General features: G+C 42.4%; 8 protein-coding genes across 11 annotated transcripts; all 8 read left to right on the top strand.

Moving 5' to 3' along the window:
• Positions 1-4,333: 4,333 nt before the first annotated feature.
• On the top strand, positions 4,334-9,168 carry mlc1 (modulator of VRAC current 1). The gene is made up of 11 exons (XM_028584485.1): positions 4,334-4,591; positions 5,046-5,135; positions 5,309-5,362; positions 5,499-5,600; positions 5,764-5,870; positions 6,087-6,141; positions 6,222-6,338; positions 6,472-6,528; positions 8,157-8,279; positions 8,607-8,768; positions 9,088-9,168. The coding sequence occupies exons 1-11, from the start codon at positions 4,334-4,336 to the stop codon at positions 9,166-9,168; spliced, it is 1,206 nt and encodes a 401-aa protein (XP_028440286.1).
• Positions 9,169-15,386: 6,218 nt separating this feature from the next.
• Positions 15,387-20,630, top strand: panx2 (pannexin 2). The gene is made up of 5 exons (XM_028586524.1): positions 15,387-15,615; positions 17,568-18,682; positions 18,970-19,125; positions 19,844-20,012; positions 20,299-20,630. Exons 1-5 carry the CDS (start codon positions 15,387-15,389, stop codon positions 20,628-20,630), a joined length of 2,001 nt encoding a protein of 666 aa, XP_028442325.1.
• Positions 20,631-23,281: 2,651 nt separating this feature from the next.
• trabd (TraB domain containing) lies at positions 23,282-31,747 on the top strand. Its single transcript, XM_028584609.1, has 10 exons — positions 23,282-23,363; positions 23,915-23,955; positions 24,284-24,350; positions 25,143-25,309; positions 25,660-25,800; positions 26,381-26,491; positions 26,611-26,750; positions 27,355-27,527; positions 28,628-28,724; positions 29,477-31,747. The coding sequence occupies exons 2-10, from the start codon at positions 23,932-23,934 to the stop codon at positions 29,670-29,672; spliced, it is 1,116 nt and encodes a 371-aa protein (XP_028440410.1). The 5' UTR covers positions 23,282-23,363; positions 23,915-23,931; the 3' UTR covers positions 29,673-31,747.
• Positions 31,748-31,928: 181 nt separating this feature from the next.
• selenoo1 (selenoprotein O1) lies at positions 31,929-40,371 on the top strand. Its single transcript, XM_028584608.1, has 9 exons — positions 31,929-32,688; positions 33,320-33,523; positions 33,646-33,823; positions 34,719-34,849; positions 35,461-35,738; positions 36,273-36,441; positions 37,839-38,024; positions 38,344-38,500; positions 38,879-40,371. Exons 1-9 carry the CDS (start codon positions 32,135-32,137, stop codon positions 39,089-39,091), a joined length of 2,070 nt encoding a protein of 689 aa, XP_028440409.1. The 5' UTR covers positions 31,929-32,134; the 3' UTR covers positions 39,092-40,371.
• A 358-nt stretch (positions 40,372-40,729) lies between these two features.
• On the top strand, positions 40,730-48,511 carry mapk12a (mitogen-activated protein kinase 12a). The gene is made up of 12 exons (XM_028584622.1): positions 40,730-41,209; positions 42,417-42,546; positions 42,694-42,752; positions 42,834-42,945; positions 43,327-43,356; positions 43,577-43,624; positions 44,865-44,979; positions 45,995-46,066; positions 46,226-46,305; positions 46,423-46,501; positions 46,591-46,764; positions 47,450-48,511. The coding sequence occupies exons 1-12, from the start codon at positions 41,091-41,093 to the stop codon at positions 47,515-47,517; spliced, it is 1,086 nt and encodes a 361-aa protein (XP_028440423.1). The 5' UTR covers positions 40,730-41,090; the 3' UTR covers positions 47,518-48,511.
• Positions 48,512-56,815: 8,304 nt separating this feature from the next.
• Positions 56,816-84,863, top strand: mtss1la (MTSS I-BAR domain containing 2a). Of its 4 annotated transcripts, XM_028585010.1 has the most exons (15): positions 56,816-57,004; positions 60,523-60,584; positions 60,687-60,760; positions 72,668-72,752; positions 72,970-73,061; positions 73,161-73,235; positions 76,199-76,356; positions 76,472-76,579; positions 77,244-77,341; positions 80,791-80,923; positions 81,797-81,871; positions 82,083-82,238; positions 82,620-82,790; positions 82,930-83,095; positions 83,391-84,863. In XM_028585010.1, exons 1-15 carry the CDS (start codon positions 56,936-56,938, stop codon positions 84,194-84,196), a joined length of 2,328 nt encoding a protein of 775 aa, XP_028440811.1. In that variant the 5' UTR covers positions 56,816-56,935; the 3' UTR covers positions 84,197-84,863. The 4 variants fall into 4 exon arrangements, with proteins under 4 accessions (XP_028440811.1, XP_028440813.1, XP_028440812.1 ...); XM_028585012.1 differs by lacking the exon at positions 82,083-82,238; XM_028585011.1 differs by lacking the exons at positions 56,816-57,004; positions 60,523-60,584; positions 60,687-60,760 and adding an exon at positions 65,177-65,486.
• Positions 84,864-85,301: 438 nt separating this feature from the next.
• On the top strand, positions 85,302-186,207 carry LOC114560668 (neural-cadherin). Its single transcript, XM_028586204.1, has 35 exons — positions 85,302-85,507; positions 87,436-87,573; positions 87,867-87,973; positions 122,519-122,716; positions 125,284-125,509; positions 126,503-126,707; positions 127,780-127,891; positions 129,889-130,138; positions 132,650-132,792; positions 135,242-135,414; positions 138,567-138,735; positions 139,922-140,092; positions 140,470-140,642; positions 143,586-143,753; positions 146,008-146,257; positions 147,041-147,168; positions 147,565-147,751; positions 149,550-149,693; positions 151,401-151,684; positions 152,065-153,673; positions 154,436-154,529; positions 155,336-155,520; positions 156,426-156,655; positions 157,152-157,432; positions 159,507-159,721; positions 161,479-161,606; positions 161,773-161,900; positions 163,887-164,010; positions 166,865-167,048; positions 167,333-167,499; positions 169,852-170,116; positions 170,760-170,943; positions 173,156-173,406; positions 184,782-184,936; positions 185,610-186,207. The coding sequence occupies exons 2-35, from the start codon at positions 87,488-87,490 to the stop codon at positions 186,174-186,176; spliced, it is 7,941 nt and encodes a 2,646-aa protein (XP_028442005.1). The 5' UTR covers positions 85,302-85,507; positions 87,436-87,487; the 3' UTR covers positions 186,177-186,207.
• Positions 186,208-223,855: 37,648 nt separating this feature from the next.
• tshz3a (teashirt zinc finger homeobox 3a) lies at positions 223,856-241,110 on the top strand. Its single transcript, XM_028584995.1, has 2 exons — positions 223,856-224,102; positions 237,276-241,110. Exons 1-2 carry the CDS (start codon positions 224,063-224,065, stop codon positions 240,590-240,592), a joined length of 3,357 nt encoding a protein of 1,118 aa, XP_028440796.1. The 5' UTR covers positions 223,856-224,062; the 3' UTR covers positions 240,593-241,110.
• The last annotated feature ends 17,668 nt before the right edge of the window (positions 241,111-258,778 follow it).

Raw genomic sequence — 258,778 nt, 5'->3', positions numbered from 1 at the left:
CAGTCAATGGCAACACTTCTGCTTTACCCTTCACAATAAAAAGCTCTACGACTTATGAATAGTTCACTGAGAGGTTACACAATAAAATATAGTACAAAATAATTATATTTTCCAAACATGGCATATCGATACATTACTGTCATTTAAAAAACTAACCATGTCTTGCCTTAAAGTAGCAATTGCGCCGCTTCTTTTTGGCATCGTAAGCATCAGTTAGCTCTTCTGCTTTGACTTTTTCTGTGAGGTCACTCTCCACATGTAGCAGGCTCAGTGTTGACGAATATAATTTACAACATTGTCATCAATATATTTTATGTAGCCTGATTATTTTTTTTGTCCACTCTTGAATCACCCATTCCCCCTTTCCCGACACTGCCTTTGAATACCCTGACAGCCAAACAGACAAACACAGAGAGTGGCCACAGTGCTTCAGAGGCCGCATTCAAAAGACGTAAATAAACGCTGGAGGAGGTGGTCATAGCGGCAAAAGCAGTAGGGTAATACAGGAAATACACAGGGGTTTGTATGCTTTAACTTTAGTGTGGTTGTGTGCACAATCAGGGACGCGCACAGACATTTTGAGCGGCAGGGGCTCAAGTAACAGAAAAGGCCTATAGTTAATGAATAATTATTTTTTTGAAATTCAAACAAAACATTTAATATATTAACACAACTCTGACTACCTTACCAATTTATCTTAATAGATTTAATAAATACTCAACAAAATAATCAGTTCATACAGAGAATGTTTAGTATTCACCAGTAAAGGAAATTCTGTCACAATGTGCATGTTTTCTATGCTACTAATTTCAAGTATATATTTAGAATAAGTGACTGCACCAAGCAGAGGGAAATAGTTATGTTTAATTTGCAAATAGCAATAAATCATTTAACATTTTTAGTGTTATTGGAATAAATAAAACTTCACACTAAACTGAAAAAGGCTGTTGCTGCAAATTGGTTCACTTTACAGGAAAAAACACTGCACCAATAATGAAAAAACACTGTTATTATTAGATGAGGAGCCTATCAAAATGACGAAGTTATTGAAATTTTTTCATGTTGTGGTCAATTTAGAGATTTTGGTCTATTTTGCTTCCATGTCTTCTTTTAGAAGATTTTAGCGATTGTGATGACGTTAGTTGACACTGATTTTACTGTAGCAGTTCACCTGGAGTGTCTCCATTAAGTACAGAACATTAGCCTGTAGGGCCATGATGCCTCAGCTAAACCTTAGCTAATGTATTACATGAGCTAGTAGCTCATGCATGTTGTAAACTCGAGGCACTGGCTGCTTAGTTCTAGTAGTGCCCTCCACACAAGCCAAGAAAACCTTTCTGGGGTAGGAGCTGAACGGACTGCTGCCTCTCTGCCTGCCTGTCTGCCTCTCTCTCTCTCTCTCTTTGTGTGTGTGTGTGTGTGTGTGTGTGTGTGTGTGTGTGTGTGTGTCTGTGTGTGTGTGTGTGTGTGTGTGTGTGTGTGTTTCTGTGTCTGTGTGTGCGGTGCAAGGTGATGCATCAAGGAGGAAGAGAGAGAGAGAGAGAGAGAGAGAGAGAGAGAGAGAGTTGTTTGACAGGGAAGCTGTGTGCAAACAGGAATATATACAGGCTTATATTATTAATAAAAAATAAATCCAGAAAAAAGAAGGGTACTTTCTCTTGAGGAAGAAAAAAGGGCAGGTGCTCAAACCCCTTTCGATGTCTATGTGTGCACGTGCCTGTGCACAATACTGTAACGTTTTTAATGATGTTCTGTTAATGTTTCAGGTGTGCATTTATGTTACCTAGGTTAAAGTGCTGTGGGTTAGATTTAGTGTTCAGGTTTATCTACATGTATTGGTGTAACCATGACCGAGACTTGGGTGGGGATTGCTTCTGGGCAGTGAGGGTGCCATCAATGTCTTCGAGAAATATGGGAAGTAACCCGCATATTGTCACAATACGGTGCTAAGGATAACTGCCTGTCCATATTTGCAGGATGGAGTATTTGAGTAGGCTTAAGCCTACCCAAGCCTACATTACCCGCCGCCCCCTGCCCTTGTTCACTGTACTTATATGATGAAATGTCTGTTATTTCAGTGTCTGGGAGAGCCAATATGTTGTACGTATCATGTGGATTGAAGCAGATGTGTCAGAAATTTCAGAGAGGTGGAGATGCAGAGGGGTTGTCAGGATCAGAGAGAGAGAGACAGACAGGTGCAAAGCAAATCAGAGGGGAAAAAGATGCCTACAAAGAAAAGACGAAAAAGAGAATTGAAGCTGTGAAGAGAGAACAGACATTGCCTTGTTTTCTACTGGTTTACTGTCTTGTAAAAGAAGCAGTGAAAACAATGTGCCACTCTGCATTGCTGTTGTCAGTGAGATACTGCACTTCTCATCCAGACTGTATTGGTTTAAAATAACAGATTCATAGTGTAGTTGGCCAATATTTATTTTCAGTCATTTTCAGTGATTTTTTTTGCCCTAGTCTTTGTGAAACCCGAGTGCCAGACATTATACTAATATTAATTTGTCTATGTCTGACGTAAATGTCAGATGCAGCAGGATACTCAGGGTTTGTCTGGCTCCACAATTTTTTTTAAATGTTTATGAAATGATAAACTTTTAATTACTTCAAATTACTCGGAGTAAACATTCCTGTCTAGACAGGCTTTTTGTAATTTTTAGATTCCCAGATATTGAATAGTGTCTCATCTAATCCCCTTTAAGGTCCTTTGAGAACTTTTGCAATATACTTTTCCCTCTTTAAGTGTGCATGGTATTTGCAGTGCATGTGCATGTGCATGTGCATGTGCATGTGCATGTGCATGTGGATGTGCGTGTGCGTGTGCGTGTGCGTGTGCGTGTGCGTGTGTGTGTGTGTGTGTGTGTGTGTGTGTGTGTGTGTGTGTGTGTGTGTGTGTGTGTGTGTGTGTGTGTGTTGGGCAGAGACATTAGAATGGCAAGGGACGGAGTGACAGCAGTTGTTAAGGAGACGCCATGGTTACCGCCGCCCAGGAACAATGTTGAGCTGAGAATGCTCCGCTGTGTTAAAGACTGAATGGAATCCTGAGATGCACATACGTGTACATGCTTATTCACACTGACACAATGAACACACACTCACACAGTATGTTGTCATCCAATAGGATTTAATCCTGAATGAGTAGTTAGGAGATTCTTATTTAAAGCAGAAATTATACATTATCAGATTAGCTGTGTCAGACAGAATGTGGTGAAGCTGTGGAAATGTCTCTGTTGCCTCTTTTCTAAAGCACTGCTGGGCATCTTAATTCACTGGGCTGTGAACTGCAAGTAGAGCGCTACGTAACAACAAGGGAAGTCGTGAGGGGAACTCCACAGGGGGACACATTCAACTTTATAGGCAAAAACTAACTGTGTACCACTGTACATAATGGTTCATGTGGATTTCTCTCTGCAGTTGCTTCATTTTTCATTATGCCTATGAACTGGAATTTGTTGACACGTGTCTTTGTGTGTTGCCATGCACTCATTTCTGACTGTCTATTGTTCAGTTTTGTGAGTGGGTTTGATGTGCATGTGTGTGTGCATGTGCAAATGGGAGTGTAAAAACGGTGTCCTCCCTACTAACTCTGCCCCCAGCGCGAGCCCCTTTATCCTACCCTTGTTGTCATGCACAAGCGCTCTCCCTTTGGCACAAAGTAGGCTGGCAGCACAAGAGCCATGTGTTTTAGCTACACGCTTTGAAGGGTTTAAAAAAACCTTTTCAGAACTGTTTCAAGACAGAGAGAGAGAGAGAAAGAGAGAGAGAAAGAAAAAAAAGAGGAGGAGAGTGCAGTGTGAGGGAAAGAGTTGGGGACCAGAAAGAGCTGCAGACAAAAACAAGCTGTCTTCCATGTGGTGATTTGATCTCAGTTGTTGAAGGAATATTTTTGTTGGACAATATTTCTGCAAGAGACTCGACAACAGGTGAGTTCGGAGGGAGCAGTGTGTGAAAAAGAAGCTGTAAAAACGAGGAAGGTTGGAATAAGTGGCGTCCTCTTTGCTCAGGCAGACAGAAAGGAGAGGGGAGGGTGGTGTTTTGGGGATAGTGTACAATTAGTGGCCTAATGGCCTAATTTTCTTTTAGCCTAATGTTCTTTTCATTGAATTCCCATGTTGGAGTACGCTGATTTCCATCTTCATTTAAAAAAAATTGGCTTTTTTTCTCCTGCTGATGGAAACAGCTGTGACAAAACATGTTAAAACAGGTCAAAAGACACAGGCCCTGAACTCATGCAGCTTTCACAATTCTTTTTCCTCTTTCCCAGAGGCTGTAATCTTCACTCGGTGTCCCATCCCATATTTGAAGTTAGCCACAAGCTGTTCTAATGATGCAGTGCGACGAGCTCTCAGCCAGAGAGGAGTTCACCTACAGCCACATGCCCATTCTGGAGAGGGGCGATGGGACGCTGGGACGACGGAGCGACAGGGGAACAGAGAGAAGGCCAGACAGGGGGGAGCGGTATAGGCCCGAGCGGGACAGCTACACAGTGGACGTGAGAGCCAGTGACCTGCAGCTGGCCCAGCCGGAGCCTCTAAAGCACCCCTGCTTCAGCTACAGGGCCTGGCTCTACAGTGTCCTCATAGGGGTGAGAGGAGAGGGAGAGGTACAAAAGAGGCACATCACAGGGTGTATCTATGTAGTCCATAACACACACATTTTATAGGTTGGGGTGATCTTTTTTCTGATGAGAGAGTATCCCAATCTAGAAATTTTGAGTGGGATTGCATCAGTAAGTCTTTTGTTCTTAAACATTTAGGTAATGTGCAAACAACAAATGTATCTAATGCATTACAAATGTGTGACCATTTACTCTGAGGAATAAATAAAAGTACATACAAAAGTGGATATGGATAGATGTGAGAAGGTTGCTCTCTGTCAGTATTAAATGTCAGCCATTTGTCTGTGGTCATGTGTATTGTGCTATATCTGGTTAACTGAGCACTTCAGATTTATGTATTGTGAAATATGTGTAATCACATTTATGAGTGTCTCTATTTGCATATGCATGCATGCCTGTGTGTGCATGTGTGTGTCCTCAGGGCAGTCTGCTCATCACATCTGGTTTTTCTCTGTACCTGGGCAATGTGTTTCCTTTTGCAATGGACTACTTACGCTGTGCTGCAGGCTCTGTAAGTGACCGTCATGCACGTGTAATCACAGTCACAGACATATACAGCTCTACCAAAGTTTATACATGTTGTTTAGATCCAACTGTCGTGTCAAACTGCCAGCCATAAATCATTTTCAGAAGGCCCCGCTAAATAGAAAAATTCGGCAGCTTATTTGTTGATGTTCTTCACAGGGCCTCCCTGCAGCAATCGCCAGTTTTGCCATTGCCAAGAACCGACATGTTGCAGTGAGTAAACAATGAACACACCAAAGGCAAAAGAGATAATTATGTTTTAATAGATTGTTTAATTGAATATCCTCTAGGCAATCAAGGCTTGGTGCTTATGAAGGTCTCATGTTTTCTTGTTTTGTTTTTTTTCAAGGTGTCAGACTTCCAGGTGGTCTACGTGTCAACCTTTGCCGTGACGACCACCTGCCTGGTTTGGTTTGGATGCAAACTGGTCCTTAACCCTTCTGCTGTCAATGTAAATGCATCATAGTAATATATTGGAAACTACCAATCCTTTAGTTGCACATAAGCATATACAATCATTCTTAAAGATAAAACAAAAAAATCTTAATTTTCTCAGTCTTCTTCTGCGTCTGCTATTGTGTCTCTGATCTCCCTCCCGCTGTGTCTGTTCTCAGATCAACTTTAACCTCATTCTGATGATTTTGCTGGAGGTGTTAATGGCCAGTACTGTCATCCTGTCAGCCCGCTCTGCAGAAGACTGCTGCTGCCACAGGAAGTGTGTGTGTGTGTGTGTGTGTGTGTGTGTGTGTGTGTGTGTGTGTGTGTGTGTGTGAGTGTGCGTGTGCGTGTGCGTGTGCGTGTGCGTGCGTGTGTGAGCGATTGGTTACTTGTATTTCCCAGCTGATGTGTCTCCCCTTTTACTCTCCCTATAGCTTTCACTCTTCCATCCTAACTCCTCTCAACCTTCATCCAACTTTTAGCCGGTGACATATGACAGATCTGTGGTTCTAAAGCCTGCAGTGTTCCCCACTCGGCTCCTTAAAGCGTATTCTGTGAGTAGTTTTCAGTTTTGTTGCGTACAATATTTCATTCTGGTCAAAACTTATGAATCACTGAAGAATGTCTCTAACAGGTAATTGAAGTCATTGTGGGAATTTCTGCTGTATTCGGAGGAATTATTGCACTCAACATGGATGCTTTACTACCTGGCCCCTACTTGTCTGTCACATTTTTCTGGATTCTTGTGGCTGTAAGTTTTTCCTACAAAACCTTATTTTTTCGTTTGTTTTTCGTGACAGATTCCAGCTCAGAATGATAACTAAGATGACGTCCGTCACTGGCCTTATCACGTAACTTTGTGTATCGTCTTTATTCCTTTGCAGTGTTTCCCGAGTGCTATTGCCAGTCATGTTGTGTCAGAATACCCCAACAAATGTCTGGTGAGTACTCTACTAAGTTATTGGAGCCCCAGTCTTGAGAATGTTGACAAAAAAAAGACTTAATAAACTTGAAGGGTGGATGTGATCAGTTAAAGTAATATATTTGGAGCTGTCAGTCTTTGTTAGAATTAAAATACTGATCCATTTGTTGACTGTGATCTCAGTAGGAGATAGTATGGTATATTGATATATTGATGCAGGAGAATGCTCTGTTTTGGTACTGTTGGATCTTAGTGTAACATTTGACACACACCATAGTATCCTAATCAACCGACTTGGGCAGTGGGTGGGTATCTCTGGGTCAGTCCTGGAGTGGTTGTCCCCTACCACTCTGATAGGCATTTTTCAGTAGCTGTTGGTAACTATTTGTTTTAATCTGAAACTCTGGATTGTGGTGTGCCTCAAGGTTCGGTCCTGGGTCCTCTCCTGTTTGCCTCGCATATACTTCCCATGCACTTACAAGGTATCTCCTATTACTGCTGTGATGATACATTCTACATCTCGTGGCGTGGGCTATGACAATCCTAGAGTTAAGCCTCAAAATGGAGCAAAATTGCCAGTTGTAATAACTGCATAAACTCTATAAGAAATTGGTTGGAAGATAACTTCCTGCTGCTTAGAGCTGACAAAATGGAAGTTCTTATTTCTGTTCCATTCTTGTCCCTAAGGGAATAGATACTATATGCTAGTTTTCCTCTTCTGTTAAATCATTCCTACAAAATGTAAGTGTCGCTATGCAACAGGTACGGACTCTTGACCAACATTTTATGTGTTTGATTCAGTCCAGTTTTTTCCAGCTGAGAAACTTTGCAGCACGTTGGACCCCCTTTGTTTCTGGACTGCCTACCAAATCAGAAACTGTGAAATTACACAAGCTAGTCAGTTGTTTGTGGGCTGCCAAGATCAGAAAACAAGGGATTCAACAATCCATTCACATTTGGCTTCTCAACCGTCACATGCAGGCTCATTAGAATATACCATCCCCCATCTGAGTATCTTCACCCACGGCTTGAGAACTATCTTTACAAAGGTGCACCATATTTTACTCGAAAGCCAATCAGAGCAGACTGGGCTTTTTCGGGAGGAGGGGTTAAAAATACAGCCGCTAAAACAGAGCATTTCAGACAGAGGGTGACTACAATTAAATTCAGACAGACAGTATGATAAAAAATTGTTTTTTGAACAATGAAGCATGTAAATATGTTCTAGTAGAAATCCAAAATACAAGTACGAATCTGAAACTTAATATGACGTCTCCTATAACATCTGCAGACACTTTGAAAAAGCAGCAGAAGACCAACATGTTTAGACTTGTTTCATTTTTAAAATGAATTTCTATTTATTTTTATTTTATGGGGATTTTATTTTTCTTAAGTCTGTATTTATGTCTTTTTTTGTAGCACTTTGTGACGTTCTCTTCTTGAAAGGTACTTAATAAATAAAGTAACTTACATTCTGTATCTTATGGAAGTTAATTAGGATGGGTGTCTGCTGAGGAAGGATTATCTTTAACATTAATTACTAAATGTCTTAAAAAAGTTATACAAACTTTGTCTATTTCTTTTTTTCTTCTGGGTCTACAAACATTTTTCTCTGTTCCTTTTTTCTCTCTTCCTGGTGTCTCTTAGGTGGAGGTGCTGATTGCCATCAGCAGCGTGACGTCTCCCCTGCTCTTTTCAGCCTCTGGCTTCCTTTCTTGCAGCGTGATCAGATTTATTGAAATTTTCCTACATGATGTGCCTACAGCCAAGGTCAGTTTAATGAAGTGAAAATTCACCAGTGTGCGGGCTTTCTAGGAAGCATTACCTAATATAGCCTTGAACTCCTTTTGCATGAGAAATATACAGGAACAGATTTTAGAGAATCTTTGAGATTTGAGAGTAATTGAGAAATCCAGAATCCAGAATCATATGTTTATGTGTGTGTGTGTGTGTGTGTGTGTGTGTGTGTGTGTGTGTGTGTGCGTGCGTGTGTGCATGCGTGTGTGTGCGTGTTTGTGTGCCTGCATGTGTGTGTGTGTGTGTGTGTGTGTGTGTGTGTGTGTGTGTGTGTGTGTGTGTGTGTGTGTGTGTGTGTAGCAATCCTACGACATCCTGCTGCTGATTCTGATGGTGCTGCTGCTGGTGCAGGCAATTCTAACTTCAGCCACTGTGGTGCACTGTGCCTCCTACAAGAGTCAGCTCCGCATGGGGGCTCCAGAGTGTGACCACAGCATGCACACCCCGACTCATTACTGTGAGGTAAGGTGGATAAAAGCAGGAGATGTAGACACAAATAGACAAATCTGTCAAAGTCTGTCTTTTTGTCTCCTTGTCTGTCTCGCCCAATTCAACAAGAGCCGTTTGTGAATGTGGAAAATTATACATGTCATTCTCTTCCAGGTGTTTTCACCAGCTATAACATTTAAATATGAAGACATAAAAATCTACGAGCAAGAAACATAAAAAAAAAAACACATTGTGCTGCTCATCCTTCACACATCATTTATCTCAATGTTTTTTTTCACCTTTCCCCTTTCACATTTCATCTCTCACTCTCCTTCCTGTTTTGCTCCCTCAGCAGCAAGCAGCCAATGGAACGCTGCAGGATTTTGACAAAGACAGAGCCTGGAAAGCAGTTGTGGTCCAAATGGCCCAATGAACTGTCCTAGAGTTCACAGAGAAGTTTGACGAGAAGAGGAAAAAGGAGGAACAAAGAAAGTGTTGGCTTCACAATGCTGAAAGAAAAAAAAGAAGTAAAGATGTATTCTGAGATGGAAAGAGAGATATAGGAGAAAAGGGGGAAGGAAATAAAGACTGAAAGATAGAGAAAGAAATCACAGAGAGAGAATGTTTTTTAAAGAATGCATGGCAGAGAATACAGTTTTTAAGATTTTTGGATAATGCTTTGAGCATTTTGCTTTGATGTCTGTTTTTATATATATATATATATATATATATATATATATATATATATATATATATATATGTATAACTGTTGCCTGCTTAGTGAGCATTATTTAACCTGGCCACCATTCGGTGTAGTTTGATAAGCAAACATATTTTATATTGACACCAGGTACAATGAGCAATCAACTAAGTTCATGTTGAGTAGTATAACAATGTTACGAGCACTTGGGCATAAACACAAAGTTTTATAATGTCTAGAAACAATTAACATTGTTCTATACAGTACGTGCATACAACTGAATTTGTTCTGGATTTAATGGATGATGCAGTTTTATAAGCACCATTGTCAAGGTTGTACTGTAGGATGAAAAGAATGCCAGTATGCATACAAATCAACGAATATAACATGTTAAATAAATCAATGGCAGACTTTATTCTCTGCAGATTTTTTTTCCAAATAGTGAAGACTGACTTATCTTAGCGCTCTCTTGACTGAAAGTTATATTTTGTTCAGTAGTTGGCCTCTTTGTGTCTTCTTGTGTACAGTGGTGTGGTAGTGGTTGCAACAGTGTATTACAAGACAATTGATCCACCTGGATATTGCAGATTAACCCATGTTAATTTTAACTGAAATTCTACTTTATATAAAATCTTTGTCATCAACTGCAAGTGTATAATGTTTTATGGTTGTTTAACGTTGCTCAGTTGATCAAGCTGCATATTTATAGTCTAAATGCCAATTAACTGAATCCCAATAAAATAACTTTCCAAGAAATATTGTTAGGTTATAATCCTATTTTTTTTAAATGTCAGACTGTGATGTGTAGGTAATTTATATTTGCATCTACATTTACTTTAATAAAAAAAACGTTTCCATCCCTGCCGTCTTGTTTGGAAATGGAAATTGAACTGTGACCTCAATAAACAAAAACTGAACATTGTAAACTTCGTAAAGCTACAATTTATAAATTTACAGCAGGGCTGTTTGTTGTATTGAATTGCAATTGATTGTACAGTTGTACCTATAATAAAGAGGAGACTGACTGTATTTCTAAACACAATAGGCCTTTAATTAAAGTTTTTTTGTCTTCTTCGAAATGAACATCCTCAAGATCTCTGCAACGATGCTGATATATATATATATATATAGTACAGGCCAAAAGTTTGGACACACCTCATTCAATGTGTTTCCTTTTTATTTTCATGACTATTTACATTGTAGATTCTCACTGAAGGCATCAAAACTATGAATGAACACATATGGAATTATGTACTTAACAAAAAAGTGTGAAATAACTGAAAACATGTCTTATATTTTAGATTCTTCAAAGTAGCCACCCTTTGCTTTTTTTATTAATAAGGGAAACAATCCACTAATTAACCCTGACAAGGCACACCTGTGAAGTGAAAACCATTTCAGGTGACTACCTCATGAAGCTCATTGAGAGAACACCAAGGGTTTGCAGAGTTATCAAAAAAAACAAAGGGTGGCTACTTTGAGAAATCTAAAATATAAGACATGTTTTCAGTTATTTCACACATTTTTTGTTAAGTACATAATTCCATATGTGTTCATTCATAGTTTTGATGCCTTCAGTGAGAATCTACAATGTAAATAATCATGAAAATAAAGAAACACATTGAATGAGAAGGTGTGTCCAAACTTTTGGCCTGTACTGTATAATATATATATATATATATATATATATATATATATATATATATATATATATAGAGAGAGAGAGAGAGAGAGAGAGAGAGAGAGAGAGAGAGAGAGAGAGAGAGAAAGCGAGAGAGAGAGAGAAAGACTATATTTGGAAGCAGACATAGTGAGGGGCGGCTTCTCAAACCGGCGGAAACCGGCTTGAGGAAAAACTGACTTGTGGCTCGGTCCGGCTGAAGAACATCGAGAGCGCGCCAGCATCGCGCGCTCACATCGCCTTGTTGCCACAAGGATCCCAACAGAGAGCACGAGGCTGCTGGAGGAACGAACTGCTGCAGGCTACAACTGCCCCTGCTCTGCAGTGATGTACTGTTAAATTATAAAAGGAAATCTGTGTCACTCGGCAAGAGCACTATAAATAGAGTGTTACAATAATAGGCTATATAAAGCCATTAATTTATTGCTCTTCCCTGAAAAATCTTTCCAGAAACTTTCTTGTATCAATCTTCACATGGGCATATCTTAAAATACAAGTAGCCCATGCAATTAAATGATGGCTCCCCCATGGAAGGCTTTAATCTACTCTCTACTAACTCGTCACACTCAGTGACTTTGAATGACGCAAATCTTAACCATTCCTGGTTTGCAAGTGTCTTTGCCAGCATAGACATAATATAGTATATATTATGTCTATGTTTGCCAGTCCCACACTCACAGATGATGGTCAGCCTGGATACACCTATTAATAAGAGGGCCGGTGCCTGGTTAGGTTGTAGAGTGAATAACCAGCGGATTTTAATAATGGTAGCCCGTTTGTAGTTATTCAACAACACTATATAGCCAAATCGAATTCCTTATAGTAGCCTACTCTCAAAAGTGATTTTAATATCCAAAGATTATAGTAATGTTAATATCCAATTATATCACTGTAACACTAATGGTCATATAGGAAAATGATTACAGAATGTGTGGGATATATCGATTTCTGCAGCGTGATTAAATGTGTCGTTCATCATCTCCGCTCACGCACACCACCTGTCCTTGTGAACGTGAATCTCGATCGCGTTTCTGGTGATGCGATGAACTAGCGAATCTTAATGTGTTATCTCATGCCTTGTTCCTGAGGAAGAGGCGGGGCAGGGAAGGGAGAGAGGAGCGGGTCGGTGGGAGGGGAGCTAGGGGGGAAAAGGCGGAACAAACCGGATACATGTATAACTGCTCGCCCGCACTGCAGATTAACTCTTACCGTGCTGGAAGATGCAGCAAGACATGGTGAGTGGATTATTATTATTATTATTATTATCATTTCCCCCCAATGCATGCACATGGCTCGTTTGTTAGCACCACAGAGCGAGTGTTGCTTTTCTGGTGCTAGTCTTTCCAGTGTGGGCAGGTGAAGCAGGCATTGAGCATCTTAGGAGACTCCGGCAGTAGGATCTCCTCTTCTCTCATGCACACTCAACACAGACAGACACAGAGCAGCGCACACACACACACACACACACACACACACACACACACACACACACACACACACACACACACACACTTTCCCTTGATGTTTAGCAGTTCGTCCCTGGCTATTCGGGAGCTATCCGCCGCTCCGGTGCTGAAACGGCTCGTCGTCTGCAGGCAGCTGCAATCCACTGCAATGCAATGCCTGGTGGGAGTGTGGTCCTCCTGGTTGTGATTCTCCCAGCGTGCTGGACTCACAGACTCCTAGCTCAACACGAGCTAACTAGGACATGATGATGCTCTGGTGAAATGTTCCTGCAGTGTTCCAATAGGGACTTACTGATCAGTCAAAAGTGAGAAAACAGCGAGGATAGGCTACTTTATGGTGTTTATTTTCTGTTTCACAATTAGTATAAAGTTGTACCTTTCTAAAAAAATGTATCATTGGTCTGCCATAGGTATCTGGTCAGATTTGTTTACTGGCTGCCTGAGATTAAGTTTCAGATCCGTGCGCACTGAAAGTTCTTCCCTCTTCAGCCATCATCTGATTCATAATGCATGAATGGGGAGCAGGATGCTTTAGCCAAAGAATGTGGGATAGGCCGTATTTACAGAAGCCATCCCTGTTACATTCAGGTGGGTTAGAGCCGTGGTATGGGGTAGCATGCTAGCTCACTGGAATTCACTAAATCGAATGGGATTATAATCTGGTAGCATCGCCCAACTGAAGGGCATTATCTGTTGGACTGCAGTTCCAATGGCTTACAGACATCAGTGCAACCTCTAACCAAGCACTTAGGACGGGATGCTGCAACTTTAAATTATGCAAAGGGTATTTCCTCTCTTCCTTTAGGGCAGTTTGAAGATGTGGATAAAGTTCTCTTCATTGTTACCAGGCAGTATGTAGACAGAGCAGTGTCAAATCAGTACTGTATGTTCTGGTTTCCCATAAGGGACATCTTGTTCTCTTTCTCTCAGGTATAACTCCCATCACTGCATGATGTCAGCATTAAATGATCAGTGTTTAGGATTTAGGGGGATCTATTGGCAAAAATCTCCATAATTATGTTTTCATTAGTGTATAATCACCTGAAATTAAGAATCATTGTGTTTTCATTAGCTCAGAATGAGCCCTTCATCAATTCTTCCATGGAGCCTGCCATGTTTGCCAATATACAGTAGCCCAGAACAGACAAACCACCGGCTCTAGAGAGGGCTTTTTGTGTTTTTGCGTAAAGCCACCGTAGGTTTTACTGCACGCTTGGAAATGGAGGGCTGAGGGAAAGGCTATATAGTTGGTTACAATCTGCAACCTCAACGCTAGTTCCAACAAAATCCTACACACTGATCCTTTAACACATGCAGCTTTTAATCATTCTTATTTCATAGAAATCCTCTCCTTATGATCTTTCTCACTATGTGGGTGAGAGCACGCTTAGTGTCCCCTGTACTAATGAAACCGCATCTCAAGGTTCCATTCTCCGAGATATTAAGTACACTTTCGGTCCTTGGCTTTTAAGGATTTCATAGATGAGCTGTGTTTTTGCATAATGAGAAGAAAGTGAGAGGAAGGGCAGAAGGACTACAGTAATGGCGAGAGAAAGTAAAAGGGGAAGGAGAGCGAGAGGTTAAGGATTGTTGATGGGAAGGGTTGATGTATTCACACTCCTCACCGAGGACAATCACGTAACCTTCAAGTGAAATGAGCATGCGGCAGGAGCAGATTCCACCATGCACAAATACTGCACAAGCATAATGCATGCTCATGCATGCATGCATACACACTCGCACATGCGCACACACACACACACACACACACACACACACACACACACTCACATCCTCCTGACACGTGTGTGGGTTCACCTGACATTCCAGTGGGAACACACTGTTCCATGGCGATAATGACCACCAGGAGTACAGAGAGGGTCAGTGGACAAATTGTGGAAAAAACAGAGTCAAGTGTTCAATTTCTTTTTTTGTCAATTTACTCAAATACATTTTTATCAATTTCCGGTTAGCATACCCCCCAGAGAATACATTTGCCTTTGAGTGTCCTTTGCTTGATCAAAGGCGAATACCCCCTCAGATGTGACCACATTCCCACACTCCACTGTTCACGGAGTGAAGATTAGTCGTCCTCAGCCACTTGACTGCACTATAGAGGACAATGGATTGGAATAGAGAGCTTTCCTGAGGAAGGTGTGAGACAATACAAATTTACACTATACGGCTCCTTTGAAAGACTAATTATCTGTTGTGCATAGAAATGGCATATTCTACCTCACTGTTTTTTTTTTTTGTTTTGTTTTTAAATGCAAATAGTGTACCACCCTAACTGGTTGTCTTTTCTTTCAGGACAGGATTGGTCAGAGCTTCTCCTTACTGAAGCTCACGTAACAACTCTTCAGCCAGCAATCGCTCTTCCTGGGGATTGCAAGGACGCCTCCTAAACTCAGCTCATTCCTCAACCTGCCACACAGACTGAGTGTGGACTGAGGCCAGGCACTGTAGAAAATGGAGCAAAACATAGGGATGCACACCCAAGAGGCCGAGCGAGGAGTGTGCTTCTGAACGTTATGCCTGTTCTTCTAAAAGAGAAGAGCTGTGGGAAACTGTAGAAAACCCAAAGCTCCGAAGAACACAGACTACCACAGTATGACCTGCTGCTTCCCCACGTATGGTGACAGGGGCTGAACTTGGCCACACATTGCTGTATGTGTGTGTGTGCCTGTGTGCGAGTGTATGTGTGTGTATCACACAGTGTTGAGGAGTTTTTAACTTCAGCAGGGAGTGTCTGGCCTCCCCTCCAGTCCAGAGGGAGGCGGTAGTGTGTGCCCTTTGTGTTCCGGATGCAGAACATCATCGATCAAAACCTAGACATGGCTACGGCTTTACTCGCCGGCGAGAAGCTGAAGGAGCTGATCCTGCCCGGCTCCTCTCAGGATGAGAGGGGCGGGTTACTGGCTGGCCTCATGGTGCAGCTCAAACTGGAGCTGCCCTTTGATCGTGTTGTCACCATAGGGACGGTCATCATCCCCATCCTGCTGGTCACCCTAGTCTTCACAAGGAACTTTGCAGGTAAGAGTTCTGCCACAAGAGGGCGTTAATCGCCATAGGAAACTGCGAAAGGGAGGGGGGGACTAAGTTACAACAGCAGCCGTTACCCCAGTAAAGTTTAACATAGCCATGCTGTGTTTTTTGTGTCTTTTGTGACAGACAGTTAAAAGAAGAGATGTAAGTAGGAGATCAGGCAAGGAAGGAAAAGGAGCATTGACAAACGCATCGAAAGGAGCAGACAGAGAAAGGGCTGGAAAGGGCTAGAAAAGCTAGATAGCAATGGAGATAGGAGGGGGAGGAGGGAGGTGAGAAGACTGGGTGTGACGGGAGAGATGTTAGTCCACTGCTGAGTCAGGCTCTCTGCATAGCAGCATCAACCATCTGGGACTGAGCGTTTAACTTTAGCAGCAGAAAGATGTGGGTGTTCAGACAAGTACTTCAGTATTCCCTCACTGGAGGTTTACAGTGATATTCAGGGCTTTGCCAAATCCTTTTTTGGATGACTCAGCATCCTGCCCTCTGTGACTGAAACAAAGTAATGTCATTGCACATATCCTTATATATTCTCTATTACCAGAAACATAACATAATATATGCTGACTTTTGAAAATGACCTTAAATACGCATGATGAAGTTTATTAAATGTGTGATATAAGATGTCACTGCACTTAGTTCAAAAGATTAAAAGTAGACTTGCTGCAGCCCTGAACCAGATAGAACTGATAGTGAACAACTTTGACAGGAAGGAGTGCTCTCACTTTCTCTATCTGAGCCGATATGATAGAGGCAGATCATCATTTCAAAAAGCAGTTTGAGTGTTATCAGCGGGCTGAACAGATGAATGATTCTTAAAAGATTCTCTAAGATACAGCGCTTATACAAATGAAGCAGATTGCATGCAAGATATTCCCTAGAAAAATGTGAACGTGTCATTGAATTTGCATTTACAACTAAGAGGGAATACCAAACCACCATATGTTATCTCCAGCACTATTTAGAAGTGAAATGAAGTTGAGAATTAAAGTTAAGTCTGTTTTAAACATCTGTGGCACTATGCAGAGCTACAGAATGGTTACATTTTGACCCACTGTACCCACTGTAGTTGTGTGCATATGCAGATATTTCAGGTATGTTTACCTTCTTTCACTTTTATAGAAGGGGTTTAGATACAATTGTTAAACTGGGGAATTTGTTCATACCCGTCTGTTTGTCTGACCTTGCATGTTTTCACATTGCCACATCTTGCCAATACAATTCAAGAGCAAAATATTTTAGCTGTTTGGAGTAATGAGTGGAACTCTAAAAAATAAGACCCTGAATGTAGCACTGTAGCATTGTTCCGTCAGCTAATATACTTCATTTATATTATGAGATATGCAGTACAGGCCAAAAGTTTGGACACACCTTCTCATTCAATGTGTTTCTTTATTTTCATTACTATTTACATTGTTGATTGTCACTGAAAGCATCAAAACTATGAATGAACACATATGGAATTATGTACTTTACAAAAAAGTGTGAAATAACTGAAAACATGTCTTATATTTTAGATTCTTCAAAGTAGCCACCCTTTGCTTTTTTTGATAACTCTGCAAACCCTTGGTGTTCTCTCAATGAGCTTCATGAGGTAGTCACCTGAAATGGTTTTCACTTCACAGGTGTGCTTTGTCAGGGTTAATTAGTGGAATTTTTTCCCTTATTAATAAAAAAGCAAAGGGTGGCTACTTTGAAGAATCTAAAATATAAGACATGTTTTCAGTTCTTTCACACTTTTTTGTTAAGTACATAATTCCATATGTGTTCATTCATAGTTTTGATGCCTTCAGTGAGAATCTACAATGTAAATAGTCATGAAAATAAAAAAGGAAACGCACTGAATGAGAAGGTGTGTCCAAACTTTTGGCCTGTACTGTAATCATCCAACTTGTTAAAGTCATGTTTGGGCTGATTCTTTCTATCTGTACTTTCCGCAGAGGAGTCCATATACTGTTACACACCACACAACTTCACCAGAGATCAGGCACTGTATGCAAGAGGCTACTGCTGGACAGAGCTGCGGGACGCTGCGCCTGGTCTGGAGTCTCACCTTTGGCCTTCACTATTTGAACACAAGTTCCTGCCCTATGCCCTGCTGGCCTTCGCTGGAATCATGTACATTCCTGCTTTGGGCTGGGAGTTCCTTGCCTCTACACGGCTCACTTCAGAGCTCAATTTCCTGCTTCAAGAGATTGATAACTGCTATCATCGAGCCGCTGAGGGCAGAGCCCCAAAGATCGAGAAGCAGATCCAATCCAAAGGACCTGGCATAACTGAGCGAGAGAGGAGGGAGATCATAGAGAACGCAGAGAAGGAGAAAAGCCCCGAGCAGAACCTGTTTGAGAAATATTTGGAGAGACGAGGCCAAAGTAACTTTCTGGCTAAGCTTTACCTGGGACGCCACCTGGCTATTGTCTGCCTCAGTTCCATCCCCATTTCCTACCTGAGCGCCTACTATGCCCGCCAGAGGCAGAATGAGTTCACCTGTGCGCTGGGTGAGCCACCAGACACTAGCAGCTATCAAGAGCTGAGGCTCAGGGTCAACTGTAAGCTGCCTGCTGTGCAGCTGCAGCGCATCATGGCAGCAGTAGATATCGCTCTGCTCTGCACCATGAACCTCATCATCCTGATTAATTTGCTGCACTTGTTTGTGGTGCGCAAGTCCAACTTTGTATTTGACAAACTACACAAAGTTGGCATTAAAACGCGGCGACGCTGGCAGAAGTCTCAGTTCTGCGACATCAACATCCTGGCCATGTTCTGCAACGAGAACAGGGACCACATCAAGTCGCTCAACCGGCTGGACTTCATCACCAATGAGAGTGACCTCATGTATGACAATGTGGTCAGGCAGCTGCTGGCTGCGCTTGCACAGTCCAATCATGACGCTACACCCACTGTAAGGGACTCTGGGATACAAACAATTGACGCCCACATGAACCCCTCTGATCTTGGCGTGGGAGAGATGGCTGGGGAGCCGCTGGTCATCAAACGGCCCCGCAAGAAGATGAAATGGATCCCAAGCTCAAATCCTCTTCCTCAGCCATTTAAGGTAAGGCAAGCTGCCTAGGAACTATTACCATGGCTCCATTTGTAATTCATCAACATTCATTCAGCATCAATGACAGCTGTCCTCTAGAAACAGAATAATACTTACTGCAATAAATTGTTCACTGGAGAACAGCAGTTCAAATAAACATGGACTGGCTGTGTGTCTGTTCAAAGTGTTTCCAACTCTGAGCATTATCAGCTCTCAATAAGGGCTCGGGAAGTGGTCCTCAGCTGAAGTTTAAGCTGTGATATAATGACCTGTTTTTGTGTTTTATGTCCTTTGTAAAGGAACCTCTTACCCAGACACGCGTGGAAAACAATGCCAAGACTGAAAAACCCAAACCAGTCAGACGAAAGGCACTGGCAGACAGCTTCACCGCACCACATCTGGATACCAAGAGCACACAATATCCTGCAATAAAAAGTATGCAGTACTATGAACATGTGAACATTTTCATTTAAAGGAGCTGCACTTGATATTCAGCACATTAATATAGCAGTAAACAACTATTTGCTATGTAAAGACATGGAGTAATGGCGTCCTGAGCAGAGAATGAAGTCACACTCCCTCTGTGTGTGTGTGTGTGTGTGTGTGTGTGTTTGTGTGTGTGTGTGTGTGCTGTAATCGGAGTTTCTCTGTTCTTTGTTTTGATAGCCGGTCCGGCCACGCGTGCATGTTAGTGCATGTGAACGCCTTGTTTGTCAGTATCAGAGGCGTCTGTATTTGACAAGTTGGGGATTGGTCTGTGAGAGCTGTATGGAGGCAATCCCAGGACGCTTTTTATTTTGAATATCAAGTACAGCCCCTTTAAAGCTGTGCTAATTAATATTACTATATTAACAATTCATCAAATGACGTGAAATGTGTTACAGTATGTGAAATGGATTGCTCGTAGAGACAAACCCACAGATAGCCATCAGCAGTATTGGCTGATAACTAATTGATATAGTATTGTCTTTTTTGCATCTTTCAGTTAATTGTTTTTGGTTTTACAGCCCACTTTAGCATCACTTTACTGTTTTGGTTCACCGTCACAGCATGGTTTCCAGCGGGCAGTTGTTTAAACATACTAACTTGGATGTACTGCTTTTTTTACGTTATGTTCCTCCTTCTTTTAAGTCAGACTTTTGATTTTCAATCGTAGATTTGAGTGGGATGGAGAAAAAGCACACTCGCAACTTCTCTCTGGACGTCCACCCATACATGCTGACCATTCGTAAGCCCAAGGTGGAGGCCACAACCGCAGAGCCTCTTCCCTCAAAGCACAACATGGATACAGTGTACCTCGAAGGCACGCACACTATCGTTCATGTGTCTGGTGCCATTACAGGTAAGCCTGATATTTCGTTCAGATTCTTGCTCTTTCTGGTTCAGGGATCAATTTCACCATCTCATCTAGATGCACCTTGCATATGCCTGCAACCACATCTGCATGAATATTGCTAATGCTACCTTCCATGACATGATGGCCAGTCAGTCTTAGCGTGTAAAAAGTGCTGACCTTTGAAAAATTATAGAAGATGGGATTGTTTTCATACTCTGACATTTCCATTTGAGACTTTGACTTTCTCCTCCCTCGCTTTACCCTGTCTGGTATTTTGTTCTTGTCTCTTCAGAAACTAAGATTTGCTCGCCACAATCCACCAACACTGCCTTTTCTACGGTGACCCTGCCCACCACTACTTACGTAAATGGTGTGAGCCCGAACCCTCCCTCCAGTGAGGACGCACTCAGTCCCAAGTCCTCGCCTCCTCCTCTTCCTTCTCCAAGGGAGCCTCCCACCCAGACGGAAAACCCTGAGTGTCCGCCACCACCCCTGACCAGAGCCCCTACACACCAGCTGCTGAGTATACATCACACTCTCTTTGAGGAAGAAGAGGATGAAGAACACCGCAGGGACAGACTGGCAGAGAGACCCGGGGAGCTCATCGCTGCTGGGGAATGTTAAAGGAAGAGAAGAAGAGGGACGCCGACCGAGATTCCTCTCCCTGACACTACACTCACACGACCACCATGTCGATCACCTTCTATCCACAGCCACCTCTGCTCTTTGAATTAACTCACACACACTTCTGTGATGGGTGGATTGGACAGTGAGGAAATGAACTGGAACTCTAGTAGTCGTAAAAAGCTAAATGACTCAACTTTTAGATGGGAAAATTAAGGATAAGACCAACGTTTGTGTATTTGGTAATGTTGACAAGAGTATTGCTGTCGGAAATGATGTCCCATTCATGTCTCAGGATGACTGTGTACAGCTCAACACCCTCCAATGAAACCAGCAGCGATTTAATTCAACAGGGTGCTACAGTGCAGGGTCATACAGCTATATGAAGAAGGCTCGAAAAGAAAAGATAGAGCGGCAATGAAAGATCAGTGAGCTTTCAAAAAAAAAAAAAAAAAATGAGCCACACCTTAGAGATGCATATCTGCAAAGAAGACTGCATTATAGCTTCAAGCAAAATGTATTTTAAACACGTATGATAACGCTTAGTCCCTTTATCCCAATAGCCAAGTAGAAAGGTAGCTCATGCAATACAGTTGAGACCTGCACAATTAATATGCAAAAGATCACAATATAATTGTGGCAATAATGTATGCGCTTACAGCATCATATTTCACAGAACACTATACATGTATAGACACTGTATATGACTCAGTGTTTGTGGGGTGTTTAAAATATGACACACGTTTCATGGCTTTATCATTGCCATTTCACCATTAATTAGGAACGTGTATCAGATCTTGACTCCACTATATTTGCACGTCATTATTTAAAAGGTAAATTGGCGTATTATATAAAGGCACGGAAAAGGCTACAATGAAAGGGTGGTGTTGGGAGGTGACATGCAACTACAATATTGCTTAAAGAAACTATAACTCTATGATAGAAATGCAGTGATGTGGGTCTTTTCTTCTTGAAGACTATAAAAGCAGCTCTAATGTGATGAATGGAGCTGGTCTCACTGGTAAAGTATGTGACTTTTGTGTTCTGCTGGCTTCTTGTGGGAGTGATGTGATGTGAAGTGAATGAAGTGATGAGTAGATGTTAAATCCTTACTCCCTAGAAGGTTTATTACGTGATGACTAAGCTTTTGATTGCCATCTGCTGTCTCCGACACAATCTAAATTTCTTTCAGTAGTTCTGCCCTGTCTCACATTGTGCCAACATCTGCTTTGAAGGATTTAATAGTTAGTTAGAATAGTAGGTCTTAGTTATTTGCAATTGAAACCAAGCATTTGAGGCATGTGAGCACTTTTCACAGGGAACGAGTGAGTGGACAAGGGGATGGGTGCCTACCACGACCTCTCCATACGCATTTCTTGCAGCTGCATGTGCCTAGGGCTGCACAATTAATCGAACATTAATCGTGATCACGATTTTGGCTAATATGAAATGAATCGACTGCTGATCGATATTGACTTTTGAAATGCATGCTCCGCTCATTAAAGATTCCGTTGCATATCAAATCAAGTGCTTCCTAAACTAACAGCTTGACTCTGGAAGGACTCAGGCAGCCAGTGCCCCGCCAGCAGTGGCATTACACACGGCCGATCACTGTTAAATCGCCTGTAAACGACACCAGGCTGCTACAGAATAACAACACAGACCTCTACACACATCAGACTGCTCGGCTATAACTCAACAGACATTTCTCTGTTCTTTGCTGGGATGGACGGCATGCTGCAGTGTGTCAGTGTAAATGACAGTAAATACTCACACTGAGCTGAAATGGAAACAATGCACTGCAACACGCATCTTCGCATTAAGAAATAACGGTATTATTTTTGAAGGATTCTGTTATTCATATATATAATATAACTACATTAGCAGGAATGTAGCGCACCATGGAAGTGAAAGCGGTGCTCTGTTTATTTAAATGTTAAAGTGCTATAAAAATATGTTGTCCCTAAAATCAGTGAATAATCGTGGTAATCGTGATCTCAATATTGATCAAAATAATCGTGATTATCATTTTGGCCATAATCGTGCAGCCCTACTGCATATAGCCTACATGATTATACAGGAACTTTAATAAAGGAACAATCCCTTCACTGATTTACACAGCAAAATGACATCTACATTAGTGCTGTTGGCAGGGGCTTTCCTACAATATTAGGTAGACCTACAGTTTGCATACTACTCATCTTTTTTTTCTGTGGCATTCAATAAGCATACTTGTGATGAGAGACAGCAATTTTCCCCACTTCAGCATCCAATTATATTGTTTGGTGGAAATAACAAATGATCCATTTTCATGACACAGGTTGGCTCAGAATCCCCTTGTTAAACTTCTCAAGCACACTAAATGCATCCAAACGCACTTTAAGACTTGTAGTACGAGTGTGTGCGTGTGAGAGCATGTTATATGTTGGAACACAGCACAGCTTACTGATTTTAACATTGAGACAGTTGAGAAGGTAAATCTGTGACAGTCTAAATGCTGGTGGAAAACGTAGAGAAAAGACTCCAGACTTTGATTGTACTGTGTCAAATGTTATAATGGAAAGTATTTAAAAACATTTTCACTATAAAAAATGTAAAAAAAAAAAATGTGCGCGTCCCAACAATCAATGACTACATGTACCAGAATGCACCACGGCTGTCAGATTCAGCCGAGCACTGTTACTGCTGTACGGGCGAGGAGCACACTGACGTAGCTACGGACTGACTTTCTCAGTAAGTTGTTTATATTTCTTTTTAAACAACTATTGCGTATATGACCAAATGTCTTGTGCTTGGTAATGGCAGCATTTGTTGTGAAATTGTTCTGTTTCAACGTGTATGATTTGACGAAATTCTTACCCGGACTTGCTAGCCTAACGTTACATTAGCCTGATTAGCATCATCCGGGTAGCTAGCCAAACCGATGAGTCCTCAGTAAATACCTGGAAGTAACGTTACGTTAGCTATAGCTAGTAAACCTGCCCCCCGGCAAGTCACTGCTTCTTCAGCTGTGCAGACCTCTCGTGTTACTAACATTAACCTGTAGTCGCAATGATGGCTTCGTCGGAGAAAACGTTAACTCTTTGATTAACTAATAAATCAGTGACCGTCACCTTTCTCTTTGACGTTAACGTTACAGCGTTACTATTTATCGCTGTGTTTCTCCGTAAAGCAACGTCAGCAGTCAGTAGGATGTAACTTGCTGTAGCCCAGCTAGCTGTGAGTCCGTGAACGTCTCACTGCTCAGCGGTAACGCATGTCTTCCTGCTCTCTGTCACACGCAGCGTTCAGTGCTTCAAACATGGATCAAGACAACAATTTAGAGGTTTGTAATACTTAAAATCCTTGTGTTTTTGTTGGAGAAAGAAATAGAGAGATGGATGTTTTTTTCTGATGTTTTGCCAGATGTCCTGCTCACACTGGGGTAAGAGAGGACACACTGGACAGCTGTTTTAGTATGATGTAGTCCGTCTAAAAACACATATGTTATAGTTTTTCAACCATTGCAATTTTAACTTGCCCTGAGCAGTTACCTAATTATGTGCAATCAGCCGTCTTTCTCAAACTGGCTAGACTGGACAGAAATAATCTCTTCAACTTGCCCTAATGTAAACATGCCCTAAGATATTGTTTGCTGTTTTGATGTCTGAAAGGATGAGTCAGTCGGCCCATCAGAGGACCCTTCCGAAGAGGAACTGCCTTGTCTACCTCCAGGGCTCTGTAAGTTTTTTTTTTTTTTTTTTTTTTTTTAAGTGTACAGTGTATGCTGTACTTCATCAGAAAGATGGTGTTATACATTTTTAATTTTAAGTGACTGTTTGCCATATCATGTCTATGTTATTCAAAATGTCATATATTAGATAAAATATTTTAAAACAAATTAGTCTGAGACTAGATAGCTTATCAACCTGACCGTTCACGGCAGCAGCCTGTTCATTGTCATTTCTACTTTAAATAGTAAATGCGCATGAAACAATAATGAAACAAATGCTATCCGTGTACAAGAACAGACTTGCTACCTTTTTTTTTTTACTGAAGCAATGGTAGATTATCTTCACATAAAATAACACGCCATACTTTCAAAATGCAGTTTTTCCAGAAACACATACATGTCCTAATGGTTTTGATACTGTCTTGACTAATAATCTACTAGACTTTTTTTTTTTTTGTGCTTTTATGTATGTACTGTATATAAAAAGCTATTGTATACTATAGTTTCCTAAACAGCTGTAACTTAACTCTCTTCCATCATTAGCAGAGATGCTACTTGTGTTAAAAGAACTGGGATGGAAATTGCTCTAATTATAGCTAATGCTTTAAAGAAAAAATATAAAACTATACAAAATTGCTGGAAAATGAAAATATATCCTTTATATATCATATTAGTTACAGTAGGACATTCGTTCATTCATTCAACCTTTTATTTATACTCGAGAAATCCTCAAAACACTATAGTATCCTCTTGTAATATTCTTTCCCTTTTTAATATCCGTCTCTGTTGTTCCTGTGCAGCGGATGGTGAAGCAATGGAGCTGCTGTGGCAGCTAAGATCCCAGCGCCGGCAGGCGTCTCCTGAGCTCCCAGAGACAGTGAGCACTCTTACTGCCCCTGACGGCAGCATCCTATACCTGGTTGGCACTGCCCACTTCAGTGACAGCAGCAAAAAGGATGTGGCCACGGTGAGCCAATGAGAATTAACGACAAGATTTGCACAGTGCGCTGTGCCGCTTTACACTCTTTTAAAATGTGATATGCTGTGAATTGTCAGTAAAATAATGGAGTAACTCTGTGAATGTGGAGTAGCACCTTGAAGATTAGTTGGCTATATATACTGTAATTAGTTTGGCATTCCTCTTTTGCTAAGCATAACGTCTTCTTCTTTTTTCATATAGATTTTTTTTTTTTTTTTACTTCCTCCCTCACTGCTCATTTGCTATTTGTCTTTTTCTTACCCTGTTATGCTCTCTTATTCTGTCTCTGTCTGTTATGTATCTAACCATACCCACTTCTCTTTCTCTGCCTCACACAGACGATCCGCGCTGTGCAGCCAGATGTGGTGGTGGTGGAGTTGTGCCAGTACAGGGTGTCTATGTTGAAGATGGACGAGAGTACACTGCTGAGGGAAGCCAAAGACATCAACCTGGATAAGGTTCAGCAGGCCATCAAACAGGTCAGGCTTTCAGAATGAACCGTGGCAGTAGTGTGAAAAACAGCAAGGGCAGATAAAATGGAGAAAGGACTATATGCTCTGAATAAGGCAGTAATTGTGTTGTTTTGGAATTTGAACCCACTGTTATCCTATAATGGGAAGAAACTGAAGGGACTTTTTTTGTCTTCTTGGGTTATGTAAGTGCATAAAACTTAAGAACAGTGTTGTGCCTGAACGAGTTCATTGAACGATAGTTCATGAACTCGTTCATATGTTGGGCGAAAAATCCGCACTTGAAACCTGAAACGCACATTGAACTGAAGCAACATATGGAAAAAAAGAACTATGAACTAGTTCATTTTTGGGACTGTGAACTTAGTTCAACATTTTTAAGTATTAACTATGAACTGAACTAGTTCATTTTAAAATTTGTGAACTGAACTTTGAACTATTTCATGTAGAAAGTGAACTTTCCCAACACTGCTTAAGAATGTGTACTACTACTGTCAGTGTATTTAAAACCACCCACTTACATGTGAAGACCACCGAAGGCATATCTGGGTTTGTGTAAAAGCTTATTTTTGTCCCCTGCGTTTGTCAGAATGGGCTGATGTCTGGCCTCATGCAGATTCTCCTGCTCAAAGTTTCAGCTCACATCACAGAGCAACTGGGCATGGCTCCTGGAGGAGAGTTTAGGGAGGCCTTCAAAGAGGTGAAACATACACAATATATTTAAATGCACGTGTGTGTGTGTATATATAATAAAATAAAATTAAAACATTAGGTTTCAGTTTTTTGTGTTCATTTGATTCTTTAATTTTTTTCACACAGGCTGGCCGAGTGCCGTTCTGTAAATTTCACCTTGGGGACAGGCCGATCCCCGTGACGTTCAAGAGGGCCATTGCAGCTCTCAGTATGTGGCAGAAGGCCCGTCTGGCGTGGGGTCTCTGCTTTCTGTCAGACCCAATCAGGTATAAGCTCACCTTCGTCCCTTTTTGTCATACCACACAGTGTCGTCATCCTGTCTTTCTCAGTATCTATTATCAGACACTGCTGTTTAAGAAAGAAAGAACTGTACTGTACTATGTTTATATGTCCCGAGGTGATCCACATGATTATGAAGTTAAAATGTAAATGCTAGATATTGAAGAATTGTGAAATTTGGGGGAATTTTGTTACCAGTAGCAGATATTTTGCTATGAGCAGTTTTTGCCTGGAAGAAAATGCCTCCTAATTATATGTGTGAGCATCATGGCTTGCTGTTTATCGGTGTGTTCTGTGTAGAACTAGGGAACGTGCGCCCACCCACACACATTTTACAGAGTACATGCGACTCTGCCAATTTTTTTTTAACTGCCGATTGTCTGTGAAATCTGACTGGAAGCTTTCTGCATAAAGGGATTTGGGGTGGGGGGGGGATCATGCATACTGTATACAGCCCATCAAATGTTTACTTTGTTCCTCATTCTTTACTTTATACTGTTATCACCAAAATACTGTGTGAACAGCAAACCAAAAAGGTCTTCCCCTTCCTATGTTACCACCTGTGTTGGACTGTGTGTGTCCTGTTTTTAGTAAAGAGGACGTAGAGAAGTGCAAACAGAAGGACCTGCTGGAGCAAACCATGTCAGAGATGATCGGCGAGTTTCCTGCTCTTCACCAGACCATCGTGGCCGAAAGAGACATCTACCTCACGCACACGCTCCGCCAGGCTACACGCTGTGTGGAGGCCCCCCGGAATGCCCAGAGTGCGTATTACACTGTTCAATAAGCTAGCGATCCCATCGTTCTTAGTTGTAGATTTGTACCTCAGTACTCCGTTTTAGTAGCCTGACAAGCCAGACCCACATCAAGATGTTGGGTCTGGGAACTCACCATTGGCAGGGCTCAGTCCGAGGGGCGGGATAAACGGTTGTCTTTCAAATTCCCTCTGCACGCAATAGGATAGCGCTACAACCAACCAGAGCAACGAAGAAGGAAGAGAAGCTAGTTGATAGATTAAACTTTTGCCATATCCGGTCGGCAAAACTCCGAACACATCTTCCTTTTTTAAGAATGACTTCAGTGCCGTTCTTTGTTCTTTTCAAGAAGAAAAGCTTAACTCCAAGTCTTCCAGAAGACCTACCATTTTAGTACATAGTATTCTATGTTCTTTATAAGTATAAATATAAAATTCTGCTTTGTCAGTTCATTTAGTTGTTTTACATAAACATTGCTCATTAGAATTAAACATAACAATTGTTAGAATTGTACTTTTAGAATTTTTTTTAATTGGTTACAAAATTGTTGCGTAATTAACCGACCAGTAATGACAATGTGGTTTGAATGCTACAGAGACTGTTGATGGAAATGCGGAGTCATATTGTGTGTAAAAAGGGTGACATTTTTAACTTAATTGTTGCGTAATTAACCGACCAATAATGACAATGTGGTTTCAGTGCAACAGAGACTGTTGATGGAAATGCTGAGTCCTATTGTGTTTAAAAAAAAAAAAAAAAAAAAAAAAATAACTTTTTTAACTATACAGAAAGATTTTTTTTTTTTCACCGTTTTACTGAGCTTAAAAGCAAATTTTGCATCCATGATGAGACCACTTCAGCAACGCATTTGGTCTGGATGATTTCTGCATTGTCCAGAAGAGGAGAATGCAGACATTCATGACATGTCTGTCATTTATACTGAAATCTATCCCTAGTGTTTTGGATGAATACTTTTTCAGTCAAGATGAAAAACCTGTGGTTTCTTAAACAGTGATATAAATATAATAAGTGTTGATTGTTGATGCAACAGAAAATGTTTTATTTTTTTTTTTTTTTTTTTTTTTTTTTTTTTAAATATAAATATATAGAAGTGCCTGCTGTGGTAGTGGGAGTTGTAGGGATGGGTCACGTCCCTGGCATAGAAAGGAACTGGGAGAAGCAGCTCAACATAAATGAAATCATGAGGTAAGTTTGTTACATTACAGATATAGTAGAAACGGTCACTGTGTAACGCTTATCAGTTCAATTTTTTAAGCACAAACGGACATTAGGAAAAACAGAAAAATGGGTTCCTATATCCAATTTTTCATTTTTTTCCACCTTGACAAATTAAAAAATTGGATATTGAAACAGTTTTTCCAATTTTCTGTTTTTTCTTCAGAGGATCAGAAATTTAGAAAATTACAAAATTGCGTCTGGGCTCCAATTATTCAATAATGCAATGGTATTCTCTCCCTCGTTCCGCCTAGCTACCCCCCCCACACACACACACACTCGAAACCATCAGTTGCAAGCACCTCTGACCTCGAAGTCTATCAGTTTTTTTTTTTTTTTTTTTTTTGTCCATATGCAGTTAATGACCTGCATATTCCGCAAAGTAGAGGAAGAGAATATCATTGCAGTATTGAATTGAATAATTGGAGCTCAGATGCAATTTTGTAATTTTCTCAATTTTTGGATCCTCTGAATAAAAAACTGAAAATTGGAAAAACAGGTTAAAGATCCAATTTTTTAATTGGTCAAGGCGGAAAAAAAGAAAAGAAAAATTGGCTATTTGAACCCATTTTTCAGTTTTTCCAAATGTCCGTTTGTGCTTAGAAAATTGAACTGATAAGCGTTACACTGACCAGAAACATACTGTAACTGTGGCTTGACAATTCCACAGCTGCTCAATAGTGTCTGTCTGTCTGTCTGCTGTCTGTCTGTCTCTTCCTCAGTGTTGCGCCTCCCTCACGTTTTGGCTGGGTGTTGCGCACGGTCCTAAAGGGTGTTGTGATGGGAATGCTGGGATACGCCTGCTACCGTGTTGGAGGGAGTTTAGGTAGAACCCTGCTATCTTTACCTGCAGTCCAATCGTTACTGGAGACTGTGCGGCCACCCCCTGCTCTAAGCCAACCGGGACACGACCTTTGATTGATTTAAAACAATGCATTTTTCACCAGTGGCCTTAAAAACAGGGAGTGATGCTGGAGAAAAGGTTTCACCAGCCCACACTATGAACTAACAAGGACCTCCGGGGGTTGAGAGCCTCCCACCTCGTATTGATGTCCCTGTAGACGCAGCAGGGCCGTACTGCCAAAGAAACCACAACAGTACTCTTCGTTTTCTTTTATATTTTGTGCAAATTATGTATTTTGTAAGGTTAACAAATGCCAATAATTCCTTTTGAATCAATTTATCCCCAATATTGCTTTAAATGGCATGTTTTTTATTTGACATGTATCATTGGAATCCTCTCCAGTCACGTGCCCTGATATGACTGAGACATTTTCCGAGAGGAACACTTTTCTAATGCCGTCACCTTATTCCTTGCTCTCTTTTTTTGGTGCCAGCCAGCATTTTAGGTAATTGGCCCATTTAAAGTCCAGCACTTTATAAGATAACTGTACATGCAGCCTATGTAAGGGAAATATGAGTATACTATCAATACTCCTAAATCATAAATATAATCTTGGTGCATGGAGTGATCTTCATGGTGTGAGGTAAATGTCAAAAATGTCTGAATTGGAAGGCTGACCACCATTTTCCTAATTCTTGATCTTCTATTTGAAATGCACATTCTTGAAAACTCACAAAGACAATTATTTCCCATGTGTACGGCCCTGCCCACATCAACAGACAAGTGCCTCATATTGCAGTAGTAAGGGCTAATGGTGAACTGAATGGAATGGCAAAAATGTGTTATATGCATCTTACGTATACTACAACCATGCAATTTTCTAATAATCACTCTTTCTATAATTATATGATAGGCCTGTTTTATAAAATAGTGTTGCCCTAAAAATATGCCGTATAGTTTGTGTTGTCTTGGCTTCCGTTGATATGGCCCCTTCACTTCATTTTATGGTCAGTCATGCATCAGGACGGGATTAAATGTGCCTCAGGATGAGCAATGCATTTATCTTTGATTGTACCTCCAATATGAGGCACCCTCACATATTGGCTTTAACTTGCTCCATCAGTGAGTAAGGATTCATACTTGACACAAAAATATGCATCTTGTACAGAAAGACATCTCTTAAAAACCTCCGCACGGAGACGTTGTCATTCAGCGTGCCAGCTGTTGGTACTTTTTATGATATATGCATTATCACTTGCCAGTCTGATTGTAAAATGAAATTTAGATGAAAAAAAAAATTGTTTTGTTTCTCTCAAATGTGTTATTGAACTTGACTGTAATGATTTCTCAGTGGAATTCCCATCAATGGAAATCTGTTACGGACTTGTTTTGACTACTATGAAGGAAACATGACTTAGATTGGTCCGAGTTGGGAGGTAAAGCCTTACACTGCTATCACTGCTGCCTTTGACCCTCAGATTGCATCCTCTGCTGAGGCTATGTTACCACTACTGACATGTATCCATCATACAGAACATCTTATGGCACATAAAAAAAAAAAAAAAAAAAAAAAAAAAACTGTCACAATACATCCAACAGCCCCAACAAGGTATTTACATGGTTGCAAGGCTATAAACCAACATTGAATTCCAGGTATTTACAATCTTAATTTTAAGTGTTTTGTTTTTGTGTGTGCAGTACTGGAATTATTAGATAAAAGATGCATTAATAAGAGATATGAAAGGAGTTAATTTGCTGTCTTTAATTTCCAAAATGGTCCAATTAACTAATATGGGACTTGTTATTTAAAAACCTAATTAAACCACTTGCAAGTCATCCACACAGTCATCAGTTTTCTTGCTTTAGTAAGAGACAATGATATTGGGAACAGATGTAGCCATGCCTCTCAGTCCCTCAGCAGTAGAATACAGTCAACTTAAACGTTGTGTCTGTCTCCATCCAGCATAATTTCCAAAGGTTTGATCTCCCATTGTATGTTTAAGAATTGCCAAGTGAAAACTATGAATGCCTGTATTTGCTGTAAGATTTGTTTCCCCATACCTTTGTGTGGTATTGCCATTGTTAACAAACTAAACCTAAAATCCCTACTTCTGTAACGAATTATTAAAAGATTTTAAGTAAATGTAAACTATTTGCCTCAAAAATGTTGCTTCTTTTTGCTCAAACCCTGTTGCATTACATTAGCTGCTAAGATTTTTAATGCAACACAGTTTCCTATGGACCAGACTCCAGCCATTTTGTTTTATTAAAATAATGTATGTAAGTTAACGTATACTAGCTGTATATTTTGGATTCAAATAATGACGATAACGTTATTATCTCAACCTTGTTAAATTACTTGGACGTTGATTTTTGATGCCGAAATAGTTCCTACTTTACTGCGTGTTTCCGGACAATTAATTATGTAACACAGTCTGTCTCGCAAACATCCGCTGTAGTTTGCAGGATTATGAAAGCATGACTAGCGACTACGTTGTAACTGCGCCAGTGTGAATAGCCAGATGGCCTTGTTTGGATGGCTTATTTAGGACCTCGGCTGGGACGGTCACGAGTCTTTATCCCCGGTGTGTCCGCGTTCAGACTCCTCGGTACGCTCGGGATGGCTGACATGGGTCTGGCGGTGAGTCGTTCCCCGCTGGAGCGGCTCGACTTCGACAACGTCGCCCTCAAGAAACTTCCCCTGGACTCGTCCGAGGAGCCGGGACAGCGGCAGGTGAAGGGAGCGTGTTTCTCTCTGGTGAAGCCGCAGCCGCTGACCAAGCCTCGGTTCGTGGCCGTGTCCCACGAAGCCCTGGCGCTGCTGGGGCTCAGCGGAGAGGAGGTCATGAACGATCCGCTCGGGCCAGAGTATCTTAGCGGATCCAAAGTCATGCCCGGATCCGAGCCCGCAGCTCACTGCTACTGCGGCCACCAGTTCGGCCAGTTCGCCGGGCAGCTGGGCGACGGGGCAGCCTGCTACTTGGGGGAGGTGAAGGTGCCACCCGGCCAAGATCCCGAACTGCTGCGGGAAAACCCGAGCGGCCGGTGGGAGATTCAAGTGAAAGGAGCTGGATTGACTCCTTTTTCCAGGTACCGGTGGTTGTTGTTTTTTTTGAGTCAGTTTGTGTGTTAGCAATATTATTTTGCCTAAACTCTTTTTATGAAAAAAAAACAAACCGATGTGAACGAGGGTTGGGCAATATATCGATATTATATCGTGATATGAGACTAGATGTCGTGATATGACATAAGTGTTGTCTTTTCCTGGTTTTACAGGCTGCATTACAGTCAAGTGATGTACTTTTCTGAACTTACCAGACTGTTCTAGCAGTTCTATTATTTATTTTATTTTCCTCACTTAGACATTATGTCCACATTACTGATGATTATTTATCTAAAATCTAAGTGTGAAGGTATTTTGATAAAGCACCAATTGTCAACCCTAGAATATCGATATTGATGTATTTGGTCAAGAATATCGTGATATCTGATTGTCTCCCTATCGTCCAGCCCTAATGTGAACCAATGGGAAATGACCCTTGCTTTGTAAGCTATACAGATCATTTAAAAGAGCAGACGTGGTTGAAGAGTGTCAAATGAGTAGAGGGACTGTTTGACAATTTGTACACAGTTTAGATGTGGGTTGTCCGGCATAACTACCTGGATAATCAGAAAAATTTACCTTTTCTTTGTGACGCTCTATCTAGTCTGTCCTCCATAGAACAGCTGATGGGCGTAAGGTCCTGCGCTCCAGTATAAGAGAGTTCCTGTGCAGTGAGGTGATGTTCTTCCTGGGTGTTCCCACCACCAGAGCGGGCTCCGTGGTGACCTCGGACAGCAGGGTAATACGAGATGTGTACTACAGCGGGAACCCCCGGCATGAGAGGTGCTCTGTGGTCGTCCGAATTGCTCCCACCTTCCTCAGGCGAGTCCGTGCACACATTGTCCTCCCCCCACCCCCACCCCCGTTCATCTATGGTGGATGTCTGAGCTTCTCGAGACGCAAACGTAAGAGCTGTTTGTCTTAGTTCTGCGCTCTCTGAGCAGGTTTGGATCCTTTGAGATCTTCAAGCGCGCCGACGAGCACACGGGCCGCCAGGGTCCCAGCTACGGACGTGATGAGATCCGAGGTCAGATGCTGGATTATGTCATCGAGATGTTTTACCCTGAGATCCAGCAGAATCACCCAGACAGGGTGGAGAGGAACGTGGCTTTCTTCAAAGAGGTCAGGGCACACTCTCTCCCATGCAAATTTACACCATACAAATTTGAGCAAGGGAAATTGCACTCGAGTAGTGAATATAGGGCTAATATGTTTTCCAAGGTTTACTCAAAGTAAGTAGCCAATTCAAGACCTGACCTTGCAGTTTGGAGCCAAGAACATTTGGATCCTCTTATCCCGTTAAGCTGCTGTGGAGAGTTCAGGGACATGTGCTGAGTCACTGTGACATGCTCAATGTGAGATTAGGCATTAAACTCTGGATAGATACTTTTGACATTTTCCTCATCTAATTGGTAAGAAATAAAAGCTTTTTTTTTTTTTTTTTGGGAAATGCAGTACAATCCTCTAACACACACGTGTCAAACTCAAGGCCCGCGGGCCAAATCCGGCCCCTTGCAGAATATAATCCGGCCCGCATATCAATTTCGGTTCACAATAGATTTTGGCCCACCTATAGTTGTGCACCAAAAACACAGGAAAGTGTTTTTTTTTCACTGCAGTTACGCGACACTCAAAAGCAGAATTTGGCAGATTTGCTGACTTTAAGACTCAAAAATTCCATATTTATGCCGAAAGATTGTTGTAAAAAAATTTGCTTGATTTGCTACATTCTATGATGGCTAAGGAACATTTTTGCTGACTTATGTAGGGCTTTATGTAGACAAAAATGCAACAAAAAAAAAGTCAGAAAAGGTGACAAAAATGTGAAAATGTCAAAATAGTGAGGTGAAGTAATACAGTCAAAGATATTTGACATTTTCGATGAAACAAAAGCACGTGAATAAACTCTCTACGTCTGGCCCTCGGTGTGAATCTCTTTTTCCAGTGTGGCCCTCTGGGAAAATGAGTTTGACCCACCTGCTCTAACATTAGATCACTGTCTTCTCCCTGTTTGTAGGTGATGCGCCGCACGGCTCGACTCGTGGCTCTGTGGCAGTGTGTAGGTTTCTGCCATGGAGTCCTGAACACAGACAACATGAGCATCCTGGGACTCACGCTGGACTATGGTCCATACGGCTTCATGGACAGGTCAGACATTTGCATTTAGTTGGTCTGATCCTACAGTCATTCTGTTGGTCCTGTATGGTTCATGGTTATTTTAATAGTGGAGTCAAAAGAGCTTTCTCCTTTTGCTGCAGCATAGGGCTGTGCAATCAATCGAAATGTTAATCGCGATTACCATTTTGGCTCCTAACGATCACAAAAAACAGAGTACTTGAGAAAAACGATTATTTTGCACATGATGTTTTGCAGCTAAACTCTTCATTTTATCTTGTGTTCTGAATACAAATTAAAAATAAAAGTTCAAACGGCAAAGGTATTATGGGGAATTTCACAGTTCTAGGGGATTTCACTGTTGATCTGTTTAACTGTTTAATTTTTTTCAAGTTCGATAAATGCAACATGCAATGAGTGATCGTGTAAATCGGGATTTCATTGTTGACCAAAAATAATCGTGATGATGATTTTTTTCATAATCGAGCAGCCCTACTGCATCATCATCATCATCATCATCATCATCATCCAGGAGTCCGTTGCAATGATAGTGAAACCGTAATCATAATACATCTGTTGTCGTTGGTTTGAAGTCTCCATCACTCATCAGATTATAGAAAAACAACTTTCCTCATCCCTCTCAGGTTTGATCCAGATTTCATTTGCAATGCCTCCGACAACTCCGGCCGCTACTCCTACCAGGCCCAGCCAGCTATCTGCAGGTGGAACCTGGTGAAGCTGGCGGAGGCTCTCGCTCCAGAGCTGCCCCCCGACCGGGCTGAGAACGTCATGGACGAGTACCTGGACCTGTATAACGGCTTCTACCTGGAGAACATGAGGAAGAAGCTGGGCCTATTGAAGAAGGACGAGCCCGAGGACGAGATCCTGATCACCGAGTTGCTGCAGACCATGCACAACACAGGTGGGGGAGCAGGATATATTGCCTCGGATTAGAGTCTGATGAGAGAGCATTTCATCTAGTGAGTGGCAATGAGTTTAAAGGTGCCATCCATACATACAGTACCGCATATAAAAAGCTGCAATGCCAAATCAGGCCAGGGTCTTAAATTGAGGGGGCTCCTTGCCTACTTCCTACCCCCCTACTTCTGACTCCCTTGCATTTTTTAAACTTGGCCTTCCTTTTAATGTCAACTACACGCCTGTAAAGCTACACTATCACTGTGACAAAATCTGTCCGCAGACATACAAACCTCGCAAAAAGTGCTCAAAACCTCTGTGGTAGTTCCTGCCACACTTGGTGTCTCCAGGACCACATTTTGACACACACACACACACACACACACACACACAGACACACACACACAGTGCACCAACCTTGACACAGACACACAGTGCACCAACCTTGACCACATTTTTACAGACACACAGTGCACCAACCTTGCACCAGTAAATACCAGCCACGATGCTGCTAACCCTTTCTGTTCCCCTGCTGCAGGTGCTGACTTCACCAACACCTTCCGTAGCTTGAGTCAGATTTCCTGTCCCACTGAGGGAGAAAGTGAGGAAGAAGAGCAGCTTGTCAAGAAAGCCACAGACCTCCTGCTGGAGCAGTGTGCCTCCTCAGAGGAGCTCAAGGCTGCCAACAAACCCACTATGGATCCACGGTGAGCTAGCCATGCATGCTGCATATTTTACAAACCCGTTGTGTTTAGTCTATTTCATACCATCACAGAAAGGAAATGTAAATGAAAAATGTTTTTTTTTGAGTGTTGGGGAACAAAATGGTTAATGCAGCAGATACCTAAATCCTATTTTGCTGTGGATATTCATGTTTGCCACTAGATGAATCAGAATATTTTTGGTGACAGCCTGGACCTTGATGGAGAAAAGAAGTAAGATTGCCATTATATAATTGAGCACATTCACGCTCCCCAGAACATGCTATGTGCTCATGGCCTGTCTTTTAGCACCACGCTTGGGACTAAATTGGGATTTTTTTTTTTTTTTGCCTCTTTAGTGTAAAATTATAAGAAAAGCAAAATGATCAGTTAAATGTTCCAACTGTCCCAAACTTGTGTTTGGTGTGATGCACATTGCAGCCTCCAGGTGCCACTAGTGGGGCTTTACATTATTGGTCTTGTGTACATGTGTATGTGAATATCGATGTACCACAGTGCATCAGTTTGAGGGTTGTATAGAGTCTTGATTTATTTATTTTTTTGGTTAGTTTAGTGCAGCGGAAAACGTAAACACAACATTACCAAAACTGACATATCACAGTTTAAAGTTATTATGGAGAAAGTGTTAGCAAACAATTTTAATTTATATTATTCATTTTAATAATATAATATACTTTTTTTTTTTTTTTCTTCAGCTGACACAAGCGACATAAGCATTCATTTGGAGTTGTGATCCTGGTCTAATATACACTTTCCTTTTAGCTGTGTTTGGCATCATAAATAATATGAATAGGTGCAGCTTTAAAGATATAATATGTAACTTAAAATGTAAAAACGATGTTACATATTTTGTTGAGTTGTGTTCTTACATTATACCAAATGTTTCCAACCGAGTTCAAACCCAGAAAAAATCTTTAATTTGAATCGAGGACAGGGTCCGTGTCATTTTGTTTGCTGACACCTGTCAATGGCGTCATATCCCCATCCCGCATGCGTCAAGCGTTGTGGTTGTCTACCCGAAGCTGTCATAAATTGACTTTTATTTGAAATACTGTTGTGTACAACAATACCATGTGGAAGGATGCTAATTATGTCTGGTCTTTTTTTGGAAGCCATAGAGGGAACACTGTGTGATGTAAACATCAGATTAGAGAAATGAGAGTAACACAACTTTGTTTTGTGCAAGTCAAATTGTAGCCAGTGGAACAGAACCTACTAGTCAGGTTTTTGTTTTGTTCATCATGTTACCTCAGATTCCCCCATAGCGTACATAACAACAGTTAAAAACCTGGATTGCCTGCACTGGCAGCACTGGTTTGCTTTATCCAACATGCCAAAAAAAAGAAGATGATGACTGTGTGTTTTCTGTCTGCTGTTGACAGTGAGCTGGCGATGCTGCTCTCTATGGCTCAGAGCAACCCAGCGCTGTTCCAGATGATCTCAGACCGGACGACAATTGCAAGGCAGTTGGAGCGACTCAGCAAACTGAAAGACCTGATGGAGACCAGCCAGGAAGAGCTGAAAACCCAACAGGCGGAGGAGTGGGGCCGCTGGATCACGCGCTATAGGTGAGACTTAGGGGGAGGGGGGGATAATGGGCAGATAGATAGAGATATGTTAAGGAAATGATGGGAGAGAAAAAACAGCTGGCATGTGAAACAAGCGTAGAGGGTGGAGGAACTGCATGGACCGGATAAGAGATTTGTGGGTGGATGGTGATGGGTGGAAGTGTGACTGATGAAGGGGTCGGACGGAGAGAAAGAAGAGGAAGGGGGGGGGGGGGGGGGGGGGGGGGGGGGGGGGGGGGGGGGGGGTGGGGGGGGGTGGTGTTGAGTCTGACATTGCTCCGCTCTCCGACTGAGCCTTTTGTGTTACCACCGCGAGCAGGAAGCGTCTGGCCCGGGAGATGGAAGGCCATAGCGACGCGCAGGCCGCGCAGGAGGAGAGGGTGACGGTGATGGACAGCGCCAACCCTCGCGTGGTGCTCAGGAACTACATCGCCCAGAATGCAATTGAGGCCGCTGAGAATGGAGACTTCTCTGAGGTCAGGACTCAACCCTTTCGTACGCCCAAATGTCAATTTAATCAAAAAGTTACCAAACAAAACTCAATGTTTGCATTCAGAGTGATGGGTGGTGATGACGCATGCCTTTGGTGTGGGAGATCTGGGTTCAATTCCCACTGTGTCCCTGCGCAAGACACTTAACCCATAGTTGCTCCAGAGGCATGCGGCATTTGACATATATAGCAATTGTAAGTCGCTTTGGATAGAGGCGTCAGCTAAATGACGTGTAATGTAATTTCACAGTAGTGATACAAAGATTAGAATGCACCTAAGTTACACTTCCCTTTTGCTCTCTTCCGCTTCAGTTTTTCCGCTTTCACTTTGTTTACCAGCTCTCATTTCCCCTCTGTGCTGCAGGTCCAGCGAGTCCTCAAGGTTCTGGAGAAGCCCTTCTCTTCGCAGCCAGGTCTGGAGCTTCCTGCATGGGTGGGCGGAGGCCCGGCCACCGAACGGGGCGAGAGGGATGAAGGGGACGAGCAGCTGCGAGAGTCCACAGCCAGGAATCCTGTTCCCTATGACAGCAAGCCCCCAGCTTGGGCCCATGAAATCTGTGTCACATGATCTTCATAATAACTTCCTTGATTGTTCGCTTTCCTGCCTAAAATGATAAGAGAGTTGATTGTTTTTTTTAGTTCATATCTGTGCACCTTCTAGGTCTCTTCCACTCACTGTACCAACTCTCTGTTACTTTGGCGGGAAGCGTCAGGGAAGTTAGCACGAGGCACGTCACCCCATCGGCTACCTAGCTGATAACAAGGCAGACAGGGAGCGAGTTGAGCTTAGTGGTACCAATGCATCCAGATACAAATACGATGTGATGTCAGGTGAAAATCTTTTTACCGTATCTGAAATGTGCCAGGGAGCGGCTTTGAAGTGATTACTATCTTCCATTGTTTGACATTTCTGCTTAAAACGTTGTTACAGTGTGCTTTAACATCAGAAGTGACTCAATATGAGGCATTTGATAGATATTTTTAAGGGGGAATTCTTGTGGAGGCCGTTGAATGAAAGATATATATATTAAAAAAAAAAAAAAAGAAAAGATAACTGGCACATAACAAAAGAAACATCCAAATGACTTTACAAAGAAAGCCCTCAGCTCATTCCCTGCCTGCCTGGTGTTTGGCTAGCTATTAATGACGACTCAGACAATAAGTCCTACAGGGACCTGCCTGACTCCGACTAACTGTAAGGTGTCGCCTCAACATCTACCAAAGTGTGTGTGTGTGTGAGAGTGAGAGTGAGAGTGAGAGTGAGAGTGAGAGTGAGAGTGAGAGTGAGAGTGAGAGTGAGAGAGTGAGAGAGTGTGTTTGCACTTGATCCAATAAGCCGCAGTACATAAACACGCACAATATATTCTCCTATAACAGGAAACCTTGCCTTTTCTCTCTGTCATAGCATCACTACATAGGCTCCGAGCCACAAACATAACTTACCCCTTTTGTTACCTAACATGTTTAGCAAGCGTCAGAGTGAAACGACAGTTGATCCAGAGTTGAGCAAATGAAAAATGGGAACTGCATGTTCTGTTTAACTATTTTAGTCAGGTTGTGACCATGCAAACTTCGAAAGGGTTTGTAGATTGTGCCACAAATGTGATTCCATCATGAAAAAAAAAAAACATTCACCACCATTCATAAATATTTTTTTTTAACCAAATATTTTTTTTCGCAGATACATTCAGATTTGTTGTCAAAATTAGGCTGTTAAACTTTCACACACAAAGTGACAAATATGGACCATGACATTTGATTATGTTCCAGAGTTTTATTTTCCCCTCACTAAATATGAAACACATTGTTGATATGTTCCTCAGCTATAGCCTAATAAACTGAGCAGTCAATACACAATGTTTCCTCTTTATTTTGTGCCAGATAACTACCTACCTACCTACCAAAGCTGCCTTTTCATGTCATGAACTGAACTCCCCTCCACATTTCTCTTTCCATAAGATGTTTAATTGTTGATTAGTTAGATAGTAGACTGATCTTTAAACTGTTGGTGTAAATCTCATAAAAACCGAGCTGACAACCTGACTTATTGTCTGGTATTACTGTTAACACCACTGCTTCCTTGTTCTGTTGTCCTGGACGCGTGAATGACACCGTCTAATATTTCTGTAATCCAGTAGTTGTGTGTGTCTACAACCCAGGGCGTCAGTGCACTGTTCACGTCCCGGCACGTCTCAAACATTCCCTTAACCCTACTCATGCCCCAAACCCTGAGGAACATAGGGTTGGAGCTGCCATTTAAAGGACAGCGCGTATTGACAACTTTTCCTAATTGTGCGCACAACGCATTTCAAAGCAATGTTGTTAGCCCAGTCTCGTATTACTCGCATTCCATTCTCCTTTTCACCTTTAATTGTAGGCTCCTCTCAGGACTCGGGAGTGGCTTTGGTTGACCTCAGGGTGCGCCTGACACGCAGAGGCTGCGCAATGATCGAGGCTAGATAGTGCATAGGTAGGATCTGGGACAATGGGTGTGTAGCGACGCATGAGACAAAACAACCAAAGAAGGACCTCCCCTAGACTAGTTTTATTTTGTTTTGTTTTTTTAATAGAATAGGATGTCTAAGCGAGTCAGGCCCGGCTATTACCGCCAGGAAGTCAACAAAACCTCATGGGAAGTACCGGAGCGGTACCGGGAGCTGAAGCAGGTGGGGACCGGGGCGTACGGGACGGTGTGGTAAGTCAATTCTGCGAAACTGGGAGACGCTACATAACTCTGATCGTACGGCGAGTGTGTGTGCGTGCGTGCGTTTGTGTGTGTGTGTGTGTGTGTGTGTGTGTGTGGAGCACGGTAACAAAGAAAGGAACGGGACAGATGGTGCCATACAGGGCAGCAGCCGCACTGTGCCAGAGTCAAACAAAAGAAAGAAAAAAGGGTCTGCGCTCCGCTGAACACACGCTGCTTCACTTCCTGATTTGATGGAGACACTTGCACCTATACCTACGCTGTCACCACAGCCATCCTGTCGTCTTTAGTAACCCCCCCCCCCCCAGGAGGTTATTGAATTATGAAAAGCGCAGGCTGGATAATTCCGGGTGAAACAGCCTCGGTGAGCTCACACAAGTTTACCGATACGGTTTACAACAAATAAAAAAGCAGCTTCTCAAGCGCCATGTAGGCTAGGCTACTTCTGTGCGTCTCGCAGCGTGATGCGGTCCCTTTGTTATCAATGATTAACGGTGTCTGTGGGCGGATACCACACTGCCCTAGAGCCGAATCAGTGCAGCTTAATAACACATGATCAACTTTGAGAAATTGGGGTCGGATTCAAGCTGGAGATGGAGCCTCCTGCTACAGCTATATAACTGAGGGAAATGGATAGGCAGGGGTCTCTCTCTGTGTGTGTGTGTGTTCTCGTTTAACTATATTCGTGGGGTCCAAAGACAGGGAATACAGTATACTTGTGGGGTCCAGACAACTTTGTGGGGCCAAAATGCCGGACCCCACAACTTTAAAGGGCTGTTTGAGGGTTAAGACTTGGTTTTATGATTAGGGTTAGAATTAGGTAGGGTGAGGGAAGGGTTAAGGTTAGGCATTTAGTTGTGATGGTTAAGATTAGGATAAGGGGCCAGGGAATGCATTATGTCAATGACGGGTCCCCACAAAGATAGTGAAATGCACTGTGTGTGTGTGTGTGTGTGTGTGTGTGTGTGTGTGTGTGTGTGTGTGTGTGTGTGTGTGTGTGTGTGTGTGTGCATGTGCATGCCTGCGAGATAAGAGAATCTTCAGCCACTCAGATCAGAGGATGGGAGAGATGTCATTTTCTTTCCCCTGATCACAGTGAAAGTTCCTCGATTGGTTCATGATTTCCCCGTATTGTTCATGTTTCACACCAGCTAACGTTCGGTGGATTTATATGACATGTTTCATCTCTCACCCTCAGCTCAGCAGTGGACTCCAGAACAGGAACCAAAGTGGCAATCAAGAAGCTGTACAGACCTTTCCAGTCAGAGCTCTTCGCCAAGCGGGCCTACAGGGAGCTGAGGCTTCTCAAACACATGAAACATGAAAATGTGAGCGTCAGCATGAATCCGTAGTAGCCCTCAGGGCTGCAGGACTATTTCTTTTTACACCAGTGGAGAGAACATTAGAACATTCTTTGTTAAAAAAAATAAATAAAAAAAAATGTATAACGTATTGTATATTTCTGTCTTGTGCAGGTGATTGGCCTATACGATGTGTTTACTGCTGACCTCTCTCTGGACAGATTCCATGACTTGTAAGCTTTTGGCCAAATTATTTCAAAGTGGCATCCTGTTTGGGAAGTATCCCACTCATAATGTTTCCCTTCTTCCTCAAGTTATCTGGTGATGCCGTTCATGGGAACAGATCTGGGGAAGCTGATGAAGATGCAGAGGCTGTCAGAGGAGAAAATTCAGTATTTGGTTTATCAGATGCTCAAAGGGCTTAAGGTGGAGAGCTCTACCTTGATAGTACATTGTGGACAATTTATCTCTTTGCTACTTTTGAGTTTATTATAGCAAAAAGATCACGGTTTCATGGTATTGCGGCATTGCTATTATAGCTTTAAAATGTATTATTTTGAAATGTCCGTTGGACACAATGTATTTTATTTTAAACACACTGCACACTGGCAGGGGAGACGGATTTCTAAACTGCACTTTCTGTCCTTGAGGACTCAGCTCATACCGCAGGAACGGTATGACGGAAAAGTTTAGTGGTTTAGAAACCGTGACTTTTGGAAACCGCGCTATACCTTGAAACCGGTGACCGACCCATGCCTAGTTTATTTGTTTTGTTGATTAGATCCCTGTTATATTCTTTTATTGCAGTATATTCATTCTGCTGGTATCATCCACAGGGTAAGTTGTCTTTTATATATATATATATATATATATATACACATACATACACTGTAATATTTCCACCCTACAGTATGTGTGAGATAAAGATTGTGTTCACACATTGTTATATCTAGTTTTAAAAGGAGTTGGCGTTTCCTGCACAAATGTATGCCCTCCCCCATTTTATTACACTATTATGACTGGCTTTGAGTTTCCTCTTGCTTCTCATTTTTTTTAGGATCTCAAACCAGGAAATCTCGCCATCAACCAAGACTGTGAGCTCAAGGTACAGTTTACCTACACAAAACCATCACGCGTCTTCATTTTATGATGTTTCTGTTTATGGAGTTCAAGTTTAAAACGGACAGCTGTGTATTGTAACTAAGTACATTTATGGCCACTTTCTACTTCTACTCCACTACATTTCAGAGAGAGAAATATTGTACTTTTTACTCCACTACATTCATTTGTTACAGCTTTTGTTACTAGTGACTTTATAAGTTATGAGTTTTGCATACAAAACACATGTAGTTTATTAAATAAGATGTTTTATTATAAATCAAACTACCCAACAATATACAGGCCTACAATTCCAGCTGAAATGATTAGCCGATTAAACACTTAGTTGATTGACAGAACTGTTTTTAATCGTTTCCACTTTCTAAAAAAAATATGTTCTGTATGGAGTACTTTTACTTTTAATACTTTAAGTACATTTCCCTGTTCATTCTTGCATACTTTTACTTAAGTAAAATTTCCAATGCTTAATAGTTTTACAGTGTGGTATTAGTACTTTTACTTAGGTACAGTAAAGACAACAGTAACACAGGAAAATGAACTAATAAAAGATTGTGCAGGTGTGATCCCGTCGACCCATGCAACCTTTTGTTTTTCTGGGTCAAAATGAAAACTTAAAACTTATTTTCAACGTTTTGGTCGACTTTTCGACACTGTTGTTGCTTTTCTTGATGTTTTTATCACTTTCCCTGATGTTTTTGTCACTTTTCCTGTTTTTTTCCTACGTTTTTGAAGCTTTTTCTGACATTTCTGTCACCTTTTTCAACATTCTTTTATCAATTTATTTTCAAATGCTTTAAAATTGAATAAAACACCCACAATTCACTGAAAGTAGTGAACTGATCATTTATTTGACTTGTGAAGAGCGTTGTATGGAGCATCCATACAACAATTTGACAACAATTTGGTGTATGGAGCATCCATACAACAATTTGACAACAATTTGGTTGATAGAAACCCAAAACTTCCGATATAGAAATGTTTTGAAAATGGGTCAAATTTGACCCGAGGACAACAGGAGGGATAAGAAACCCTCCTAGGGGCTTATAGAAGGAATCTCACCTAAGGGAGAGAGGAATAATATAGATAATGAACAATGTCTTGGCCAATTCTACGTTTTTTGAAACGAGTCCCTAAAATCTTGTTGCCAGACCTGTAATCTCATTATGAGTCAAAATGTAAATGCTGCTGTGTCTAACTGGACTGTGTTTCATGTCGTGTTCTGTCAGATCCTGGACTTTGGTTTGGCGCGGCAGGCAGACAGCGAGATGACGGGGTATGTGGTGACTCGCTGGTACAGAGCCCCTGAGGTGATCCTGAGCTGGATGCACTACACTCAGACGGGTAATGAAGAGCTAATTAAAGAAAAAAAACACACACACTGTCACCTTTCACCAACGTGTCCTGTTCAGTGCTCCCCCCCATATCCTCACGTTATGTTACGATGCAGCATAGTTATGTCAGTGCTCAGGGCTTCTGCTCCAGCTCGTGAGTTACTCCATTTCCCAGGATGACGTTTTCAACATCTAGTGAACAGGCACAGGCTTGTCGCTTTTTTTTTCTCGAACATGTCTTGTGGTTTGCAGTGCATTCTGGTCTGTTGAAGCTACAGTCAGTCGAGGCATTAGTATTTATTCCTCTTGTAGTGTTGGGGTGTAAATAGTTACATGTAAGGTAGGTAGGTAGTCAGGTAAGGTATTATACTAAACTAAAAAACTATAATCCGTTACAGTTACTGGGGGAAAAAATGCGTAATTAAATTACAGTTATGTATGAAAATGTTCATGATTACATTGGGGGTTACATCTAATTATTTTCTATAAAACCCAGTTCTGACCAAAGATTCCAGACGAGACAAAATCGTTTTAGAACGTTGCAGGAAAAGTTGCAGTGTTCTAACCCTTAAACATTTGAAAATGGTTAACATTTGAAAACTTTTATTAGACATTTATTAAAGTAATGGCATGTAATAAGTTACATTACTTTGATAAAGTCATTGAAATAGTTACACCACTATTACATTTTGTAATGGGTAACTTGTAATCGGTAACCTTTACATTTCCAAAGTAACCTTCCCAACACTAATGATTATGAATAGTGAGTCTAGAAAGTAGCTAAAACTTCATTGTAAAAATAATTATTAAATTATTAAAAAACATCTTTGTTCGTTTAAACTAGATTGTAATAATAGATATTTCCCACTAGGTGGTGATCTCTTAACACTTTACTTTATATTGCAGGTGCTTTGTTAGGGAATGCGTGCATTTTTTGCTTCTGATCGCTGGCCCACAATGTTTTGCAAAATCCTCGGGATGCTAACAGAAAGTCTGAAATGTGCTGCGTTCTGTTTCTTTCTCAGTGGACATTTGGTCTGTGGGCTGCATCATGGCAGAGATGCTGCAAGGAAAACCTCTTTTTAAAGGCAGAGACCGTATCCTTTTACCTCACTGAACCTTTTCCGCTGTGACGAGTTACATGGAGGAATATTTGTTTTGCCGAATCAATGTAAAAATTCACAATTTTACCTCTTAAATGATTTGAAAGAATTATCCTGACTGATCACATTTGACCCTTGACCCCTGTTCCTCAGACCTCGATCAGCTGACTGAGATCATGAAGCTCACGGGAACACCAACTCAGGAATTTGTATCAAAACTACAATCTGAGGATGTGAGTCCGCAACATGCAGCACATACAGGAACTTAAACGAATTTTAGGAATTGGAAACACAATTGAGCAAAATCAGTGGTTTTGTGCTGCATCAAATGCGTTCATTTCTTCTCTTAGGCCAAAGGCTACATCAAAAGCCTTCCAAAAGTGGAAAAGAAAGACCTTCAGAAGGTGTTTTCCACAACTAATCCACAAGGTAGGATGTGCGCAGCCTTTTAATTTGATCCAATTTCAGTCTGACAGTCAAGCTGTGATATGACTTACTGTTTCCATTTTTGTTCTCAGCCGTGTCTGTGCTGGAGCGCATGCTATTGCTGGATCCAGAGAGCAGAGTAACCGCTGCAGATGCTCTCATGCTGCCTTACTTCACTGAGTTCAGAGAGCCAGAGGAGGAGACGGAAGCACAGCCGTACGACCACTCGCTAGACAACACAGACCAGACCCTGGACCAGTGGAAACGTAAGAAGGAGCTGTTAGACTGATGGAGGGTGAAGTGGAAAAGATATTCAGATTGAAGATTTATTTATACGGAGTGTCTATTTGCACCCCCTACCTGTAAAAAAAAAAAAATATCATGGGCCACGCAAGTGTATGTATTAGCGTCTCTCTGTGTGCGAAATATTGGACACTGCAACAATAATATTCCAAAAAGGTGTAATACATGAGTAGTATGGATAACTGTGTGTACATATATGCCAAGGTACTGTAAATGCACAGGGGTAAAAATAGCATACATTGATATTTGTACCAGACGGGGTATTAATAGAACACATTGCTGTGTGCACCAGGGGTGCAAATAGCATACACTGCTAATTGTACCAGGGGTGCAAATAGCCTCACCCTTATTTATAAAGACAATGCACATTAATCAACATTTCAGTATATATGCGCCAGTGTTAGTCAGTTGGCTAATTTTCAGCTGTAGTCCTAGTTACCTAGAAAGCATGTTTTTATGGTGGGAGGAAACCCACGCAAACACGGGGAGATCATGCAAACTCCACACAGAAAGGGATCGAACTCCGCCCAGCCTGAGGATCTGCAGTGCCTACTTTGCGGCGAGGCAGCAGTGCTAACCAGTGAGCCACTGTGCCGCCATATATGAGATGTTATGTTTTAATGATCTGTTCTTTGCTTCTGTCTATAGGTCACACCTTCACAGAGATCTTGACCTTTAAACCAGTCGTGCCGGAGTCCAAAGAGACCGCACTGTAGGGAGACAAGGAGTCGGCTATGCAGCGTGGGACCGGAACAAACTTACATGTCTCTTTTTAATCTTGGTCTCAACTGGAAGAACTCTTTGATCACAAGGCTTAATGAATGCCTGTGAATCCAGTTCCCAATTCTCTTAGACGTGCAAGCTGCCACGTTTTGGATTTCTAGTAGCTTGCTTCCTGACGTTAGTATCAGACCTTTTCAGCATGTCCTACAGTGCTGAGCATGCTCGCTCAGCTGCTGTAAGTCAGGTAATAATATTCTTTGATACGTAACTAAGTTATCAAGGAATCATGGGTTGCTTTTCTTGAGTTATTAGTCCAGTTTCAGTTTCACTTCAGTGGTACACATAAGTTGTAGGATTTTTTGTCTTTTTTTTTTTAAAGTTCAAATCAAGACATTTCACATTTTACTTATAGAGAAAAGAAATATTGTAGTCAAACTAAATCTGAAATTCTTGACTGATCCGGGTGAAATTTGTTGTCTAAAAGGGATGCTTCGCTTGAGTCATTTGTATCAGTAAAAACATAATTTAAAGGCGATAGATCCAGGAAAATGCTGCAATGAAACGAAATGTAAAATAATGAGAATGACTTCAATTGATGTACTGTGTGTTGTTTTGTGAAGTAGCTTCCCCTTCCGTGACTACGTGTCCTTAAAAGACATTTGATTGGAATTGTTGGGACGTGCGCGTGTTCGAATGTGCGTCTGTGTGTAGTCTAAACGTCTGCTCTGACCTCATAATTCCTCCCAGTGGCCTTAAGATCACGACACAACAAAAACACTGCTGAGCTGCCAATCATACAAAATCCATCCCAGCAGGTCGTGCACAAACATTCACGTTTGAATTTCATACCAAAAACAAACTTACATCCCATTAGCTTGTTTTTTTGGAAACAAAGAAAAGAACAAAACACATTGTCTATGCTGATTTGTGAATTGATGTTTCTAACACTACTTGTGCTTTTTTATCATTAAAGATTGTCTTTGAAAATTGTGAGTGTGTTTTTTTTGTTTTTTTTGGGGGAGGGTTCTCCCAGCCATACCTGTTTAGTGTTAAAGGTGCTCTTTGGATGCTTTTATATAGACCTTAGTGGTCCCCTAATACTGCCTAATAGCCACTGGGGGACCATAGGCGGGCTGGGCGAACTTATATTAATGTTAAAAAAAAACTCATAAAGTGAAATGTTCACGCCATGTGACCTTTAAAGGTGCTTTGGTAGGATTGTGAAGATTCAGGACTTAGCCAAAGAATTTGAACATTGACAACTTCTCAGTCCCTCCCCCCTTTCCGCTAAAGCCCAAAAAGGTCTCCTAAGCCCCTCCCCCACAAGGGAGAATGAATGCTTGTGCATGAGCAGTAATTAGACACCTCCCCCCTTTTGCCCTGATTGGTGCATCTTAACAGGGAGCAGAGTTCCCCTTTAAATGACAATATTATTTTCATATTAATATCCAATTCATTGTCTAGCCATTAAAGAAGATAGGGACATTTTACTATTGTGTTGCTCTTTTAAACTAACACTAGATGGCAGCATGTAAGCAAGCCATGACCAGGCTGCATCTGCAGCTCCTGAGATATTAATGTTGATCTGTCCGCCTTTGTGGTCTAAGACTGAAATATCTTGACAAATATTGGATGGATTTCCATGAAATTTGCTACAGATACTCTGAGGCACCAGCTGATGAATCCCAATAACGTCCTCTGACATTTTATCTAGCGCCACCAGCAGATTTTTTGATTTCAGTGAAATATTTCATAATCTAGCTGTCTGGTTTGGCATCAAATTTGTTCCAAAAAAGCCAGGTTCTTGTACTAATGTGTCCTAACTTTGGGTTAGCCTCAGACCTCTCCTCTGACGCCATCCTCAGGTCAAAATTTAAGTCTGTCCAATACTTTGGTTTATGTCAAAACGCCTCCAAAACTGATGACATTCCCAATGGTAATCAGCAAAGAAGTTAATTTCCCACCCTGATTCCCATCAGCCTCAGTAGTGTACTTTGCGTTGAATCCTAACTAGCAAATGTTAGCATGCTAACACGCTAAACATAGAAGGTAAACACAGTCAACATTGCATCTAACAACATCAGCATGCTAGTATGCTGACATGAGTTTTTAGCTCAACGAACGAACCACAGTCCCTGAGCCCATTCTTGTTATTCTCTTCTGGAAGATTAAAACTGTCACAGTAGCTGTTGCAGTGATTCATTGCACTGCCAAGCTTATTTTTTTGTATTTAATATGATTGATGACTTCAAGTAACAGACGTTTACACATTCTTGCAGAATGCCTGTTTGCTTTTAGATTCTGCTCATTCCTCCACATACACTCTCTATTGCTTGGTGTTGAATTTAACGAGCTTGTCTTGAGTGATCTCCAGTTCCTTGACTCCGAAGGGCGACTCCCCCCCCCACAACCGAGGACCAGCTTCCATCCCCGGGCCCCGAACTCCTCCAAACCACACCAAACCCTGGGTGCGTATTGTGTCCTCCTCGTGATACGCAGTGGATAGTTCACTGACAAGTCAGAGAGTTCTGTTCCCGCTGCAGACAGGAAAACAGAGGGTAAAGAACTTTCTTTTTTGTTTTTTTTTTTACCCCACAACCCCCCTCCTCTCCCAACACACAGCGACACATGGATGTACTCCCTCTCTCCGTCTTGTTTGTTGACCCTTTGGTTTATTTTCAGAGTGTGTTGAATTTCAGCATTTTTTCTAAGACACACACACACACACACACACACACACACACACACACACACACAGAGTTCACATGTGTGCACAAGCACACACGGTTACGCCTGGCATGCACAGTTGGATACATACAGCCAGACACTTTAGACTGACACTGTCTCAGGAGGGAGTACGTGTAGAATGACAGCGATGCCCAAACACTGATCTGACCTGGGTCACCCCTTCTTTCTTAAAGTGGAATGTCAGCTAATAACTGTGTTTATTTAATGTGTCTAAGGGAGGCGCATTGCTGTGAATCTCACCATGGTGAGAGGATCAACACTGTCTTTGCCGACATTCTTCACCCCGCAGAGTTAATTTTGGTTCCCCCGTGTATGAAAGATATCATTTTTGTCTTTTAGCAGTGATGAACTTGGAATCTTTTCAGTTTGTCTCATTTGTCTCACAGTAGGAACTCTGATAGCTAACGATTTGATGAAAAAAAAAAAGAGCCAACACTGTCACTTTTTTTTTTTTTTCCATCCCAGCTCATCAGTTTAAATTGAAACGAACCACACTGACAGAGCATCATCAGTGAGTGTTTATTCTCAAAATAACTTGGGCTGTCGTGTCCTTGCTGGAGAGCAAATAAACAGATTGGAGGGCTCAGCGGAGATAAATTGATTCGAGTTTTACCAGGAGACAAAGTGAAAATCTGTCAACGCGCTGAATGTCCTTGTCTACGTCTGTTTGTGGGCTTTACACGGATTTTATATTTTTACGTTGCAGGGAATTTGTGTACATGATGTTCGCCCTGCGACTGTTTGCTTGGTTCCAGATGTCAGTTTGGATCCGTCCTGCTGCTGCTGCTCTGTGGCATGTTAACAGAGGTCTGCGTTTCCTCATACATGGCCACGCGTGTCATGGACGTTGTGAAAAAGACAGGTACTCCGGATGAGAGCAGAAACATTTTAAGCACAAGCAAGAAATGGCTGTTTAACTGTCCACCGAATGTGGATTTAGTTTTTTTTTTTTGAGCCCACAGCTGTTCAACAAGTCCAGTTCAAAAAACTATTTTCCACATTTAAAAGAGAGGCAATGCTGCTTAATTATTTCCCAAGCTTGGCATGTTTACATGTTTTTTTCTTCTTCTATTTGTTTGCTTTAGGGAATGAATACTTGTGTTTATTTATAGCTTTCCAGCTTCAGCATTATTTTGTTTGTGTATCTGGGCCCAGTGTTTGTTTGTGTGTATGCAGGGATCTGCGGGTGCAAGCATGTGCGTGGAGGTCAAGCAGTCCCAATAAAGGTGAGTCACGTGGCCTGGCATACTGTAGCTCAGGGCTTTCTGTCTTCTCCCCTCAAACCGTTTTCTGTCTTTACACGTGTCTGAGCCTCTATCTCTTCCCTGATCTTTGTAAGATGTAAACAGAAGCACACGTGTCTGTGGGATGCTTTAGGAGAGCGTGACCTGCCGGGCAATCTATAGAGGAAATTCCACAGGCTCACATGGAGCTTGCGAGTCTCCGCTTCTCTGAGCTCTAAAGGAGGGACCAGACCCAGACCCTGGGTGGGTAAGAAAAGGAAGTAAATTGGGAGGTTTAGGAAGTAATGATAAGACAGCGGAAGAGGAGAGGATTGGAACAAAGGGAAGAGCAAGAAGTGGAGGCACCAAAAGACGGGTGGATGAAAGCAAAGGAAAGGGGAGCAAGACCGAAAGAGATGCAGAGGGCCCGAGGGAGAGCCTATCTCTGCCAGAATGTGCAGTTTAGTTTACATTAGCTCATTCATTAGCAATCCACTGCCCTGTTTGAAGACTTCTGTGGAAAATGCAGTGCGATGAGTGCACGCCATAGATCAGAATCCGTCTCCCAGGACATATTTCTGTCCATCTGTGATGTGTTGACGTATGGGGATGTGGTGTGTCACATTCAGAGAGGCACTGCAGTGTTGAAGAGCACTCAAACCCCTCAAGGAGCAATGGGAGCCAGCTGCTGAGCGAAGAATAACTGTAGTTTTTAAGTTTAAGACTACAAGGGGGTCACACACATCTCGCTTATCAAGAGTTCCAGTACATGTAGCCTGCGCTTCATGAAATTGTCTTTATCTTTATTTTTATGATTGTTTCTCCTCATCCATACTGTAATTGCTTATTATTTGTCTCATTGATTGGATTTTCTGTGCACATAGCTTGTGAAAAAACACAAAGCTTGACAAAAAAACACACCACCTTTGAGACTCATCACAATAGTCAATACACGTAACTGTATCGCCACACAACAACAACTCTGCCAAAATATTTCGATGACAAAATGTGATAAGATAAGATGATCTATACTTCTAAAAGTTGATATTCAGACTTGGCGGGCAAGTACTTAAAACAATGGCTTCCTGAAAGGTGGGAAAGACACATTGAAAAATGTACATTATATTAAGTTCTGGTTATGGTGGGGTTTTCTTTTATATTTTAAATATGGATGGCGAGAATACTACAGTATACACAAGGGTTTGGGTTTGGGGGGCACTATGAAGTCAGACAGTCTTTAATCAAAGATATATATATATATATATATATATATATATATATATATATAGAGAGAGAGAGAGAGAGAGAGAGAGAGAGAGAGAGAGAGAGAGAGAGAGAGAGAGAGAGAGAGTATAACATTATCTGCATAAACTATGATAAAATTGATTATTCTGCTTTCCATAATAAATGTACCATAACAAAAAAAACTATGCAAATGAATGTATTAGTAATGCACTAACCCGCCTTAAAACAATGTCTAGTTTTCCTAATAGAGACCTGATACTTTATAATACATACTACTTTAATCTTCCAGAGAGCACTAACCCGTTGTTGAAAACATTCAAATGAGGTGAAAGCACTTTTTCTTAGTTGTGAGTCTTGCCTGCAGATCTTCCTCGAGGGCAAAAAAAGTCAACAAATCCCAATGGTTCTCATTAATAGTACAACTGTGACCTTATATGTTAATAACTGAAGGCAAATCAGATGAGAATATCAACATTTTGATCAAACTGCCCCCATTCTCTCATCTTGATGTCAGCAGCCTGACAGTCAGAGGTCACTAGAGGTTTTAGAGAGTAAAAATACAGTAAGGTTGTGAATGCTTAACCTAAAATCTGCCTTTTGAGTATCAAACTCTCACCCCCTGTCGGATTGAAAGGTAGCTGTTAAATATTTTTCTCTCAGATGGAAAACAGCAGCTTGAATTAATTCTGTTAAAATGGATTCCAATGGTGAGATGAGCTTTCATAGTGGAAAAAATAAATAAAAACAGTTTCAAAACACCCACAGGAATTTCTCAAACATGTTGTGTAATCCACTCCTCTGCCGTTCGTCTGTACGATCACTTTCTTCTTTTACTTTAAAGTTGATCTGATCTTATCGTAAGAATAACCAGGAGCCGGTGTTCATACGTGTGTCCTTATGATTCCCTCCAGGTGAGCTCACCGTAAGCTGACTATTACATTCAGCAGTGTGAGCAGACTGGACCTCAGATGATAAATCCTGATAGATTTTACGGTCAAGTGGACACAAGACCTCCGGGCTGACCTCAGCAGTGACTTCATCGGGGGGGGGGTCACAGCTTCCCGAATGTTATCCTTCACTACGGGCGATGAACCTAGGCAAGACAAGGGCCCCAGCTGAATCATAGGTAGGACCTGACTCTGAGGTGAAAGGTCACAGTAAATCACAAAGCCTGCGGGTTTTCCTTCTTTTTTTTTTCGGATCGAGGAGAGCTGCCTCTGTGGCTGGGTCAAGGTTAGAGGGAACCTGAAATGAGGAACCAGGAAGTGAACAGAAGCAAGATTAGAAAAGAAAACAGGCGTTTGCTTTAGAGTCCCCACCTCGTAACCTTATATAAGTGAGTGCAACAATATAACAACTACCGTTATCCAGATTTCAATTACTTATCTACACGCTGAGTAAATGCCAGATTGCTTCTATTGTGTTGCCTCTGCAAATGAAAAGATAAATAGTTTTCCTCCACTCTCTTATATAAATGAGGTGAAACACGGGCTGAAAAATGAGCAGGCATTATCGCACAATGGTGAATGAAAATGTACCCAGAAGTCAAAGCCCTTAAAGTCGGTTATATAAGCCTTCAAAATCTTATGAGTCTCCCCAGCTTGATGCGTTTAGGGCTGATGATTGCTTTCAGTTGTGAACGCTTTACTGGGAGAGCTCGGCGAAACAGAAACCGTCACATTTTTTCCCTTACTAAAAAGCCACCCTTGCTGAATTAAGGAAACTCTTACAGACACACATGCATCAGTGGTATGGCAGAGAACAGAATTTTCTTTTCTTTTTTCCAGGGGGGTTGATGGTGGTGGTGAAAAATGTCAGCATCTGTGTTGGGGGTATTATATAACGTTTTATAGCTGTTTTCTAAAAAGATGCCAGTGAGTGCTGTGGTGAGAGCATCTACCTCATGTCTGTCCACGTTGGGCAGGAGGGTGAAATACCAAACCAGACACAGTTCCTAACCTAGTCACCGCAACTTAAAAAAAAACCGACAGTATGATTTTGTATTCTTTTTCTTTTCCCGACAGTAGTTTATGACTCTGCCCTTGTTTATGAGTCCTGCTCTCAGGACAGCACGCTGGTATCTGGTTGCTCCATAAATACCCACAGTAGAAGTCATGTTTTTCTTCTTTATAAGAAGTACAAAGGATATTATTACATGGTACGTACAACACTGATCATGTAATTGCTTTGTAAGCTAACTCTACTGACATGACCCAAAGGGAGTGAAAGAAGAGGAAATGATGTGGTAAAATTTGGGTAATGATTGGTAAAAAATAATCTTACTCGGAATTATGGCAAAGACTAGATTTTCCTCTCCGGGGCTGGTCTGTCTGCTGACGTGGGCTGCAGTTTTTTTGGCCGAACTGGGCCATGTTTCACAAAGAGGTCTGCCTGGTGGGGTGGATGTTCTCCCGTGGAAAAAGAAAAGCAGACAGATGAGAGAGGAAGGTTTTGTGTGTGTGTGTGTGTGTGTGTGGCTGGCAGATGTGCAGGGTTATAAACTGTCAGGATGTGTATCAGGAATGCTGTGGGGTGACCCCAGTCCATTGTAGCCACTCCATAACAGACAAGCGATGATGTGGTTTAAATACATAAAACTCTGGTGGCCTCCAACTCTCCCTGCTGTATGTGATGGGTTATGGTAGACTGCCAAACCTCTAATTAACCTACTATAAATCTACTGCTCTTGTATTCTACAGTAACAAATTAAAACTGGCTTGTTGGCTGCTTTCATTATTTCAAATCTTATTTCGCCCAAATGATCTGATTTTAACCGAATAGGTCGACATTTGTGGGAAATGCTAATTTGCCTTGTCGCCTAGAGTTAGACGATTAGCTTACAGTAGGCTTATTTTAGCATAGACACTAAAGTGACTGACTATCTCAGTGTGTCTAAAGCTCACAAATTAACTCATTTTATAGTATTTTGTTTACTCCATACAAAAACTAAAGTATAAAAACGACAAATTGTGGTTTTAAGGGGTGTGCTAGATCATTGGCCAGGTGGCAACCTAACAGTAGCCTAACATAGCTAGCTACAAAAGGTAGCCTAGTAAATAGCACTTTGGTTTTTTTGTAAAGCCATGGGTTAAGCAAAAAAGATTTTCATTTTTAAACTTTGGAGATGCTTGTAAGGGAATTTTCTTACCTTCTGACAGAGCCGGGCTAGCTGTTTCCCCCTGTTTTCAGTATTTCTGCTAAACTATGCATATAGCATCATGGCTATAGCCTATAGCCTTATGATAGGCTAGTAAGTGGGATCAATCCTCTTATCCAACTCTGGGCAAGAAAGCAAATAAGCAGTTCCCCAAAATGTTTAATATGCATTTAAGTCACAGGATATAGTGTTGAATTAACATTATCCATTGCCGTGTTTATTCAGGAGATTAACTGATGCAAAGTGAGGTGATCATGGCCCATGTTCCTGAAAACCACTCTCTAACCTACTACAAATGAGCACCGACAGACGAATACACATAAGAAACCGAGGAAATCCTCCTTTGCATCTTTAATCAATTGTTCAACGGGAAGACATGCTAGGGCTTCACTTTTGTTTGCATGGGGGTGGAAGGAGGAGAGGAGGGATGAAAGGAGGGGGTGTTTCTCCTTGACCCCTCCTCCTCACCCACTAGCCTATATGCAAGCGTAAAGTGAAAAAAAAAAACCACTTGACCAGCCCCCTTTCCCATTCCCATGGATCGTATTACGGGAGACTCCAGCTCCGAGACATCTGCTCCGCTACTAACAACGGAGCGCGTCCCCGAGACCTGCTGCTGCGACCGATGATCCAGTCTCCCATGGTGCCCGGTGCCTCCTCCTCCTCCTCCTCCTCCTTGCCCTCTTCACCACAAATTGTGTTAACGCTGCGATCATGAGGAGCCACAGTGCGTGCCCCGTCCACGTTTCCCGGCTGTAGTTCACCAGGACCAGGCGCATTCCCCGCTCCTGTGTATAGCCTACGTCCGTGGGGCTCCCGGTGCCTTCGAGGCAGCACATTTCTTTTTGTCCGTGCGCTCCGCAGGCTGCTGTCCGTGGGCTTTCTGCGGCTTCGCATCCTCTCCGCTGCTGGCTACGAAGGGCAGAGGAACAAAACAAACACCCCCCCAATGTCTGATGTTTGAAAGCGGATATTTATTCTGATTTGTTGTCTTTCTACGAGCTTTTTATTTTTTATTTTTTTTGTTTTTTTGACACCATGGAGTCGGTGGAGAAGGAGTGTGGAGCGCTGGGTGGATTATTCCAGGCCATCGTGAACGACATGAAGGTAACACACACACACAAACACACATAGGCTACATTAAAGTAGACAGGGACCATATCTGACCTTTGTGGTTGAACGGTGGCTGATCAGACGCATATTTTTACTGCCTTTGTCTCTTATACCGGGGTCCTCCCCCCACTGGAAACACCGCTGCAGGACGAATTGAGAGATGAAACATGTTTCCCTTTGTGTTATTTGCATAATGTGCAGCAGGTCCGCCAGGCACTGGTTATATTCAACAATACTGTGTGTGTGTGTGTGTGTGTGTGTGTGTGTGTGTGTGGAACTAAATGTTTATTTTGTTAAAAAAGTAGAATTGGTGGTGGCTTTGTCTTTGGTTCAGGGGTCAAAACCTAACCTCATCATGACTAGAATCAAATGGTTAACTCAGGTCAATCATTTTTTGAATGGCAGAACTCCGGCAAAAGAAGGGGAAAGATCGAGCTGTCAAATTTGAGAGATAATTTCAATGCTGTGTAGCTATATCTCAATACAAATGTTCTGGGGTGACATTTGACCCCAGACCCCCCCCAAAAAAAACAACAACTGTTCCTCCTTCATCCCACCCTCCAAGGATTATTAGATTAAATGTCAGACTCAGAAGGATGCTCTGAAAGAAAATAACCTGCTCCATCACCTCAACCTCCCGGACAGAAATGGGCTTGAAAGGTTATTGATTGTGCTTCCTGATGTTTGGTTTCCTTGTGTCAGGAAATCCATAGCCTACTTTAGCAATATTTAGTTCAATACACATTGGGTCCAGGCCTTAGTAAATTAACTGACTCACGTTGCATGTTATTTGTATATAAAATGACTTATCCACCTCTCAACATAAATTATTTCTTAAGCAGGAACTGGATGTCTCCCATTATGTATTACACGTGTGTGTGTGTGTGTGTGTGTGTGTGTGTGTGTGTGTGTGTGTGTGTGTGTGTGTGTGTGTGTGTGTGTGTGTGTGTGTGTGTGTGTGTGTGTGTTGGGGGGGTCAAGTCAAGGAAGTTGAACCAGGGTGGTCTGTTGTTGTTCAGACAACAGATGGAAAGTGTGAACGTATTCGTCGTCAGGCCTGGTGGCGGCTCCCATTCTTCCCATTGTGGAGGACGCTCATGCTAAAAAAGTGTCAGTAAGAGCGAACAAGTTCGAGCATCAGGCAGCACTTTCCAACTAACAGATTTCTTATCGATCGCTAGCTCACGGGGCCGTGGTGCCTTCAGACGGACTATTTATGGGCCCTCATTTGTCAGGCTCCAATGACAACAGCTCTCGGCTATTGGCAGCGCTGGTTAGGTTTCATATATTTTTCTTTTGTGGTGCTCATGCCAGGGCCGGAGAGAGACAGGGGCTCTTAGAAAGAGGCAGTCTGTGTATTGATAAGCAGCGCAGATGAATGAGGCCGAAGCCCTTAGTCAGCACAATGTCCATGTCCACTGTCCTGAGACAGACATCTGACCTCATTCCTGCCGCCTGGCTGGGCCACGCCAGCCTTTCAGACTAGCTTTACCCCCCCCCCGGGAGCAACGCAGCAGCACAGCTTTTCTGTGCTGATCTCGCTGATTGGGAACAATGTTACAGTATAGTGTACAATTACCTACATGCTACCCATACAGTGCAATTGGAGAACTGTCTGTACAGACAAAATGTCTTGCTATAGGCAGCACCTGTTGGTTATGTAACTGTCTGACGAAGCTACAGGAAAGGAAATAAAAGTGTAGGAGGTGATGGAAGAGGAGGCAGGGTGAAAATGAATACAGTGATTCAGCTGGATTACATCAGAAATCAAGAAATAGGTCAGCAATGGATGCGAATGGGATGTGTGTGTGTGTGTGTGTGTGTGTGTGTGTGTCTGTGTCTGTGTGAGAAAGCAACCACTTTTTTTTTTTTTTTTTTTTTTTTTTTTAAAACCACCTCCGAGGATGACAGTTCTGACCTCGCCCTCCAGCGAATGACGAGGCATGGGAGGAAGAGCCTGTCTCTCCTTCCTTTCCTCCTTCACCATCCCACTGTTTGTCTCCCCTGGCCTCCCAGGGAGTGGCTTGGTGTAGATGAAGAGAGAGAACTGCGTGTGCCACCCTCCCCTGCTGCTCTGCATGTAGCCCTCTTTGCCCGTTTCTTCACCCTCCTCCCTCAGCTCTCTTGGCAGCGCATCCCTCCCGCTCCTGGGAGTCACAGGCCTCACAAGCTAATTAGACACCTGTTGGAGTCAAGCGCAGACAGCGAGGCCGGGGAGGAACACGGCAAACATTTTTGTTAGCGACGACGGCTCCTAAATCACTTCTTCTTTTTTAAGGCAGAGAGAAGCTGGGAGTTGAACGCTGTCATTTCCAGAATGTACGTTAAACCAGGAGTGATGAAGAGCAAGACTGTTTCCAGATTGCAAACTGACTATATATAGTCAGGACGTGCAGCTTCTTTTGGCTGCTCTCCATCAAAAGGGGGACATGGGGGAGGGTTATGCCCTTCCTCTCCGTTCTCCTGGGCTCAAGCCCTTGCTCTAATGGGATCTAGCCTTGAATGTGTTTTATGTTTGGTTTCTGCTATTACAGCTCAAGGCTGCATATGATGATCCTGGGGGAAATCTAATCCAGAAATTTCAAAGACCAGCCACACTACCTGCCCGGTGCACATAAACAGTCATGATGTGAGAGCTTATTCAGATCATGCATGTACGAAAGACATCTAAACACATGAACACGCATAACGGGCCATAGCAAAGAACGAGGGAAGAGGGCGTCTAGGCTGATCCAGGACAATAATAACCTAAATGTGCGTGTGTGCTGAGGAATCACGTTGACCTTTTTAAAGACAAGTCAGAGCACAGAGGACTTACACCATGCTGTTTCTAACCCTGGGGTAAGATGTAAAGATGTAGCGGTACCGGTATCGGTATCGCCTCCGATACGGCCTAAAACGCTGGTATCGGTATCGGGAAGTACTGGAGTTTATGCACCGATTCGATACCACGTAATAAAGCCCTAAAGAAAATCTACGTTAAAATGTCATTGACATTTCATGTTCTTTTTTTCCATTCTAACTGACTGTCAAACTGGATAATAAAAGGAAGTTCTGTGGCATTCATTGTTTGTGTTTGTTCATGTTTCACAAAGAGTTTAACCTGAGCCAGACCGACCGCAAAGATAGTAATCATATCACATCCATACAGGGATAGTAGTATACACTTAACATAATAAAATGCACCACTGGATCAGAACTTGGTATCGGCTGATATGCAAGTTCAGGTATCAGAATTGTATCGGGAAGCAAAAAAAATGGTATCGCACCATCTCTAGTAAGATGCCAAGCTCCCTTTTGAGTACAACCTGAGTGGAACCTTATTTCACCTCGGTACAATCAGTGTAAATTAAAGAGAAAATACAGATTCTGTCATGTTGAAGAGAACATTGTCCTCTCAAATATGTATGCATACGCTGTGTGTATGTGTGTTTGAGAAGGTATGCCTGTGCACTTTCATGTCCTTGTTGATATATTTGTTTGACTCATTTCTTTTCCCTTTTTGTTATCAGAGCTCTTACCCTGTGTGGGAAGACTTCAGCGCCAAGGCCACAAAACTGCACTCTCAACTCAGGTGAGAAGTGTTTCCAAAGAGTGGTAAAACCTGGAGGAATGAAAAGTTATTGTGCAGTATTTACAGACTCTTCATCTACTCATGGTGCCAATATATTTACAGGACCACCATTCTGGCAGCGGTGGCCTTTTTAGATGCCTTTCAGAAGGTGGCGGACATGGCTACCAACTCTCGAGGTAAGAGTGTGTGTGGGGGGGGAGGAGTAATACAATCTCTCACACCGTTCGGGCTGGGTGTCGGTACTCAATACCTTATACCTATTGACTAAAATAACACCGTACTAAGTAGTATTCAAACATCTCCTGTCAAATTATACCTGCATTCGATCATTTTTTAACACGGATCTAGAAAAAAATTACTATTTGTATGTTTGTTTGTTGGTATTTCTTGCAGCCAATCACCGCAAGTCGATTTAATGCGACCTGTGATTGGCCCACTACTGCAGCAGATACAACCTATAAAGACTGTGGTTGTGGTGAAAGATGAGCCCAAACAATATTTCGTTGTACAGTTATATAGTAGATGTTTTAATAATCTGAACACTTTCAAAACCTATTTGTGTAAAATTAACTTGGATGGGGACTCAATTCTGCCACTGAGATGGCCACTACCTCTGAGAAGTGAAAATCTGAGCTTAAGGCTGGACGATTAATCGAAAAGGTATCGACATCGAAATTCTGAAGCTGTTATCGGTGTATTTTTCCCATGGCGATAATTTTGATAATTTATTCCTGTTGATAGGCCTACTTTCTCCTTAAAGACATTCTACCGCATGTGTAGTCACGTGACTTTGCCCGGACCAGTCAGCCGCATGGAAAGTATAATGGAGGATAACTCAAACAGCGAGTCCGAGTCAACTGAGCAACTTGTGCCCCCCCAAAAAAAGAAAAAAGCCGTGTCCGTCGTCTGGAAACATTTTGGCTTTAGAAAAGATCATTTAGAACAACGTGATTGATTATCGTTCATCTAGGTAAAATGTGCAATTAATCAGGATTTTGATTTCACGCCCTATCTGAGCTTATTGTTTGTTCGGTCTTAATGAGGTCCGCTGATCTGCTTTGTCACTCTGCTAGTGGCAGCGGACAGGCTGGCCACAGATGCAGCTGATTAACACAGATTTCTTTGGAGTTGATCATCGAGAGCATTATGTAGATCAAAAAAAAGCCTTCAAACCCGGACGAGCGTGCAAAGGCTCCTTAACATACACGCAGATATTTAAAAGAGTGACAGCTGGTAGCCGGCCACCTGACCTCGCAGGTCACATGCCAATGTGCTTTTAAACCGTTTGCACTCGCACAGCCCCCTACTGACCACTTAGTGCTGAAGTGACTAAAGAGGGAATTTCTTTAACAGTGTTCACACATTCTCACCCGTTTTACTCCTATAGCCTGTCCAGTAACAGTAGAGTTTACAGCCATGGCGATACTACATCAACCTTAAATGATTCCTGATGTGAGCGCAAGATGAAGCAAGGTAAACTAGGGTCAACCCGCCAGCAGCTGACAGCCTGCTTCAATAAAACCGAGGTACAGACCATGGCAGGGCAGGCCTTCAAAAGAAAAGTACGTCTACTGTAAAAGAAGGTAAAACAGCAGAATGATAGATGGACCACAGAGAGATGAGAGAGAGAGAGAGATGGGCAGATTGAGTTTTACAGCCATAGATGCATAAAATCCCTCTTAAGTGTGTCACTCATACGCCCACTTACTTTTCTGCTCCTCTCCCAGGGACATTAACTTTAGGATTTAATGTCACCCTTCTCAGGCCACAGACTGTATGAGTGATGCAGCAGGGAACACTGTGGCATGATGAGAGACTTTGTAACAAGTGACGAGGAGCTAAGGAAACATGGTTTCGACTGGTGCTGATGAATTGATGGGCAGAAAATGAAGACATGATATTTTTAGCATATCAAAAATATTGAACATTTGATGAAGGCAGTGTCGGTTTGTTGGTCAGTCAAACTCCACTTTGGTCCAGACTGAAATATCTCAACAGCTATTTGATGGACTTTTCACCCATCTACAGGTCAGAATTTTGATTTGTCTAATACTTTATTTTATCCCGCAAGACTAATGTGATTCGCTTCAGCTTGCTATGCTAGCGTTAGCATTTAACTGTCCCCAAGTACAGTCTCACAGTCGCTACCGTGGCTGTACACTCGTAGTCTTATTTGACTGTTGGTCATACAAAAAAAGAAATTTAAAGTCACAACTTTGGGCTCTGAGAGTTTGTGATTTGCATTTGATATTGAAAATAACAGTAGATTAAATGATTATGAACTTCTAACTGGACATTGTTTACTATCGACATTATAAAATGGGCCACGGGTACAGAGAGTTTCTGTGTTATGTGGAGTGATGTTTTCAATGTTCAGCCCATATAATTCGATGCAAATTGAATCCATCAGTACAAGCAAAACACGTTTGCTCTTATCGTTGCTCTTTTTTGAATTCCAACAATTATTCCAATTAATCTAAAAGTAAGTGTGCAGTTTTTATGGGCTCTTAACCAGCGCAGCATTTCAATCCTACTTCTCCTGTAGGAGCTGTGTTGGTCTTTTCATGCTCTGAACCCCAGCAATTAATTTACCAGGAGGAATGTCGATATTTACTGGAGCTAATCCATAGTGGATTGGGATAACCTTTGAACCACAGGCTGCAGGCTCCATGAACATAATTCAGGCAAATTTGCCCTTCTGGCAGCAGCAATGGTAAAAGTTATTATCCTAAAATATATTGGCAACCAGATGTTCCACTCTTTCCTCTTGCTTTTACACTGACTAACTCCAGACTGTTCAGGAAACGGTGGTAGATAAATAGAGATTACTTGCTCGCCATTTCAAAAAGTCTCTGTTTCTGTGGCTGTTTTTCCCCCTTTGTGTGTGTGTGTGTGTGTGTGTGTGTGTGTGTGTGTGTGTGTGTGTGTGTGTGTGTGTGTGTGTGTGTGGGTCTGTCTGCCTGCATCGGTCATGTTTATCTCAGCGTCTGCACCGCCATATAGGGCTGATTGCACCGCGGGGTGTAGGCCCTCTGCTATGAACTGTTGGCCGTCATTGCTGTCACCCCGATTCCCCTCTCGTGTTTCGGGGACGAGCTGCAGCTGCTGGCACAGCTGGAGGTTTCATTGCATTCCTCTTCGGCTTCTTTTTTAATCTACCTTTGACACACTAGCCCCGTCACCCCTTTAACTCTCACACACACTCTCCAGACTGGGCCCGGTGTTTCCCCTGCCAAGGAAAGCAGCATTTGCCCTCATTCAGTGCTTCTTGATTGATCCAGGGAGACAGGACGGTAAATGAAAGAGGATTTTATAAATTTCCTGTCCTGACTTGTTTTGTTGTCTTTTTACTGGGAGGGCAGCTTTTCATACATACCCCATAATAGCTGCATTATATTTGAGATCACCCCACCCCCCCATTTCCACCTCCTACAACTTTCTTCTCTCTGTGTCTGCGTATTCATGTTCAGGCTTCCTCGTGCCCGTGTTGTCGATTTTTAGAGTTTATGGCCACAGCCATGGCGTCAGCGTCTGTGTGTTTATGAAGCTGCCGTAGGAGTCGACAGCGCTGTCTCTCTAAGCTGTGCTGATGGACCTATGTCTAAAGGCACGTCTGTCTCTCGCATCTGGGTCCAATAAAAGTCTATATTAGATCTATGTATTTGTAGAATTTTAGCCTTTTTAAAAATATAAATGTTTCATGTTTCAACACCCGTCTTTTCCTGGGACTTAAGTCTGAGGTCAGCCGAATTCCTTGTTGGTGTGTTGTCGTGACCATTTTTGTCTTTCATATTAAATAGTTGTGCGATGTATTTCAGAGGACCGGACCTATCTGGAGAATGGTGGGATCTGTGTTTGGTGTTTTGTTGTTGCTAGGCTGGATGGCATGTGTTTCTAGTGGAAGGTTGACTTCATTTTTTTCCCATTTTTGGACATGGTAGAATTCGATGGAGGTCAGAGAGCCAGTAGTTCAGGGCTAATGGTCCATCGGGGTATGAGATACAGGCCGGGAGAGTGAGGTGACTCTAGTTAGGGGTGGGTTGGCCAGGGGGGGGGGTTGTGGTTGCAGTGGGATTTCCGCAGCTCTGGGTATCCAGGCTAGGCAGAGGCGTTTAGCTAATCCTCTTAGCCCCACTCTGTAACACACAGACACAGAACTGCCTTCGCTTCCCTTCCTGATCAGCCACCCCCAGCTTTAAAAATTCACACTCTGGGATCACCGGCCAGACTGCAATGCACTGCAAGTCTGTGCTCAACGCTGTCGAAACCCTTCTCTCTTTCCATCTGTGTGCCAGAGCCTGTAGAGTATCACACCGTGTCACAGACATAATGTTTCACTGGGTCATTGCAACCTCTCTGTCCGTCCGTCTCTCTTTCTCTTACTTATTCAGTCCATACTCAGTGGAGGAATGGAGCTATGCTAGTAGATCAGTGTCTCAGCGAGGCGGTAATCTTCTTGGCCCCTGTGCTTCTCTGGGTTGGCAGATGGGACGGATATCCCTAACCGCCATCTGGACGGCCTGGCATGGACAAGATGCGGCCGTGGCCTAGTGCGGAGCGAGATCAGGGGATTACTGTCTCCTACGCTGTCCCAGCAGCGCAGCTATTTTTACCAACATGTCAAATAATGAGAGTGTGGCCCATGTGACCAGCACTGACATCCATCAAGCTTGACATTTCATGTTCAAGTCTGATATGAGGCCTGTATTGTACCAGCACAGGGATGTTAGAGCTTATATGTGGATTTGATTTCTTAACAAGAGCTTATGGATTGTGTTTTGGACTGGACATACATGTACATGCAGTCACTTTAATGAATGATGCATCGTGGTCCGCTGTGCCATTCTGCTGATTGTGAGCGTGGCTCTGCAGGTATTTCTCGACCCTCAGCCATAAAGTTTCGTAAGTATCGACAAGGGCCTCTTATTTCTCCCTCAGCTGTCTGCCTTGTTTGTAGGAACAGCTCCCAACACCGCTCTCCATGCTTCTCTCCAATTTACGGGCTTCAACCAACAATGATGTGAGAAACAGATGAAAAAAGGGGGGAATAATAATGTTGTTCTGCATAGCTTTCATTCTGAGGGTGAATACCAAACTAAGAAGACAAACATGAGGCTTCGGGGGAACACTGTGTTCAGCTATATCCTGAACACGAACTCGGTGTGGAAGGGAGCTGGAGAGGGGAGGGAAAATACACATGAGAGAGAGAGCCTAATGGAGGAATGTAAGGGAGGACATTAAAAGAGGGACTGAAAGGGATACACATAGTTTTAATCTACGGAGGTGGCTGATTGAAAACAGCTGGAGAAATTAGCTGAGAGTAGAGGATCAGTAGATCACTTTGCTGATTTCCTGATTTTCCTCTATTGCCACCATGAGGTGGACATTCTTGATTATTAGTGACATGTCTTAAAGGGTAACCGGTATTTTTCAACCTGAACCCTATTTTCAATTTTTCAGTTTTTGAAATTGGTCCAGTATTAAAGCAAGACCGCTGCAGCTGCCAGTGGCGAAACGAGCAACAATGTAACGTTAATCGGCAGTTGCGCACCTTCAATTTCCGTCCACTAAAGGGCCCTTTTTACCACCGACATGCTCAGATTATTATTCTAAGTGTCTGACAACAATACGGAAAGGATCCCTACAGAGGTTGACCTTTTTGATAAAAGAGTAAGATTATTTTTGTTAAACCAAAACCCAAAATATAGCCAGCTTGGTTTTGTCTTTCCACTGTTCCAACAATCACCATTCTGGTTTGGTTGAAGTAAACCCTTAATTCCCCCTTTTACATGTGAAAACATGCTGGCTCTATACACGCTAAAAATATTGTTTATTTAAATGGGGTCTGGTGAGTTTGGCGATTTCGGGGATGCTTATGTTAAACAAAAAGGATTTTACTAAAAAGGTCTGTCTCTGTAGGGATCCTTTCCATAATGTTGTCAGACACTTAGAATAACAATCTGAGTCTGCCAGTAGCAAAAACAGCACTTTTAGTGGATGGAAATTGACAGTTCATATTTGCCGTATAGGATTAGAGGATAGGATGAGATCCAGGTTGAAAAAAATAATAAAGAATTTGACAACTAACAACTATTGTATGGATTGCCATGACATTTGGTATAGGCATCTATATTCCTTGCAAGATACATTTAAATAATGTTGTTGATCTCCTGACTTATCATGTTAATCGGTTAAAAATGTCATCCGTGCAAAACTAATGACATTCCCATCGGCGTCAGCTGTACTTGTGTTTGTTGCTTATTAGCATGCTAACACGCGTAACCAAGGTGGTGAACGTGACTGTGAACTTTATTTGGGCTAAAAAGCAGCATGTAAGTATGTGATTGTGAGCAAGTTAGCACGCTGACATTAGCAATTAAGCTCTTTTATTTATTTTTTAGGTAAGCAGGGCTTCCAGTTCCACTCTAGTTCTATTTACAAGCAGTTGAAGGTGATCAGAATCAATCGGCATGAAAAAGAAAAAAATTGGATCGACTTTGGATGGAGTTATGGTGATTTTCATAATTCAGGTGCTGACTCTCATGAAGACTTTATAGGTATATGGTTCCAGTATAATGTAATTGTTTTGTAGCAGAGAAGAACATTTCAGTCCAACCACCCACATGAAAAAGTTTTATTATTACTATGTGCATATAAAGTATGTACAGAGGTCATTTTTGACATCTAGTCTCCGACTGGTCTCTCTCTCTCTCCCCGCAAACACACGCCAAGCTCAGCACGGAGGAGAATGGGTGCGACGGTAATAAACTTCCCCTCGGGCTATCTACGACTCAGAGGCTACAGGTGGAGGTGGAGCGGTGTCGGATTGTTTGCAAATGAGCAACTTAGGCCGAGCAAAAGAGTGGGCAGAACATCGTCAGCTGGGATGAAGACACCCTTATTGCAAAGGTTGTAAAGCCGGCTTTGTTCCATTTAAATACTGAGTCATTCACGGACGGCTGTCTCTGGCTGATGTGGAGTTTGGATACATCTGGGGTCCTTTTGTATCGCATGTACGTGTAGGATCCTCCAGTGTCCTCTCGAATACAATGCCCTGTGGAGTTTCTGTCCTTTCCACTTTATTGATGTTCTTTCCGCTTTATTGCGCGATACGGTACTTCTCTCCTTTTCTTACTATACATTTTTCAGTTTTTTATCTTTCCGTCTCCCCTTTTTCAACTCCAGTGAAAAGCACATCTGGACAAGGGGCGGCATCTATTTTTAGCAGCATTTATGTGCCTGAAAAGGAAGCTCCTCCAACAGAAAAATATCACTTCCTCCTTCTCCTCCTCCTCCTCCTTCAGTCTCGCCCTAATGCACTCCAGAACATGTTTACACCACATCAGAACTGTCCGCTGTCTCTGGTTGTGAGATAAAACTGCCTACGGGCCAGACAACAATGGGATGAGTGTGTGTTTGACTGTGTGTGTGTGTGTGTGTGTGTGTGTGTGTGTGTGCCTGTGTGTGACTAAAACAATTGATCCTGAGGCGGTTTCCTCTGCCTTTCATTTGTATTGTTGCTGCTGGTAAGAAGAGACATTCCACATGTAAGGAAGTGACACATAGGTTTTGAATCCTGCTATATGCACATGTAGTGCATAAGTTCACACTCATAATACATACTCACAGTCACTTAGGGTTAGGGTTATTTCCAGCTTCTCAATGTGAGGATTTGCTGCTTTTCTTTTATTATATATTTATTGCAATGTGAATTCAATATCTTTGAGTGTTGGACTGTTGGTCGGACAAAATGAGTCATTTGAAGACGTCACCCTTGAGGCACATTTGTGATATTGGGCGATATAAATAAATTTGACTTGACTTGTCACCCCATATAACATATACAACATAATATTTCCTTATTTGCTGTAATAAGAATGCTTTACTTTAATTTCTGTATTTTGTTACTTTCATCAAAGTATAGTTTGTGGCAAAAGGAAGGGTTACCACTTCAATACTGTAATTATAATAATTTCTACATATTAGGTTTTAATCAAAAAATATCTCAAAATAAAATATTATTATTATTATTATTATTATTATTATTATTATTATTATTATTATTTCTGCATATACTGCAGTGAGGCCTGTCTTGGTTGTTAGTCTCATTTTGGACAATGAATACAAACAATCATTCCCCAGTTCTTTCAAACAAAGTAATGGCACCCCTCCCTCAAACACTGTCACCCCCCATCAGGCTTTGTTTACAAAGTGAAACTTTTCACCCCAATCTGTCAGCAGATAAAACATTTACATAAAAAAAGAGTAAAACAGACATTTACTTTGTGTTACAATCATAAACAAAAAAAATCTTATGAAATGCTTATTTTCACTAGTCCAGCTCTTAAGAACGCGAATATACTCACATTTTAGATCAGAGAGATTCGGGAGAGTTACATAAAAGACTCGCACACTGTCTGTGTCTGTCATCCCGATTCCTTCTCCTTCTCTTTTCTTTCTTTTCTTCACTGACCAAAAATGTTTGCGTGATGCGCTTCGGTTCTTTAATAAATGATTCCGATAAACGCACAAAACTGGGTGAAAATGTTGATGATGTTGGAAAACATTACATACAGTAAAGCAGTGATCACTTAAATATTTACTGGGCCGAACGTGGGAGACTTTGACCTGGCAGCGCCTGTTGCACCTGCAGCCAGCTAACACTTCCTCTGCTCCCCATGACTGGCCCGAAACCCAGCCGGCACCTCGGCAGCGTGTACCCTCTTTCTTCCTCCCACCCTCCTCCCTTCTCAAACCCATTGGCCCCTTTCATCCATCAGTGGCCTCTGCTGTGTCCCTGCCAGCTCACATTCTGTAGCACTTAAAAGGCGTGAGGGAGGGTAAAAGCGGGAGGCTTAGCTGTCTATGCCACCCGCAGTCAGGCCAAGGTGCCAGCGTGAGGAATAACTGTTGTCTCACGGATGATGGGATTTCCTTTGCTAAGCAATGACTGTATAAGAGCTGTGCAAAAAAACAAACACAAAAAAACCCTTCATATTCCTGGAAGTGTAACTGCGAGGATGTTCTGTACCTCTTCGCTCCACAGACCACGTAAACATGCTTTATTGACTCAGGAAGCAGAGGAAGAGGGGAGCACCCACTCGATTCAGGAGAGCTGGAGTCCGCTTAAAAATGCACCGATCTAACTACGGCAGAATCCCACTCCGGCTCGGTAGTCTCGACCGCAAATGAAACCTGAGCCGAGCGGCAAGGTTTTCGATGCCGAAAGGGAGAGATAGTTAAGCTTAGCTACCATGTTGAAGACATCAGGGAATGAGACCCGTTGTAGTTTAGCTCCCGGCTCCCGGCTCCTGGCAGGAGAGCCCCCTATAAAGAAGACCTATTAAAATGCTCCTCCTACCCCCAGGAATCGGGGGAGTTAATCAGAACCAGAGCTCTGGATGGAACCACTCACTAAACACTGGGACTACACTGAGCCGGTCCTGGGTACTGGAGCTTAAGGTTCCCAATAAAACCCAACAGTTGGGGCTTGACCTTCCCACCAACAACCCCACGCACTCCTCAACATTGTACAATGTACAGCAGATCTGGTGGCAATTTATAGTTATGTTCGGCATATGTAGTAAACCAGGTGCCGTCAGCTTTCGGCGACACGCACCGCAGTCCCAGTTGTTTGCTCCATGTTTTAAGATACTGTATATGACGTGGATGCATATAACAGATCTCCTCCACCCTGGTCTGTGTTTTGCTTCATTCATGCATGTGTGGGTGTCTGCTTTGACACTGCTTCCCCCCGAAGCCACAGGGGTCCAGGTCTGCTAAATAATCACTTTCCCAGCTCCTATGCACTTTTAGCCACGTTTCAAGCTGCTACGTAGTCTAGCATCCATAGATATAAATAGAAGATAGTCAAGTCCATTTTATTTCATTAGCCCAAAATCACAAATCACAGAATTGCCTCAAAAGGGCTCAGATAAGGATAAACACCCACAAAACAAAGAAGAAATAACTTTAGTTGGAAAAAAAAAAACAGAGGCGGGATCCCTCTTCAGGGATGGATGGATGGATGGATGGATATGCTTTGCTTTTTTCAGTTTGAAATCTACAAAATGTCAGTCCAAACCCTTCTCCCAACTTGTATACGTTTGTCACATGCCTGCGTGTGCATGCAGGGTGCTGTGGGAGTGAATCTGTCCATCCGGTCGAGGCCAGAGGCCAGCAGGGCTCTTGGACATGGGCAGGAAGCCTCTGGACCTCCCCAGGATGTAGCTGTCAGCTGATCCCCCATTCTGGGAGGGGGAGGAGGCAGGAGGAGACGGGAGACGAAGAGGAGGGGAGAGGAAGAGAAATTGGCAGGTGTAGATGGGACATGAGAGTGTGGGGAGGGAGGGGGACTCTCGCTGGCTGACGGTGACATTGGGAAGGTCTGTTATACAGATAAAGGAGCCCACATTACTCCCTCCCCTCTCTCCCTTGTCTCCTTCCTCTCCCTCCATCCTGATGGACACTTGCGTTTAAGAGGAGGAGGTCAAAGAGGAGAGATGCATAACCTGCGCACACGTGTCGTGTGCACATTTGCCATATGTCTTTACACTTGGCTTTATGCAGCAAAGAGCCTGTCATTTCATGACAGATACTCAACACCAGTCCTTTTTAAAGATGGACACTTCTTTTGCTATTTATAGCAAGAGCTCGACGTACAGGTTCCACATGTTCACTCAATCACTTCCTGCTGTGGATTTGACGCCTGTGTGTGATACAGCTGGATGATCTTTCACCTCCAACCCTCTCCTCTCCCTCAGTCACCCAGAAAACCAATGCAGGCACAGAATAGCCCTCCCTTCCCCCCCCAACACCCCAACACACTCAAGTTATTCTACATCTGCCTGACAGAAATGTCTCCTTGTGATGGAGTCCATGCTCGGTGACTTTGAACTGGTGCAACTGTCACTGAAGTTTTGGAGTGACGTGGTCTTCCAACTGTGACGTGATATCAGCTGGAGACAGTAACCTAGTTTCGTTACGTGGCGATAACTAGAAAATGGCACAGATCCCACCGGTGTCTGATTTTGGTCTCGCTATATAAGTAGTGGGTTTCTTTTTGCTTCATTCTGTGTATCACTCTTTCCTTCTGCCTGTTTTTTGCAGTGCAGTGTTAGAGCCAGTTTTTCTTTCTCTCTCTGTCCCCCCTGCATGAATGGTGTTTAGCAAACAGAGAGAACAGGAAAGGCAGAGCAGGCATGGAAGAATAGAGGGATATCCCCTTACAGGGTTCCCTCCTTTTTCCTCCAGGATAGAGGGGGTGAGAACTTCGGGAAGGGTGGTGGTGGTGGTGGTGGGGGGGGGGGGTGGTAAATCACACCACCTGTCCACACACACATGCCGAACCTGTGCACATGCGCTCCAAAAATCATTCAGGAACACAAATGCAACCGTGCATGCCTCCACTCTGGGAGGCCTGTCTGATACTGAGAGATGTCCTCTCTCTTTGTGTGTGTGTGTGTGTGTGTGTGTGTGTGTGTGTGTGTGTGTGTGTGTGTGTGTGTGTGTGTGGACCCTCAGATTAGCCCTATGTGGCCCAGATTACAACCGGATCAGTGCTGCCACATATTACACCGACCTGTGAACCATTTGGGAGACCGTGGGCCAGCCTGAGCTTTAGAAGCTGAAAACCCCATTTAATTACACTTCAGCAGAGAGGAAAAGTACAGTAACCAATTCACACAAGCTGTTGTTTACAGTGTGGTGAGAATCACGCACGCCATCTAGAAGTGTCGAATGGAAAAATGCACTGTTTTTTGTGAAAAGGGAGGGAGCGAAGGGTTTTATTTTTCTGTGGCACATTTGCTTTCCCCAAACAAATGTGACATGTATGGGCTATGCTTTTACAATCTGCACTCGTCCACCTGGTGGCTGCAGCAGGAAACGCATCACCAGCAAGGAAAAAAAACACCCTGATAAATGCATCCGACAGGAGAGAATTAGACCTTTCAAAACACTCTCGTGATGTGTTACATCTCCTCGTAGAAAAACGTTTCTAGGCCAAGAGGCATATCTGTGATTTGTAATGCCAATCTCTTATATCATGGGTGACCGTTTTGTTTTGGTTTTTCCTATCCAAGGTGCCACCAGGGACGTCGGCTCGGCTCTGACAAGGATGTGTATGCGACACCGCAGCATTGAGACAAAATTACGCCACTTCACCAAGTAAGTGGCACCTGTTTTTTTTTTTGTTTTTTTTCCTCCACTGTAATATTCTCTCTTCCCTTGCCTTGAGGGGATTATTGTGTTCCCAGGTTTCATCCTATCTCTGTTGACCTCCCTCTCTGCCACTCTTCACTGAGTGTTTTGTGCTATGACAATAAAGCATTATGTTATGCCTCTCACTCTCTCTGCTCACGTTGTGTCTCCCCTGTCGCTGTAGTGCTCTTATGGAAGGCCTGGTTACGCCACTCCAGGACAGGATAGAGGAATGGAAGAAGACTGCTAATCAGCTGGACAAAGACCATGCCAAAGGTGAACAACCTGGAAACACAAACTATAAATAACTCATTTGTGAGCACAGAATATATTGGACAGAAATTGATGCATCTTTTTTTCAATCGCTCTTCACAGAATACAAGAGGTCTCGTCAGGAAATCAAAAGGAAGTCGCTAGATACCATAAAGCTCCAGAAAAAAGCAAGAAAAGGTGAGAACATTTCCACAATGACAAGAACCTATTCATTCTAATGACGACTCGCACAACTTTATTGAGATTTTATGGCTGGTATTAATTCTGGTGCTGCCGCCGCTGATCCCTGGTCTGTACAAATGGTTCAGATTGAACTGGCGCCATCTAGAGTGTAGAATTAGAAATGACAATTTAGTCAAATCCAAATGCCTGGCACAATTTCAAAGGCTCCTTTTCAGCTTCGGGATGATTTGTCAGCTTCTACCTATAAATCAAAGAAATTATCTTCTTTCCTGGCTGTGCTTGTATTAGCCCCTACTGCTGGTTGTAATTACACTTCAGGCAGGATTAACTGTACACCAGTGGTACGGGCTAGTCATAAACATGCAATGTGCACTGATTTGATACAGCTAACACTGCCTGTTCTTCTGTTTCTCTTCCCCGTGCTTGTCCCTGCAACCCCTCTATTTCTTTCTGGCTATTTCCCCTGGCTGTAGAGCTTCTAGGTATGTCTGCTGTGCTTCGTGACATAGTTTTCGTAAACCTATTTAGATAAAACTGCCAGTCAAAGAACACCCTATGCTGTCGTAGCATTTTTGGTTAAAAAGAAGGAACTGTTTTAACATTTTGAAAAATACGCTTATTTGCTTTATGCAGAGAGTTAGATGAGATTGATGCCACGTTCCTGTACGCTAGATATGAAGCTACCAACAGTAGCCGTTTAGCTTAGCTTAGCACAAAGGCTGGAAACAGATGGAAACAACTAGCCTGGCTAGGTAATAAAATCTGCCTACCAGCTTCTCTAAAGTTCACTAATAACATAATAAATCTCTTTTGTTTAAAACATACAAAAACGTAAGCGTTAAAACAACACATTGCTATGTTCAGTTTTAGCTAGCCAGCTCGCTGTTTTCCTGTGTTTCCAGTCTTTATGCTAAGATAAGCTAACCGGCTACAGGTTGTAGCTTTATATGTGGCAGAAAGGTATGAGAGGGGTGTCTTCTCATCTAACTCTCAGCAAGAAAGTGAATTTCCCAAAATGTTGAACTATTCCTCAACCCATACTTGAAGCGATGCACTCGTTGTAAATATCCTAACATAAAAGAGTGTAAGTAATACATGGGCGTAGGTGAAACGGCCTAGGTCATAGAAGGAGTAGCACGGGTGTTACAACTGACATTTGCCAGACCTTCCTCCACAGCGCTGCGCAGGAGGGTCTGGCTAGTCCACACAGCATTCCAGGATGGGAGAAAAACGTGCTGTGTTATTGGCATTCTTTAAACCAATCACAATCGTGTTGGGTGTGAGACGCTAAGCACAAGACAGAGCCGCGGTGCTGCTGCAAAATAGCCTCAGGAAGGAACATGTTTCGGTGGAACATGTGTACGTTCAAAAGTTGTTTTAGTCGTGCAACAGAAAACTCCAATTGGACAGAGAGTCTAGCTAGCTGTCTGGATTTACCCTGCAGAGATCTGAGGAGCAGTTAACCATAGTCCTCACAAATCCACCGGAGTTTAAAATTCCAACACAAAGAAAGCGGAAGGTAACTGACATCCGTCCGAAAAGAGTGAAATCCGGCGGAGCAATCCCGGAAGTGGAAGGTCGTGGATATAGACTACTACTGACATTACCGACGACTCCGTTCTATTCAAGTGTCCCAGTAAGGCGTGACAGTGAGCCAGCATGCACAATAGCAGGACCGTGAAACCGTGTAGACTGTGAAGCAGCAAAATGGAATTCAGCCATCATTCATTTTATTATTTACACTTGTGCTTTTCTTGCTGTGACATGCCAAAATGTTTTCCATGAAAAATGCCTTTTGAGAAATGGCTCATGCCGTGTATTTTTTATTCTTACATTGGTTAGCTCCATGTACTTGTCTTTTGCATATAGATAGTTTGCCAGACCTGTTTCAAATGTAGCACTTCCGCTTTCTAAATGCCTCTTAATAGAGTAAGAAACTGCCAATTTTTTTGGCAACTTATCTGATAGACAATCTTTCAGTCCTCTGAGTAATTATAGCTTTTTTTTGTCATGAGCTGACACTTGGCTCCATGATGAGCTAAGTATACTACCGAAGACCTGAACTTCTTTTTTTAAGGAACTTTTAATTGACAAGCTGTTATATCCGTATGGGACTCTTAATTTAATCACAGTCATATTAACTGCTGGTGCTCTGAAAGATTAGCCAATTAAGCCAATATGTCTTAAACATAAAGACAGCGGAAAATCAAATATACGGGGTGCTGCCTGCCAAAGACAATTAGAGCACTGTTCGAGTGATCACAATCTAACAACATAGCAAGACACAAATCTGAATTCACTCTAAACTATATTACTTACTTATATTTTCAGATATGTAAGATAGTTCTAGTGAGGGCATTGTTTGAGATTGAACCAAATATGCTAAGATACACTGAAGGGTGTTTTCATCTGGCAGTATATGTCTGTGTAAATCATGCAATCAAAGTGACAGAAAATGGGGATGGTCATCTTCATTGCATCATTTTTATCCTTTTGCCATCTATCATCTAGTGTCATTGCGGTTTCTAGTCTTTCTTGACTCTTTTAGACATTCCGTTTACTGTCGTGTGTCTAATCATCACATACATTTCAGGACCTACAAGTCACCGCCAGCTGCTTTGCATCGACTCATGATAGATGACATGTTTCAGAGTCCTCTCATTCCCATGCACATGAACCATTTGAGTGTAATGCTTGTCAGTGCGTTGACCTCCAGCAGTTTATCATTATGTGTTCTAATCACCTCTCATGTTTTACCCTTTCCCTCCTCCCTGAACTGTGTGCACTTTTCTTCCTTCATGTCACTTCCATAATTTTCACCCACCCCTCATATTCCAAACCTCTCTCCTCCTCTCGTATCTTTACTCAACCCCTCTCACCTCTTTCCTCCTTCCATCCATCCATCCATCCACCCTCCCTCCCCTGCTCTGTGTCCCTGCGCCCTTTCCCTTGCACAGGCCGGGGTAACCTGCGCCCCCAGCTGGACAGTGCCATGCAGGATGTCAGTGACCTGTACCTGCTGATGGAGGAGACGGAGAAGCAGGCGGTGCGCCGAGCCCTCCTGGAAGAGAGAGGGCGTTACTGTACATTCATTAACCTTCTGCAGCCTGTGGTGGTGAGGAACATTTAGCCTTTTATTCACCCTAAAGTTGTAGGTGTAAATAGATAGTTTTTAATTGCGTTTGATGTGGTAGCTGTTTAATTCGATCCACTGTGTTCTCCCCCTCCAGAATGTAGAGATTGCCATGCTGGGAGAGATAACGCATTTACAGCCCATTGTTGATGACCTCACTATGCTGACCGAAGACCCACACAAGCTGCCACCAGCCAGTGAGCAGGTAACAGGGGTGTAATGCTACTGACTCTACTAATGACATTCGGCCAGAGATGGTCAGGTTATTTGGATCACAACCAAATCTGTTAAATGATAAGTCTGGTCATTCTGTATTTTTTTTTCTAATAATTATCAACAATAAGATAGGGCCGTGCAATTAATCAAATTTTGATTGTGATTTGATTTTGGTTCCCGACGATCACAAAAACAATGTAATTGAGAAAAATGATTATTTTGCACATTCCATTTAGCAAGAAACTCTTATTTGATGAGCCAACATACTCCTTCCCGTCTGCCGTAAATACTCCTCAGAGCATTTGTGTATCAATCCGCTAGTGAAACTAGTCCCCAACACATGCACTACTAGTCCTGTTTGAGTAACGTTTGCTTAAAATGACAGTGCCCAGCTGTTTAAGGAAAGTATATAGCCCATTTAAAAATGAAACCACATACCTTCCTATTACAATTACACCACAACGTGACTAAACAGATTCATTCAAAACTAATTTATCCCTTCATATGTTCCTCAGCACAGCTTGAGTCATAATTGGCAGTAATTGGTCAGAAACCATTATCTAAACCATCATGGTTGTTTTTTTTCCTATTTGTGTACGGTATAAGCAATTGTTGTCACTGCATCATCACCATATGATTATGTGTCACCGCAGGTGATCCGGGATCTGAAAGGCTCCGACTATAGCTGGTCTTACCAGACCCCTCCTTCCTCCCCCAGCAGCACCGGCTCCAGGAAGAGCAGCATGTGCAGGTATATATAAAACACACACACACACACACACACACACACACACACACACACACACACACACACACACACACACACACACACACACACACACACACACACACACTTTGTTTGGTGTTTCATTTTATCCTTTCTGCATCTGAGCTGTCATGCTGTTTTGAGTCAACAAACCTGCACATTCTTGATTTCAACTCCCTTATTAACACACTAGCAAAGGAATTAAATATTAAAAGTTGTCATGAATACACAAGCAGGTGAACCCCCCCCCCTTTACCACACAGCCAGACTATCAGTGACAGTCGACATGCAGTACATGGCGTATCTTGCCAGCTCCTCAGCTTTTGCTCCTGGCAGATTTGCAGTTCTCAAGCTTCTTACAGCCAGATTAGCTCCAAGCTGTGAAACATTACAGCCTGACAGCCATGAGCCTATAGCAGAACCAAATTCCTCATATTTTTAAGTCTAATGGTGATAGTTCAACAATTTATTTATTAATGTGGCTCAAATGTGCTGTTTTAGGTCAAGAAAGGAGCTTTTCTTTAGATATAAACCCTTGTAATGTTAGAGTTAAAGGAACATCAAGCCTTACTTTAGTGTTATAGTTCTTAACAGAACCGACCGGATATTTCTACCAAATTAACACCGTAGCCTATTTGTAGCGTTCTTAAATTATTCACATTGCAGCCACTGACTAAATGTTTGACTGGCTACTTTTAACGCCGATTTAGGTTTTAAATCACAGTTAGTGTTATGTTTTCTAGGGTAGAATAAGACTAGTCCATGAAAAACTTAGAAACAACCTTGGTCTCAATGATAACGAAATTTAAAAATAAACTTGTGATCAAGAGACCAAGGTCTTGGTAGCAGGATAGAAGAAAAACAAGCTCACTTAGTACTTCCAAAAGGCACGGATTAGAGAGAAAGAGGGCATAAGGATAGTGTCTAGTAATGAATCGTTTAAGGTCATTTGATTTGTGATATTTAATTTGGATTTACTCCTTAAGCCTTATCCTAGAAGATTAAAGATAAGTGATAACTTCATATATATTCCAGAGGGAGAGGAGAGGAGAGGGGGAAGTGTGGGAGAGCAGTACAGAGGGAAGGTGAGAAGCAAAAGTTGCACATTTTCAAATGCGTGGGTGACAAAGAGAAGCAAAGCTGAGTGAGAATGACAGAGCAGGAGACAAAAAGCACGAAGACAGCTGTTAATGTTCAGAGGGAAAGAAATATCAAAGATAGGATTACTTTTAAATGCTCTTTGATGCGCCAGTATTAGAAGAATGGCATCATTTAGAATTTCGACATGACACTGCCTTCATGTTCTCAGCTTTTGTAATACATTTTTTATTTAGCTTTATCCTCTCTCTGTTTTGCCATGGTCTACACATAACTCTTCCCATTACAAGTTTCAGAACAAAATTAGGGGGATAGAAAAATGCTAGAATATTGATTACAATCCCGTTTAACATGCATACTGTATGTTTTTATGGAAGATTTATGATGCCCAAATGAACACAAATCAAGCAAGGGAAAAAAACGGAAGTAAAAATGTAATCTGTATTTCCTTTCATGTATGCATTTACTGTGTCATCATTAAATGAAAAACCCTTGTTACCAGGACCATTGAATATATGTTTGCCTTTAATACCTAAACATTCAAATCAAACCATGCCACAGGAAACAAAGTGAAGGGGTGTAATGCATTTCTGATTTTTCTTATAATAATACATTTTATTTATATAACGCTTTTCATGGTACTCAAAGACACTTTACAGTAAAACCAGCACATACATCACATTAAAACAGATAAGCAATAAAACCAACACATAAAACAAGCATATTAAAAACAATAAAACCAGTAACTATCAGGTGAGAAATGTAAGACTATTGTATGTGGAAAGCTAATCTGAAGAGGTGTGTTTTGATTAGTGTTTTGAATGTGTCCAGGTCAGTACAGTCACGGATGTCAAGTCAAGTCAAGTCAAGTCAAGTCAAGTCATTTTATTTGTATAGCACATTTAAACGAAAAACAGTTGACCCAAAGTGCTTTACAGGTAGAACGGGGAAGGCAGAGACAATATGCCTTAAAAATACATAATCGTATGTGCGAGGTACCATGAATATAAATAGGCAAAAAAAGAATTAATAATGTAACACAGAATAAAACAACAAAGGAACAATGTTTGTAAAGAAAAAAACAAAAAACAAACTAGGAATCAAGGAGAGTTAAAAGCAAGAGAGTAAAAATGCCAGGATGTCTATGGGTAAGGAGTTCCAGAGGGAGGGGGCTGCAGTGGTTCAAAGGTCTGTCACCCCAGGTACGGTGCTTGGTCCTGAGTGGTGGGGAGAGGAGGTCTGCATTAGAGGAGCAGAGCTTCAAGGGGAGGGGGGGGATTTTGGCGGTGGAGCAGGTCTGTGAGGTAGGACGGAGCAGCATAGACCTGCGTTTACTAAATGCAAATCACTGTCATTAGTTTTCATAAGGAGGAGCGAGGGAGCTTTTTCATTTTTAAAAAAGGAGATGCATCATCCTCAGTGCCATGGTTGGACCTTATCATTGCCGACACTAAGTGATGGCAGCCATGACAGACGGCCTTTCACATTGAAAGAGTTCTCTGTGGGACACTTACTATTAACTGCACATCTAGTTACATTTCTGAGAATCCATCCATCCATCCATCTTCGTCCGCTTATCCGGTGTCGGGTCGCGGGGGGAGCAGCTCCAGCAGGGGACCCCAAACTTCCCTTTCCCGAGCAACATTAACCAGCTCCGACTGGGGATCGAGATGTTCCCAGGCCAGGTTGGAGATATAATCCCTCCACCTAGTCCTGGGTCTTCCCCGAGGCCTCCTCCCAGCTGGACGTGCCTGGAACACCTCCCTAGGGAGGCGCCCAGGGGGCATCCTTACCAGATGCCCGAACCACCTCAACTGGCTCCTTTCGACGCATTTCTGAGAATGTTTAAAGCAAATGTGCTGCTATCAATGACACTAAGCCCCGCCCATGGCCAGGCCCCAATGTGTTTGGACAGTTGATTGTATTTTAATTTTGACATGGATGATGCATCTCCTTATTTTTATTTTTATTTTTTTATATAAAAAGGAAAAGCTCCCTTGTGCCTCATCATGCATTCAGTATTGGCACGCCTATGCTGCTCCCTGCTGGACAACACGGAAATGCAACACATCTCTTCACTTGTTTTCCGTGTTGTCAATTATTTTGAATGTGGCATGGAAAAATCGTGTCTCAGTGATTTTAAAAAGAATCATTTAGTTTAAAATAAAAAGGCTAAATAATTGTCATTTAACATTATGTTTCATTCAATTGTGACACAGTAAATGCATACATAAAAATGTAATGCAAATTTTTTTTTTCTTGTCTTGTTCATTTTGGTCATTATAAATCCTCCCATATATGTCGAGGTATATACTGATGTGATATCCTGTCAACAGCATCCTCCAGATGCCCTCTGCAGGAGCGCATCGACTCAGCAGCGTCTCCTCCCACGACTCGGGCTTTGTGTCCCAGGACGCCAACACCCACTCCAAGCCTCCGTCGCCCATGCCCTCTGACATCACCAGCCAGGTAGCATAACGCCTCAGCCTTAACACCAAAGTTGATTCTTTGATCAGGAGGAACTTAGGGATTACATGGCAGGAAACACCAGTCACAAAGCAGACTTGTTGAGATTCCTCAGGCAGTTACACTGCAGGGCAGGAGGAAACAACACCACTTTCTGGCCACAGTAGATGACAACGATCCTTTTCCATGTGGCACCTTCGATCATTTTTTTAAAGATTCTTTTTTTGGGGCATTTTTAGGCCTTTATTGACAGGACAGCTGAAGACATGAAAGGGGGGAGAGAGAGAGAGAGAGAGCGGGAATGACATTACAGCAAAGGGCTACAGGTCGGAGTTGTACCCGGGCCTGCTGCGTCGAGGAATAAACCTCTATATATGGGCGCCCGCTCTACCAACTGAGCTGAGCGTGGCGCCTTCAATCATGGCGTGTTTTTTCATGTCAGACAAATCCCCATATGTCTCGATAACAGCTCAATAGCTCGACCACCGTACCCCCACATAGCTCTTTGTTTTTGCTGAGAAAGCTCTGTTGCAAATGTTGAATTTGTATCCTACCGGACTGAAAAAGTAGTCAGACTCTCACGGTCTGAAAAGAGTGTAGTGTACAGAACACACTCAACCAGCACACCAGCACACCAACTGATGCAATGTTCTTTTCTGAATAAATGATCTTGCAGGCCACTTTATTTTCGATCTAGGCTATGGTCTATATACATCCCCTCAGAGACCGAGATACCTCCCTCCCTCCTATAGCTCATCAGTTACTCTTCTCCAACTCACACCCTCTTCCTGTGCATCTCTTATCTCTCACACCTGCCTTTCTTTCTCCATTTCCTCCTCCTCTCCACTGTTTTTTACTTCATCTTCCCTTTCCCAGAAATCAACAAGCTCAGCCTCCTCTGAGGCTTCAGAAACCTGCCAGTCTGTCAGTGAGTGCAACTCCCCTACAGCGGTTAGTACTGCAAGCATCACACCAATCAACTTGTATCATTGGACACACACACAAACACACACACACACACACACAATGTGCTGTTCATTTCACTGATTATCTATAGCTTAAAGAGGCCTGTGGGCTCCTCTTGACAGCCGCAGTGCAGTTTGACGTGGACTATTCATGGATGTTGAGCACTCTGACTCAGACTTGTCTGTCCGTTCCACAGTTTGGCTCATGCTCATCCTTCGGTACCTTCCGCCCTGCTTTCTCTCACACTGGCACCATCAGGCCTCTCTCTGTCATACTTCCCGCGTCCCCCACATTTAACCACTCCACGGTACCCAACACCCCCTCACCCACATCAAAGGTTCCTAGCTGGAAGGTTTGTTTTCATTTGCAATTACTTTACTTACTTTTTTCTTTTTTTTTTTTTTTTTTTTAACTTTGTTGCTTCTTTGCTTCTTGTGTTTTATTGCCTTCATGCACATGAATGAGCGTAAAGATTAACCTCGCAGTCACCATTTTGCTGTTGCTCATCAAGCTCAGTTTTTGCAATCTTTCCTCAGAAAGATGTGCTAAACTCACATTGACACTTACACTTACATGGCTTAATGTAGTCTGTCCATTCCTACATCGGCATCTAACCAGTTCATGAGCCAAATCGGCAGCGTCCGCGTTTTAACTGACTTGAACGACTGTTGGGTGGCAAACACTGGAGACGCACAGTTGTAGGGCAGTCTCATTGTTCCGTCTGCTGCTGCAGGACTGGGCGAAATCCTGTGAGCCATCATTGGCCAGCACTCTGCAGCGTAGGAGGGAGTCTGTGGATAAGATGAGAGAACTGGAAGCTCCACCCAGTCCACTCGGGTATTCTGGGATGCAACCAGATGATCCACACCGAGCGAGAATTGTCCCAGGAACCATTGCAGCCAAGGTAAGAAGTCCTCACGGAGTACAAATATAAATGTCAGTGCATACATTTGTATGCCTCGAGAATTGGAGAGTGGTGCATTGCAAAGTGTGCCAATCTTTGTGTGTGTGTGTGTGTGTGTGTGTGTGTGTGTGTGTGTCAGCATGGCGAGCCAATCTCTCCAGCAGCCAGTACTCTAGCTATGGTTCTGACCAGAGGCTTGAGTATGGAGCAGCAGAAGAGCAGCAGGGACTCTCTGCAGTACTCCAGCGGCTACAGCACCCAGACTAACACTCCCTCCTGCTCCGAGGACACCATACCCTCGCAAGGTAATACTCACCCTTAACAGCCACACACTCCCTCAGGGTAAAGCACACATTAAATATATACAGCATGGAATTTCTCTGTTTGTTTTTTTTTCCATGTAACTTTGATGGGAATATTTGCACTTCTGTAATTTGGAAAGTGCTGTACTGTTTCTCTCCAATTCTAATGTGTTTACTGTAAGTTAGTATGCAGTAAAGCTCAACAGCTGCAAAATAACTTGTCAGTGCATTGTCGTTTTTCGGTATTCTTCATTATTCAGTGTAACAATAGATGCTCATGACTCACTGTCACTTCCAGGGTCTGATTATGAGTGCTACTCTCTCAATGGGGATGCTGACAGCGAGGGACAGGCAGACTTTGACAAGTCCTCCACCATCCCACGCCACAGTAACATCGCTCAGAGCTACCGCCGCATGATCCAAACCAAGCGGCCTGCCAGCACAGCAGGTCTGCCCGCAGGTAAGACCCTGCAGGGCAGTCCAAACGGTGCAGGGGGGAGCAGCTCTGGAGCTATCACGTCGGGGACGGCCACCATTCGCCGGACACCATCCTCCAAAACTGGAGTGAGACGCACGCCGTCCACATCTGGCCCCATTCCCATCCGGCCCCCCATCGTGCCAGTTAAGACCCCCACAGTGCCAGATTCACCGGGGTATGCTAGCCCATCCCAGCATCGTGTGGGCAGCGAGGAGTTTCTATACGGCGATGACCCAACTGCTAGTGACTACATGAGGGCTTCTCCAAAGCGGATGAGCCTCCCTGACACAGCTTGGGGCTGTGGAGGAGGAGGGGCAGACAGGACCGGTTACGCTCAACAGGCCCCTGGCATGGCCGCCCACTGCGCTGAGGAGGACCCTATGCTCGCTGCCAACCGCCACAGCCTGGTGGAGAAGATAGGGGAGCTGGCAGCCAGCGCCCACGCCCTCGGTGAGGGTCACTTCCCTTTCCACAGCCCTCTGCCAGGGGATCCGGCTCAGTGTGTGCCCCAGGAGCCGTCCTCCACGACCCAGGAGGACATGGATATGCTGGTGTCTATACGCCGGGGGGTGAGGCTCCGCAAGGCAGTGACTGACGACAGGTCGGCTCCGAGGATTCTGCGGTAGCTGAGGGAGAAAAGGGCTGTGAAGAAGCAGCTGTGGTGCCCTTATTTACAAACTGAAGCCTTGTAGTGAAATACCACAGCACTTATGTGATGCAGGAACTGAGGTACAAGTAATAGAAAGAATGTACAGTAATGTGGTGAATGAAGGCCAGTTCGCAGAGTAATGAGTGACCGTGGAAAATGTCAAGTCATTTCATGTCATGTATGTATTGCGTACATACAAAGTAATACATATTTTTTGGGGGTTTTTTATTATCGTTTTGTTTTCATATGTGGGCTTCGTGGCTGTGCGTCTCCGCTCCCTGTGTGACCAGTTGTTTCAGCCCAGTTTGTCCCTTTTTGCCCCAGTGATGAAGACGTCACTACTGTAGGGATCGAATGCTCTGTGTCTTTCTTCTCACTCTTATGGTTATTATATATATATATTGTGCATTTCTTAATTAACACAGCCACCTGTGAGTGGAAAGTGATAGGCAAAGTGCTCTGTGAGCCTGTCTGTATGTTGTGTTTCTCATCATTACTGTACAAGTACCGTATTACTGTTTTTGTTTGGTAAGCTGAACAGCAGCTGTGTAAGTCATGTAAAATAGGAGCAATATGGCAGTGTTTTTATTGCTGTACTGTACTGTCAATATATTCTGCAATTAAACAGGCTTTTTACTGTTAAATGGCTTTAGTTTTCCTTGTCAGAAAATGTCAAGTCCTCATTAATAGAAAATATTACATCCATATTGTCAGGAATGCAAACGAATTGCTGACATTCGGTGTACTTTGCAATAGTTGCAGTAGTTATTATTGTAATTACCAAAATTTGATAGTTTACAGGTATATTAACATCTAAAATGGGCTTTGACTATTTTCCCCCAGTTCCCCAAGTTTTATTTCTTCTTTACTTTCTCCACTTTGGGTTTTTGAAATTGTATTTTGTTAGAATTGTATTTCCTCCGGTGCTTTATCTACTACTCTACATTTTATACTGCAGTATTTTATGTCTACTATACAGTAATTAATTTCCCAGCGGTCTATGCGCTGTAGTATTATCTAAATCCAAATATATCTATTGTTCCAGGTTCATTTTCTGCTTATTTCACTATAACTGCCTCAGTTAGACCATTTACAACACTGCAGTAGGCTACTAAAAAAACAAAGACAGATGGGGGCGCCAGAGACCCTTCACTGTGACCGAGCTAACTCTGGCGCCAAAAGGAAACAGTAATGGAGGATATCGAAGTGACTGCTTCAGGAAATTACATTTGGCAAGTTGGAAAGATGAACGATAAGTGAGGATAAAGAAAAATAAGAAGAGAAGAAGGTAAGGACGTTCCACAGCTCCCAGGAGGAATTTAGCTACATTCATGCTAACGTTAACTTCACACCAGGTGACACAGTGAGAACAAACATACAAGATGCTAACATACTCCGGTTTGGAAAAGAAAAACATGTTTACAAAGACACGGAAATGGCTAAAACTGTAGCTAGCTAGGTCAAATGACCAAAATATATCTCTTACATAAACGGTTGAGAGATTATATTTCGAACACAATATAGGCCACCATTGAGCTAAGTAGAATGTATTCAAAGTGTAGTAGATACATTCATTTTGGCCAGTATTTTGGAGCTTTTATTTTGTAAAACAAACCCTCAGGACATATTCAGAAGGAGGCTATGTGGAATTTCTCTATGTTCCAGGGAGCTGGTCAAAACTCCCTCATTATTTCTTTTTAAACGATTGGTTCTGCTGGGAAAACAACTCCTAAACTGACTGTGTAAAGCCCCCCCCACCGGGCAACAGTGATGATGAACCACAGGGCCCTTTCCCTGGATAAATAGAGGGCACAATTATGATATATGAGCATAAAGTCCATTTAGACTTATACTTATTAAGAAGCCACTTAACAGTGTGCCCTGGGGGGAAAACATGAACAATAGAGTTCATTAAGTTAGAAGAAGTGGAAAAATAAGGCAGGGAAGGTGAGGAATATAGCTGATAAATTTTAATCTGACACTGACTCATCACTGACAGTTCTAAATGATTTACAGAGAAAATTGGTAGGCTATAGGAAAGGGGCCAGATAATAAGGATTAGACGGTTGGTTCCAAGTGGTCTAACCATGGATAATGAGGGGAGGCGGTGTCTTGTTTTGGTCCCATGTGTAAATCCTATAAGAGATGCTGCAGAACCAACCACATATGTAGAAATCATTAAGACTGCTTGGCTCAGGAAGCCTTCAATATTTTTCATATACTCCCCAAATGGGTCCCATAATCCTCTTAGCCTCATAAATAGCACATTATTGAATTTGCACTGTTAGTTCATAGCCCTGAACTGGTCGAGTAATGGAAACCTGGTTAATGGTTCGGGGCTTGCTGGGATAATTAACTGAGAAAAGAATTGAAGGGGTTTCATTCTGCATCGGAGGTAATGTTCTCACTCTCTAAACTATGATTTCAAAGAGAACGCCATCACTGCCTCTTTCAACAAAAAAAAAAAAAAATCTCACCCCTTTAGTTGGGAGAGAGGGACACCGCGCTGTGCTAATTTTCATTTTCTTTCATTTTCAGTGACTCCTGTGCCTTTTGATGATGTGAGACATCTTTTAAGGTGCTGATAGAAAGTCGCGATTGTTAGTGGCTAGAAGGAAATGCTGTTAAATTAAATATACATTTCTTAGTGTGCTAATGGCTCCACTAATCAGATTTCTTTTTATAATAAAAGCGCTCCTCAGACAAGATGTGGCCCTTAAAGTTTGCACGTTTTGTTTGCATCAATGCCATGCATTAATGATTCAAATATTTTGGGCTTTTTTCCTTTTAGAGTGGCTGCTGCTGTCCTCATTTTGTGTTTGTACTTGCTGAGCCTCTCAAAGAACAAACGTCAGCTCTTACGAGGTGTGGCATTCTAAGTGAAAAGGCTATAAGAGACGCCCAGTAATTAGATGGTTTGGTTTTGTCGCCGTTTTTCGTACAAACTGACGTTTTTAAAACCAGACGGTACCTCCACTGCATTATCATTGGCGAAGGTAAATTCTGAACCTGGTTGCACATGTTCCTCCAAATTGAATACCTCATATTATTAAACAGTTTGGGGATTCTACATAAAATACTAAAAGTGAAATACTACAGTAGGTGGTAGGAGCCTTAAGGGGATCACAGATCAAATCTAATTAGCCGTATCTAATACATGAGGGAAATGTCTTTATATTTATCCAGCGCCTCTAAATGCTTTTTTTTTGCCTTCAGGTGGTGATGAGGGAAAATGTCCTAAGGGGCCCATATACACAGGAACACTACAATGAACAGCACTACAGAGCTGCTGCTTCTGTCATGGTGTTTCCAGAAATGGCTCTTTGCAGCTCTTCCAGGGGGGGAACAAGTGGGGTAAGGTTTCCATAAATGTTCACTATAAATGTTCACAGATGAATAGCCAACCAGAGAGCTGAATGCTTATAGTCATCCATTCTAATTGTCCTGTCACTCTTTAATAAACCTGCCAGTTTCAGCCAATTATTTCATTGACTTCTGCTGAACATTCTATTTTGAAGACATTTTAAACACTCTACTTATTCTGGCTTTTAACTGATGTTAATGCCAAATCCTCTTAACACTACCTTCCATCATTTCCTGTCATCATCCTTTTTTTTTTTTTTTTTTTTACCACCACGCTTTTCCAGGAAGAATGATAGACAACCTGTAACTTATGGAACACACAAGCTACATTATAGGACCTCCACCCTCCCAATCGCATCATCCCCTGTCTCTAAGGAGCACAGAAGCAAAGGTAGAACGTTTTAAATGCTACGAGGCTGCAACCTTTTGCCTTCAGAAGCTACGTCTGCCTCTGTTTGAGTCAAGGGAATGGATTCGGTCAATTATTCATTAAGTAAGCAAAAGCTTTCTAATGTTCGTCCGCTGCTTGCGTCAGTGAAATTTAATGCCCTGCAGCTCTCAGTTATCTGTTGGAGGAGAGGGATGATGAGACCGTTTCATGATTTTTTTTTTTTTTAATTCATTACAGCTTTGTTGTTTTTGTGTGGTGTATATTTTGGCGTTTAATCTCAGTGGATGGCTGCTGCAACCCTCAAGTAAACTATCCCTCACACTCTGGCCTGGCCCCCGTGATTGAATTAGCCTTTGCTACAGCTATCTCCCGTGCTGGCAGTCACGGTGAATTTTTACCATGTGAGGCAACATGATAAAAGAGAGGATTTGATTTGCATTTATGCAGCACTCGGGGAGTTCAAAGAGAAGTTACAGAGCAGAACGCAGGGTCCTTTCAGACAGTTCAGTCACAATTTCACCTTAAATGTTACTTGCGGTCATTTCCCATCAATAGGCTCCCTGTCATATTTTGGTTGGAGGCTATTTTGGTGCACATATTTTAAAATGCCCTCCCCTCCTCAGGTCAGAGATTGTAAAAACACCGGTGAGTGTGGGATGGCTAATCTGTCGTGGTGAGAAATCCCACAGCATGCACAACGTAAAAGAATACAGCGATCAACCAATATGAGCTTTGTGCTCCAGCTGCAGGCTGCGATTCTAAATTGTCTGGGGGCTCACCGCCATTTACCGGAGTTATTGCATAAAAAGAACAGTTTAGTGCAGAGAATGGATTCCGGGGAAAAATTGCAGTGATGGATTGTGGTTGCAAATTGATAAGGATCTCTCAGCTGGAGCTTTGATGAGTTTCCAAACTGAATACAGATGTAGCCTATGTGTGAGCGGAGGTATGACATTGAAGAACATCACACCTCAACGCACGTGAATATTGATCCATGCGTGTCTAAAGTAAAGGCTGACACGAAATGGGAGACAAACTCAATAGAGCGTACAGCCGCGCTCTCTAGCCCTTTATTTCCGTATCTTTTTGACAATTCAGAGCCTTCCAGTCCATGTAATATTTAGTCTTCTGGCTTGTCAGAGAAGAGAGGGGAATTGGAAGCGTGCAGTCTGGGGGAATTAGCAGCAGACACCTACACATTAGGTTTATAGTGCTCTGGGTGCTCTGGCAGGATAGCTAATTGCTAAGGGAAAGGAAGAGCATTCAGGGTGACAATGTTAATATCAACTATGGTGCGCATATAACACTGGCTGCAAAGACGTACGCAGCACAGGCTGCCTCAAATCATCACGTTCACACAGCTTAACAGCGCAGATCCTAGCAATTGCATTTATATCAATGCGTTTTGGAGTTTTCTTCAAGCTATACATGGAATGTGATTGCGTGGACATGTGATTGCAGAAATGCAGTGCAATGAAGGAACTGTAGACTACAGTGTTGAGGGGACTTGTGACCAGAAGGTTGTGGGTTCGGTTACTCAGTCAGTCAGGGAGAAGATGAGTGCAGTGCAGCACTTAATTCTCCTTCAACAACAACAACAACAACAACAACAACAACTGTAGAAGTGTTCTTGAGCAAGACAGTCCTAACTGCTTCACTGGGGCCAGTATTGGTTTCCAGACATAGCTCGAAAGGAGGGGATATATGTGTTTCCTCGACTTTCTCCGGACATGAAGGATGAGTGATCTTCTCTCGAACAACAGTCTTCACGCTGAGAGCGGATTTGCGGCAGGCGGCGTCATACAGCGGGGAAGGCTCCTGCTGCGTGTGCACAGGCTCAGCCGGCGCGGAGAGCTTTGAGGCGGGGGGGTGGGAGGGCGGGGAGACCCTCCTGACCAGCACACAGGGTGGGGTTCACCGAGGAGCTCCGTCCCGCGCGCCGCCACGCCCCCGCGCTTGGCGCTGTCCCGGTGCTGTGGTGCTGAACGCTGGGTACGAATACAGACAGACTTGCCTGCAGCGCTGTGTGGACTGCCTGCACGCAGCAGTGCTGCGTGGAGCACAAGACTCGGATCTCTCAGGATGAAAAAGCTCTCAAGTTGAGAGGGGTCTCCCGGAAGGATCATATCGCGGATAACTATGAAGGACACGTTTCTTAGGGATTTCTTTTTTCTTTTTTAAATGCTTTTCTACCAACCTCCCCCGTCCCCCCACCCCCCCTGAGTCGCTCGGAGGTACATAACTTTGCCACCAACATGATTTGGAGTGTTTTGTTATGGTGCCTTCTGACGCCGGCTGCTGGATACCAAACGCGGGAGCGACTGCCTTTCTTTCACGGGCATGTTTTTGAGAACTCCCCGACGGCTTCTAAAGTGAACGGACTGAGCGTTCCGGTGAGGCGCATCAACGCGCAAAAATGGTGCCCGGTCTCCGGCATGCACTTCAAACTGTACGGAAACGGCAGCGAAGATTTCCGCGCCTTCGCCCACCACAAGCGGGGAAATATGTTGCTAAAAACTTGCAGGGTTTTAGACAGAGAGGCTCGCTCCGAATACCTGCTCAGCGTCGGTCTGTGTTGCCAGACCTGCGCGTCGGAGTCTGTCGTCTTCGAGGTTGCGTCGGTAAAAGTGGACGTTTTGGACACCAACGATCACGAACCGACTTTTCGCAGCGCAGGCACCGTCCGCATAACTTTAGACGACACCACTGCCCTCCGCAGCGTGGTTTACAGGCTGGAGGCTGTCGACGCCGACAGCGGCAACAACGCAGAGTTGACATACGTTTCGGTCCCCAAAAATGGCAGTTTCTATGTTGTCCCGAAAACAGGGGAAGTTCTGCTGGTTGACTCTATCCTGGGTCTCCCCTCTGAAGTCAAATTCCATGTTTTTGCCAGAGACCACGGATGGCCGCCCCTGACCAGTAAAGGTGTAGTGGTTACTATTGCTCCACAGCGGTGGGCGACGCGTCCTGCCGAATTAGCGGGGTCAGGGAGGGGAGGACGGTCGCCGAGGGCTTTACTCGACCCCGGCGCAAAGGTCTCCCTCAACGTGTCCGAAGACGCCAGCGTCGGCTCAGTCATAACGAGCCTGGGTCCCAGCAGGTTTCAGTCAGCCGCCTACGAGCTGGTTTACCCAGAGTCCGAGAGCTCTCCGGTCACCGTGGGCCGCGACAGTGGAGATATCACCATAAGCAGGAGGCTGGATAGGGAGACCGAGCCTTTCCTGGAGCTCACTGTTAAGATTCAGGATAAACGAGGTGTGTAGAATATTCCCTCCATTAATACGCACTTAAGTTAGTTCATGCCGCCCCCTCCCCCTCCCCCCTCCCCCTCCTTTCCCCGGAAATCATTTTGCATTGTGGGGACGATGCCCTATTTTAACGGCATGCTGCACATTACATGCACATGGTAAAAGTGTGCTGCCATCTGGACACATCGCCCTTCATCAGTGGAGCCCCTCAGCAGGCCCGACCTATCCATCACATCCATACAGGGCTGTCAGTGTTCACAGTAGCTGCAGAACAGGCTCATTCCACAGGTGGGCCTCATTATCATCCATCCTGCCACATACCTGAAGTATGAGCTCCAACAATGCAATCAGTCAGTGCAATTTGTTTTATGTATTTCAGTATTTTTATTTCTCCAATGTATTATGATGATGCATTTCAATTATGATCGAACACTACAAGCTAATTTGTACCAGAAAGAATATATATATATATATATATATATATATATATATATATATATATATATATATATCTCATTTTAATTTTTTTCAGTTCTTGAACCGTTTGAAGTATGCCTTTGATCGACAGAGTTTGCGACTGTGAAGTTGTTTTCAGAGCTAATCCTTGCAGAGTGGCAAACCACTGCGACCCTCGCTCCCTCTCATCTCCTGGCATTACCCCTCTAATCCTCCTCTCATTCACTCTCTAGTCCCAGGGATTTGATGTAGCACTGCCACAGTCAGGCAACCTCTCAAATTCTCGGAGGAACGCTGAAACTAAAAATGTGTATCAGTTGTTCAAGTTCTGTTTTGCTCCCCTAAAAGTTCGACAAAAAAAAAAACAAGAAAGTAAAAACGAGGAATGAAAATGATTTGCTTTGTAATTGAGCTACACAGTGTGCAGGAAACGGTGTGTGTGCGGTTCTTACTTGAATTGCCTGCTGCTGTTACAATGCACAGCATGTTTTAGATTGTAATTGCATGCCTGATTGGGACACATTCTTGCTATGTGGTGTCTAGAGAGAGAGAGAGAGAGAGAGAGAAAGAGAAAGCAAAAATAGTGAGAATTCTGAGTTCAAGTTTTTTTTTTGTTGCACAGATGCATAGCAGAAATAAGCCACTCTAGCCTGACAGGTATTCAGATACCTTCCTCCATTTTACCTCTCTCACCTGCAAAACTCTCATCTCCTGATCAAAGACATGGCATGTCCTTTATCCTGTGACTACAGCTTCCCAGACAGAATCCTGACGGGAGTCTGGGAGGACAGGCCTTTCTTCTGCTTGTCTCATTCCCAATCCCTGCCTACACATTTCTCTGAAGGGAAGGAGGAGTCCATTTTAGCAGGATTTTATTTCTTTTTTATTTTAGAGATTTTTACCTAATCTCCCATGTGAACTCGCTTTTTACCGTTGGATGTGGGTTTGCTTGGATGTTGCAATAAATTCGTGGTCTGTCTCATAGATAAAGGAGCTTCTGGACAAGAAAGCGTAAAGGAAGAGTGAGATGCTTTGTATGTGTACGTGTGATTGTGCGGTCGTACAAAAATTGACCCCAGGTACGATAACAACAGTTTTAATAAGGCCCCATGTGTTGCAGCGTTTCAACACCGTGAACTCTCCGTAGCACAGAGCTGTCTGCGGTGCTGACAGTCACCTGCTGAATGTCAAACAGAAAGCACAGGCAGGCTGCAGTCTGCCTGCCGTTCAAAGAATATTCAAGTGGGCAGCATTCAGTGCAATAACAGTAACAGTCTTTACTACATTATTCTCCACAACAAAATACAAACCCAAAATAATGCCCACTCTAACGTCATAGGCACACTCTAACACAAGAGCCACAGCTTGACAAACCGCGGCCTCAAAAACAACGCTGCTCAGTGACAGGTACCACCTGTGCCTTTGTAACAGTGCAGGTAGTTTTTATTGCAGCTTTATTGTTGTTGTCATTCACTTGCTGTGTCTTCCTTTCATTTCACTTCACTTTCATTCCAACAAAGATATGCCAATACTGATGAAAAATCTTGCGTCCGGTCCTCTTCTTCTTCTTCACCACTACACTACAATTGCTGGTCCCCATACTTTTAGCACAACACTACTATAAGCACCATCACTGTAAAGCCATATGTTCTTGCCTGTGTGCAAACATGTACCTTATTGATTCCTTGTTAACAGGCTTCGCTTCCTAATGTTTGCTCTCCTGGATGATTCCAAGGATGTTTGTTACACGCTGTGTGGGGGGGGGGAGTACATGCGCTTATTAACTGGTGAATGTAGATTTACTAAATGTGAAGTGAATGTCTGCATTATCTGTTTAATGTGGGCATGAAATGCTAATCACACTGGTGCGAGGCTTTCTTATGTTAATAAGGTAGCAGTGGGTACAGCGTTATGATTAGAGCCATCAGTGGAGCGGTTATTTGTGCTGTTCAAATGGAGATTAAAAAGTCTAGTTTGACACTTAGATATCTCAGGTAAATTATTCTGGCACACTGCAGAGAAGGGGGAGATGGGAACAGCAGTACCGGATTACGCTCAGTATGGAGTCCATCGTCATTGGCATACTTACCTGAAAGAAAATTTGCTTACCAAAAACTCCTCCCCTGCTGCCCCCCCCCCCCCCCACACACACACACACACACACACACACACACACACACACACACACACACACACACACACACACACACACACACTCTCTCATGGCTCTCAGACGTGACTTGTTTGAACACTGAGCCGTCTCTGTAGTCTGTTGTATTAATCAAAAAACAATATTTAAAAGGTTTTATTTGAATAAATGTTGTATAATACGGTTATAATGGGCTTAATATGCCAACACGTTTTACTATCAAAACAGATAGTGTAATGCTACAGTAGGTTGCACACATTTTCTCCAGGAGATGCAGTTTGTCATCCATTTATAAAAAGAAAAAAATGGACCTACATGCACCAAAATGTGGTTGCTTCTCATAGTCATTAATGTAATTAAAGCCATTTGCCATATCTCTCACATCTGCTCGTATCTGATGTCCTCACTCATTGTTGCGATTGCCATTTTCTGCAGAAATCGACCATTTAATGTAATCGTGCAATGTATTAGTGTCACACATGACTGCTCCGCGTGAACAATGACATTGCTTAACCAGTTTAGGATCGTTCTTGACTCTCGCTCACGTCTAAAGTAATATTCTTAAATTAGATATTACCATCACGGCGCTGTGATTCATAATTACACCACTTAGTTTTTAATTACACCCACAAAGTTAGGAATGACTTTGTCTTTCGCCAAAACAAAACAAACATTTTCACTTAATTTCTTTTCTTTGAATTATTACTGCGCTCGAAACTTTCTTTAACCTAATAAGAAAATTAGGTTGTGTAAATTATTATCTGAGTTTCCGTATGGAGCGTTATTTTCAGATAGCTGTACTAATTCAGAGATCATAGTGAGACATTTCTGGCGGGTTGGGATCTAATTAGGGCTTTACTGCATGTACAAAGACAGGATCTCAGGACCCCCTGACAACTTTAACACTGTTTTTCTCACTCTGATGCATCAGATTTAGTATACAGTAAGTATCACCTTGTTACCTAAGGAGTCTGTTCTTGCTCAGGGCCCCATGGAAGTATGCCTCCCTTTCACCTTGACTAGATCCCCTGCTAATGTTGAAGACATATTTACCGTCTACATTTTATTCAGTTCACCACAAATCCCCAGAGAAAACAATGAAGTGATATTTTTCTGACATAGCCCCTGTTTATCAAACCAGCATATATAAAAAAAAAAAAAAAAAAAAAAAAAAAAAAAGGTATGGAAGTAGGCCATGACTCATGACTCACAGAAACTGGTTATGTTGTTTTTGAGGAGAGGGAGTGAGGGACCTCTACAGCGCTTCCTGTAAAGGATTTTCGCTGGCCCACAGAGGACGTCAGTTTAGATTTGTAGTGGTGGGGATTGTTTTTGTGCTTTTTGGTTCTCCCATCCGCAGAATTTTTTTTTTTTTTTTTTCGCACCCGAGTAGGAATCTGTTAATGGTATTTGACGGGTTAGGAGGAGTATTGAACTCGTGCTGCAGTCCTTTGTGAGTTGGAGTGGGGATGTTGGAGTGGTTTTTTCCTCTCCTTTAGGCATCTGTGGGCAGGGTGGCATTCAGCTTGTGGTAATCACCCCTTCCCAGCCTGTTTTGTCAGGGAACCTTATTCTGCTCTCTCTCCGTCCTCCTCTCTCTTCCTGTCTCTGTCTCATAGTCAGCATCTCGCCTCATGCTGTCTTTAATCCAATTTCCCCTTTCATACTCGTTTTCCCCCCACACACACACACCATATTTGCATATTCCTCTTGTGATGTGAAATTAATTGAGACCCAATCTCATTTTTGTTTGTAATTTGTGACTGTGGGGCTGTTTGTTTAAGTAGAAAACATTTTCACAAAAAGCTGTGTGCATTTATTCAATTTAGTAAAAATGCCCGTGGTGCTGAGGCTTTGTTATGCCTGTGTGTTCTGTGAGCATGGGTGTGGTTGCATGTACGTGAGGATTTATTCCCCCCCCGCGTACATATCTAACTGTGTACATTTGTTTGTGTATCAGTCTGTGCTTGTTTTCAATGTTATGATTGTCCTTTTAGTATCCAGATTCCCTGCAGCAAAGAATCTGAGATTTGTTGCCTGACAACATACTGTGAAGCTGTAACATGCCTGCAGCATTTGATTTCCGCTCTGTGGTTTCTCAGATATCAAATGGATGTGTCTATGCAACAACCCTGCAGTTCCCTTTTCTCTATAGTCCTAGCATGTATCTGATGCCATATAGGAGGGAAGAGGAGTGCGTGTGTGCCACAGTTTTCTCTTTTTTTAAAGATGGGATTAAGCTCAGAGAACAAGAGCAGGGAGAGGAAGGGAAGTAGCTCTCCTGCACATGTAGAAGAGCTATTTAAAGTGGGTACACTGCACTACTATTAGGGGCACAGAAAGGTCGGGACAAGCCGTAATGCCGGGGGCATGGTCACCGAGCGTGACTTTAAGATCAAGAAGGTTAATGAGTCAGGCAAAGGTGAAAAAAAGTATGAGAGAGATAGGGAAGGAAGGAGGCAGAAAAAAGATGGAAGGAGTGTGTAAATGCATGTCTGTGTGAGATTGTTTTTCCCAGCGTGCCTATAAGCTTTACTGAAGATAAGTAAAGGGCAGCCAGATCAGAGGCAGGGAGTTGTATACTGCCGATGAGAGGTCGGCTTGGTGAAACATAATTGTCAGATGGTTACAGGGCAGAAGTGAGAAACTATTGGGGCGGGCAGGAGGGGAATGAGGTGTGCATGTACTCCAGTCTGTAGTAGAGTGGATGGCTACAGGGCACAGGAGGGTGGCAGAGCAAATACAGAGCTGTACAGCTGTGAAAAGGGCAACGTGTGCTAGTATTTGTCTGAAGATTGTTGGGGAGGGCAAGTGAAGGGAAGATGAGGAAAAAAGTATGACCTGCCCTTTGGAATGGCATGTAGAGAGAAAGCAGAAGATGGAGAGATAGAAAGACAGAATAGTGTGTGTTCTCACCCGAAACAATACCTCAGTTTAGGGTAGCAGCCTATCCAGAGTATTTATCTTAGGGCTGTCCCGAATATCATTATGGGGCTTGGAAGCTTCAGTGAAAAGTATTCAAATATATATTCAAAGCTTCTACAGGGGAGGGGGGTGGAGGCTCCGGCGGGCACTGGCATCTCTCTCTTTCTCTCTCTCTCTCTCTCTCTCTCTCGTTCACTGTTCTCTCACTTGCCTGTCATTTCCCTTCTTAAAAAAACTGGGGAAAAAAAGAAACCCGAAGACTTTGAATTCTGATTAGGACGTCAATAACCATGGCAACAGGCGAAGCTTCGAAGCCCTAATTGATCCAGATTTAAACCTGGAGCTCACCAAGATCATTTTTTATGTAAGAAAACGCTGATGCTGTTCTTTTTCTTTGGAGGAAACTTTGCAGGGAGTGCTGTGTCACACTCAAAACTGGCCTGCCGTGACTTGACACCTTGACATCATAATGACACTGATAGAAACTGCGTTTGATGTGAATCAGTCACGTCCAATCTGCTTGATACCAGATCAAATTGGCGGATCTACCAAAGCACCTGGAGGAGGAAGAAAGATATTTGTGTGTTTATGCTGCTATCAGAGCAGGATATGCTGATTCGAGTTGTCAAAAACATAATTATAGAGCCGGAGATGTGAAATGAGCGAGTGCATATATGTCCGTCATTCTGTTTACATGAGCAATGTATATCTTATTACAGCAGAAACCCCAACACTCGAGTAAAAGTACAAATAACCAGAGACATATTTACTTTAGTAAAAGTAGAAATACCACAATGACAACCCTACTTATGTAAAAGTAAAAGGTACCTGATTTTAAATATAATTTAATTATTAAAAGTAAAAGTACTTGGCCTGGATGCCAGCCAAATTTAGTCCCGCCCACAACATTTGAGGTCGGGAAGTTCGGTCAGGACTTGATCCGTTGTGGAGCAACTATGCTCGAACCAGAGCTGTTCGGACCAATCAAATAATCAGGGCGGGCTTTATACGATGATGGACAGATGATCAACAGTAACGTAAAGCCTGCCTTTGACTCGCAGCTTCTGTGACGTCTGTCTCCGTTGCTCTGATTGGTTGTAGGTTTATCCAATTGAGTGCAGAGGCATTTTCTTTCCTGGTTCGGTTGCAGAGGTGTCAAATTCACATTCATTACTCAAGTAGAAGTACAGATACTAGGGTTTGAAAAGACTTTTGTAGAAGTTGAAGTATCAACTCAAGCTTTTTACTTAAGTAAAAGTGTAAAAGTACTGGTTTCAAAACTACTTAAAGTATAAAAGTAAAAGTAATGTAAGGCAGAGATCTTCAACCAGGGGTCCTCAGAGTCATTGCAGGGGGGCCTCCAAATTATTGTACATTTTTGAGTCTTTAAAAAAAATAAAAATAAAATGCCTTAACATAATTCCAACATATTATTAGCAAATATAAATTCCCACTGATTATATGCTTACTGGCCTATAGGTAAGGTGGTCACTAAGATATCAGCCCACAGATACAGTTAATCCTAGATTTACTATGCCACATACAGTATGCCACATACAGTATGTAACATTAAAATATGATTTGTAAAATCATGCCAACAATTAATATTTTAATAGCTTATGAAAAAAGGTATGTAAGAAGGCTTTAGGTTACCCTAACAGTTATTGTAGGCCCAGTTTAATATGCAACATAATTTCATACAATATGTTGGGGGTCCCTGCTACATCTCACTTTAAGTTAAGGGGTCCTTGGCTTAAAAAACGTTCATGACCCCTGATGTAAGGGGGGGAAATGCCATTAAGGACAACAGCTTAACTCTAAAACGCGGGGACAAAATCATATGACTATAATAATGTTACAGTATATTAAAATCATACCTGCAAACTCAGAAGGGCTGAAAAAAGGTGACACGTAGGCTACATCTTTTCTGTGTTTTTCAGACAACGGCAGCTACAGTCTGGTGTCAGACTCCTCTCCAGTGAAATATAGAAACACTTTTACACCGTTTAGCGCTCAGCATTTTATCATGTTTACTCCATCTTCTAGCTAACGCTAGGCTAACCTGCTTCCAACTGTAGTGTTGACTAGCGTCCCGTGCGGCGATGTTCAGTTCCCTCTAATGTCCGTTTTCGGAGCATCGCGCAGGCACCTAAGGCACCGAAATCCGTGTTGCTATTCGGTCCGGTAGATAACGGTCGTTAAGGCACCGGTGGCGTATTAGCACCGGGTCTGTGCAGGTGTTATGGATCGCGTACAAACCAATAGGGTGTCGGAATAGCTATGTTTATACTTCTCATCCAACCACAATCAAATTCACTCTCTCCGGATGGAGCGATTTGGATAGTTTTTTTTGTGTGTGTTTTTTTGAACGATGACTGCTGGAATGAAAACAAGCCGAACTTAAATATGAGTAACGAGGCTATTTTTAAAATGTAAGGAGTAGAAAGTACAGATAATTGCTTGAAAATGTAAGGAGTAGAAGTAAAAAGTATGCTGTAAAATAATTACTCCAGTAAAGTATAGATACCCAAAATTTCTACTTAAGTAAGGTAACAAAGTATTTGTACTTCGTTACTTGACACCTCTGTTCGGTTGAAACACGCCCCAAGGCACCACGCCAGACTATGCGGCCGTTGGAAAAGCGGAAGGGGCCGGGCTCTAGAATCTTTGGTTAGAAGGGCGCCCAGATAGCTCAGTTGGTAGAGCGGGTGCCCATATATAGAGGTTTACTCGTTGACGCAGCGGGTTGGGGTTCGACTCCGAGCTGCAGCCCCTTTCATTTCTTCAGCTGTCCTGTCAAAGCTATCCTAAAAATGCCCAAAAAATAATCTTAAAAAAAAAGAAGGATCATACCTGATTGGGTCCAGAGCCTTAGTAGGGCTCTGATTGGGTCAAAGATTAGCATTCTAGGATCTTTGGTAGCAACCCATATATATCTATGGCACCAAACTTCACTGGTGAGACAAATGTGTGACGGGTCAGGAAGATGTTTTGGCAGGGGGGGGGGGACTGATCCAAAAATGTAACGCAACGTTGTAGAAATGTAGTGGAGTAGAAAGTATAGATGATTGCCTGCAAAATGTAACAAAGTAAAAGTCAAAAGTATGCACTATTGATTCTACTTAAGTAAAGTACAGATACATGAAAAATGTACTTAAGTACAGTAACAAAGTTACATTCCACCACTGGGCGAGATGTGGGAGATGTGGGAGGTGTGGGAGATGTGGGAGATGTGGGAGATGTGGGAGGTGTGGGAGATGTGGGAGGTGTGGGAGATGTGGGAGGTGTGGGAGGTGTGGGAGATGTGGGAGGTGTGGGAGGTGTGGGAGATGTGGGAGATGTGGGAGGTGTGAGTGCTGCAGTGCTGCGAGAACAGTCACGGCGACAGGGAGTTTTTATCTGGCTAAGGGTCTGCATTATTGATGCCCATTACCACAAACATTGTCAACTCCAGACACTGCACGGAGGCAGGCGCTGTCAGGTAAACGTCTTGCTGACCTCCAACGGCACAAATTCCCAGAATGCCCCCATGCAACCTGGTGTCTACCCGTGTGATAAATGAGGATGACTTGCACATTGTACATGGAGCTTATCGCCAACTGAGAAAGTTTAGTTTCATTCAATCTAATTCCTGATGGGCTGACACCAACTTAGTGGGCGACAAAGGTTCAAGGGGTTTTGTTGACATGATTGAATCTTTTGCTAAATTTGTGTTTGCCAAATTTGGAATAATTTGGAATGAACGCAGTAGCAGTTTATGTCACTGGCGGTCCCCTGCACATCTGCCCTTCTCTCCATCCATTTAAAACGCTAGTTTTTTTTTTTTTTGCTCCACCTTTGCATGCTGGATAGCCTTTCTGTGGTTTTCCCCCAAAGAGCCGAATTGATTTTGTGTTATTGATTACCCAGGAGCTGTTTTGCTCCCAGTCACAAGACATCACTTTAAAACAACAATTTATATGTCGCAGAACAGGCTGTGACAGACCGTTGCTGATAGTTTACAAACTCGCGGAGAGGTAGGTGTGCGATTGAGTCCAAGTGCTGATAGAACTATCCAGAAGCACTCTAATTAATCAGCCTTTCAGACAAGACCGCCAGAATGGGCAAGGGGAAATTGGAGCTAGCGCTGGGTTATGTCATGGGAATTCACTGCTTGTGCTTATTTATCTATTTGGTCTTGAATTTCTCAACCTTTTTGTACCCAAAGGTCCAATTAACTGAGCATAACAATGGTTGCAGCTCCGCTGTCTGTGGCTCAAAGAGGCACTGATAAATACACAGGACGCAACTTTGAAAGCCACGTCGGGTTAACTGTGAACAAGAGTTTTAAACACAGGAAAAAAGATCACATGGCTGGCCAAGTTGCCTAGCGAGATGTTTTGACATGCCATGAACTTTGCTTCGGAGGGAAGCGCACAAATTGCAGAAATTGGCATAATTGCGCGACACCAATTTGTACAGCGTGAGTGCGGCTTTTGTTGAAAAAGATGAAAATGACTGCCATGCAGAAAGATATGTTCGAATGAAGAACAAGACCTTTTAAGTCTGACATGGCGATCAAAAATGCTATGTAGAAGGCAAGGGGACTGCTGCTCAGATTAGAAAATGTGTTTGAAGATGACACCCCATCTCACGGTTCAGTTATTTAATCATTTCCAGGAAACAGGGAGGCAGTCTACAACTTCATCACAGCCAGAGGATGGCTGATTACAGTAGCAGGTGTTTTTCATGCAGAGACAATGTAGTGCCTCTCGGGGCTGATGAGCATCCACAACAGAGCATGGGCTACATAGGCTGTTATAAGGATATTTTCAAATGTAAGTGTGTGTGTGTGTGTGTGTGTGTGTGTGTGTGTGTGTGTGTGTGTGTGTGTGTGTGTGTGAGAGAGAGAGAGAGTTGCAGATTTATAGAGAGATATGCAAGCAGAGGATCTGAACATCACAAAGGAGGGCATACAAAAGACCATTTTTGTTCATGCTTGTTTTGTGATCTGGCTTGGAATGTTGATTGTATGCCTTTGTGTTATGTTCTTCCCATCTCTGTTTGGACATTTCTGTTATGTCTGTTCCAAACTGTGTGTGCATGTGGAGCATGTGTGTGTGTAAGGGTTTCTTCCTTTTTTTTCTTTTTAGTTCCAGCTACCAATTTTGTGCCTGTTCTCAGCAGAAAACCAGTGAACATGCACGGCTTTCTTTTTCTATCTTTCTCTCTGCCTCGACAGTGTAGGGCTTAATTCTGTGGACTAATCGGACCATATGGTCCCTACAGTCTTATGATGTGCTGAGAAGGATGGGATAAGGATGCTGCTGTGTCATTAGTGGTGCCAGCCTTGCCATGGAAACATATACACGCGCCACTGCCACACATTAACGATCCAGATCTGGAACTGAGTTCGCAGCAGCTCATAGAACCCTTTTTACTCAAAATGAAAAAGATTTTTAAAATGACGATGTTTAGACATTTTTCACAAGTTATCGGCTCATAATTACTGCTGCCCTTTCTGCCCTTCTGCACTACAGCTGCTATTTAATCAAGTCATTCCAATAATGAATTGTTTGAATGCTGTTAACTTGGTTTTGATTGCTATATCTGACTGAGAAATAGCTGCGTCTGTCAAACACTAAATTGAGGAGATGTCCCTAAATGTTTGTTTAGCCCCATGAATAATCATGCGCTCAAAGTTCCAAATGAGTCACTCAGCCTGTCTTAATATTTTTGAATGAGTGCGAGATCACCATATATTTACAGTAAATCCTACTGATGAAGCATTACTTAAAAAAAAAAATAGGAATATAAACATTATCACAGATTTGGGGCATTAGAGTTGATTAATATTGGTATTTGCTACATATTTTAGACATAATCATAGATTTCCGTTGTTAACATAGCAGATATTGTGATGAATTGTGATGAGGTGGGGGAGTTTAACACTTGCTTTCTCCCCCACACAGTGGGTGATAAACATTGATCTTGTTTAATCTTGCTGGCCTGCTGCTAATGACGGGAGATGATGGTCCATATGGGACAGACTGCTCACAGGATTAGATATCTAAATGAGGACTTTATCCTCCTCCTCTCTTCCTCTTCCACCATTACCAATAAGCCAGACCGCAGTCACATGCTGAGTTACAGTTTAATGCATTTGACTAGTGCTGTGTGTGTGTGTGTGTGTGTGTGTGTGTGTGTGTGTGTGTGTGTGTGTGTGTGTGTGTGTGTGTGTGTGTGTGTGTGTGTGTGTGTGTGTGTAATGCACACAGTGGACAACCCGTATGTTTTTTGGAGGAACACTGTCCGAGTCGGCTGCTCCATACTAATCTGCTGTACTTCTGCAGAAATACATTTGCAATAATGCAACACATTATTGTACCTTTTGCGCAATACCAGTGACAGTGATAGGGTGTTCCCAGAATGCCTCCCTCTCTGGTGTGCAAAACAAACCCAGACCCAGGTTCTGGTTTCAGTGATAGATTAATGCTGTCTCCCCCCATACACTGTGGCTTGTTTTTCCCATTAAACCTGTGCGGCTCCCTCTCTTGCTTCTGCCTGGCCCTGGCTAGCTCTGTGTGTGTGTGTGTGTGTGTGTGTGTGTGTGTGTGTGTGTGTGTGTGTGTGTGTGTGTGTGTGTGTGTGTGTGTGTGTGTGTGTGTGTGTGTGTGTGTGTGTGTGTGTGTGTGTGTGTGTGTGTGTGCGCGCGCGTGCGCATGCTGGCATTTCTGACTGTGCATGGGCCGTGTGTGTGTTTGTGTTTCTTTGCCTGTATATGTGCTTCTATGGAAAGATATCGAAAAAGGCTCCGAGGACAACCCCCATCAATCACCAGCTCAGAAGGAAATGGATAGAGGGATGGAGGATGGAAAGCGAGATGGAGGTCGCCACAGGGAGCAGCATTTGGAGAAAAGGAGAGGGGGAGACCGAGGAAAAGTGGATGAAGGGATGGAGCAGTCCGGGGCTGGCTCTGATTGAGCTGGGTAGTGTAGTTTATATATCCTTTAGAGATAACGCCGGGGAGTACTGCTCAGCTGCTTTCCCTCCCCTGTAGCTTGAACTGAACGTGATAATAGGAAAGCGTGAATGGGGCAAATTGAATTAATGCTGCGGCACACCATAAAAGCCCTAACTATAATGCATTTTAAAATCCTATAATGAGCAGAGAGCTAAAATAATTTCACACTCCAGTGAAGAAGATGGCCCTCTAACAGATTTTGGGCCTGGCTGACACCGGCAAGGCATTTGTCACTTAATGTGACTCTAGGTGCTATGTCGAAATGATACTTACTCTTACTTCCTGGGGTACAGCAGCGTGAGGCAAAGTTAGGGAACAAGCAATTCAAATTCCCGCAACACATGCAAAGCTTAATCAGAGCGGGGAGTGGCTGCTTTCCTGCTGATGTCTCGCTTGGGTCAGCTTTACAGTCTCAGGGTAAAACAGAGTTGCAGAGAGGGCACATCTGCCATGAAAGGACTCCCTCATTACTCTCCATTAACAGCCCATTCAGTGATGGGGACAGCGGTAGGAGTTTGGACCCTATCCTGTTTGTGTATTCACACACAGAGGAAATACACAGATGTGTGCTTTCATATGTACACGCACAGGAACACACAAAGTGTTTTTCCCTGTTACCCAATACCCACCCTCAGATGATCTCAGCTCTCCCATCCTCATCATTAGAGTCGTACCGTCAGAAAGCTGAAATTACCTCTCCATCATCAAACCAGGGAGGGAGAGAGAAAGATAGCTCTCTGACACACACTAACACTAACAGACGGGTGCTGATAGAGACTAATGACAAAATGAAAGCCGCTGGTAAGAACAGTGCACTTTCTGCCTGGAATGGAAGAGAGCAACGTGGTATCAATCGCTATTTCCTCTTCCCTTTTCCTGTTTTCTCTTCTCGAACCTTCACAAACATGAACCCCAACCCTGCTCACCATCATTTCTTGAGGATTTTATTTTATTATTTTTTTTCTGGAGCTGCTTTGGGCTCCTTGGAACACCTTACACTTCTCACATAACCTCGGGCAAGTTGGAGCCGAGAGGTGCAAACACCTACTGTTACACATCAGTACACAAACATCGCACACACACAACGTACGCTGCGGTGAAATCACATACATACATGCACAGAGAATTATTTACTTTTATGGCCTTTACTGTAATTGACAGGACAGCTTGAAGACAAAAAAGGGCAACTAGAGGGGGGACGACATGCAGCAAAGGGCCACGGGTCGGGGCCAGGGACATCCATATAATAGTTTTCGAGCCCTGTAAGCTAGCTTAGCTGGTTGAAGGCTTGCTACCATGACGCTGACGTCTGCCCGTAGAATGAAAAAATTGACACAACAGACACATTGCAACAGATGTGTCTGCAGACATTTTTAGTTAATCGGCCTTGTCAATTATCTCAAAATATCACCAATCGGCCCGATTAATCCGTCTATCGCTAAATGGTATATATACAAGTTGGGAAAAAATGATGTTCACTGCTCCAGGCAGGATAAAGAACGCCCAGTAGGAGGTGCAGACAGAGCATGGCAGGGAGAAGCCAAACAGTAATTTATATCTGTATACCTTTTTATACCTCTTTCTGAGAGATTGCACTGGCATATTCCATCTTGCAATGTCATTTAGATTAACTGTCCTTGCCACCTTACAAATGACTGGTCTCTGCTGGGAACTGTGCGACAGGGCTTGCAAGTCTGCATCTGTTGGGGATTTCCTCCTCTGTGTCCCCCCTTTTGGGACAATGTGTCTGACTCCAAATAAAAGACCTACATATCCCCGCGCATTCGTTAAATTGGAATTACAATGATTCTAAGCAAGAGCCAAATAAGAGGAGATAAGATAAAGTAAAATACCTCCGTTTAATCAGTCAAGCATCGGAGTTTCAGTACACAGGTCTGTGGGATCACAAGGCACGCAGAAACTAAGTTTCCCTAGCAACAGACAAAAAGCCGGAGCCGGTCCACGTATCTCTAGGCTTGTCAGACTTGCATATTGTAAATCCATGTCATTTGTAGTGTAGTGGGTTTGTGGGTGGAAGGGTGGGTGAGTGTGCTGTACGTTTGCTTGAGTGCGTATTATTTCTAAACTAAAGTGTCTGTTTGGACAGCAGCGACATTCTAATGCCACAAATTTGAGAATAGAGAGCATACTTCACAGCCAGATCTAATTATGAATGATATCACAGATAGTTGTGAAGATGCAATACTTGACTACTAATGTAGTGCTTATGTAAATGTGGCCAAATACCTGTTACGTGAATACAGTTATTTTCCCCCGGTTTCATTTGAAAAGAAGCAAGGAATCCCACACACTGTCAATCAATTGTGCTCACTTAAATTGAATTAAAAAAAAGCTCCATTTGTTTATTTACCTTCACCTGCTCATCAACAGCTGACAGAAAACAGAGCCATACGTCAATTATAGAACTGAGATTTTGGCTTTGTATGTAGCCTTCCAATCCATTTTTAGCCTTATAAGATCATTTCTTCTTACACAACAAATTGGCTGTCTGCAGGCGCTGTTAGGGAGCTTTTAACTCCTAATCTACAGTACAGAATGCGTACAGTTAAAAAGTCTAGATAAGAGATCAAAGACGATCAAGCATTTTCAATCAGGGCCTCGAAACTTTGAAGCCACTTGCCTTAAGAAGCATTGTGTCTTCTTTTAAAACAACTGAAAACCTAATTATCTTGCATTCAACAGTCAACCTGTTACACTGGTCACATCATGCCGTAGGACTAATATTGATTTGTTGGGAGCACTGGGTCCTGTTGGCTTTGATGGCGTATTTAGCATTTCCGGTAATGGTGAGTGGACTATTGAGCCTGTTTTTATGTGTGTTGGTGCCACTCCTCTGCTTTGTGGATCTTGATGGGAAAGTGTAAGCTGCACTGTTGGTGTTGCTGATGGTTTGTCAACAGTTGTATTTTCCAACTTGACACAATTAAATGAACACTGCGACATTTGGGTAGGGAAATTAGTATGCATTGCTGCCTAGAGGCAGAGGCAGATAAGAATATCAATATCAACATGATCTCTGGGCATCTAGTGCAGACTTGCTGAAGGTCATGGATGTGTTTAGCACGACGTTAGCTTAGTGCAAAGGCTGTGGAAAACATTAGCCTGGCTAGTAAACGTTAGCCCACAGTGGGAAATGTTAAGACTTACAGGTTGTTGTAGCTCTAGCAAGTTACTTTGAAGATCAAGATTTTACAGTACATAAGAAGCATGTGATAATCTTTTAAAATATGATGCATTGTTTTAGGTTAAACCAGTGAGTAGTTACCAACCTTTTTAAGTGTGACCCCTTAAAACAAAGCTCTGGGTGTGTCCAAAATCACTCCCTTTTTACTATATAGTGCAGAGTATTTATCAAAGAGTCACTCAATGCAATTAAAAAGTAGTTTCCATGGCGTGAACACTATTCTTTCCGCCAACAATCCCACAATGCAGTGCAATGTGCCACATTTACTAGGAGCTAGATTTCAGTTGTGTGACACTACACCATTACACATCTGTCAGTGATGACGCAAAATGACAATGATACACAAGTATCTCAAATCTGAATTTAGTGATCACTACAAAGGCTACTGTTTTGGTATCTGTCATATATGAAGGAGTGGACAAGGGAGGGATTGTGGAGCCCCCAATCGGTACCAAGACGTCAGTTAGAGACTAAATGCCTTCGACATATTCTTGTAAGTCTTTAGACTTTTCAGCATGCAACAAACTGTGGCCAAGGTAAATGCGGGGTGCAGCAAATTAATCTTCGTCAAAAGACAAATGTCAAGAGCGTTAGGTGACCAAGCATAAATGAAGCTTAGTGTTTGTACCTTGAGGCCCATGTTTCACAGTAACTGTGATCACTTGTGTAAAAGCAAGGAGTGTTTACAGTGGCTTTGATACAAGACCTTCTACCGTTTGGTAGTATGTGAAGGTCTGAAGAAGTATGTCTTCTATTGAGGCAGTTCGATGCGTAGTGTTTCAGTATCTAGTAGAGGTGTGAATCTTCACTGATCTCCCGATTCGATTACAATTATCATATCAGCGATTCGATATCACGATGCGTCAAATACATTTTTATATTAAAGCCATATAGGATATTTAATTCATAGCTTTTCAAGCTTCAAAAACAAAACATTCTCCAGTGCTCTAATACTAAATAAATCGGATACATAAAACTACAGCATTGAGCACATGGCACTTCCTGAATGTGCAAAACATAACAGAATATGTAAACAGAAATGTTGTTAGGCCTACTGTAATGGGAAAAATTACATTTAAGCATAGTTCCTTATATTTTTATGTTTTATTTCTACTTTAATTCTCTAACAAATGCTGAAAGAGTTTATCTCACTCCCACATGTAGATTCTGATTCTAACCAAGTGAGACGTCCAGTCTGGAACATAATGTGAGCACTGTTTGTCTGAACAGATAGGGGCTACAAGTCACCCTAAAACTATCTAGTTTTCCCATTCCAGTTAAGATGTAACTGGGGGGGGGGTGAAAGTCGTACAGGGAGGAGGAGGTGAGATGGCTCAGAGATGTCTCTTGTGTTTTTCCTGATTGTCTTCATGTGTATCAGATTGCCTGTAAAAATGGTAGCGTCATAATACGCCAAGTGCGTGTGTGCTGTCACTCTGAAGATGCATATAAGCCTAGTGTTCTGTTCACTCATTTGAGGAACTGACTCCACACTGGGCTGCTGTGCCTTTTGTGAAATCATGTTGCTCCTATATTTGCAAATATATATTTTTAATAAAATACAAAAACCCAACTTGGTTTTAGTCTCAGACTGTCTTATTTGTTTCACTTTACTAAACTTTGAAAACTCTTCCCCTGCTGCAACAGGAAACTTCCATTACACTACATTAAATTGTAAACAGAAATAATCGATTATGAGCCTGCCGATTATCGATGCATCATCGTCCATGTCCATGATTCGATGCATCGATTATTTTATTAATTTCAAAACCTCTAGTATCTAGAGTCAAATAGAAGACTCAATAAGGTGTTCTTTGTCTATGTAGGACATGAGGCAACATATCCATCCATAACAACACACGTAACCATGAATCTTCTCATGACGCTGGGTCCTTTGTGTGTTGACGATTATAACAACATGACTCAGTATGTAAAAGATCCACAACAGCGTGATTCACATTCCTTTTAAGAGCAAGCCAAAGATTTCGGTGAAAATTGGAACTGGCTCCATTGACAGCTATTGACTTCAAAGTAACCCCCCCCCTCCCTCATCCCAGCCCTCTTATTTGTGTTCAAATTAAGTATGTGAAGAGTGTATATCAGAAACGTTTTCAAGAGATGGTATGAAATCTTTTTTGCAAAATATACGATTTCTCCTGCGTCACAAAATACCCTTAAACTATCTGAAGAGGGGTTAGTTGGGTTCCTGATCAATCCTGAAGTCTGGCTGTTAAAACTCCCTTTCAGCGAGCCTCTCTACTAACTGATCAGACATACCAAAGGGCTCAAGTCCTAGACTGACACTGCTAAAAAGAAATACGTTACAGTAACTAAAATGTTGCATATGATACAACAAGGGAAAAAATAACAGGTCATCCGTTTTTATACTACTACTGTATGTAGAACAACCAATCAGAATCTTATGTTATGTCATGTAGAACAAACAGGCTTTTTTGTTAGGGCTGTCAGCATTAATTTTGTTTAATCGCATGCCGCCATTTATTAATTTATTTTACACTTCACTCGGCTTCGCGTCGTGCCTAATGGGCTACTATTTTGCTGCACCTTTACTTATCATCAAGCTGCCATACTTCCTCGTAACACATCCTGCTGCTGCAGGCATGATGGAGAAAGACAGCAGAAAACACAATTCTGAATGGCGCTTTTTATTTTCCAAAACTCCTGGACAGCTCATTAGACAAGTCGAAAGCCACGTGCACATTGTGTAAAGGCGAAATAAAATATCAGTGAAGCTTGTCAAGCGTCAAGCTTGAGCTACCACTATACGAGCTAATTAACGTGACTCAGGTTGATATAGTGGGCTCAGGCAAAGCACTATTTTGGAGAGTGCTACTCGCTGACCTGTTGATTAAAGCAAATCCCAAAAAATTACTACAGCTGTATTGCGAAACCTGTCAGCATTGTAGAAGACTCGGGTCTTAAAGAAGTACTACGGTTGGCATGTCCTGAGCCGTCTTATCCTTTGCTGTCGAGGGGGACAGTAGTTTACGCAGCCTGTACGACACGGAACTGCTGCAAAGTGCAAACGCCGTCTCATTAACCAGTGATCACTGGACGTCAGTGAGTAATCAAAATGATTTAGAAGTTACTGCACACTATATTGACTCTGGTAAGGATAGGGATTTTTCGTTTTTTTGGTTAGGTACTTGGAGGAATTGTGCAATAATGACAGATTCATACATTTTTCTTTTGTTTACAGTAAACAAATAATAAACAAATACAAATGCACCTTTAATTGAGAATGCCATTGGTCCATGGAGGTCTTACAGACTCTGATTCTACTATTTCCTTCTGTTCGACTGTACTTTGGGTGTTAGCAGCAGTATAGGGAAGTCTAGTTGTGAAAGTGTTAAAAAATGGGTGAAGCTAGGAGACATTCAAATGTTGAGGTTGAAGTTATCAACCGTAACAGTTCTACCTAACTTGTTTTTTTTATGTTTGTCAAACCCGTAGACTGTTAATATTAATGGACAGCGCATGTGTGACGTCACCTATTGGTTTGTGGAGATCTGCTATCCGTAGTTGAGTTGGCCGCTACGGGCGCAGCCATCCTGGTTGCGGATGTGACGATTTTAGACGAGAAGGAGGAATGAGGGAGAAGCTGCTTACACTCTACGTTACATACTTTCACTGGCAATAGAATCATAGCCACGCCCTAAAACACCCCCTGCTTTATCGCCGATTTTAAAATCAACAAGCCCATAATTCAAAAAATGAACATCATTCTGTGTTGCAGAAGACTTAAAACTAGCGATTGAGACCATAAACTCATTATGAAAATGTTTACTGAGGTAATAAGTCAAGTGAGAAGTGGGTCACTTTCTCATAGACTTCTACAGAAAACAAACTCCTTTTGCAACCGCACGTATCGCCCCCTGCTGAAATTCAGATAGAATGCAGGTTTAAGGCACTTACGGCACTTCCGCATTTGCAGCACTTCGCCGAACCGGATACGTTGTCCATTCATATTTACAGTCTATGGTCAAACCTTAGCTGAGAGTCCAAAACAATTCCAAGTCCTGTACTGACTCTAGTTCATTATCTTTTATCTGTGCTTTGAAAGTGACTGTCATTGGGAGCTTTCTGATTGAGAGATTGAGAAACGCATGGAGACAGTTGTTTTAATATTCAGTGTTAGGCAGGAAGTGTCAAGTCAAGCCAGTGTGCAACCTTGTGTGTGTGCGGTGTGTTAGTGGTAATAATAATTTGATCTAACAGTGATACCAGTGATGCTTTGAGCGCATTTTCATCATCATCAATCAATCATATGTTTTGATTTTATTCTGTCCCATTTGATCATTTACATACTTGCAAAATATAAATTTTAAAACTAACTCAGCGTTTCACTCCGCAGAAAGTAAATTCATATAGACTTAACACCAAGATGACACAACTCACTGTCTCTATCACTCACCCTCTCTCTCTCTCTGGCTTTCTCTTTCACTCTCTCTCTCTCTTGGGTGTGTGCTGCCCAGAGGCAATTTGCAATCACAACTATCCAAACCGATGATTTGAAAAAGTGACAGCCTGAGTAGCGGTGTTGGAAGAAAATTGAATCATGTAAGAATCGTGATTCCTATATTCTAAGATTTTGAATCGTTTTGCAACTTCCAAAAAAAGGAATTTAACACATTTAAATGTTTTTTTTTTCTTCCTACAAAATAACTAGGGCTGCACAATGTATTGTTTTGTTATCATCATCACAATATTAACTGGCGCGAAAGGCTGAGACGTATCGCCATAGACACTACGAGATGTTTTATCAGTAGAAAACTGCATTTTGAAATGTAACTGTCACTCTTTTTTTTAGTGGTGCCTTTTATATTCAATTCAATGTTCAATTTGTACTGTAAAAGAATGTTGGAAATGATTTCTGTTCATTTGTTTTAACGAGCAATTGTATTTGAGCAGAATAGTGTAAGCAGCAGAAACAGAGCTGAGTACACTTTAATATCTGTTTGTTTAGTGCAAGTAATATCGTTATCGCGACATTCAACACAATATCGCATATTTTTCTCATATTGTGAAGCCCTTAAATTAACCTAGATATTGCCTAATATTAGACTGAATTTGTTATGGTAAAGTAAGGCCGGTTACACACACAATCGATTTTATTTTTATTACATTTATAGCTGCATTTATATCACAACCTAGAGACTTTCAAACATCAACATGTCATTTATTAATAAGTATTCGTGTCTAAAAATTCTATTTTGCCTGGAAACGCTTCCAACACACTTGTGTGTCGCGTGAAAAATGGGCGTCGGTTCTATTTCTAGCAGGCACGCGTTTTCGAGCCGCGCCTGAGACGTGCGTGTCACGCAGGCAGTGTGTAAGCTCTAACCTGTTAACGTGGGAGCCGAAATATAAACGGATACGCCACGCAGCTGACACGCCCGCGCGACGCATCCAGTGTGTAATGCTCTAGTTCCAGAAGGTGGCAGCAATGCAACATTGCGGATGCAGGCTGTTGTAAAAACCCTGATGAATAAGAAGACTTGTTTTGAATGAGAGAAGAGGAGAACATTAGCATCACTTTAGCACAAATAGCGTTATCGGGAACGCCTCTGTTCTTACCATGTTGTTTCAATGAAAATCATGACGTCGCAGTCCATAATCCATTTATGAGTGGTCATACGCAGCCGCAGTTCATCTAATTTATCTAAATAGTTAGCTTTAGCCTTTCGTCTTTGTTTACAGTCTCAACCCGGCCTGCAAGCACTTCCGGTCGGATGAGCCGGCTTGATAGCCCCCCCCCACCAGTGTTGTAGTACTCAGTTTTGACTCTGTCTTGTCTTGTTCTGAGAGAAAGGATTTATCATTAAACTGCCTGTGTGTTCTCAGATTGATTTGCATATTTACATCAACGCTAGCCGAACCTCTCCCTCACTTGGGTGAGAAAGATAGAGAGGTGACAGCTTCTATGAAAAAAATACATATACGTAGGCTGCTTTTTTACCTAGTCGATGCAAGTTTAACATGAATAAATATTCCCTATTGTCTTAGATTTGCCTTTACGTGTTTACATTATTGCAGTCAGTTGTTAAAACCTTTTCAAATATAAACTCCATAATATTATACACACATTACTCTGCTTTCATACTTTCTTTGCCACTTTGACTTTATTAACACACAGCGGCCTGGAGTAGAGTTTTATTATTATTGTATATATTTATCCGTATAGTTAAACTTGCACTATTTTATGTCTCAGATTCTTACTTTTTTTTGTTTTTACTCTTGGTTTTCTGTTTTGCACAACTTTAATTAGCATTGTTGGAGGGAGACTGAGAGCCAAGACATTTAGTGACAATGCTTCATTGTTGTGCATCTACCAATAAATAACTTGAATACCTGAAACTAAATCCTGAAATTAGAGTGCCTATAATGTATTGAGAATCGATTTTTCATCAGGAATCATTTTGAATCAAGAACTGATTTTTGAATTGAATCGTGACCCCAAAATTCGGAATCGGTATGGAATGGAATCGAATGGCGAAATACCGAAAGATTCCCAGCCCTAAGCCTGAGTGTCCATCCGCAGTTACAGTCGCACAATTAATTTGTGCACCGTTGATAAATCTGAATTGTTATTCTTTTAGGCACGCAATCAATGCCATTAGCGCCGACGCACACCTGTTCCCCGGTGTTGGTGTGGACGAGGTTGGCGTAACCGCGTCTGTCGTGACACCGTGACGGCTGTCGGGTAGGGGTGGTACGGTCCACAAAACCCACGGTTCGGTTCGTGTCACGGTTTTAGGGTCACGGTTTTCGGTTCTGTACGGTTCTTGTTATTTTTTCTTTTAATCTTTAACACTCCAGAATATACTTCAGCATATAGCTAAAATTAGCATATTGAATGCATGTTGCACAAAACATGCACACAGTGGCAGTTCTATATTGCTTTATTTCATCATAGGTAACATGAAATTCAAAATGTTCCCACACACACCAGACTATAAACGACGCTGGCTCATCCTCCAGCTCTGGGCAGCCTCTCTCCCACTTGACATTTCTGCAGGTGACGTGACCTGCAGCGGCGCCCCACTCCACTTGAGGAGCGGTCGGCTCGGTGTCTCTCAAAATCTGACGAAAATCTTTTAAACTGACCTTTGTCGATCTGAAATGAAGACAGATTCAGCAACTGCATGGCCTATTTCTCGCTTAAAATGTTTTCAGAAACACGTTTTCGGTGAACTATTTTAGTACAATATGAGATCGTATTCTGAACGAGCCGCCATGACAGTCTGTTTTGAAATTAGGGACCAGCCGGACCCATGTGACGCAATCGTCCAATCAGCTGCCATGGGTTGCGTTTCTCACGCCCATCCCGCTCGTCATTTCCAGTAAGTGTTTTAACATAGGTGTCGAAAGTGGGCACTACGGCAGTAAGAGGTTAGTGCACATTAACAGTGTACTGACGAACCGTGCGGTACACACATGCTCCGAACCGAGACTAGCGAACCGAGACTAGCGAACCGAGACTAGCGAACCCAGACTAGCGAACCCAGACTAGTGAACCCAGACTAGCGAACCGAGCGGTTCGGGTGTTTTTTCATGAACCGTACCACCCCTACTGTCGGGCCATCGCCGATGTACGATGGAAACCTTATTGGCTTTTCAACCTCGAACTAATGCATCTTTATTTGTTTACACCTCTAGTGGCATGGGGGTTAGAGCTTGAGTGTTTCGTTAGACTTCTTCTTTGTCTTAACTAAGAGTGTTAAGAGTCCTCTTCAAAATTCTCCTCATCACCTACAAAGCCCTCCACAACCGAGCCTCCTCCTCCTCCTGCCTCACGAAATCCTCTGATCCGCAGGCGCCGACCTCCTCAGCCCTCTCACACCTGACCTGGGAGGACAGGCCTTCTCCATTGCTGCCTCCTCCTTCTCTGTCCCAACACCTCAGATATTCTCCCTTACTCCACTCTTTGAAAACCGCACTCAAACCCCCATTTTTAAATCCACTTTTCATACTTTATTGCTTTTACGGTTTCTGTTTTTATTATGTAAAGTGCCTTTGAGCGCCTTTTAAAGTTCTATACAAATAAAACATATTATTATTATTGTTATTGTTACTGTTTGTATGGTATATTCAATTGAATGACATTTCCGGGCTAAAAGCTGAAAGGTTTCCACACAATGGAAGGAAGACGCCCTGTTTTTCAGCTCAGAAATGACATTTTGATTACCTCAGTTTGTATCCTCGTCTTTAATGGCCAGCAGGGGTTTCGATGAGTCATTTTGAACGTGACTAAGGTTCTTGTCATGGATGTACTATTTTTATTTCTCTCTTCTGTCGGTTCACGTTCAAATGATGTCTGGTCAGCATGTTGCTTCAGCATGTTACATAGCGTACAAGCTTTACATGGCACACTCTCAACGTATGCATATAAAGCGACGCTTGTCCTCATGCGAGTGGCTTTTCAAATGCAAATGCTGCAGAATCTATTATTTGAATTACAATTTTAACACAATAGATCCTTTTCACAGCAGACATTTTGTCTTGTCAAAGCATTATAAGCACAGCTGGAATGAATAGAATCAATGATAGCTGCATACCATTACGGTAAGCCAGGTACAGGGCTTTGGTTATGTGCATGCTCACTCACTGACATGGCTCAGTGGGGCACCTAATGGAAAGAGCCATTGTTAAACAAATAATCTCAAAGATTTTCATTTAAGTAAGCCACCCTTTGCTTTTTTATTAATGAGGGAAAAAATTCCACTAATTAACCCTGACAAGGCACACCTGTGAAGTGAAAACCATTTCAGGTGACTACCTCATGAAGCTCATTGAGAGAACACCAAGGGTTTGCAGAGTTATCAAAAAAAGCAAAGGGTGGCTACTTTGAAGAATCTAAAATATAAGACATGTTTTCAGTTATTTCACACTTTTTTGTTAAGTACATAATTCTATATGTGTTCATTCATAGTTTTGATGCCTTCAGTGAGAATCTACGATGCAAATAGTCATGAAAATAAAGGAAACTCATTGAATGAGAAGGTGTGTCCAAACTTTTGGCCTGTACTGTATATACGTAGCCAGTGGCCCAGGTTCAGGTTCAGGTTCAGAAGGATCCTTCTGTTTTAGAGTTCACAGCTGTTTTACTATAAATACATAAATAAACGCATAATTATAAAGAACTTAAACGCAAAAGGTGCGTCATGGCCGAACATCATCATCATGACCATATTTACTAATGCTAGCTACAAGTGTAAAAGCTCACTGTGCGAGCTACTGTCTACAAGTGCAAGATACAAACATCATAAATGTATGTATATATATATATATATATATATATATATATATATATATATATATAGTATAAGGTATTCCTTTGTTTTGGCATTTTGCATTCAGTCAATAGTTGACACTAGCGACAGACACGGAGCACGGGGAGACAGGGAGTGAGATGACATGCACTAAAGTTGGTATCAAATAACGTTGCGATTACACTGGGACGCTAGAGTTTTCTTTTTAACACTGAATGCTTTTGTTCTTGCTCGTCTTCTTGTGTGTGTGTGTGTGTGTGTGTGTGTGTGTAGGCAGCGCCTGCAGTCTTATGTGGGTTTAAGCCTCAGATGGAGGATCCCTAAGAGAGAAGAATATATTATAGGCCCTTTCATTGAGAATTCTATAATGTGCGACTGCTTATCTGTGCTTGTCTGTGGCTCTGGAGGCATTAAGTATCACTAAGCAAATGTGGCACCATTTCTTTTTTTTTCCTGTTCTGGGGGTGGCTGTAGCTCAGTTAGTAGGGAGTTGGGTCCGGGAATCGGAGGGTTGCTGGTTCAAGTCCCCATACGGCCCAAAGTATGGTGGTGGATTGGTAGCTGGAGAGGTGCCAACTGCTTGGGGTGCCTTTCCATGGACAGCCCCCTCACTCTGAGCATGTGTGTGTAATTCAGGCCTGTGTGTAATGTGTATAATACTGTAATCACAACAGAGTGAAAACATTGTAATTTCCCTTGTGGGAAATTATTATTATTATCAAAAACAACACCTATGTGGTGGGTCATTGATTAGTCATTGGTCAACGTTTGTGTTTTTTTCTTTGGTTGTTTCTCAATAAACAAGCTATTTTCACTTATCAAATGCAGACCTAGCTCAGGATTTACCACAGAGCAAAAGTCAGTGCATTCATTATTTAATGTGTATTACTGTGTATAATGAATTAGATGAAAACATCTCACAGATAGGAAAAGTGGGTTGCAGAATTGAAAATATTTTAAAAAGTAATTTTTTAACTTAGTAAATATTGTGAGGTTATTTGAGAATGCAAAGCCAAATGCAAAGGCCATGCAAATAAATCATAGGCAATAGAAGTTGAAATATTTCAGCTAAAGTATATATGTCCCTTCCCTGAAGGCTAAACGCAGTGCCAGTGTATCTCCATTGAACACTTGCTCCTCTCTAAATCCTCCTCTGTAATGCAAGTGAATAGGAGTGAATAGGGCACATTTTTCTCAAAGCTCAAAGCAATTAAACATTAACTAACCTGTTAACGTGGAGACAGCCATCCGTCTATCGGTACATCCATCCATTTAGCCAAAACCACTTGTCCTGTTCACGGTCACGCAGTGTCTGAGCCCCCCCAGCATCCATCTGTGATGGTGATTCAGTTTAGATCCAAGTTCATGGGACTCGACCAGTCTTAATCTCTGAGTGCTAGGACAATGAATGAATTAGGCAGAGAATACTTAACGTACACAAACGTGCTTTTTGTGGAGAAGGGTGGATTCAAATTCCTCGTGGAGTCAGAGCTCTATAGATTAGTGCTGCAAATTACAAAACAACACCACAGTATTGTTTATTGTGATGCATTACTTCGACACATATTTCTGATTGATCGCTTGTCACCCTGAAGGCCACTTGCTGGCCAATTCTGTTTAAGTGAATTGGAAATGATCTCGCAAAAGTCACACGATGATTGTGAAAGACATGAAGCTTTAAAACGTGGTCTATTTGGGGGGCCTCTAAATGTCTGCCTTATTAAACTCATTCATATTTGTTACGTGTCTATGTTACATTTATGACTTGTTTTTCCATTAACTGCAAATGTAAGCTGTGCCACATTTGGTTCTGCCAATATTGTTGAAAATTGTTTGCAGATGTAGTGGCTAAAAGACACACACTGGCCATAATTGTTTTTTTTTTTTTTTTTTTTTTTTGCAGAGATGCAGATTCGGAGTAAAAAAAATTGCGGAACTTGAAGAGTTCTACCATTTGTATTTGTTCTGGGTTGAAAATGGCTGCATGTGTGTTTACGTGGTTATTGTGTCAGCCACATCTGAGCCGCAGAGTCCGGAGTGTGTGGTGTCGGGATCCCTGAGTTAATAGATTTCTGTCCCCGGTTGCTTTTTGCGTGTTGATCTCCTGCTGACGGCTTCACACTCTGCTTTAAGCACAGAGATCGGGCTGGGGGGGGGGGGGGGCGGCTTAGAATAGAGCCTCCTTAACACTGCAAACATTTGGTTAATGTACCTTATTACCCCCCCCCATTGAGCTGATTTTCACTTTCCATTCACTCGCTGCCCAAAAAGCACCTCTGAAATTCCATGTCTCGTACGGGCCATTGATATTTATGCTTGCAGACGCAATTTGTTTAATTCCACACAGAAATATCCTCTATCTTAATTTCCTCCCTCATTGGATGTAGGAGGAACAAGGGCTCCATAAGAAGACCCTCTGATATTAATTACACTGTATGTTCTATGTCTTAATTCCTCCTCTTCTGCTCTGCTACTGCATGTTTTCTTTCCAAACATGGATGCTGCCAGCATCTTTTGTTGTGCTACGCTGTTTGTTTTTTGCTTCCCTTGTGCTCTTGTCTCTATAATGTTGTTTTACGTTCTCTGCTAAGCATCACACAGTACTCCATCCTCCATGCTGCCTCCTCTCTGTCTCCTTCCCTCCCTCTGTAGATATTTTTGTTTCTGTATCTGTGCCCCTCTACTTCACTCTGTTTCCTCTCATCTCCTTCACACACACACACACACACACACACACACACACACACACACACACACACACACACTCCGTGTCCTTGTACTGTGGGCAGTGTACATGTGCACAGAAGCACTTGAGACAACTTTTTTTATTTATTTTTTTTTCATACCGGCAAGCCACTTAGCAGCTTTATATAGCAACTTCCCAAGGAGAGGATTAACGGCAGGAAACATCAACAGACAGGCTTGCAGTGATATATAAAAACACACACGCTCACGCGCAACTCGCGCTCACACACATGTAAACACAGCGCACTTGTTGTAGTCGCTGAGCCTACGCAAAACAAACAGTGCACCCCTGTTGTCCACTTTTTTTTTTTATGTTAGTCATTCTAGCAGATTCTCTTATCCTTTATGGGATTGTAGCGTACAGTACATACCGGCTTTTCATCACACTGAGCGAGCACAAAGCATATTTGACTTTGAAAAATCCAGTGGAGCCTGTGCGCCGTGCGCCTCGCCTGGTTATTTGATCACATCTTTTGTCTCGGTCAGGTGGGGCAGGTTGTGTCGATTCGGAGCTCATGGGGCATCGCTCACAGCCGCTCCGTACTTAACTCGCCAGATCAGAGAGAAATCGCACACGGCTTGCAGCCTCAGAACATGCGGCGTGCACCCTCGCTCGCCCGTGCACACGTGCCGTCTCTCTCCTCACAAACACGAGCACTCACACACTCGTACATTCTTCATTATCATTCCAGAGCTGATAGGCTCTAATTATCTGCCTTGGCTCTGATTAGTCTCTCAGTAACAAGTTAATTAGATGGAGCCTTGTAAAATCATCACCACCATTACCACAGAGACATGGTTTGGAAAGGTACCAACAAGCAGAAGGCAAGAAATGTGTCTTGCACTGCTCGCCCCGCAAAGATTTGATAGTCAACTAAATGTTAAGTGCTGGAGCTCTGATTTCGTTTTGATTAAGTGCCTTTTAAACCCCTCTACTTTGCAAAAGAATCTTTATCCTTTTCCCATTATTCATCACGAAAGGATTGTTCCATCTTACAGGGCAGGATGATCTGGCTTAAATTGCATAAATTGCTGCTGTCGACATTTCAGGAGATAGCATCTGAACATTGATTAGTTTCTCTGTCCCCATGATACAGTGGCTATTTATCCAAAACGAACTATCGTCAGATCCGAGTCAGAACTTTTCTCTGCGCAGAGCAACTTTAAAGCCTGAGCAGAAAGCTAGATTAATTCTCTCCTCTAGCTTCTTCCTCCCTTTATCCCTGGCCTCTAACAATCCATTTTAGGAGCTGTCACACACTATTTAGCTATTGTGTTTCAGTTGTGAACGCTCCAGAGCGAGTCTGGAGTGCAACACATTGTATTTTCCATCAAAACGCATCTTAACTGTAAGCTAGTTAAAAAAAGGAACTAGGAATTGTGATCTCAGCATCTCCCTTTTTTTTGCTTTACAACTCATTTGAGGAAACACGACTGTAAGTCCTGGAAGAGATTTATTTCAGCAACTCGTACAGTTTAAAGACTTTATACCATTTGCTGTATGCATGTACTGCTCATTACCAATGTATAGTTTTCTATTATTGGCTATTATCAACTTTGAAGAGAGATTATGTTCAGTCCTTCCAGAAAAATGAGTTTTTTTATGATTGTTGCGGGCAAAAATCCTTGATTATGCGGCACGTTTTCTTAAGAAATGCGATGGAATATGCGGGATATTTATGCAATTTTATGCGATGAAATTGCAGGAACTTGCAAAAATTGCGGGAACTTGCAAAAAATGCTTTTCGATGATGTTCACATCGCGTAATTACGTCACTTCGTAACGTTCCCATGGAAACAGGGGAAAATGGCTGCTCTTGTGTGAAGTAAACGCAACATTTTTCAACTTTCTGCTAAGATATATGTGACTTTTTTACAACGAAAATCTGGGGATTATGAAATCATGCAAGCCCTGCATATTTAGCGCGGAAATATACAATTTATGCGGCGAAAGTGCGGCGTATTTGAAAAGATGTGGCCCCCGCATAAATATGCAGACTTTGGCTGATTATGCATTGAATTATGCGATCGCATAATCGCGTTTTTCTGGAGGGACTGTATGTTACAGAATATTAGGGAAACCAGCAGTGTAGGACTGTTTTGTACAGCGCATCTGTTGTGTCAGCCTCAGCTAGGAAAAGGATGCACGGCAAACTCCTGCTGCTTTTGTCTTGGATTAAAAAGTACATATATAGCCCGTGGTCACACACAGGAGAGCTTTTACATAATGGGATTTGTAATCCATAGTTACTTTTAGCCCTTAGGTAACTCACCGCTGTGCGTAAGTGTGCACTGGTGCGTGTGTTTGTGAAAAAGACAGAGAAACAGGAAGAAGGAAAGAGACATGCTTCTGTCAGCTACATCAAGTGTGCAAACATGTGTCTGGGTTTGAAGAGATGGCTTGCCTATATGTCAAATCTTTGTGATTGTGTTCATATCTGTGTGTGTGTGTGTGTGTGTGTGTGTGTGTGTGTGTTTTTGGTTTGTCCTGGCAGGGTTTTTTTCTTCTCTGGGGTAAGGCAGATTGCCTCTGTGGATCGCAGCCTACTGAACTGCTTGGCAGCTCTTCTGACATTCCTTCATGCCACGCTGACACAAGATCACAGCCAATATTTGTGGAAATAGTGTCTTAGCTCACAGTTCTGTGGCTTGCTCCACCTTCTACACACAAAAGTGTGACACTGTCAGGAGTTTTTTGTGCACATTGTTTCCAGATTGTGTCATTGTATTTAATGGGGAAAATGATCCCCCTACTATCAGTTCCAGCTAAAAGCACGCTACGCTAATGTCACAGAGACTGCAACGCAGTTGTACACCGCATCTTCTTGGGTGCTGCTGTGCACTCTTGCTGTCTGCAGGCTCATGTCGAGCGAGTTGGTAATTGGATTCCTGGAATCTTCGTATTCACCCCAGCGAGGCAGTGTGCAGGCGACAAAATGCCTGCAGCCATGAGGCATCATCCCTAAGCCCCTGTGGGAAGATCAAGGTAGCTTTACGCAGACTTGGTAGATGAGACTGTGGCTGAGTCTCTCTCCCGCGGGAACCTGGGTGTCTGGATGCCTGGATGGGAGCGCTGATGGAGAATGGATGGGTGACGTCACATCCCCCCCCCTCCACCATGGGAACAAACAGCTATCCTGACATCCATTTACAACAATCTCCCAAACCCGGCAGCTGTGGTGAAGCAAAAGGAGTGGAAAGATAGCGGGTAAATTGCCACGGTAAAGATAGTGTGGTAATTGACTTTGACCACAACTCTGAGCTGAATCAAGACTGTTTTGGCATCAGTTCCACATTGCAGATACAAGAATGATTGAGATTTATTCCAATCCTGCAGCATGATGTTTTGCCATCTACTGTAGATGATTTATATCTCACATACCTGTACCCTCAGTTGACTCGCTGCTTGTTGGAGCTTTGGATTCCCCTGGCTGCTCGTCTCCCCTCTACACACGCACTTACATGACAGCTGTCACTTTCAGTAACCACAGCTTCATCACTATCTCTGCTCTGTCCCCCAGGCCCAAACTGGTACCTGAACAAGGTGAAGCTTAAGATCACTGATGTCAACGACAACGTCCCTGAGTGGAATATGAAGCCGTACCCATACCTGGCTGTAGTGTCCCCTGAGGCCCCAGTGGGAATGTTTGTCTACCAGCTCCAGGCTCACGATGGGGATGAAGGCAAAAGTGGAGAGGTGGAATACTTTTTGTCAGATGGTAAGCTTTCTGCTGTTTATACACACACACACACACACACACACACACACACACACACACACACACACACACACACACACACACACACACACACACACACACAAACATGAGATGTATAGGAGGGGAGTGGTATTAAAATAGGCTGTGTTGTTGACAGAATAGGCCTTGGAAATGAAGTCAAACACAACAAGACAGCCACAGGCGCTACCGCATTCATTCATACATTCATACACTCTTTAGGTGTCCATTAGTTTCTCTGTCTCTCTGTCACCCTGTGTCTCTCTGCCTCTGTATCTCCGTCTCTCTCTCTCTCTCTCCAACACACACACAGCCAGAGGCCTTCAACACATTGTTTATGCACTTATCTTGCACTCACTATCTGTCTGCTTCTCTCTGTTTCATACACACACAGAATCATGCAAGTACTCACACATACAAAAAAAAACACACATACACACACATATACACACACACACACACACACACACACACACACACACACACACACACACACACACACACACACACACACACAGTGGGCTGTTGGAAGGCTGCCAGAGTGGTAGACCCCCTGGTGGTTAAGGGGATAGAGGTTTGTTGGCATGTCAAATATGGGGGGGATGTGCTAATCTTGCCAGTGGGGCTTTACAGAAACACTACTGACTTCCCTTTGACTCACATTAGTCCATTGCACAACTCCCTTATGTGCGTTTAACCACAATTAACGCAAGGTACCCATGGTCAATATGATGCTATCATGCTAAAAACTCTTGCAGCCGTGAGGTTTACCTCCAAAACCTTCAGCATACTGAGTAGTTTCCCTTCAAGTTTTAACCTTTCAAATGTATTTATTTAACCCTCTTATGCTGTGCTTAACTTTTAAGACCTCGAGGGGATGAGAGTAGCTGGCCTTTTGATGAGCGAGGTCAATCTGTCTGATCCCGTTCTTTAGTATTTAACAGTAGGGGGAAAATTGTAGTGTGGAATTGACAAAAGTTATGTTTACATTCGGCGTTTCTCACCAAAACACGCTGTGCGTAATAATATGTTGCAAAGTAGAGCTGGGCGATATGGAGAAAATGAAATATCATGATATTTTTGACCAAATACCTCGATATCGATACCGCAACGATATTGTAGTGTTGACTATCGGTGCTTTCACAAACTATTTACACAATGAGATTTTTGATAAATAATCATCAGTAATGTGGATACAGTCTGGTAAGTTCAGAAAATGACATCACTTTACTGTAATGCAGCCTTTAAAACCAGTAAAGACAACACTTGTGCCATATTACAATATTACGATATCCAAAATCTAAGACGATATCTAGTCTCATATCACGATATCAATATAATATCGATATATTGCCCAGCTCTATTGCAAAGCTTACTTACTTACATTTTTTACTTACTTTTTATTTTATAAAGGACAACACACATTAATTAGCATTTTCTGTAAATGTGCCAGTGTTAGCCAGCCGGCTAATTTTCAACTGTAGTCCTTTGGCCAGATGTTTTTAGACCAGAGCAACAGGAAACAGCAAGACATTGGTACAGGTTAAACTATACAGGCAGAAGTCAACAAGACACCATACAGACAGCTAGAGCAACAAATAAGCTTTCTCAGTAAGCCATGCAGAGCTACAGGAAGCAGCAAGACATTAGCACAGTTACACATCAACAGTATCCCCGTTCAGTATAAGGAGCCATGCAAGCATCAAAACACAGACTAATTCAGACTGCCTGCAAGCAGTCTTCTTCTTCGCTGCCTTTAGTGCATTGATACATTTGTTGGTGCGTTACACTGTCCATCTGCAGACTAGTATGAAACCAACAGCAGGATGGGAATTAAAATTAAAATGAATTAATTAAAATTCCGTTTCTCCTTAGCGGTACTAACTCCACAGGGATATGAGTGTTACAACAAGTAAAGGTTCTGCAGTCCTGCAAGTACAGAAGTATTATCAGCAAAATGTACCATGCATGAAAAGCAACAGTATTTACTACTTATTATGATGCATACTTCTACTTTATAGAAAAAGCACCTCTAGATTTAACATGAAGTTGATACTTTCTATTTTTAAATTGCCAACCCTCCCATTAAATGAGATCCCACTAACAAGTATTGTCTGTTTCACAGCCAATACAGAAACTTGCCACAGCCAACGCTGTTGTGTTACACGCCACGCCTCTTTTGCTTCCGAAATGCCGACATGCTGTCTAAAATCACACACTGGGGCGGCATTATGCCGGCGTAAGCTGAATCTCTGCGTAAAAGAGGCTTATGCTAATTCAATGAGATAAAGTGGAAGATACTTCCAAGTACAAATGTAAGAAAGTACAAATGTGGGTACCAAAATTGAGAAGTTTCATAAAAAAATGTTCTGTGTATCAGTTTAAAATGTATCAGTTTATGATCAGAATATGTCACTCCATTTTTGTATTACTGTCCACTAGCTCCCAGATGCCATTTGGGTAACATTTCTGAGTTAGTATTCAAGCCAGCAGTACTGGATTGGTTTGGATCCAGCACTAGAAAATGAGTTAATTTTGTTTCCCTGTAGGTGGTGACGGCTGCTTTGCAGTGGACAAGAAGACAGGCCAGGTGGTGAGCACAGGGCTGGTGCTTCAGAGGGACAGAGAGTACTTGTTAAGCGTGGTGGCCCTTGACGGCATGGGCAGCCGCAGTGCCCCCGCCATGCTCTCTGTGGTGGCAGGAGCCAGAGCGCCGCAGTTCACCAATAATAGCTACGCCATCTCCATACCAGAAAACACGCCTGAAGGACAGCCGTGAGTACCGCATGTCTTAATAAATATATATATATATATATATATATATATATATATATATATATATATATATATATATATGTGTGTGTGTGTGTGTGTGTGTGTGTGTGTGTGTGTAACATTCATTCATTCACTCACACATATACATAAGCAGGGCTGTTTGATACAGGCAAACCATCATGAGTTACATCTTTTGTAATGAAATTACAGTAATGTAATATCTTTTTGAAGTCTTTTCTTATAGTTAAACAGTTATGCTGGGGCTTTTATTCAAATGTGGTCTATTCCCTTGTGGTTACCACCAAACACTCTTTGTCAGATTTTTTTGTTGTTGCCTCAATAGGTATAATTGCCTGTTATTGAAGAATACAATATAAGAAAGAGCAATATTAAAATTGTATAGGCAGTATAGCTCATATCTTTAAATTGCCAAACACTAGGATGAATGCATACATGAAAGCATACTGATTCACATACACAAGGACAGTTTTACATGTGCCTCACTGTTTAATAACCTACGGTTGTAACAATTAAGACTGAAATGCATGCCATGCATACGTGTCTCTACAAAAACAATCATGAATGCAGACATGCATAAAGACACACACCTGTCTTGGGTGGTGATTTCCAAACACTACCTGTTAAGACATATGCTGATGAATATTCGATTGGTCACACCGGCGCACTCGAGCACGAATTGACATATCATCATCGCACATCATTAGGGAACGCAAACTCTCTTAACCGTGAAAGCCAACATTGATATCTGCATAATAGTATTACATTATTACACAGAACTGACAAGTACTGATTGACTGTGTTTATAGCACATAGTCAATGGGCCGTACAGTAATTGATTTCATTACAGCGCAGTGCTGATGTAGGGAAAGAGGATTTCGATTTTAATCCAACATGTGTGCAACTGAAATCAAATGGTAAAGACTTTTTTTTTGTTCTCCTTTCCTTTTCTATCACATTCTCTTTGTTCCGCAGCTTCCTGGTGGTGTTTGCCATTTCCTTTCAGAAGCAGCCAATCAGCTACAGCCTGCTGATCAATCCCAGTAGCCTTTTCAGCATCCGGCAGGAGACGGGGGAGATTAGTCTGACCAGGACGCTAGATTACGAGAGTGACCAGCGACGGTACCTGCTGATGGTGCGAGCCAGCGAAGAGCCCGGCAGCCTCAGCACTGCCACAGAGGTTAGTGTCATTACAGAGTGATACAGGCAACAAGCATGAGTCATATAAGAGTTCATGCACTCAGGTCAACTGAGCCCAAAGCTGAGGTCCACTGTGATGTTTTATTATTACATTTGTCACACAAGCATTTACTCTTACTGCTGAATTAAACTGAAATGAAGAAAAATGCTGCTTTTTTTGCTGAGATTTGCTGCATTGTGCTCTACCACTGGAGGTTTTTATAAAGCTCCCAGATAGACCCGTTTTCACCCGTTACACCTTTTGAAATCACACTACTTGGCGATAACCACAGAGGAGAAGCAGCAGAGTTTGTGGCTGTCTTTAGGATTGGCATGGCTGAATGGTTTTGAAATGTTAACAAGATTTTTTTGTCTGCGGTTTGTTTTCACCCTTTTGTTTTTGTCTGGAGATGAACTTTTGTAAAATGTAGCACACACTCTGAGCCACTTGGCATAAGAACTCAGCCGAAAACTTCATTCACAAACAAATATTTCTAGATAAGCTATTCATGAATTCAGGATCGTTTGAATTATTAAGCCTAAGATTTTGTTAGCCAATTATCATGTCACCACAGATTCAGCAGGCAAAATCTCCTTCTGCTCAGCTGCATGTTGGGGAGTAAGAGATGGAAAACCTATCGCAGCTATTTCAGGACTATTACTCAGCTGTCACTTCGCACTTTACACACAGTGGTGACAGGGAGCTTGTAGGGCAGTGGCGGGAGGGGGTGGGGCTAAGGGCCTTTGTCGAAAAAACACATGCTCAGAACATTTCTATTTTTGACTCAGGAAAATCATGAAGTAGAAGATAAAGGATTGTTGAACTGGCAACTTGAGAAACTATAAAATGCAATTTAGATAAAGTGTTGGGGTCAGCTTTCTGTACAGAGAATTTTGTATGGTTGTCTCCTGGCTGTGAGGGTTATTAAAGAGAGGCTAATTTTGTATTCTTCTACTCTGATTTTGTCTCTCCCCTCCTCTCCTCTCCTCTCTTGTCCTCTCCTCTCTTCCTCTCCTCTCTTGTCCTCTCCTCTCTTCCTCTCCTCTTATCCCATCACACTGGCATTAATCAGGTTCAGGTGTTGATAACGGATGAGAATGATTGTGTCCCAGAGTTCCTCCAGTCCATCTACAGTGTGGATGGAGTCCCTGAGACTGTAACCACGGCAACATCCCTGCTGCAGGGTGAGACTCCTCTGACCCCATATTTCACATCCATCTGTTTCTTTTTGAATTGGAGAGAGAAACTATCCATGAAGTCACTTTCTCAGCATGAAAACAACAAATGTGTTCTGCCAAAGCGGCAATTCAGACCTTAAGTCAACGTTGCGGCTCATTGTCCCACAATGCTTCCAGTTTTGCACGCAGAAAGAAACTAATACTGTAGATCTTTCAGATCTGTGATCACAATCTCAAGTATACTGCTACAAAGACAACACACATTTGTTTTGATTTATTATGTACTGTATGAATGATGGCATGTCAATTTATCTGTTACTGCATGAGGCTACCTTATAATTATCAATTATAAGGCTGAAGGAGTATGTGTCGCCATCGCCACTGCTTAACTTGAGTGGAAATGTTTCTCTTTAAATTATGTGAGATAACGTGTGTTCCTAACTAAGATGTTTTGCCACTATCACTGTCACTTTTTTCTTTTTTGCCACTTGAAAAAACAAAACTTCTGATTGCTTTTATATATATTATATGATACTGTACCTTTGAGATAGAAAAGTACCTATGCCGGATTTGAGAATTTTCCACAGTCACACTCACAAATGAACATGGGCTTAAGGCAAAAATACCCTAAGTTTAGGAAAAGCACATTATTCAGGAGTATTCTTTTTGCATTTCAGCTTGTTGACTGTCTATTTCTCGTCAAATGTTTCTGCACCTGTGGGACTTCAGTCCCCCATGGACTGCCGTTAGCGATTTGTGAGAATTTCTGGCTGGGCGATTGTTTCTAGTGGATTCTGGGTGAGAATAAGCAAACTAATTTAATCTGAAAACATTCAAATACACAGCCTAGAGCGGCAGAAATTGTTGGCACTGCAGAACCAGCGGAAGGAGAAAATTGCACCCAATACAAACCAATGCATCAACAAAAAATGTAACAACCAGTGCGGTAGGAAGAACTCAGCAGAGGAGAGATCAAAGAGAGAGAGAGAGAGAGAGTGCGAAGACATGGAGACTTTTAAAAGATCTACCATAGACTGTGGCTGATACATCATGAACGAGTACATGACTTTATATTTGAATAAAACTGCCTCACCTTACAGAAGCCCAGAACGCCCTAACCAATCAGATCAACGGGGCAAAAAACCTGAAAAAAAAAAGAGAGAAAACGATTTAATTTCTTAATCTGCTGGGCTGCACCACCAACTAATGAAATGTCAGTTTTGAGACACCAATGGAGTGAAATCCCCATTACCCCATCAGTTGGGCAAAGACACAGATGAATACTTTACAATGAGGCTATTGCTTCAACTTTACCTACTGATGTTGATGGTGGAGAAGATATACATAATCTTGTTTTTAAAAGCACGAGTGACAGTGAGGTTTAAGGGAAATGTACTACTTCATTATACACACTATACAAAGAGTAAATTGAGCTATTACAAGACTTTAGGTTGAATGAAACATTGAGATGCACAGGCTGCTAGTGCTGATGCCTGACACAGGAAATAAACACATCAAAAGAATATGCGATATGCAAGTGCTATATAAGCCGGAGGGGCTGTGTACGAAGCTGTGAGTTTGATTGAAAGTTCACTAAACAGCAAAATTAGCTCTGCAACCAAGGGTGTTGATATTTGTGGCTGTAATCTCACTGCACATTAGAAACAAATCAATGTTTTTTTCTGTGTAATTACCTCCAGAATAAAATAATTTCAAAACAATCTGGAAAAAATACAACTCCTTAATTTCATTTGGGGCCTTTTTGCTGTCTTTAAGCCCATTTTTGCAAATGATGGTAATTATTCCGAAGGGGCACAGTGCAGTTTGTGTGCTAGTAATTGTAGCTGTCAGAGCTTATGATCTATTATATGTTTAGCAAGGCCATAAAGAGATAATGATCTACACAGATCAGTCAACATATTCATCAGCTGATGCCATGTCATCAGCTCATTTCGATTAACTGTAAATTGATGGTCCTTGTGTGATGTCTTCCCTCCCGCCAGTGTTGGCCACGGACTGTGACTCGGGGTTAAACGCCGAGCTCACCTATTACACCCTGAGCTCTGACTTCAGCATTTCACCCCATGGGACCGTTTTCCCCGCGGGCCGGCTGGACTATGAGAGGCCTAACCATCTGTATGAATTTGTGGTGATGGCGACGGACAGCGGGGACGAGCCTCACTCCGGCACCGCCACGGTCCGCGTGAGGATGGCAAACATCAACGACGAGGCCCCTGAATTCTCCCAGCCTGTGTGAGGAGCTTTACCACTTCTGCTCACCTGTCCGTTCTTTCCATAAACCCCCCTCCATCATTTGTCCTGTTCATTTTGGCCAAAGTTAAATGCAGTTTATTCTGCCTTTCTGCCAAACAACGTTACAATCATGACCCAGATGTGAACTTCAAGGGAAAGCTGGTATTGATGTAGCTATCATACACAGAACGCAACATGCTCAAGGTTCCCTTGCTGTGCTGTATGCTTTGGTACCGAAGCCCAAATCATAAAAGTAAAACATTTGAGTCTTATCTGTTGCCGTGGTTCAGCTGGAGAGATCAAAGTTTGTTACTAAGATGATAAGTTTAAATAATGTCCCTGCTGCCTGCACTGCTTTATGTCTGATCCACCAGCTAATCACACTTCATGCATCATTACAGTTGCATCACCAATATGTAGGTTGTTACATCACACACCTGCCTTCCTTCAGGCTATTTGTCTTAATAATATTTGATGCTGTGAGTCATGCAAACTTGCATCTACAGCGCTGTAGTAAAACCACCACCAGTAAGACAAACTCGCTGTATTTTATTTGGTGTGTTAATCACAGCCACCTGCCATCAAAACAATATGTTACTCACTTCCTAACACTTCTCACTTAACCACAAGTGTGACTTTGTTACTTCCATAGTATGTTCTGGAGGTTTGCTAAAAAATCTCTCTTGTTCAGGATTTTTAGGAAAATCGAGCCTTCACACAGCATTGGCTGGGCTTTAATTTTGGCCTTCTCCAGACGTATGCTGTAAACTGACATTCGGATGCAATCCATTGTGTCCTCGACCGCCTTTTTGGCAAAGCTGTGTGAGTGGGTGGGCAGCAAGCTGTCACTGGGGCTCCGCTGCATTTATTTCCCCCGAAACGAGTAGGCCGCTTGTCCTGTCAGTCATGTTTCAATGACCTTCACAGAAGACTGTTGCATACCCCTGTTACCCGCTCTTGTTGCATTGTCAGGTGTCAGTCTCGGTGGGTGGCTAGATACCGAGCCAAACAGGCGGGCAGAGAGGTGGAGATGTAGGCAGACAAACCTAAAACTGAGGAGGAAAAACACACTGATACATGGTTGCAGGGCAAGCGAGAAGAGAATACCAAAACACGCACGGCAGAGTAGACAGGAGACAGCCAGTCAGATATGCAGATAAACAGAGAGGCCTGTCGGCAGTCACACAAATACTCTTGCCAGACCAGCAGACAGATAGTTAGAAATGCGGGCATTTTGCCAGGTCGTGTGTGTTGGACACTTCGTCATACCGAGAGATAAGCGCTGCGAGGGCAGAAGAGGACAGAGTGGAGAGGTGGTGTGATGGATGCCACGGTGTTCATGAAATGAATCTTCAGGTCAGACTAATTGACGTACTCCGACATGTGACATGCGGACAGCCTAATATTGACGCCCCTCGAGTTGTCATCTGAGCGAGTTGTAGAGAGCCAACGAAAATGCAGATAGCCTGACGTGCAGGCCTGCGGTCGGACAGGCGAGCTTCCTCGGCCCTCTGAGTAAAACTTCACAGTTCAGTGAGATGAAGGGAGATGCTTCAGGAAGAGAAGCCAAGTGAGTGTATACGTCTCATCCCACAGAGCTACGGAGAGGTGGCCTCTGAGCCGGGTGACAGATTACAGGTCACTCATGTTGCCACGGAGACTGCTGCAGCTGGCGGAGATGAATCACCCATCAGCGTTCTTCTGTAAACCATCAATCACCTCTGACTTCTTACTACAGACACTGACACCCTCCCACAGATACACATATACCTACACACACACACACACACACACACACACACACACACACACACACACATTAGAAGAGGATACAGCACCAAATCTCACAGGGGATGAGTTCTGCTGACGAGTCAACTCAAACTCTATGCGAACACCGCCCCCTCTTATATTCTGCTCTCCCCCTCTCTGTCTGTCAGCCTTCCTATTTCCACCCGCTCCCTTCTCTTCTCTTCTCTCTCTCTCACATATCACTTTAACTGTCATTTCAGTGCCAGCCGTCTTTTTTTTTTTTTTTTTTCTTTGTCACCTGCTCCTCTCTCCCCTCTCTCACCCGTACTTTTTTTTCCATTTCTCTTCACCTCCGCGTCCTCCCCAAGTCACGCAGTTCATCTCCGCCCCATCGTGCTTTGTACCACAGTGGTATATCAATCTCCTGTGTCTCGCTGGGCATCTTGCTGCCCAGCACCACAGAGCAAGCAAATCACTGTTGACATTTTAAAAGGCACTGGATCAAATGGCCCACAGTGGGCTGGGTATGTGGAAGTACCATTTGTCCAATGACTTCACCATCCCAGTAGACATTATCATTTGTCTCTAGTCTGGCCAGCTAAGAGGACAGGTTAAATCATAGTGACAAGCAAAAAGCCACAACAGTAAGTCTAATCAGCCTGCTGACGCTTTGGACTGCGTAGATGGTTTGTATCTCCTGTCAGTGTGTGTTTCTGTCATTGACTTGTGACTTCCGTTTGTGTGTGTTTTCCCATACTTTAGATATCGAACGTTTGTTTCCGAGGACGCGGGGCCCAACACCCTCGTCGCCACAGTTCTGGCCAAAGACCCAGATGGCGATGGTATAATCTACTCCATAACCGCAGGAAATGAGGAAGGAAACTTCGTCATTGACAGCCAGAAAGGTGATACTTAATACTTAATTTTCCGGCCGGGCTTCACATTTGCAGGTCTCGCTCTAATTGACAGGCTTTCTGTGAAATCACACATTCAATTTTCTCCAATATGTTCCCGTCACAGTGGTGTGCAATGAACGGCCTTTACTTTCAAAGTCAATGCGGGAAGATATTGAAAGTTGATATCACAAGCTGTAATTTAAATACGAGTGCCCATCTTTCTATTATTGGGGACATAAATATAAACGATGACCTTTGAGAAATTTCCACACTTTTTTTTTTTTTTTTTTTTTTTTTTTTTTTTTTAGAAGGCAAGGCAAGGCAAGGCAGCTTTATTTATATAGCACATTTCAGCAACAGGGCAATTCAAAGTGCTTTACATAAAACATTAAAGAGCAGTTAGAAAACAATTAAAAAACAATAATAAACAAATTAAAAACATTAAAAGACAAGAATAAAATTGATAGTGCAGTATAAGAATAAAAGTTACAGTGCAGTATAAGAAATTAAAGTTAATAAAATAGATTATTTAAAGAAAAGCAACATCAAAAAGATAGGTCTTTAGCTTAGATTTAAAAGAACTGAGAGTTGCAGCGGACCTACAGGTTTCTGGGAGTTTGTTCCAGATATGTGGAGCATAAAAACTGAACGCTGCTTCCCCCTGTTTAGTTCTGACTCTGGGGACAACAAGTAGACCTGTCCCAGACGACCTGAGAGGTCTGGGTGGGTCATAATGTAGCAGATCAGAAATGTATTTTGGCCCTGAACTGTTTAGTGATTTATAAACCAGTAAAAGTATTTTGAAATCAATTCTTTGAGGCACTGGAAGCCAGTGTAGAGACTTCAGTACTGGAGTGATGTGATCCACTCTCTTGGTTTTAGTGAGGACTCGAGCAGCAGCGTTTTGAATCAGCTGCAGCTGTCTGATTGATTTTTTAGGGAGACCTGTAAAGACACTGTTACAGTAGTCAAGTCTACTGAAGATAAAAGCATGGACAAGTTTTTCCAGATCCTGCTGAGACATAAGCCCTTTAACCCTTGATATATTTTTAAGGTGATAATAGGCTGATTTTTTAATTATGTTAATGTGGCTTTTAAAATTTAGGTCTGAGTCCATGACTACACCAAGATTTCTTGCTTTGTCTGTTATTTTTAACATTGTCGTTTGAAGCTGAGCGCTGACTTTCAATCGTTCCTCTTTTGCTCCAAAAACAACCACCTCCGTTTTTTTTTTCATAGAAAGGAAGTTTCTGAGCTTTGTGGCATTGATGACTACGGAGTTTATCTTTTTTATTTGTCCTTTGATCCGAAACCAGTGGCAATCACTGTGACATTTGTCACCCAACCCTTTCAATTCAATTTCACAAAAACTGCTCTATCATAGCTCACAATCTTCAGGCTGCGCTCTGTCAGCTTCTCTTTCTTTTTTTTTTCATCTTTTTATATTGCTCCTCTCCACCCTTTCTGTGTATCCTCAGAGCAAGAAAATGCTAGGGCTGGTATCCTTTGGGTGCAGGAAAACCACTATACGGCTTCCCACTTACTGTATCTATGCTGGCTCATTGAATAGCTGCTGGAGCTCATGTCGCATTTGCAAACAAGGTTGACATTTAAAGCGGGAGAATTACCGTGTACATCCCACACTTCACTTATTTTAATGTACTGATGCAGTGCTGTCAACGTCACGCATTGTCATTAGGAGCTAGAGCCCTTTTTGCTCTGTGGGCAGCCAAGATCACAAGTAAATTGGGAGAGAGGAAAGCAAGGCACTCACATCTGTGTGTATCAGCATGCTGTGTTGTCTTCAATCAAGAGCATTGAAAGAGATGAATAGAAACACAACAAGAGAATAAAAAATCTCCCGACGCTCTCACTTCAATGAGTTTCCCCCACATTACAGGCGGCGCGTTCGTCCTGCAACCTCTGAAGTTTTTGTATTGTGACGAGAAAGATGTTGACTGAGATGCAGCATCTTTTATCCCACCTTTTATCTTGACTGTTACATGAAAGCAGACAAAGGGGGGGAGTACCAGCTAATAGGCATCTGCTGAGGCTGGTTAACTTCTAACCCGAGTCACTCACTACTTTATGTTTTCGCTCAAGTGCGTGAGCTGGATGGGCATCTTTAGGCGAGAGCATGCAATTATTAGATTAGAAATATGACAAAATCACCACTGTGAAATTGGTTTCTGGATTTAGTCTGCATATCAGATTTTTACCTTTCTGTGGACTTCTGAGGTGCATTTCCAGCACTCGCTATCTCACCCCCCGATATCTGGAGCAACAACATGCAGTATGCGTCTTCTGCTGTGTTTTTTATTGATAGCTCATCCTTCACCATGCAAGGCCACAGTGGCAATAACATCCCGCTTAATGACTAATGGAATGGTTGGACTTAATGTGTTAGGAGGGACCATGCTTTATAATGTTTCATTTAATAGGCCTGTGGTCTTTGTAGGGTTGATTCGTCTCCGCTCTACTCCCCTGCCCAAGCTTCAAGGCCTGGAGTACGTCCTGAATGTAACGGCCACGGATGACAATGCATCAGGCGGGCCACACCCTCTCTTCTCCACCGCACGAGTCATCGTTGGAGTTGATGATGTAAACAACAACAAACCTGTATTTGAGGAGGTGAGGATCTTTTTTTTTTTTTAAGGGAAACTGGTACTTTTCGACCTGGGTCTTATTCTCATAAATCGTCCACTCAGGTGTGCAATGTTAGCATGAGCCAGAGTCAGAATGGCAACAATTATGAGAATGAGACAAGGGGCTTAAAAAAAAAAAATAAAATAGGGGAATAGTTTAAATTTTTTGGAAATACACGTATTGGCTTTCTTAGCTTTCTTGCTTTCTACTCTCTTGTCTGTATGATAAATATGAAACTTTCAAAAGATTACAAAATCTGCCCATCAACACCAAGGGGGTAAGCTTTGCTTCAGAACTCTAACCTCCTATGGCGCCATTTTGATGATACAACAATATCACCTCTTGTTAGCATTTCATTGACTGCCATTCATTTTGATGTCACTTTGACAGCGAATAACTTTACATCTGAAGCGTTTAAAGACTCTATTTGTCCATTGTTTATTTCTAAAGAAACACGACAATGTAAAAAATAGGCTAAAGATTGTGTCATAACTAAGCGACTTACTGTCCCACAGTAAAGGAATTACCGTATAGTACAGGAGAAGCTTGCAGGCAGTTTCGACTTACATTAGCTGTTTAGGTTTAATTACTAATGTTAACTAGCATTTTAGTTAGCAATAATTAGCCTGTGCCTATGTTATCTCCTTACATATACCTACGCTCTCCATCTCTGCAAGATTGGGAATGATTGAGATTTCTCTTGGCACAGCTACCAGAAGACTTACAACTTTCAGACTGGTTGCTCACGTCACATCTACGTTGTCTCTCTCAGTTGGAGGCTGCGCAGTAAAGATAGCGATCACTGGAAAAGTGCTTCTAATATCCTTCACTGGTCTCCGTCCAGAGCAACGGCATCTGTTGGTCCATTCTTATCAGTCCTTCCAGAAAAAGTTTTTTTGTGATTGTTGCGGGCAAAAATCCTTGATTATGCGGCACGTTTTCTTAAAAAATGCGATGGAATATGCAGGATATTTATGCAATTTTATGCGATGAAATTGCGGGAACTTGCAAAAAATGCGGGAACTTGCAAAAATTGCGGGAACTTGCAAAAACTGCGTTTTGATGAAAAAGAGAAGAAAAAGTGATTCCCCCAACACCCTGCTTTTTTTAAACTTAATTTCCAAAAATAGTTTACTGATATTCAGTCATTGCAATAAGTAAACAAATAAGATACAAAAATGTATACAAATAATATAATATTAAAGTAAAAATAAAAGTAATAGTCTAAACAGGGGAAATAAAAGATACAAAAGAGAGATAATATAGACAGCAGGAGCACTTAAAGAAATTTGAGTAAACATCAGATATTAAGATAGCTTTCTTATTGGATACCAACTTAAGAGACTCAAAGTATCAACCTCCAACACCTGCTTTTCGATGATGTTCACGTCGCGTAATTATGTCACTTCATAACGTTCCTATGGCAACAGGAGAAAATGGCTGCTCTTGTGTAGTAAGTAAACGCAACATTTTTTAAACTTTCTGCTAAGATATATGTGACTTTTTTGCAACGAAAATGCGGGGATTATGAAATCATGCAAGCACAGCATATTTTGCGCGGAAATCGGCAATTCATGCGGTGAAAGTGCGGCATATTTGAAAAAATGCGCTGATTATGCATTGAATTATGCGATCGCATAATCGCGTTTTTCTGGAGGGACTGTCTTATATACAGTCTATGATCAACACCTCTAAATTGCACTTATTTATTTTTTTACATATCCTTACATTGTAAGTGTTATTGTCTGTACTATTTCTTTGCTGGGACCTGTTGCTAGGCAACCATTGGCCTTAGGAAGTGACTGGTGGATTACTTTTGGACAGAGCCAGGCTAGCTGTTTTCAGTCTTTATGCTAAGCAAAGCTAACCTGCCGCTGGCTGCATTTACATATTGACAGTACAGATGTGGGAGTGGTATCAATCCTCTTCTAACTCTCAGCAAGAAAGCAAATAAAGCGTATTTTCCAAAATGTTGAACAATTCCTCCAATATTTGTGTTGCTTTTGTTGTTGTTGTTGTTGTTGTTGTTGTTGTTGTTGTTGTGGCTGTCAACCTGAACCCTTCTTAATAGCCGACAGTCAGTTGTTTTGCCTCAATTCAAAGAATGTGCCTGCGCAACATTGTTATATTCTTCTCTCACCTCCCTGTCTGTATCATCCTCTCGGTGCACTTAAGTTATTTCTCTGTCTATCACTCCTTCCTCCCTCGCCTCATCATTCCACTCTCCAGCTTTTATTTTTTGCCCTGGCGTTCTCATTTCCATGGCCTCTGTCTCTCCACTCTGTTTTCCCATGAGTTCTGATTAGCCCGCACACCCAATCTATCTTCAGGCGCTCCATTGGGATTTCAATTAATTTATGAAAAAAAAACCTGCAATATCATCACAATATACTATACCTGTTTAATTAACTTCCTCCGTAATTAGGAATGACTTGAACTTCGGCAGAAGGCAGGGCTGGAGCTCCTGAAGTCTTTCGGGTGGGCTTGAAGTCTTGGCACCTTGTGTCTAAATATCAAGTTACACCCAGGACCATCTGGGCCAGAATGACCTTATGTTTGATATTATGTGATTTTTTTTTATGAACAGGTACCTACAGGCCTTATTGTCTGTGCCATCACGTCCCATGAACCCGTGCATTATTCTTCTCTCTATCGCTCGCTCACTTCCTTTGATCCATCTCCCGTCCCTCTGTTTTGCTCACGCTCCTCCTTGCCTTTTCTTTTTCTTTTTTTTTTCATGGTCATTCTGTTGAAAGAATAGCTAGCATTTATATTTGATTTCAAAAAAGAAAGACTCCAGAGAGTAGCTCTTTATCTGGGGCATATGTTCATTAGGGGGAATGGACTGAATTCCTGGTTTAGACAAAGCTGTTCACTGCTGGCTTTTTCAAAAGAAATCAGCTCAAGTGTTTTTATTTTCATAGATGTGGGCTACTGTATCTATTACTTCTGTATTGTTTATCATGCACAGTATCTCCCTATGTGTGCGTAGTGGCCTTCCACTTAATGAGTTTGTTTTCTTTGATCCTTGTACTCTCATTAATGTAACGTATTATCACTATCTATTCTCATATGTATGTGAATTGTTTTTTTTTGTATTTGTGTGTCTCTTCTTATCCCCTCCCTCTCTATTTTAGTGCCAGCACTATCGTGAGCAGGCTTCAGTGCTGGAGAACCAGCCAACGGGGACTTTTGTGTTGCAAGTGCACGCGGTGGATGCAGATGAGGGAGCAAATGGAAAAGTCAAATATGGCTTAATGCACAGAGACAGTGCCATGCCTGCCTTCAGAATTCATCCAGACACAGGTAGAGCGGTCATGGATTGCAAGTAGGTCTCAATTAGACCTAGAGTATTACAGCATAGAGTTTACTGTACATAGACAGTGCTGCATTTTAATGGTAATTGACATCTTAAATGTAAGAGTCAAGCTGAACTATGATTTGAGAGGAGAGGAAACGGAGAGAAAAAAAACACATGCAGCAATTACACTGCCACCCGATGCAATAACAGTCCGGGCGTTTGCGCTGTATGCCGTTAAGTTCAGTTAACAGTCAACACACGTTTAGTCGGAGGTTTTGTAAACAACTCCCGCAAATAAATAATTTTTCTTATTGAATAAACACATCTCTTTGGTTCTATCTGATGCTGTTTTAATGTAAGTACGCGGCGTATAACCTGCAGGGTAAAACGTAAAAGGCATGAAAGAAATTGTGAAACAAATTTTTATTTTGGCAAGTAAACTACATTGCGAATATAATCTCAAATGAAGGTGCACATTTTTACATTATCCCATTTTGAACAAAAGAACAACAATAAATCCCCCTCAGCATTTATATTTGTCTCCTGCTACCTTTTACCTGCACACTCACTAACACAGGCTTGTCTACCTGCCGTAAATCATTTTGTGACTTTACGGGAAAAAATCTGACCCGGGCAGAGGCATTAAAAAAAAACGAAAACTACGTAAAAATAGTGTTCTTTTCGCTGTTAGTCTCGTTTCCTGTTTACAGGTCATTTATGATCATCAGATGGAACGTTACACAGTTTCAGAAAAGTAGTCGTTTTAAATGGTGTGGGCTATGGTGGTTCTATTGTTAACCTGGTCAAGCTTGGTGTGATAGAAATTGACTCTACATAATGAAGGGAAAGACTTGGAGCTGTCGTGGAGTCCTAACACGTGAAGTCAACACGTCGTTCTGTCAGTCATTTTCTTTAAGGTTATCTGCTCTGTTTTCTTCATCTCACGATTTAATTACAAAGTCACTGCACTTGAAAATACTCGCAATAATATGTAATTATTTACTTGTTTTTCTGATTCATGGGTGGATGGTTAGATGGATAGATAGACAGTAAGATGAACTGATGGATGGATGCATGCATTGATGGGTGAATTGGAGAATTGCTCAATGGGTGGATGAATATATATATATATATATGTATTTGTGTGTTTATGTTTGGGTGGGGGTTGGGGTTTTTGTTCTATATTCACAGGAGTGATTGCGACAGCCAGGCGGTTCGACAGGGAGCGGCAGAGAGAGTATTCAATTACAGTAACGGCCACTGATTGGGCAGAGGAGCCGCTCATCGGCATCTGTCAGCTCACCATCCAAATACTGGACCAGAATGATAATAGCCCCAAGTTTGAGAATTTGCGCTATGAGTGTAAGTCATAAAAAATGATACATGCTGGTACATCTAACACAATTGTGTATTGTTAAAGCAGAAGCATAACTATGACCTTAAAAATGCTGAGAGGGTGTTTTTTATGCTCCTTTTTTACTTTCATGTATTCATTTAATTTAACTGGGGATATGATGTAGTGTCTTGATGCAGTAAATAATATGTCTCTATATTGGGTTTTGGAAATAAACATAAAAATAATACCCTGGTAATAACCTAAATCATACGTTTTGCATAATAAGCAATGTCTGTAACCTCTCACGCTTGACCTTTACCATCCGGTAATCAGCCTCATACACTTCTAATCTTTGACCAGCAAACTGAGTGCACTGCACATGCATTATTTCTGTCCCCTGCAGACTTTCTGAGAGAAGACACTTTGGTCGGTACCAGTTTCCTTCGCGTGGCAGCTCACGATGACGACTTTGGAACTAATGCAGCGATCACTTACTCTATGTCCCTGGAGCAGCCTGAGTACCTGCGGGTTAACCCTGTCACTGGATGGGTCTACGTTAACCAGCCCATATCACAGGTCAGTCAGCAGTTATTAGCAGGCTGTCTGTCAGCCAGCACACACACACACACACACACACACACACACACACACACACACACACTGTCTGTATTAGCCCATGGGTCTGTGTCAACAAAGTTAATGAATAAGCCACCTCAAAGTGCCTCTGTCACATACTCCCAATCTGGGGTATGTGTACTCCCACAGGTGCTGCATGTGGAAAGACCACAGAGAAAAAAGAATGGAGGGAGACTCATTCAGGCTAAACAAATTATTAAAAATAGATTTTAACAGCTTGGGATTCCTGTGGTTATATTTGACGACTACAGTTCTGTCTATTGCCCTGTTTCTAAACAATAACCCGTAGCAGTAGCTGTCAAAAAAAGATATGCTGTTTTTTTTAAGTGTGTGGCACAGGTTTTTAAGAAGCTAATTATAACAAACCAAGACTCTTTGTCCAGCTTAAATACTCTGGCTTTGATATAAGAAATTCAAGGCTTTTTCATCTCAGTTCATCATCTGAGTCTTTGATAAGGAGACTGACAGCATGCAGCACCTTCAGATGAGCGATGTTTTTGAGGCTATTAACTGAAACACTTTGGAGGCTGAAAGATTATGCATGTGATTTAACTTAAAAAAGCATGATCACCTCCACAGTTCTTTTTAAAAAGATGAATCATTTTAGTCATGTGAATTCTTGTTTTCAATATGAAAGCTAGCTATAAAGTTTAGCAAGTTGGCCTTTTACTGGTTTGCCATCTTATTGCTGACTGTGTCAGTGATTGTGACAAATGTTTTACATTTTTGATTGTTGTTTTGTAGACTTTCATGTTTTCTGTAGCCTATCAGCGCTCTTCTTCCTGTTTTTCCTCTTTCACTTATTCAAATGTAAGAGTTGTTCTTTGGCTCAATACTTGCTATAGCACTATAGAGCTGTTTATTATTTAACATGCTTTTTAGCGCGGTGGTGGTGGAAGTCTCTGGAAATTGTGCCGCCGACTTCATGCAAAATTGAAAGTGTTAAGCCAAGAACCTCGGTTAACCAAGCTGCATGTTTAAAAAATGGTTTCAGAAGCTATTTGAATCAACCACCAATGTTTTTTTTCCCCCCTGTAACTAAGATTGTGAAAGCATTTCATTAAATGTTAAATGTCTCAGCTGGTTTGAGACATTGTTCTGTTTTAATTTTGTTAAGTGAATTAAGGCCAAATCTTCACACCAAACTTCACAGTAAAGTGTGCAGCACAGTTCTCAATTCACCTGAGTGGAATATGAAGGAGCATTGAACCATAGTTGTTATTCCTAAGTCCTGATACAGTACTGCCAGAGCCAGCCTCCATGTACTGTACAGTAAAGCTCTGCAGATAATTAAGTGGAATTAAGTGGATAAGATGGCAAAGGTTGCTGTGACCGTGTCCAGACTATTGTATGGATATTTTCTGGTTCAGATCTGACATTATTACTGCAAATTAAATTATAGACCTTGGTTGGATGTTACCATAAAGTCAGTGATTCATTTATTGTAAAAGCAGCAGCTGCTGGGTCCACATTAACAATCACAGATTACAATCTTTGTTCTCTGGTATCAAGCTTTGGAAAAAAAAAAGTTGTACTTGTTCGCAAATACTAATTGGATTGTCCCCGAAATAGAAAATGGAATTTCTATAGTTAAGTGAAATGTCTTTTTATCTGCAGCACAATAGAGTCACTATGCCACGTTTTGCATTGATAAAAAATGTTTAAATGTTACATCTTAACAATTGAATTATTATTTGAGCAGTTTTTTATTAACGAAATGGTATAACTATGACTCACATTATCTTTTTCTGTAAGTGGTTAGGATTAAATTTCCTCTTGTGGGCAAAAAAAAGAGGCCCTTTAGAGAATTAGAGGAGTTTTGTTTTTCTCACACTCTGGTAGAAGTGTATTGTTGATGTTACACATTGTATAATTTAGATAAACAGAATAAAATACTCTAATGACCTCTTAAGTAAAATTTCAGCTTTCCCTGCTGTATCCACTCTGATGAAATACTGTTCCTTTGTCAGATTTACCCCTTATTTCCTAGTGGTTCAAATTATAGCTATTTACAAAAGTAGAGGAGCTTTTGTGCTGAATTTTATAGCTTAACACATTTTTGTAAGGCTCATACTGCTGCCTCTCTTATTCCTAACCTAACTAAGTGATTTCCTCAATGGAGTTCATGCAACAAGTTTAGGTACAGGCAGGAACTTGAAGTCATTACTGCCCATCAGCAGCTATCACGATATCAGCTTGTGCAATAAACACATGAATGGCTGTGATATATCGTGAAAGTCACTTATCTATTTTTTGAGTTAGTTAAAGGAGAGTATCAGTAGAAAACTAGACTTTGAAATGTATGCATAACTGTCTTCTTTTTTTTTAATGGTGCTGTTTATGTTCAATTCAATGTTCAATCAAATATAAAAAATGTTATTCAACAAGCAATTTTCGTTATTTTAGCAGACTTCTGAAAGCAGCAGTAAGGCAGAACTGAGTACACTTTATTATTTGTTTGTTTATCGCAAATAATATTGTATTCAACAATGTTATCGCATATTGCATATTTTCCTCATATCGTGCAGCCCTAATCTTTAGTGATTATTGCTGCTATCTGCTGTCACTGGCCAGTTTCAATCGGCCCACTGCCTCAGAGCAAGCTGAAGACACAGCCATGCTACTCAGATTATAGCAAGAGGATTTAAGAACTATTGGATTGCATTACTTTTATTTATAGTTATTACGTTATTTCACTATATACTGTATATTTTACACATGTGTTTTGGCAGTGTCAGTCAGTTGGAGCTGCGTATCATTTGATAGTTCATCAAACAGTTGCTTAGCAATTTTCTGTTAATCGACTACTTCTTAATCAGCTAATTGTTAATTGTTTCAGCTCTAAATGCCATGAGGATAATTTTAGTGACTGAACTGTTACAGAGAACCTATATCACGCGGGACATCATAGCTACCGACGGGGGAAACCAAAACACTTCTGTGGAGCTGGCAGTCACCATCACCAACGTGAAGAACCAGCCTCCACAGTGGGAGAAGGACAGCTACAGTGTCGTCATCCCTGAAAACACCGCCAGGGACACACCGATAGTGGTACGTGGAACAACACAATCAGAGAACCTTTGTTGATATTAGCACATAGGTTGTTAAGCTGGTTCCTCTCTTGCCATTTTGAGTTGCTGTAATTGAATGAGCTGAAAGTTTGTTTGCTTACTGCGCTGGATAAGTGCACAGTCTTTGAAGGCTTGTCAGTGTGCTGAAAATCTATAAACATGTTTTTGTTTGATGCTGTAGGAGAAAGCTGACATTGTATCGCATGTGCAAAGCAAGTTTTACGACTTCAGGCTTATTAAATCCATTCAAAACGTCTCCTTTGATGTGAGAAATATATAGCTGTCAATCTGGAGAACACACAAATCCCTTTTCTTTTACCAAGGTCTCACAAGGTGGATCACTTTGACATAAGAGGTTATTTCAGGGCTCAGACCATAGGTTTGACTCTCATCCTACTCAGATAACCAATCATCACAATAATTGTGATTCATATTTGACATAACCTATGCTTCTTTCAGAATACAAACCACAAATGCAGTCTGACCTTGTTCTAAATAATAATTGTCACAAATGTTGCCTAGTCTATATCCTTCACATTCCACTTCCGGGATTTCTCCGGTGCTGCAGGAAATTCTGCCGGATGCATGTATTTTCCGTTACCTTCTGCTTTCTTTGTGTTGGAATTTTAGATTCGGTGGATTTATGAGGACTATTGCTCCTCAGATCTCTGCCAGGTAAATTGGGACCGCTAGCTAGCCTATCCAATCTGAGTTTTCTCTCGCAAGACTATTTTGCAGCGGACCTGTGCGGAGTTTAGCACCGCTCATGACGATTCTGATTGGTTTAAAGAAATGTCATTAAACCAGAGCACATTTTCCTCCCATCCCCGAATGCTATGTGGAGTAGCCAGACCCTGGCAAAGCGAGACTAAATGTAACCTGACCTACCTCAAAGAGAATCCTTGTTAAGTGGATACTTCAACATATTAGGAAATACACTTATTTGCTCTTGTGTCAATACTTGGATGAGAGGATTGATACCACTCACATGTCTGGCCGTTAGTAATGGAGCTTTAGCCTGCAGCCGGTTAGCTGCTAAAGACGCACCAGCAGCTAGAGCTCTCGCATTTGTATGTTGTGTCTAGTTTGATTTGCCAGACTAACTGTTTTCAGTCTTTATGCTAAGCTAAGCTAATCGCCTCCCAGCTTTCGCTCCATACTTAGCCACACAGACATAAGCGTGGCATCATCAAATTCTCGGCAAGAAAGCGAACAAGCACATTTTCCAAAATGTGAAACAATTCCTTTAAGCCCAGAATAAAACCTTTTTTTAGTTGGTTAGCAGCTCAAGGCAGTTAGGAATTAAACAAAGCCAAGCTAAAGCCAAGAGACGATTAGCATGGCTAGTATAAAGACTGGAAGCAGTGGGAAACCGCTGGCCTGGCTGTGTTCCAAATTAAAAGCATACATACTACTTGCACCTCTAAAGCTAAGTGAAGCTACTAATTAACACGTTATGTTCCCTTTGCTTCTGTGCTGTAGCGGTCATTATTTTTTTTTTCATCAATATTTTTTATAGATTTTTTTAGCATATCAAAACAATCAATGCACATACATACAAAACACGTTCGAGGAAGGAAGGAAAACACATGCAAATCACAGAGACACCAAGAATAAAAAAAATAAATAAAAGGGTAACAATAACTAAACGCTTCTCATCACATATTATTATATTTGACACAGCTTCTCAATTAGCTATTGGTACGTCATTTCCAACATGTTTAAGAAAGAATAAGAAAGGGTTCCAGATTTCCTCAAACCTCCTATATTTACCTTTCACAATGTAAGTTACCGCGGTATAACTATTTCTTGTTGTAACTGTGAGATTACTAGGCAACAGTTTGAGTCTCTGTAGATGGTAGGCAAATTATTTTTTGTTACATTTGGACAGAGCCAGGCTAGCTGTTTTTCCCGTGCTTTCAGTCTTTATGCTAAGCTCGGCCAACTACTGTATCTCCTGCTATCTCGTGGAGTCGTATCATTCTAGTCATCTCACTTACAGGAAGAAATCAAATAAGCGCATTTTCCCAAAAATGTATAACTGATCCTTTTAAAGCTGACGTTTAGAGTTGACCGGGGTGTGAATGTCCATCTACGACATCATCTGGGCTGAGTCAGTCAACCACACAGGCTTAATCTAGGGAACACCATTTGCTCAGCTCAGGGTTGTTTTCTGCTTTCTACACAAACTTTCAGCCGGGCAAAATTATGATCCAACTTCTCTTCCTATTCAGACAATTAAGGCGACCTCTCAGCTGGGTGACCCACGGGTGACCTATAACCTGGAGGATGGGATGGTCCCCGAAACCAACATGCCAGTTCGTTTCTACCTCTCCCCCAACCGCGAAGACGGCTCTGCGTCCATTCTGGTGTCCGAGCCGCTGGACTATGAGACCACGCCCGTCTTCTCTCTCCGGGTTCGAGCACAGAACGTGGCCGCGGTGCCTCTTGCAGCTTTCACTACAGTTTATGTCAATGTTACAGGTGGGATTTGTACTTTTCTCACTTGGTTCTCATTTTGCTCTTTGATATTAAATGGAGATCAGTCAGAATTTGTTGTTTCCTTAGCAGGTTTTATTAATATTTTTCACCTGTATGTTTAGATTTAATTGTCTTTTACAGCTTTCATTTAGTATTTAATTAAGTGTAGCGAGTGATATTTAACTGCTGCGTAGAGATGTCAATACTTAACAAAAATATATATATATATATATATATATATATAATACGCTGTATATAACTACCGGATGTATTTATATTTGTCTGAGGTTTGACAAACATGCAGCCAGAGGATGATTTGATTATGTTTTAGCTGTTAAGTATAATGTGGAGTTTCTCTGCGTGTGAAGAAGTCCAACATCCACAATGGTTAAGTCGGCAGCTGCAATAAGCAGTGTTGCGCTTGTGTTTTTTTTTTTCTTCAGGGAATCAGACCTCTAAATCTTTTGATTTGTGTGGCTAGTTAGCTCACTTGGTAGAACTAGCACACATATATTGAGGTTAATTCCTCGACGCAGAAGGTCCAGGGTTCGAGTCCGACCTGTGACAATTTCCTGCATGTCTTCCCCCTCTCTCTCCCCTTTCATGTCTGAATTGTCCTATCATTAAAGGCAGAAATGCCCATAAAAATAATCTTTAAAAAACAAAATCTTTGATGTGTGCAGTTACAGAAGCCACAGCTTTCAATGCTAGAAAATCTATTACGTAATTACTATCTGTAAACAAACACATTATCAATTTGCTACTAAACCTCTCTTCTCTCCTAAGATGTGAATGACAACGTTCCGTTTTTCACCTCCTCCATCTATGAGGCCTCGGTAACAGAAGGGGCCCAGATAGGGACTTTGGTTCTCCAAGTGTCTGCCCATGACAAAGACCTGGGTCTTAATGGAGAGGTTTGTGGTTATCTTTTTGTGTTCATGTTGTGCAATGAAGAGATTTTTTTTAACCACCTATAGACTGTTTAACCTTGCTTAACAATCCTTATTATGCTAGAAGGAGTATTCTGTAGCATCGCACCAAAATCCCTCTAGCGCTGAAGCTTTTGTTACACAGTTGTCGTGGTGGTATTGGGAACTATGCCATCGCAGGTGAGTGACTGACAGTGACAATATCGGTCGGATAGAGTATCGATATAATTTAGCTTGAGATGAAAAGACAGACTCTTCTTGGGACTATGCTAGAGACCTCCTGACATTTTCAGCTACAAAGCCTTTAATTTCTGCTATTTCTGCAGGTTATTGCTGGAAAGAATGCTGTGGCTTAATTTTCAAATTCCCTGTGCTCTACAGATCACTTACTCTCTGCTGAGTGACAGCAGTGGCGACCATCATCTGTTCCGCATAGACCCAAAACTCGGGATCATCTTCACAGAAGCGGTGTTTGATCGTGAGGCCCGTAGCTCCTATTTGCTGGAAGTTCAGTCAGAAGATGGCCAGGAATCGGCGCGACCTGGCAAGAACAAACAGCCCAACTCAGGTTAGAAATTGTGATGATTTTAATGATGACATTAGACTTTTTCATCAAGCAAAAAAACTGCTCATTAGAGTTTATATTTTGCTTCGTGATAGAATAGTTTGACATTTTGGGAAATACACCAGTTTGAAGAAGATTTACATCTCACATGACTGTATGGTTAGCTTAGCTTAGCACCAAGACAGGAAAAATGTGAAAACAGCTAGTCTGGCTCTGTCAGAAGGTAGAAAAATCACCTCCAGAGCTCACAAAATTAACGTGTTATATTTTGTTGGTTCAATCCGTACACAAACCTGTCACTATGCCTTGCCAGAAAATAGTCCAGAACATAACCGTCCCTAGCTTAGCATTAGCTTTGCTACTAGTTTAGCCTAGCATTAGTTAGCCTGCTGGCTGTAGCTTCATATTTACCGTACAGACATCCGAATGGTATCAGTCTTTATAAGAAAGTGAATAAACATATTTCCAAAACATTTCTAACTATTCCAGAAAAGGTGATTTGTATGCAAATAATGTGTTAGTAGTTACTTCAGTATTAGTGTATCCCAACTCTAATATGGTCACACAAGTTGTTGGTTTTCTAAGAAACTATGTGAGTCGGCAGAGTTAACTTTGAAGTGACCTCAGGCCTGGTGCAATGTCCCATTCATAAAAAGCAGTATTGTTCTTTCCCTACAAGCCTACAGGGTAATACTGAAAACTATGAGGAGTCCGTCCTCTGTGCACTGTTTTAAACAAACTGCATTGACATGACAATACATTCATTTACACCTTGGGATTTGAAAACTGAATACTTACTTCTTATTTAGTCCATTGCCATGACCTCACTTTCTTCTGTGTGAAAAAAATTCAGAGATTTCTTGGTGCTCTTCTTTTTTTTTATTATAATTTTTTTTCCTCCCTGTTTTTAATTTTCTTTGCTCAATATTTAACCAGCGTGGCCTGTGTTTAAAAAAAATAATGTAATATGACGTTTTTATTCAGAAGTGGGTCTTTTGCAAATGTTTGCGAAGGGGGTGTTGGGGGTAAAGGGTGATGTTTTGAAGCAGTAAAGCCTTCCCACCAGAGTTGCCAGGGCTGCTTAGCATTTGCAATTAGCCTTAGCTGCGTCTTGGGCTATGAATCTCCGACATCCAGAAGGGCTCATCTCCTTTGCAAACATTACCTGTCTCGCTGCGTCACCTCTGGGATACACCATGAGGAGGAGGGAAATGTAAAAACAAGCTGAGAAAATACAGCTACCTTCAACCACCATCATCTCTTACTGCAGCAGCTGCAAATTAACATGTCACCCATGTGTTCTGTGAGCAGATAATTTACTCTTTCCAACTAAAGAAATAAACAGCGTAATGAGGAAGGCACCGATAAGACTTGTCATCTTATAAATATTTAACCTTCCCAGTAGAGAGGTTCTTTATCTACTCTCTGCAACAAAAGCAGCTTGTTGAAGATGTTTGGCCCCATTACTGTTATTCGTTCTGTTTAAAACTGTTACCCCTGTAAAAACAATAAACTCTTGACAAAATGAATAATTTATGCAATTTGTGGCACATATTTAGGAGTAATGTTTTTCTGATTTCCGTGTCAATGAGGCACATTGCGTTCAGTTAAGTGCCTCTTCCCCACTAAACAGTGACAATGAATTGTAGAATCAATAAACAGATGGAGGGAGAATACACATATACTGTGTTTGGAAAGTAAGTGTGTGTGTGTGTGTGTGTGTGTGTGTGTGTGTGTGTGTGTGTGTGTGTGTGTGCGCACGTGCGTGCGTGCGCCTTTTAATCTTCTGTCATTCTTGCAGACACAGCATATGTGAGGGTTTTCATCAGCGACGTCAACGACAACAAACCAGTCTTTGCTCAGCGACTGTATGAAGTGGGTGTCGACGAGAATGCAGATGTGGGCCTGGCAGTTGTCACCGTTAGTGCTAATGACGAGGATGAAGGTATGCTTGACGAGGCAGCAGACTGAGGGAGGTCCGAAGGAGATTTTACCAATTCCAATTGCGATAATTAAAGGTTAAAAGAATACGCCACTGTTTCTTGAAATAGGGCTTATCACTGACTACCCTGGCTGTGGATAGGTGGGCCAACGCATTTTTTGTCTCAAGTAAAGTAATTAGGTTGTTTTTTGGTCTTTTGTTGGCTCACTTTTACTCACAACATGCTAACCGGCAACATAGGATTCCATTCACTACGCTAAGCTAACTAGCGGCGGCACTGCCGGTGTTGCACCGGACTAAAACAATGCATGCACAAAAAATGCGTTGGCCCACCTATCTACAGCTAGGGGAGACCGTAATGAGCCCTATTTCAACAAACGGTGCCTTATCCCTTTAAAGAAGCAAGCCAACCACAACTTATACAAAAGTGTTTTTTTGTGAAACACTTTTGATTTTTTCTCTCTCTTGAAATCAGTCAGTTTTCCAGTGCTGAGTTATGTGCCAAGTACGCACCATTTTCCAAAAATGGCCTGCATTTGTAGCAGAATGCACAGTGACCCTGTAGGCAGTCTTTCCCAATTTGACCTGAGCTCTGCTGAAATCACGCTGCTGAAATCATGCGGTGTGCTAGATTAAGCTGTAGTCATTTGAGTGCTTGGTAATGCACTGTTACACATATGTTCCAAAAAGAGTGACACGCTCCCACACAGTAGGTGGGCGGGATTTAACCAATAAAGCAGTTGCTTATCCTCCATACAGCAGTAGCCTAAGATCCCCTTATCAGACATGTTTAGGTCCGTTAATCAAGTATTTATGGCGAGCGGGGGTGTAGCTTAGGCTGGGCTGCAGCGCTAATGATGAATAGCTGTGGAATAACACCAACCCCCGACATTAAAGTTGCAATACTGTTGCACGTGCGTCTGAGAGGCTCCGCTCAATCTGTCTTGTTTAAAAACCAACACCCTGGGCTTGACTGCTGTAAGCCTGCCAGATCCCTGTGGGAGGCAGGGAGCACTTTGTCAGCTGGGGTTGTGTTAATAGTGCAGATTAGTGTATTTACATGGGATTGCAGCTACTTTAACCCAACAGGACGATTGAAAACGAAGACTGTTCATTCCAGGAGATTATCTTATCTATTCCAATGTTAAACCTGGCAGACTGGATGGCTCCATGGAGACACACTAGATACCTTCATATATTGACTTCTTCTTTACTAAACCACATCCCCCCCCCACCCACTGTTGGGCCTCCAAACCATTCCTTAGAGGGCACTATCAAAGTGCATTACTGTATTCTGCTTTTTACTCTCAGGCTCCCTTTTATTTTTTTCAGCACTCTTTTTTTAATTAGTATCTGATTGAAGCCGAGGAGACGAGGAATAAAGTTTCCATTTAATTAAGTAATCAAAACAAGAAAGGGATACATGAAAACCTACTAATGCTCAGGTCTTGGAGGAAATGAGGTGTAATACTCTTGTGGTTTTGCCGTTGGGTTATTGCTAGAATGATAGTGCTTCTGCTTAAAGTAAGAAAAGGCACAATGCTAAATTATTTAGCGGCAACCTGCTGTAAAGTCTACTACCTTCTTAAAATGTTGCTACATGTATATTTCACCTTTAGATTACTTTAGCTTATTATGAAGCAGTTTATATGCAGAATCGGGACAGTGATTTTGCATTCCCAATCATGCATTTTGTAATTCCCGCCACAGGAGCCAATGCCAAGCTGCGCTACCAGATTACCTCTGGCAACAAAGGTGGTGTTTTTGACATTGAGCCAGAGGTGGGGACCATCTTTATTGCACAGCCACTGGACTATGAACAGCAGAAGAGATACAAGCTACTGGTCCTCGCCTCCGACGGGAAGTGGGAAGACTACGCGGCCGTTGTGGTGACAGTGGTTAATAAGAACGACGAGGCGCCGGTGTTCTCCATGAATGAGTACTATGGATCTGTCACAGAGGAGCTTGATGGGTCCCCTGTGTTTGTACTACAGGTGAGAGCCTGAGATGAGGTTTTACACTGTAATTATTTCGACAACCTGTCTTATTTCAGTGTACCTACTGTTAGTCTTTTAGTGTTTATACTCTACTGTAGTGTGAAACATCACAAGTTAGAGAATGAAAAGTGTATCTAGGGTGGGCAAATTCAGCAGTAAGGCTGTCAGACCCACTCTGAGGAAATGCCTGATCAAAGCCTTTTGCTTTGATTTAGGTGGTCAGGAAAAAGTGCAAACACTTAAATTAGCTGTCTAAAAAATCCCAAAGCAAAGAAGACCTGTGTGACGGCTGAGAAGAGATAAGAGGAAGCAGTAATTTGGGTTTGACTGGATGAATGAATATCCATTTTCTTAAGAAGTTGTCTTTATCTCTGCAGGTGACAGCTACTGACCCAGACAAAGATGCAGACCAGGGCGCCATACGCTATTCCATTCATGGCCAAGGGGCAGAGTCACACTTCATGATCAACGACATCACAGGGGAGATGTATGCCCAGCGCACCGTAGACCGAGAGGAGCGTGCCGTCTGGCGCTTTGTTGTCATGGCAACGGACGAAGAGGGCGAGGGACTTACCGGCTTTACGGATGTTATTATCAACGTGTGGGACATCAATGACAACGCACCAGCCTTCACGTGTGCGCCCGATAATTGCCACAGCAGCGTGGCGGAGAACTCCCCTCCCGGAACGTTTGTTGTGGAAATGACAGCGGTAGACCGCGACGATGCCGCCGTAGGCCAGAACGCAATTCTCACGTACCGGATTAGTGAGAATGTGCAAAGCGCAAACAATTCAGACCTTTTTACTATTGATTCCAGCACCGGCACTATATCTGTGGCAGCAGAGGGTCTGGACCGGGAGTTTGCTGACAGCCACCAGCTGGTAGTGGAGGCCCGGGACGGCGGGGGTATGACAGGTACAGCTACAGCCACCATAGTGGTAACCGACATCAACGACCATGCGCCAAAGTTTAAAAAGGACCGGTGTGGCGCTCGTGTCCCTGAGAGCACCAATGAAGATGCTCCTATCCTGGAGCTGAGCGCTGTGGACCCTGACGCTGGCACGTATGGACAGCTGGCGTTCAGTGTCATGGCGGGAGACGCGGAGCAACGATTCTACATGGTCAGCCACAGACTGGAGCAGACGGGCACTCTGAGACTGAAGAAGAAGCTGGACTTTGAGAAGGCAGGGGAGCAGCGGTTTAACCTTACCATCAAGGTTGAGGACTCTGACTTCTCCAGCCTCATCCACTGTCAAGTTCTTGTGGAGGATGAGAATGACAATGCTCCCATGTTCACTCTGAGCTCCCACCTGCTCTCACCTTTGCCTGAGGACGTAACTGTTGGAACCAGCATCATTCAGGTCGCAGCCACCGACTACGACTCGGGCTTGAATGGGGACATTTTGTACAGCATTCTCCCTCAGTCTGACCCATATGGACATTTTACAGTCAGCCGAGCCGGTGTGGTCACAGTTGCCAGGCCATTGGATAGGGAAACGGTGGCGGGTTATGAGCTGGTTGTCATGGCAACAGACCGGGGTACCCCGGCACTGACTGGCAGTGTCACGGTCCACTTGCCACTGCTAGACACGAATGACAACGGGCCTGAGCTGGAGGCAGTCTACACTCCTGTGCTGTGGGAGAACAGTCCAGCACCTCAAGTGGTCTGGCTCAACAGGAGCTCAACTCTGCTTCATGTCGTGGACAGAGACTCCCCAGAGCACGGGCCTCCTTTCTTTCTCTCCCTGCCCTCACTTTACTCTATCGACTTCCACCTGCAGGATTACGGGAACGGCTCGGCCACACTCACTGCCCTGCGCAGATTCGACAGGGAAAGGCAGAGCGAGTTCCACTTGCCGGTGATTATGATTGACAGCGGCGATCCACCAATGACAGCCACAAACACGCTCACCATCACCATTGGCGACCAGAATGATAACGCCCATCAGGCAGGAGAGAAAGATGTCTATGTGCACAGCCGCAAGGGTGAGTTGCTCGCGTTCCGTCATTGCATTCTCTTGGCCCTTACTTTCGCTGCAGAGCTTTTCACTGCAGGCAGAGCTTGAGTAATGAGGGGAAACTGACACTAAAGCTGAAGGGTTTTCAGTCCCATACCTGCTCGGTGCAGTCTGGAATTCATAATTGCACTCTTACTTTTTCATTTTCACAGTGTTTTCTCATGGTAATATCGTTGTCAAATCCTTTCTCAAGCCCTTAACACATCCAAATCCTCTGCCTAAAGCTCATCTGAGAATCACATTATTCTTTTTTTGTGTAGTTTTTTTACCCTACAGTTAAGTTGGTTAGGTATGTTGGCTTGTTAGTGTTTTCTTCACACACTCCGCTACATGGCAGTTTTGGTAATTGTGGAAAACAGGAATGCCGTGACTCATCCAGGCTGCCATTGTTTACCCAGCTGCAGTACTCTGGCACTGCAGGTCGATAATAACATAATCCATACTGAGATAGCCCTGCTTCCTTAAGCTCCACGCTCTCTGAAGTGGAGCACTGAGAGCCTATTCATTCCAGCAGTGGGGCTCCACAGTTATGAGCATAATAAGTAGAACAGAACACAAGAATGCAAGATAAGGAGAAGAGAGGGACGAAAAAGATAAGTGTTGGCATCAGCAGATTCTGTCCAGACGAAATCAATGTGCGTGTGCGTGTGTGTGCATGCGTGTGTGTGTGTGTGTGTGTGTGTGTGTGTGTGTGTGTGTGTGTGTGTGTGTGTGTGTTTACCGTGAACAGGAAGGATGGCAAATGCGGCACTGGGGAAGGTGTATGCCCCAGATCCTGATGACTGGGACAACAAGACCTACACTCTGGAGACAAGCGCAGCCAAGTAAGAGCTCTCTGTTAAATGCATAGAATTTTTTCTGAAAACATGCTGATCTCCAAATGTGCAGCACAAGTACAAGTGCTAAAGCAATACAGTACCAGCAGAACTGCCAACAGTGTGGAATCTGAAAAATAAAGAGGATGTGGACTCAGCGTTGAGGCTGTATTCCTCTAACAAGGCCTCTTTCAGTGATATCACTCGGCGTGAAACGTGCCTAACAGGTACTTCTCCTAATCTCGGATCCAATTCCCCGGCTTCTAATATAAGCTACACTTTCCAAAAGGACTTTAATAATAGCAGTCAACAGTGATTGCCAATCTGGAAAATCAGATTCAAACAAACTAAGTCCACCTGTACGATGTCCCCTAGATGAAACAGCCTGTACAAACACCATGACTCCATCAGGGACGTATGTGCAGCTGTTCAGAATTCACACCCTCAACATCAGATTAGAAATACCAATTGCATATTTGTTTTATTCATATAGAAAATTCTGACAGTTACCATGACAACTACAAAGCTCTTTTGGAGCCGAATAATTCTGTTTTTTTTCCTCCTTCTTCTTCTTCTTCTACTTGGCGTTTTCTCTTTTTGTTTCTTTGTTGTTGTTTTTTTCTCAAAATGAATTTTGAATTAACTTCCTGCTGGAGTAAACCCAGGTTTTTTTTGACCAATTCTCTACTTCTCTGCCTGCCATATTTTGCCTCTGAACAGTAGCTCAGAAACAAAAGAAGCCACTTGTCTTTGTTTTTTTTTACCTTCCTCTGAAGCCGTCCTCTCCTACTGAACAGCTCCTCTGCTTTTCTCAGATACTTCAGTCTGAACCAAAGCTCAGGAGTGCTGACCGTCCGACAGAACACTCCAGCAGGCAGCTACTGGTTGAGGGTCGGGGTGTCTGATGGCGTGTGGCCCGACGTGTTCTCAGGGGTCAGAGTTCACGTCAGGCAGCTGGAGGAAAAGGCCATCTTGTCGTCCGCCTCGCTGCGTTTGACCGGTAAACATTAGCAGAAACACTGACTCACCTGATGGCATAAACACTGTTCCTTTTGAATCATGACTTGATACATGACCCCCCCCAAAAAAAAAAAAAAAACAAACAATCAAGACAATGTTGAGTAAAATGTGTTTTTTTTTCCATTAGATTCCCTATCTCAGTCATCCTCCACAAAAAAGAAAACTTGTTGTTCAGTTCCTTTCTGAAGCTGGTGTTGAAAGAGACAGCATCTGCCAAAGGCATAAATAAATTGGTACTTTCCATTGACTGATTATCAGGTTGTCAATCCAGTTAACGCTGAAATAATAGGCTGTCAGAAGACATTTTTACACTTGCATAATTTAACATTTCTAAGCATTGTGAAGCAACCTTTCACACTGCTCGGTGGTAATAGTTTCCTTCTTCCTCTTTACTCTTTAACACTGAAGTTTATGTTAGAGTGTTCATTTTTCTGTCAGTCTTTCAGAGGGAATCGGAGTTAGAAAGGTCAATTTGGAAGTGTCAGGTAAAGTCCTTGACATTTAAAAAGCCATTCGGCGAACAGAGTCGAAGGCTATTACGGATGCCTCTGACTCCAAGTCATTATCATTTTTGGAGATTAAAGATGACTGCCCACATACGCCAGATATTATTGGAAGGTGGCACCACAAATGTGATTGATTTTCCGGTCATTAAAATATTTTGTACTAGGCCAGCTCTTCAAGACCCGAACTTTATCTCAGTGAAGAAATAAGCAATTTCTACTTGACTGCATCACGACTCGTTCACCTTATGGATGAGTCAGTGAGGAAGTGGATCAATAGGGAGATGTTGGGCTACCTCTTGTGAATCAGGAACTCGGTAGACTTTGATCAACTCTGTAGTTGTCATTGACGAGTTAGTAGCTCTCTCTTTGTCTCCTGAAGGCGTAACAGCGAGAGATTTTATCGACTCCCACGTCGAGGGGAAGAGTCGGCTGGAGACGTTCTGGGACTTCCTGTCTGAAACCCTGTCTGTCAGACCGGGGAGCATCAACATTTTCAGCATAGCAGACAGGGAGGAGAAAACCGTGGACATCCATTTCTATGTGCTAACTGATAATGGTTATCTGCGCCCAGAGAAACTGCACGCTGTCCTCACCGCACATAAAAAGAAGGTATATATACCAGCGTGTCTGATAGATAGAAATCAATGCTCATATATCAAGTGATACACTTGGGAGCTTGAGGGGAAGAGATAACGGGGCTTTTTATCTGCCCTTTTATTTTCACACCAACTTTCTGTCTGTTTACTGCCTGGCCCTGTCATGTCTCTTTGTCTCTCCCATTAATTTCGTCTCTATGTCTCCTTTCATTTTTTAATCGCTTTCTTTCTTCCATGTTTTGATTGTGCATCATTTGAATTCCTCTGTCATTCCTAATTATATCTCTTGCTCCTTTAAAAACAACCAGTTATAGAAAATTTAAAGCATTTATGTAGATAAGGCTCTGCTTTCCTCTTTTGTGTTGCTTTTGAAGTCTTTTATCCCTCAGAATGTTTATCACGGCGTACAAAACACCACCCACATTGGAGATTTTCACTGACAATTATTGTAATACCCGTTTTTTGTCTCCCGCATATCTTCTCTTTTTCCCTTCTCTGACTCCCCACAGCTGCAGTCACTGCTGCGTGTGAATGTGAGCCAGGTGCAGGTAGATGAGTGCGTGCGCACAGACTGCAAGGCGTCCGGCGGCTGCTCCACGCGATTAAGCATCAGTGACTCGCCCACCCTGGTAGACTCGGGTGCTTTATCCCTGGTCTCAGTGAAGGTGATGTCCTCGGCTGTGTGTGGCTGCGCTGCCAGGGAAATGACCCACCAACCCTGCTGGTCCTCCTACCCCAGTAACCCCTGCCTTAATGGGGGAACCTGTGTCGACACCCAGAGTGGATACAGGTGAGAGGCATGTCTGCAGTTGTTCAGGAGGACTGGAGTTGGAAGAAGCTCCTAAAAGATAGGAAACAGAAATAGAATCCTTTTTGCTGCAGTCCTCTCTCTGGTCCTATTAGACTTACTGTAAGAGTGACATCTTGGAAAATGAGCTGAGAATTACTAACAGTGCCCCTTGTGAGAAAAAACTCCTTCACCTGCAACTTGACCTAACTTGCTTGAGCTGCTCTGCGATGTTGTCAGCTGAATATAGAGTAGCAGGATTTTTCAAAAGGCTTTGGGCTATTTGCAATAGAAGCAATGTGCATGTATGTGCATATCATTCTGAATTTAGAGTGTATCTTGCCAAGATTATTAAATTAGGTGTCTAGATGTATAGCCTGATATTGAAATTTTTGAATTCTGGTGCGCTGTGTTTAGCAGAACTGAACAGTAAATAATGAACATAGCCTTTGTATCAAGGTCATTTGCCAGTTCTTTCAATATTAACCCCTAAATATTTATAAATGCCTGTAGTCAATATAAAGACCTTCAACTTCAAGTGTATATAGGTCTCTGTGGGAGTTTACTGCAGGAGAAACAGCACGCTGTTCATTTCATGCACACACTAATGCCCAGATTAAATAAATATAGGGCAAGGGGATTAGTACAACTCTGGCCCCCCTCTATGCTCACAACGTTTCGAAAATCTCATTTAATGCCATTTACATGAACATGCAAGTTCATGTAACAGTGTACAGAACTCTCTTTTACTTTTATCTTTTAAATTGTCTCTGCTGCAGTTGATCTGCACACTGCTGAGAGAAGCCCTTATTCTGTAAGAATATCTCCCCCATATGTGCCATATGTGCCCTCATGTGAATGCAGCACAACCATAAAGAATCCAATTTTTGGTTCTCTCCTCTGTTGAAGGTTCTTAACAGGCAACCTCAGACGGCAGCTGATCAGATATTGTCAGTCAGAAGTGAGAAAAACATGCCCTGCACTTCTTGATTTGGATCGGCATTGCTCTCATGAGTCACATGAAAGAGCAGTGAAAGAGTGAGGTGCTGTGCACGGCGTGTGCATATGTATGCATAAGGCTACACTCTGTCTAAGCCGTCCCTTTCGCTGCGTATGGATCAGTATTCCTGACATGTGTTACCCCTCTGCAGGATAAACAGCGATGGGGAGAAACAGCTCCTAACGGCCTCAGTACACACAGCCTTTCTCAGACACTGCATGAAAATGGATGGCTTTGACATTATCAGCAAAGCCAGCTTGTCTCACATGCTTGCATTGGAAGGGATAGGATGAGATCAACTGGTCTCTTCCATCTTTGCCATCGCAGTGATGGAATGGGCTGTTTTTAATCACTGCATGCATCTCTTCCTTTATGGTGTTTTTGTATGATTATTAATGTTTACCATTCTGGTCTCATTCAAAAACATGTTGGAAGATAGGCATGGAAAACATTTCATTTCCAGTTTCTGCAAGAGCAGTGATCCCTAACACTCAAGCTCTAATCAAAGTAGATGAGTACAAGAAGAGGCAATTGCACAGATATCAACCAAAGCATGTAATACCTTAAGAGTAAGAAGGGGGCGGGTGGGGATAAGTGAAAAAAAAAAAAAAAAAGTCCAGTAAATCAACGGTGGTACGGCGCATAGAAAAGTGAGAGAAATAGAATTAATTATCTCCCTAACAAAGGAGATGTGATGTGCCGAGCAGGAAAAGTCTCCAGAGGGTTTAAGCTCGGGCAGCTGTGACAGATAAAGAATAGACCGGAGTAATGTTGTGTTCATAGCTAATTGATTCAATGTAGAACTGAATATTCAGGGCTTAGTTGCAAACGCAAACAATTGATTCATAAGACGCTGTCTGTGGACAGCAGGCATATTGGAGCAAAGTCAAAACCTCTTCCTGTATGAATCAACAAGGCTGTCACGTCCACCAGAGGAAAAAGTCACCACGCTCAGAGATTGGACAGTGTGAAGATTTCACAGAGCACAAAACATAAATGAGCGACACTGATTGTTTCTTTTCCTGCCCTTCGCCTTGATTTTCCTCACTTTTCCTTTTTTTTCTCTCGGTGCTACAGGTGCCACTGCCCCCCACAGCTTGAGGGGCCAGACTGTCAGCAGACAAGACTTAGTTTCCTTGGCAACGGCTATGCCTGGTTCCCCCCCATAAAGCCATGCTTTGATAGCCATCTTTCACTGGAGTTCATGACAGAGGAAGAAGATGGTCTGCTACTGTATGCCGGCCCGTTGGCCACTCTGCTGCCTGGGGACGCTGAGGACTACATGGCCATCGGTAAAGAATGAGTCTGGATAATTGGATGCGTGCCAAGGGACCTGCGGGCCTTTATTGCTCTAAAACTTGGAACTTAATTTTGTGTGTTTAATTACTGGGTGGTAGCTAATCAGATATATGAGGCACATTTTGTTCGTTAGTGTACTGCTGAGGGATATGAGCATTCACTCTACCACCTACTCTCTACCATGTGCTGCTACGCAGGCAACCCAGTTTTGCTGTTTAAAGTCTATACTTTGTCGCGTGCCTCAAGGAATGGTGTTTTTGCTTACCACTTGCTTCAGTGTGACAGCAGCGCTTCACCTCCTGAACAGACTGAACCGTGTCTGCGTCAAGGACACGTCAGCTGGGTTTATTCTTGTTAACAGAAAGGCTCAAACCTGAATCTGTTCGGTGAAGGACAGTTGTAAAACATTTTATCAAACTGAATGATTATTGCGATGGCTGGGTATTATGCTTCATACTTGCAATATATTTATAAATAGTTTTCCGATTGCATTAGACTAATATTTCAGTGCAACCCACTGGCATTACTGTAATGATTTGTGTTACTTATTTATAATATGGCTGGTCATGTCTTTTTAAATAAAATTAATGGTAGAAGTAATACATTGCTACATTGCATACACACTGCTGCTTGTTATTGAAGTTAGTGGCAAAGGATACGGTTGATGATAATAATAATTAAGGAATGTTGGAAATATTATGTATTGGGTTATTATAAATTACTAATATACATTTATTATTTATAAAATATGATACTATAGCAACCAGTCTAAATCATGAATTTCGTGTTATACTATAGCTATCAAGGGGCTCAGTCTCTCACGCAATCACACACTTACAGGGTGGCTATGGCTCAGGAGATAGAGCGCTCATCTACGAACCGGAAGGTTGTGAATTTTCATCTTATGAGCAGGTGGTACCTTGTATGGTAGCCTGGCCACCTGTGTGTGTGTGTGTGTGTGTGTGTGTGTGTGTGTGTGTGTGTGTGTGTGTGTGTGTGTGTGTGTGTGTTGGTGTGTTGGTGTGTGGGTGGGTTGGAATGGGGTAATGGTGCCTGTAGTGTTTGTTTGAGTAGTCGTTAAGACTGGAATAGCGCTAAATGCAGTCCATGTACCATTTCACATTGACTTATATACACACACATACATACATACATACATACATACATACATACAGTACATACAATCTCCAGTTTTCTGTCTCCATAATTTTTTATCCTAAAGGGTTGGTTCATCCAAATTATACAAAAAAACAACATATTTTCTCATTTACCACTGTGCTGTCTAGCCATGCAGAAAGTTTTGGTGTTTTGTGTCGAGATATCTGTCTCTTTGATTTATGCCTCCACCCCAATATAATGAAGGTTAATTACATTTTTAATGTGGGCCACATTAAAAATGAGATTTGAAAAAAATCTGCTGCAACATCTCATTCCAGAAGCAGTGTCTGAATAATTCACAGAGCTCCCTGTGAACAGTAATTTGGGTGAACTGACCCTTTAATTGATTTTGATTTCTTATTGCATTACTAACTACTATAGCTATTATATAACTGTAACTATTTCCAATCACATTGTTTCTTGTGACCTTGCCAGTACATGTTGTCAATGCAAGCAAGTGTAGCTGTCTTTTCTATACTACAAATCTCTAAGAGCCTTTTGTGAGTTGAAAATGTTTCATTCAGGTATAATAATGATGATACTGATTTATTTCTGAGTAGCTTGTGTTAATTCTGAACATTCTTTTCCTCAGAGTTGATTGGTGGAACACCCAGTGTGAAAATGAACCATGGTTCGGGGACCCTGGTCCTGCAGTTAACAAATAACGTTGGGGTGACTGACAGACGCTGGCACCGCCTCGATGTGAGGAGCAACAGTAAAGTAAGAGCCTTTACATGTCTTCTCTTTCTACCTGTGTGTGTATGATATAATGTCGGATTAAAATGTAATACTGTATTTTGTAGAGAGCGCCTGGCTGGCGACAATATACTCACACATCCACATGCGCAGCAGCGATGACCTTTCTCCCCTCTCCCCCAATTTAAAGGAAGTGCGCTTCACTCTCGATCGATGTTCCAGTGCGATTGTCATGGAGACGGAAGGCGTGGACTCATGGGCAATGACAGAGGACCGCTCATCCTGTGAAATCCGCGGGGTCACACCCAACAGGAACAAGTAAGATCAATGATTAAATGGATCGAGTCTGACTAACACAATATAAACACCAAGTGGCTCTTCTGAATCCTAAAGGCAAGGCCAGTAAGTACCATATCATGGGATACATACATTTTATAATGGATACATGAAGATATAGGTGAATAATAAATGTGGCTTCATGTTTTTGTTTATGGTTATAGCCAACAATTAGGGTTTAGAAATTCTGCCTCTCCCGCAGGTCCTTCTGGAGTTCCCTGTGGTTGCAAACTATTAATCTTCTAAGGTTTTGTTCTCTTCACTGTTGTTAAATCTAAAAGGATGTTTGGCCCATAGGGACAGTGTCTTAGTGCCCCATGTCCCCACAGGGGTAAACAATTCTGTATAGAGTGCAGCATTAGCAGTCACAGAGGGAGCATTTTGCAAGGTGGTAAAAGTGAAAAATTAAGAATAAGGTCAATATTTCCATATATATGTGGTAACAAGGTATACTGCATATACTGAACACAAAGGATATGTCTGTTCTACCCTAGAGGAATAGTAGCATTTTAAAGATATATACATTTAATTTAGTTTATTATGTGCTGGCATGCTTGGTAACATTTGTAATACTGCCGTAAAGATTATATAAATGTATCACCCACACAGTTGTAGCCGAGTTTTATCCATTTGGGATTGAAAGATTGCATGAAGCAGCAGCAGTACTAAACAGTAGAGGTAGAACTATGAAATTGAAAAATAACACTTTAATTAAGTCCTAATTTTGATTAGTCTATTGATTGTTTTTTTTCTTTTTCAAATTAACTGATTAACAGTTCATTTCATAAAATGTTCCTACTAGAGCCCGAGGTGGCGTAAGCAGCAAATTCTCAGATATAAGGAGCTTGAGCCAGAGAATTTTAAATGATAAATCAATTCAACTGATTAACAGAAAATCCAAATAGATGCCGATTTAATGTAGTGTTAATTAAGACTAATTGACTCTTTAATTGTTTCATTAATTGTTTCAGCTCTAAAGTTGGCCATAACAAATAGCAAAACCTTGTTGGAGCATCTTCAGTGTCCTATTTAAAATGGCTCATAATCCCTCAACAGAAAAAAGAGTAATGTGCCTACTACCTCTGGTATATCGTACAAACATAGTCTTACAGTTAATGTTCAGTAAATAGTATTTAAAACGGTATTTATGTACTAGCTGCATGGAATAATTTATCCAAATCAAATCAGATGGTGAGTCAGACTGTTTGAGGCTCCCTCTGTTCCATTTCTGTCCTGTCTGGAGGGAAGAAACTGATGAAATCCTCAGATATAATTCTTAAAACGCCAATTAATCTTTCTGACTATGTTTCTGTACATAGTCACAGCTGAGTTTGTTTTCCCCCCCCATCGTGGGCTCGGCACTGTGCTCGTTGTTTTGTTTTGTAATTAAGCTGTGAGTTTATGAAGTTTAGCAATGTACATCAGGGCTTTACCGCTGCTATTTCTTTTAATAACTTCAAAAAAAAGGAAAAGACATAAAAGAACCATTCATCCTGATCACTGTATTTGAGTTTCAACTTATAAGGTAATACAAATACTCATGTCATTAAACAGGGAATGTGCAAGTCAACAAGCTGAAATTTGCATTGAAAAACATTCTGTGTTTAGTTGCTGTGCTGAACCAGTTTGTGTTTTCATCGTTTTAGGCAAACGTAATTTAGCCATTATGCATTTATTTTCACAATAAGGGGAAAAAAACAAGAATAGAATGTCATATTTGTTGTCAGAGAAAGTGTAACAACAATGACAGCCTCGGCAGGAAAAGAATGAAGCCATGATTTTTAACCTTGACAGCCTATATGGTGTTTGTGTGTCCCTTTTCTTTTTCTTCTGCTGTTTCTTTATAGCGAGAGCTGTGTTTTAAATTTTAACCTTGAGAACCTACATGATGCACTTTCCTTTTTTTTTTTTCCTTTTTCGGTATTTACCCATACATACTGTATACTGAGAGTTGTTTTTCTTTTGCAGGTATCTGAATGGAAGTCATGTATTGCAGCTCGGAGGGGTGAACGAGAATGTATCCTACGAATACCCACAGCTGCAGCACAAACACTATACTGGATGCATAAGGAACCTTCTCGTGGACAGCAAGGTACTGTGTGGAGTTTAGTAAATACACATTGCCATGAGGCCCGTTTGTGAAATCTGCTGTAGATGAATAGATTGCTATGTAGTATCCATTTGTGCAGTATATACGTCAGCACAATTGTTTAATAAAATGGACCTCCACCTGAATTAGTGGAAAACCACTGGCAGGAATGCGTATCGTGTGCACATTCCCATGCATGTGCATCCTCATGTGCGCGCACTAGACAAACAAAACAGGGACGCTCTCATAGAAACACTGCTCCACAGCGCTACTAGTGGTACTCATTAAGCAGCAGAATGGTATCTGCCAATAGTATCTTATTATTGGATTATCATAAGTGATGCATAAATGCATAAGCAGCATTTTAATATTGTTCTGTAGTTGTTTTTTTGTGTTGCTAAAGCTAGCTACTTATATACTGCTAGTTTAATCTATAACATATTCTCCATGGCAACGAGACGCGGGGCGCTCCTTTGTTTGAGTGACTCGTGATTGAAGGCTATAGAAAATATATTTAATTATACTATACGTCATTTACCGACACTACCAACAGTGACAGTGGGTGTAGGAGATACGGACAATTGCAAATCTGCGTTTGCAGATGCTAAAACCCAATCCGCATCAAGTTATGAGAGTTTTGATGGGACCAATCATACATTTTTCTCAATCGAAAAATCACTGAGACGCATCCATGCCAGAGCGGACCTTCTGAAGCTACAAGCTCTTCTGAAGCTACAAGCTCGCCAGTCAATAACATCCTGTTGAGGAAAAGGATACGGAGGAAACGAGGGTCAAGAGGAGGAATTAGGAACAGGTTAAGAAGACGAGGAAGTAAGCTACCATTACCTGCTTTCACTCTGTCAAATGTGCGATCCCTGCACAATAAGATGGATGAACTTTCCGCACTGGTTAAGCTTGATTCGAAACACAAGTTTATTTAGTTTCATTGAAACATGGTTGTCTGTAGACACTGCATTACGCCTTAATGGGTTCACATTCATTCGCTATGATCGGGACACGGAGAGAACGGGGAAATCAGTCGGGGGCGGTCTTTGCATGGCTGTTAATGACAGGTGGGCAACGAACTACACCGTTCGTGAGGGGCACTGCTCTCGCCACTATGAAATGATGGTGGTGTCGTTTCGTCCCCACTATCTACCCCGTGAATTCCAACAAATAACTGTGATCCTTGTTTATGTACCTGGCCCTGACAATCAACTTGCATCGGAGCGCATTTCAGAATGCTACAACAATGCCGTCTCCGGGGCACCTGGTCAGCCCGTGTTTCTGCTTGGGGATTTCAACAGCTGTGACGTCACCCCATTACTCCCCCAATTAGAGCAGTATGTCACATCAGCAACGGCATTGGATAGGACGCTGGATTTATGTTTTGGAAACATTCCAGGTGCATATGTATCCAAGCCCCGTCCTGCCCTTGGTCTGTCAGGTCATAATGTGATATTACTACTGCCTAAATACAGACAGAAATTAAAAACACAGAAGATTCAGACAAAAAGCATCCAAGTCTGGAATGTTGAATTTGTAGAAAGGCTGAGGGGACGCTTTGAGCTCACAGAGCTCTGAAGCCTGCAATGGCGACTTAATGAGTCCACCTGCTCTTATATATCATTCTGTGCAGACAGTGTCATTCCATCTAAACAAGTCAAGATATTTGGTAATAACAAGCCTTGGGTTACAGATGAGCTCAAACACTGTCTAAATTTGAAGGAATTAGCTTTTATTCAAGGAAACAAACAACGTGTCCAAGATCTCAGAAAAGGGCTTAATTATAAGAAATGGAGGAGATGTTCACCAGGGGAGATGTGAGGGATGCCTGGAAGTGTCTTAACACCATGATGGACAGGACTCAGAATTGTCCACACTAAATGTCATACAATAAATACAGTGTCATACAAAAAATGAATAGCAAAAAGGAATAAAGGAGCAATAAAAGCAATTAAAAGCAATAAAGTTAAGGTAGTGCATTTACCATAGCAACTACCATAGCTCCTGGCCCTGATGTACTGAAGGGACGCATCTTAAAGGAGTGTGCGCCTCAGCTAGCTGGTGTGATGACACAACTTTTCCAGCTGTTTCTTGATGCCAGCTTTTGTACCCCAAGGTGTGGAAGGAAACTACCATCATACCTGTTGCCAAACGACCCGATGTCAAAGCAATGAATGTTATAAAATTGTAGTCAGCAAATTAGTATTATCAACAGCTGTTAATGAATAAGACGTGGACTAAAAAGTGCAATATTTCCCTCTGAAATGTGGTGGAGTAGAAGTCTACACAATAGCAATACAACTAGCAACTGCTGTGTTAAAATGTTATCTTTGCACTGAAAGGCTTCACACACTTTTGTTTTGCTACTAAAAGTGCACTAACCTCATTGTGCTGCTACACTGCACGCTGCTGTCTGCAGACACAAGACAACTTACCCGCCGGTCCATTCCATTTCTCAAGAGCATTCATATATTGATTACCACTCAAGTACCTTGTGACATTATTTTGATTATTTGTGTTTATAATACACTGTCATACTATATATATATGTATGGTGTATAGCAATTTTTTTATTTTTCATCTTCATAATGTGTACAGTAGTCTAGTTATTTATCTAATCTCTTATTCTGTACGTCTTTTTGCTGCTGTGTTCGGCAATCGGATATCAGTTCATAGTATCTTACATTTAATCATAATATATAATTTTCTTTCTCAACCTGCAATCCCGTTTCCATTCACTCAACTAATGTTTATTGCGAGGACAGAGACAGACACCTTTTTCATTCACTTCCCGTCACTGAGTTTTTCACCTCTTCATATTTTTCTCCTGTTGTTTTCCTTCTTCCATCAGCTATATGACCTTGGTTCCCCAGCTGAGTCCTCCAACACTGTGCCAGGCTGCTCTCTTATTGATGATCACTGCGCCAACGTGGAAGAACTGTCCTCCTGCGGCAGGAGGGGTCGCTGTCACGGCGAGTGGGGCTCCTTCAGCTGCCTGTGCGAACCGGGGTTCACGGGGCCTCAGTGTGATCAAGGTGAGCATATACGTTTGCTTTTAATTGAACCATGAGGTTTTCTGGGAAAGAACAGTGAGATCTTAGTGGAGTTGGGGATTTGAAGCCTCACAAAGTGTGCAATTAAAGTGGGACATGTGGGAGATTCTGCGTTCCAAAACATCACTTTGCTGCAGTGGGAAGATAACCTCGCCTTACATGAAGTGCTCTTGCAGAACAGCACGGTCTGGCTGTGATATCTTGGCATATTTCCCAAATGACAGCTCAAATAATTGAACAAGCTTTGTGTGTTTTTGATTGACAAGTGGCTCCAGAGTTCTCCTTTGATGGGCGGAGCCACATTCAGTTCCAGCTCCTGTGGTCGTTGCCTGCGCGACAGACGAGGGTCCAGGTCGGGGTTCGGACACGTGCCACCGCCGGTGTTATCCTCAGCCTGCTTTCCCAGGAGCAGAACGAATACCTCCGTTTAGAGGTGAGTCACGGCCGGTCACTCCCCTCCACCTTGACAGCTGATTGTCTTGTCTGTGGGCCTTAAGATGATAATTAGAGCCTGGACGATGATTTTTGTAAATGCTTGTCAGGCTGAGAGTGAGTAATATCAGGGTTTGAGACATATGGGTGGATACTGAGGGGGCTGGGTGATTGACATATGCATGTTCACGACAAGGTCTTTCAGTAAGTCTGAAGAATGCTGCCGTTGAGAGGCTGCTGCAACTGAGTGCTCTGTAATTTAGGGGCATAGTGCTCTCAACGTGAAGGCCAGATCACCTGCTCTGAACTTGAGGGTTTTGAGAGAGCTTGCTTCAAGTGGTGAGCTCAAAGTCATCTCTGCGTGCATGCTGCTAGCTTTGCCACAACTGGGGGTGGAGTGGTGCTCACACAAGTCTCCCTCGCTTTGTCAAACCTCCATAATCGCATGGCTCTCCTGCCCGACACATTCCCGAGCGGATATGAAGCCAGCGTTTCATCTCATTGAGTGACAGGCCGGGTGTAAACAGCACCTGGAAGTAAATGGCTCTGTTAGGACTGTCACTTTTGGCTAACTCCACAGGTCAGCTGATCGCAGTGAACCTGTCTCCGTTATGGTATGTTCCGCACCACTGGTCTGTCTTTGAAAACATCTCGTCTTTGCACTTGTCATTAGTTAGACAGCGTTATTTAAGGCAGCGACCTCATCTCTTGTTCTTCTTTGGGTCTTTACACTTCACAAGGAAAAACAAGGTTGTCGTCTTCCCTTGTTGCAGTCCCACTGTGACAGGAAGAGGAAAAGGCCTTTACTGTATGCTTCGCTGTGAAGCCTCTCAGTGAAATCCTCTCTGGAGCTGAATTGGTGAGCTGTATAAAACATCTGATGTCTGTCTGCGGTGGCAGCATTTTCAGCCTGGTTGTCTCAAAGCTCTTAGAAACACTTGAGCTCAAGCCTGGTGTGTTTGCCGACAACAAGCCCTAATTTAAAGGGCTGTCTCTCTCGCCCCTTTTTTTTTTCTTCAGGGTAGATATGGGATAGAGTGCACACTGAATAAATAACCACACTTTCACACAAAGGTTACCAAGGGCTAGCTGGGTATAAATAACATGCAGCTCTCCAAGGAGTATGGTGTCTCTGTAAAGAAAACATTTATCTAATGCATTCTGTGAAGGAGTTTTTTTGGAGCGACTGACATGCACTACTTTGTCAAAGACCAGTGACCCTTAAGAATAGTAAAACTGTAAAATCATAGCCTTTTCTGTTTTCCTTTTCTTTATTTTTCTTTTTTTTTTTTATGTGATTTGAGTTTGAAAAAGTTCTATAAAAAATGCAGACTTCAGAAATACACTTGAACATTTTCTGCTTAATGGTGATTGCGTAGATCTCTGGGGGCGCTGCAGATATTTTATATAATCAGATTTTTTCCTGAGTATTGATTGAGTCCTTTGTCCTTTTCTCGCTTTTGTTGTGGACTTGAGGGCAGGATGAGGCATTGGAGAGAGCATAGTCAGCTTTTAGTGTGTGTGTGTGTGTGTGTGTGTGTGTGTGTGTGTGTGTGTGTGTGTGTGTGTGTGTGTGTGTGTGTGTGTGTGTGTGTCCAGTGAGGGAGATGCATTTGAGATGCCCATGCTGAGGGAGCAATAGTTAATGCAGGCTGGGCTGAATGTGAATTATCTTGCCCCACTGTTTCCAATTAAGCTTTGGACAAGCTGCAGTTATGGGAGCTCCTCATTGGTTTGGTCCATTGTGTTCGCTCATCCTTAACTGCTGAAGATAATTGTTGCTTCTTGTTTCCCTTCCCTTCGGGATCACTCCGGCTTCTGCCATGCAGCGAAGTGTACGGCAGCTCTGCAAAGCATCATAGCTGCAAAATAGCTGAATTAATTTTTACCACTGAAATTTTCATGCCTTTTTTTTTCTTTTTCTTTTTTTTAAATGGCAGGTTCACAATCACCACAGAGAGAGTCTGTTCTTGGTAGTTAAATCCTCACATTTCTTGTCTGGCCCAACCTTTGCTGCCTTTTCTTTCACCACGGGAGCTGGCCTACTTCTTATGATGTTGTTATGCACAAGATCTTTTTTTTTTTTTTTTTTTGCCCATCAACACAGCCCAATATGGCAGGAGTCCAGGTCTGTCAGTTTAGAATTTGTGTCACACTGTTTTACATTTGTATTCACACATCCATTCCAAGCCTTGAAATTCTGACAAACATAGATAGTGTTGGATTGATGACATAACAGTCCAACTTGTTTTGGTTTTATCAATGCAAAAGTCTTAGTTCTTGCTTCTTAGGTTTTCTTGTCCCGTTTGAATGCCTGCATTTCAAATCAGCAAAGCTCCACTGTGTATCTCAGGTTATTCAGGGTCTGCTGGCTGTCTTCTACAACCTCGGCGATGGAGACTACAACCTGACCCTGCCCTACCATCGCGTCAGTGACGGAGAGTGGCACGAGGCTGAGCTGGATCGGTATGGCAGAGTGTTCACCCTGCGACTGGACGGAGGTGGGGGGCAACGAGAGGTCACAGCCTCCCCTGGGCGGAGTCAGGAGATCATTATTGACCCCTCTGTGGTGATGATCGGAAACTCTTTTCCCTCGGGACACAACCGGAGCTTCCTAGGTAGGTGGCTGCTTACGGATTTCAGTTTAATTGGACTGAATGAGGAAACGGAATAATTCATGTTTGAGTGGAAAAAAAACATGGGATGAGGTGAATTAATGTAATTTGTAAAAAGTTTAATTGGAAAACACATAATCAAAGGAGTGGACTTCCCGGTTAACTTGGATACCTGTTAAAATCAATGGATATATAAAGAATTCAGTGGTTCTTTTTACTACTCACCAGTGCTTCTACATTTCTCAACCTGGACCAAAGATTCCTTAGTTTCAAGCAGATGAGAGAAAGTGAGTTACTTAAATGATGTGTTAGACCTCATGCTTCCCACAGAGTGAGCAAACTAACCAGCAGAGAAAATATTCTGCAAAAAAAAATGAAGAAGCCCATGCTGACAGCTTAGCCTCGGGCTATTTGTGTGTTTGCATGTGTGAGAGCTCAAGTGTGCGTTGGTCTGCAGGTGTGTCAGCGAGTCTGTTTATGTGTGTCAATGCGTAGGTGCCTGTGTGTTTGAGTTTACACCGCTGCCACGGCGTAAATGCGTGTCCATAAAAGATTTTGCCCGAGGACTGGTGTCTTAGTGTGTCTTTTGGCATTGTAAACTATTTTTATTTCTCCCCCTTTTTTTTTTTTTTTCACTCCACACCAGGCTGTTTGCGAGATGTGAGGTTTAACGGCCGCCCCATCCCTCTGGGTCGGGAGCAGCCTTCAAAGGGGCTTCAGGTGGTCACTTTGCAGGGCGTCTCCGCCGGCTGCTCTTCAGACGCCTGCGGGAAACATCACTGCTCCCCTCCTCTGGTCTGTGTGGACCTATGGAGACACCACGAGTGCAGGTGCTGTAAATAAATACAGAATAAATAACCCAGGGTGGTAACGGTGCCTGACAGTATGCAGGCACGTTCTGTACACACTCAATCACACATTCAGAGACAAAAACTGCATACCACAGCCTTGCTTATAATAAAATTAGTAACGCTAGCACTCAACTTGCAAGTTGTAATAAGAAACAACATTAAGACCCACGCACTTGTACAGTATGGATTTCCTACAGCAGGTAGATAGAATAATATAATATTTTGGAATTGAACTTTGACTTGTCCCATTAGGTGTAATGCTATTTATTATAGTTTGCCAGCTATAAACAAGGTCTGGGACTCAGCATGTATATGAGCTTTCAAAGCAACTTATAACAGAAACGATCCAAAGAAGACAAATCATATTGCAGGTGCGTTGGTCCAAAACTACAATATATCAACAGCCTGGAAAATCATGACGGATAAAAAGGGCTTTACAATACAAGTAATGACCTAAAACAATTCAAAAACAGCCGACAAATAAACAGCAACAAATGATTTCACCGTTAGTCTTTTTTTTATTTTTCAAATAAACTTTGGTACAACTTTCTGAGATACTTTCAAGGGACTTTCAAGAGGTAATCTTTAGAAATGATTTATAAGCTGTAACTAATAACTTTATTAATGTTTGGTAATATTTACTAATGCTCTACCACTCCACTTATTTAAATGTCCTATGACATGGTGCTCTTTGGATGCTTTTATATAGACCTTAGTGGTCCCCTAATACTGTATCTGAAGTCTCTTTCCCAAAATTCAGCCTTGGTGCAGAATTACAGCCACTAGAGCCAGTCCCACAATGAGCTTTCCTTAGTATGTGCCATTTCTGTGTCTGTAGCTATTGAGGAGGAGAGAGGGGGGGGGCAAGGTGGAGGGTGGGGGTGTGACCTTGACCAACTGCCACTTTGCTCGTTTGCAAGCCATGATGTCTCTCTCATGGGTGGGCCAAATTCTCTTGGTGGGCAAAGCAGAGAAAGGGGAGGTAACCTTGCTCCTTATGACCTCATAAGGAGCAGGATTCCACATTGGCCCATCTTAGCTTTCATTTTCTCAAAGGCAGGAAACCAAATAAAAAACCTCATAAAGGGAAATTTCCATTCCATGGGACCTTTAATAAGAGCAATGTTTGGGTTGCCAGGTTGTGAATAATCCTTTGGGCTGGTACTTTATACCCCTCCATCATGACTTTTGTAGAGCGTGCGGACTTAAATCCATATATTGACAGTTTATTAACAACTGCACACTGGATGGATTGTTGTATTATTTATTTATTATTGCATATGACTTACTGACCTTTGCTAGAAGGCTGAAGGCTTGAAAGTTGAATTGAGTATTTCTTAATGATAATTCACCTAAATGTATGCAACTAGCAACCCTAAAGTTAGCTCAATAACAGCATATAAATGATCTATGAAACATTAGTAAACCATTTATTAACAGCAATGAAATCATTGGTTACAGTTCATGAAGCCACATGCACATAGAAAAGATCAAACATACAGTTATCAATACAGGTGATATACTACTTACAGTACATTCCACAGTTTGTGCATCGGATCAGTTTCACAACACACTAGAAATCAAAGTGTCCACCAGATGGCGGCCCTGTTAGACTGTGTGTGTGTGTGTGTGTGTGTGTGTGTGTGTGTGTGTGTGTGTGTGTGTGTGTGTGTGTGTGTGTGTGTGTGTGTGTGTGTGTCAGCCTGAGGGAACGGTGTATAACAGCAGCAACTTTCACAGTCTCGGCTGCCCCTTTAAACTCTGCAGGACCACTGAGTCTCCTGGCTGTGATTTCAAGACTCCGAAACAGCGTGGAACTTTTTTTTTACTGCAGGTGGATATCCATATTATGGGATTGCAGCACAGCCCCAGGTTACAAAGGACTGAGAGAAGCAGGGGGTAGGGGTGAATGGTATTCAGGGGATGTTTTGTACAAATATACCGTGGGACTACTACTGCAAAGCCAATCTTACAATTCAGTTTCTTTTCTCTTTTTCTTTATAACCGCGGTCCACACACCTTCAAAGAGCATATCTTTGAATCTGATACCAGAGGTGTAACTCCTGAGGGATTTCTTTTTACACTGTCAGCTTAGGTGTCATAGCTCTGTAGAATTCCGTGCTCCTTTTATCTGACTGCCTCCCAAGTGTCTCTTGTCTTTGCTTCACACTACTGTCTCCTCTCCGCACAGGTGCCCTCCAGGTCACATGACCAAAGAGAGCTCCCTGGGCAAAGTGTGTGTCTACACGCTGTGCGCCAGCCGGCCGTGCCGCCACGGCACCTGTGTGCCTCACTCGCCGTCCCGCTACTCATGCCGCTGCAGCGAGGGCTACCGGGGACGCCACTGCGAGGTGACGCTCGCCATGATCCACAACAAGGACAGCAACAGCCTCAGTCTCAGCTCCATGTTCGCCATCAGTATCTGTGTCATGGCCTTTCTAGGTAGCTATGGCGAATATGTCCTCTTCTACCTGTGGTAACCCAACACACATGTCATCATCTCTTCGGATGTACTCTGTATGTTTTTGTCCGCCACGGTCTTCCTTTTTCATCTTCAATTCATCGACTTTCATCTCAGTCTGATCTCATGAAGTGGCGTATGTATGACACGCCAATTCGTATGCCATTATTGGCGTGTTATCAAGACGCATACTCGCTTTTTAGCATGTTTATGAACACCGTTTGGCCTCCATTGACTTGCATCACCTTGCATAGTGAGTGGTATGAAAGGGAGAAAATCTGCGTAGGGAGGTTGGTCGGGGGGATGGATGGGTAAAACAAAGGACTTTCACCCAGGAGACCAGGGATTTTGTCCCGCGTGTCACGTTTCCTTTGTGTCCTGCGTGTCATGTTTCCTAAACTCAATCGTCGCTTTCTTTTTTTTCTAAAGCCAACCCTGTTCTTCTTTTCCTAAACCCAACCGGTTCTTCTTTTCCTAAACCCAACCAGTTCTTCTTTTCCTAAACCCAACCCGTCCGCTGTATACGGCGCTCAAAATGCGTATAGATAACACGCCACATGGCTTAAGAAAGTGGGCGTGTATGTTTACGCGAAGTCATGATGTCACGTTGTTCATCTTGTATTTATTTATTTTTTTTACTTTGCTTAGTTCTCATCTTTATGGTACACTCCTTGCATTATGTTTGGTTTTTATCTGTAACATCCACGGTTTTATTTGTTTTCCACTGGTTTGGTTCTGTGAAATCTACATACAGTACACATATCTTGTAGCCGTATTGATCTCTTGAGTTGTACCAGAATGTGATTTGTGCATTGGAGGTTGGTGGAAACATGAAACAAAACTGGAAGAGAAGCAGGAAGGAAAACATTGTATGGCTTAATTTGTGATTCACTGGGAAGCTGTAAAAGTCCCCGGAGAATCGGGGAGTTTCTTTATGTGTTTTTCTATATTTCTCATCACCTCTTTGTCCCTTGTCTCTTCCAATGTTACGCTCTGACTTCAGAAGTCAATTTCCCTCTCAGCCTTACTTTTTATCTGTCCAACGTATTTTATTTTCCACCATCCATTCATTTTATTGCCTTGATGGGTTTTTTCTTGCCTTTCCTTCCACATTTCTGTGTACATTTCTGTTTTCCCAAGTCCCCCTAAATGTGCACTTTGGTGCTATGTACACTGTTTGAAGCTTTAATCAGGGATCACTGTACATCAACAAAAACTGCCAAACTAAGTACAGCTTTTGAATGTCTCCTACTTTAATTAAGTTCATTCCAAGGTAACTCTAGCCTAAGGGTGAGCTACAGTATACTGTAGGTTAAGGTCTGCCTCATTGCGATATTACATGGACACTCATGAGGCAAGATTCCTGTGGTCAGAGATTTGTCAGCGAGTGGCCTGCAAGAAAAAAAAGAACATTAGCAAACAGGGTAATCTACGAAAACATTTAGTGCCAAAATGCAAAAACATTTTAGCCATTAACAACAGCAAATGGCTTTTTTTGTTTCTCCTCTCAAAACTTTCAATTTGGACAAACAATTTTGTTAAAATGCATGCTAGCTGGAGGATATTGTACCAGCTTGCTATTTACATCCTATGATTAAAAAACACCCACTACTAGTTGCCCACAGAGGACTTTGTCTTCTAAATTAACTATTGTATGTGGTAATGTGGTTTTGAGCCCTGGTCAGACGTTTAAAGGGGTGATAGAATGCAAAACCGATTTTACCTTTTCATAGTTGAATAATGACAGTTTAGTGGGTAACTAGGACATACATAGAACCTCAAAATCCCATTGACACCTCTTTCCTCTGCAAATCTCACAATTTGAAACTGCCTCTGAAAACGGGCAAATCTCAACGAGCCGCCGAGTTGAGATTTGCAGCTCCCCTCTTGTCCGCAAGTCTCATTGATAGAGCCTGCGGCTGGATGGAGCTCTATCAATGAGAGCTAGCTAGCCACCTCTTAGAATTCCTCTGAAATTCACAAAAATTTATAAAATTGAAATCGGACACCATTGTTAGCTTTATAAGACCTTGGGGTAGAGGTTATATAAGTGGCGTGACGAAATTCAAACTGTAAATATACTCTAATTACGCCGAAAATTAAGCTAACTAGCCGCAATCTGTACACATAAGATTGAAGGGACAGTCGCAGCTAACGAAACCCCTAGTGTTCACAACAATTCATTAAATTGAAATCTGACACTTAGCTTTATAATACCTTGGGGTAGATGTTATATAAGTGGCATGACGAAATTCAAACTGTAAATATACTATAGTTATGCTGAAAGTGTAGCTAGGTAGCCGCGATATTTTCCCATTGTATTGAATGGGACACATAGCTAGCTAGCTAGCTGCTCCTCCTAACAAGACCCCTGACATTCACAAAAATGCCTTAAATTGAAATCTGACACAACAGTTAGCTTTATAAGACCTTGGGGTAGATGTTATATAAGTGGCGTGACGAAATTCAAACTGTAAATATACTATAGTTATGCCGAAAGTGTAGCTAGCTAGCCGCAATATTTTCCCATTGTATTGAATGGGACACATAGCTAGCTAGCTAGCTGCTCCTCCTAACAAGACCCCTCACATTCATAAAAATGCCTTAAATTCAAATCGGACTGTTAGCTTTTGTTAGCTTTATAAGACCTTGGGGTAGATGTTATATAAGTGCCGTGATGAAATTCAAACTGTAAATATATTATAGTTATGCCGGCAGCCGGCCGCGGAGCCCCGGTAGTGCAGTAATCCACAAAGGGTGACTTTGCCCTTGGTATGGAGCCCAGCAGGCTCCCACTTTCTCGTCAGACTGTGTGGAGCTCCTAAAGTCCGACACGTCTTATCAAATTTGCAATTAGCCATCAATTTTCGTAAAACGGCCCATATTTGAGCTTTATATAGTTGATTTCTCGCATAAAAAAGTCTCAGAAGTGAATTTGGTAACGAAACATTGCAGTGTCTGGAATATGAGATTTTGTCACGTCTCTAATATGTGTGTATGGGGATTCACTCAACCAATCAGCACGCCTCTCTAATGTGTGTGTATGGGTATTCGCTCAACCAATCAGCGTGCAGCTTATCTAAATATTCATGAGCATACTATATTTGGAAGAAAAGCTCTTGTTACAAATAAGGCCAAAACACAGGGATGCATAAGGGCCAATAAAATATCAACCAGGCCATTTTCAGCCCAACCAATGTTACATACCCCATTAGGAGACCTTAAGGAACAGTGTGAAATACCCTATATAATCATTCTATCACCCCTTTAATGTTTGAGGTTTTTTGAAAGAATTACAACAATAATAATTTATGACATATCTTTTGACTGAATGTAAAACTAACCACAGCACATTCCCAGCTATAATGCAGCGTGTATTCTGCACAGCACAGAGTCAAGTGAAGGGGTTGTAAGTGTGGCCTTTGATTGACACATTGGCTAGTGCACATTATAAATGATAGATGCTCCCACCAGTGAAAATATTAAATCAAAGCCTCAGTGTGGCTGAATAACAGGTATGGTCATGAAAACAAACTTGTTTCTGTTTTGTTTTTTTATCAGATATTGTCTATTTATCAAATAAAAAAAAGAAGGGCAAATTAATTTATTCACTTAAACTTTATGCATTGTGTTGTTGGCAACAACAAAAAAAAAGCTGGCATTAAACAATTCAAACTGTAAAAAAAAAAAAATAAGATAAAACAAAAGCACCAGATTAAGGCAGAAATATAAATATAAAGTTCAGTTCATAAGTTATGATGTTATGTGCAGTAAAGAATCAAGTGAGAGTGAAAGTTTTTACGAAATATTTCAAAGTAAAATCTGAAATGGCAAGCCATGGGTGTGGGAGTTTGAGAGCCTTCACTGAAAAAGAAACAACCTCCCTTTGAAGACTGACTTATAGGATGATCTAAGGCTGCTTTCTGACATAAAAGTGGTCATAGTTTCAGAAATGTATGCCAGAGCCCGATCACCGACTGCTTTATAGGTAAGGAGTAGAATCTTGAAATCAATAGATATAAGCTGAGGGTTATGTGGTCTCTTCGTAGTGCCTGTTGAGAGCATAGCTGCTGAATTATGAAGTTTTGAGTTTTACGACTGATGCCTGAGTAGTGTTTTTTTTAAGCGGGAAGGTATGAATACATGGATGACCTTTTCCAGTTCTGTAGTACTTCAAAAATAATTTCGAAAATATATTTCTCAGCTGAATAAAGCATGTCGAACCCGCTTTATATTTTTTTTGCATTGTAGCAACTCATAATGTAATAACTCTGCATAATATAATAATTTAAATGTATTGAAAGCTTATAATTTAATATTATAAACCATATAAGAAAGTGTCTCACTTTGGCCTCTAGATGGCTGCTGTCAGTAGTGATACATTTCATCTTTCTCAGATCATGGGAGGTATGTTAAAATTTTCACATTTAATACACAATCAAAGTCCTCAACGACTTCCTCACCTCTGCTGACACCGGTCCCCTCAACATCCTTATCCTCCTCAACCTGAGTGCAGCCTTCGATACCATGAGCCATAACATCCTGCTCACCAGACTCTGCACTCAGCTGGCTCCGCTCCTACCTTTCCAACAGATCCCACTTCATCTCTCTCCATAACCACACCTCTGCCACAGCCACAGTCACTCAAGGTGTTCCCCAAGGTTCTCTACTTGGCCCCCTCCTCTTCATCATCTACATCCTCCCCCTTGGTCAGATACTCCGCCACTTCAACCTGGACTTCCACTGTTACGCCGATGACACCCAGATCTACCTCAGCACCAAATCCCCCCACAATCCTCCCCTCTCCCACATTAACTCGTGTCTGTCAGCTATTAAAACCTGTATGCAACACAACTTCCTCAAACTCAATAGCGATAAAACAGAATTTCTCCTCATAGGCTCCAAATCCACACTCAGCAAAATCAATAACCCCACTCTCACCAACAACGGCACCATTATCTCCCCAGGCACGCAACCTTGGCGTGATCTTTGATTCCACCCTCTCCCTTGAGCCCCACATCCGTCATGTCATTAAAACTTCCTTCTTTCACCTCCGCAACATTGCCAAAATCAGACCCTCTCTCACACTCCTCCTCCCGACTGGACTACTGTAACTCACTTCTCCTTTGCATCAGCTCTACCTACATCAAACGACTCCAACTGGTCCAGAACGCAGCCGCCCGACTCATCACCCGCTCCAAGTCCTGGCACCACATCACTCCAGTCCTAAAACAACTCCACTGGCTACCTATCTCCCACTGGATCACCTACAACATCCTGGTCCTCACCTACAAAACCCTCCACCATCTGGCCCCCTCATACCTCACTGACCTCCTCTCCCCGTACCAACCCTCACGGTCCCTCAGATCCACCTCAGCAGGTCTCCTCTGCATCCACAAGTCCAACCTCCACAGTTTTGGGGACAGAGCCTTCTCCAGGGCAGCTCCCAGGCTCTGGAACTCCCTCCCCCAAGAGAGCCGCACCTCTGAGTCCCTCACCATCTTCCAGTCCCGCCTCAAGACCCATCTCTTCACCTCTGCCTATCCATAGCCCCACGCCCCCCTCTCTTTTCATCTGTGCCTGAAGTTTGTTTTGCATTGTTTTTATTATCTACCTGCCCTGTAAAGCGACTTTGAGTTCGTGAAAAGCGCTATATAAATTCAATGTATAATTATTATTATAATTTGGAGAGAGAGAGAGAGAGAGAGAGAGAGAGAGAGAAGCAGTTGTAAAGTGAGCTAGAGAATGAATGAAGAGGTAGTAGGGCTGGGCGATATGGTTAAAAACTGTATCACAAATATAAGTTTTTCATATCGGTCGATATCGATAATTATTGATATTTTTTATGACCTATTTAAAATAAGGACCAGGAGAAAAATATATTAAATTTAAACATTTTTATTTAAAACTTAACCCTGCTCTGATTATAATCCCCTCAATTATAAAAGCAGAAATGTCAACACAACCATGGAAAACATAATTAAGATGTAAACAGGTCTAAAATCACAATGAACACTTAACAATTATCTCTTAACATTAAGGTGCAAAATTAACGAATAAGTAAGAAATGCTTAATAAAGTGTCATAAAATAGTGCAAAGTGTTAGCTAAATATAAGAAACCTGAGAAGGAACTATTTTCTGCAGGTTTAGTGCTAGGTTGGTAACCTGGCTTCTGGACAGTGCTCAGCATGTCTGCCTTCGTTATTTCTTTGTAGCGTTTAGTAAGGCGCTGATGCAGAGTACCTCTCCATGGTGGTCTGCTGCTTGTAGTGTTTAGTAAGGCTCTGATGCAGAGTACCTCTCCATGGTGGTCTGCTGCTTGTGCCGTGTTGCAGCTGCAGATGTTGTTGGACGTTGATGGCGAATACGGCTGTGCTCGAAAGTGTGAGCGCGGCTAAAGTGGTAAAACAAGTTTATGGTATTACCAGTGTTGGTCTGACGAAATTGGTCTGACTACGGTCAGACTTATAAAATCCCCAAAATTGCCATACTGACTTTTCCTGTTTTATCAACAATTTCCTCACTCGCTCCGGCACTCACTTTCCACTCCACGCCGGTTCTGTTATTGAAGAACACGAGACAGCGATGTGGCGCAACCAAACATGATACTGTTACATGATTGGCTGTTAGAGTGTCACTCCCCACGTTGCTAGGTTGCCAGAGAGTGAGGGCCTTTGTTCATGCAACCAAACTTGATTCACAACCTCTGGTTTCTTCTGATGAAGAAAAACAAGTTATCGAACGTTTTATCGACCGCATTTTCTATTGATATTGATTATGTGTCTATCGCGATACATATCGTTATCGTTTTATCGCCCAGTCCTAAGAGGTAGTGGCATTAGCGAGAACAAAGCAGAGGACTAAAATGTTATTTTCTGATTGTTTCATGGCTGTTACGTTCTAAAGCACAAGTAAACATACTGACGCACATAAAAACACACAATGTAACAACCCGTTCTCATCGTCAAACCCAGCACCTTGAATCATAAAGAAGGGTTGGGTGCCCTGTGCATCGGTATCGGACGCTGAGGGGTGTGACAAAGGGGCAAACTTTGGAATAAGAACAGGCTACACACATACACGTGGGAGCCAGAGCCTCTTTGCTAACGCCCCAAATCGCCGTACACACTGCAAAATACGAGGGAAATAAGAAAATACAGGCAGAAGGCAGGGTCTCTGCAGATACAGACACCGCCACACACTTCTAGTGGGTTATAACTGATGATTGACAGGGACTACTTTTGTATAGTATGTATAAAAGTATATACATAATTTTTTAGGAAAATGCTGCATATTATACCTTTGAATTAAATTATCAGTGAATCAGAGGCATACAATGTAATTTTCTGATTGTTTCACAGCGGTTATGTTCCAAAGCACAAATAAACACACACACACACCTCCGCAGGAAGGTGCATTGTTGGATTATGAGTGAATGCAGAGCTTCATCCTGTCTGTTTCTCTGTGTGTGTCATAAAACTTGTGCGTCAGTATGAGACACTGTGGGGCAAAGCGGTGGTTGGAAATGACAATGAGCAGCACAACCTGCATGGCACGCTAAACCTGTTTGAGTCGTTATTCCCTCGGATCTTTAACCTGACTTTAAATGAACTCACGAGTCTTTAGTATCATTAACTCGAATCAGTTGAGTCCTACTGTAGTTCAATCTAAAATGATAACAGCGCCACACACAAACCTCTTGCCGCATTAGCTACTACTAGTCCTAGCCATCTTAGCTGCCAAAAGCTTTATAACTTGCAATTTCGTAAGCAACCACAACTGCACAAGTCAACTCAAGCGACTGAGTGAGCAGAGAGCCAGTCCGGGACACAACTTCCCGACCCGCAGACTCGGAGCCGGAAACATTGCAAGCTCGCAGACCACTCGAGAACTCACGAGTCCTCGACGACTCACACGACCTCAATGACCGGTGATCTCCCGCGCGAATCAGCCGGCTACGCTGTCATGAGTGGATCATTCTCTAGCAGAGACGAGCGAGTGAACTTCACTCAAGCTCAGGGTAAAGCAAATCAACAACAAAAGCCATTCTTTCACTTCTAAAATAACATACAATGTTCTGCACATAGCCTAGCCAAGCTTACTGTAGGTTTTGGTGTAAAATGTAGTATGTTAAAATGCAATTAGGTCACCTCGGCTCACCTATAGATCAATACTGACTCAAGTGACTCGCGCAACCCGGATCAGTTTAGTGAATGACTCTGAATAACCCGAATCCTTAAAAGGAATCCAGTTTGCCAGGCCTACTGCCTTTGCTAACGGACATAAACGTCCCACATGCATCCCGCAAAAAAAGAAGAAAAGAGAAACTACAGTTAGAGGGCAGGGTCTGATTGAGAGGGATTATTTGTGTATTAGTCTATACATTGCTTTTAGGATAACACTGCACTTCAATGATACATCTTATATTTATTCTCTTGACATGTCCATCTTCCAGAGCCTTAGGCGACATCTTCAAAAAAAAAAATCCTTTTTTCAGATCAAAAGTCCAAAACCCAAAGATATTCAATTCACAATGTTTCAAATTGAGAGGAGCTGATCTGAACCAGGGACTGTTCAAAGTGTTGCTTGTAAAATGACTGAAATGATTAATCGGTTATCAAAAAAGTTACTTATTCATTTTCTGTTGACCGACTAATCAATGAACTGGCTAATGCCTCAGCCCTAGACTCAAACCAGTTAAGTGCTGATGACCCACTTGTGTAAACAGTCTAATAAAATTGCACGGTTGATGGTGTCATAAGCTGTGGTAAGATCTAATAGGATGAAAATGTAATATCTGCCCACATCTGCTGCCAGCAGGGCCTTTTTAAATGTACTGTATATGCATTGATATCTCTACAGGAAAGATGAAGTGTCCCTTTAAGTCATCGTTAAGGCTGAGGACAAAGATGAGCTAATTGTGTTAGTTTTAGGCATTATAGCTAAGGACATTTTTGTTGGTTCTTACAAAGATAGAAGGACAAATGTGTCTGTGAGTGGCCTGCATGTTGTGGCACTACCATCTGTAGGGCCACATTGCTGTTTATGAGTCTTTCTGTCAGAGACAGGCTTATAAAACGCTTGGGCGATTCAATACACTGTCCCTGCCTCTATAACTGACTCAACGTTCCCTCCAGGGCATGTGGCTAGTATTGGGACATCAGTTATTCTGACACTTGAGAGTAAAACGCATAAAGCGGTCTTCAATATTTGATAATTAATTCAAAGACGATAAAGTGTGGCTTGGCATCGTTCATGAAAATTCATTTGTTGCTTGCATGCTAACTAAAGAAAGGCACAGTCCATTTATAGCGGCTCGCCTGCTGTCGGCTGCTCGCTGACTTTCCACCTCACAAAGAATCACCGTCTGTTCTATAATATACTTGAGATTGGAAAGAGCTGTCTTTGATGACTGTAATTACATTTTCACACCTTGGAAAAAGTGAATAAAATAAGCTAAACAATTATTTTTCTCAACCTAAAATCAAAAAGAAGAGCCGGTTTTACCTCATGATCAACGGTCCTGAATGTGGCAATAAGATTAATCCAGTGGTTTATTAAACAGGTTGTTACACAATATGTAGCTGTTTAATGATGACCCTCATCACCACAGGAACCACTACCATAAATACACACTCGCACTCGCTGCACTAAGCGAGGCTGCTAGCTGGGTGCTAAATTAAAGGGGGACTCCTTCTCTGCCTCAACGTGCATTAAAAGTTAAAATGATCATCCATTATTAAGTTTTACATAAGCCATAACAGACCGACCAGAATATGAGTTGAGCGTGTGCTATTGACAGAGCCAGATGAGGTGATGTCTGACCAAGCCTCATTAGTCCAGCATTAAATCTGACATTCTGGGTTTTATTTTTATTTTAATTTTTTTTCTGCGAAATAGAATAAATTATCTTCCCATATGGGCTCTGGATGCCAAGCGATCATGTAAAGTGCCTGCACTTTTTATTCCATATAAATAAATGATTTTCTCAACTCTTTCCCATCTCTCATCTGTCTCATTTTCCCCCTGCTCATTCGTCAGTTTTCTTTCCCCCCTAAACTCCCATTGATGTTCAACCCTCGCAGCTCATTTTTGTCTCATTAACCTCAGACTGGAGTTACAGTGAAAGGGTTAAGTGTTTTTATCAAGCTGCCTTGTAGTTGTTTACTGGTCATTTATTCATAATGCACAGTCCGGTCCGAGCTGACATCATAATACCCTGCTCACAGTAACGGTTAGAGGGCAGAGAGTCAGAAGCATTATGGAATGATGAATGACTGTGATGTTTGTTCTCCACCCTGAGTGATATTGATCTCACAGAAATGTAGCTGCACACACACACACACACAACTCTGGGCAGTACAGTAGTGGCTTAAGGGCAAAGTTTTTCAGAAGGCCTGTTAGTGTGACTCCAAAGAGCCGTTGGTGCATTATATCTTTCAAAGCAATTACTTTGAAAATCCAGACTAATGTGATTACCTTGCATTTCTCAGAAGATTTCCAATTAAACCGATACTTAGCACGCACCATATAAACCATTCTAGTTGAAATGGATCCCGTTTAGTGTGAGAGATAAAAGCTGAGGCAAGACAGAGGCCAGAGAGGGACTGAAAAAACAGGAGCCGTGAGAGACTTAATGAGTGGGGAAGAGAAGAGGGAAGACTGAGGGAAGCTCCTATACAGAGAGACAAATAAAAGAATGACAGAGATAAAAAAAGGAAGAGTGAACTAGTAAAAATAGATAGCGAGGAAGGGCGAAAGAAAAAAGAGGGATGGGAGAAAAATATTGGTTGAGATTAATGGACTTTAAAGGTCAGTCCAGCATGCTGTATAATTCAGCACACAATAGCTGTGATTGATGCGTATGCTTCAGGACCTTTTCTGCTCGCCTCCCGCAGCATTCCTCTCCACGTTCAGCAGAGCCTCCGAGGCTCTGAGTTTAAACTGGGAGAACAAATCCAGTTAATAGGTTTCCAAGTAACTGTGGTCTTTGATAAGACGGGAAACAGAGATGCACCAACAATGGGAGAAGGTGCAAAGGTGGTGCCTCTCTTTGTATGTTCCATTAGTATGCCTCAACTGTACAGGCAGTGCCTCTGATTGTTCTTCCAGAACCAATTCACGTGATGGAAAATCCATTTAGTCTGGACTACCTATTCATTAAGAAGGATGGTGTTATTTTACATTTGAAAAAAAAAAAAAAAAACATCAAATAGTACAACCAGTGCCAAGTATTTCAGTGTTGATATCATCACTTTACACTCACGTCAATTTCATTTACACCCATAGATGTGTCCTTTTAATGATGTGTGAGTGTACTCCTGCTGTGCTAACCTGCTCTCTGGCACCCCTCAGTGTTGATGCTGGGCCTGTTCCTCTACTCCTGCTGGAGGAGACACAAGGGCCTGAAGGAGGGTGTGTACCATGTGTCTGCACACCACGGCGAGTGGGAGGACATCCGGGAAAATGTGCTAAACTACGACGAGGAAGGTGGAGGGGAGCAGGACCAGGTAAACAAACACACACACACAAACACACACACACACACACACAAGCTGGTATTTAAGAGAAAGGCAGGGAGAGTAAATAGAGCACTAAACAAAAAAACATTGCACTGCTTTCAGTTCTTATTTGCATTTTTTAAACGCGTTTTAAATGTCATCATGCTATATTTCAGGACTTTTTAAAAAGTGATAAGAATACACAGAAGCTAAACCAGCAAACAGGGGGCATTTGATAGAGAACGGCAGTTGTTGGTGCTGAAATGAAAACCAAATATCAGCTCCCTGGAGATCTAGGAATGTGAGTCAATTAGCCTGAAACTAAGCAAGTAGACCCAATAGCTGTTAATGCCTCTGTTTTAATAGTGCTGGTAATAGCAGTTTTAAAACAATCAGATAATGAATTACTTGGCTGATCAATGGTGCTGTTGATGCCAACATCTCATCCTACATAGTAGATCTTAGTCCTAGTCTGAGGAACAGGTTAATTTGCGAGCAGAGGCACTGACTTAGCTACACTGCTCTGAGCACAGATTGGTGTCATGTGGCAGTGGTTTTGTTCGTTATCTCTTAAAATACCAACAACAAAAAAAAAAAGATTTCACAGGAGGATAAAACCCATCTATTTTCTTCTCTTCTGTGCTTCCTTCATTCCCTGCTTTTCTGTCCGTTGGTCTCTCAGAATGCCTTTAATATGGTGGAGTTGCAGCGCTCCCTCCAGCCCAGCCCGGCGCAGTCCCTCCGCTACAGCTACCCGCAAAGCATCATTTCCTACCCGCAGACTAAAGTTCCCCAGGACAGCAACAAGAAGGGGGTGTCTAATGGGAGTGGCAGCGCAGCCATAGCCCTGCGTCTTGCCATCCCCCCCTCGGAGACAGAAACCCTGACGTCCCCTCTGACCTTCCGTCGTTCCCAGAAAACCCTCTCCTTCTCCAGCCAGGACTTGGCCCGCTACCTGTGTGAGGTCATCAGGGACATGGAGCAGCCGGGGGAGCTCGGCACCATGACCACACCACGCCGTCCGTCGGGAAAGGAGCGTGGCCTGGCGGCGGTGCGCTCCCTCAGCTCCCTCAGCGCATCTCAGGGTTCAGAAGTCAGGCTTCAGGCAACCCAGAGCACCCGGCTGGACAGGTTCAAAACCCTCCGAGCCGTAGTTAGCGATTTGAGAGGAGACTCCAAGACTCCGGAGGGCCAGAAAGACAAACTGAAGGAGAGCAGAGGGCAACTGAACTGTGAGAAGAGCGGGTGAGGCAGCACTCGGAGAAACAGAACTGAAGGTTGCAGAAAAGCAACACTTAATCAGTGAGCGCGGCTGGTGGAATTCCAAAGGGAGATAATTAAATGTGAAATACTCTGAGACTGGGTGGTTGCCCAGGGTCTATGTGAAGTCTGCTATAAATGTACTGTATTGATGAAACTTTGAACATTTAAGTTCTTTGATAAAAAAAAAAGATGTTTACCAATGAATGATCAGATGTGATGTATTGTTTACTTTGCACTGTACAGTATTTACTCCGCAGAGAGCACTTCTCGGAAGCGCCCTGTGTCAAAGCTATTCATGTTGTCATAAAACTCATAAGGGTAATGTCTGTGAGTAAGACGCCAAATGAGTTTCCCGCGAGAGGACTGAATTCTTGTTGCCGTTAATGACTCATGAAATCATTTGTGTTTACAAAAAGAGAAAAAAAATGTTTTTCTTTCATTTGTATTATCTATTTCCTTTAAAATAAATAATTATCTTTGATAATATTTCTAACTTGATCTTGTCCAAACACTAGTTCACATTAGTAAGCGTCAAATCTCTCCTTTTTTGAAGTTCAAGCCAACTTTCATCATCAGATGTTGGCTAGGCTGTTTTTTTCTTCTTCTTCTTCTTCTTCTTCTTCTTCTTCTTCTTCTTCTTCTTCTTCTTCTTCTTCTTCAAATTCAGCAGACACAAAGTAAAGCAAGATGTCTTTCTTATCAGCTGCACATGAATAATCCTATGTATCTCCAGTGTATCTGCCTTTATTCCTGGTGATTAGGAGTACTGAGAAATAGGACTGGAACAGATCTTCTTATTTTACACACACACACACACACACACACACACACACACACACACACACACACTATTTGCTCACTGTTACCAGCAACAAGAGCCTCTGGAGAGAAGAGCAAAGTCAATTTTCAAGATGAATCATTTATGACCAGAGCCTTTAGCCTTCTGACCTGAGCTTCTGGTAGTCTCCAGTATGAACTCAAAAGCGTGGGGGCCCCAGCAGGTCGCCCTACACCATAAGCAGATGATGCTCTCTGTATTCGGTCCATCTACACCCCAACATAATGCATCATAAGAGATATGCAGGCAAAGAGGATACTTTCGACTCCCTGTAGGTTTTTATTATTTTTTATTTTCATTCATGAGTCTTACTGTGTAAAGTAGCAGACCTCGCTGCGTGAGCTCAAAGACCATCACTACATTAATGCCGCAGTACATCTGCTTCCTCTATGTGGTTATTCATATTATTACTCAATTATCCATGTGATTCAGTCTTGTTTTATCATTTGCTCTGAGATAAATGTGTGTTGCGTGAATGCACACTGCCATCTATTGGTGAGATACTGGCACCACGTCTAACACAAACAGCAGCTCATTGCTTCAGTTTTACAGTACACACACAAGTGTGATTTCCCAAAGCGGGGATCTAAGGATCCTTGGACAAGTTCATTACAATTTATTCAAAGTTGATCAAGTACCATATGCGTTATGAGTGGTCATTTAAAATGCAGATTCCGCTTACTGCAGTATTTCCTACCTATTACCAGTGTAAGCAGTTACATAATAGAGTCTAAAAATTGTAAATGGGGCTTCGGTGCTGCATGCATACCTGTTTCCAGGTCTTTGGCTTCATTAGTGTTGATAGGCTACAGTTTGAAATTCCCAGGCTTCAAGACTGAACCCCCAACTGGTCCAGCTCAGTAGCCAACAGATCAGCCTGTGGTTATACTGGGCAGCTTCCAGGTGTGACTGTGAGCAGGATGTTCTTGAAAAGAAGAGCTCTTGCTTTTTGAAAAAAGTACCCTAAGTAAATAAGGGGTAAGGTGATAACCATTATTTATCGATTAAAATAGATGTTATTGACTGTTCAGCCTTTAGAGGACACTGTGAGTCCATAAGCAGCAGCAGCAGCAGCAGCAGCATCATCATGGTGGACACCAGCAAACTGCAACGGCACAGAAGGCCAAACCTGAATGAGTCGAGAGACTTGACATGGTTGGATTAGTACAGAATTGATGTGTTACATAAGCTATAGCTTTCACAGTCACCAGATCTCAACCCAACTGAACACCTATGGCAGATCTTGGACCAACATGTTAAACACCATGATCCAAACACCACTGGAGGAAGTGCTTACATATTTCAACGAACAAATACCACAATGTAGAAAATGTGTTGCATTGACATCCAGTACGCATACAAAAGTGTTATTGCTAAAAAAAGAAGAAAAAAAATGTAAAAGGGTAACACTTGTTACACTTGTTACCCCCAGACTTGAAGTTCAAGGAGGTTGCCAGACTGAGACCGCAGCATTAACAACTATGTTGCTAGACGTTTGTCTCACATAGCCAGACATTACTTCACAGCACAGCGGAGTAGCTAACGTTAGAAATCGGCTATATTGTCATAAAAGCCTGTGCTCACGCGGAGCTCTGTACCCAACTGACAGACACACTTTTTCGGCTTAGAATTACGGTAGGAACCGCTAAAACAAACAACAACCTCGTCGTCCTCTCCACCCGACGGACCGAGGCTTAGAATTACGGTGAGAACCGCTAAAAATACCACTACCTTGCCGTCCTCTCCACCCGACTGAACACACTTTATTGGCTTAGAATTACGGCAACAATCGCTAAACACACTGTAAACTCACGGTCCTCTCTTCCTGATTTACAGCCCCCCCTCTCTTGGCTTAAAATAACTCACCGTTGTCGGCTATGGCCAATGAACAGGCTACACGTTGTAAACAGCCGTGGCCCGCTTGCCTGGTCCTCCGGTAACGTTAGCAGTTAGCAGGGTTAGCATGGCAGCGTTAGCCACGACCAGTCGGGATCACTTTACTGGCTGTTTCTCAATTGTTTTTGCGAGTAACCAACTCGGGTACTCTAGCTATATAATTCAGTGGGAGTACACAAATGTTGAAATGACATAAAATGCCCGTCCCTTGTAGCCGTGATAAATTAGCCTGAAGCTAATGCTTACCTGTTCAGGAGGAAATTAGCCAACTCGGCATCCTTTTGGGCTCTAAGCTGTCTCCATCTTTCAAATACATCTCCAATATTTACCTGGGGTTAGAAACATGCCATGTTATTTTAGGTCGTTTAGAATCTATCTCCGTTGATCCTGTTTGTGTGTTTGCTGCTTTCATAGTTGTACTTACGTAGCATGTAGCGTGTAGCTGTAGCGTGCTGGGTTCACGTTTTACAGGTATTTCTAGCAACCTAGCCTGGCTGTCAAACTGGGTAGTTGATAACAACACAGAAATTCCGTCACGGAACGGAAATTTCAAAAGGAGAAAATACTGACATTAGCATTGTTGTTAGAAAAGATAGTATTTCAACTTAGCATGTTTCCTTAATATCTGATGACACATTGGGGTCATTTTTGGATTTATTACATTAAATATATTACATGTTGGACCTTTAATGAGTCTCCTCCTTAATTTTTATAGAGTAACTAATGATAAGCTAATGACTAGTTTATAATTAGTTAATTGAGAAATAAGTGAGGAACAAATCAGGAACATTTTGAAAATTGATGAATTGTTAGTAGGTTTTAATGATTCCTAATAGAGGATTTTGTAGTAGATAATGATTAGTAACTAAAGAACAGACTGGGAGATCCTGTACCCATGAATTAAGTAATGATCAGCTCATGAATATCTGTGAATCAATGATACTGACCACGTTCTTCATAAATTGTAACTCTGAACCAGCTGCTGCGCAGCACAAAACTAGTAACGGCTCATTAATTACTAATTACCTAAACATTAGTTACTGTTTTGTGTACTTAAAGTAATACATAATACTGAATAGTAACTAAGTAGTCCCTCATTACTTCATCATTATCTTATGATAACTTACACTTTTTGTGTCCCTTCATCATTATCTACTATAAAATCCTCTATTAAGAATTATTAAGTAAGGCGGCCAGGATAGCTCAGTCGGTAGAGCGGGGGCACATATACAGAGGTTCATGCCTTGACGCAGAAGGTCCAGGGTTTGAGTCCGACCTGGGATGATTCCCTGCATGTCTTCCCCCTCTCTCTCCCCCTTTCATTGCTTTCCTATCATTAAAGGTGGAAATGCCCAAAAAAGTAAGCTTTAAAAAATATATAGAAGTAGGCTATTAAGTAAGTGCGTATTAATGATATATTTTCTTCAGGAGATTTATGCTTGTATTAGTTTTTATTCTTGCATGTTTCAGTGATAACATAACATAACATAATTTGGTAACATATTACAATTTATAATGTTAGTCTATGTGATTAAAAGTCTCAACAAAATCTGTAAAACTAGGCCTACAGGTGCTAAAGTAGGCTATTCATATCTTACGTTATGGACAGCTGCCCCATCTGGAACTGCTTAACATTTTAAAACATCATAATAATAATAATAACTCATGAACGGTGAGGTGACATAGCAAAATAAAATTTGCACAATGTGTTCATTGGATGATGCCGATTTGATTAATAGGCTATAGGTCACGCACATTTCCACCTATATAATATTACCGACATTTTGGATTTTTTGGTTCACACATTTTTTGCTTTTCTTGGCATATATTTCATGTAATCTTCACCAGATCTGTTACATATCGTATTTAGATGACCCCTAACATAACTTATAACTTACTTTTAGGGTTGGGTATCGTTTGGTTTTTTTTCGATTCCGGTGCTAAATCGATACTTTTAAAACGGTGCCGGTGCCTAAACGGTGCCTGAACCGGTACTTTTCAATAAAGTTAAAAAATAAAATAAAATAAAAAAAATAAGGGTAGTAAACAACAGTCAGTGACTTGTTTATTGCTAAGGCCATGGTCAAAATTAAAGATTTAATAATAACGTAATAACTATAAAAATAACAATAACTTATTTCACCAGTAAATTGCTGTTGAACCCCAGATGGGAAAAGGGTATTTTACAATTACTGTCAATGCACCACGAGGCTACCAGTTTTAAGTGAATCTGTGTTGTTTAATTCCGACAATGGCAGCTGCAAGTGAACGCACCGTCTGTGTTGTTTAATTCCGACCATATAAACATACTGTATATCTATGAATTGCGACAACGGCAGCTGCTGCGCTGCAGTGCAGACTGTTACATCCCGCTGTTGAAGTCCTCCACAGTGAAACACAGTGTTTAACGTTAGCTGTCAGCATTTTAACCGTGATTAATCCAGCTGCTAGCTAAAGGTAGGCTAACGTTAAATGCTGTCAGGTGTAGTGTAAAGTCAGGCACCGAAATGAGGCACCGAAACTTTCGTTCTTATTCGGTCTCGTTACTACCGTTTACGTCGGCACCGGTTCCCTATTGGCACCGAGTTTCGGTACCCAACCCTACTTAGTTTGTTTGGGGGTATTTCCTAACCTTTGGCCTGATGCACTTAACTGCTGCAGTATGACTCTTCAATTGCAACCAAATTTGGGAAAGTTGCACATACAGCCACATTGCACAAGTGTGCAACATCTCAAACAATTCTACCCACAAGGGGGCACTACACTACCAATAAAACATTATATTCCTGCAATTCTGTTGACTTTAATAAAATAAAACTTGGTAAACAAGTTCTCCATGAGCATGTGCATGACATTTTTAGCCCCACCTTGTGGCTATTAATGAAACACCACCATACAACTTATTTAGTGAGGTATCTCTTTAATGTAATATTCCATGGTATTCAAAAAGAAATATTCTAATTGTAGAATAGTGTTACCTACTTATGCACTGATGCATAAGTATAATGTTACTGATGGAGCTGGTTGAGCTGTAACTATTTTAGCAACTTTAAATACAGTTTGGTAATTTAGTTCAGTGGTTCCCACATAGGGGTCAGGCCCCTCCAAAGAGTCCCAATATAAGTCTGAGGGGTCGTGAGATGATTAATGGGGAGGATATAAGGGAAAACAAAGTTGTGCTACAGAACGTTTTATTCATTTTTGGACTATTTTTGTAAAATATTTAACTCTTTGGCTCTGAACAGTTATTTTAATAAACCATCTAAAAGTTTAGAGGGGAAATCACTCTTTGGTGGAACTGCTTACAACCCATAGACATCTGAAACATGACAAGGGGCCCCAACATGACAAACGTTTTCGTAAAGGTTTAGTACATAACAATGCATTCTGCTTGATAAGCTCATCATATGTTTTTTTATGGAAGATTTTATAAACTAGTTAAATTAAGTTATTATAGCTTTCCAATTAATATAGTGGAAAGACAATGTATTTGAAGAGGAGAAGTATGACGTAACATGAGTTAGACACACTCAAGTAAAGTGCAAGTACTTCAAAATTGGACTCAAAAAGAAGTACTTCAGTAAATGTACCTATGTAGTTAGCCACATACAGTAGATATAGAACATTGTTTTATATCTCTGGTTAGCCACCACTGCTGTGCTGAACACCCCATTACAGTGGAGTTCAGAGATTTGGAGAATCTATGAAGCTATTGCGGAGGCCCATGGTGACCCAACATCTTACAAAGACACTGTGTTGGTTTTTGTCATCCATTAGGTAAACGTGTAATATGGGTTACATCGGATTGTATAGGCGTTCACTGCTGTTCCCACAAACTAAAAACCCTGAAATGAGCAAAGTCTTCACATGAAGTTCTAAAAGAATGACAAAAGCATGAGGCAATATTTACTCAGGGCCTACAGTATCAGGATGGGTGATACACTGTGCCTGCCTCCTCTTGCGCTACAGGATACATTTCTGAGGAGATCTCAGAAGGCGGGGTGGGTGGGGGAAGGTGGTGGGGCTAAGTCTGGAGGCGGAGCAACATGGGAGCAGAGTGTTTGATGTGACAGCTGGAGATTGTAAGAATGAGGGGTGACACAGTCACTCTCTGAGATTCCAGCTCTGTTTACTCTTGTGTTATTAACGTGTGTGTGTGGGTGTGTGTGTGCGTGTGTGCGTGTGCGTGTGTGTCCGTGTTTATCCTCAGGCAATAGATCTGGGAGAAGTGACAGTGCGGCGTGGCCCTCTGTCAGTCGCCCAGTAAAGTGGCATGCGTGTCAGCTCTCCTGACAGACGCTCTCATCCTGCTGGCCAACGATGGCGGCTGCAAATGTGGGACATGTCTTGTGACAGAGCGACACAGCCTACACGACAACTCGGCGTGCAGACAGGACACGAGCAGTCAAGTTTGATGTGAGGGGGTCACCGCTGAGGGGCCGGGCTCTCAGAGGGTGAGTGAAAGCTGCAGTGATCCCTGCACAGCTGGAGACGCAGCGACTATGCTGCACCTCACTTACAGTCTTTTGTTCCTAAATGGATGTAAGAGAAACCTGTTTTTGTGTTAGAGATGGGCTGACGTTGTTTCCCACATGTAGCATGTGAACATCAATAAATCATTACTAAACTCGTTCCGGGGCATTGTTAACAAGCAAGACAATCACTGAGAGAAGAGTGGCAGCATTGTCATGCCTCCATACTGCATTTAATGCTTAATCTTGGATTGCTTTATGGTACAATATTTAATTTATGGCACACAACAGGAGAAGGGCTGCTGTTTTTACGGGCAATGGGAATCCATATCATCAGAGATTCTCACAAGGGCAGATGACAGATGGCAAAGAAATGAAAATCCATTCCAACATTGTCTTTGGAAAAGGAAGCAGACGTTTGTGTGTGGTCATTATTTTTGGATAGACTTGCACTAACTGGTTAGAGATAGAAGGTAGTCATTCTCTTGAAAAAAAATTATTGATATGCTATATGAGATGATATACTAAAAGACGTAGACCAAAGTTTAAATAATCTGGATAATTGGGAGGTTAAAAAAAAAAATCACTATTCAGGGACTGTCCACAAATTATAAAAGGGGGAGGAGAGATTACAAAATGGGAAGATTATTTTGCATTTTGCTTAAGAGAGGTTAGTCTGATTTTTTGGGGAGTGTACAGAAAGTCCTTTTTATATTCCATAAAACCAGCCAATCTGCCACTTAATTGACCTTTTTTTTCTTCTAAATTTCTCAATAATGGAATTTGATCTCAGCTTTTATGCCAACACGGAAAAGTGCTCAGAAAAAAAATGAAATTTTTAACATCTACAATTCAAAGACAACAGGGCTAACCCCATTTACTGACAATGATTGTGTGATATATTGAACTATGATGAAATATAGAAAAGCAACTACATGTACCTATCAACTACTGTTTCCAAGGTCAATAATGAAGTTTGCAACCTCAGAGATAGATGTAGTCTTTGGATGTCCAAACTATCAGGAGTCTGACTTGTTTCACACCATCCCATCATGCAGTTCTGGTCCTCTGCCCCCAGATGGCACTCTTTGCTACACCTGAGCTTTGACTCACACCACTGATCTGTGCTCACATCAAGATCCTCAGGTTTCTTTTCAAACTCTGACAGATAGATACTTCATTCCCTCCCTGTGTGGTTGAGTGCTTGGCACTCTGCTCTGCACGGATGCACCACACCACCTCCCAGAAATGCTCTGGCCACAGTTTATCATTGACTGTATTGGGAGCATTTAATGGCACATTCCTGATGGATTCTGAGAGCAGTTGATTTATTGATCCCTGTCCTCAGCTAAGCTGTGAATACTCAAATAGTTACCAATCACCTCCCCACACATCCTTTCTTTTCTAAAGTTGTAAATGCTTTTTGTTCTGCGCCACAGGTGACTTTGAGACAATAATTGATTGACGATTCGTGGGGGATTACATAACAACAACTGAAACTGTGAGGTGTTCTTGTGTTGAATGTGGCCATTTGTGGCTGTCGAGGTTTTTATGCATTCTTCATTGAGGAAGAGGAGGGCTGAGCAGAACGGCAATGGTGGAGAGGAAGAGGGGAGAAGCAGAGGGCGCCTGACAGATGGGCTTAGTGAGTGAATCATTGACAGGGGCCTGCTAACCGATGCTGGCTCCATCAATAGCTCAAAGCCTGTGTGATGAATTACTGCCGACACATGCTGACTAGGCAAATGTGTTTTAAACAAAGCCAGGTGAAAATATTACTGCTTCTTTTCAGAGCTTCAGACATTTAAATAGAAGCTGTAATCATGTGTGCTTCATTTTTGGGGGTACATAGAATGAGAGCACACTGCTAAGCAGCGGCAAAGCATAAGGCATACCATTTTTATAATATCACATATATTTATATTTTTATTTCATATATAAATATATCTTTTTTTCTAATTTTAATTTGACTCTTATTTGTAATATTTTTTCTTTATTGCACACTACACTTTTCAGCCCCGCTTCAACGGTATGTCACCTTGCATTTTTAACTGCACATTTTGTATGAGAGTGTGAAGAATAAAACATTTGAATCTTGAGCTTTTTAAAAAAATGATCTTAGAGGTTTAAGGTTGTAATTGACTAAAAGACTAAAATAAAAAAATAAAATAATAAATACTATTTTCCATCGTTGTGGCGGAGTCCACGCTTCCTGCCCTGGATTCAAAGTGCCTACTTATGCATACCTACTGTGTGTGTTTGTTTGGTTACACTTTAAGCAGATTCTCTACTTAATCTGTTGTATTCCTGATAAAGCCGCTGCTCAAGGAGTGTTTGTTGCCCTCAGGATTGTGGGACATGTAGTATTAAAGCACACTTGCACTACCAGTAACCACAGGTGTTGCCAAACCAGCTAGGACTTCAGTCTCAAGGATTATTACTGACAGACTAACAGAAAAAAAAACATGTATTGGAAATACAACAACAGACAACTAATATCAAAATTCAAACTAAAGTTTTGTTCCAAATTCAGTGCTGCTCAAAAAGAGTAGCCTAGAAAATGTTGACACCTCCCTTTTCCAAACTAATCCTCTCCCCTCTCTGTGCGTCTCCTCCTCCCCATTACTGCAGACTGAACTCCACCAGGTGCTGCTGGAAACAATGGCTGGCCCATACAGGGATCAATGCCAGGCCACTGATGGGCTCTCATTCCTTCACCAGCAGACGTGATAAATGACAGGGCACATATGTTTCAGCAGCCTAGACTCTAGCCGCCAGCCTCCTTTGTCTCCACATCTAAAGGGAGTTGTGCTGTGAAAAATGTAATGCTCACACACGCTAAAACAATGCACACTTGGAAACACACACTTTTTTGCTGCATTAACTGTATTGTGTATCTATGTTTAGACAAGAACTGATGACAAAGACTCACTAATTGGAGGCAAATCCCCATTGTTTATAATAATAGATTTTTTTTTTTTACCAACTTCAGTGTGTGATCCTTTTTGAAAGGATTGTGTATGCTCTCCTCCTCCTCCTCCACACTTCTTTCTTCTCCTTGGCAGCAGTAAATCCTGATGTCTATACAGGTAGCAGTGCTCTGGCCCCTGCCTCCCGTGTCCCAGGTGTCTTGTCAGCTGTCATAGACGTCCGACAGCAGACAGGGATGGCATGACCAGCGGGCCGGGCCGTGTTGGACGGGTCAGCTGTCAGCGCTGTGGACAGACAGGCATGTGGCAGTGATCTCCCTGTGACAGGCTGTCAGAGCCACCGGAGAGCCACCAACCAGCGCTCGCCCCCTGTCATCCCACCTGACTACAGACAGAGGGGAAGCTCTGAATTCTCAACTTGGCACCCAGACTCCGCTGCTTGCTTCCTCCCCCTCGCTGCTGTACAGTGCATCCATTGTGGCTTCTGATATTCACTAGACTTCTTTATCTGTGTGATGCATTGGTGTGGTGGATGGCTCAAGTAATAGTGTTGCCCTGTATTAGAAATTCCAATTGAATGTTGTGAAAGGGTGACTCAGTTCAAGGGCTTTTACCTGCTTCACCTCTTGAAAATGTATAGCTGCAGGGCAGACATAGTGAAGCAGACAAGTCCTACAAGAGGAGGAGATGCAAACCTGTCAAATGACATAATTGCCATTTCATAACAAGACACGTCTCTTCAGCTGGTGATCCTTTACCCGTGATAGTATTTGCTTTAGTGTGTGTGTGTGTGTGTGTGTGTGTGTGTGTGTGTGTGTTTTTTTTTACTCCAAACCACTCTCTGCCCCCCCATTCTCTATGTCCCTTCCTGACAGATGACATTTGGAGCAGTTCAGGAGATGTATGTGCCATTTGTATCCATGGCAGGGTCAGAGCACGTTACATGACCTGCAGGACAGAGAGCTGGGGAAAAGATACTAATCCCACCCAGGGAATCAATACGTGCACAGAGAGGCACTGATAATTGACCACTGTCAATCAATCAGCGCTGTGTTTGTGCAGCCATTAAACTTCTCTTTGTGAGAGGAGAAAGTACTGTAGACAGACCAAGATAGAGGAAAAAAAGAAAAGCTTGGAATGTTTCTCTCACCAGTTATGTGTTAAAATCTGTAGTGGCAGAATGAGTATTTAGATCCTTTACGTAAGTAAAAGTAGCGGTACTGCAATATAGGATTACTCCATCCTGAGAAAAAGTGGAACAGTGGGGGAAAGTACATTTATCCTTATTTTTTAGGTCCTTTTACTTTATTTGAGTAATTCAATTGTATGCTACAGTATTTTATGCTTTGATTCACTGTATTTGTTGTTAAGCTTTAGTAACTAGTTACATAATCATATTATTAATACAAAATATAATCAACAAATGAAATATGATGTATTATTATAGCAGTATACAACGTAGTTAAAATTAGTCCCACTTTTACCAGATGCAACATTTAAGCGATCATAAGTAGTTGTAATCCAATAATTATTTTACTTTTGGTACTTTAAGTATATTTTGATGCCGATACCTATACTTTAACTCATGTATGCTACTTTGACTTAAATAAAAGATCTGAGTACTTGTTCCACCACTGCACACTAAAAGTACGTACGAATTATTAGTTAAATGTACTCAAAGTATCAAAAGTAGTCATAATGTGTATTTATATATTATATAGTATCTATCTATCATTTATTAAATCATCAGATTATTATTACTGATGCATTAATGTGTAAGCAGCATTTTACTGTAGCAGTTGGAGCTAATTTTAACAATGTCCTTTACTGTTGGGTAGTTTCATTTATAACAATGCATCATATCTTAACAGCTGACTACATGTTTTGTTTATCATTGTCTTAATCTGTAAACTAACTAGTAACTATAGATATCAAATAAATATAGTGGAGTAAAAAGAACGATATTTGCCACTGAAATGAAGTGGAGAAGAAGTATAAAGTAGCTTAAAGTTTTTTTCGACAGTGGGCACAACTGGAGCTACATGTGCAAAACTCTAACTCCAGTCTGCCCAGCAGCAGCTCATGTGGACCAAACTCTAGTTCGTTTTTCATTGCTTGAACACAGTTTTCAAAACTCTACACACTTATCCCATCGCTTAACCACCAACTACACACCACTGTGGCTCTACAGCACTTTGTTCAAATGCTAACACACTGCTGTCAAAACTGTTAACCACACATTCAAAAATAGAATGGGTTTCAGCCTGGTGCATTTCAAACACTGCTGATTGCAATTTTAGCTGAAAGCCTACGCAGGTGTCTTGTTTTAGACTAGTTAGTGAACATATACGGTATTTACATAGACCTTTTTTTTTTTATAAAACCTTTTTTTGTATACAAACACCAAATAAGAAAGAAACAATTATACACTATACAGTTTGAGAGAAACAGGTAAAAGAGCAAAGATACCTGTTTGATGCTAGTGTTTTTACTCTCAGTGTGTTCTGAGTGACAGTGTGTGTTATCTCAGTGAGGACTGTTCATAGTGTTTGGCTGCACTGAGCCTGTTTTGAGACGTGTGTTAAGAGTTGTGTTGCTTGGAATGAGTTTTGCAGGTGATGTGAACTGTTTAGCTCAGGTTGACTGTTGGTAGTGCAGACTGTAGTTAGAGTTTTGCACATGTGGCTGCGGTTGTGCCTGCTGTCGTTTAGCAATCGAAAAAAAACTGTAAGACGGAAAAGAACAATTAGCTCAAAAGTGTACTTAAGTCCAGTACTATATGACTAAATGTACATGGTTTCTCACTGTCGGGTTTGTGTAGTACTGAACCTCAGTCGGGGGTTTTCGTCACTAATTATCTGAGGAAAGATGCTTCGTATACACTCTGCAATCATGAAGGCACTGGTTACATAAACAAGAGTATTTCCATAAACATGTCTGTGACAAGAGGGATTGAACACCGGTCTGTTCCAGCTAGAATGTCTGACTGAGTTAATGGGTGGCGTAGCTAGCTATGGCTGCACCACAGAGGATACACAAATGTAGACCTGCACAAACAAAAATGCCAACACACTTGAACATGCACACACACACACACACACACACACACACACACACACACACACACACACACACACACAGTACACCAGAGGCGTAGTTAATGCATGTGATGTTCGGAGAAGAGGTGACATCAGAATATGCAAAAAAGACTTTGCCGCAGGCCAGAGATTTTTAATGACGAATCCATTCATTATAGAATAAGGTCATTATGCTTTTGTTGTCATGAAATGTACACATTCATCATCAGTCCACCCAGGACCGAGTCCATTGTCCCTCTTCTACGGACGACCTTGAATGGAAAATTTATAAAGCGAAAAAATAGCAAACACACGCAAATACAAACACAGACGCAGTGCAAACATGAATGCTATCGCACTCATCAACATCCCCAAGGACAACAAACATACACACCACGAAATATTTCACTAAACCACGTTCATTTCATCAGACCGTTTATGCAGCGAGAGAGGAAATGCAACAAAGGGATGCTTTTTTTGTGTGTGTTGTTCAGCTGTTTCATATCCTTACCAGAGACTAAACCAGATCTATGAGCCTGTAATGAAACATTTTATGCTAATTGTATTTGTTTATGAGCAAATTAATGGCAGCCGTGCAAAACGGATGATGATGTGAGCACATACACAACATGATAGGATTCCTGAGGAATTCATTAGCTGTTTGCAGGTAATTAGAGGAAATAATTAAGGTGATTACAGTGCGTCACGTGCACATATATACACACACACACACACACACACACACACATACATTCACACACACTTGTACAGTATACATCAAAAGATCTCCCCTACCACCCCTCCCTGGTTTTCTGCAACTCTTTGTGGAAAGTGCTGACAGTGCTGTCTAGAATAACCCAATCACTGAATACAGAGAGATTTTGATCCCTCTTTCTCCCTTCATCTTCTCCTTCCTCGTAGGTCTCCTGTTTGCAAGGTTCCCCTCCAGTCACAAATCCCTCATACCGGGCCTGGCCACAATCTGACACATGCAGAGGTGGCATATTGGTGCACCAAAGATACAATCGAGTGGAGAGCTCCGGCAACACAATGCAGGAGTGATAAATCAACAAGCTGGAGCTCCCCAATATAGACAGCACAGCATCACAGACAATAGTCCGCTGTCCATCTGAATAGCAGGGCGGTAATACACACACACACACACACACACATATACATAAATGCAGCACTCAGCTATGCACGTCCTGCAAAAATCAAATGTTCATGTGTGTAGCAGGAGCTCTAACATGGAGGCTAAAACCCGCTGATTATCTGAGTGTAATAAGCAAGCAGCCTCTTCTCCAGTGTAATTGGTCTGCAGTGGATCTGCAGCCGAAGCTCGTTAGTGTCACAGCAGAAATAATCACGCAGTAAAAACCCCTCCTGTGACTGATCACCATATATCATACACATACACACTTACAGATGCATGAATGATTCTCTCTCTCTCTCTCTCTCTCTCTCACACACACACACACACACAAACACACACGCACACCGAGCGCGCACACACACACACAGGCTCTTGATAGGTGGAGCTTTAGTGTTATAATGCAGATTGGTGCATTAATGCAGGATATAGAGAGCGAGCGTAATAGGTTACCATGTTGAGTTGGAGGCGATTACATTTATTTGGATACATTTTTGTTCGCTTTTTTTGTGTTGCAAAATTGTTTAAAATGCCGTTTTCCTTTTGACTCTCAAGCCTAAAACACAGCAGAAGTGCCCGTGAAAATGCAATTTTAAGTTTCATCTTTTTCCCCACTGAAAAATCTCCTAGTGACGTACAGTGTATATGATTCCCTGAAAGTGACACAGTCAAATATCTCTGTCATTCAAATCCTTCAAGTTCAAGAATATGAGATTTTTTTTTTATGTGTGGCTTAACGCTTTTCCACCAAAACAAAGATTTATTTCTCTCTCTTTTCTTTCTTTCTTTTTTTTTTTACTTCTTTCATATTCTTATTCTGAGAGGAAAAAAGTAAATGTCATTTATATCTGTAAGGATGACATTCGATGTCAGTTCCTTATTGCGTTTGCAGAAATTCATCCCAATAAATTGAGGTAAATTCTTTCTTTTCTTTCTTTTCAAATGTACCCTCCTACATGTTAACGAGAAGTCATATGCTCTATCTGGTTTGACTGCTTCAGAAACACCTCTGCATGTATCTGCATGATGTTCTACATATGGGAACAATAAGAAAAACCTGCTCCTGATTCCAGCTTTACAAATGCAGAAAATATCACGGAAGCCACTGATGTGCCTTAGAGAGAAATAGCTCTACGCGAGCGATCCTATGAGAAGAAATACTGAGTAGATGCCACTGGAGCTATTACAGTTAAAAGAGTGTGGACCTTTTCATTGTTTAAGATGAAGGTGAAAGGCAGTATGTGTGTGGGTGGTGACTGATGATCATGATTCAGAAAGGGGACCTACACACCGTCTGAAACAGAATCAAACTCTGACACCCAGGTATACACCACCTGCAACAGAAGTCATTTAAATTTCCTCCTGGGCCATCGTAGCATCAGGAAAATTCAATCACCCTGTCTTCTGTTGGAGGGGGGACAACGTTCTCTGAGATTACTTGCAAAGAAACTTAATAGCTAAGAGCATTAAATGCTGGTTGTTGCTAGCACTGCTGCCAATAGCGAATAAATGATTTTGGCAGTGTGTACAGACAGGGAAATCAATACCAGAGGGTTTTCTGTGGCGTTGGGCTTCTGTATTCATGTAAACATGGGAAGTGGTTTTCTTCACACCTCAGAGCGAGATTACCTCTCACCACTGGAGGCTTGCCCGAGTGCAGAGGAAGATGCAGCTCTCAGCTTGAGTCTGCTACCGGCAGGAATAGAATATTTGAACATCACCTATTCCAATACGATGTATGCAAATATCAGGCAATATTTTTTATTTTTTTTCTGGTTGCCCACGCTACATGTCAATGTAGGGGGAAGGAGTGTTCTGCTTTGATAAGTGAGTGTTCAAGCAGAATAACTGTTGCACGTTAAGTGACAGCTGCCTAGAAGGCTTGAAAATGTGTGATCATCAGTGATAAGCTAAAGCAATATTTCATGAAGTGTCTCTGTTATATCAATGTTTAGTCTAAGCTGCTGGCTCTTTGGCTCTTTTGCTGTCCCTTCCTCTGTTGTGACCCCTTTCTCCTTATCGCCATCCAGACTTCAGTTAGGGGGCAAATGGAGGAATGGACACGGGAGGCTGAGAAGAGGAGTAGAAAGAGGAGGAGGAGGAGGAGGAGAAGGAGGAGGAGGAGTAGGTGGTGGTGTGAGGGGGCTACTGCTCAGCCATAGTGACCGGGTGAAAAGGCAGTGCAGATGTAATTTGTCCTCAATGGCTGTTTGGGAAGAGTAATTGTGGTGACATTGGCGGGTCGATAGTATGGATTTTTTGTTTGGAGTGCCCTGTGTGTGTGGTGCTAAGGGGAGGCCAGGAAATATAACACTGCTGCTCAAATACAATAAAAATGGATCGAGGGTGTGGTGGTTGTTTGCAGAGCTGGTAGCCATCGTTTGGCTGTGGATGTCATACTGTAGCTGCTGTGGTTATCAAATACACCCCTGCCGTTCTGCCCTATTAACACCAAATGTTCGAGGCTTCAAACCGGTCTTTCACACAGGTTTAAACGCTGGAACAAAACCATCACTTAAGACGTGTTTTACTGGAGCAAATGTGTGTCCAAATAAACTATACAAAAAGGCAGCTGTGTGCTGAAACAAATACCGATTTGTTAAGCACTTTTAAATGTACATCCCGGGAAATCACGACACATTCATTAAGACACATAGCATTCAAAAAGTCTGTAGCAGAAGTGTCCGGATGTCAACGCTACAGTGTGTTGCTAATGTACAAAATGTGAGGTTTTGGCTTAATCAAGGGGGTTGGTTGGTTGGTTGACCCTTGTTCCAGTAAATGTACAGTAGCAGTGGGGGGTAAGGAAGAAGCCTCAGGGGAGGCCAGCAGATGCCAGCTCTGTTGTCCCAGTCATCTCTAACCTGATCAGGCAATTGTGTAAGCACAATGTGTTTTGTCCACCCTAAGAAATGTAATGAGGGAGAAGAAAAGGGGTTATGACACAGTGGAGAGACATGCACTGTCTGTCTGGCATTAGATGAAGCCTCTTGGGGGGGTGTAAGGTCAGCATGTACACTATTGTGCATTTAGAAATGCTCCCATAAACATGCACATGAAACAAAAACAAAAAAAATTAAATGAAACTTATTTTAACCATATGCATTTATTGACCATCTATCTCTTGGAAAACTGATTTTATTCTTAAAGAGATCTGGCCAAAAAATGCATATGCATGCTAACTCTCATAACAATCTGTGACCCTGACTGTACTTCTGCAGGGTGATTCTGTGTTAGATCTGTTAATATGACTGTACCTCCTTGCTGCCTCCTCAGTGCCCTCTGCTAATCTCGAGGTGTCAGCTACACAAACGCACACCTACAAATAGATCATTTCTTTGGCATACATCCTGGTTAATGCGCTCCATCCCTTTGATAATGAACAATGTGTGTCCTGTCTTGATAGGGCACTTCCCACCGAGACAGGGCCACCTCGTCGAACGCAGCCATGCCAACCCCGTCTGTGTCACCCCTGTCATCTCTCATCAGATCCTGTTTCACTCCATAGCAGTGCTCTTTGGGTAAAACCATTAACGGAGTCAACAGACACAAACAAGACCACATTTTGACACTCAGCCGCCGCCCTGACGTAACCGAGCACGACACCTGACGTGGGGAAAAGGTCACACAACTCACCAAAGAGACAGGGGTGCCTCAGATGGAGGACGCAAGGACTCAAAAACGGACGCCTCCCGACGGTGATGATGGACACATGGCTGAAGCATGGCCTTCTGGGAGCGGTGGGAGGAGTGGACGTCCTGCCAGGAACTGTCCCTTCCGGTTCCTCCGGCCCGCTGACGAGTGGTGTCCTCGCTGATCTCACATGATGAGGCTCATGCTAAGAAGGCAAATCAAATGTGGTTAAGTGTGGACAGTTTCACATGTAATCAGAGCAGGCCATGACTGTTGTCAGTGCTTGCAAAAGTTTGGAAGATATTACATGGTTGCTAATCAACCTTATCAAACAGTGCTTTACCCTAAAATGTTAGATAATAAACATGAATGAGTTGCATTTATTGCTGTAATCATTCCATTGTTGCAGCTTGTGTAAAATATATGATATCCCACTGACCTGCAGCAGCTTAGCTATTAGCTAAGCTAGCTAAGCTAAGTTTTGGATGATTTTTGAAAGTATTAGCCTACTCACATACCTGAATGTGCATGTATGTAAAATAGATGTTGTTTGTGCAGTTTTCTCAGTTTGTTTATGTTTTTGTCTTCTTGGGCAGATCTCTCTTGAAAATAAGATTTGTATCTTCATGAGACTTTTAACTGGTTAAAAAAGGACAAGAAGAAGATATAAGATTATATGAAAGGGGAAAGTGTGAAAAGTCCTTATCAAATATTTCCAATCATATTTACATTTTGTCGAGAGTTAAATGAGAAGACAGATACCACTGTCTGTTATATGATTCTAGAGTTAAAGCTGGTTAGCTTAGCGTAAATACTGGAAACAGCTAACAGGTAACAAAAGCAGCTATACCAGCACCTCTAAAACACATTATGTCTCGTTTGTTTAATCATTGCAAAACTGAAGGGTAAAAACATCACGTTGCAATGTTACAGGCAATTTTGTTACTGTAATGCTAGTTATCGTTAGCGTTAACTATTAACTCATTGTTATTACATATAAGTACTTTCGGGCTGTGGGTAGAGTAAGAGCACGGAGACAGCTTCGACAGTGTAACTTGGTCCACTTTAATGACACTCTTCAAGCATAGGAAAACTCAAGACTCATAACAAAACGTGATTCATCATCTCAACATCATATCCCTTCGCCAACATAACTGTTACTGAATTACAGGCAGGGTATAACATGTTAGATAGCTCCCTTGTTAACTCAAGGAACAGAATACAATAAGCTACAATTAATGGAAATATGTGACTTATTTCAGTAACCCTAAAAAAAATTCATCTGTTAGCTAAATAGTCACAAAATAAATCTCATCTTACATTCTTCCCTTTTTTCAGATGAAATGTCCCCATTTCAATAAATGTCATCTTACATTACCTTCCAGCAGAGCCAGGGTCCCCTTTTACAAGTTTTTGGGCTATATTCACCATAAAACATAGTAGTGGTAGCAATCTACTCACCTAACTCTTAGCAAGAAAGAAAATAAGGGTATTGTATTGCTCTTTGAACATGTGGTGAAAAAAACAGCATTCACTTTATGGCACCTTTGATCGTGGACTTTGCATTGCATAGTAGATTCATCTATAGTTTTGTAATTTTCTCATGTAACGGTAGATTTACAAAGTGTAAAAGGAGTGGCGGGGCAGATGACACAGAGAGACTGGCTATAAAGAGCTAGTGAGGCAGGGAGAGAAAGAGAAAGAGGGTGAAAGAGAGATAGAAAGTCCCTGGGGCCCCATTAGAGGCAGTTCTGAGGGCCTGTGACATCTGACTGGATCAGTGTTCTTCAGTCAGAAGCTCTCCTCTTATCCACTCCTCTACTGGAGTCAATAAACCCATCACCTACGCACAAACACATACACGCACAACAACTGAGCCTCTAGGGTGAACACCAGATTAGTTCATTTAGAGAGGGTTGGATTCTTTCTCCTTGAAGGTGCACAGCTTACTAAGGACTTAATGAGAATGTCAGTGCTATTGCATATATGTGCTGCACCTGGAATTGGATTTTCGTTTAAAGGCATAGTCATTTTGGAAATAGTTTTTTCTTTTTTGCCTGTAACTACAAATCGGTTTGTGTGCTGCATAGGATGTAAATGTTTGGGTGAAACTTTTTTGTTTGTGTAAAGAAGAGGCAGTTAGAATGGCTCGGCTAACTTGACAGAAAAACCAACTGACGAGCCGTAAACACTTTTCTCTCCGCGCTGACAGTGCGGTGGCACCAAGCAGGGTGAAACTTTGAAAGTCAAGCGGCCCTTTATCCATCCCTGCTCTGACCTTTCTGCTAGGCTGCCCTGTATTCACTGGCTGTCAGTGTGAGTTTGTCAGGAGCCATCCGTCTCTGTCCACCTCCACCCCCCTCCCTAAATCCCTGCTGACCCATTAGCCGCTAGGATCCGGGGGAGCGGCGGCATGGCCGGCCTATGGGGGCCTCTCCTCTATCCCTCCCTCCTCCCCCTCAGTCCTGGTATCCACGTAGCACACAGCTCATCCAGGTACCCCAGAGAGGCAGAGCTAGCTGGCTATATATATATATATATATATACAGTATGTAACAAAAGCATCAACACAGCACTACTGTCTGACGTGTGGCCCATGGGAGGTGCAGAGAGGCTGATAGCTGCTGGGACAGAGAGAGAGCTGATGGCATCACTGCAGGGGTAATGCTGCTGCTCCACACTGATCTGTAGTGTCTCAACTTCTAACAGTCCACATCTTTACGGACCAACAGCTCTTTGTAAGTTCAAACTTAGCCTAGATATAATGGACATGTTTACAAAGAGGAGATTTACTCACCGCACAAACCTGTTCTTAGGCAGAGTTTAGTTCTCATTAAATATTTAGACTTAGTAGTAACTGCCAGGTGTAACGTAAACTGCTGTGTCATCTCTATAAACAGATGTCTGCATATGGATGTAGAATCTGTAGGCAACAGGACAAGATTTTAATATCAGAAGTCTTCTGGTTTGTAGTCCATTTGTAGTCCAAGAAGTATTGACCAATCATGTGTGAGCAGGCTTTGGTTGCATGCTGGTAAACAGTCCATGTGGTGTGCAAAAGAGTGGGAACGCATTGGCCAAAATGCAATCTCAGTGTCCTTCTGCTATCGTCTGATGATGATTTAACTTTTTATTAGCTTTTTTATTTATTTATCTGCTTTCATGGGCAGATTTATAGAGTTTAGCCGAAATGTTGTCTCCATGGAAGAGGAAATCTTGGTTCAGATTTCTGCTGCTACACCCCTGAAATATTGTCAGTTGACCCCACAGGCTAAATCGTTGTCAGACCGATAGCCAATGGGTTCTGAGATTGACTGTTGTGTAGCTAACTGAACTAGTTAACTGACAAAGCTAACGTTAGCTAATATTGAGGAGTAAAGCCGGTATTATGAATTATGGTCCAAATATTGACACTTGATCAAAATGCTATTTAATAAGGATGTCACAATTATATATTTTCATTCTAAACTGCATAAATATTACTAACTATGAAACACATATGTATCCATGCATACAGTAGATATATAAATAAAAATAAGTAATACCTACATTTAGAAACGTAGACATTGGCTGTTACGTAAATTGAATATATCGCTGGACCTCCTAAAACTAATTTCAGATAGTTGAGTTACAGCTTGTGACTTCCTGTTTATGTAGCTGGATGCTTTTGATTGGACGGTGGTACATGTTTCTTTTACTAGTAAGACATTTGTTCAATTGTAATGGTGAAACCCAATTTATTAAAGTTTGAATGTTGGTAGTAGTCGATAAGAACTCAGGAAAGTAATGAAATCACAAAAGGTTTGTGCAATCCAATCCAGCAGAAGAGTATTTTCTTATTTATGCTGAAATAGAATGTGCTATTAAAGGTTAATTCTTCTTACATAATGCCATAGGCCTCAAGATTAGGGAGGAAGCAGCAAACGAGAGACAGTCAGGACTTAATAGGATGATAGAAAAGGGGTGTGAGGAAGAGAGGAAAGTGAGAGTTTGTAAAAAAAAAGTGATGCAATTGTGAACGATAGAAGGATAGATGGATAGCTGGAGTGATGGAGGAGGAGTAGAAAGGTGGAGGAAGGAGAAATAGACAGTGAGAGAGGGAGGGAGGAGGCAGTAACATGTGATTAATGGATGGGTGGTAGTGGGGAAGTTGAGGCAGACTGGGAGAGAGCAGAGTGACAGTAATAAAGTGAACCTGCCTCCCATTCATCTCCCTCAACCCATCTCCCCTCTGACTGGTAGGGCTTTACACACTCTGACTAATGCCACGCTACGCATGCGGGCACGGACAGGAGTGCCTCACACTGCTATATGCCGCCACATAAATGAACACATACCTTTTCATGGCCTCCCATCGCCGGCTTCAAGCCCGTCCCGAGCTCAATCATTCATCAGCGGTGATAGCTGTCTGAGAGATCAACACTACCTCATCGCTTTTTATGGCTTCTAAATCATATTGTGTATCAGACTCATCTGGCGTAAAACAATTGCTATCGTCACTTTAACAACAGGTCAAACATGGCGGCCGTGATCACGGTGGGGCACGCGCCCATGACCTTTCCCAAATGGAACGTGAGCTTCGGTGCTTTTTGTATCCGAGTCATACCATGACAGCGTGATGATTTGCTGGTGTACTGGTACATTTCGCCCTGCTTTTCAAGAATGAGTCTGTTAAGCGGTGGGCTAAGGTAAACAGTGGTGTTTAGTGACCTTCCCTCTGGCTGCGGTAATGAGATGCATATCCCAAATGTAGCCTCATTAACCTGTCCTGAGCTGCTTTCAGGTCCCGTGTTTTACATTGATTCTGCACTGGGGGAACATAACCCCACGGCAATAGGGTTATGTTAGGGTTGTTACCTCTGCTCATAACACACTGCCTTCAATTAGACTTTCTGTAATTATAATGAATTAGACATGGCTCACAGTGGAGAAGATGAACCTAAATATTCTTCCCTCTGGGACTGTGCGTTGCATTTAAAGTGAACCTTCCCTGACCTTGCTAGTGAGTCGAGAACCTGCACCCACATCCCCCAACCCTCCCCGCCTGCCCAAATGAATATAATACTAGAGTCGCTCCTGCATATGTGCAGGTGAACGCAATGCTGAAATAACTTGTAGATGAGTAATCATTCATCTTTCAGTCTACTTCCACCACGCAGCAGTAAATCACAATGTTTGAAACCCTGAAGCCTCCAGCGAAAATAAAATGTATGACTAAATTGGCTTAAATTACTTTGGCACTGACTTGATAAAAGACCCTCTATGTTATTTCAATCATTAGTGGTTTTAATTGCTCCAAGGTATAATGAACACATTACTAATTGATAAGGAAACCAGTAACAGTAAAAATCCCTCCATTGGGCCCCACCTGCATGGGGTAAATCTGTCTTCATATCAGCCACATGACTTTTGCCCGGGCAGACAATAGATTAAACAATGAATGAATGATTTATTAGCTGTCGTTGTCATGCTATTTAGATGGATGGGTGTACATGCGGCATGACCTCACTTCCTTGTTCTCTGCCTTGTATTCGAGGGTATGAAGAGAGGAGGGGGGTGGACGGGGAGATGTTGGCAAGGCGGGGCGGGTCAGGCACACCACTGGCCACTGACAGGACCCAGCCACTTGATCAATGATCCCTGGATTCGATATTGTGCCGGGGTGTAAGGCAGCTGCGTCTGAACTTCAAATACATATGGAGGGACAAAGGTGTGTGTCTGTAAACTGCATCTGTCTTTGTGTGTGTGTGTATGTGTGTGTGTGTTGTGAGTTTGTGTGTGCGCGTGTGCGTGTGTGTGTGTGTTGTGTGTGTGCGTGTGTGTGTGTGTGTGTGTGTGTGTGTGTACATGTGAGTGCAAAGCCAGAAAAGTAACTACCTTTACTCTCTCCAACCTTACCTCCCCTCTCTTCCTCTTTCTCCCTCTCTCAAATGGGTTATTCTGGCGATGGCCCTGACAGGCCATGGTTTGGATTTTGATTTATGTTCCTGTGAAGCTCAAATCAAAGATTCCATCTACTGCTGCTTTATGGCAGCTGGGATGATGAATGGTGCAGTCTCTCGGTCAAACCAAGCCTCTGTGTCTTTGCCCCACATTTTAATTGCTAAAGTAGCCAGTCATCGCTCAGCCCTCCTACCCTCTCCCTGCCTCCCAACCTCATCCTTTCTCTGCTTTTCAGCCCATTGTCTCTCACCCTCTCTCATTCATGCTCAATAATGTACCTTTATCTCTTCAAAATGTCTGGACGGCGTAACTTTCCTTAATAAAACTTCACATTTGCCCCTAAAGAGTAACCATGTGAAAAAAATTCAAATCAACCCAGTTCATTCAGATATTTAAGCAGTCAAGTCTAACAGATATCCCTTCATATTAAGAAACAGTATCTGTCTTTTAATCTCGCCTACATTATTTTACACCTCCAGCATTAGTACATGATATACAGCAAACAAGTCTGATGAGGGGGAAAATTCATTCCTGCATCAACATAAAAGCCACTTTATTTGGAAGGAAGAATGCGCAGATGTCAAGCTCTGATAGAGTTTATGTTTTCTCACTATTTTTCAAAAGTAAACACATTCTGCGGTACATGACATTACTAAGTAGGTTAAGTATAGCCCCGAGCCATCATCCATCAGTACAGAATGAAGCGAGCATATTCTGCTCGATGAGAGGTGAAAGTTTTCCACTGTGCCACGATGACATTTAATTTTTCACATCTCCTGCGTGTTCCTGGGATGAATTTTGGCAGACCTGGTGCAATTTAGCTGCTTGGCAGTTTGAAATTGGGCGATGAATCACAACGTGGATTCAATGGGAGCCAGTCAGCGTACAATATTTTCTCTGTGTCAGAAAGGAAAGAGAGAGAGAGTGAGATACAGAGAAAAACAGAGGGGGAGAGAGAGAGCTGCCGAGGCTTTAGATTGTGTTCTCCAATCATCTTCCGCTCACACAGCCTATCATCCCTTCCTCCCCCTTCAAAAAAACAAAGTGCAGGAGTCGACCATTAGAAGAGGAGCGGCGTGTGGCTGCAGATGTCGAGCAATGGCGGAGGTCTTTAAGGTCTGCAGTTGGATATTTTGACAAAGAGCAGTGAAGAAAGAAATCAATAAAGTCAGGACTTTGCCAGTCACTGAGCAGAGCGGTGGAGAATGCAAAGCTCCACTCCAACCCCGAGACAAACTCAAAATGAGCAACCAATAGACTGACACTGCCTCTGACACAAGCCATTTATTAGCCTGGCAGCAGAATATGGTGGATTGCACAGCTGATGGTCTGTATCTGGGAGGACCACACCGGAGGAGGAGACGTGGTGGAGAGGACAGCTTGTGTTCACTGTGCGATAATGACTAAAAGTGTACACTGTAGTAACCAGTACAAATACCATCCTACAACCTAATCCATATATCACAATGTGCTGTAGTCTGACCTAAAGGACTGTGTTTAAGCCCCACGTTTGCATCATCTGCTCCACTGAGCACTGAAAAATGATCACCTCCAGTGGTGCTGTTGTGCGTGGGACTGTGCACTTTGACCTGCCTGTGGAAAGGGCAAGAAAAAGCAGTAGACCTTTTCTCCAGTGATCACACACATTTTAATGCTTTTTTGTCACGTGTGAAAAGATGTGGAGAGAGAAATAATCACAAATAGCGATAACCGTGCAAGTAAAATAAAAGTCATTAATTTAAAAGATGCATTGAACAAGCAAGAAGAGTAACATATGGGTTGCATCAGAATGCGTAATTTAGTACAATGAGCATAATCCAGGTGAAACAAATTAAAGTTTGAATCAGTTATGCTGATTATTTAGTCTAAACTCCACATGTATAGCATCTCGAAGCCTGAGCAAATGAGTAGAGTAGTCTTAAGTCTATACTGTTTCTTTACTGCCTGCTAAAGAACTTAGGAAGAAATTTGTCCTCATCACATGATATTCATTTACTTTCAATGTATTCATCTAAATCTTTATATTATTCTTCACTTTGTCCAAAATTGAAAATAAGTAAAAATAAATTATATTATTATTATTTTTATTATTATTAGTAGTAGTATATACACATAACATTTGTATATATTGTATATTTGTATGTTGTATATTCAATTTAACTTTATTACAGACACACAGGTCCATATATTATATAGGCTACCTTTATTCTCAATTAGCTTCTGACTACAAGCAATGGTCCTATAACAACATTTTTCCATGTGACACGTGACAACAGTTTCGGTTATTTCCTATGAGAGATTTCTGTGTGTGTTCTGTGTATTTTTATCTCTGTGTTCTTTTCACTGGTTTAAAGTGGGCTACATTTGAAACAGAATCAATTCAGATGCTGGCGGGTTGTGGCTGATCAAAGTCCTGATGTGAAGAGATGGTGTGGAGTTTTTCCAGTGTTTAGCTGTTATTGAATACCTAAGGATGTTTTCTACAAAACTTTAACTTTAACTTGTTGCTTATCTGGTGATCTGGTTATCTGGTCATCTGGTCGTGAATATTTAATTTTCTAGAGAAAAACCGAAGAGTTGAAACAAAGTTTTGAGGCCCTTTAATTTAAAAGCTGTAACAGTGTCTTAGACCTCTGTGGAAGGGTAGAAGCTGGCGACATAAACCACACAGTCATCATCCTGAATAAATGTTCAGAATTAAATGCCACGTTGACGTAGACAGCAAACATAGCATTCAGATTACTAAAAAAGGAATTTTTGGTCTTCTCACGTTTGAACATTAGACACAGAAAATATTTGGACATTTTTTTTAACAACTTTCTCAACTTCTCCTGAGGCTGAACTGTGCATTATGCAGCTCTGAGGACAGGAGCCACCACATTGTCTGTTATTTCTACACCTCTCAACGTGTTAGCCACATCTGGCCTGTCCACTCAGCTCACTGATCCCCCGGTCCTGGATGTGCGAGAGCATCCACTACCACTGTGTAAAATCACATTTCCCTAAAGGGGAAGGCAAATGAAAGGATAGTGCTGTGGAATGGCCATAGACCAGTGAGTTGTCAAAGCCATTTATGTTTGGGCGAGAAAGACAGAAAGGGTAAGCGAAGATGGAGAGAGGAGGGAGATAAGAAGAGATCTCTTTCCAACAATGTTTTCCCATTCTACAGATCTTTCTAATTCTAAGACTCCAACACCTGCATTTATGTCTCTCCTTTGAGTGCTTGTATATATCGATTGACAAACAAGCCGTACCGCCTCCCACAAAGTGACCCTGTGTCTCCTCCCCACCTCTTGTACTTGCATACTTTATATGACATCGGGCTGGAAAATGTGAAGTGAAATCTCTTTGTGCGTGCTTGTGTGTTTGGATGTGTTTGTGCGTGTCATTGTGCGTATACACGTCTGGGACGTGAGGATGATTCAAAGTGCCATTTGGTTGTGTGAGGACAGCCTTCACAAACACACTCGTCATGCAGAAGATGTTGTCATCCTCCGTCTCATTGTTTGTGTAAGTGATGTCTCCAATCACAAGCAAACACGTGCAGGTTTCACCCTCCCTCTGTCACTCTCCTTCTCTGCCTATTCCTCCGATTGTACAAATTGTCCCATCGTCCTTCTGCTCCTGCAACCTCACATCCCTTCTATCGCTCTCTGCTCATAACTGAAACAATGGTGTACAGTCTAAGGAATGAGGTTAAAATAAGGCTTCTTTATTGACCACTGTGCATCACTGTACTGAGAGGCCTACTTGGGCCATGATGGCCGGTATGAACATGTGCACTATGACAGAAAATCATATTCATACATGCAGTCCAGTTCACATGTCTTTGGACTACGGGATGAAACCCAGGTGAGCAAATTTCACACAGAAACAAACTCTTTATCCTGAGGAGGAGACACTGCTAAGCAACATCACCGCCAGACTGCACAATAGCATCCTATGTACGTTCACCTCTTGTGAAAACATGCATATATTTTCATATGTACAATAATAACTGTGTACATGTGTTGCATGTAAGACTACATGGGCTGACATATACAAAACCTATATAAAGATATCATGTTTCTGAACATATATATCAGTATACTAAAGAATAAAGTACATTGGTGTTTACATATAAATATATACTGCAACAGAGCTATTAAGTTACAGCATATAAATTACAGTAATTGCATGTATGCACATATACACACCATATATGGTACTCCTTGCATGCAATATACTGTATATTGCAGTTACTCATGACATATGTGAGTAATAATAAAATAAACAGATTACAAAATAACAGAATAAAAATATATATAATATATATAATGTAATTAATGTATAGCCTATACATAGTATATTGTTGCTGTCCAAAGAAAAAAGGTATGGTCATTTGGGATTTTTCAGATAAACTGAAGGATTAGGATGTTTCTTTATGATTTGAGAAAATTATCCTATTCCTTAAATAAAGCATTGAAGAACCCAGTGGGTTAGTTGCATTTTTATTGTACTTCATGCTTCTACTCCTCTACAGTTGTACTCATTGAAATATTGTGCTTTGTACTCCACTACGTGTCAGATATACAGTATATAGCTACTGTACTTTGCAGTTTAGATTTTACATATACACATGAATGCATCTGTCATATAAATTCAATAATATGATATATAATAATGTAACCCTGAGATCCCTCTCATTCTGCTGCATGGTGAGAATATAAACACACATATATTATGTTGCAGCGTAAGTGGACAATCTATGGACTATGTTAAACTGAAATGAACACATTTCATCCTTCATGGATGCTATAAAAACCTCAGTCTGGTCCTGTTTTGTGGATGGGGAAACCTAAATGGAATTGAAAAGGCTCATGTATGGTTGTCTTGCTGGCACAGGCACACTCCTCCCCACACTTGTTACATGACATTTAAAAAAGGGGGGAAGGCAGAAATTGACTAAAGCTTTTTGTTCAAGTTGCCAGTGTGTGCCCAACAGCAAAGATTCAAACATTGGTCTGATGTGTTGACATTTTCATGTGGATAGCAGAATTCTAGATTGCAATTTGAAAATGCAGGTGTCCACAGACACATGAACGGTGTTTACGAATGCGTCCCGTTATCGGCGGACAGCGCGGCTTTGAATAGGTCTAAGCTTAATTGGTAATTGGTTCGCGGAAACATTTGCAGCAAAAAGGTGAAACATTCCAGCCGTATGCTGTTGATTTCACTGTAGCTGTTTGTATCTCTGTATAGGTGAGTACTCCATTAGCGCTGTCTCTAGTCATTTTAATGGAGCCAGTGAAGGCTTTTGGCAGGCCCATTACAGCACCAGTCTCCCCACTACACACCCACCCACCCAAATATCTCTTTTCATTACCTGATCGACCTGTTAGCATTCGTTACCAAAAGCTGTAGCCGCTCCCCGCAGAGTACTTCAGATAGATTTCCCATTTGAGATCAAAGCCAAGTGGAGTCAGCTTCGATTGGAGCCGACGTCGAAGGAGTTCTTCAGGGCAAACCAGCTGTGACTGGGCTGATGTGTAGCTGTCACTGTGTCGTGACATGATATAATATGAAATTATATTGAACAACGCTGGTTTGGCACTAAATTGTTAGCAGGGCTTCAGGTCTGACAGCAGCCAGTTTATGGCTTTAATCCCAAGGTCCTTTAAACCTTGTTTGACATAAATTGAGTTTGGCTTCTTGACGGAGGGAAAAAAGAGCAATGACAGAAAAACACTTTCCGTTCTTCCGTCCTGTTTGGTTCAAATGGAAAGTTTTTTCTGTCTGTGAAGTTTCATTTACTCACTGAGCCACAGTGAATGTAGATGTTAACGTCAAAGTAGGGCAGTGGAATTCGTTATCGTCGCTATCTGTGAAACCACAATTTTGACTTTAAACTGACAACGTCTCCCAGACCACACGCCTATATCCACATACTGCATCATCCAGAACTTAAATTATAATACTGAAGCTGAACAGCTTTTGACGGTCATCTCATCTCATTGTTAGGACGCTGACATCAGCTAGTGATCTGTGATAAATCTGCTATGTAAAGCTCAATGAAAACCCCGAACACAGTTCTGAGGGACCCGTTACCATGACTAATGCCCCGACTGACAGCGAAAGATAAGACTCATCCTTCACCTTAGCCGAGCCCATTTCTCAGCAATAATGTTCATAATGGAGTGCTCCGGTGTCGTTATTGTGTGAATAATTTAAATGGTGGTTTAGGTTATTGGGCACCGAGGTCGCAGCCACAACACAAGCCTGATCCAGATGAGATACAGCTTGAATGTACAGTATGCTGAGACGCCTCTGAGAGGGACTTTCTCATATACAGAAGCAAAATGGCTGGTTATGACCGAGAGGCAATGATTTGGTGTGTCGCTTAATTAGATGTTCCGGCGACATCTGTTTTTAAGGGGAAACTGCAACTCTGGCACATTAATTCACTTTGTAATGAATGACTGAATGTCAATGCAGGCCGTGAAATCACCAAGAGGGAAGTATGTGTGTCTCTGTGTGTGTGTGCAACACAGTAATGCTTTTCCATCTGTTTGGCAAAAACATTCCCACTCCAACACTGGCACCATCGCTGCGCAGTAGCCAGAACGAGGAGGGATTCAAGATGGCCTAATGCTGATTGGAATGCCTTTTGAATGGGAAAAATGAAACAAAGATGGAGTGGACATTATGCCGCTGAATCTTAGTTAAGGACGCTTCACAAGTGTGTGACAGTGTCATTAATCTCGTGAAATTACAGACAGAGAAACCAATACAGAATCAGAGGCTGCTAATAAAAAAATGTACATAGAAAGATTTTTAGAAAGAACGCTGTGTACTGAAATCCTTGGAAAATGCATACAAAAGGATGCTCATACTCATGCTCACATGAATGATGACAAATTACCATAAAAGTCATTTTTTATACCAAAGCAGAAAAAAAATAATTCTGTCATAAAATCTATATAACGTCACTAAACAACGTTTTCTGCGTTCCAGTTGGAACTAACAGATCTAGCCATGTTCCTCTCTCCAGCAGGATAAAAATGGGACGCTGTTTCCTCCCTGGGTGACTGACTGCAGTCCAGGGAGACCACTTGGCACCTGGAGTGACAGGCTGCCATCAGCATGTAAAGATGCTAATATGAATTCTGATCACTCACTCATATAGGCAAGGGAATTACTGCCCATCACCAGCGTCTAGTGATTCTCCACACATGGCAAAGTCAAGGGGCACGCTGTAAAACCCAGGTAAATGGAGTTGGCACGACAGTCAAAGCCAGATTCAGCTTGACACTTCCTTTCTAAGTGATAGCGCTACAAGATGTGCTCTATAATGTAATAAATTGGGAGCTCTGCCCTCAAGATTTCAGGCTGATGAGAAATTTCGATGACAAATCCATCGCTTAGACTATCTCTGTCCTTCAGTCTTCAAGCCTGCGTGAGCCCAGGAGGGTCAAAGGCTAATTACCAAACAGGAAAAGAGGTAGAGGAGGAGATAGACAGAAGCTGCACATGTTTAAAAGGTGTAAATTTATGCAGATTAGACTGGAATGTCTTTCGACCGTAATCAAAGACGAACAGGCACCTCACCAAAAACGTACACAGACATGAGCCATGTAAAGTCGAATGTCTGTTTTGGAGCTTACCTTTGTTTTATCCCAAGTTAGGGATGAATAAAACAAGGACAAGTTATTTTCCAAAGTATTACTGTATCATACCACCTCACCTGTTGTTATATTCTCAAAGCAATAGTCTCAATCTGCTCATTTCATTCTCAGGGAGAAAGCTGATAAAGCTATTTCCCATAATGTTTAACTTTTCCTTTAACAGCACTTCATATGCATCGGTATCAGTATGATGGATCAGTTTGGGTATTTTACTCAGTTTTTTACAGATAGAAACAGTGTTGTTGTTGTACACCAATGGTATATTACATGTGGAATTGCCTCACACTAATATTTACATGCAAACATATATTTCCAGAACTATATGAGCAAAGTATCAAAGAATAAGCAAAAGTGCAGGACAACAAAGAAAAAAGCCCAACATGACTCAAAAGTTAGGGCCAACATTGCAGAGACGACGCCCGCTCTGCACCACTGTCCCTCCACTTCTCTCCTCCCTTGCGAATTCTTGCTTCACTCGGGAGAGTGATGATACTGTCTACTCTGCTAAGACTCCCCCTGCTTGACATCTCGACACGAGGAGAAGGATGTTCCTGTCTGTCTCGTCACATCACAGCCGTCCTGATTCGGATCCCTCCCATCCAACACCCTGTGATGCTTCTCTTTAAAAAGCTGCCCGTCCATCATAAACATCCTCCCTTTTATGTTCCCCGCCTGAGAGGGAAGGGGGAAAGAGAGAAATCAGCCTCTCTCTCAAACACAAGCTGACAGCACTAAGCAGACTGACGTGACATCAGAGGAGCGGTGTGCCAGACGTAGCTTTGAATTTCCATAACAAGGTAACACCACAATTATTAGTCACTCAGTGAGACCATAGCTCCTAAAACTTATTGAAATATTCCTGAATTTGCTCAGAATTGAAAATACCAGCAAAATGCAGCAGAGCAATACTGGAGTTACAACTGATCCCTAAACTTTTTTCTTTTGTCTGAAAAGTGTTAATCATATAAATCATTGTTCCTTAATCAGTCTTCTAAATATTCTCAGCAGTTCTGCAAGAGTCTTAAATTAAATCCCTCACCTTGACTCCATATAAATGTAATACTGTCAATAAAGGAGATATAAATAGATAGGGGTGTAACCATTCATAATCTACCTGAATATTTTAAAAGGGTCTTTTGGGCAATGAGGCAGGGAAAGAGAAGAAGAGAGAGAGAGACTTGATCATTCTTCTTAGTTCTGCCTCTACAATCAGAAGTGCGCTAATTGAAACGGTGTGGAGTCATCTCCCTAAAGGATGAACCTTATCAGATTTCTCATGATAATTTACCACAAAATTATTATAAAAAAAGCCCTCTTTCGTCTCACACGTTGCCTCTCCTCTCCCGTCTGGACAATGATTGAGAAAGAGTTGCTTATCGGCCGTCTGGGAAGAAGCAGCGAGAAATGTTAAGGAGACCTTTTCAATGCCCGACCCATTCAGTTTGTGAATGTTAATGTTTTCTAATGAAGACATGAACTGAAAACTGAACTATACGGCTTGATAACGGGGGGGGATGTTTAAAAACTGAGAATGACAACATTATAGTTTTTTATAGCGAGCAGTTCATGCTTAAGGACACAAATGGCCTAAAAGAGAAATATGTAGCATGTCAAAAGCTTAAAGAAAGATCATGAGTGTTTAAGGTGGATTGGTGGACATATTTTAAAGGCGCTTACTCTGAGCTTTCACCACATGTCCACCTTTCCCTGAGCTTTTTCTATTTTCAGTGTGAAGCTAATAAATTGGGACCTGGAAAAGGTTTCTCTGCAGGCTTACAATGAGAAATGATAAGAGATTATTTTAGAATGAAGATCAATGACAAAGTCCAAACGGTATGAGGAGCAGCAGAAGGAGGAGGAGGAGGAGGAGGAGAAGCATGTGCCCTAATGTAAGATGAGTGTAATGTGCAACCCAAGGCCAAAGGCAAGAGCTTCATCTCACCAATTCTCTTTACAGGAGTGGAAATTACTCGATGCCATACATAGCTGATTTATACAAATTAATGACCTGGGTTATTAATAGTCAGAGATGCATATATTAAACACTATGAGTAAAGGTAGCTTTAATTATGCATCCTTTATAAAACCTGTTTGACTTCAGCGCCTGGCGTGTAGGTGTATTTTCAAAATTAATCCGATTTGTGAAAAATGAGCGCTAATATAGCAATTGTGACTCTCTCTCTCTCTCCTTTTGAATCACACATTTCCACTAATACATCTATTCTATACACTTTAAACAGTGACAATAAATTATGAACATTTTTCTTCAAACAGATAATAGAAAAAGGCTGTTCTTTATTTTTATGGCTTGGTTTAGCTGCACTGTCAGCCAAAGTACTTGCAATAGAGTTTTCTGCATATTATTTATAGTGCAGTTATTGTTTGAGCTTTACTATGGATACAGCATTTTTACACGAACGCTGTTCACATATCACTGGACACTTTGGGGCCACCGTATGAGCGAGAGTTCCTGCCCTGCCCCTTCTGTTGTCCGAGGGGACCGCTGCACTGACAATGGTGTCACCTCTCCCCCGAGGGGGGACATCTCCAAGTGATTTGTGGTCGGGGAAGACTGATGAACTGCTATTGCCACCCTGTTTCTTTGCAAGATCAATTCTACATGTAGGAGTGGGCTTTATGAATGATGGAGACCTCCTCAAGCCATCCATACAGCTGCCCAAAGACACAGCCCTGGCCCCCATAGCACCTACATGGCAGGAATAAAGCAATCACTCTTCTCAACAGGGCCATGCATTACGCACACACACCCACACATGAACCTACAGGCATGAATACACAGATGATACACAAAGCACGTGCACAGAAAAACACTTGTATGTGTTTGCAGGAAATCGATGGAAACCCTATTCAGTGTCATTTCGCTGCCTTTTAAGTTTATTCAGAAGCATTTTCAAGAGGCGAAACTTTGCCACATTATAGAAGATTGTTCCTTCGTTTGGACAAAGCGCTGCTGAATGGGACTCATCGTGAGAACAGAACTGTCAGTTTGCACTCTGACACTGCACCGCGCTTGCCTTTCTGGACAGGCCCATAACTGGGTGCCTGCCAATAAGAGCGATCTGATGGTATTGAGGGATCATTTGCAACACACATCTGAAGGCTGAATAGCATTGTGAATAGGAGCAGCATACATAGATGTCATGAGTCCTGCCTCCCGCAGAGAGGTTGAAAGCGAAAAGTAGAGCGCAATGAATACTTGAGTGTTCTGGAGGCTATGAAATTGAAAGGCCTCTCCCATTTTTTGCCAAAAGATTTCAATAGAAAAATAAAGGCAGCTCGTGCTTTTTAATCGCAACTTTGAGATTGATGGGGCGAAGTTGTGTTCAAATCAGTGCAGGTTTGACAGATGTTCCTCTTTTATAATAAACCTCGTGTCAAGCACAAGAAAAGGGGAATAATGCAGCAGGGCCTGATATATACCTCATATATGAGAGTATCACACAGTCCTGAAAAAAAAGAATATTTCTTTAAATATCCACACTTCTTGTATCAAATTGCATTTTCAAAAACAATGGAGTAATCCACACTGTGAGAATTGTTGCTTTCGTTTTTTCCTTTAATTTAAACACATTCTGTTTCACACTTTCATCAGCACAAAGCACTAAAAGCATCCAAGATACAATTTGCATTTCACAAATGATATGCATATGCTCTTGTTCATGATGTGCTAAACACCCAACCAGGTTGCAGTCTCTTGATATCAGAGCAAAGCAAGACAGATGCACAGCTGAGATAACTTCCATTTACAGTGTAAGCCTGGGAGAGCCACAGTGTAGAGGCTGTGTATAGTATTTATGGGTTAATCAATACAGTAGCTGGATGACACCATGTCCCCGCTACTTTCTGTCATGATGATGGCTCACTAATTTTGGAAGGGCTGCTTTCTCCTCCTGCCTTCAGCAGCCTGCAAGACGGTTTAATTTGGCTGTAAAAATGCCAATCACCGGGATACTTCTTGTTCCTGGGGGAGGTCATGATGGGGGCACGTCCATATGAGGAAATATATTCACATAGTTCTCTTAGAGACACTGCTAACCCCTGACATCCCATTTGGGTTGTAATTTCATGTTGTTAAAGTGACAGGGACCCAGTCCCTGTGCTCTTAGAGACGGGGAGGCGGGGGCGAGTCCTGATCAGAGAGGTCTTTAATTCTTGTTCTCTGGGTGAGGATGTGTGTGTGTGTGTGTGTGTGTGTGTGTGTGTGTGTGTGTGTGTGTGTGTGTGTGTGTGTGTGTGTGTGTGTGTGTGTGTGTGTGTGTGTGTGTGTGTGTGAGAGAGAGAGACAGAGAGAGAGATAGAGATAGAAAGAGAGAGGGGGGAGAAAGAGGGAGTGTGTGTGATGCCATTTGTGTGTGCATGTTTTAGATTTGTATCTGAAAGAGTAAGAACATCCTTGACTCTGAGCAATCTCTACTTCATGTGTGTGTGTGTGTGTGTGTGTGTGTGTGTGTGTGTGTGTGTGTGTGTGTGTGTGTAATATGTGTGCAGCACCGAGCACCCACATGCAGCATGTTTTGGTATTTGTATGTGTCTTCTTGCTGGCAGGGGTCAGAACACATCAGAGGCACAGAGGGAGACCCGGGACCATCCCACTCTGCAGAGATACTGCTGGCTCAAGAAAAAAGCAATACGAGTGGTGAAAAAAAAAAACTCATTACCTTGGCACTAAGACTTAATGCTTCTTCCTTGAACTGGCTTTGATCTCTACCTAATGTGGATATATGGGAGAAGTGATGCTTTTACTGTGATGAAAGCTAACATTTAACTGCTCACATTAAATTAGCCAGGAAAGGGCCTCAGGCATGTTTGCATTTTGGGACAGTGGTGATGGGGGTGCTTAACAATTTTTTGCGCCAGTTGTAAGATATACAGACTATGTGAGCATGTTTTTTTTTTGTTTTTTTTTTACCAATAAATACAATTACAAAAATGACTTACAGTAAGCAACATAAAGGCCATTCCACAAGGGCTCATTGCCTTCTATATGGGCATTTCCGGTTACTGTCTATTAAACTAATTGCATTTAACTCTATTTTCAACAGTACATTTTGTCTTTTTTTTAAGATGGTACATGTATTCATTCATCCATCATTAGAAAACATTAACATTTACAAACCTGCTATAGCTGTTTATAACACTCGTTCTACTCTATATAGTATTTTTGGTTTCTGCCTGTAATAGTAACATAACTGACATTTCAAAGCTTCCTACTACACTTTTTGCATGTTATTATACTATATCAAAATGCATCCCATCTTACACACACCACCCAACTGGTTTATTGTTAATTCTGTAGGCTACATTTGATTGTCTTGAAATAGCATATGCATTTATGCTACTGTTCAGACTGTCTGGTTGGATGCTCAACTGCAGTTTAATGTGTTAAAGTGTGCACTATCCAGTCAAATCAATCAAATTTAATTATTATCACGAACCTGAACAAAAGCTTTGAAAATGTGTGACATTTAATAAAATAGTAGCCTATTAGTGGCTGAGTGTGTTTTGCATATTGATGCAACGCCTGTAACAAATGGGATTTTATAATCACTTAAAATACCTTTAAACGGCCAATTATAACAATTAGAAAGAAATACAGCGAAGTCATAGATTTATGTAGAAACATTACGTAGGCCTACGACCGATTAAAACGAAACATGTGACGATGGATGACGGTGACACATAGCCTATGTGGGGACGTCATTTTAATATTATTCCGATTGTTTGTGGTTTGGTCGGTGATTATCAGCCTGCTGTGTAACAATCAGCTCATATAAGCTGTGATTCCCATGGAAAGCAGAGGTAGGAGGACACTCGTGCCTGGTGTCCGCCCCTTTCTGAGAAGTAAAGAGTTAACGGAGCGGTGGGTTCGCCCATTCTCCTGCTGTGAGTGACGCGATCATCTCCCTTATCCCTCAACTTTGCCTGTTGCCAGACCAGGCAGCCGAGGCGGACGCAGGCTATCGCTGCTGACATTCTGAACGCGATCAACCCCAAAACGTAAATTATTTCCCCTCCCACCTCGTTTATTTATATTTCCCCCCGCTGACTTTTCCCGCAGGCTGCTATTTCCGTAACGATGATTTTTAGTTTTTCTTTCCATCGGACTCCCCGATGTTGTGCAGTCTACTACACGAAGGCGTGAATCTTTTTTTTGAGTAGAGGTGGATCTTCCCGGATACGGCGAGGGGGTATATTAAATTAGGGAAGAAAAAAAAAGAAGAGTTTCACGGAAATCCCCACAAATAAACATGCCGCGGAGGAAACAAGACGCGCCCAAGCGCGCAGCAGGTATGTGTATCAAATTATAATGTGCGTAGAAAAATAAGGTTTACTATCATAAAGCTGCGGATGTTACCTTTTGTTTTGTAGAGCTCACTTTACAGTCACTGCATTTCCGTTACCACTTTGAGTGTGTGTGTGTGTGTGTGTGTTTTTTTTGTTTTTTTTGCTCTCTAACGATCCGCTTTATCACTCTTGGCTACTCTTGTGAGACATCATAGAAACTGTTCCCTGTATTAAAGCGGATGTACAGTTTGTATACAACAATCTGTGATCCTGCGTTTTCGCACTCCACGCTGTGCGAATAGCCTGCTGTAGTCCCATCGGATGAGTTGCCTGCTGTAAACTTTCGCTTCCTATTGTTCCCAACTTGAATCCCTGACAGTTTACTGATCCTAACAGCCATGTACCTTTGATCTGTGGGAGTAAACCCTGTGGAAAAAAAACTGTGTTTTCGTGATGGTGAGTGCTCGAGGCGTGCCATAAGGGGGACATAAGGGCTTTGTGCGCATTTGATCCGAGCGCATAACTTCTTTGCACAAGCTGGGGTGGAAAAAAAGCCCTACCTCTGAGCTTTTTTTCTTTTCTTGGGATAAGATAAACAATTTGAAAGCAGACAATGGGGTTTCGTGGGCTGGAAGGAGCCATAATCGACAGTTGCCATGTCTGATTTGACGGTTGATTGATTGGCTGTCATGCGGCTTTGATCTGATCCTTCCCGATTTGCATCAGAAAATCACTTCCCACCATGTGCTGCAGGCCCCTGACGTCACGTTTAAACCACTTTGAAAGGCCCTGTGTACTTTTTTACGCTCTCTCTCTCTCTCTCTCTCTCTCTCTCTCTCTCTCTCTCTCTCTCTCTCGCTCTCTTTCTAATGGCCAACTGACTACGAAAAAGTAAGAGGGGGGGACAAAGTGGTTTCACAGTAAGACATCACACAAGTACGTACACACACACACACACACACACACACACACACACACACACACACACACACACACACACACACACACACACTTACATACATATACACTTCCAGCAGAGAACATCACACTCCCATGTGCACATGCTCACTTGTTCACTTTGAACACACACACACACACACACACACAGTGGGTAGAGGAGGCGGGAGGAGTGGGTTAGAGGTTGTAAAAGGAGCCGTGTGCTATGTAATGGAGGGGAGGAATGGGTTTGCTCTGTCAGACCGGGCCGTCACAACGGCTTTGTTTCATGTTTGATTTAATTGTCTCTCCCCTGACAGGCCCATTCATCAATGGCTTTAATGGTCAATCAGAGACAGGCTGAGTGAGTGCTCCCATTCTGTTTAGCCATAAGCTGGCCTGGGCTTTTATTTCATCAAAATGCCCCAGCCTAATGTACATGCTCACTGGCTCAGAGTGGCCGCGGGGAGCACATAAAGAATGACTGAAAGCTTTCTGATTTCAGATCAGTGAGGATGTTTTTTTTTTTTTTTTCTCATCTCCTCCTCTCCTCTCTCCTCCCTGCTACACTGCTGTTTCTCTGTTGACAAAAGGGAATAAAAGGCTGTAATATAGATCGTTTTGTGTTTTTAGAAAACAACTTTTTCTCCCTGAAACCACGCTTCTTTGTTCATTCATTCATCTATTCATTTCTTCATTTTTTCATGCTCCCCTTCCACCCCTGTCAGTCAGCCCGTGCAGCTGCAAGTTATAAAGTTGTCAACTGTTCAGTGGCACACAAAGGGTGATGATGAATTGATTGCAGCACAGAGCATGGTGATAGAGAGAGCAAAGAAAAGGATGACAGATGATGGGCCTTGATTAGGGACTTAGGGGGAGAGTCAGCCCACTGCAACCTTGAGACTTGCATGAAAAATCTACGCCGGTACACACACACATACGCACACACATACACTCTGGTTTGCTCTCTCATTGTCTCTCCAACACACACTCTCAGCTTCTCCCTCTCTTTCCTTCCTCTGTCTGAGAGGGTTTCTCTCTCCACAGTACAAAACTTGTTTTGCCTGCTTCATTAGCGTTGGTCCAATTAGCCGTGAGGCTGATGGAGTCCTGACAGCCCCTGTGATTGGAGATGACAAGCTCGGGGTGCCCAGCCCAATGAGGTTTGCCACCACTTTGATGTAATCAACTTGATATTACACAGAGCCGCTCGCCTTTGGTTGTGCTGTAACTCAATTTTCCGCTGCAGGTGACAAATGGGCCTGCCTACCTGGGTCAGGTCTGAGTGCTCTTAACAACCGAGGGCAGCTGGCCATGTAAACAGCCGAGCAAACATGAGAAAGGTACTCCCCCAGCTGTGGAAATACAGACCTACTTCCTTCGTGGCTGGCGATTAGCTTCACCGCAAGCCCGAGGCCTGAAGCTGTTGAAATGGCTGCAGAAAGTTGAAATGCTCCGCCGACTTAACATGAAGTCGACTTTACACTTATCGTGTGTGCAAAGACGCGCGGCTACTTCACATAAATGTCCAACCTGTACAGTATGTCTTCAGAATGGTGTCAGTGTGCTTACAGTATCCAGAGTGTTGCATGTGTTAGTACACTGTTAGGCCATGTTATAACAGCGATCTGGTCTTGTGTGTGTGTGTATAAGAGAGAGTCCGACACAGGAGGGGTGGGGGGTTAGTCTGATTTGGACCAGGCTCCACAGCAACAGTCTCTTCTTTCAGCAGGGTCAGGACTATAGGTGCCAGACTGGCAGCCATCACTCATGTCTGTCTGTGTGCGTGCGCTCAAATCAGTGGGCATGCACTTTCTAATTTGTTAGAATGTTTGTGTGTGTGTGTGTGTGTGTGTGTGTGTGTGTGTGTGTGTGTGTGTGTGTGTGTGTGTGTGTGTGTGTGTGTGTGATAGTGATGAAAGGAATTGTAACTGTAGACCACCTGCTGGGGTCAGGCCATAATTCTCTGAGCTCTTTAGGCCCGTCTATGTTGCTCAGTTTCGTCCTTCTCTTCCCTTCTCTCGGTCTTTGCACACCACCTATGCAGCATATTCCAACTACGAAACCCAAGACAAAGCACACAAACATGCAGTCTTGACGCTAGTAATGATAGGAGCATTAACGGCACACATTGCAGTCACATGCGCACATGTTGTGACTGGGTTGTAAAAAGCAGCAAGTGAGAAATGAAGTAAGCTGTTTTTATATCTGTCTGCCTTCCTGTTGTTTATGTGTGAAAAGCATGCCCTTATGGAAGCAGCAGGGGAGCACGATTTGGGACTTAATTGTTTGGCCGACATACGGGCTGACAGTGTTAGCGAGATTTAACAACAGTACGCCTCCGCTGGCGTTGTTTGCAGGTGTGAGCGCGGCAAATGTTTTGGCCTTGCAGGCCCTGTTGCTAATGAAAGTCCTGTGGCTGGATTCCGGCGAGGTTGAGTCACGTCTGTGATCTATGTGTCTGATAAGTGCATATCTAATGAGGCTGTGAGCAGCAGTGGAAGGAGGAGGAGGAGGAAGGCTGACAGAGTGTTTCCCACAGGTATTGACAGATGCCTTTTTGTTTTTGCCATAGGCCCTGACTCCATAAATCCTGCCTGTGTAATGATAACAGTGCCACCCTGCCAGCAAGTGAGTGAAAGAGAGAAGTGTAGGAGAAGAGAGAAAAGAGGGCAGAGGTGGGAGGAAGAGGAGGAGGTGCTGGTGGTGGGGACGATGAGGAGGAGGAGGAGAAGAAGAGTGGGGGGGGTGAAATGGGCCTTCTCTGCTTTTTAACACACACTTGGCAGATGTCAAGCCATAGGGTTGGGCTTTAGGAGAGAAAGAGGAGTATAAGTACTGTTGTAGTGTCACAAATAGAAAACCGTTAGCCATCCACACACTTCCCTTTCAGCTTTCAGTGTGCTCTCAGCCGAGGTTTTCAGCCAGGACTGCTGTCTGGGCACTGAGTCGGAGGCTTTGTAAAAATAGTCCCACCGCTGTTGTGATAGATGCAGCTGTACCGTAGCGACAATTGGGACAGGCTGGATCCCTCCAACCCCAGCTCCCACCCACCCTCTCTCTCTGTCTCCCACCCCTCCTCGAGGTAGAGAGCGTCAGAGCCTGGTGGGATGTGTGCTCTTTTCGGGGAAACTGAGCTGTCTTCAGGGGTCCTGAAACCCAATCCAGGAGGAGAATAGCCCGGCCATGCCAGAGAGCCGATTTCCTTTTCAACAGAGTCATTTATCACTGACCCACCCTTCGCTTCTGACACAGTGACGTGTGTCATTTATCAAACAGGCTTTACCAGACACACAGAGAAGGGAGGTGGATAGGGGGCAGAGAGGAAGAGAAAGAGAGAGTGAAAGAGGGGAAAACAAGACAGAGAGTGGACTGAGAGAAACAAAGAGAAGGAGAGGAATGGAGAATGAGCTGCAGAGTCAGTGGAGAGAGAGAGAGGAATGGAGAGCCGGGAAAAGAGACTGTCGTTTGTGTGTGTGTGTGTGTGTGTGTGTGTGTGTTAGTGTGTGGGAGAGTTTTTCCAGGAAAGAGTGAGTTTTCCTGAAACCCTTTAGCAGAAGCGTTTGGTAGGTGAGATTTTTTCGAGATGACAGGGAGGATTGAGTTACACTGAGTTGTGTTTTGACGAGCGACAGAATGTTCTTCCATGACACGTCTCTAGATGTCTTAATGAAGGGGAGAAATATGTTTTGTGAGTACACAAAGTCCGACAAGTGTGATGGTTACTCAAAATATATGCACAGCGAACGCACCTAGGAGCGGCGTAGAGGTGTGTGTGTGTGTGTGTGTGTGTGTGTGTGTGTGTGTGTGTGTGTGTGTGTGTGTGTGTGTGTGTGTGTGTGTGTGTGTGTGTGTGTGTGTGTGTGTGTGTGTGTGTGTGTGTGTGTGTGTGTGTGTGTGTGTGCGTGCGCATGGCCATATGGTGTCAATGTTTAATGCTGTGTGTGTGTGTGTGTTGCTCCCTGATGAGCAGGGCTGACAGGTATCACTCATGCCGCAGCCTGGCCTTTAAATGAACCCGAGCTGCTCTGCTCCCCCGTGGCCCTAACAGGCTCTCTCCAAGATGGATGCTTCTTTAAAAATCAGATTAATGATGGATACCAGGCTTATAGTGCCATTTATCATGAAGAATATTATTTAGGCCGGCCGTGTATGGCTGTAACTGGAGAGCCAGGACGAGAAGAAGCAGGGTGGAAAGCCTTAGACAGACACTCACTGCATGATGGATGGCTGAGCGCTCTCTCTGAGTGTTACTAGACACCAGTGCCGCAGCAGTAGACCATAATCAGATAGCCCAGGGATGTTTATCCCGCAACTACACTACCCAGATTGCCTTGCCTGAAGGGTTGCTTTATGAAAGGTATCGTCTATCACTATTATCATCTTTAAAAAAAAGTTAGTGGAATCATGAGAAAACTCTGGACACTGAAGGGCACGTCGACGCCTCAATGGAGTTTATTGCAATTGTACATTATAAAATGATCCATTGGATCCAATCTAACTGACTGTAATGATTACCTAGAAGTTTCCATTACGCTTTGCCCAGAAGAGTCCCCTACCCCGTGTCATTCCCCAACCATCATGAATAAAAGAGTACAGTGAGAGGTCAAGGCAAGGCCAGCTCTGCTGCTGCTACAGAAAAGGGAGAAAAAAAAGAAATCTGTTGTTTTGTTTTTTGTCCTCTTCTTGTTCCCTCTCTCTGTCTCCTACCTCCTCCTCCTCCTACTCACTACTGTGATTTATGGTGGCCATCCATCTTAAGGCTACGTCCATCACCTCCTCGTTGCTAGGCGATCATGGCAGCAGCTGTGTGTTGTGAGAGGGGTTTGGGCGTCCCACTCCCAAGTCCGACTTTATTCCCTTCACCCCCGATTCAACTTTACACACAGTCCCAGTTTTTGTCCCAGCTACAAGCTACAAACCTAATCCCAGTTTCAGACCTGAACCAATCCTTTATTCTCAACTGTATCCCCAGTTTGAGCTCCTGATGTTGTGTCAGCTCTTTACTCTAGGCTTTTACAATAGGCCTGCCTGGTTTTGGACCTGAATTGTAGAACTACAGTAACCCTTGTTTTAACCCCAGCCTTAAGGTGTTAGCACAAATTTATAGGACTTTTTTTTTAGCTCCTATCTTCATAGTTTTAGCCATCAATCCAATATGGCATGATAACATTTTACTTAACCTACTTTTTAAAAAGGCAATGCAACGACTTTGAAACATGTACACCCTGGCTTGACACAGTAATGATTAACTAAGACAGTTTGGGTTCATGGGACAAAGAAAACATGAGTAGATCAGACAGTTTTTAATAGATTCAGTTTTAAGCTGTTATGAAAACATTCCGTTGAACTTTCCATTAACTAAACTGATCATTGTAAACTATTGTGTGACTTTGGCCCACTGTACTTACCGTAGTTTGAGCACGTGCTGTTTCGCAATGCAGTTGACAACAATAAGACACTTCAAGTACATTAAGTTCCACTGTCAAATAGTTTAGATTATTGGCTTGATTATGGTTTATGGTTCTACTAAACTAGTGTTTGTAAGTGTGTTTTGAAGCTGAAAGTTAAATAGCTGAAGCGTGAATTCACACAGACTGATGACCTTTTTTAACAACATTTTTATATGAGGCCTAAACAGGTCGTGGAGTTCTGCTTCGTGGAGCTTTGGTTGACAACTGGCTGAGTAAGGCCGGTTACACACTGCCCGCGTGGCGTGAGTGTGGCGTTTCTGTTGTGTGTCAGCTGTGTGGCGGCTGCGTGGATTTTTCTGTCTTTACACACCAGAAACGTGTCAGACGCAGTGCTGCTGCCTTGTCTGGACACGTGTATGTTTCCCATTGATAAAATGAAATACCATGTTAAACATAAATATATAGTGATTTGATGGAAAGACAACGTTGGCAGTATTGATGGCAAACTAGACTACAGAATATTTCGTTCTGTATTGACAGGTGCAATATTAGAAAATCAAATTTGTTTTTTAAATTACATTTATATCTGCATTTATATCAAAACCTAGAGACTTTCAAACATCAACATGTCATTTATTAATATGTATTTGTGTCTAAATGACATATAAACATCTTTTCCTATTATATTTTGCCTGGAAACGATTCCAACACGCTTGCGTGTTGCGTGAAAAATAGGCGGCAGGCAGGCACGCGCCTGAGACGTGCGTGTCACGCAGGCAGTGTGTAAGCTCTAACCTGTTAACATGGGAGCCGAAATAAAAACGGACACGCCACGCAGCTGACACGCTTGCGCGACGCATCCAGTGTGTAACCGGCCTAAGGCCCAAAGAAAAGAGTGCGAGATAGAGAAGGATGCAGAGATGTGGGATAGTTCTAGGAAGTTCACCTGACTACGTATCATCAGACGAGGCAGGCTCTGTGTGTGTGCATGTCGGACTGAAACACCGCCTTCCCGTGGCATCTCGATCCTTACTGCCCTTGGTTTCTGCACCTGTGGAAGCTGTTTGTGGTTTTTTTCTTCCTTTTTTTATCGCTTATTGTGACTGCATCAAGTTTAAAACTGGGACTGGAACTATGAGTCACCTCATTCTCTTGTACATCAGAGTTAGTAACGGGAGGTCTTTATGTGTCTGTGGCTCGTCTCATGTCAGATAAACAAGATGAATTTTCAGGTCTTGAAGGTCTGTATGTGCAGCTGGCAGCTTTGAGGTCCACTCATAACAAAACAATCAGCAGAGGGTTGAATCTATTCAGTCTCTCTCTCTCTTTCTCTCTCTCTCCTCTTACTATGTGCATTGACAAGGTTCAGCCCTAAGCTTTGCCTGGGGCCAGAATGATCTCTCTGTTTTTCCCATCTCCCATATCGCACATCCTGCACTACAATCGGCGGACACAATGTATTCACAATGCCATCAGGGGGTAGAGAACACACACAAATAAAAAGAAAAAAAACTGACAAAGACATCCACGGTTGCTTGTAACATGATAGCCTGTGTAAGCATAATGTACTGTAGCAGCAGAGTTATGTATAATAAAAAATAAAAAAGCTCAAAAAAATGAATGGCACAAGATGGCCTGGTCATATCCGGAAAAGCGAATTATGTCAGGACTTATTAATATTTCAAATGGCCGCAGATCACCTGTTACATATTTTCTCGTGGGACTTTCAACCAGCCTGTAAGGATCAAAGGGAAAGGAGGGAGAGAACTAAGTTTGATTGAGTGTGTTGCTTTGACAAATGTGTGCAACAGAAAGGCATTTTAGGTATGTTTCTGATCTGCTGCTATTTTGACAGAATGGGGCTGTTTTAGACTAAATTATTCTAATCTATTTAAAGAGTTTTAGGCTGCTGGGAAACTTGAGAAAGCGAGTGGAAGTCAGTGGTTTGTGGGTTTTTTGATTGAGACTAAGGTGACTTCCTGTACTTTAGCTCTCTGGAGCTGTTTCCTGTCAGTAAGACACCCCCACCCACCCCCCACCCCCGCTGAGGGGCCGTGAAGGTTTAAGGGCGTCAAGGTCCGGTTAAAATACATGTCAAGAAACACTCGTCATGTTGTGATACACAGTTTGACTCTCTCCTCTCAGAGCCCCCCCCTCCAATCTGTACACAGACTGACTTCAAATATCTCATACGGCATGTGATCAAAGATCTTGGCAACTACGCCTAACCTCCTTTCCTCTGTTCTTCAACTGGATAATAGTAATAATAAATTACTTTATTTACTGTATATTTTATCTTTCATACAAGAAATGCAGCTCAATGTATATAGGACAACATTCAATTATCATGCATGTTTGTATAGTTTAAGTTTAAATCTTAAACTAGACAATAGCCTGCAATCACTGTGCTTTCATTTTTCCTGTTGCTTGATTCTTTTGTTGTCTTTGAACGACACCATAAAGCTTTTGTTGTAATCTTAACAGTAAGCTATAAGGGACCACCCATGTAGACAATTTCCTCTCCCCTCCCTGTATCCCTGTAGTTGCGTCTTTGTGCATGGTAAAGTTTTCTATGCGTCGATCATATGAATATAAATAAAGAGGTAATCAAGCTATGAAACCTATATAAACAATGCTTTTACGATAGCATTAGTTTATGTTTTATTTTCTTAAAGATCCCCGTAGGATGTTAATTAAGCGTTCTTATTCCTCGCTTCTATTGGTGTATTGCGCAAAAATGTACACGTTGAATTGACATTATACACGGCATTTCTTTATGAAGTAGGTAGCACGTTATTGCACATAGTAGTAGCATTGTGTGAATTTAAACAGATCCTCTTTTCACCATATCTTTGCGAAAACAATTTCAGAAAAATAAATACTTTTTTCTACGTACATCTGTCGTCGATGCTATTTTTAGCGTAAAGACCACAGATGAAATACTGTACTACACTGATGACCGCTCAAAAGGCCTCACCTTTTTTTTTTTCATACCACGATGCCTGTGGCAAGGTTTTCCCTTTTCATTTTTTTTCAGAGACCAAGCAGTCATTTGAGTATGAGGGTCAGAAACAGGTAGAGTTTTTAATGACACATCCTGTTTACCCCGCTGCTGTTGGGTTTGAGCTGGCTCCCAGACTGTTTTCCCAGCTGTGCAGGCCAGACCAGGAATATACACTGTGGTCATCAATTAAAGACAGATTGAAGAAAAGGGACAGGACTTAGTAGTAACTTAATGAAGAGGTATAGGATTGTGCTTTTCACAAAGTTATTCAAATGCATTTGCTGATTTGAGCAGAGATAATCTGGCAAATAAAGAATAGCATAGATTTCTACTTGAGAAAAACATGATTGATTTTTTTTTTAGGTCCTCATATTATCACTCGTGCATACGAGGCCTATTTAAAATGCAGCATCAAAAACAGACAGTGCTTTCAGCAGCACTCGAGGAGAAATAACCCATGGGACAGAGGGAAGAAGACAGAGAGAGAGAGAGACACACACTGAGAGGCTCTGCTTTAGAGGCAGCCACAGCACCTTCCTGCTTAATCACGCCCTGTCCCTGCCCTGTCTGTTGTTCCTGATCGTCAGAGCAGCACTGCAGTATTTCTATCAGATGATCTCTCCCTCCTCGTCTGCGGCCCTTATGTTTATGAAAATGATACTCCACAGGAATGCCTCCTGCATGCCAACATGTCACTGTCTTTCCTCATCGCTTGCATCTACGTGCGTGTACGAGTGTGTTTGAGAAGGGGTGGGGGGTGCTGGTGTCATAACCGACTGACTAGCTTTATTTATAATTTCGTGGGGGTGTATTTGACGTTACGTATCTTAAAGTGAAGTGTGTGTTTCTGCATGTGAGACTTATTTTCTGCAGCTTTTGTGTTTGTGTGAAATGTGTTATTGCTATTTCTGTGTGAGCCGTGACTGAGATGTTGATTGTGTAAAAGTGCATCGCCTACCCTTCTACCCCACCCCAAGGAATCAATCATGGAACCTAATGATTCTTGTCTTTCTCCCACATGGCATCAGCTCACTTTACCATAACATGAGCTCACACTCTCTTTCTCATTTACACACACACACACACACACACACACATGCACACACACTAGGAACATTCATACATTGGCCCTACACCATATGCTTAGATATTAGTTAAGATTACAATCCAAGAGTGTTGTTGTATTCATAATCCTCTTTTATTTTTTATTCTAAGGGAGCCTCAATACTCCCATCACCTTTTATTAGCTTGATAAATCACCTCTGTTGTCAGTCAAGCCAGGGAGAATAATTGGATGTGGTTGTCGCCCTGTGTGATGGATTATCAGTCATTGGGGATTAAATTAACAGATAGTGCTCAGACATAATGGTTTTTGTTTTGCATTTTAAATTGCCTGGAAGCATGGCTAGACTCTGTAGGTTTATAGCAGGTCCTTTTGGACTTCTCTCCCCCTCTCTGTGCTATCTAGGCTTAATGGCAAATGAACAATAACATATAAGGGTCGCAGTTCTATTAGTATGAAATGTAAAACATTTACTGTCAAGTTATGTCACAGAGAGAGCCCTGGGAGAAGGTTAACGAATGTGATAACATGACGTGAAATTGGATATGGCAATAGTTTGATGAAATAGCTAGACAATGTGAAGAAATATGTGGAATAAGAGAAAGGTGACCTGACAACTTGGTCAAGCGGTATGTCAGGCTCGCCTGATGCAAGCTGACATCCGTGACCAGCTAGTCAGGACACAAACACATTAACTACCTCATCCTGGCTGGATTTCCTCTTTCAAATGAGAGTCTGACACGAATGCCTTCCAGAGGAGAAGCGGAAGAGAAAGTAAAGAGGGTGTGGGCAGTCGCTTGAGCGCTGGTAGCAGTGAGATATCTCCCTTGCGTGTTTGCCTGAGCGTGAGCGATTTACCTCCTCGACCCGTTCTCCATCCTACCAGACCCCTCCCTCCCCTACAAATCCACATTATCATAATTGTGTCCAGAACATGAGGGGCCGGGGAAGTGATCATGTCATTTTATTTACACCCTGCTTGGCCTTTTTTACAAACGACATGCCACTGACTGCCAAGCGGACTGGGGCCCGACGACATCTTTTGATCAGGGCTGTCGGGGCCTATCAGCGGAGAATGGCAGGTAATGGATACCCAGTGACAAACCAAATCTCCGGGAGGACGGAGAGTGGGCTGCACCTGCCAGGTCTCCATTAGGCTGGCCTCTCAGTGGGGCTGCTTGCTGACTGTGCCCCCAGGGCCCAAATCAGACCAGCGCCAGCCGCATGGCTGCCTAGAGATTGGCTGTTAGCACTGGAAATGAGAGTTATTTCAGCTATGACATTTTTGTTTAGACTGGACGTGAGTGCGTGGGGCTGGTGGGGGTAATGAAGGATTTAGTCACTGTGTGTGTGTGTGTGTGTGTGTGTGTGTGTGTGTGTGTGTGTGTGTGTGTGTGTGTGTGTGTGTGTGTGTGTGTGTGTGTGTGTGTGTGTGTGTGTGTGTCTGTTTACGTCCACATGCCCAAGCTCGACTGTATGAGTGCAGATCCTATTAAAGCGTATACCTACCGCTTTCTTCGGGCATTTGTCTTAGTTTACAATATTGTCCAAATGGCCGCGGACCTGTCCACAGGCTATTCACTATTTTCAGAGATTATTTGTTTTTCCTTTTTAAGTTGAGCAGTTTTGTGAGTGAGGTGGACAGAAAGTGAGGGAGGGGGCACGGTGACACTGTGGGAGAAGGGGGTGAGTGGTGGGTGAGTCGTCGTTACTCTTTGTGGGTGGACACAGAAGTTTGTGTGCATTTGTGTGTGCGGGGCCCAGCGGTACATGTACACACAAACAAATGCACGCACACACACTTATCATCTCTCTCCATGTAAGCAGTGGACACCAACATGCAAAGTAACAGATCGCTTACGTATTGCCGTCATGTTGGTGCTCATTCTCACCTTGTCCTCTTTATCCCTCTCTTCCCTTGTCCTCATTTTCTCCCTCTCTTTTTTTTTTTTTTTTTGTTCATTTCTTTTTTTATGATCAGTGAAGTGTATTTGTATTATGTTTGCCTGACATTCAACACCTGTTTAGACTGGCTGAGATTTGCTTTTAAGAATGCAGCTTGAATCCAGAGTATTGACTGTTAAGTATTGACTATTAAGGAACTAATGAACTCACTTCCGTCTAGTTGACACTTTAGAATGTCTATTTCACATGTCAAACAAAATTTTGTGTGTGTGTGTGTGTGTGTGTGTGTGTCTGCGTGCGTGTGTCTGCGTGCGTGTGTCTGCGTGCGTGTGTGTCTGCGTGTGTGTAATCAGAGAAGAGGCAGATGAAGAGGCGTCAGACATATTAACTGACAGATGGAGGTTGATCCAACTCATTTATTACCCCAGAGGAGAATGCCACAGTGAGATTGGGCTTCATTAATTTCAGATTTAGTTTTCATTTCAAGCTGTTGCGCCCTGAGATAAATAAAATGGCGCATTATGTTTTTGCCAAGATATTTCTTTTTTGTTTTTCTCCAATAGAAAGAGTGAAAAGAGGGGAGGCATAAGTTCTGTGTGGCTGGGGTAGTATATAAATACAGGCTCGCCTAGAGGAAAATAACACCTCAACGGTTGATGAGGTGAAATGGGATGACTGTAATTTCTCAGCTCAGCTTTAAAGGCTCCCACACAGATGGCTCATTTATCCCTGGGAGTCCTCGGGCACACATAGCAGGGAAACTTTTTTTCTCCAGTTATTCTAACATAGCGTGTTCACTCCCTGCAATTTAACTCATCTCTTTCTTTCTCTCTTTGTCTCCATTCTCCTTGCAGCCTATTCTCCCGAGGAGCTGACAGAGCACACTGTGGAGGATGAGGAGGCGGAGGCAGACGACCTGCCCTCAGCCCCTCAGGATGACCCCCCCATGAAAGATGAGTTTGTGGAGCAAAGTCTCGGTCCGGCCAAGGAGCAGGCATGTGACCAGGAATCAGCTGGTGCTGCGGAGCTCTCAGGACAAGAGATGGACAGTGAGTCACATGTGAGCGAGACAAGTGACCGTCTCTCAGACTTCGAGAGCCCCTCCAGAAAAGCCGAGGGCAACTTGGTCACAGCACCTCTGAATGGTGGCACTAAAACCCCTCCCATAGGCATGGACACCTTAGAACAAATGAAGGTTATCTACTCCAGCTTCCTGACCGGCCCCTTGTGGTCACCCCTTAACTTTAATTCCACATCGCCACAGGCGCAGGCGTCGGCTTCTACGGAGAAGCCAGCTCGCAGCAACAGCACCAGTAGCAGTAGTAGCTGCAGCAGCAGTAGCTATGACTGGCACCAGTCTGCGGTGGCAAAGACACTACAACAGCATCCTCCCCAGAGCCGTCACCCAGCTCACTCTGAGCCCAGCCTCTTTAGTACAGTCCAGCTCCACAGGCAAAACCCAAAGCTGTTTGGCTCAATCTTCACTGGGGCCAGTAAATTCCGCTGTAAGGGCTGTAGTGCTGCTTATGACACCCTGGTGGAGCTGACAGTTCACATGAATGATACAGGCCACTACCGCGATGACAACCAGGACAGGGCAGGCAGCGGTGCAAAGCGCTGGTCTAAACCACGTAAGCGATCCCTGATGGAGATGGAAGGGAAGGAGGATGCCCAGAAAGTTTTGAAGTGCATGTATTGTGGCCACTCCTTTGAGTCGCTCCAGGACCTCAGTGTCCACATGATCAAGACCAAACACTACCAGAAAGTGCCTCTGAAGGAGCCCATGGCCCCTGTGGCAGCCAAAATCATGTCTTCTAAGAAAAGGGGACTCGTGGGGTTGGACCTCATTACCTCACCACGTTCGAGAGAAGGAACCCCCAAAGCTAAGCACCCACAGGCAGACCTGAGTGAACACTCACAGAAGCCCTCCTCCAGCCCCTACACTACCCCTAATAACCGCTACGGCCACCAGAACGGTGCTAGCTATACTTGGCAGTTTGAATCCAACAAATTTCAGATCCTCAAGTGTATGGAGTGTGGGAGTTCCCATAATACACTGCAAGAGCTGAGAACCCACATGATGGTGACAGGACACTTCCTGAGGGTGACCAGCTCTGTGGGGAAAAGAATCAAAACACTTCCTGAGGCCACCTCTCCCAAACCTAGGAGGGTTAGCACACCTACTGAACAGAGGGTCCAGTCTGTCCCACTCGCACCCTCCACCTTCTCTCCTCCACCTCTTCAAACTACGACAACTTCCCCGGCTACCTCCCCTCCTCTTAAAGAAATCAAAAAGGAGGAGGTAGAGGAGGAGTGCACTAAGCAAGAGGCTGTTGGGAACGAGAAGCAAGTTTCTGCTTCAGTTGGGAAGGAGGAGGATGCTGAGAAGGAGGAAAAATACGACATCTCAAAGTATAGCTACCTTACTGAAGAGGACCTGAAGGAGAGCCCTAAAGGGGGCTTTGATATTCTCAAATCACTGGAAAATACTGTGACGTCAGCCATCAACAAGGCACAGAGTGGGAATCCAAGCTGGGGTGGCTATCCTAGCATCCATGCAGCCTACCAGTTCCCCAGTGCCCTCAAACTCCAACAGGGCAGCATGGAAAAGAATTCCCCACTGAAGTTCTTGTTCAACGGAGGGGATGGAGCATTGTTCTCCCTTGCCAAGAACCTGCCCCTCATTTCCCCACCTCTTAGTCAGTCCTCCCCCTTCCCCAGCAACAACTTCCAGGCAATGGAGGATTTAGTGAAAAAAGTGACTGAGAAAGTAGCAAAAGTAGAACAAAGGGTGAAGCAGTTGTCTCCTAAGATGGAGAACCACCTCTCTCCCTGTAGCAGTGAGGCTGGAGAATCTCTTAAGGGAGGAGAGGCTGACTCACCTCAAGAATGGAGGGCAGTCACCCCAGCCAATAGCGACCGGGGAAGCCATAGCGACAGAGCATCCCCGGCAACAGAACCCAAGAGAGAGACAGCAGTCAAATCCCAGCTCGCCTCCACGTTGAGATGCAGTTCCGCCATTATCACTGGCCATACTCCTCCAGAGCAGCCCTTTGTCAACCCTCTAAGTGCTCTTCAGTCAGTAATGAACATTCATTTGGGGAAAGCAGCCAAGCCCTCCTTGCCAAACCAAGATCCCCTGAGCCTGCTCTCCAGACTTAGCCAGAGCATGGCTGAGAGGGCTGCTGTGGCCGCTCCTCCCTCACAGACCAAAAAGCCGGAAAGTGTAGTTGATAATAGCTTTTGTCAGCCCAGTGATGACCAGCCTATGGACCTCACAAAAGGGAAAAGCGATAGAGGAGGTTCTTTAGGCTCAGCCCCCCTAACCCCTTCATCCACAGCCTCCTCTATCTCCCCCTCCTCCCTTATCACTCCTGCAAAGCTAACAGTGGTCTCTCCCTACACATCCAGCAGCCCTCTGCATGAAAACGCATTGTCAGACATCTCAGACATGCTGAGGAACCTGACACAGTCCCACCATGTCCCAAAGGCTCCCTCGCGGTCCCGGGTCACAGACAAAGCCGAGATCGTGGGCTCTACTCACGACGACGACGACGTGTCCCTGCATGGCCACAAACGCAAAGGCCGTCACTCTAACTGGAACCCCCAGCACCTCCTCCTCCTGCAGGCCCACTTTGCCTCGAGCCTGAGGCAGACATCAGAGGGGAAGTACATCATCAACGACCTCAGCCCACAGGAGAGGATGCATGTGTCTCGTTTCACAGGCCTCTCCATGACCACCATCAGCCACTGGCTGGCTAACGTCAAGTACCAGCTAAGGAGAACTGGCAGAACCAAGTTCCTCAAGAACCTGGACTCCGGTCAACCTATATTCTTCTGTAGTGACTGTGCCTCACAGGTCCGCACCCCAGCAGCCTATGTATGCCACCTGGAAGCCCACCTTGGGTTCAGAATCAGGGACCTGGCCAAGCTGTCCCCCAAACAGACTGTCAGGGACTCCCACACTCTCACAGAGAAACTAGTGCCCCTGGAGTCCTTGCTATCTCCACAATCACAAGATGAGTGCAGTGGAAATGGGGCAGTGTACCGCTGCCAGCTCTGCGTCCGTAAATTTGCCACTAAGCACGCCATCAAACTTCACCTCAGCAAGAGCCATGGGAAGTCTCCAGAGGACCATCTGCTATATGTGAGCGAAGTAGAGAAACACTAAATGACTCTCAGCAGTAGACATACTGTAAAAAAACATGTGTAGAATGGGTGGTAAGCGAGAAAAAAAATAAAAAAAATCTAAACAGAATATTTGAAAGTGTGGTAATGCACAAGGATGGCATGGACTACTGTTAAAAATGTCAGCACAATGTGTTTACATCAATTCAGTCTATAAACATTTCTAATTTCTCTGTATTTCAAAAGACATTTATTTCACATCAAAATATACTGTAGGTCAAAGATATTCAGCCTGATTTGTTGTTAGCTTTGTTGTCTTTCTCACTCTATGTACACCTTTTGGTAATGTGAGACAACAGAGGACCGATTATTTCATGATTATGGTGAATCTCTTGACTAGAAGGTCAGCTAATAACTTGAAATGTATTAACTTTATTGTATTTATTTTGTATTTTTGTGAGTTTGGTTTTGATTTGCTGGTAGACTGCATGTTCAACAAGTGTTACTGTTACATTTGTACAGTCCTGTCCTGTCCAGATTTTAAAATGCTCTTTCAAACTGGTCATTTTTAACACCTATAACAGCCAAATGCCTGGGAAAGCTCCTTAAAAGAATCTGCGGAACAGCAAAAGTTCATTGCTTGTTTTTATAGTTTTCTCTGTACAGCCTATTGATTTCCTTGCTGATTGTAAAAGTTGCCTTGTTCTTTATCATTGAGTAAGGGGCACTTAAAATCCAGGTCTGTAAAAATGTATATATAGTGTATAAGCTTACAACTTTGCTGTTTAAATTATGCATACTTGTTATATTTCCTAATTTAAGAGGACTATGACTATCCACTGGTGCAGAGCCTTTGAAGAAGATTAAAAGGACATTGTTTTGCACAATAGTTTTATAAATGTTATTTGATTAAAAAAACAACAATACAAATATGTTAATGCCTTGTGCTTCTATGATTAAATTGAATTAACTGCTGCATAAAACATTAGTTTTCTTTCATGTTTACCAGTCAGAGAAATGTGTAGATCAGGGTGCATTATGAATCTCTAATTTGAAAAAAATAACTATATTTCAACAAGCGACGTTTCAGAGTTCGTCAGAGAGACAACTGACAGTATTGTCCAAAATGTCGTTTACATGCTGTTATCTGATGTTTCACCTGGCTTGCAGGAAAACAATACATCTTAGAAGAAAAACTCCCAAATTGTTGTCCCACATTGTGATGACTAAGCATTTACAAATCAGCTGACAGATTGCTCACAAGGCTACATGCATCTGCAGAAACACTGAGCAGAACTTAAAAACCCTCAGCGTTTTTATCTGCACTTATCTTTGCGACTACAATTTGTCTAGATGTTCCTGGTGATTTTCTGTGTCGTCGCGTTGTTGTGGAGGTGGACTCGAGAGGTGCGAGCGGTGCCACTGCCTGCGAGGCGTCTGGCAGGTGGTGTGTGCTGCATGTAAACCACCAGATGTTTCTGAAACGAGCCACTGGAGGAGGAGGAGGCAGGCGGGCTGCAACAGCAGGCAGAATGGGCTGATTACCACGGGGGCTTGGATGCCATCAGGAGCCCTGGGCACAGACAGCAGATCTGGCACACACCTGGACTCCACGACTGTCCCTTGGAAAAAATAAAGCGGATCCTATATACGCGCGCTGAGACAAGCTGACAGTGGTGCAGAATGCACAGACAGGTGCTATTCCCACAAAGCAGGCATTTGGATCTAACAATATTACTGGCAGGTGTTGATGCTATCAAAGCAGTCACAATTCAGGCTCACTGCCATGTAATAATAAAAACATTTTTTTTTTTTAAATGTTTTTCAGTATGCATGATAAAGAAACACACACACATTGACTTCTCAGGTTTTCTCCCATCTACCTTTGTCTTATTTGAAGATGCCTGGGGATACCATGTTCTTTCTGTTTGATGTTCCCAGGCCTCGCTTGTCATGATTGACTGACTGAGCGACTTGGGGCCGGGGAAGTTATCTGGTTACTATGGTGACGGCCATTTGCCCAGCCTCTAACCCTGCTCGCTCACTCAACAGAGGACAGCTCGAGTGCAGCACACCCATTTACTCTCTTAAATCTCATCATCTCGCTTCAGTTCCTCCCACCCGGGAACAGATTAATTAACACACACACACTGTGTCCTGACCCCGTCTTCTCACACAAACTCATTACCGCCTCAGACTTGCTCCCGGCCCTCCGACGTTTAGGATACATTGGTCTAACGTTATGGGAGAACCCAGTGATGACTCACATCTGACAAGCAGAATAAAGCCCTTAACAAAGGATGATAATTGAAAGATGGGATTCAGACCGGTAGCCATTGATAATGCAAATGAAAAAGGCCGGGCTGCCTTATTGAATATCTGGTGAGTTTTTGAAAGCTTACTGAGTCCTTGCAGATATCCCTCAGACATGATCACATTTTTTTTAATAACACTGTATGTGTTGTTGATGAATGCTTTAGTGATGGACTTGGGGTGACGATGGTTGGGGGAGTTAATGAGATAGTTGACACTTTGGGGGTTAATGAGGGGCTGGAGGGAGAGGGCTAAATGATTGGACTTCTGCTTGGATGAGCATTATATTGGCTGCAGGAGGAGAGCAATGTAGACACTGTGGATCTGCTGTAGCCAATTATTTAACATGAAAGACACAAAACTCCTCTCAATTGTATTTTTTCCACAATAATAAAGAGGAGATTAGATGTGTTATCCATTGTTCTTTTGTCTTGACTATCCTTTAGGGCTGGGTAGTTATAGACGCTGATGCGCCTCAATGCTCCTAAAACAAAGTCAGCAGTGAAGGGGGAAGGAAGGAGGCGGACAGGACAAGGATAGGATAGGAGGAGAATGAGTCCCCCCCCCACTCCTCCACTCCACAGATCTCCCATCAGCTCTTGTCATCCCTCTAATGAATATCAGTTAAATTGCTCTGTGGATCTGAGGAGTTTGGATGTCAATGTGATTTGTGTGAGTGTGGCGGATGGAGGGGCCCAGACTAATGAAAGGCGAGCCTAGCCTGACAGAGTGATGAGCATCAAGCCCATCAGACCAATCACACAAGAGTGGCTGACAGCACCGACAGACAGACAGCTGAGGAGGAGAGGCAAAGTATTTAGGAAAACAAAATGGCTGCCAAAATGATTGTGGATGTCTTTAGAGCATGTTGATATATATCACTTCTGCCTCAGAGTGCTTGTGCAGTTGTGTAAACCGCTACAGGCAGCCGTGTCACACGCAGATATGTGATTCAGAAGAAAAAAAAACACATAAATTGTGATTTCAGATTAAGATTTATAGAAGCCAGCTCTCTCTCTCTCGTGTGTTTTAATGCTTTGCGTTAATCAGAGAAAGTCTTAAAAATATCAACAGGTTAAGAGGATGAAATGGGTAAACTGCTATTAACAACAAATCCAATGTTCCTCTAAGTGTCTCTGGCCTGACATTGTAATTTGATAAACAACCGTGTCGTTGGCTACAAATAAGCTTTCGAGCCTCCCTAAAACCCTTGCATGCCAAGATGGAAGACAGTGTAAGAAGTGTTTTCCATTCATGCAGCCTCCATAGGAAAGGTGACATGATGTCTTCTGACAGCAGCGGAGGAGTCGTGGGTAGAGCCAAGTTAGCTTCACCTTGGACCTCTGACCCCGGCCTCTAATGTATGGGAGGAGTCACACGCATCGATGACAACCAATATAAAGGTCATTGGCCTGTTTCCATTTAGAAAGAAAGTATCACCTTCACTTTTCACCACATTAAAGAAATTGCCTTTCAATATAATGTACGTAATTGCCACACAGGATTTAAGCCAACAATAACATGCAGAGATTTGTGAGAGAGCAAGTGGAAAAGAGTTTGAGACAGAGACGCAGAGAGAAAGAGACAGAGAGGTGAGTTTCCAAAAAGTGCGTTCGCTAGTGAGTGCAGGTTTTTCGTGCTGCTGTGTTGCAGTGTGCTGCCGCTGCCTGAGATAGCTGTCAGAGGCATTTTGGTGTGATATCTGACAGATTTGCTAAAGACACTCGTCTCAGGGCACTACTCTATATATCGTTAGTTTAATGCACAATGACATGACCAATTATAGCGAGCTCCATGCTCAAATAGCATGTCAAAACCTGTGTATCAATCCATTAGATCCTGTCTCCCATCACATTAAGTGGTACCTTTAGCTATCTGTTCGGCACGTAAAGGAAAATGCTGACGGAATGGAAAATCTGCCTGTGCTGTTCACAGAGCTGATGTCTTTTGGAGAAGGAGGTTGCCTCTCTCTCTTCTCTCTGCTTCTTCGTCTTTCTGTCTCTCTCTTTGCCGCTCACTTGCTCATCTCAGCCATGGAGCGAGAAAAAAAAGAGAGAAAAAAAGCATAAACAGTACATCTAGAATAGATAATGGCCTGAATTGTTTACTTAGCTCTGAAAATGTATTGTGCAAAACTCTAAAATGCATTTAGGAGGAATCATTCACTCAGTGTAAAGCCTTGTTGACATTGGGGTGTGCAGGGGAAGTGTCATAACAACATCATATATCACTGTACCAATTGGAATAATAGGATGTGATGTGTATTACTTGGAACAAACCAGTCGATTCGACCAGTGATCCGCCTCCCCCAGTATTTCTGCATCAACCTGCTTTGTCGGCCATGACAGTGGGTGGGAGGAGGTATGTGATTTAGTGCAGTTGGTCCTAACAACCTCTCTGTCCTTGTGACGAGGACACACAGCCTCGGGGCGCTGGCATGGAGGATGTGCCTTGGACCGCCTGGCACCTCGCCTGGCACCACGCGTGGCAACACGTCCACAGTCTGCCGCCGTTCTGATGGATTGGCCTGTCTCTGGTGCCACCTTCATGAAATCACTGTTTGATTTGTTGTCATGTTTTTGTCCTTTTTTTTCCCTGCTACTTGGTTTTTTTTTCACGGGTAAGAACACCCTCTGGTCAGGTATTACAAGAGTGATTAAATTAACCTTCAATAAATCAGCATAATAGAGCATTACCTGTGAGCGTGTGTGCGTGTCTGCCCGACGATATGAAGGTGTGCGATCAGGAGGTCAACATCAAATGTCCATCCATGACTACTGCACGAAACACAGTTGCCCCATGGCTGAAGCTGCTCTTTCCAATGTGCCATTTCACAGGAAACACATCAATAAGGCGCGATTACAAGGCTGACAAAATTAATCTCAACTGTCATTTCATAGAGCTCCGGTTTGAGAGTGCTCTGATCAAGTTACATTAGTGGGAAGCTACTGAATGATTTGGAGAGAAATCAAAAACCATTTGACTTCCCTTCTGTTTGCCAAGGGCTTATTATCATCAAGAAGCATTTCTTATCAGAAACAAATGACATTTATGAGCATTTTAATCTAGGTTCCCAAATTTAATACATAAAATGCTATAACTGTGCAGCTTTGTTTTATCAGCTGGTAACTGACATTTGAAACCAGTAGCATGAATTTTCCAGTGTGGGTGTAAATTGTCACCTGTGTCACCGTGGGTTGTTATAGGAAACGCAGTGGTGGAAGAGATATTTTACATACGTAAAAGTAAAAGTATACACACAGTTAGGTTATAAATTAAAGTAAAGTCCTATATTATATTATATTATAATACATATTAGTGAAATATTAGGGTACCGAAACGCGGTGCCAATAGGGCACCGGTTCCGACGTAAACAGTAGTAACAAGACGAAAATTTCGGTGCCTCATTTCGATGCCTGATTCTTCTACGTTACCGTTAGCTAGTAGCTGGATTAAACACAGTGATTAAAATGACAGCTTACATTAAGCGGTGTAAAGTGTGACTGTATTTCCCTGTAGAGGATTCCAACACCGGGATGTAAAGTCTGACTGCAGCTGTCGTTGTGAAAACAACACAGACGGTGCGTTCACTTGAAACTCACCAGCCTTGTGGTGCATTTTCAGTTATTGTAAAATACCCTTTTCCCATCTGGTGCTTGTTTTTGTCATTTACCAGCAATTTACTGGTGAAATAAGTCATTGTTATAAGTTATTGTTATTACATTATTAATCAATCATTTAATTTTGACCATATGGCCTTAGCAATAAACCGTTCTTTAATGTCGCCAACTGTCGCTTTGTGCTCCTTTTTATATTTTATATTATATACATTATAACTATATTATGTATTCCGGTTCGGCACCGGTTTAGGCACTGGCACCGTTTTAGCACCAGTATCGAAAAAAAAAAAAAAAAAAAAAAAACGATACCCAACCCTATTCCTGAGTAAATGTACCACTTCCTTTTACTGTCATATATGTTTTTTGGTAAACATTCACATTTCAGGGGTTTTTTACAAATAGATGTCATTGGGTGGGTAATAGATTATGTAACTTTATTTGATTAAGTTATGTAACTTAATTTGTATATATAAAAAAGTGATGTCCAACACAAAGCGGTTCTCAAAACAAGCTGAGTTTTAATGGAAAAGGAATATTGGGATTTGTTAAGATGAATAAATCCTGTTGCAGGAAAATCCAACACCATTTTCAACACAGAGCTTACTGTTTCTCATCGTAGAACTCATTCCTGACAGAGAAACAAGCTAAGCCTCAAACAACTCATTCTTTCCATCTGCGCTGTCTTCGGTGTCCTTCACGAGCAAATCTTGACAGCTCTGTCCAGAGGAGGAAGGCAAACTCAGGACATCTGCTTCTCTGCTTCACGGAGACATGGCAGGGATTTTGACACAGGGTGTCAGGGTAATCTGACAAGACAAAATGTGCCGCCGTCGCTCTGGCTCGTGTCTTCCGTACATCATTCTTTCTTCTCCTTGACTGTTATGCATTGCGTAGGTGGCATTGAAATGGAATGTCCTGTAAAACAGATGAAAGAGGGGATTGGAGGAAAGAGAGAGAGAGAGAGAGAGAGAGAGAGAGAGAGAGAGAGAGAGAGAGAGAGAGAAAGAGGAGTCAGACCTGTGACCTCTTCGGCCGTGCGATGTGTCTGGAGCTGGCAGGGGATGCAATTGAGAGTGACACTCCTGGTTGGAGCTGCCAAACTGCCACTTCCTGTCCTCTTTATTCACACATAGCAGGAGTTTAAGCTGGACGTTTGAAGAGCAGAGAACAGACATGTGTCTCCTTGTACAGCATCGCTTCTGACTGTCATTATTGTGGTTCACGACTACTCCATCAACGTCACAGTCCAACAGCCATCTGTCAAACAAGGACGGGGAAATGGGGGAAATGGAAGGAAAGCAGTGTCAAGATATATGTTTGTGGGTTGTTTTTTTCCTCCTTGTAATTGACTGAAATATAAAACTTTCTCTGTCATCATTGCTCCCTTTCTTCAACTCTTTATGCCTCCTCTGATGTATCATTGGATTTGGGAGTCCTCAGTGGCTCAGCACGATCAAATTGCTGTAGAATTGGAGAAATTGAAATCATAATTTTGATGTTTTGTGTTGAATAACCCTTTAACTTTGTTAGGATCAAGTTTGTCACTCTCCCTCTTCTGCTCTCTCCTTTAATGGCTTTGTTTTTCTCCTTCCCAGCATCCCTAATAATGCTTTCGCCTGAGATGGGTCACTTTCACCAATACAAATAAGATTCAAAGTCACATGTCCAGCTCCAGGTTTTCATTGAATTCTGTCCCCTTAGGTCAAGTTTGTTTTATTTCCCTGATATTCTTGTCTTTCCTGCCTTTGTCTTACCACTATATCCGTCTTTGTTTCTGCTCTTTTCTCTTTTTTATTCGATCTCTCTCTCCACACAGGCACACACTCTCTCACTTGCACACACGCATACACGCACACATTATCCTTGGGCTATTACCAGGATAAGTCAATTTGATCCATCCAAGGCAGTGGATGTCATTTTATTCATATATTTTCAAGCCTAGTGACTTTATTAAAGGCTACTGCTTCAATCTATCCTGAATGGATGAATGCACCCACTGATGAAACACAGGAAAAAAAATGAGGCCCACACAGCCTGAAATGACCACAGCCAATCAGCCTGTCATTTCCAAACATGTTCTCAAATTCTGTGTTTTATATGCAATCGAAAACAGCTTGGTGATTCCGAAGCTTTTGGCACAATGTTTTCTATTCATCTGTGAGTGTAGAGACAGAGAGATGCCTGCCCGCCTTCCAATGACAAGAGAATGGCCGTTGAGACTTCCAGCTTGGGGGAAAAAATGAGATGTTACAGTCAGTGGAGGCACGGAGCAGAGAAAGTTGGAGACGAGACAAAAATGTGTCTATTCATGCCAACTGGTGTCCTGACCCTCCTCCAGGCTGCCTTTGCCTTCTGTCAAGAGAGAGAATTAAAGGGCCATTCACCAGACATGAAGACTTCCACTTCTTTCTGCTGAAGCCTCATCCCTTCCCTCTCACCCTGCTCTTATTCCTTTTAGGTCAGCTCTGATACCTAATAGGTGCTGAAAGAGGAAACTTCCAATTGAGGTTCCTTCAGGGGGAAAACAGCAGGTTCTGTCTCTTTAAGGTGAGTATGGAGATGCCAGAGTGCACACAGCCAACTTTTCTTCCAGAGCAGAGGGGAAGGTCATAAAGAGTTCAGTGATGACTGATGGCTGTAGAGGGACTCTGGTGTCTACTGCTGCACCTCAAAGACCAGGCTACACTGTGAACAGGCCAGGTTGAGCTGGGACTGGACAGCAAGGGCTGAACTCAAGTCAAAGTGCATTCAGACTGCCACTAACTGGATCAGCATCTCATGGAGAGTTTGTTCTTTCTCTGCTGATACATCAACACAAAAAAGTACTGGCCATCGGCGAGCTTGTCAGCTGTAAAAAGTTGCATTTTCATGTTCTAATATTTCCAGCTGAAGAGGAAACAATTTTCTAAACTAAAGACCCGTCTGACCTTTTTTGTATTGTTATTTGTCTCTTGTGAGTCTGCTGAAAAATGACAACAAGTTTAGGACTAAATCAGTAGAGCGCCGCTTTAAAGAGAAATGTTGGTATTTGTCAAATTAGGTTCATATTTGTCCAAAACATTTTATTTTATGCCTATCTATGTTGCAGAGATGTGGTAAACCCTGACTCTGACAAGAACTTCAAACAGTGCAAGCCTCCTACTTCAAAATACTTCAATTTAATAGAAATCTTTGTGTCCAACTGAAAGTAAACACAGAAATAAGGCCTGTAGAAATACCTGCACCTGTTGTAGTAGGCTGCATAGCAAATCCACTTTATGTCAAGGAGTTGATTTACGACAAATGGCTACACAGTTTTATTCAGCAGAAGGGCTCTGATCTTTGATGGAGCTCTCAAAGAATTCAAGTAGCAACAAAGATTCTAATGGGGGAAGTACACCTCTGAACACGTAATGGTACACAATCAAAAAATAGCTGTAAGTGTACATGAACATTAGATTGTGGTGCAGCAGCAAATTGGTCAATAATCGAATATAATACTTAAATGATTATGGGGGCTTTCACACCTACCTCGTTTAGTCCGGACTTTCGGACTTTTCAGTTTGATCCAAACCAAATTACAGGTGTGAAACCTCCCCGAGACCACGGTCCGGACCAAACAGCCGAAATTTGGTCCGACCAAACGAGGTAGTCTCATTCCGGATCAAACTGAACCAAGGTGTGAAAGCATTTTTTGGATGGTTCGGACTTTCGGACCATTTACAGGAAGTTCCGGTGTTTCGAAGTAAACAAACGAGAGAAGAAGATGCAGCAGAACAAAATGAGCTGCAGTAGCGCATGGGGACAGGAGAAGACAGTTTTTTAATTGAAATATGGTCTGACGACATAATTAAAAGTCAACTTGAAAAAACGCACAACGATACGGCAAAAGTTTAATCTATCAACTAGCGTTGCTCTGATTGGCTATGAGTGCAGAGGGAATTTGAAAGACAACCATTTACCCCACCCCTCGGAATGAGCTCTGCCAATGGTGAGTTCCCAGACCCAACATCTTGATGTGGGTCTGGCTTGTCAGGCTATTAATACTGTTGCAAGGCTCGCCAGCTAACTTTCCTGTTGTATTCATGTGCATGAAAGTTCGTTTACATTAGTGGCTCACTTTCCATGTTGCTTGCGTGCATGCTAGATATGTAGTAGTGAACACAGGAATATGGTTTGTGTCTGCAAGTGTCCAAATAGAGATATTAGACATTACAGACAAGGCAGATACACGTGGTGCAGTTTTGATCTACTGCGACTATTTGCTAAAGTGAGAATCCAGTTGTTGCTATGACTCCACAAATTGAACAAAATATGAATAGGACTATTGTGTTTGCAGCAAACATTTCGAAAGGGTTGACAACCTACACTAACTCAGATTAAAAACACCTCAACCTGAAATCTACAGCTGTTTCTGGAGTCGGGAGACACAGTGCAGGAGCTATACCAGGCAGTGTGCTTTAACAGTTAGGAATATCCAGAGGACTGCTTTCTCTGTTTATCTGTCGTTTGGACTCAAAGAAAACAGTTTGGGCTGATTTAAAATAAGGTTCTGACTTCGTCTGTATTTCACAAATCTTTAGATTAGATTTAGATTTAAAAAAAAAAAGATGAATTGGAATTTAGATAAGATAGTAATAAATACTTGATGATGTGTAGAAATTAAAAAGCTGATTAGTACACTGCTTTTAGTGTGCTCCTTTACTATATTGTTTGTAAGTTAAAGCAGCTACAAGGACTTTTTTTAACTGGTCAAATGGCTATTTCGATATTGTTATTATTAATGCCTTTTGCTGGGTCCAATTCCCCGCCAAATCAGACAAAACGATTAATGCAAAGCAGACCGGAAGAGCCTATGCTTACATTTTCGCAACAGATAGTGGGTTAGCCAGGTAAAAGCAGGAGGAGATTTTTCTTTAGAGATTTTTGTTTTTTACGTTATATTTTGTAGATATGTCTGATACTGGGGCAGGATCAGCAAAGAGAAAAAGAAAATAGTTGACAGAAGAACAAAAAAGGCTAAAAGGACAGTAATAGAGCACTGACAAAACATGAGTCAACTTTGGTCGGTCACTCAACTGAGAGAGAGAATTGCGGGATATAAAAGGATTTAAAAACAAAAACTACAGTAAGTGAATACACAGACAAGAAGTGGAGGGAGATCACCAGGGGCGATTCTAGGATCAGACCTTTAGGGGGGCTCAGCCCCTAATGAGAATGTGACACGGATACAGTGCAGGCCCGGTGCCAGGGTAAAATGACTGAGGGGGCAGGTAGAAGTTGCTAGGGGGCAATTTTTTCATAAAGTAGGCTAAAACGAACTAATTTACCAAGGCTTTACCCGCGCTGCCACAATAGGGTCAGCACTCGCAAATATGGCATTTCTTGAAGCAGTTAAGTTGTCCATTTTTATCTATTTTTTAAATAATAAGTACTTGACAAAGTAACAATTTAAAAGTCAGTATATGAGCTTTAGGCTTTCATTAACGTTACAGATCGAACACACACACACACACACACACACACGGCTGTGACTGCACTCTCCCAGTGCGTGCTACCTGTAGACATTTCCGTCCAGTAATGGTTGAGCCGACTCTTAAGAATACAAAATTTCTAATAAATTTAACTAGCGCAGTAACGTTAAGCTAACGTTAGAAACTGCTAACGTTACACAAGTTATGTCTAACTATGATGTTTGGCTATGTCTAATAATGCAGCGGCCTTGTCAAAAGACATGTAAACAATACGCAATGCTAGGATACCGGCGGTGGTCTGAGCACAGTGTTTTTTTAAGGGGTAAAGTAATAGACTTATTACTGAAGTGAGAGGACGGCTGGAGCGCTCACTCTCTGTGACAAATATCTCCACGATTACATTTTTGTTAGTAGTTGAAAGCCCCCATGCAATGTAGACGCCAAGTAGAACTTGTAGCCTAATAGTAATTGTGTTGTTGTGTTTGTACGTTTTATGTATGATGTTGAAACAATGAGGCAGAAATTACAACTGAGCAAGGCAAAGCCCCCTTTTGCCCCCTCGTGGCGCCGGGTGCGATACAGTGCCTTGCAAAAGTGTTAACCCCCCCCTGCTAAATCAGTAATTTAATTAGCTGATAATCGCTGAGCTAGCTACTGAACAACAACGTCAGCTAACATTTTTTTACGCTATTAACACAATGATGGAACAAAACCTGCGCTTTATAAGTCACAGTGATAACGACCAATTTGACACAATGTTGTAACATTCAGCAATTTAAGTTGCTCACGTTTCAATTTGGGTTCTTATCTGTGCCATGAAATTACCAACTTCTTCTCCTTCTCTGGGGACTACCAACGTTAAACTTCACAACCGCACTCCTACTCGCCTTCTGACAGATTAGATTGAGCGAGACTCAGCTAAAGGCAGGAGTCTGGCACAACCTAGCCTGGGAAAACACTGACGAACTTCCGGCAAATTTGAGATTTGCTCTGCAAGTCCGTCTGGCCAAGAACCCATCCAAGCGCATTTACAATTTTTCCAAATCGAGGCACCAATCACAACCGTTGCTTTACACGATGACGATAGCGCAGCGACGGCAAGCAGCTTTTTGTTGACATTCAACATGATGGCCACCGAAGCGCATCAACCCGTCGATGCCGCTGTCGCTGCTACGTCATCGTTGGTATGATTGGTTGAAGGACTATCCAGTTGTGCCCAGAAGCATTTGAGCGGCATCCTTTGGTGATGCTCCTTTGGAAATGGGCTGTGAATGAAGCTTCCCCAGACCCACTCTCAGTTACAACTGAGAAGGGTCTGGTGTCAACCAGGCTAGGCACAACCACCTCCGACTGGCCAACACTAAGTTTCTGTTAATCCCTTTCCTTGACTGGGTTACAGGTGCATAGCATCAGCGACAGCGACACAGGATATTAAACCTGTTTCAAGCCCTTTGAACCTGTAATTGTTTGTCCTGTTTGTTGGGGGGCTGAAATTTAGGGGGGCTTGGGCCCCCACTAAAAAGGGTCTAAAATCGCCAATGGACATCATAAAGATTACGCATCCACAGGGTGACACAGAGCACATCAAGCTTTGACGACATCCCGTGGTCTTCTCCTTGCTTTCTGTTTGACTTAACCACACCAAGCGATAAACCAGAGGCTCCCACAGCTGTAGGGAAGAGAGATATGTGCGAGCGCATGTGTATGACAGTTACAGAATCAAAATTCATCCCCTCTTGCCTCCGAAAGCCTCCCGCAGCCCTCCACCGCCCCTTTCCACCCTCCTCAACTATCAGAGCCGTATCGTTTTGCAAACCTCTGCGGTGATGTTGTCAGGCTTCTTTCTGTGAAGTGGCCCCAACCATAAAACAACAGTGACGTGAGTGATTGATCCAGCAATGAAGATGGCAATACTCCTCTGCATCAATATGAAGGCAGCCTGCGGGACAGGAGCCCTTTCAGACAGCTCTCTGTTTCTCCTCAGAGGAAAAATCCATACACAATTGATGGCAGTTCAAAGAGAGGCTTTATTGTGGGATATCAAATAAAACATCAGAGAACACAGGGAACGGAAGAGAGAGATAGAATGAATGCTTTTGAGTGAGTGAGAGAGTATGGGTGTGAAAGAGGGGGAGACAGAGAGAGCGATCTGCATTTTGCTTTATCTCCTTTTTGCACCTGAATGGTAATGAACTGGCTTAGATGAAATGGAGAGACTTCATCGTTTCCAGAGGACTTGCAAACAGCAACTGGATGTCAACAGTATCTATGGCACAATTACACTATATGATCATACACAAAAACGGTATGCATATACAGAGAGCAGGTGATTGTGCGCGAACGAAAACAGCCTAGATAGGCCGGTAAAGGTGTTAAGTATTTATAGGGCTATTTGAAGGTATACCAGAGAAGTGTACGTAAGAGGGAGAGATATCAGTCGTTTCCTGTCTGTTCTCTGCAGCCTGGCCTCCGGCATACCCCGTTATGATTTCATCATCACTGCTTCTAATCCACTTACTTAATGAAATACATAATTAACACAGCTTAATTGTGGTAGGGACAGTTTTGACTGAAATAATTTCCTGTGGCCACTGTTGCTGTAATTGAATGTGTTCTTCACACTCGATCAAGACCTTTGGGTTTAGGCTGAGATTTGTTGGTTTACCCTAATTTGTTTCCCTATTCTTATGGTTTCGTGTTTGTGGTTTTTGTTGGATTGTTTTACCATTTGTTGCATGTGCACACAGCAATCTGACTTCAGTGATGAGATTTTGATTGATGTTTAGGTTATGTATATGACATATGGTTGCACTAATTAATCAAGGATGGAACATTATTTCTTGCATTTTCCATGTTTTGTTTTCTTTTTTCAGAAACAACTAATCAGATTTTGACAAAAAGATGACAAATTACACAATTCACTGCTGCAGATACAATCGGTTTAAATTACTAAATAGTACAAAAAAAGTAATATATTGAGTCATAATTGGCTGGGTTTCATTAAAACCGTGTTTGATGTCGCCGTGGTTTCTTTTCATTCTGACTCTTCCTCTCTCGCGCTTCTCTTTCTCTGTCTCTCTTTTGCTCTTTGGTCATGATTGATCGATGTGTCAGGTATGATGGGGCATCATAGCGTTAGCGCGGGTTTGCAGCTCAGTCACGTGACCGCAGCAGATGGCACAGCTGAGTATTAGAGTGGTTTCACCTGCTGTTTGCTCTCCTGCTTCCATCAAATACCACCTAGTGAGAGCGAAGAAGGGAAGGAAGGAGCAAGGGAGGTTGGAAGGTGGAGGAAAAGTTGCAAGCCAGCCAGGAAGGGAGAGCATGTTTAATAAAAGAAATGCAAGAGAGGGGGACGAATGGGAGGGATGGATAAAGAAAAGATGAAAAGAGGCAGATGAGATAAAGAGTTAGGATGAGGGCGGGATGTGGGATCCTGCAAACAGAGGGGGTGAAAAAGAAGGAGATGCAGGAGGAGCACTGAAAAATGAATGTGCTGTATTATTTCAATGATCTCGTTCTCTGTAATTACCCTCTGCGTTGTTCTCCCTCTCCTCTCTCAGTCATAAGGCTCAAATCATAAGCTCCTAATGACTGGATGTGGTCTAGGATCCATTTAACACCCGTTCCAGACCAGTGGATGAGTACAGATAGAGGGGCTTAAGAGACACACAAAGTAACTATGACTGATCACTGAGCCTGGTGACTCCAAGGGACATCCTCTTTGTAATTCTCTTAGTGTAGCATAATATCATTTATCCCACAAATAGACAAATGACCCCGCAGTGCCCGTGTCACTCGGAGTTCAAGCCTCGACGAGTATACTCGAAGGACAGGACACACACACACACACACACACACACACACACACTCATAATTACACACAATGCGGTCATAGCACACGCATAAACACCCATTACATTTTACACACATGCCTGTGCTCGGCACAAATGGTGCTGCATGAGCACAAGTGCACACAGATAAGAAAGGCCATTCACACATATACACACGTGCTGATTACATATGCATAACCAGCATACAGCATTGCAGGCATTGCTGACTAATAGAAGCACTTTCAGCGGTCTGCAAACATAAGTGTGTTATCAGTGATGAATTCCACCACACCTATCCACCTTGACAGCAGTCCAACCGACAGCCTCCTCGGCTGCTATCTGCCCTCTACAGCCCTGCTCCTGGGCTGTTTGGGAGTGAGTGGCAGGTGTGTGTAAATGCTGATGCCGATATGTCACAGGCACCAATCTGCAGTCCCCGGGGATTCTACTGGGAGTTCAGCCTGAGTATCACACCGCGGAGAAAACAATTTCTGCTGCCAATACTCCCGCGCAGATGAGAAATGTTTTAATATTTGTTGCTGCTTTATGGCCGCAGCTGTGACAGTGATGGAGAAAATGTCAGCTTCTTCCACCCTTAAATGCCACTCTTTGTCTCAGTCTCTTTCTTTTCATTGATCTCTGCCTCTGCCTCGGAATCAATAAGGTCCACCAAACAGTCGCTTGTCTGAGAATGCATTGCCGCTTTCCTCTCTCAAACCTTTCAGCGATACAGGATTTCGCACTTTACTTTCTTTGCCTAATTAGTTATCCAGCTTGGGTAAGGCAACATGTACGAAGGGAGAAATAGCATTGTAATTCCACAGCTTATTTAGTTGTCCGTCACGGGAAAGAAAGTGTGCCCCCCCCCCACCACCACCACTAGAGAATAGCTTAATGCAGACATTGTGTTTGGGGAAATTTGTATGCTCACTTTACTTTCTTTGGCTCTGAGTTGTAGTTGTGTGTGTTTTGTCTAACGGCAGTAACATTTACCCCAGTCGTAGCACCACAAAAAAAACGACAACAATAGCTCCCTTCTTCCCTTTAGCTACTCCAGAGTTCAGCAAAAGCTTGTCGATAGTAACTGACCCAAACTTGCACCCTCTGAGGGTGAAGGGTAATTCAGTCAGTGTTGCCACTCAGCTGCAGTCCCTCTTCAGCTCTCCCCTCTGGTGCTGCCGCAAAGAGGGAAGAACAAAAGAGATAGAGCAGTCACAGTTTAAGGCTCGAACAGGATGGTTGATGTTCTCTATCGACCGTGGCCCTTAGGAGTAGACTGCTGCTGGAGCCCCGTGTCCATCCTCATCAGATATCTGTGATGTCAGTTAAAAAGACACAGGAAGTGGTTTACTGTAAACAGACATGTTTTTCTTTTTACTTTTCAGTCACATACATATTTCATTAGATGACTGAAAGGTTAAGAACAAAATGTGAGCAACAATAGGTCCATTTAGCTGAATGGTTGATTCTGGGGTCATTCAGGGGACGTCAGGGAGAGTGATGATATAATATAACGCATCACTTCCCTTACATGTCGACAGGGCAGACAATTAAAGGTTTGTTCTCACAAGAAAATGTCTTCCATTCCTGAGGGTTAGAAGAGGAGGAAGGGGAGGGGAAATGAAACCGATCCCCCCCTGAGACTTACCGGACAATGTATCGTCTTTATAGACATGTGTCAATACACAAATACCCACAGAGAATTCATTAGCTCATGTGAGCATGTCAACATGTAACAATAGAGTTACAGTAAGTCTTGTAATTCATCTTTCATTAAGAAAGGAAACAGATGTACAATACCTGGAAGCACCAAACTCTATGCATGCTGCAGGCAGTTACAGGTTAATGTTGAAAGCAAACACACCAGTTTACAGCTCGCTTTAACAATTGGCAAGTTTTCCCCATGGCCTACTACAGTTCAATCAATAGTTACAACATGAGCAGCTGTGTCCCAAATCCTTTTTCTGACCTTTCATGTTATCCTGACTGTCAAACTGTACAAGCGAACCCTTCTGTACAATGAGGAAGAACAAGTTTTTTCACAACAAAATGGCTGGTTGGTTTCAGAAACCCAAAGATGGTTTTATACCAGATTAAACCTTAAAGGAATCGTTCCACATTTAGCTCCAAGTCTATATGCCACATGTGTCAAACTCAAGTTTGCAGATTTAGATACGGCCCGTATATCAATTTGGGTTCACAATAAATTTTGGCCCGCCTAGTTGTGCGCCAAACCAAAAACACAGGAAAGTGTTTTTTAAACTGCAATTACCTGACATTTAAAGCAGAATATGGCAGATTTGCAGATTCTGAGACTCAGAAATAAATTCCCCAGAGTTTTTATATTCAGGCTGTGAAACAGGTTATTGTTGTTTTGTAGGGCTTCATGTCAACAAAAATGCGACAAAAAGTGTACAAAATTTTGGAAAAAGCAACACATTTACAGAAAAATGACAAATATTTGAGAAAGCCACAAAAAAGTTGGAACAAAAACAACAACAATTATAAAAAAAGCTACCAAAATGTTAAAAAAATAAAGTGACATGCAGTAACAAAAGCACGTCAATAAACTCTACATGTCTGGCCCTTGGTGTGATTCTCTTTTTCCAGTGTGAGTCCAAAATGAGTTTGACACCCCTGCTTTATGCTAAGCTTAGCCAAGTAGCTGGACATATATGAAAGTGGTATTGATGTTTCCATCTAACACTCAGCAAGAAAGTACATTTCCCAAAATGTCAAACTGTTCCCTTATGACTTAGCCCCTTGTACACACCATACTTCCAAAAGGTTTTATTTGTGTACCTGTGCTACAGAATGTACCTGGATTCATTTTAAGACGTTAGGCATTCTTTTTTGAAAATGGCCACAATCATTGGAAAGATGATGTCTAATGTATCAATACACATAACACACATTCACATTCATGTAACTTTTCATAGCACTAGCGGTATGTGAACGTTTTACTGCTAAGTGCTAGCCAGATGATAAAAGGTTAGTGCTACACATTTAA

The sequence above is a fragment of the Perca flavescens genome, chromosome 8 (genome assembly GCF_004354835.1).
Source record: "Perca flavescens isolate YP-PL-M2 chromosome 8, PFLA_1.0, whole genome shotgun sequence".
Classification (NCBI taxonomy): Eukaryota; Metazoa; Chordata; class Actinopteri; order Perciformes; family Percidae; genus Perca; species Perca flavescens.
Note: the sequence above shows the minus strand (reverse complement) of the source record. Positions and strands in the feature narration are given on the sequence as shown.

What these genes read in the sequence shown, in the direction of transcription:
- mlc1 (XM_028584485.1), top strand. Translation starts at nt 4,334, where the DNA reads ATGCAGTGCGACGAGCTCTCAGCCAGAGAGGAGTTCACCTACAGCCAC. An exon ending in GGCTCCTTAAAGCGTATTCT is followed by an intron (nt 6,142 to 6,221) that starts GTGAGTAGTTTT and finishes TGTCTCTAACAG; the next exon opens with GTAATTGAAGTCATTGTGGG. An exon ending in ATGATGTGCCTACAGCCAAG is followed by an intron (nt 8,280 to 8,606) that starts GTCAGTTTAATG and finishes GTGTGTGTGTAG; the next exon opens with CAATCCTACGACATCCTGCT.
- mtss1la (XM_028585010.1), top strand. Translation starts at nt 56,936, where the DNA reads ATGGAGTCGGTGGAGAAGGAGTGTGGAGCGCTGGGTGGATTATTCCAG. An exon ending in CATGGCTACCAACTCTCGAG is followed by an intron (nt 60,761 to 72,667) that starts GTAAGAGTGTGT and finishes TTCCTATCCAAG; the next exon opens with GTGCCACCAGGGACGTCGGC. An exon ending in CCAGAAAAAAGCAAGAAAAG is followed by an intron (nt 73,236 to 76,198) that starts GTGAGAACATTT and finishes TCCCTTGCACAG; the next exon opens with GCCGGGGTAACCTGCGCCCC.
- LOC114560668 (XM_028586204.1), top strand. Translation starts at nt 87,488, where the DNA reads ATGAACAGCACTACAGAGCTGCTGCTTCTGTCATGGTGTTTCCAGAAA. An exon ending in TGAGAATTTGCGCTATGAGT is followed by an intron (nt 140,093 to 140,469) that starts GTAAGTCATAAA and finishes TGTCCCCTGCAG; the next exon opens with ACTTTCTGAGAGAAGACACT. An exon ending in GACACCCAGAGTGGATACAG is followed by an intron (nt 157,433 to 159,506) that starts GTGAGAGGCATG and finishes TCGGTGCTACAG; the next exon opens with GTGCCACTGCCCCCCACAGC.
- mapk12a (XM_028584622.1), top strand. Translation starts at nt 41,091, where the DNA reads ATGTCTAAGCGAGTCAGGCCCGGCTATTACCGCCAGGAAGTCAACAAA. An exon ending in CTGGACAGATTCCATGACTT is followed by an intron (nt 42,753 to 42,833) that starts GTAAGCTTTTGG and finishes TTCTTCCTCAAG; the next exon opens with TTATCTGGTGATGCCGTTCA. An exon ending in TTCCACAACTAATCCACAAG is followed by an intron (nt 46,502 to 46,590) that starts GTAGGATGTGCG and finishes TTTTGTTCTCAG; the next exon opens with CCGTGTCTGTGCTGGAGCGC.
- panx2 (XM_028586524.1), top strand. Translation starts at nt 15,387, where the DNA reads ATGCAGAACATCATCGATCAAAACCTAGACATGGCTACGGCTTTACTC. An exon ending in CTTCACAAGGAACTTTGCAG is followed by an intron (nt 15,616 to 17,567) that starts GTAAGAGTTCTG and finishes TACTTTCCGCAG; the next exon opens with AGGAGTCCATATACTGTTAC. An exon ending in CTCTTCCTCAGCCATTTAAG is followed by an intron (nt 18,683 to 18,969) that starts GTAAGGCAAGCT and finishes TCCTTTGTAAAG; the next exon opens with GAACCTCTTACCCAGACACG.
- trabd (XM_028584609.1), top strand. Translation starts at nt 23,932, where the DNA reads ATGGATCAAGACAACAATTTAGAG. An exon ending in GCAAAAAGGATGTGGCCACG is followed by an intron (nt 25,310 to 25,659) that starts GTGAGCCAATGA and finishes TGCCTCACACAG; the next exon opens with ACGATCCGCGCTGTGCAGCC. An exon ending in TTAGGGAGGCCTTCAAAGAG is followed by an intron (nt 26,492 to 26,610) that starts GTGAAACATACA and finishes TTTTTCACACAG; the next exon opens with GCTGGCCGAGTGCCGTTCTG.
- tshz3a (XM_028584995.1), top strand. Translation starts at nt 224,063, where the DNA reads ATGCCGCGGAGGAAACAAGACGCGCCCAAGCGCGCAGCAG. An exon ending in CGCGCCCAAGCGCGCAGCAG is followed by an intron (nt 224,103 to 237,275) that starts GTATGTGTATCA and finishes TTCTCCTTGCAG; the next exon opens with CCTATTCTCCCGAGGAGCTG.